The 241,915-nt window shown below is 41.7% G+C and overlaps 3 protein-coding genes across 7 annotated transcripts in view; 1 reads left to right on the top strand and 2 right to left on the bottom strand.

The window, feature by feature from the left end:
• acsbg2 (acyl-CoA synthetase bubblegum family member 2) overlaps positions 1–33,727 on the top strand; it is a 54,545-nt gene extending 20,818 nt beyond the window's left edge. For both annotated transcript variants that reach the window (XM_034180159.1, XM_034180160.1), the window contains exons 5-15: positions 7,308–7,396; positions 10,885–11,005; positions 12,527–12,607; positions 12,688–12,837; positions 14,941–15,117; positions 23,459–23,640; positions 24,690–24,932; positions 25,017–25,234; positions 25,323–25,462; positions 29,537–29,783; positions 31,087–33,727. In XM_034180159.1, coding sequence (XP_034036050.1) covers positions 7,308–7,396; positions 10,885–11,005; positions 12,527–12,607; positions 12,688–12,837; positions 14,941–15,117; positions 23,459–23,640; positions 24,690–24,932; positions 25,017–25,234; positions 25,323–25,462; positions 29,537–29,783; positions 31,087–31,205 — 1,767 coding nt within the window. In that variant the 3' untranslated portion in view covers positions 31,206–33,727. The remainder of the gene's footprint in view (positions 1–7,307; positions 7,397–10,884; positions 11,006–12,526; positions 12,608–12,687; positions 12,838–14,940; positions 15,118–23,458; positions 23,641–24,689; positions 24,933–25,016; positions 25,235–25,322; positions 25,463–29,536; positions 29,784–31,086) is intronic.
• A 19,499-nt stretch (positions 33,728–53,226) lies between these two features.
• On the bottom strand, positions 53,227–183,773 carry mllt1a (MLLT1 super elongation complex subunit a). Of its 4 annotated transcripts, none has more exons than XM_034180158.1 (12): positions 183,633–183,773; positions 117,418–117,598; positions 101,384–101,466; positions 100,382–100,525; positions 100,144–100,269; positions 79,269–79,907; positions 77,059–77,146; positions 76,837–76,948; positions 76,610–76,709; positions 66,577–66,645; positions 58,744–58,815; positions 53,227–54,801 (listed from the first exon to the last, which is right to left on the bottom strand). In XM_034180158.1, exons 1-12 carry the CDS (start codon positions 183,642–183,644, stop codon positions 54,673–54,675), a joined length of 1,755 nt encoding a protein of 584 aa, XP_034036049.1. In that variant the 5' UTR covers positions 183,645–183,773; the 3' UTR covers positions 53,227–54,672. The 4 variants fall into 4 exon arrangements, with proteins under 4 accessions (XP_034036049.1, XP_034036047.1, XP_034036046.1 ...); XM_034180156.1 differs by having other exon boundaries at positions 66,568–66,645; positions 183,633–183,771; XM_034180155.1 differs by having other exon boundaries at positions 66,568–66,645; positions 77,059–77,149; positions 183,633–183,769.
• Positions 183,774–192,176: 8,403 nt separating this feature from the next.
• acer1 (alkaline ceramidase 1) lies at positions 192,177–215,650 on the bottom strand. The gene is made up of 7 exons (XM_034180154.1): positions 215,280–215,650; positions 213,519–213,631; positions 211,669–211,783; positions 194,027–194,165; positions 192,890–193,027; positions 192,665–192,802; positions 192,177–192,560 (listed from the first exon to the last, which is right to left on the bottom strand). Exons 1-7 carry the CDS (start codon positions 215,284–215,286, stop codon positions 192,383–192,385), a joined length of 828 nt encoding a protein of 275 aa, XP_034036045.1. The 5' UTR covers positions 215,287–215,650; the 3' UTR covers positions 192,177–192,382.
• Positions 215,651–241,915: the final 26,265 nt, after the last annotated feature.

Here is a 241,915-nt window from a genome sequence, read left to right as displayed (position 1 = left end):
TGTGTGTGTGTGTGTGTGTGTGTATGTGTGTGTGTGTGTGTGTGTGTGTGTGTGTGTGTGTGTGTGTGTGTGTGTGTGTGTGTGTATATGTATATATATGTACAGTGGTATGTAAAAGTTTGGGCACCCCTGATAATTTTCATGATTTTCCTTTATAAATCATTGGTTGTCTGGATCAGAAATTTCAGTTAAATTTATCACATAGCAGATGAGCACACTGATAATTGAGAAGTGAAATGAAGTTATTAGTATTTACAGAAAGTGTGCAATAATTATTTAAACAAAATTAGACGGGTGCATAAATTTGGGCACCCTTGTCATTTTATTGATTTGAATACATTTAGCACTAATTATTGTAATTATTGACCTCCTTACACAGGTGAATCCAATCATGAGAAAGGGTATTTAAGGTGGCCATTTGTAAATGTTTCCCCTCTTTGCATCTCTTCTAATGAGTGGAACATAGGAACCTCAAAACAACTCTCAAATAACCTGAAAACAAAGCTTGTTCAACATCATGGTTTAGGGGAAGGATACAAAAAGCTATCTCAGAGAATTCAGCTGTCAGTTTCCACTGTGAGGAGCATAGTGAGGAAATGGGAGACCACGGGCATAGTACTAGTTAAGGCCTGAAGTGGCAGGCCAAGAAAAATCTCTGATAAGCTGAAGCAAAGGATGGTGAGAACAGTCATAGTCAACCCACAGACCTACAACATGATCGTGCTGCAGATAGTGTCTCTGTGCATCGTTCAACTATACAGCACAAAGAGATGCTGTATCATGCTGTAATGCAGAGGAAGCTTTTTCTGCGTACACACCACAGAGTTGCTTGAGGTATGCTAAAGCACATTTGGACAAGCCAGCTTCATTTTGGAATAAGGTGCTGTGGACTGATGAAACTAAAATTGAGTTATCTGGATATAAGGGGCGATATGCATGGCAGAAAAAGAACACATCATTCCAAGAAAAACGCTTGCTACCTACAGTAAACTTTGGAGGTGGTTCCATCATGCTGTGTGGCCAGTGCATGTACTGGGAATCTTGTTAAAGTTTCCAGTCCTGGATCTTTCAACAAGACAATGACCCTCAACACTGCTTCAAATCTTCTAAGGCATTCATGCAGAGGAACTAGTACAACGTTCTGGAATGACCATCTCAGTCCCCAGACCTGAATATTATTGAAAATCTGTGGTGTGATTTTTAAGCGAGCTGTCCATGCTCAGAAACCAACAAACCTGAGATGTTTTGTGAAGAAGAATGGTCCAAAATACCTTCAGCCAGAATCCAGACTCTCACTGGAAGCTATAGTCTCCTAACTTTGATCAATGCTTGTCTTAGATCAGGGTCTGTTCCAGCTGCTTTTAAACATGCTGTGGTTCGACCTCTTCTTAAAAAACCTCACCTGGACTCATCAGTTTTATCCAATTTTAGACCTGTGTCTTCTGCCATTTCTATCTAAGGTTTTAGAAAAGGTTGTCTTTTTACAGTTACAATCATTTTTAGAAGACAGTCTCATCCTTGAAAAATTCCAATCTGGGTTTAGATCACGACACAGCACTGAGTCAGCACTTTTAAAAGTTCATAATGACATCACTTTGTCGGTGGATGCAGGGAATCCTGCTGTGCTGGTTCTGTTGGACCTCACAGCAGCCTTTGATACTGTGGATCACACAGTATTGTTTCCCGGTTGGAACATTTTATTGGTATTCATGGTACTGCACTTAAGTGGTTTAGATCATATTTGGCTGAAAGGAGCTTTTCTGTCATGATTGGGGACCTCTCCTCATCAACTGTTCATCTGTCTTGTGCCGCAGGGTTCTGTCCTTGGGCCGATTCTATTTTCTTTGTACATTCTGCCATTGGGGTCAGTTATAACCCAGCACAACCTGTCCTTTCATTGTTATGCAGATGATCTGCAAATCTATCTGCCTGTGAGGACTAATGGGAGTGATGCTTCATCATTATTTAATTGTATTCGTGATGTAAAGCAGTGGCTGTCCCAAAACTTCCTTTACCTGAATGTTGGTAAAACTGAGATCATGGTATTTGAGTGCACTGGCATACCAAATGTGGTAACACCAAATTTTGGTGCTTTGGCTAACTATGTAAAACCAGCTGTCAAGAATTTGGGAGTGATATTTGACAGCTGTTTGAGGTTTGATTAACAGATAAATTCTGTTGTCAAAGCAAGTTTTTTCCAACTTCGCCTTTTGGCTAAAATAAAGCACTTTCTCAGTAGACATGATCTTGAGACAGCCATTCATGCTTTCATCAGCTCCAGACTTGATTATTGTAATGCACTTTATTCGGGCATTAATCAGTCGTCTATTGCACGTCTCCAGTTGGTGCAGAATGCTGCTGCTCGTCTTTTAACAAACACTTTTAGACATGAGCATATTACACCCGTCCTGTACTCACCCCACTGGCTTCCAGTTCGTTTTAAAATTTTAATGTTTAATTTGTTTTAAAAGCTATTTATGGCCTTGCACCTCCCTACTTGTCTGAAATTTTAACTTTGCGCACCTACAGTAGGACATTAAGGGTGTCTGGCCAGCTTTACTTAGATGTTCCAAGGTCAAGATATAAACGCTGGGGTGATCATGCTTTCGCGGTAGCTGGCCCCAGACTGTGGAATGAGCTACCTCTTGAGTTACGTACTATTCCTGACCTAGCACTTTTAAAATCTAAGTTAAAGACTTATTTATTTAAACTTAGTGGGGAGGTGACATGTTCTGTTATTTTTATGTTCTTTTTTATGTGTTGTAAAATTTTATTTTATGTGTTTTATTTTTGTAAATTTGTGTTTTTAATGTTAAGCACTTTGGACACCAGTCGGTGCTGTAAAGCGCTTTATAAATAAATGTTGATTGATTGATTGATATATAGGAAGCATTTAGAGGCTGTTATTTCTACAAAAGGAGGATCTACTAAATATTGCTGTATTCTTTCTGTTGGGGTGCCCAAATTTATGCACCTGCCTAATTTTGTTTAAAGAATTATTGCACACTTTCTGTAAGTCCTAGAAACTTCATTTCACTTCACAATATCACTGTGTTTTTCTCCTATATGATATATTTAACTGAAATTGCTGATCCAAACAACCAATGATTTATAAAGGAAAATCATGGAAATCATCAGGGGAGCCCAAACGTTTAAATACAACTCTGTGTGTGTGTATGTGTGTGTGTATATGTATATATATATATATATATATATTCTGATAACAACTGATTTTTCAATTATTTGTGTTAAAGAGTTTTACGTCATTACTTGTTTGGACTCTAAACAGTCCCGTGTGGGTCCTTTTGATTTGTTCGTGAAGTTGTGGAGGCGACAAGCCGCATTAAGGATTCAGACTCCAGTGTCAGCTGTACCCCCATCACAGCATGCAATTGTTCATTGTGAAACCTGCCCCAGATGAACAGTACTTCTTAAGGATCAGTGACAAACACAGACATACTCACACACCACCGTCTGCGTGCACGGTCACAAAGTAACCCGATTCCTCCCACAGGCACGCTTGAATAATGCAGGAAGGATTTGCTGCTCACACCTGTTGGAGTCCCATGACGCCGTTACTGACCCAGTGATGGTGTTGTGTTCCTATCAGCAGGACGAAGGCTCAGATGCCTCATATCTACTTTGAAATGGTGCGAAAGACTTGAAAACCTATTTAAAGATCAGTAGGTGTCTTAGAAAACAGATTGTTTGTCGATAAAAGTATCACAAGAGTGTTGAGGTGTCCCTTTCAACGGAAACTAGCTGTTGCTCGCCACATCGCCATTCCTTCAAATGTGGGAGAATCACCATGAACCTTTCAGGTGCTGATGTGGCAAGTCACAGTGATGTCACTGCCCCCCCCCCGCGCTTCCAAAAAGCAAACGAAAGAAACAAAAACAAACAAACAAAAACAGAAGTGGGGGAGAGCAACAGAATCACATTATTTCTAAGCCTAGGCATGCACCCTGTAACATGCAGTGAGTTAATAAACACATAAATGAGTCCACCCCCTGCAGGTTGCCAACACAATAACTCAAAAATCAATAAATGATATCATGTTATAACTCGCCACATTAAAATGGTACAATATGAAGATACGATTCAATGTACATTCACTTTGATGCATGAGACTGATACAAAAAGAAGCTTTGATTTGCTTATGCAATGTTAACTGCATCATAGATCTGTGTGCTACCTGCATGGCATGTGGGGTATCTTATCACATGCATGAGTAGGAGTAGGTGTGATTCAAGTTACATGCAGCATGAAATTAGCTTGTTTGTCAGTTTCTTTCATTTTGAAATAAGTATTTTTGCTTGCTTGTTTGTTTTTTTACCTGGATGCATCACTTCTGTCTATTTTTCACTACAATCTTCAATATCTGTTTTCAGCACGCTCTGTAACCAGTATTATCTTGCTGAAAAGGTGTGTATATGAGAATATGACCAATTTAATGAGCTTTTAGCTGTTTAGCTACCTGCTTCCGTACCAACAGTTCCAATAGTAATGCTGTTGTCGCCGACCAAATGGTCCCCCCTAAAAATCGGTCTGCGCATGCATCATTTCTGAGCGTCAGTCGCGGTTCACCGATTATCACCTCGTTTCTGCTTAAAACTGCACTCCAGTCATCATCTATCTCAGCGACAGATATCCGAAGCTTTTGTACAACAATCATTTCCACATAAATTCAGCATTATTTCATCAGAAAAGATGGAGGAAGTGATTGGAGCGTGGCAGCAGCAGCCAGACGAGCTGCTGTTTCTGTCATGGTGCGTGCCACAGAAGGTGGTTGGACACAAATGCCGACTCACAGACAGAACTTAGGGTTAGCAAAAAAAGGCTTTATCAAATATACTAGCAAGGATTCGGTACACAGTGTATCAGTCAGTGAGGCGGAGGTACAGACAGACGTAATGCTAAGGCATGGTCCAACAAAACAAGCAGGCTTCAGGTACACAGTGTGGAGGAGTTCAAAGGCAAGGCAGAGGCAAGGTCGAAAATGAGCAAGGTCAAAATACAGGCAGGCAATCAAACGTGGTCAAAAACAAGGCTGTGAGAAGGGCTGGAACGACGACAAAAAGTGTGACGAACTGGCAGGGAAGTGGTGAACTGAAGCTGCTTAAATAAGGGTGGAGGTGATTAGAGGAACTAGACACAGGTGTGGGGAACATTCTGGAAGGAGGTGTGGCTGGATGAAACAAAGATGAGGGAAGCAGGTGCAAGATGCAGTGGAGACAACACAAAGTGGAGTGATGTAAGACACAGACACATGAGCCAGAGTAAAGAGCGTGAGTGGGTGAATACACTAAACAGAGAGAATCAGACTGAGTGACAAAGACACGAGGCAGGTGCAGTGACGAGGAGTGAGAACACAAACAAATGGAAGAGAGGGAAAACAGAGAACAAAGGTCAAACCGAAACTGAGGACTATGAACAGAACATGAGAACTAAAAAGCGAACCATCAGATAATAAGTAAAGATAACCAGATGGCAAAACAAACAACTAGACAAAATCATGAACAGAAAACAAAACCCGATACTACAGCATAACTGATAAAATCAGAAATGAGATGAACAAAATAAACCAGTGATCAACTGATGATAAACAATGAAAACACAACCTGGCAGAACAAACTAGAATGGAACTGAACTATGGCAAGAGTATGAAAAGAAACAGTGACAAAGCAAAACAGCACAGAAAATAAACAAGTGACCAAAAGAACTAATAAATCAAAGCTGGAGCAGACAATGAGAAAAAGAAAGGAGGCAAAAATGGGATCAAAACCCTGGAGCCGGGCTGAAACCTGATAGTACTCCCCTCCCAGGTGGATGTCCCCCGACGGCCGCACAACCCCAGAAACGGCACACAGACACCGGGCAGAAGGCGGGGGACCCAGGACGGGGGACAAACAGAGACATAGGTAGCACAAAAACCCCTACAAGACCGGGGACCCCAAGGTTGACTTACTACCCGACCGAAAAGAGATAAGGGACCCACCGAGCAGAAGTCGGCCACAAGGCCACACTCAGCGGAGGTCAGCCACAAGGTGTTACCTGTTGCATGAATAAGTCGGGGAGCCAGCCACGAGACCAGTTCAGGGTCACGTGCGAGCCCGGAGGTCGGCCATGAGACTGAGTGGGCAAAGTGACAAAGTCATGGCAAGGACAGGGATCAGACACAAGAAGTAAAAATTTGGAAAAACAAAAACTACGTAGGGCAACAGAGGAATGGAGAGAATTAAGAAACCTGATCACTGAACTAAAAAAGAGGTGAACCAGAGTCAAAATAGCTGCTGCTTTCATGGCACCTCCGTCATTTCAAAGCGTCAGTAGCGACTCAGATTATCACCTTGTTTCTGCTTAAAACGACCTAATTTCTGCTTAAAACTGACTTTAGAATGATTTAAGAGGTTTTACTTTGTCATCTGATAGTTAATAATCCCATTATTCCCTTTGATCGCAGTCTCAGACGAGCTGCTGTGGTCCGAAATGACACATTTGCCATGGAGGCAAGGCGGACCAGTTTTTAGGGGGGACCATTTGTTCGCCAACACCGGTGTTGCCGACTGAACGGTCTCCCACTGATGACGCGATTCACGGATTAACACCTCGTTTCTGCTTCAAACTGCACTCCAATCATCATCTCAGCGACGGCTATCTGAAGCTTTTGTACAATCATTTTCACATAATTTCAGCATTATTTCATCATAAAAGGCAGTGGAAGCGATCAGAGAGCCACGACTAACCAAGCTGCTAGCTGACGCGTTCACTGTGCATCGGACGTTTTAATGCATCATGGAATTTCGCAGATGTTCTGCTAAAAACTGCCTTTTTTCTGCTTCAAACTGACTTTAGAATGATTTAAGAGGTTTTACCTTTATCATCTGATGGTTAATAATCCGATTAATCCATTTGATTGCTTTGGGTGAAGAGACTCTATCTCAGACATGCTGCTGTGGTCTGAAATGACATGCACAGATGCAAAAGGCGGATCGATTTTTAGGGGCGGACCGTTTGGTCTGAGACACCGGCTCTGAGTGCTCTGCAGATCAACTAATCGTTGTTTGTTTGTTTGTTTTTTATTTCCTTGTTTTTTCTTTTGGTCATCAGCAAGTATGTTTTCTTTTTTGGGGGAGGGGGGATTTCTTAATGACACAAGTAGCTGTTCAAGTGTGAAAGAACCCCATAAGATTTCTGAGTTCTATGATGTAAAGACACTTTTTATGCCGTAGGGGAGCATCAGTGTTCATGTTGCATTTCTCCAGGCAATGTTAAAGAAAGGATTCCCTGCTTTTGTCTTTCTGCAGCTGGGTTTGCAGCGTTGTCATGGTGTTGGGATCCTGGGCTTCAACTCATCTGAATGGTTCATATCCAACATCGGTGCCATTTTAGCAGGGTAGGTGTCGCATTTCAAGATGACTTTTTTTTAAAAATAGGCTTGTGAAAGGGATTTTTTTTTTACCATATACAGTTGTGCTCTTAAGTTTACATACCCTGGCAGAATTTTGTCATTATGATTTAAAAAATGTAAACACAGTTGTTTGACAATAAATGGCTTTACCCAACCACCATCTATGAGTATAAATAAAAGGGTTTGTGTTATCATTCATATTCTCTGAAAAATGGCCCCCCCAAAAAAAAAAATCTAAAATTCAGGGCATGTAAACTTCTGAGCACAACTGTATTTGTTCATATTGATTAGACATTAGACAGTTTTCCACATTGATTTGCATTACTGGCTTTTAAATGATATATTTGAAAGTGGCTTGCTAGTTTGTTCAAATTACGATCTGCTATAATTTTCACATTATAGAGGATTAAATATATCACTGTTGAAAATCGCGCTTAAAAATAGTCTAAGTGTAAAAATAGTCTGGTGCCAAAATTGTAAATGTTGACAGTGACACCTACAGGCAAACGTGAGGAAAAAGATGGCAAATGGTCTTACTTTGGAAAATGGCAGATTTGGAATCAGCACACTCAAACTGACAAACTGTATCTGTCCTCTGGTGACCTTGAGAGGTCATCGAACTTTCAGATTGCTGCATTAAACTTTAATATGTGGTTGCGACAGTAAAATATTTTTTACTATCAAAATGTTATTTAAATATCACACTTTTAGTATCATGTATTTTAAATACACAATCTAAATGTTATTTCATCATTTTGGAACCCTATTTGACCCATGGTGACCTTGAGAGATCATCTAACTGCTAGCTCATGTAGCAGTTTGACTACGTTACATCTACTCTGCCTTGTTTCTACTTACAAATACATGGCAACTACATGCAGCAGTGCATTGAAGCTTGTTTTTCTTGCATGTACATTTACCAAATATGCAATGAGTTGTACATGTAACCAAACTGACAAGCCTTTGTGGTACAGAAGGTATTGAGGTCATTACTGGCACGAGTGCACCGCTCTGTTTTCCATCCCATGGTCTGTGGCGGAGGCAGCACAGGTTGCTGTTGGTCTGCTTGGTTCTACACAGGTGCTTGGTAATGTGCTCTCTGTATGTGAAAAGACAGGGCATCATGAGTTGGTGGTAAGGTTTCTGTTAAATGTGTCTGAGCAGAGTGTTACCCGTGCTCTGTCTGACGAAATGCAGTCAGTCTTAAAGACTTTGCAGATGAATGACTCTGCACCAGAACAGGTGTGGTCTCTAAGATTCCCTTTGCCAAGGTTTGACAGGAGGTTGTAACACTCCTTGAATGTTTTAAAGCAGGATTTCTTGCAGTGACCAGCTAGAAATGATGTGGTGTCACAACCTGTGATAGCATGAAATGCTGGATGTACACTGAGTACATCATCTCCAAGATTCACTGCTAGTGTGTGAATGGGGATGTACTTCAGTTTCTTCACTGTTCTTGCAGGACTTCTTGTTGAAGTGAGTGATGCAACAATTTGAATATGAGATATACAATGCTATATATTATAACCACCAGCTATTCACTGTATAAAGTACATACAAACTAAACCTAACTACCAATATACATATTTACATATGTACAGTACTGGACAGAATATCCACACTACTACAGCAGAATGAAAATCACAGACCCATATTGACTCTGCCATTTCTCATTTCTACTGTTGTCAAAGACTTATGCATATATACATACAATGATATATATATCATACACACCAGCTATTTACTGGACAAACTAATAACAAAGCCTTAATTCTAGTATCCGTTTTTATATATGAAGAGTACTTGAGGGAAATATCCACACTACTACAGCAGAATGAAAGTCACAGACCCATATTGACTCGGCCATTTCTCATTTCTACTATTGTGAAAGACTTTAGCTATGAAGTGATAATCAAAAGTCCTTCTGAAGTGAAGTTGCACAAAGATTCATATTGAAACACATTGAAAACATGGTCAAGCCTGGATTAAAAGTCATACCTGCAGGACGAATTTCGTAATCATTCAAGGTCACAAAAGGTCAGTTAAGGTATTTTTATAGACATTTAAAATAAGATATCTAAACTTGAGACATTTCGAAAATGATTAGCAACTCAAATTAAAGTTCAATGGAGCAATCTGAAAGGTTGGTGACCTCTCAAGGTCACTAGAGGTCAAGCACATCCTGGAAAATTGGTGATTTAAATTTGAAATATTCAAATATGGAAAATTTGACAATTATGTAAGCATTTTGTGGATTTTGAATGAGCTCAGATTGATAATTCATGCTCAAAGTGGGACTTTTAGTCAGGTCAACAGGTACAAAGTTCAGTGACCTCTCAAGGTCACCAGAGGACAGTTACAGTTTGGCAAATGGCAGATTTGGAATCAGCACACCCAACTTGACAAAGTAAGACCATTAGCCAATTTTTTCTTACATTTGCCTGTATTTCTTTAAATGAAGCCCTTCTCTCATTTTGGCACCAGTCGAAAACATACGGTGGAGCAAAACTTACTTTTGAACCCATTTTAAATGTCTTTTAAAGGTGGGCAAAGATAATTTTTTGAAGAAAAAAAAAAAGTCTTTTCAACAGAAATGGTCACTGGGAGTAGTCAGTGATGAGTAGGAGGTGTATAGACACGCCCCTTTATGTTAACTGGCCTCAGTTGCCATGGGATGGGAAAAATAGGATGTAATTATCTTATGTTATTTTTGACGCATTGAGCAGTTGTTGGTTAAACGTCCTATTGGCACAAACATTTTGTGTTATTTGTACTTCCATTGTGTTGTGGAGCTTTGCAGAGTGTTTTGGATGTATTTGTTAATTTGTAACACACACACACACACACATTATTTCTGTGTTTAGAACATGTTTTTGGTGCCTCTGCTTGCTGTAGGAATGATGGAGGTGGTTTTGTCTGTCTGTTGATGGTCTCTCTGTCTTATGAAGCAGTATGATGGAGGTCACTGTTGGTACAGGTTGTTGCTGTTGGGCAGGATGTTGTTAAACTCATCTGTAGGAAAATCTGCTGCACTTGACTCCTTTTGGAGACATATTCTGTGGGTGCACACGCCTGATCCTGTCAGATCTCAGATGCTAAGCAGAGTGGGTCTTGGTTAGTACTTGGATGGGGGATCTAGACCAGGGGCTGTGTCTGTTTCTCCAGGTAAAACCTGTGCCACATCCCGATGCCATGTGCTGTATCTGCTGTGGTGACCCTGACAACCAAAAGTCCAACAACAGTCCGTGGGTGCAGACGTGTGGGAATAAGAATTTGAAGCTGCTGAGCTGTCAAACCAGTCAGATTTACATTGTTGCTGGACCAAAAAATGATGACCTGTGATGCAGAGACATCTGCTTTCTGATCTCACCCACAAACCGGCAGCTGAAACAGCAGGAATCATCGTCTGAGATGGAGCCTGTCGGTGAACATGAAAGAGAAGCTCAACTCCTTCTCGTGTGTGTGTGTTGCAGCGGGTTTGCTGTGGGCATCTACACGACCAACTCTCCTGAAGCGTGTCAGTATGTTGCTGAGAACTGCAAGGCCAGTGTTATTGTGGTGGAGAACCACAAACAGCTGCAGAAGGTCCTCCAGGTGAGCACACAAGCAGTTCCAGTAAAGCCTGCGGGCCGCTGGGAGCTGAGAGCACGCGTACAGATAATCAGGAAACATGCTGATCTGCTCTCACTTTCCAGTGAGGGTGAAGGCTTTATCTTCCATCATGTTGCCAGGTTTTGCTCATCATTATTTTGAAGGCAGGATTCCTACAAACCTGATGCAGAGATGTTCTGTAAATATTGGTGAAGCTGAAGCATCTATCAGTGAGATTTTATCTGTATAAACTTCACTGGACACAACTTCTATTTTGGCAGTAAGATTACATATAAAATATACATAAAATCTATGACCAATAATAATTTTAAAAAGGTTCCAAAAGTAGGAGTCTTAATTCATAGTTCAAATAAATCATCTCTCAGGGCTTTGATTGAGCCTGTATTTGTCTCTTAATTGTCAGAAAATGTCATTGTTAGAGAGACTCAGTGCAAGAGTGACATAAATTGGTGCAGAATGAGGTGCCAAACTCTGTACTCTGAACATTCCTGGATCAGTTCTTGAGTCCAAGAGATCTCTTCTGTGTTCTGTTTCTCTACTTCATGTCTTGTTTTTATTATGCTAAAGTGCATAGAGTACTCTATGTAAAAGTACATAGAATACTATGTTGTTTAATCGTCAAATTTGTTATACAGTAATATATTACTGATTATTATGTTGTTAATAATACAACTCCAATTCCAATAAAGTTGGGACGTTGTGTAAAATGTAAATAAAAACAGAATGCAATGACGTGCAAATCCTCTTAAACCTGTATTCAATTGAATACACCACAAAGACCACAAAAAGAGTGCAGGTACTACACTGGCCTGCCTACAGTCCAGACCTGTCGCCCATTGAAAATGTATGGTGCATTACGAAGTGCAAAATATGACAACAGAGACCCCGGACCGTTGAACAACTGAAGTCGTACATCAAGCACAAATGGGAAAGAATTCCACCTACAAAGCTTCAACAATTAGTGTCCTCAGTTCCCAGACACTTATTGTGTGCTGTTAGAAGGAAAGGTGATGTAACACAGCGGTAAACATACCACTGCCCCAGCTTTTTTTGAAACGTGTTGCAGGCATCCATTTAAAAATGAGCAAATATTTGCACAAAAACAATAAAGTTCATCAGTTTGAACATTAAATATCTTGTCTTTGTGGTGTATTCAATTGAATATAGGTTGAAGAGGATTTGCAAATCATTGTATTCTGTTTTTATTTACATTTTACACGACGTCCCAACTTCATTGGAATTGTAATAAATTAATTCTTATTTTTATTGTTGCTGTTGATGTTATTGGTAAAACAAGGGGAAAAAAATTGTCATTACATTTTTGTCACATCACTTTTTTAATTCAACCAACAACCTAAAATAAAAATTAGAATTTAGTCATATGAAGCAGAGAAAATGAACAAATATTTAACATTTTTAAAAATCAAATAGTCAAAATAGCTGATTATTTTTTCCGTTTGTCGGATGTGAATTTATCATAACAGATTCCGTGTTTGTGTGTAGATTGAAGATAAGCTGCCGCACCTGAAAGCCATCGTCCAGTACAAAGATGCTCTAAAAGAGAAGAAACCAAATCTGTACACAGTAAGGATGCACTGGATTTTGACACATCCAAACACAAAATGTTGTTCAAAAAGCATCAGAGTTTTCTTTGTCTGCTGCAGTGGGCGGAGTTTATGGAGCTTGGACGTAATGAGCCAGACACGCCGCTTGACAAGATCATTGCCAACCAGAAGCCCAACCAGTGCTGTTCACTGATCTACACATCAGGGACCACAGGCCAGCCCAAAGGAGTCATGCTCAGCCATGACAATGTGAGTAAAGGGGGAAATGTGCAGGTGCGACTGTTAGTCAGTCAGTCAATGCATTTTGAGTGCTGTGCTCGGGGTTAAAGGGCAAACTGTGCAAATTCTGTTTTTGTGCATCATGTCCACTTAAATATAGTTGAAGCATCAGTTAATCATCTTCACAGTCTTGTGGTTCTGTCCCTGTACTTGTACAAGCTGTCCTGCCATAAACTAACTTTAGGTTGGAAACAGCTCGTTGTTGACATCTGTGACATATGTCACAGACACTCCTGATTGTGTTGTAAGACAGACCCACTGAGCCAGACTCTGCTGTGTAAAAAAAAAAGTCACACTACCTGCAGAAGAGACACACCCACATTCCCCAAAAAAGGGGGTATGGCCAAGAGCAGCTCTCTTCCATTTAAAGCTATCAGCACAGAAAGTTTTTTTTTTTCCTCAAAGACCTGGAAATGGATTTTGTTAGGGGATACACTCAATCTGTGGGGTGTTTTTGGCTGTAAATTTTAACACCAGTTTTTAAAAACCCCATTTAAAGTATTTTCTTTCTCAGAAAGTTGCCAAAAGCAGTGATCCTGATGAACTACGAAGCTGTTACATTAGTGTTCATCACTGTTCGTTGGTCGAGGACAACATGTTGAAAACTGAATGCCAAGGTTAACTTTTCTATTACTTATCTGAGCCTGGGTTGCAGCAGCAGCAGACTAGGCAGCTCGTCCTTGCCCAGGCCCTCTAACTCCTCCTGGGGAATCCTGAGGCATTTCCAAGCCAGGTGGGAGATGTAATCCCTGCAGTGTGTCTTGGATTTTCCAGTTGGCTGAGCCTGGTTGACCTCCCTAGGGAGACGACCACCTCAGTTCAATAAGCAACTGCACTACTCTGAGTCCATTCAAAATAGTTGAGCTTCTCACCTTGTCCAGGAGTGTAATTCCATATCTTCAATGGAGGAACCACATTTTTGCCACTTGTACCTAAAACTCATGACCTTAGGTGAGGATAGGAGAGTAAATTGACTGATAAATCAAGAGTCTTGTCTTCGGGCTCAGCTCTTTCTTCGTCACAATGGTCCGGTACAGCTTCCACAGGACCTCAGATGCAGCACTGATCAGCCTATTAATCTCCTGCTCCATCTTATCCTGACTCATAAACAAGATCTTGAGATACTTGAACCAGGGGTGTGATTCTGCTGGACAAATTCAGAAATCCGGCTTTTCAGACCTGAAAATGAGGCTGTCATGAATTGTGCAAATCCACTTTATTTTTTGGGGGGGGTCAGGTGCAGATGGGTTGGTTGGTAAACATACTTGCATGAGGGATTCTGTGAAGGACACGGTGACAGCTAATCAGAGTAGAGAGGCACCGTGATGTCACTGGCTGTTCTTGCTCTGGCTGCTAATCCAACATGACGGAATCCGCTCAGAAACTGCTGCGTTTCTGTGTAAATCTAACATGTTCTCATATATTATGTAAAAGCTAGTGAGAAATAAACACTTCTAAAACTGAAAATGCTGTTTTTGTAACCTGATAACACCTCTGAAGTGATTTACAAGACATCTCGTGGAGGTCAGCGTGCAGGTGCATCACATGCGATCAAAGGTAACTTTGAGCGCAGGTAACAAAAGCCCATGTATGCGCACGCCCTCCTGCAGACACCATTAAAAGGTAAATAAAACACTGGTTATGGCATTCCCCCAGATAAATATGTTCTCTTCATTAAACTGAGCTGTAATTTTACAAAGCGTTTCTAAAATAAACCAACAATATAATGCTTGGATTTCATTCAGAAACTAAATTTTGTCAAAAGTGACCTGGGGCCTTGCATCACACTCAGTCTTAAACCTACCAACAGAGCTACATCGTCCATAAATGGCAGAGATGCAAGTCTTGGGTTACCAAACTGGAAACCCTCCAATCCCTGACCATGAAAATCATGAACAGGATTGTTGACCAGGAGCAGAGTCCTGGTGGAGGCCAAAGTGCACTTATGAAAGTACAAACCAGTTGTTGTGGGGTCCCCCACCCCACACTGCTGTGGTCATGCAGGTTGCCCTTTGATGCACTGCGTCGCCTCACATGCACAGTGTTAACGTGATGCTGTCTCTGCTCATACAGTTGACATGGACGGCGCTCGCCATCAGTCGTCATGTGCGTCTGACGGAAGCTCCTCGGGCTCAGGAGGTCGTGGTCAGCTACCTGCCATTGAGCCACATTGCGGCTCAGATGGTGGACATCTGGATCACCATGAAGGTTGGAGGAGTGACTCACTTTGCTCAGCCAGATGCCCTCAAGGTGAGAAACAAAGTTTATCTTTATGTGAAGTGCACATATATGCACAGGCAAGAGGATTCTGGATTTAAAGACATTCAACTAAACCTTGAAACTAATGAATTTCTTTGTTTTCTATTTTTTTTTCTATTTTCTTCAAAAAACAATTGATTTGTGTTGAAATGCACAAAATAAATAAAATATAACTAGCTGTATCACTTTAGATGATTATTAATTTTGTTAAGCTCAAAGCATTACATGAAACAATTGCTTCAGGCAGGAATTCACTATTTCAAAATGCTCCAAAAAGTAAATGAACCAACTGTGTCATGAAATAAGTATTTTTCACAACACTAGAAACATTTATTTTCAGAACACGATTCTTTGTTTCAAAAATCCCTAAATGCAAACACTTGATTCAGAAATTATTCAGTGTATCAAAATGGTCAAAACTCGAAACAAAACAAATGCTTCAGACATTAATTCACCGTTTCATAATACTTTGCGAACCATCCGTCTCACAAAACAAAACTTTTTTGAAACACTGTAAAAAGTAAATTAAACATTTCTGTCAGAAACTAATTCATTGTTTCAAACTGATTTAAATACTCAGAGGGGTGACCCACTGCTTATAGTGCAGCAGATAAGTGAATATTTACTGAGGGATCCTTCAAATGGTGATGCAAGCACCAAATTTGGCACACATACTCCTTAGACATTACTCTTTTAAAAATGCCGGGTACCCATGTGAACTTTCAATAGGCGGCCAAGAAGGGGTCAATTGAAGTATTACACAGGGGTCAAAATTTATTTTTAAATTTTGACCCCTGTGTAATACTCCAATCATATTGAAAGGTATTCCATATTATTTGTCTGATCATAAAGATTCCAAAAAGGTATAGTTTGGACTATCTGTGAATGAATGTTCCGGAGTTATGGGGTAAAAACAGCAAGAACAGTGACAAAGGTCAATTTCAATTTGTACAGGGGTCAAAAGTTAAAGTTGCTCTAATTTTGGTAAAAAGTGATGCGAATTATTAGTTGGGTGAATACGGTTTTAAAAAGGAATAGTTTGCATCATGTATCATGCTTAGTTATCATGTTACAGGGTAGCATATGTCACATGCCATAGAATCCAATGGATGCTGATATTGTTTAACCTTTACTTTGCAAACCAAGCACACAACACAGTCAAAACTATTCCATTTATTAATCCTATTAGCTCAACCAGTAATTTGCACCACTTTTTACCAAAATTGGAGCAACTTTAACTTTTGACCCCTGTACAAACTGAAATTGACCTTTCTCAGTGTTCTTGCTGTTTTTACCCCATAACTCCAGACCATTCATTCACAGATAGTCCAAACTATACCTTTTTGGACTCTTTATGATCAGACAAATAATATGGAATACCTTTCAATATGATTGGAGCATTTTTAAATTTTGACCCCTGTGTAATACTTCAATTGACCCCTTCTTGGCCGCCTATTGAAAGTTCACGTGGGTACCCGGCATTTTTAAAAGAATAATGTCTAAGGAGTATGTGTGCCAAATTTGGTGCTTGCATCACCATTTGAAGCATTTTTTTCAGTTATCTGCTGCACTATTAGGCCATTCTAACAGTTACAAGGTTTTTACAAATTTTACAAGAATTTCTTAACAAACAGAAGAAATGGGAAACAGAAAAAAAAAAAACAGAAGAGCAGCATTAACAGAGTCTTGAAACTAAAATAGAGTCCACCTTGAGTCTCTAATCCACGTCCAGCACCGCTAGTCTCCAAAGGTATGATCACCAGTCATTGGTGCAGCAAGCAGGACATCTCGAGGTCAGTCCGGCACCCTGGGGTGCAGGGCCAGCATCCATCATGCGTATCGCCAGTGCCGTGGAAAGAGAAAAGGAGCAGAATCAGTCGACTGGAAATAACTGCACCTGACGCATTAATTCACCAGCGGTAGATTGACAGGGAAGCAGAGAGATTACTAAAATGGTCACCGACAGCTAGAACTGTACTTTACTAACAGACTCAGAATTTAGATGTAGTGAGGCTGATACCTGTTCTGTTGCTAATAATGTGAATTAAAAGGAGACAGAACCATTTACTTCAGAATGTGAGTTATTGCTTCAAAATGCTCAAAATACTAACAAACCCTTGATTCAGAAAGTATTTAATATTTGTAAATGCTCAAAAATCAGAAGAAAAAGTTCCTTCAGCAATTAATGCACCCTGTGGCTTGTTTCAAAATGCTTGAAACAATAAATGAAGCAATTGTTTCACCAAATTAATGTTTAATTTTGGCACCATGCAAAAATGGTACATGCAAGTTATTCAGAACACCATTTATTGTTAAGTGTTGTAAATATCAAATAAAACAACTGAGCCAGAAAATGATTCAATAATTTTAAATGATTAAACAGTTGTGGGCACAGTTCCGCTAATCTGCAAACTGCTAATTATCAAAGATAATGTTTTCATTATCGGATTAGCTTTTCAGATAACTTTGAAAACCATCATCAGACTAATTATCTTGGTCTGTTGTTGGTCTGGTAATTTTTAGACCACTTACATATTTTTGCAGATGTGGTAAACAAAGCTGAATAGTTACAAACATCTATGAAATCTAAAATCAGTTAATCACCTACCTGTTAAATGTTTTATAGTATAGATGTGCAGTTCTATCTTCTGTAAACAGAGGAGAGCTGGTTCTAGAAGAAACTGCTCTATCCTCTGCAGGTAAGAGAACTGGTCACAAAAAAGAAAAAAGGCGCATTTCTTTTGACCCCATACTGATATGCTGGCAATATCACCCAAGTCATCCAGAGGCATACAATTTTAACTTATGGTTAAAATTTTAACCAAACTAATTTTGGACAAGTTATTTAAATTATTGTCACATCTGAAGTTTTATAACGTGAAAATTATAATAATAATAATTGATTAATTTATATAGTGCCAAATCACGAGTAATCGCCTCAAGGCGCTTCACAAACATTTAAAAGCAGAATAAAATAAAATAAGATTAAAACACAAGAAAAAAAATTTAACCATAAAAGGTAAAAGAAGTAAAATAAATAAAACGAATAAAAAAAAGACACACAATCATAAAATACGAATGATAAAACAGGGAGAACAGATGTGTCTTCAACCTGGCTTTAAAAGTCTCCACAGAGTACAACTGTTGTATTAGCGCAGGCAGATCATTCCACAGAGCTGGGGCGCGGTGATAAAAAGCTCTGTAACCCGCTGACCTTTTCTTCACCCTCGGGACACACAATAGTCCTGCACCCTGTGAACGCAGAGCCCTTGCCGGCACATAGGACTCAATCAGGCCGGCCAGATAGGGGGGCACCGGTCCGTGAACAATTTTAACACCTTAAAATCCGATCTCAAGGAGACCGGAAGCCAGTGAAGGGATTCCAGAACAGGCGTAATATGATAAAACCTTCTGTCTGGCAGCAGCATTTTGAACCAGTTGAAGACCCCTGATGCTGGACTGTGGTAAACCAGAAAACAAAGCATTACAATAGTCCAGTCTAGAAGAGACAAACGCATGAATCAGAGTCTCAGCATCAGCCATAGACAGGATGGGACGAATCTTTGCTATATTTCTTAGATGAAAGAAAGCAGTCCTTGTAGTGTCCCTAATGTGGAAGTCAGAGGACAACGTAGGATCAAAAATTACCCCAGGGTTCCTCACTTTGTCAGTATGATGTATAACACATGAACCTAGGCTAAGCGCTAGCTGATCAAATTGATGCCGATGTCTTGCTGGACCAAGAACCATCATTTCAGTCTTATCAGAGTTCAAAAGTAGAAAGTTGCTAGACATCCAACTTCTCACTGCTGCGAGACAGTCCTGTAAAGATTTTATGTGGACAGGATTTCCAGCAGCTATCGGCATATACAACTGAGTGTCATCAGCATAGCAACGAAAAGCAACCCCAAAATGCCGCATAATGTTCCCAAGGGGTGCCATATACAGGGAAAAAAGTAGGGGACCCAGAACAGATCCCTGCGGAACCTCGAACTTCATGCCCCTAAAGTCAGAGGTAGTGTCGTTGCACAAAACAGTGAGAACGACCAGACAGATAAGACGTCAGCCACGCAAGAGCCGTTCCAGTAATCCCGAAACAGTTTTCTAGCCTATCAAGTAGAATATGATGATCAACTGTGTCAAACGCAGCACTGAGATCCAGCAACACCAATACTGTAGTAGTATCCGAGTCCATTGCTCGCAGAAGATCATTAACTACTTTAATAAGTGCTGTTTCTGTGGAGTGATGTCTTCTAAAAGCAGACTGCAGTGGCTCAAAAAGGTCATTCTCAGTAAGATAGTCCACAAGCTGCCGTGAAACCACCTTTTCCAGAATTTTAGAGCAGAATGATAGATTTGATATCGGCCTATAATTTTTCAATACACCAGTATCAAGATTAGATTTCTTGAGTAGTGGTTTAACCACTGCAAATTTAAATGAATTTGGAACAGATCCAGAGTTTAGAGAAAGGTTAACAATTTCCAGCACAGTCGGCCCAAGAATGGGCCAAAGATCCTTAAACAATTTTGTTGGTATAGGATCAAATAAACAAGTTGTGCTTTTAGTAGCCATCACGAGTTTCATCAGCACACCTAGTGAGATACTATTAAATTCCATGAATCTAGGTAGCACCTCAGTGGTAGTCCCCAGCTCAGTAGCTGGATACAATGACTGGACCAAAGTATGCTGATATAACCTAATATCTTCTATTTTCTTTTTGAAATAGTCCAGAAAGTCCTGTGCTGAAAAAGGAGAACAACCAACAGGTGGCTTTCCACAAATAAGAAATGCCACCATATCAAACAAAAACTTTGAGTTATGCTTGTTTTTGTTGATCAATTCAGAGTAATATGTCTGCTTCGTAGCCAATAAAGCATGCTTGTAATCTAAAATAGCTTCACGCCACGCGTGAAGCTATTTTAGATTACAATATCAGATATATGTTTTAGTTTTAAAGTAATGCAGTAATTTTGAAGGTTTTAGTGTGGACATGCTGTGCCCAGGTGCATTATGGGTACCTCAGTACATTCACGACAGAAGAAATGCATTTGAGATGCTCTGATCAGGCTCCACACAGACAGCAGCATTAAACTCTTTTGTGCCTAAAACTCTAGTGAATATGTTCTCTGGGTTTATAGACGTTATTGTGTTTGTTTTATGTAAAAATGCCAGAAGAAGCTCAGGTTGCTCCTCCATTATTTTCAGTTGGAATCATTGCAATCGATTCCTGTTTGCTATTAGAGTCCTGCTTATGTCAAACACTGTCTGTCGTCTTTGTTCCAGAGTAATATATATAAGATGTCTGAAATTCAGTTTGCGTTTATTAAATTCCACGCATCTTAAACGTAGCAGACACGGATTATCTGGAATTTTGTTTTGGCAAGTTTTCACGGTCTCTACTGCCATCTACTGGCCAGCAGTGTTCATGGCAGTATTCGCCCTAGTACTGAGCATCCAGTAGTTGGCAGTGTTCTATTTATTTTGACACTGGTTATATCAGACGGTTATCTAATTACAACTTGCCTTTTTTTTTTTTACAAATTAAAAAATGGCATATTTTACAAAAGCACATTTATCTGTAAACGCCAACACACGAAACACCTCACATTAACATGTTGGTTTACATAGAATGAATGAGTCAACCCATCAGTGTTAGTGGAGGAACATTTTACCCATTATCCTTTGCCATCTGTCTGTTTGTTACAAAACTTCAGAATTAGTGCATTATTCAACATTAAAAGATATATGTTATATTTTAACTTTGTAAGCAGAGAAAAAAACAAGCATTCACAGGGACCAGGAGTGGAGGTGCATGGCTCAAAAACTAAGTCAATATAAAAATATAGCCAGCAACACTCAAGTGTCCTTCTTAATAAAAGTTTTAATGACTCATGGCAAGACGACAGGATCAGGAGCACAGATGCGTTTCGACTAGGTCCACACTGATGAAGACCTAGTGGAGTGGAGGGAGGGAGGACTCTAACTGTTGTTTGTGTGTATGCACCAAATAGCAGTTCAGAGTATTTGGCCTTCTTGGAGACCCTGAATGGAGTCCTGTATGGGGCTCCAGTCAAGAACTCCATTGTTCTGCTGGGGAACTTCAATGGAGATGTGGGCATTGACAGAGACACCTGAAGAGGCATGATTGGGAGGAACAGCCTCCCTGATCTAAACCCAAGTGGTCATTTGTTGCTGGACTTCTGTGGTAGTCATGGACTGTCCATAACGAACACCGTGTTCGAACATAAAGATGCTCATAACTGTACATGGTACCAGAGCACCCCAGGCCAAAGGTCAGTGATCGATTTTGTGAACGCATTGTTATTTCTACCTGGTTCTTTTATGTAAAATTCTGCCCCTTACCAAAAACCAAACCATTGTATTCCTCATTTTGAGTTTATTAAACGTCACATTAGAAACCAGGCCTGGGACCCTCACAGACAGTGTCCATCTTGTGAAAGGCCCCTAAAATGAGTCATACAACACTTTTTATACCTTGTGGGTGTTAACATGGAGGTGGTTTAGTCTCACATTTCTAATGTTAGACTCTCACCAACAGGGGGAGCTCTCCCTGTGTGTGGAACTTAGATGCGATAGAGTAAAACTTAACATATTTCTCAGAACTTCCAAACAAATAACACAAATATTTAATAGCTAACATAAAACAAAGAATTAGCACAGATATTATCTAACATCATCATCTGATCTGAGGCTGTATCTTCTGGACACTCGGGTGAAGAGAGGGGCAGAGCTGATCACCATCTGGTGGTGAGCTGGATCAGAGGGTGGGGAAGGATTGTCTTGGATAGGACATCTTTTCAACATTGTGTTGAGGTCTGGGACAGTGCCTAAGGAGTGGCAAACCAGGGTGGTGGTCCCCATATTTTAAAAGGGGGGGACCAGAGAGTGTGTGGCAATTACAGGAGCATCACACAACTTAGCCTCCCTGGTAAAATCAACTCCAGGGTGCTGGAAAGGAGGATTCGTCCGATAGTCAAACCTCTGATTGAAGAGGAACATTGCGGGTTCTGGTGTCGCCGACCGAACGGTTGGTCCTAAAAATCGGTCTGCCCTGCCTTCACTGCGCACTGATTATCACCTCATTTCTGCTTAAAACTGCACTCCAGTCATCATCTATCTATCTCAGCGACATTTATCTGAAGCTTTTGTACAACAATCATTTCCACATAAATTCAGCATTATTTCATCATAAATGATGGGGGAGCGATCAGAGCACGTCTGAGTCTGATGTGCTGCTGTGGCGCCTATGTAATTTTAGAGTGTCAGTAGCAACTCACCGATTATCAACTCATTTCTGCTTAAAACTGACTTTAGAATGATTTAAGAGGTTTTAATTTGTCTTCTGATGTTAATAATCACATTATTCCCTTTGATCGCTTTGGGGGTAGAGAGTCAGTCTCAGATGCATGGGCAGTGAAGGCAGGATGGACCAGTTTTTAGAGGGGGCCGTTTGGTCGGCGACACCGGGAGAATTGGTGCAGCAGAGACAGTGTTGCATTTGCTGCACCATACTGTTGTGAAAAAAGGGTGTCTCTCTTAGAGATAGGGTGAGAAGCTCGGACATTTGTGAGGAACTCGGAGTAGAGCCGCTGCTCCTTGGCGTTGAGAGAAGCCAGCTGAGGTGGTTCAGGCATCTGGTAAGGATGCCCCCTGGGCGCGTCCCTATGGAGGTGTTCCAGGCACATCTAGATGAAGACTCTGGGGAAGACCCAGGACTAGGTGGAGAGAATGTATCTCCATACTGGCCTGGGAACGCCTCGGTATCTCCCTGTCAGAAGCGGTCAGTGTGGCCCGGTAAAGGGAAGTTTGGGGTCCCCTGCTGGAGCTGTTGCCCCTGCAACCGATTCTGGATATAAGCGGTTGAAGATGTGTGAGTGAGTAACTGTAGACAATGATGATGATCATAATTATTTATTATTATTATTATTATTATTATTATTGTTCATTCCAGAGGATGATTCACTTTGGGGTGATTTGATTAAGTTGTGGTTTGCAGGATTCCAGGTTTGATTCCCGGTCTAGTTGAACTTTTTGCCTGCCATCTACTTTTTGTCAGGTAGACTGTTGCTATTAAATTAAGGCTGGGGGTTAAAAGTGTTTCAAAATACTTGCTGTACCATGGTCACATCTGTTGTACAACATCTATCCCAAAATAAATTCCTGCAAGGCTATCAAAAATATGAGACTATATTTGCTGCAGAAATATCAGATAAATCTCCATTTTTGCTTCCCTCGGATTTATTTTTAAAAAGAAAAAAATTAAATTTACACAAATTTGATGTCTAATATCTTGCTTCATGGTTTTGTCAGGGTTCTTTGGTCACCACTATGAGAGAGGTACGTCCCACAGCGTTCATGGGCGTGCCACGCGTCTGGGAGAAGATGCAAGAAAAAATGAAGTCTGTTGGAGCGAAATCTTCCACTGTACGCAGGAAAGTGGCAGCCTGGGCCAAAGACGTCGGTCTGCAGACCAACCTTGCCAAAATGAATCAGTATGGACAAATTGAATTTCTAATTAGCATAATTCATGTCATATTGAGGGTGTTATCAGTCATTTTACACATTAATATAGCAGCAAACAGCTATTTTCTACATAATTTAGTGGTTAATGGTGTCCTGTGTGTTGTGGATTTTCTGTGATGTCAGCATAAAATGAGACAGGTGACAAAGGAGCATCCACGAGTCAGACATATCGATACACAGAGATATATTTTTGGTTGAAGCAGAAAACAGTTGCACCTGGAGAATTTCAAAAGGTACCGCATGCAATGTACCCACCGAGCCTTCTCCATCTCCTTTGTCACCTCTCATTTTAAACCGAACATCATCACAGAGATTCCACAACAGATTGGCATCACGAACAGGGTTTCAACATAATAACTCTGGTAAGTGCAAACTCTTATTCTACCTTGCCAAGACTTGTTTGAAGAAATCCAAAAGAACTTATAATGTGGGTTAATGTTGAAATGGAATCAAATCATCACAGAAATTACACAACACTGTGCAGAAAATGAATCAACACTCCCTCTGTGCTCTGGGTTTTTCCACCTTTTGCTTACATTTGCAGTCTGACTGGCACAGGGGCACATTTAGTGCTTGTGAGTAATGCCCTCTGAAACTGCTGCCCCTCCCTTTGTTTATAAAGAGACAACATTGCTTACTGCGTAGATGTTGAATTTTTTTTTTTCAAGCTGGCAGATACTTTCCAGAAATATTTCCAAAAATCACACTAAAAGGTTAAAAATTACTCTGCCCAAGAACATGGTCAGACCAGAATCCAAATGCTTGTCCCTACAGAAAACTGTTAGACCTGTTAAATGTCTGTAACTGCCGCTTGTTGTGCTCAGTACAGAGGAGGGAGGGACTGAGGAGGAGTGGCCGAGGAGGGAAGCTTTGTTTACAACTTGAATTGATATGCAAGTGTGACAGCTAGTGGCAAAAAACTAATTTATAGTACTTTTAAGTCTCAAGTGAGCCCCAGGAAAGATGCAGGAGGATATCGTCTCGTTGCACTTACACTTGTTCTCATTTTCATCACCAGAAACGGAGCAGCTGGTCGCACACCGTTAAGTTATCAAGTAGCTAAGAGGCTTGTATTCAAAAAGGTTCGCAAGGCCTTGGGTCTGGACCGCTGCAACAAATGTTACACAGGTGCCGCTCCCATCACCAAGGATACCCTGGAATTTTTCCTTAGCTTGGACATCCCCGTGTACGAGCTGTATGGGATGAGTGAAAGCACTGGACCTCACACCATCTCCATTCCTGATGCCTTCGTGCTCACCAGGTTCCTGCTCCCTTTTGTAGCAGTGTTACTTTTTGAGTTGAGTCCCCCTCTCCCCTGGGGTTCTAATATGTAATCTGTTTGCAGTTGTGGTAAGGAGATGCTGGGGTGCAAGACAAAGCTGCACAACCCGGACAAGGAGGGAAATGGAGAGATTTGTTTCTGGGGTCGTCACGTTTTCATGGGTTACCTCAACATGCCAGACAAGACGGAGGAAGCTCTAGACACGGAGGGATGGCTACATTCCGGTGACCTTGGCAAACACGACAAGAACGGATTCCTCTTCATAACTGGCAGAATTAAAGGTGAGGAGATAAGCCGGTCCCACCTTCATTAAATTTAGAATACCCTCCGCGATCTGACCATGATCAATCAAACCTGCTCTGACTGCAGAGCTGATCATCACAGCAGGAGGCGAGAACATCCCTCCTGTCCCCATTGAAGATGCCGTGAAGGAGGCTGTGCCGCTCATTAGCAATGCCATGCTGATTGGAGACAAGAAGAAGTTTCTGTCCATGCTACTCACCATCAAGGTACATCTGATGTCAGCTCCACAGTGCAGGTTTATCTCTGATGCTGCTCTGACACTGAGAACATGACGGGGTGCTAACGTGGATCATCTGATGAGAGTTACAGGGACTGATGCCACAGGACATTTATGGCCCCATCGGCTTTGTGTTGTACAAGCTCAGCTTTACTCCTTTTTATGTCATAGAAGAGAACTAATGTATCTCATGACAGATTTTCATAAACAAAAACAAAACTAGGGCTATCAGCTTTTTTTTTTTTTAAATGTCAAACACTGCCATCTGGTGGTGCATTAAGAAAACTGCTAAATGGTGCACAGCTTTTATACTTTGAAAGTAAATTATGGTTAAATCTGGTAAAATGATGAAATAATGTGCAATTTTCCATCCATCCATCCATTTTCTTCCGCTTTATCCGGAGTCGGGTCGCAGGGGCAGCAGCTCAAGCAAAGCCGCCCAGACATCCCGATCCACACACACCTCCTCCAGCTCCTCCGGGGGAACCCCAAGGCATTCCCAAGCCAGCCGAGAGATGTAGTCCCTCCAGCGTGTCCTGGGTCTTCCCCAGGGCCTCCTCCCAGTGGGACGTGCCCGGAACACCTCTCCAGCGAGGCGTCCAGGGGGCATCCGGAAAAGATGCCCGAGCCACCTCAACTGACTCCTTTCGACGTGGAGGAGCAGCGGCTCGACTCCGAGCTCCTCCCGAGTGACCAAGCTCCTCACCCTATCTCTAAGCGAGCGCCCAGCCACCCTGCAGAGGAAACTCATCTCGGCCGCTTGTACTCTCGATCTCGTTCTTTCGGTCATGAGCCAAATCTCATGACCATAGGTGAGGATCGGAACGTAGATCGATCGGTAAATCGAGAGCTTTGCCCCCCTACTCAACTCTCTTCACCACGATGGTCCGATACAGCGACCGCATCACTGCAGATGCTGCACCGATCCGTCTATCGATCTCACGCTCCATCCGTCCCTCACTCGTGAACAAGACCCCGAGATACTTAAACTCCTCCACTTGAGGCAAGGACACTCCACCGACCTGAAGAGGGCAAAGCACCTTTTTCCGGTCGAGAACCATGGCCTCGGATTTGGAGGTGCTGATCTTCATCCCGGACGCTTCACACTTGGCTGCAAACCGCCCCAGTGCACGCTGAAGGTCCTGATTTGACCCCCCCTCTCTTTGACCCCCTCTACACCCCGGCTGCGCCTAGATATTCTGTCCATAAAAATAATGAACAGAACCGGTGACAAAGGGCAGCCCTGGCGGAGGCCAACGTGCACTGGAAACAGGTTTGACTTACTATCGGCAATGCGAACCAAGCTCCTGCTGCGGTTGTACATGGACCGGATAGCCCTTAGCAAAGGACCCCGGACCCCGTACTCCCGGAGCACTCCCCACAGGGTGCGCCGAGGGACACGGTCGAATGCCTTCTCCAGATCCACAAAACACATGTGGACTGGTTGGGCAAACTCCCATGAACCCTCGAGCACCCGATGGAGCGTGTAGAGCTGGTCCAGTGTGCCGCGACCAGGACAAAAAGCACACTGCTCCTCCTGAATCCGAGGTTCGACCATCGGTCGAAGTCTCCTCTCCAGTACTCTGGAATAGACCTTACCGGGGAGGCTGAGGAGTGTGATCCCCCTATAGTTGGAACACACCCTCCGGTCCCCCTTCTTAAACAGAGGGACCACCACCCCGGTCTGCCAATCCAGAGGCACTGTCCCCGATCACGACGCAATGTTGTAGAGGCATGTCAGCCAAGACAGCCCCACAACATCCAGAGATTTAAGGTACTCAGGACGGATTTCATCCATCCCAGGAGCCTTGCCACCGAGGAGCTTTCTAACCACCTCGGTGACTTTGGCCTGGGTAATGGATGAGTCCGCCTCCGAGTCCCCAGTCTCTGCTTCCTCTTCGGAAGATGTGACGATGGGATTGAGGAGATCCTCGAAGTACTCCTTCTACCGCCCGACAACATCCCCAGTCAGGGTCACCAGCTCCCCACCCGCACCGTAAACAGTGCTAGTGGAGAGCTGCTTCCGCCTCCTGAGGCGTCGGACGGTTTGCCAGAATCTCTTCGAGGTCGACCGATAGTCCTCCTCCATAGCCTCACGGAACTCCTCCCAGACCCGAGTTTTTGCCTCTGCGACCGCACGGGCTGCGGCACGCTTGGCCTGCCGGTACCTGTTAGCTGCCTCTGGGGTCCCACCTACCAACAAAGATAAGTAGGACTCCTTCTTCAGCTTGATGGCATCCCTTACTTCCGGTGTCCACCACCGGGTTCGGGGATTGCTGCCGCGACAGGCACCAGAGACCTTGCGACCACAGCTACGAGCAGCTGCATCGACAATGGAGGTGGAGAACATGGTCCACTCGGACTCCATGTCTCCAACCTCCCCCGGGATCTGGAAGCTCTCCCGGAGGTGGGAGTTGAAGACCTCGCTGACAGAGGGTTCTGCCAGTCGTTCACAGCAGACCCTCACGATACGTTTGGGCCTGCCAGGTCTTACCGGCTTCCTACCCTCCCAGCGGATCCAACTCGCCACCAGGTGGTGATCAGTCAACAGCTCTGCCCCTCTCTTCACTTGAGTGTCCGAGACACGTGGCCGAAGGTCAGATGATACGACTACAAAGTCGATCATCGACCTCCGGCTCAGGGTGTCCTGGTGCCACATGCACTTATGGACACCCTTGTGCTCGAACATGGTGTTCGTGATGGACAAACTGTGACTAGCACAGAAGTCCAACAACTGAACACCACTCGGGTTCAGATCGGGGAGGCCATGCTTCCCGATCAACCCCCTACAGGTCTCACTGTCGCTGCCCACGTGGGCGTTGAAATCCCCCAGGAGAACAATGGAGTCCCCAGTCGGAGCGCTATCTAGTACCCCTCCCAGGGACTCCAGGAAGGTCGGGTACTCTGCACTGCTGCTCGCCTGTAGGCCGAGACAACGGTGAGAGACCTGTCCCCGACCCGAAGGCGTAGGGACGCGACCCTCTCGTTCACCGGAGTGAACTCCAACACTTGGCGACTGAGCTGGGGAGCAATAAGCAATGCGACCCCAGCTCTCCGCCTCTCCCCGTGGGCGACGCCAGAAAAATGAAGCGTTCAGCCCCTCTCCAGGAGTTGGGTACCAGAGCCCAAGCTGTGCATGGAGGTGAGCCCGACTATCTCTAGTCGGTATCTCTCAACCTCCCGCACAAGCTCAGGCTCCTTCCCCCCTAGCGAGGTGACATTACACGTCCCAACAGCCAGGGGCTGTGAGCATGGACCAGGCTGCCGGGCCACCCGCCCTCGACCGCCAGCCAATCCTCTCTGCACCCGACCCCCATGGCCCCCTCTGCAGGTGGTGAACCCACAGGAGGGCGGGCCCACGTCACTCTTTCGGGCTGAGCCCGGCCGGGCCCCATGGGCTAAGGCCCAACCACCAGGCGCTCGAGCCCCAACCCCAGGCCTCGCTCCAGGGTGGGACCCCGGCTCTGCCATACCGGGCGACGTCACAGTCCTTGATCTTTTACTGGTCATGGAGGTTCTGAACTGCCCTTAGTCTGACCCGTCACCTAGGACCTGTTTGCCTTGGGAGACCCTACAGGGAGCACAAAGCCCCCGACAACATAGCTCCTAGGATCATCCGGGTACGCAAACTCCCCACCACGATAAGGTGGCAGCTAGAGGGGGAGTGTTGTGCAATTTTGGCAAAGCAAATTTTATTTTATGTATTTTTTAAAGTCAAGGCATGTACCCTGTAAAATATGGTGTTAACAGATAAATAAAATCTGTCTCCTCCAGTTTAACAAAAACATTTAATGAGGACAAATGGATTAGTCTCATGAACTTTGACGCATCAGATGAATAAAAAGGTTCAGTTTGCAGTAAAAAAAAAAAAAAAAACAAAAACCAAAAATCTGTACTTGTAGAGGGTTTGCTCCATTTGTTTTACAGACTTTCCCTGTTTTTAATGCATAAATATCAATGACATTACAAAAATAAACTGTAAATTTGCATCTCTAAAGTAAAATGGTTTCTATTTTTATGGCACCCACTTCTAAACCTGAGAATGTTTCTTTCCTTTCTGCAGTGCCAGGTTAATGAGGAAACAGGTGTCCCAGAGGACGAGCTGACACCAGAGGCTGTGGAACTCTGCAAGAAGCTGGGCAGCAACGCCACTCGTGTCTCTGAAATGGCAGGTGGTCGAGACCGCGTGATCCATGATGCTATCCAGGAGGGGATCAACCGAGTCAACGAAAAGGCCATCTCCAATGCTCAGCGCATCCAAAAGTGGATTGTTTTAGATCAGGACTTCTCTGTTGTTGGAGGACAGTTGGGTGAGTGGACATTTTTTTAAATTTATTTTTAAACAAACATTTCATGGACGCCTTTGTGTCCCTCAGTGTACTGCTACATAGGGCTGCATAAATTTGGCATAGGGCTGCATAAACTCAGTGTAGTCGGTATGCCGCATTACGCAACTCTACATTGAAAGGGGCTTAAGGCGCATTTGGTGTTCAATGCCTTGGCCTTGGAGGCCTTAGCTTTTGTGTTGGATTGTTTGGCTTTAAAGGTCCGGTTTATTCCCGGCCTTGGTCTTGGATACCTCGGCCTTGGTATTGGATGCCTTGGCCTTAAAGGCCCATCGTGTTCCAGGCCTTGGCCTTGGTGGTGGATGCCTTGACCTTGAGGGTTCAAAGCCTTGGTCATCTCAAGAAAATTCAAGGTATTTTCAAGGCGTATGGAATTTTGCTAGTTTGGGTACCTAAACTGTCTGTGCAATACAAAATGGTACTTTTACCAGAAACAACTGCTCTTCTTAAAGTTATGTTTCAGATTTTTAAAAAAGTCAATGTCCTATGCCCTTTTGTGTGAACCTCAACGTTTGTGGGAACTAGTTTATTTATTTATGCTTTGGCTTGAGCCTTGACTACAACACTGGTAGACTAGAGTACTGCGCTCATACAGCACAAACCAATACTGGTTTCCAATTCCACAAATTTTTACCTTGGAAAAAAATTTTAAGGTCAAAGTCCTATTAGAAGTGGCTTTTCATAAGTTAAAATATAATACAAAATATAGAACAAAAGGGTTTTTCAATGTTAAAATCAGCGACCCTTAATTGGCATAAGCGGTTGAAGATGTTAAAAATCAAATATCTGCTAAATCTGGTATACGGATCAGATGTGGATTAAACTTAGTCTATTCATTAAGTGTGCCATTTTGTAATGACAGTGATTGAGGCACTTTGAGATATAATGCAAAATGTACACCAAATGGGCTTTTCAATATTAAATTCAAATGTCCACAAAATCCACAGTCCAGATCAGATCTAGATCAAACTTCATCAGGCCATGCCGAGTGCCAGTCTGCACTTCACTTTCAAATACGAGTGTGATTGGGGTACGTTTTATTAAGATATAATGTAAAATATACATTAAATGGGGTTTTCAATGTTAAAATTAAATTGCCACAAAACCAGTAATCTGGATCAGATCGATAAAGGACACCGTCCTACATAACGCTCTCAAATATGAAAGAAATTTCATCTTTTTTGACAAATGGGGGCAAAAACATGTTGGAGGAGGTAAAAATATAGGCAGCAAGATGTGTTTAAGAGTACGAACTGCTCTTTTCCAGGTCCGACCATGAAACTGAAGCGGCCTGTTGTTGGGAAGATGTACAAGGAACAGATTGACAACTTTTATAAAGAGGTGGTAACGCCGACAACTCCAGACAACCCTGTGCCTCCCAAATAGAGTTGCTCAGGACCTCCGGGAGGATCCAGGCCATCCTTAAAATCTTTGCCCTGTTAATCCATGTTGGCATTTTTTGTTTTTTCCTCCTGTACATATGTTTGTTTGCCTTAACGTGATGATTGTGTAGTCGTGTTTACATTTGTGTGCACTGTAGAAAAGAAGATCCATAAGAAGCCATTCTACAAAGGTTGATGTGTGACTCTGCTATCATTAAGGTGATTACTACCATTTATGTGTTTTTGATATCCGGCAAATGTAGACGTAACGGCCATTCGTGAGATGTGCTGTTGTTTGGTGTACTGTAATACTTGAGACAAAAAGGCAGAGCATCCAAAGCTATAAGACCATGATGCTTTCTGCTGGCATTCCTCTTTGGAAAATGTTTTATTTATGTTCCATTTACCAAAGTCGCTGTTTGACGTCATCCAAATGAAAACCATTTGACGTTCAGCAGTTGTTAATCACTGGCATATTTATTTCTTGTTTTTTTCTCTCTCTCTCTGCAAACCAGGTTTTAGAGTTTAAAGTTGTAAAGCTCAATGTGAAACTCACTGTCTCACATTTTATTCTGTAAGTTGTATGAATGCATTGTTTAAGCCATAACATCCATGCATTTCTTTTTCTAAATGAAAACTGTGTTCTTATATTCTGTGTGCTAACTACTCTACAGGGGCGTAGCCAGAAACTCTTTTTCTGGGAGCAGATCCAGTGTCTACTATATGTGGCTGTCATTGCAATTGAAGCATTTTGAAAAATATTTCATGAAACAATTTTTATATACACTTTGAAGCAGTACAGTGATTTTTGAAGCAATTGTCATTTAATGTTTCATGGATTTTAAAACCATGAAATTTTTTAAAAGTTTGGTTTAAGCATGTTAAAACACTATTTTCAGAAATGAAACAGAGAAACATTTATCAATTGTTTCATTTAATACTTCACAGCTTTTGCACCACTGAATATTTTATGAAGCAGTTTTTTCCCCCCACACTTTTGTACAGTCTGAAATCATTTTATGAATTGCTACATTTAAGGTTTCAGATTATTTGAAACAACTTAATCATTTGTTTCAAGCATTTTGAAACAGGAAAGTCTGCAAAGCCATTGTTTCATTTAATGTTTTAAGCATTTTCAAACTGAATTTTTTTTTTTTTTTTTTAAAGTCTTGAACATATTGAAATAGTAAACCATTTTCTAAAGTAGTTGCTACATTTATTGTTTTGGACATTTCAAAATGAGTAATTCTGAAGCTAGTGTTATTCTGTGTTTATAGTATTTCAGAACCGCGGATTGTTTTCTCTTGCAGTTGATTCATTCAGTGTTTCAAACACTCTGAAATGATGAATATTTTCTCACGTGTTCTGGGCATGCCATTTCGAAACATTTTTAAGAAGCAAGTGCATCATTTAGTGTATAATGTTACAAAATGGATGGCTAATTTATTCTGCTCATCTTGCAAATGTAGATTAGCTTACAAGTTGGAGTCCCATAATTGATCAGCATGTCCTGAAGGGTGTGATTATGGATTTGAAGTTAGACTCTGTCCTATTGTCACAGCTGATTTTGAAGGGTTTGGGTTTAATTTAATTTAAATGCGTCAAATCTGTAAATTCCAAACAGAGCTGCTTGACCTCTGCAGCTGATAGACAATAAGGGTTGTTCAGTCACAGAATTCTGATGTGGTCAGTGTCCAGTTCTGGAAATTTCCACATACAAACAGCATAGAACAAATTCACTGATTTCAGCATGTTGTCACGATGATTCCTTTTCTGAAGAGGATGTCTCATTTGCTACACTGAGCTGAGCATTACAAACACAGAATCTTTTATTATTAAAGAATTGTTTCATTCTATGTTTCAAATGTTTTGTAACAAAGGCTCATTTGTTGTTGTGACCATTCCAAAACAACCAATCCTTATGAAGAAAAGTGATTCATTTGCTACTTTGACCATTTAGAAACACTCAACTGTTTGAAGTCATTTCATTTAAGTGTTTTGACACAGTTGTACTAAAACATTGTTTCATCTGCTGTTTTAAGCATTCTGAAACAATGCAACCTTGTCTGAAGATATTGTTTCATTTGCTACTTTGAGCATTTGGAAACACCAAATTACTCTGAAAGCTTTGCTTCACTCCTTTTGAAATAGTTAATCATTATCTTTTGAAATTTACTCTAAAATGCTTTAAAAAAAATTGCGAAGCAGGGTATGAGTCTGGTTTCACGTGATATTTCTGGTGCTTGTGCGTGTGGCGAGTCATGAAGCACGCCCCTTAGCTACGCCTATGCTGCTGTTAATCTAACCTTCCTTTTACGTGAAACCTTATATTTTATGTTTTGCATCATCTCTATTTTAATGATTTTTACAGAGTAACCAGTGCAGCGTCATTGTCGTGACTCATATTTGCCTGTTAAATAAAGTAGGGAATGTACATGTGTAAACAATGTTAAAACTGTCCTCACTGGTTTGGTGTAGGCCTCACACACAAATAATCAAAATGCTGACTAAAGACATTGCAAAAAGGAAAACAAAGTGAAAGGCCAAAAAAAAAAGGGGGGAGATTAAAATTTCTGCTTATAAACTCTAATATGTCTGTTAAGGCTCACTCAGACTACCTACAGGGAACTAAAGATGACCTTTAGATTTCTCCGCAGTAGGAAAAAGGATATGAAGGTTAACCAATCACTAGTTGAAGACTTTTACCAATATAAAGGTGGAGCAGCTGAACCGCCTGCAGCATGTTATTTTTTTTTTTTTTATTTAAAGTCTGGATGTCAACAAAAGCACAAACTGGTTCAACCGGAACCTGCTGCTGAATGAGCTGTTAACATGCTGAGGGGGAGGACATGTACTTCTGGAGATAAGTGAACCTTTTTTCATGTAATATATGAACATTGTGTGTTTTGACTCGTAAATTAACCGTCTGAGATGTACATGGAGTTCACTCGACCCTCTCAAATCTGTGTAATGTGTTTAACATTGAAAGTTTAACATTGAAAACCTGCATGCTGCATGGAATCGCAGCATGCAGATGTTGATTATTATTATTTTTTTTTTTACATATAAACTTGAATGCAATGTAATGTAAATTACCAGGTCTTCAAATGCATGTGCATCACTTACAGCACATGCACTTTAGAGAAAAGCAGTTTTATTCTGCTATGCACTCTTTGTTGTAAAGCCTGAATGATAATAAATATTGCTTTGACTTTGAGTAATTTGATCTCCATTGTTTGACAAACATTACTCAGTGAAGTTTGCTACATCACATCAACCCATAAAGCAACTTTGCTTTTCTTGTGCAACATCCCATAGCCATGCCTGCCACCTGCTGGATGGTTGGTACATACTGGACTGATGCTGGATTAGGAGCAGGTGTGGTTGTCAGTTAATTTCTGCACAAGAAAATTACTAAATCTGAGAATTAAACCAATGCTGTGCTGATTGTTTAACAGCAGTTAATGTCTACAACTCATAAGTTTATTTCTCCACACAAGTGCGCAGAAAGGAAATGAGGGAGAAAGTCAAGCGAGGTACGCACCAAATGAGGTTTGTCAGGGAAAGAATTTTTAAAACACACACAAATGTACTAAATTAGACAAAACAACGGTTACATTCTAAAACACAAGTCCCAAATCCACACAACTCTGCAGAAAAGATGAAAGTAGCCAAAGCAGGTGCTTCTTTAACATATTGAAGTTAATCCATCTTGAATTAAGTCGGTCAGTTTTAATTTTCAAAGCCTACAGTGCACCTGGAAAATATTCACAGCACTTAATTTTTTCCACGTTACAGCTTTATTCCAAAATGGAGCAAATTTGTTCCTTCAAAATTCTATTCATAAAACCCCATAATGACAACATGAAAAGTCTGTTGAAATTTTTGCAAAAAAAAACAAAACAAAAAAACAAACAAAAACAAACAAAAAATCACATGCCCATAAGTATTCACACTCTTTGCTCAATACTTTGTTGATGCACCTTTGGCAACAGTTAATTCTCAAGTCCTGGCGCTAGGGGCAACGAAAAGGGGAGACTAAGGGGAAGCATTCTAGGGACCCATGACTGACAGGGGCCCAGAGAGACCCATAATATAACACTGACAAAATAATATGATACTCCGTTATAAACTTACAATCACACATACGTGGTCTGTCCATAAATTAACGGTCCTTTTTATTTATTTATTTATTTTAAACTATATGGATTTCATTCATATGTTTTTACGTCAGACATGCTTGAACCCTCGTGCGCATGCGTGAGTTTTTCCACGCCTGTCGGTGACGTCATTCGCCTGTGAGCACGCCTTGTGGAAGGAGTGGTCCCGCCCCCTCGTCGGATTTTTCATTGTCTGGAAATGACGGAATGCAAAGGACTTTTTTTCCATCAGAATTTTTTCAGAAGCTGTTACAGACTGGCACCTGGAAACCATTCGAAAAATTTATCTGGCTTTCAGTGAAAATTTTCCGGGCTTGACAGAGAATAAGGACTTTAACTACAGGTTTAAGGACCCCTTTAAGGACAGTCGGTGCACCGAGCTGCGAGCTGCGACGATGCGGCACAAACCACTGGATCATTTCTAAGCTGATAGTTCTGTGGATACGAGACCGTCGTGTGCTCTTTCTCTGGTTATCACAAGACCTGGACATCAGCCATTTTCCGGTAGATTTCACTTTTAACAAGAGATTTTGTCATGGAAAGCCGCGCGGAGGCTTCGCGCGTCACGACCGATTCGCTAATGAAGTGAGACAAAGGAACACCTCCGTTTCGGAGTGTTAGAGGACAAGTTGGGACATGTCTATCTCGGCTTTCAGTGCTTACCAGTCGAGTGAGTATAAAAGAACTTGTGGAAAGCTGGACATGTCCCAACTTGTCCTCTAACACTCCGAAACGGAGGTGTTCCTTTGTCTCGCTTCATCAGCGAATCGGTCGTGACGCGTGAAGCCTCCTCGTGGCTTTCCATGATAAAATCTCTTTAAAAGTGAAATCTACCGGAAAATGGCTGATGTCCAGGTCTTGTGATAACCAGAGAAAGAGCACACGATGGTCTCGTATCCACAGAACCATCAGCTTAAAAATGATCCAGTGGTTTGTGCCGCATCGTCGCAGCTCGGAGCGCGGCGCACCAACCGTCCTTAAAGGGGTCCTTAAACCTGTAGTTAAAGTCCTTATTCTCTGTGAAGCCCGTAAAATTTTCACTGAAAGCCAGATAAATTTTTCGAATGGTTTCCAGGTGCCAGTCTCTAACAGCTTCTGAAAAAATTCTGATGGAAAAAAAGTCCTTTTCATTCCGCCATTTCCAGACAATGAAAATCCGACGAGGGGGCGGGACCACTCCTTCCACAAGGCGTGCTCACAGGCGAATGACGTCACCGACAGGCGTGGAAAAACTCATGCATGCGCACGAGGGTTCATGCAAGTCGATGTAAAAACATATGAAATCCATATAGGTTTTGAAAAAAATAAAAAGGTACGATACTTTATGGACAGACCTCGTATTTTATTTACAATGTATTGGTAACTCTTAAGTTTACTACGGAAACATTTCAACGCCCATCTCCCCTCTGTATTTACACAAAATGGTTCAGTCCACCTACTGCTCCATCAGACTGCTCCAAAAACCTTTTACACACATCGAGTGCAGGAGCAGACAGCTCAGAAGGCACAAAAAAGAAGAAAAACAAGCTTATACAGGAGGAGAAAGAAGCGAAGGGTTGCCAGAATATCACCCAGTTCTCATAGGCGAGGTGGGTCTGTGTTGGAAAGTTCTGGAATGTTAGCTTGTTGTCTGTTCCTAACTTTGTCCATAAACTAGCTTTCTCCCTGTGTTAGCTTGTATTTTTTGAAGAAAATTCTGGATTTTAATTAAATCAGTGCAGACAAATGTTTAGTAAGCTTTTTCAAAAAATGACTCGCGTTCCGCACAGCCCCCAACCCCCAGAGCAAACCCAGGAACCCCTGAGGTGAGCAGATACGTATGTGTTGAATTAATCAATTATGGAGGGGAAAAAAAGAATTATGAATTTAAAAAAAGCCTATGGTCTGTATTTATTTCAGAATAATTTTAATGGTTTAAAAAGCATAAACTATCACTGAAATATGTTTGGTCATTAGTTTGGGACTCATCCCTGTGTTACCGTAGGAACAAAACATTTTTAGTGCATGCAGACTGGGTGACTGCTCTCATTCCAATCAGAGAAATGTTTACATTTTCTGGAAATCAGAAGATTAAATGTTAACAACCAGCTTCATATATGTATTCGTGTCAGTCTAGAGCAGTGGTGTCCACAGCATTCCAGAAAGGGCCAAGAAGATGCAGTCTCCTCCTGACCACCAGAGGGCGGTGCTTTAGCACCTGGATAACTACATGTACGCAGCAGAGGTCGAGAATATATACCAACAAAGTCATGCCATTGGATGTGACCTGGGTGACGTCACTGGTTGTCTTTATATACCAGACGCACCCAGCGCTCGCTTCTTTTCTACATTCTCGCATTCTTAGAGGTGGAGAACACATTTAGCTGCGATTGCCGCTCTCGCTTGTAGCCTCGTGACCCACCTTCGGTTGGAGCTACGTGCACTGCACACGTCCTCCACAGGCTGCGAGACACGGCTTCACCGTTTTTTGTATTCTTTGACGCCTGTCGTGAGTACACCTTCCTAAACGCCGGGTGCGCGCCTTTGCCGCTGCCCTGCTGGGTATTTTCCTCTGTGCACATTAGCTGTGTTGTTTTGATGAAAGCTGGCTATTTGTTTAGTTGTGTCACTAACCCCGTTAACTACATGGTAGTGTGTGTATCAGAACCAGTATAGTGTACTGTGTTGGGCTTGCCGTGAGTGTTTTCCACTCCTTGAAGTACTTCGTCTGCACTGCCGCCATTTTGCTAAGTTTAACAGCTCCGTTAGCAGCTGTGACTTAACACTTGGGCTGTGAGTTTTTCAGCTGTGTGCATCGTGTTATTACTGTGGCTGTGAGTGTTTCATGCTCCGAGCCTTGTATTAGCTGTTACACCATGAGTGTTTCACACACCGTGCCTCGTGCCGAGTCTGCGGCTGGAGTGCTTCACATGCAGTGCCTCATGTCGAGTCTGCGGCTGGAGTGCTTCATGCTCCGTGCCTCGTGTCAAGTCGACGGCTGCGAGTGCTTCACGCTCCGTGCCTCATATCAAGTCGACGGCTGCGAGTGCTTCACGCTCGGTGCCTTGTGTCAAGTCAACGGCTGTGAGTGCTTCACGCTTTGTCTTTCCATCTGTAACCGTCAGAGCTTGCATTAGCCATCTGCATGCAGTCCACAATGTTGACAGGGCCTTTGTTGCATGGCTATAGTACCTGTTTGGCTCCCTTGAGCCCAGATGATGGACATATTGTTTTGCCCCTCCTGTCTTGGGATCGGACACCTGAGGGAAGCCCTGACTGGCGATGCCTGCCTTAATTGTGCCAGCATGCCACTGGCAGAGAGATCTGCTAGACTTGCGGCATTGGAAAGTGGAATATCTAATGCGACTTTGGCCTCCAGCCCCAGGAAGGAACCAAAGCGCCGTAAATGCCCACATGCAGGAGCCCCTTCTGCTAAGAAGGTTACTCATCATGACCATGCTTTGGCTGAAAAGGTCGAAACGCTGACTTCTAAGTTTGCTCAGATTAAGTCCTTGCTTCTGAATCTACAGCCTAGGGATGCAGTGACAGTTCCTGTTGTCCCTAATGAGGCTGATCAGACCAATGAACAACCCCTGGCAAAAAATTATGGAACCACCGGCCTCGGAGGATGTTCATTCAGTTGTTTAATTTTGTAGAAAAAAAGCAGATCACAGACACGACACAAAACTAAAGTCATTTCAAATGGCAACTTTCTGGCTTTAAGAAACACTATAAGAAATCAGGAAAAATAATTGTGGCAGTCAGTAACTGTTACTTTTTTAGACCAAGCAGAGGGAAAAAATATGGACTCACTCAATTCTGAGGAATAAATTATGGAATCACCCTGTAAATTTTCATCCCCAAAACTAACACCTGCATCAAATCAGATCTGCTCGTTAGTCTGCATCTAAAAAGGAGTGATCACACCTTGGAGAGCTGTTGCACCAAGTGGACTGACATGAATCATGGCTCCAACACGAGAGATGTCAATTGAAACAAAGGAGAGGATTATCAAACTCTTAAAAGAGGGTCATCACGCAACATTTTGCGTGATGACAACATCACGCTATGTTGCAAAAGATGTTGGTTGTTCAGTCAGCTGTGTCTAAACTCTGGACCAAATACAAACAACATCGGAAGGTTGTTAAAGGCAAACATACTGGTAGACCAAGGAAGACATCAAAGCGTCAAGACAGAAAACTTAAAGCAATATGTCTCAAAAATCGAACATGCACAACAAAACAAATGAGGAACGAATGGGAGGAAACTGGAGTCGACGTCTGTGACCGAACTATAAGAAACCGCCTAAAGGAAATGGGATTTACATACAGAAAAGCTAAACGAAAGCCATCATTAACACCTAAACAGAAAAAAACAAGGTTACAATGGGCTAAGGAAAAGCAATCGTGGACTGTGGATGACTGGATGAAAGTCATATTCAGTGATGAATCTCGAATCTGCATTGGGCAAGGTGATGATGCTGGAACTTTTGTTTGGTGCCGTTCCAATGAGATTTATAAAGAAGACTGCCTGAAGAGAACATGTAAATTTCCACACTCGATGATACGGGGCTGCATGTCAGGTAAAGGCACTGGGGAGATGGCTGTCATTACATCATCAATAAATGCACAAGTTTACGTTGATATTTTGGACACTTTTCTTATCCCATCAATTGAAAGGATGTTTGGAGATGATGAAATCATTTTTCAAGCTGATAATGCATCTTGCCATAGAGCAAAAACTGTGAAAACATTCCTTGCAAAAAGACACATAGGGTCAATGTCATGGCCTGCAAATAGTCCGGATCTTAATCCAATTGAAAATCTTTGGTGGAAGTTGAAGAAAATGGTCCATGACAAGGCTCCGACCTGCAAAGCTGATCTGTCAACAGCAATCAGAGAAAGTTGGAGCCAGATTGATGAAGAGTACTGTTTGTCAATCATTAAGTCCATGCGTCAGAGACTGCAAGCTGTTATAAAAGCTAGAGGTGGTGCTACAAAATACTAGTGATGTGTTGGAGCGTTCTTTTGTTTTTCATGATTCCATAATTTTTTCCTCAGAATTGAGTGATTCCATATTTTTTTCCCTCTGCTTGGTCTAAAAAGTAACCGTTACTGACTGCGACAATTTTTTTTTCCTGATTTTTTTATAGTGTTTCTTAAAGCCAGAAAGTTGCCATTTGAAATGACTTTAGTTTTGTGTCATGTCTGTGATCTGCTTTTTTTCTACAAAATTAAACAACTGAATGAACATCCTCCGAGGCCGGTGATTCCATAATTTTTGCCAGGGGCTGTAGTTACTCAGCAGGAGGAAGATGTCATGTCTATCGCTGCGACTGATTCCTTGTACATGACAAGTGATATAAACTGTGTGGAGGATGAGGATGAGAGGGGTCTTTCTCCAAGCCATTCATTAGTGGGCTCTCACACCTCTGAGGCAGAGTCCCTGCCGCAAACCGGACCTGGACTATCCTTTGTCAAGCAAGCTGTTCAGTTGGCTTTATCCAGGCTTGGGTTGGAAACCACCGTTTCAAGTGCCTTTTTCAAAGTCACTCAGAAGCCTGAGTTCAACGTTCCAGTTTCACAACCATATATCGAGGAGCTCCACCGATGTTGGGCGGACCCCAAATCATTGACCCATCTATCACAGGACTGCAGAGCCCTTAGCTCTATGTGTGATTCGGCGCAGTATGGTCTGAACCGTATGCCCGCCGTTGACAGCATTATTGCGAACCTGGTTGTGGCTCCAGCTGATGCTGCTCGGCCAGATGCCCGCTGCCCATGACCTCAGTGTAGGGTCACTGATGACCTCCTCACCAAAAGCTATGACATAGCTGCTCGCATCGGTCACCTAGGCAACTCACTGTCCCATTTAGCCCTTGCCCTCTCAAAGTCTTTGAGGGGGGCAGAGGTTGATGATGCTACGCAAAGTCTTAGTGATGCCTCACTCCAAACCTTTGCTTATATGTCCAGAGAGCTTGGCAAACTGATGTCAACCCTTACCATCACTAGACGTCAGGTGTGGCTTGCGCAGTCCCCCCTGTCTGAATCCTGCAGAGGCACACTCCATTCGCTGCCGGTTCTTCCAGGCCAAGTATTTGGACCTGCGGCCCAACAAACTTTGGAGCGTGCTGTTGAGGCTAGTAAATCTCGGCAACAGTTTGTTGACCTACACCGGTCTTCCAGACCTCAGCCAGTCAGATGTACTACAGCTTTTCACTCTACATCCAGGCTTCCACCGACTCCCAGAGCTGCACGTGCTTTTGCAGTTGAGGGCCAGCTCTCCCAGCAGCCTGCCTTTCGGGAGCCTATGGGCAGACCCCCGAGAACTGAATGGTTTCACTGAGCTTCCAGTAATCGCGCCCAGAGGTCCTCAGGGATGTGAGGCAGAGGTGGTTGGGTCTGACTGTCAACGTTTGGCCCCCAGCCGTTTTTCACAAAATCAACTCAGCCACTGGGGGGCTCAAGTTCAAGACCCAGGGTCATTTCAACCTTGTTCAAGGTTACAGAATTCTGTTCAGATGTCATCCTCCAAAGTTCAATGGGGTGAGGATGACTGTTGTTTCCGACTCGGTGCAGTCTGCCACCCTACAATGGGAGATTTTGGAACTCCTGGAGAAGGGGGCCATAGAGCCAGTTCACAGTTCAGACCAGCTCAGGGGGTTCTATTCGATTTACTTCCTTGTTCCAAAGAAGGATGGCGGCTTTCGTCCTATCCTCGATCTCCGACATCTGAATCGTTATATCAAAGTGCTGCAGTTTGACATGCTCCGCACAGTAGACGTCCTTCAAATTATCACACCAGGAGACTGGTTCACAATTGTTGACTTAAAAGACGCCTATTTCCATGTTCCAGTGGCGCCTCATCACAGGCAGTTTCTCCGCTTTGCTTTCGAAGGTCAGGCATACCAGTTCAGGGTGCTTCCTTTTGGCCTCTCTCTCGCCCCTCGTACATTTACCAGATGTATGGCTACAGCACTAGCCCCACTGCAAGCTCTTGGCTTGGATTGGCTTGTCTGCGCTCCGACTCAGGAGCAGGCGCACAACGACACAGCTCTTCTAATGAACCATGTCTCTCATTTCTCAGTTCTCTTGTTCCCAGTCAACAAACAACCTTCATCAGCATTGCCATCAACTCCCTGACTATGACTGCATCGCCATCCCCGTAGAGAGTGGACAATGTAATTCGTCTCGTCTCACACATTCAATGGGCTGTGACGCTGCCTTTTGGTTTGCTGCTCGGATGATGGGCAAATTGACTGCAGTGTCGCTAGTGGTACCTTTGGGACTTCTGTTCTTACGTCCCCTGCAGATTTGGATCAACAACCTAGGCCTCAACTCAAAGTTGCCTCAGCACAGGCTTGTACGACTCTCCAACCAGTGCCTTCTGCACCTCAGACCCCGGGGGAACGTGGACTTCATCTGCAAAGGTGTCCCTCTAGGCTCCGTCCCTTCTCGCCAAGAGGTGGTTGTTACAGATGCAACACTCAAAGGTTGGGGGGCTGTGTGGAATCACAGGATGGTGAGGGGTGTCTGGAGTCCTCAGGAGAGACTCCAACACATAAACGTGCTGGAGCTTCGCGCTGTGCGACTGGCTCTCAACCATTTCCTCCCGGCCCTGAGAGGAAGACATGTTCTTGTCCGGTTGGACAACATGTCAACAGTCTATCACATAAACCATCAGGGGGGCACCAGGTCCAATCACTCATTGGCAGAAACTCGGAGGCTTCTCTTATGGGCGTTGCCTCGCCTTCAAAGTGTCAGAGCAGTTCATCTGCCCGGCGCACAGAACAGCGCTGCGGATTTACGCTCCAGACAGAAACCACCACTGGGAGAGTGGAGACTGAACCCGATTGTGGTCCAAATGATCTGGCAGAAGTATGGTGTAGCGGAAGTGGACCTTTTTGCTTCAAGCACCTCGACACATTGCCCACGGTGGTACTCCCTCTCGGAACCAGACAGCCTGCTGGGGCAGGATGCATTGGCTCACCCGTGGCTGGATTGCCTCCTTTATGCCTTCCCTCCTCTCCCGCTGCTGATGTTGACACTGCACAGGATAGATCAGAGCAGCCACAGGGTGCTGCTGGTTGCTCCATTCTGGCCGGGGAGGATTTGGTTTCCCATGATTTACAAACTCCTTGAGGGGGAACCTTGGGCTCTCCCGGAGAGGAAGGATTTGTTGTCACATCTACAGGGGAGGATTTGGCACCCTCACCCAGAATGCCTTCAACTGTATGTGTGGCCGTTGAGGGGCTAGACTCCTTGTTAAGTTCTTGTGACCAGGCTGTTGTTCAGACTATCCTTAATTCACGTGCTGCTTCTACCAGGGCTTTGTATGACAACAGATGGAAGCTGTTTGCGCAGTGTGTGAGAACCAAAAGTTAGACCCGGAGCATTGCCCTGTGCCTATTCTCCTCAAATATTTACAAGAACTGCTGGAGAAAGGACTTTGTCGCTACCTTGAAGGTTTATGTTGCTGTAATCTCTGCCTGGCACGTCTACGTTGATGGCCGGTCAGTGGGTTCACACCTCTTAGTGTGTCGTTTTTTGAAAGGTGCTCTATGTTTGCTGCCTCCAAGGCTTGCACGCGTAACTTCATGGGACCGTCCTCAAGTCCTGGAGGGTTTAAGCTTATACCCTTTCGAACCAGTTGAAAGTGCTGATCTTAAATGGGTGTCAGTGAAGACTGCCTTTCTACTTGCACTGTCTTCAGCTAAGCGGGTGGGAGAGCTCCATGCCCTATCAGTCGCTGGGGACTGTTTGCGATGGAATTCTGATGGATCTGGGGTTACGCTGTGGCGTAATCCGTCCTTTTTACCCAAGAGAATTTCAACTTTTCATGTTAACCAGCCAGTTTCCTTGGCTATGTATGTCCCGCATTCTGATCCAGGATTATCTGTTTCAGGTTCCCTGTGTCCTGTCTGAATGTTGAAGCAGTACATTAGTGCGACTGCCAGGATCCGGAAAACGGATGCCCTGTTTGTGTGTTAAGGTGATCACAAAAGAGGCTGTGCTGTCTTAAAGCAGCAACTCTCGCATTGGGTCGTGGATGCCATTTTACAAGTATACAGGTCCAGAGGTCTTCAGCCTCCTAAGGTTACGTGCCATTCCACCAGAGGGGTGTCCACCTCCTGGGCTGCACTGAGAGGTGTCCCTTTGAGTGATATTTGTGCTGCTGCTACATGGGCTTCTTCCTGTACCTTTGCCCGCTATTACAGACTGAATGTGGCTGCTCCTCCTGTGGTGACTTCGGCGGTGTTGTCTGCCTCCACTCCCCACTGCTGAATGCAAGGTGAGTGTGACTTTTCGTGACCTTGTTGGTATTAAGTCATCCAGGTGCTAAAGCACCGCCCTCTGGCGGTCAGGAGGAATGAAATAGAACGAGAGTTCCGAATGTAACTACGGTTCTCTGAATTCCGGATGACCGCCAGAGTTGCTTGTCACTCAGAGTCTTGCGAGTTCATTCCGAAAAGAAGCGAGCGCTGGGTGCGTCTGGTATATAAAGACAACCAGTGACGTCACCCAGGTCACATCCAATTACTTTGTTGGTATATATTCTCGACGTCTGTGTTGCGCACCTGTAGTTATCCAGGTGCTAAAGCACCGCCCTCTGGCGGTCATCCGGAATTCATAGAACCGTAGTTACATTCGTAACTCTTGTTTCATTGCAGCTAATGACTCAAGCAGGTGATTTCACTGATAAACTCATCCCACCTGCTCAAAGTGATGTTAATTAGTGGACTCACCTGCTTGAGTCAGTGGCTGCAATGAAAACCTGCATCTTCTTCATCCTTTCTGGAATATTGTGGACACCACTGCTCCAGAGTATCAAGTCTTGTATTTTCAGTGCATCCTACCAAGTAACCGAGTAACTATCAAATCATGTTTTTCTCTTCACAAATATAGGAATGATTGTCAAATATATCATTAAAATGCAGAGTTTTATGTAAAATAATAAAAATTTCCCACCAGCCTAGTGGCCGGCTATGGGACGGCCCACTACAATTTCTCTTCATGGGTCCAAAATTCCTGGCGGCACCCCTGCTTGGTGCACCTTATCTTTAGGCAGTTTTTCCCATTCCACTTTGCAACACCTCTCAAGCTCTATCAGTTTGGATGGGGAGCGTCAGTGCACAGCCATTTTCAGATCTCTCCAGAGATGTTCAATCAGATTCAGGTCTGGGCTCTGGCTGGGCCACTGAAGGACATTCACTGAGTTGTCCTGAAGCCACTCCTTTGATATCTTGGGTGTGTGCTTTGGGTCATTTTCCTGCTGAAAAATGAACCGTTGCCCCAGTCTGAGGTCAAGAGCACTCTGGAGCAGGTTTTCATCCAGGATGTCTCTGTACATTGCTGTAGTCATCTTTCCTTCAATCCTGACTAATCTCCCATTTCCTGGTGCCTGGCTTCCTTCAAACATGATGCCTGGCATTCACACCAGAGTTCAATCTTTGTCTCATCAACAGAATTTTGTTTCTCATTGTCTGTGAGTCCTTCAGGTGCCTTTTGGCAAGCTGCAGGTGGGCTGCCATGTGCCTTTTATTAAGGAGTGGCTTCTGTCTGGCCACTCTACCATACAGGCCTGATGGGTGGATTGTGGCAGAAATAGTTGTCCTTCTGGAAGGTTCTCCTCTCTCCACAGAGGAATGCTGGAGCTCTCAGGCCCTTCTCCCCTCGATCGCTCAGTTTAGATGGACAGCCAACTCTTGGAAGAGTCCTGCTGTATCTGAAGTTCTTAACATTTACGGATGATGGATGTCACTGTGCTCATTGGGACGTTCAAAGCAGCAGAAATATTTTCTGTACCCTTCCTCAGATTTGTGCTTTGAGATAATCCTGTCTCGAAGGTCTACAGACAATTCCTTTGACTTCATGCTTGGTTTGTGCCCTGACATGCACCGTCAACTGTGGGACCTCATATGTAGACAGGTGTGTGTATTTCCAAATCATGTCCAATCAACTGAATTTACCCCAGGTGGACTCCAATTAAGCTGTAGAAACACCTCAAGGATGATCAGTGGAAACAGCATGTACCTGAGCTCAATTTTAAGCTTCGTGGCAAAGGTTTTTAATACTTATGTACATGTGATTTTAGTTTTTATCAATACATTTGCAAATCTCTCTATACTTTGTCATTATGGGGTATTGTGTGTAGAATGTTGGGGGGGGGGGGGGGGGGGGGATGAATTTCATCCATTTTGGAATAAGGCTGCAACATAAAATGTGGAAAAAGTGAAGCAATGTGAATGTTTTCCAGATGCACTGTAGGTCTGATGTCCACCACAGCCAATACTGCAAAATGAAACAATGAAGTCAATCACCAGCAGTCATCACGTTTATCCAATAGCACGCAATATATTGATCTGGTTTTGCCAATTAATTGTCCCTCCTGATCATAACATTTTGTCAATAGATAATCCATGATTTCCTGGACTGTTGCTTTTACCCCCCGCACAGAGTACCAATGACCCTCACATGAACCCAGCCCACAGCTATAACTAGGTCAAACACAGGTCAATGAGGCACCACACAGGAACAACAGTACTTCATGACTTTATTAATAATATGGTAAAAAAAAAAAACATTTTGTCCTTGTTAACTTGCATCATATGACCACACGGTGGCATTGCAATGCCAAGTTTTACAAAACTGTATTGTTCTTCTGTCATTACGTTCATTTGTTCAGCCATCGTCGACCACATATAAGAACACGTTTTAGACACCCCCCCACCCCCACCGCTTATAAATACAACCAACCCTGTCCACAATCAATAACACGACGGCCACTGACAGAGGAGCCCACCTGCCTGCACGACCCCTCCCACTCTGTCAACACATTTCCAAAAAGCATTTGCTCTGTAATCTATTTTTTTGTCCACTAAAGATCCACACAGTAGATAACCTACCATTGCTGTATAATACATGTATTATGTATAATATAGGCTCAACTCCCACAGTCTTTTTTTCTTTATTCCTATGATTATTTTCAAGGTTAAAGGATCTTACTAGGGCCACAAATCATTTTCATTACCTGCTTATCTTTATGATTAATCACAGCAATCGCAGAGATGGAAACTGTGGCCTCAAATCCCAGTTTTTACCCTAAAGGTCACGTCTTTTTGGTTTTTAAAAGTGTGTGCATGTTTGCCGTTTCAAAACAACTAGAACCACGGGACTGAAAACTGGGATTTAGAAGACGCTGTTTTTAGTACGATTGGTGAGGAAGTGCCACATAAATGCTAGAATTCATCAGGATTCCAAAGGTGGCATTTGGAAGCTTTGTGCAACTAACCCCAAAAATACTTGATCTACAGAAACATAAAGTAAACAAGCAGATTTTCCACTCAGAAGCTTATAAAAATAAAAAATTTAACGTCTCTCTTGACGAACCGCTTCAATTATATCAATTCTGTTAATTGATCACTTCAGCTCTAAGCTATAGCAAAACGTTGAGTGACAGCGTGTGTTTTGGATGTGTAACAAGAGTACACATTTACAGGAGAAATTTTTGGGGGGGGGGGGGGGGATCAGAACTAGACACAAAATAGACCTTTAAGATCAACAGGTTTTACTCCCATTAACCAGCAGCATATGGACTCCTGTGTCCTTACGCTGGTCCACTCACTTACAATGGAAGCAGATATGTGGGTGTGATAACGTGTGGCTCATCCAAGAAACATCTTGACACCTGCTGGTCAGCCGAATCTCGACAAAAAACAGACAGGGACCCCCCCCCCCCAAGTCCAAAATAGATTCAACAGGCCTGTCTGCTGACTAGTAATAGTGACAATACATGCCAAAATTGGAATAAAGACAATTAAATAAAAAGTTAGCAAAAGAAAAAATAATTTCATACTGTATTGCATGTAAATATCGTATAAAAATCCTTAGAAATACAGTTTAGAATAACTACTTAAGTACTGACGTCATCACAGCCAAAAGTGCAGAGGTCCATAAATAAAACAGTGACTGTGGGCAGACAGTGGGGCTTCCCTCTAGTGTCCCTGCGTGACCCCACTACACTGCTCCCACCACGAGAGACCAGAAGAATGCCTGGTCAAATGTCAAAGTTCATGAACTAGGACTTAAAAGATCACATGTTGATGCACACAGGACAGGAAGACTGGGCTTGCAAACAGTCACTCATTTGCAAGAATTGCTGCCCGAAGATTTGGCGACACAGAGGCACAACCTGAGAAACAGAGGTTGTTACTACTCGTCATATAAGGTGGCACTTTTTTTTTTTGGTTTCCATATGCATTTACTGAATCCTCGGCATTTGTAGTCCAGGTGGTGGGAGTGTATATGTGTTACTGATACGAGCAGGCAACAGAAAGAGAGAGAACACAGGGAATAAGGCAGGAACAGCAGGGATGCCGGGTGTCAAACCAAACTACAAGTAGAAGTGGAACTACAGTGGGAGTGGGCCTCCACAATGTGCTGGCAGAGGGCTTTGATCACTACTGTATGTGCAGCACTCTTGTCAGAACATGTAAAGGTTTTCAGTTCCTTTCGCCCTCAGGGACGCACATCAAAGCAAGCTCACCTGCAAGTGGTCAAAGATCACTGGTGCACTTCAGTTAGTGTATAGTTGAGAAATGTACTACTGCCCATTTTATCAGATCCTTAAATATTTGGCTGAATTTCTACATAATGACTGTCGGCTTTAAGTGGAGGGTATTTATATCCATATTGAGTAAACTGCAAGAATGTAAGCCCTTTTTACACATGGTCCCTTGAATTGTAAGTAACTGGATGAATGGCTGCTGACTTGTTTCACTTTTTTTTTATTGCTGTCTCAATGTATGTATAAGTAAAACTGATAACATAAAATCCTGAGTGCTCTCACTGCTAGCAAGGCCAACCATAATTAGGCTGAAAAACCAAAACAATCCAACAAACGCCTGGAAGAGCACAAGTAAAAGAAATCTAAGGAAAAAAAGCCCCTTGTAATAGGCAGCCTTTGTTTTCTGATGGGTGTTCTTGATCTAGCCGTGTCAAAATCAACAATTAAGACTTCAAAGTAAATGCATAAGGTTTACCTCAAGATATAAACCATTGGTAAGATGACCATTATTTAAAACAGGATGGATAGATGAGTTTGTCCACAACCCATCTGTACAATTCTGAAAAAAATATTGAATCGACAGATTAAAGAAACTTTCAGGTGTAGAAAAATACATTAAACTGGTACCAGTTCTTGAACATGTTCAAATTTTTCAGGAATTTAGTCAAACTCTGAACTCTGCTTAACTTGTACTTGAGTCAAGTAACTCGAGTCAAGCTGATGTTCACCCAGTTTTGTTGACGTCCACAGTGCTATGTACAAGTTTTGCTGTGTATCTACTCTGAAAACCTTTAGAAAATTGTTCTGTTGTATTTATCAATATTACTGTAGATTTTAATTAAACATTTAAGGCTACATAAACTGTTCCCATTCAGCCAAAGAATTCTTAACTTATTCACAGTGCATATGCACAACAGCCAAAGCGCAACTTAACTTAGTTACATACAGTGCATCCATAAAGTATTCACAGCACTTCACCTTTTCCACATTTTATGTTACAGCCTTATTCCAAAATGGAGTTTCCCCCACCCCTCACAATTCTACTCACAACACCCCATAATGACAACATGAAGTTTTTTGAAAGTTTTGCATATTATATATATATATGTGCACACACACACACGGGGGGGGGGGGGGGGGGGGGGATATCACATGCACTGCTAAATAATAAAGAACACGATTCAGTTTGGTCAAATCAAATTAAAGTTATTTTGAACAAAAAGATGTTAGTTAAAACATTTGGTTGCTGTCTTTTGATGATTAACGTCAGGCTGTTCAAGGTTATTGTCGTTAACTATGGTAGGAGTTGGCGATAGCGTAAGGTAACATTCCATAGTGTGTTTATAAAGATAAATTCCATGCTTTCTTAAATTCAAATGAAGCACAATATTAATTATTGAATTAAGTGCTGAAGCTTGAAGAATAGAGCAAGGACATAGATATTGTTAGTGTGTGTGCTGGGGGTGGTCCCAAAAACTTCTTCAAAATAAAGGTTTTGAAAATAACCCCCAAAAACTTAATAATAAAGGATTGAGTTGATAAGCATTTTTATGTCATTCAGGTCCATGTTTTGATTGATATGTGATATTATTATTTGAATATAGTATTTCATATTGTAAAAAAAAAAAAATCAGTTATCAATTATATGAACATAAAAGGATTCCTATTAAACAGGCTATTGGAAGAAACAAAACATTTAAAATATTTGAAACACAGTACTCCACCTCATGAACAGTTTATTTAAACATTAACTCACAGCAAATATAAGATTTTATTCAGCTTTGTATTTACTGAAACACTGTAAAAATAGTGGGAGAAATAGCTAATGTCTCCTTAGTGTTAAGTTAAATTCAGTCGCAAGTTACACTGACAGCATGTGTTTCACAGAAAAAATATTTTCTGGGATGCTGGCATTAAGCATTTTATGGTGAAATGTTGCGATCAACGAACTATCTGATGTTGTATTAACTTTTCTACCAGTAACATCAGTGAGCCACGCCATCTTGGAAGTACGAATATAGTGTTAATCAAAATAAAGGTTTCAAAATGAAGGTTTTGAAAATTAATTCCCAAAATTTTCATATTAAAAGGTCTGGCTGGTCAAACAGCCAGACAGATGTGAGCCACATACCCACACACAGATGCTTCTTGCCTTATATATCACACATGTACATAGGTATTCACACCCTTGCCTCAGTGCTTTGATGCACCTTTGGCAGCAATTACAACCTCAGGTCTTCTTGAATATGATGTCACAAGCTTGGTTCACCTATCTTTGGGCAATTCTGCCCATTCCTCTTTGCAGCACCTCTCAAACTCCATCAGTTTGGATGGGGATCGCCAATACACAGCCATTTTCAGATCTGTCCAGAGATGTTCAATCGGATTCAGGTCTGGGCCACTCCAGGACATTCACAGAGTTGTCCTGAAGCCACTCCTTTGATATCATGGCTGTGTGCTTAGGGTCATTGTCCTGCTGAAAGATGAACCATTGCCCCAGTCTGAGGTTAAGAGCACTCTGGAGCAGGTTTTCATCCAGGATGTCTCTGTACATTGCTGTATTCATCTTTCCTTCAATCCTGACTAATCTCCCAGTTCCTGCTGCTGAAAAACATCCCCACAGCATGATGCTGCCACCACCATGCTTCACTGTAGGGATGGTGCCTGGTTTCCACCAAACATGACACCTGGCATTCATGCTAAAGTGTTCAAGCTTTGTGTCATCACACCAGAACATTTTGTTTCTCCTGGTCTGAGAGTCCTTCAGGTGCCTTTTGGCAAACTCCAGCCGGGCTGCCATGTGCCTTTTACTAAGGAGTGGCTTCTGTCTGACCACTCTACCATACAGGCCCGATTGGTGGATTGCTGCAGAGATGGTTGTCCTTCTGGAAGGTTCTCCTCACTCCACAGAGGACTACTGGCACTCTGACAGAGTGACCATCAGGTTTGTGGTCACTTCCCTGACTAAGGCCCTTCTCTACAATCGCTCGGTTTCGACGGCGGCCAGCTTAAGTAGAAGTCCTGGTGGATCCAAACATCTTCCATTTAAGGATGATGGAGGCCACTGTGCTCATTGGGGTCTTCAAAGCAGCAGAAACTTTTCTGTACCCTTCCCCAGATTTGTACCTAGAGACAATCCTGTCTCGGAGGTCTACAGACAATTCCTTTGATGCTTGGTTTGTGCTCTGACATGCACTATCAACTGTGGGACCTTATATGTAGAGAGGTGTATGTCTTTTGAAATCATGTCCAATCAAATGAGTTTACCCAAGGTGGACTCCAGTTAAGCTGTAGAAACTTTTCAAGGATGATCAGTCGAAACAGGATGCACCTGAGCTTAATTTTTGAGCTTCATGGCAAAGGCTGTGAATACTTATGTACATGTGATTTCTTAGATTTTAATAAATTTACAAAAATAATTTAACCCCCCCCCCTTTTGTTATTATGGGGTATTGTGTGTAGGATTTTGAGGAAAAAATTAATTCCATCCACTTTGGAATAAAGCTGTAACATTAAAATGTGGAAAACGTGAAGCACTGTGAATAGTTCCCTGATACAAGTTTTTCTAGTTACTTTTGGTCCCTTAAAAAGATGGGAGACCACGTACAAAAAGTGCTGAAATTTCAACAGAGATCACCCAATTTGGATGCAAACATTCTTGCATTAAAGCTGACAGTCTGCTCTTTGAGCACATATTCATCACTTACTTACAAGCACATATTCATTTACTTACAACTACAGCAAGCTGTGGTAGACACAGTATAACTGAGATAGACCCAACTGTTCACAGATGTTCTTGTACATCCTTCATCTGTGATGATGTCCAAGTGCCTATAAATGTCATATGAACATGTCCAACATCAAACCACTGTAAAAACCAACAGTCCACCTGACAAAGCTGAAGTGAGACCTCAGACAGTTTGCTCTGAGAACACATAGCATGGCACAGGTGGGGTTTTGGTTTGTGAAACTCATGAAACTGTTCAGAGTATTTTCGATCAAACATGGATTTGTTTAAAATCCAAAAAAGATCAACATGCTGAAGATTCTTCAATGCCTGTCCCCAAAAAAAGGAAAGAAAAGAAAGATGACACTTTGTTTTACCACATGCTTGGAAAAACAACCCACAAGTATGAGAACAAAAGGGTGGAAGAGCAGTGCGGGGCGCACAAAATGCACAACAAAGCTAAAAATGCACGCAACTGAGCTCATTAATGAGAGAAACCAGCACACAGTCCACTGACACCTTCTACTTTCAACCTAATCGAAGGATCTAAGCCATAAAAAACAAACACACAAAAAACACGATTACTGAAAAATATTGTGTTAAAACTGCTCAAGGGCTTGAGTCATTGTGATAAAATTATGAGCGATAAAAGGATCTCAGCCTACGAAGACACTTGTAAAGGAGGATTGGGGATTCATTAAGACAATACTGGCATCCCAATTAACACTTGTTTCCAAAGATGGGGGATTTGGGTGAGGAGTGGGGTGTAGTCTTCAATCTGTGACCATAGCGATGCTAACGGAGCTCACCCCCCACCCCACCCCAAACCACAAGCTGCAGAAAGGCACTAGAGTGGGGCTGTTGCTAGCCGTACAAAAGTAAAAGTGATATACATTCGTAGCACATGGGTTATCGTAACCACCATCTGGGAATAAATACACAAAATGCACTTGTAGAAAAATAAAGTGTAAAAAAGCGTGGCCCCTAGATCTGTTTGTCTCTCTCTCTCTCTCCTTAGTTTTGGATTGTGGGAGACCAGTATGGCTACTTCTTCACGGCTTTTAAACCCCCACCTAAAACTAGAAGGCAATTGAGGAGTGTTCCTCCACCGCTGTGGCCGCGAGCAGTCGAGCCCTTTCACACAACAATATGAGTATGAGGTTGTAGGGTGGGGTGCAGCTCATTGGAAGGGGGTGTACCGGCTGGGGGGTTGGTGAGAGGTCAAGGCTCAGTTTTCAGTGTGAGGAAGTAGAAGGGAAGAAAAAAAAAATATCAAAGGAACATACATCCAGATGATGACACGAAAGAGAAAGTTCATCCAAATAAGAGCGACACGCATGCGGCGAAAACGTCTCAGTGTCTTCATGTACAGTGTACGCTTAAAGGACCTGGGAGACAAATATGAACCTGTGTTTCACTAGGTTGGTGCTGGTGTGTGTGTGTGTGTGTGTAACTGCACTGGCAAGAAGCCATTGGTGTTTGTACTGGAGCACCATACACAAATAAGAGTCAAGAATCACAAAGACAACATCTCCTCCTAAACCTCAGCAGTGCTCACATCCACACGCAAACAACTCAAGAATATGTCGGGAGGAAAATGGGCCCCAGCTGCCAGTGGGGGGAGGGGACATGGAGTGTTCCGCTGAGTAAGGGAGTGTGTGTATGTGTGAGAAAGAGGAGGAGGAAGGCCTGCAAAGGTGGGGGACCCCATACGAGTGCAGGAGGGGGTGTGGGGTGCATTCCATAGCTCTGCAGAGGCTCGGCTAAAAGATATATATATATATATAAAAAAAAATCCTGACGTGTAGATGGAGATCAGCTCCTGCAGTGCTCTTCATCAGAATTCCTTTTTCTCGCTCAGTTCGCTCCTGCTCCTCACCAGTGCCACAGGAAGGTGGTGTGTCTTCGTGTGTGCTTGGGTTTGTTCATGTGTTTCTATACGGCAGTTGTTCGGTAGTTCAGTCAGGCCTGTAAGTTAGCAAAGGCATATGAGTGTCCATGTCCACTGCTGAAGTCAGTGCTCTAATGCCCGTTTCCTGTCACGTGGCCGTGGCCTCCAGGTAGCTCTGTAGTTTACGTACGGTGGACTCATCCAGTGAAAAGAGGTCAAAGTCAAAAGTGGTGTTGGTCACGTTAAAGTGGCCCGTCTCCTCTATCAGGTTGACAATCTGAACAATGGAATGAGAAAATAAATTAATCACCATCATCATTTTTAGACCATTTTACAATAGAAATTATCAGGATTTTTGATGGTCCTTCTCATCTAATCATCTGTACCAAATGATTTCAATCAGGAAAATGCAATGCTAAAATACCCTAGGCTGTATGAGCATGTAATCATTTAAAGAGTGCGAAGAAAGAATGGGACCTTTTGACCCTAGAAGAGGTCAAGGTTAGCCATCTTTGAACTTGTTCAAGGTCTGTGTCCCCAGAATGTTCCTGGTGAATTTGAAGACACTGGCAGTAATGGGAATGGACTTATGCTGAGCACAGACGGATGGACAGACAGATGGACACAAAGTCTTCACAATACACGATGGCCCTATTTTGGCCTCGGGTAATAACCAAATCTACAATCCCAATTCCAATGAAGTTGGGACGTTGTGTGAAATGTAAATAAAAACAGAATAGAATGATTTGCAAATCCTCTTCAACCTATATTCAATTGAATACACCACAAAGACAAGATATTTAATGTTCAAACTGATAAACTTTATTGTTTTTGTGCAAATATTTGCTCATTTTGAAATGGATGCTTGCAATACATTTCAAAAAAGCTGGGACAGTGGCAACAAAAGACTGGGAAAGTTGATGAATGCTCAATGAAGACCTGTTTGGAACATTCCACAGGTGAACAAGTTAATTTGAAACAGGTGAGTGTCATGACTGGGTATAAAAGGAGCATCCCCAAAAGGATCAGCCGTTCCCAAGCAAAGATGGGGTGAGGATCACCACTTTGTGAACAACTGCGTGAAAAATAGTCCAACAGTTTATGAACAATGTTTCTCAACATTCAATTGCAAGGAATTTAGGGATTCCATCATCTACAGTCCATAATATAATCAGACCTTTCAGAGACTCTGGATAACTTTCTACACGTAAGCAGCAAGGCCGAAAACCAACACTGAATGCCCGTGACCTTCGATTCCTCAGGCGGCACTGCATTAAAAACTGGCATTATTGAGTAAAGGATCTTACTGCGTGGGCTCAGGAACACTTCAGAAAACCATTGTCACTTAACACAGTTCGTCCCTACATCTACAAGTGCAACTTAAAACTCTACCATGCAAAGTGAAAGCCATACATCAACAACATCCAGAAACACCGCCGCCTTCTCTAGGCCCGAGCTCATTTTAAATGGACAGACACTAAGTGGAAAAGTGTGCTGTGGTGTGATGAGTCTACATTTCAAATTGTTTTTGGAAATCATGGACATTGTGTCCTCCAGACAAAAGAGGAAAAAGACCATCCAGATTGTTACCAGTGCCAAGTTCAATAGCCAGCATCTGTGATGGTATGGGGGTGTGTTAGTGTCGTGGCATGGGCAACTTACACATCTGTGATGGCGGCATCAATGCTGAAAGGTAAATCCAGGTTTTGGAGCAACACATGTTGCCATCAAAGCAACGTCTTTTTCAGGGGTGTCCCTGCTTATTTCAGCAAGACAATGCCAAGCCACATTCTGCAAATTCTGTGTAACAACAGCGTGGCTTCATAGTAAAACAGTGCGGGTACTACAATGGCCTGCCTATAGTCCAGACCTGTCGCGATTGAAAGTGTGTGGCGCATTATGAAGCGCAAAATACAACAATGGAGACCCCGGACTGTTGAACAACTGAAGTCGTACAAGCAAGAATGGGAAAGAATTCCACCTTCAAAGCTTCAACAATTAGTGTCCTCAGTTCCCAAGTACCTATTGAGTGTTGTTAGAAGGAAAGGTGATGTAACACAGTGGTAAACATACCACTGTCCCAGCTTTTTTGAAACATGTTGCAGGCATCTATTTCAAAATTAGCAAATATTTACACAAAGTTTATCAGTTTGAACATTAAATATCTTGTCTTTGTGGTGTATTCAATTGAATATAGGTTGAAGAGGATTTGCAAATCATTGTATTCTGTTTTTATTTACATATTACACAACGTCCCGAGTTCATTGGAATTTGGGTTGTACTTCTAGCAATGACTGGACCATTTTCATGTTGGTTCAGGACTTGCAGTTATTGGGAAAAATGAGCCCACAGTGAGTAAAAATGACATACGAAAAACAACTAAATAAAACGTCAACCACAAGGTGCTGTTTAGGGTTCAAAGAGTTAATTTAGCCAAAGGCTCTCTTAATAGGTCACCCAGATAAAGAAATGCCATCACATTTAATGTGAAACAGTGTAACAAATGAAACAAGAGTGCTCAGAGCACAATATCCTCCGATGGCAAATGCTTTGGTACAAGTGCTTGCTACATTCTGATAACATTTTAAAGTATGTGATAGTTGATTTCAGAATGCAGACACTAACCTGTGATCAAGGGCCATAATGCTAATCAAGGGCCATAACTCTGCCAAAATGTGTCAATCTTGTACAATATTACAATATTCATATTTCCAGCCTATAACAAGGACTTGTATAAAGTTTCTCGAAATTCCTCCTAAAAACATGCGAGGAGTTGATTTCAGAATGCAGACACCCACTCATGAAAATGACAGTCTAAATTTGGGCCATAACGTAAAATTGGCCCAACTCCAATGGTATGATAATATGCATTTTACTAAAGGTGCCTTGACACTTGCATGAATTTGATTCCTGCACTGGCAGACAATCTTGCGTGCCAGTGAGTAAACATGCCATAAATTGCTGTAAACTGTGCATGAAATGTGCGTGGCTGCATGTGAGTGCGAAAAGAAAATTTTGAAATGTTAACTTCTGACATGTATTAATTTTGTGAACTAGAAAATACTGTGCCACTGCGTTTCATTGCACCGGAATGATTATGACGAGATGTTACATCTATAATAAACATAATTTTACAAATACATGATCTAACTCAGGGGTGGCCAAGTTCGGTCCTCGAGAGCCACCTTCCTGACACTCTTAGTTGTCTCCCTGCTCCAACACACCTGAATCCAATGAAAGGCTCATTAAAAGTCTGCTAAAGAGTCTTTCATTGGATTCAGGTGTGTTGGAGCAGGGAGACAACTAAGTGTCAGGAAGGTGGCTCTCGAGGACCAAACTTGGCCACCTGATCTAACTCATAAGAAGGAATGAAAATGCAACTGTTTTATGAATCCATTACAATATATTCATTCATCTTCTACCACTTAGTCCAATTAAGGGTCGCGGGGGGGGGGGGCTGGAGCCTATCCCAGCAGCCACAGAGAGCGAGGCGTGGTACACCCAGGACAGGACGCCAGTCTGTCACAGGGCCACAAATAGACAAAAACACAGACACACCCACACACCTACGGACAATTTAAAGATTCCAATCCACCTAACCCGCATGTCTTCGGATGTGGAAGGAAACCGGAGCACCTGGAGGAAACCCACGCAAACACGGGGAGAACATGCAAACTCCACACAGGAATTGAATTTCTCGCTGTGAGGCAACAGTGCTAACCACTAAGTCACCGTGCTGCCTATATATATATATATATATATATATATATATATATATATATATATATATATATATATAATAATTACCTTTGAGACTATTCCAAACATGTTCTCCACCACACGACGTGCACTAGACAAGCTATAGCTGTAGATAATTTCTGTGATTCCAGGAGCTATAAAAGATGGTTTCATAAGCCAAATTCTGAGAGCAAATGCGTCATCGGCTACAAAATGATTCTTTTACATAGCATGGCCTGAAGAATTGTGAGGCAGTGTGGGGATCAAGTTCGTTTAAGTGTCAAGGTGGTTTCACCTATAACAAGGACTTGTACCAAGTTTCACAAAAATCCTCCTAAAATGTGACAGGAGTTAATTTCAGAATGCTTATACCCTTTCTGTAATGGAGGGACGGACAAAGAAGACAGACAGAAATCGCCACAACATAATCCCCTTTTGGGCCTTTGACTGGCGGAGGATAACAATGGAAGCATTTAAACACCTGCTGAAGGACGTTGCGCTCCCGTAAAGCCATCAGTCTGCGATGGAGGTCCACTAACTCCTCTGTGTAGGCCTGCAGAAGGTCAGCAAGGGGTTACAGAGAACAGTCAGTACAGTACTAATGATAGAGATGCAGCAGTTCCTCAGAATAAGTACAGTGGTCCCTCGCTATAACGCGGTTCACCTTTCGCGGCCTTGCAGTTTCGCAGATTTTTTTTTAGTGCAGTTTTGCATGCTTTTTTTTTTTAACAGCACATTGTGTTCTGCGTCCTTATCAGGCGGGCCGGTCGCAGCACCGGTCGGTATCACCGCGATTGCTCTCACTGCATCCGATGCGCTTTCTGCGGGCTCGGTAAACGCAGCAGCGGGCCACTCACACTGCTCTCCTGTCTGCTGTGCAGAGCTGCGCCAAATCTGGCAACAGGTCCAGAGATTATGCTCGCTGTTTTGATGCAGATGTTGAGCCGGAGAGCTCCGTGGCCACCGAGAGAGGACTTGGATTCTTTGCGGGTCCCGCATCTGTACCTCCGGAGGCAGTGAGCAAAGGGAGAGTTCTGCGTGTGTCTTCTCGCCCAGAAGAAAAAAGAGAGTGTTTACACAGGAGAGAAAAGTAAGAAAATGTTAATGCCTGTTTCAGAAAAGTGTATAAAGTGTGTAGTGAGGGGTTTTACAGCCTTAAAACATCTATAATAATTGCAAAAAATAGCGCTGACTACTTCGCGGATTTCACTTATCGCGGGTTATTTTTAGAACGTAACTCCTGCGATAAACGAGGGACCACTGTACATGCTCTTCTAAAAGCAATGACTACATTATCAATGCAAATTTATATCCTCATAGATTAACACTTGATTTTTTTTTTTTTCTATTTATGTGTTAGTCCAATGGTTCTGCACCTCCTGAAAGCCATTAATAAATAAACAAACTGGAGCACCGTGCATATAGTGCAAACATCCGCCAACACAAGTTTCCAATTCAACAAATTTTTACTTTGGAAAAAATTTTCAAAGTCAAAGTCCTGTTGGAAATAACTTTTCATAAACTACAATATAATACAAGATATAGTTTAAAAGGGCTTTCAATGTTAAAATCAAATATCCGCTGAATCCGCAATACGGATGAGAAGCGGATTAAAGTTTTGATTGTGATAAAATGCAAAATGTACACCAAATGGGTTTCTCAATATTAAATAAATAAATAAATTCAGTTCAATTCAATTCAAATTCAAATGTTCACAAAATCCACAATCCGGATTAGATCCGGATCAAACTTTGTTACGCAATAGTGAGTGACAGTCTGCACCTCACATTTAAATATGAGAGTCATTAGGGCATGTTTAAGAGCTAATGTAAAATATACATTAAACTAGCATGTTGCCCGTGGTGATCCACGGGCTCTAGATTGGGTTGTTTGTTGTTCATATGGCTGATCCCGGGCTCTAGATTGGGGAGTGTTTATAAAATAGGTAGCTGATGTTTTTCCAAGGGTGGTAATAAATTATACAAAGTTTCTATACAGAGTTGGAATGGCGTGTGAGTCCAGAATGTTTCTTAGAACCTTAGATCTTAACAGTAGTATTATTATTTAATAGTAATAATAACACTACTACTAATAAAATAATGGATAATAATAGTAATATTACCAGTATTATCATTTTATTACTATTTTGTCATTTGATTTTTAAATGGACCACAATGGAAATAAGTGTTTTCACTTTCTTATGTCATTTAAACGGATTTACAATCATATTATGTACTTACATTGAACTTACTAAATAAAATCCCGCGTGTACACATACACGTATACAGACACCACATCACTTTTAATATATAGATGATTTACTGCCCCCTGCTGGAATGCCGTGAGTCCAAAATGTAATGATCAACATCCATTGTTCAGTGTTGTTAGCCAATATCCATAGGTTCACCAAATATATTCGTCCCATCAATGTTCCTTTTTGGCGGCATTCATCCTTGGCCCAAAATACATGAGCATACCAAACTCCACAGTCTGTCTGTGATTGTTATACACATCAGGGGTCGAGTGTTAGAGGACAAGTTTGGACATGTCCAGCTCTCCACAAGTTCCCTTATACTCACTCGACTGGTAAGCACTGAAAGCCAAGACAGGCATGTCTAAACTTGTCCTCTAACACTCCGAAACGGAGGTGTTCCTTTGTCTCGCTTCATCAGTGAATCGGTCGTGATGCGCGAAGCCTCCGCGCGGCTTTCCATGACAAAATCTCTTGTGAAATCTGCCGGAAAATGGCTGATGTCCAGCTCTTGTGATAACCAGAGAAAGAGCACACGACAGTCTCGTATCCACAGAGCCATCAGCTTAGAAATGATCCAGTGGTTTGTGCCGCGACGTCGCAGCTCGGAGCGTGGCGCACCGACCGTCCTTAAAGGGGTCCTTAAAGCTGTAGTTAAAGTCCTTATTCTCTGTGAAGCCCGTAGAATTTTCACCAAAAGCCAGATAACTTTTTCGAATGGTTTCCAGGTGCCAGTTTCTAACAGCTTCTGAAAAAATTCTGATGGAAAAAAAGTCCTTTTCATTCCGCCATTTCCAGACAATGAAAATCCGATGAGGGGGCGGGACCACTCCTTCCACAAGGCGTGCTCACAGGCGAATGACGTCACCGACAGGCGTGGAAAAACTTACGCATGCGCACGAGGGTTCAAGCATGTCTGACGTAAAAACATATGAATGAAATCCATATAGTTTAAAAAAATAATAATAATAAAAAGGTACGATACTTTATGGACACACCACGTAAAATGAAACAATAACATTTAACACCCCAAAACCCAGAACTCCCATGGTGCATACCAGCACAATGTTCATTGTTGTCAGCTAATAAGCAATACACACACACACACACACACACACACACACACACACACACGCGCATACACACACACACATACACACACACACACACACACGCATGCATACACACACACAGCGGCCACTTTGCTATTATAATATACAACCCCTGGAAAAAATTATGGAATCACCGGCCTCGGAGGATGTTCATTCAATTGTTTAATGTTGTAGAAAAAAAAAGTAGATCACAGACATGACACAAAACTAAAATCATTTCAAATGGCAACTTTCTGGCTTTAAGAAACACTATAAGAAATCAGGAAAAAAATTGTGGCAGTCAGTAACGGTTACTTTTTTAGACCAAGGAGAGGGAAAAAATATGGAATCACTCAATTCTGAGGAAAAAATTATGGAATCATGAAAAACAAAAGAACGGTCCAACACATCACTAGTATTTTGTTGCACCACCTCTGGCTTTTATAACAGCTTGCAGTCTCTGAGGCATGGACTTAATGAGTGACAAACAGTACTCTTCATCAATTTGGCTCCAACTTTCTCTGATTGCTGTTGCCAGATCAGCTTTGCAGGTTGGAGCCTTGTCATGGACCATTTTCTTCAACTTCCACCAAAGATTTTCAATTGGATTAAGATCCGGACTATTTGCAGGCCATGACATTGACCCTATGTGTCTTTTTGCAAGGAATGTTTTCACAGTTTTTGCTCTATGGCAAGATGCATTATCATCTTGAAAAATGATTTCATCATCCCCAAACATCCTTTCAATTGATGGGATAAGAAAAGTGTCCAAAATATCAACGTAAACTTGTGCATTGATGATGTAATGAGCCCCATATCATCAATGACTGTGGAAATTTACATGTTCTATTCAGGCAGTCATCTTTATAAATCTCATTGGAACGGCACCAAACAAAAGTTCCAGCATCATCACCTTGCCCAATGCAGATTCGAGATTCATCACTGAATATGACTTTCATCCAGTCATCCACAGTCCATGATTGCTTTTCCTTAGCCCATTGTAACCTTGTTTTTTTCTGTTTAGGTGTTAATGATGGCTTTCGTTTAGCTTTTCTGTATGTAAATCCCATTTCCTTTAGGCGGTTTCTTACAGTTTGGTCACAGACGTTGACTCCAGTTTCCTCCCATTCGTTCCTCATTTGTTTTGTTGTGCACTTTCAATTTTTGAGACATACTGCTTTAAGTTTTCTGTCTTGACACTTTGATGTCTTCCTTGGTCTACCAGTATGTTTGCCTTTAACAACCTTCCCATGTTGTTTGTATTTGGTCCAGAGTTTAGACACAGCTGACTGTGAACAACCAACATCTTTTGTAACATTGCGTGATGATTTACCCTCTTTTAAGAGTTTGATAATCCTCTCCTTTGTTTCAATTGACATCTCTCGTATTGGAGCCATGACTCACGTCAGTCCACTTGGTGCAACAGCTCTCCAAGGTGTGATCACTCCTTTTTAGATGCAGACTAACAAGCAGATCTGATTTGATGCAGGTGTTAGTTTTGGGGATGAAAATTTACAGGGTGATTCCATAATTTATTCCTCAGAATTGAGTGAGTCCATATTTTTTCCCTCTGCTTGGTCTAACCGTTACTGACTGCCACAATTTTTTTTTCCTGATTTCTTATAGTGTTTCTTAAAGCCAGAAAGTTGCCATTTGAAATGACTTTAGTTTTGTGTCATGTCTGTGATCTGCTTTTTTCTACAAAATTAAACACCTGAATGAACATCCTCCGAGGCCGGTGATTCCATAATTATTGCCAGTGGTTGTAGATGGGGTATTCACTGACACAAAAATCTGTAATCTGGATCAGATCTGGACCAAACTTTGTCAGTCGATAAAGGAAACCACCCTACATAACTCTCTCAAATATGGAAGAAATTCTGACAGAGTTATGAATATTTGAAAGTTCATTCAATGTTAAAAGATATGGATTTTTTTCAATGTTTGTCCTGACTTTGACCTTTGATCTATGACCTTGAAAATTGAATCAGTTCTCGCCTATCAGCATATGAATCTTCTGTAAAAATTTCATAATAATATATGAAAAATTGTGGGTTTCAGGCTGTTCACAAACAAATAGGGGAGAAAACATAACCTCCGACCAACTTCGTTGGCGGAAGTAGTTCCCTTTCAAGTTCAAACAAGTTTTGCAATGCTGCCCAGGATTAACCACCTCTGGTCAACAGAATGTCTGAATAAGATAAACAAACAAATGAATAAATAAATGTCAAAGTGAGGATATGGTGATATCAAAGTAGTTGAACTAAAGTTTAAAAAAAAAACATATTTGTTTTACAACAGATGTAAATGAAATATTTTCAAATTTGAGAAGCTGATATCAGAGAATATTTGACACTAAGATCTGAAACATTTTCTCCTAAACCATGGTGTAACTGACATTAAAGCCCCGGTCACACGGCACTAACGAAGGACACTGAAGCCAAAAAGAAACAAGAAATCTGGACTTACGTCGACATCGTTTAACCATCGTCCAGCTTCATTTCTGTAGGTGGTGCGTCGTCGTCGGCTGCGACGTCTGTGTGCGCGCACAGGTTGTCAAGACAATGCAGCTGCAGGTGGCTGTGGACAGCACAGCCTCGCTGCAGAATGTTCAGATGCTGGCGCTTCATTTTGATTTTGTTTTAAACCATCAAGGTCGCCATTCGCTTTGTTTTTCTTTTGTTAGTTTTTGGTTTTGTTTCTGCCTTTTATGTGCTCTACACTCGCAGGCTTTCGGTGTTGGGAGAAGTCCAGGCTCACTCATTCACTTTTTCCGCGACGATTTGGGACTGTTTTTTTCCTTCGTTCAGTGAACGTCGTGTGACTGGGCCATAAGGTCACTCACTCACGCAGTGAAGAATAAAGAAAAAAAAAAATCTGTGAAATTTACCTTTTTGCCAATATCTCAGCACAATCTCTGATAGCAGTCATATTTTACTATTGACGCCTTTACGGTGTCAAATCTTGTGCGTAATCACGTTCTTGCTGGGGAGACCGAGATTTTGTTGTCAGTGTAAACAAACATTTGCGGCAACTTGTTTGCAACATTGTGTTGTTATGTTGGTGAGTTCAACCAAAATATGTCTTTAGGTGTTTAACTAAGATAATCCTGAGTCTTTAGAGTGAGTTTTATTAAAAAGAAAAAAAAAAAAAAAAAAAAAAAAAAGCATGTTGCTGTTAAGCCCCTTTCACACCTGGTTTGCTTCGAGTTTCTTCCTGTGGCGTCATGACGAGGCAGGAATGTCTGCATCAGGTGCGCGCAGCAGGGGGCAGAGAGGAGGTGAGAATGCAGCCTGCAGGTTCTCTGCACAGAGAAATCAGAGTACACAGTTTGGCTGCAGCCAGACAGTGCACTCTGATTTCTGTTCTAGTTTATATTTGTTCTTGTGCTGAGCTGCAGGTCTGCGCTCTGAGTTCTGTTATAGTTTATCTTTCTTCATTTGACCGCGAGCTGTGCACGCGTGCGCAAACGAACCATCCATGAGTAAATGTGGAGATGTCTGGAGTTATACTTGATGTGAACATGTCCTGTCTCTGGCAATCAGTCTGTGAGCAGGGCATATGTCCTTTTATGTTCTTAAGAGAATGATGAGAGAGCCTGAGAGAAGAGTGAGGAACTGCAGCAGCCAGACAGCTTTTTTTTCCCTCTTTCTTTTAATTGTTCACATTTGCACGCGTGAACAAATTGTCTGTGAGTGGACTGGAGATGTCCGGACTTTTTACTGGATGTGGACATGTCCTGTCTCTGGCAATCAGTCTGTGAGCAGGACTTTTATGGACTTTAACACATTTGTGAGAAAAGAGCGAAGAGCTTCAGCTGCAATCAGCAGCATTTTTTTTTTCTGTGTTCTTTTTGAGCGTACAGTTTTACTGCATTGTGTACACAGTGTAAAAACAATCCTGCATGATTTATACTTCAGGAACAATGGAACACAGCAGGAATCATAAATTGGCGTCTGGTAACGTTGTACTGTGAGGGTGTGGCTTCCAGTCACTTTGAGTACCATCGCGTTGCTCTGACTTGCGCTGAAACCACTTAATTTCTCCGTCGAGCACAGGATGCAGAAAAAAATTAAACGTTTAATTTTTGGTGTCCGATTCGCTTTGTCCTTTGCGTCACTCGCGCTGTTGTGGCGTTAAGCTGCATCATCTCGGCACTGGGTTGCTTCCACGTGCTGCCTTCATGATGCCGCATGACGCAACTCGAAGCAGGTCCGGTGTGAAAGGGGCTTTAGGGTTCTTTTTTTTGTATCCTTAAGAAATTATTCGATCCATCAACATCAATAGCTTTTTTGCTTAACGATTCTCTTATTGGTCCTTCAGAGTGGCCGTTGTTTTTGGGGGTGTTTGTCAGAAATGATAATTTCTCTACATTGATTAAGACCCTGCAGCGGGTCTGTATAATCAACCATTTCTCCAGCGCGGCTTTGCTTTGAACCTTGAACCAATAAAGCACTGCTTCGTTGGTTCTTTGTTTTATTTTGCTTTATTTTAGTTTTTCCCCGCTAAAACCCTAAAGAGCATATGTCTGTGAGTAATATTTACCTTTTTTATGTTAAAGCGACCTGTTATGGTCTTCTGAAACAGTTGATAGATGTATTTTATAACTTAAAAACGGGACCGAAGCTAACACGTTAGCATGTCTATGGCATTTTCAATGTTAAAGTTAGCATTAAGCTGAGCCATTATCAAGCCTCCCTCCCCAGCATGCAAAGGATTCTGGGATACTCTAAAACCGTCAATGTGAAAGCAGGATACAATATGACTTCATCACTACTTACTTTAAACCTCTTTACATTAGTGAACAAAGAAAAAAGACAGGTCTCACTGGCCACAACAACTGTCAGAACATTTGGCTCAACTCCGTATTCAGTGCTCCATATTGAATTCATAAATGAATTCACTGAATGGGGGTGCAACACTGCTTGTGTAGGATGTTTAAGCATAAAAAGGTTTGATTTACCCTTCCTACCTTGTCGTATCCCTTCTTCAACATCTTCTCTGAGCGAAATGACGGATCTGGACTCTTTCTCCCTGACACCTAAACTCAAACGGAGAAAGTTACAAAATTACATCAGAGAATTCAATCGGGGTGGGGAGCTAGAGAAACAGAGACAACGATGTGAGACTATCTTAACACTGATGGCAATTACAACCCCTGGCAAAAATTATGGAATCACCGGCCTCGGAGGATGTTCATTCAGTTGTTTAATTTTGTAGAAAAAAGCAGATCACAGACATGACACAAAACTAAAGTCATTTCAAATGGCAACTTTCTGGCTTTAAGAAACACTATAAGAAATCAGGAAAAAAAAAATAGTGGCAGTCAGTAACGGTTACTTTTTCAGACCAAGCAGAGGAAAAAAAACAAAAAATGGAATCATTCAATTTTGAGGAAAAAATTATGGAATCATGAAAAACAAAAGAACGCTCCAACACATCACTAGTATTTTGTTGCACCACCTCTGGCTTGCAGTCTCTGAGGCATGGACTTTATGAGTGACAAACAGTACTCTTCATCAATCTGGCTCCAACTTTCTCTGATTGCTGTTGCCAGATCAGCTTTGCAGGTTGGAGCCTTGTCATGGACCATTTTCTTCAACTTCCACCAAAGATTTTCAATTTAATTAAGATCCGGACTATTTGCAGGCCATGACATTGACCCTATGTGTCTTTTTGCAAGGAATGTTTTCACAGTTTTTGCTCTATGGCAAGATGCATTATCATTTTGAAAAATGATTTCATCATCCCAAAACATCCTTTCAATTGATGGGATAAGAAAAGTGTCCAAAATATCAACGTAAACTTGTGCATTTATTGATGATGTAATGACAGCCATCTCCCCAGTGCCTTTACCTGACATGTAGCCCCATATCATCAATGACTGTGGAAATTTACATGTTCTCTTCAGGCAGTCATCTTTATAAATCTCATTGGAACGGCACCAAACAAAAGTTCCAGCATCATCACCTTGCCCAATGCAGATTCGAGATTCATCACTGAATATGACTTTCATCCAGTCATCCACAGTCCACGATTGCTTTTCCTTAGCCCATTGTAACCTTGTTTTTTTCTGTTTAGGTGTTAATGATGGCTTTCGTTTAGCTTTTCTGTATGTAAATCCCATTTCCTTTAGGCGGTTTCTTACAGTTCGGTCATAGACGTTGATTCCAGTTTCCTCCCATTCATTCCTCATTTGTTTTGTTGTGCATTTTCAATTTTTGAGATATTGCTTTAAGTTTTCTGTCTTGACGCTTTGACGTCTTCCTTGGTCTACCAGTATGTTTGCCTTTAACAACCTTCCCATGTTGTTTGTATTTGGTCCAGAGTTTAGACACAGCTGACTGTGAACAACCAACATCTTTTGCAAAATTGCGTGATGATTTACCCTCTTTTAAGAGTTTGATAATCCTCTCCTTTGTTTCAATTGACATCTCTCCTGTTGGAGCCATGATTCATGTCAGTCCACTTGGTGCAACAGCTCTCCAAGGTGTGATCACTCCTTTTTAGATGCAGACTAACGAGCAGATCTGATTTGATGCAGGTGTTAGTTTTGGGGATGAAAATTTACAGGGTGATTCCATAATTTATTCCTCAGAATTGAGTGAGTCCATATTTTTTTCCCTCTGCTTGGTCTAAAAAAAAGTAACAGTTACTGACTGCCACAATTATTTTTCCTGATTTCTTATAGTGTTTCTTAAAGTCAGAAAGTTGCCATTTGAAATGACTTTAGTTTTGTGTCATGTCTGTGATCTGCTTTTTTTCTACAAAATTAAACAACTGAATGAACATCCTCCGAGGCCGGTGATTCCATAATTATTGCCAGGGGTTGTAATACAGCTTGAACAGAAAGGGCAACCAAGTGCAGTCCTAAAAAGACTATAGGTTACTTTTTAAATGCTACATACTTTTACACTAATGGACAATGAATATTCTGCACATAAATTAATTCAAAACAAAACTTCACTAAGACAGTGTCCTGGACTTCTGAGCAGTATTATTTTTTAGAGGTTTTTTTCCCCCGAAGCACACTCAGTTTTAGCAGTGAATCACTGCATTGGAAATTCCAGCTCATATAACTTGATCTAAATACAGGGTGACCAAGAAGAAGAAGAAGAAAACAGAACCCATAAAAACTGTAATAAATCTGACCAAGGCCCAGCAAATATCTTGGAATTTGGTGGACTTAAATGGCAGTCTGTGTATGATCATTCCCCAAAGTTTCAGTTATCTTGGTCGCTTTGCATAAAAGTCATGTACTTTCAAAATTATGTTTCAAATCGTTTGATTTGTTGGCGAAACACGACTCAGGCAAAAATGTCTTTTCCTTGGTTGACCAAGCCATGTTGGGGAAGACGATTGAAACAATAGTCTGGACCTTTGTAGGATTTATTACAATTTTTATAGGTTGCTTTTGGGGCGGGGTCCACCCTGTATTATAGTGAAGGCTGAATTCTAAACAGAAAATGCATTTCTACTTCTATTTTTCTATCAGTCCCAGCACCAAATTTAAGAAGCAAGGTACAACCCCTGACAAAAATTATGGAACTACACCTATTTTTTGCTTCATAGTAAATAAATTAAACATGTTAAATTTTTCTTCAATAAGTAAACATCCTGACTGTGAAATACAACAAATTCCACTCAGTTTAAATAATGGCAGATTTTATAGTGCGTTGAAAAGGTAGACGGAGAATTCTAAGGAATTAATGGACAAAGAAAATGAGAGGGAGAGAAGGTTAGATGATGTGGAGAGTGAATTGGGAAGTGGCAGGTAAGTAAGGAGGAATCAAGGACAGCTATGAAAAGAATGGGGATTCTGAGAATGAGCAGTTACAGATGCAATGCTTGCCTTGGCAGTGCTGATGAAGAAGTTATACTGTGTATTAGTGGATTTAAAGAAAGCGATCAGTTGCCAAGAGAAGAGATGTGGTATTGTATAAAATCAGGAAACACAGAAGTATGAGAGGGTGGTGCAGGATAAGCACCACCGTCAACGATGGACTCTGAGCAATAAGCTACTTGACATGAAGGCGGAAGCTCCACTGGCATCCAACTGGCCTCACAACCGCAGACCACATGTAACCACAGCAGCCCTGGACCTCCACATCCAGCATGTTCACTGCCAAGATCGTCTGAGACCAGCCACCCGGATAGCTGCTATAAGAACTGGTTTTCAGAACCAAACAATTTCTGCACAAACTGTCAGAAACTGTCTCAAGAAGCTCATCTGCATGCTGGTCAACCTCACCAGGGCCTCGACCAGACTGCAGCTCGCTGTCATAACGGACTTGAGTGGGCAAATGCTCACATTTGATTGCATCTGGCTGCTGATCAACTCAATGCAAAGGAAATGTGTTGCACTGCGTGAGGCAAATTGTGGTCATACCAGATACAGACTGGTTTTCTGACCCTCAGATCCCCCCAATATAGCAAGACTGCACAGTTCAGAATGGCCTTTTATTGTAGCCAGCCTATGGCACACCTGTGCAATAATCATGCTGTCACATCAGCATCTTGATATGCCACACCTGTGAGGTGGCCTGGATTATCCCAGCAAAGGAGAAGTGCTCACTAACAGATTTAGACAGATTTGTGAGCAATATTTGAGAGAAGTAAGTATTTTGTGTATATAGAAAATGTATTAGGTCTTTGAGTTCAGCTCATGAAAAATGGGAGCAAAAACAAAAGTATTGCATTTATATTTTTGTTCAATATATGGGGTGTCTAAAAAATGTACCCGAAAGTATTTTGACAGCACAGAAAAAACGATCAATATTATCAGACATTTTTTGCATGACCATGTGGCCGAAATTGTAATTTCTCTCCCCGATGCAGTTTTTAGTTCAGTCTTTGCTTTTTGATGTTTTAACCATTTATCTTTTACGCCACATGATCAGTGTAACCTCCTCATCTGACATTTCCGAAAAAATAAATCATCTGTCTCCAGTTTTCTGGAAAACCATCTAGCAAATTCAAGTCTCCTTGCCATTTGCTGGGGAGTTAGTTCGCTCTGAGACTGAATGTTGTATGGAAAGAGATGCAAGTCGGCCTTTTGGATGTACTGCACAGAAGTCGGCAATTTTTGTTCTCTGAATTAGGGTCAACTGCGGCATTTTTCCTGGACCTTAATGTCTTGGAGAACAAACTTTAGGATTCCTGAATTGAGAAAAACACCATTATTTAACAGTAAAACCATTTCCTGGTATTCACATTTCAGAGTACTTCCGGGTACATTTTTTGAGACACCGTGCGTGTGTGTGTCTGTATGTATATACACACACACACACACACCCCTTTATAAATATATTTAGTGAGAAAAATGGTGACATACTTATTTTACCTGCTGTGTGTGTCATACAACCCCAATTCCAATGAAGTTGGGACGTTGTGTAAAATGTAAATAAAAACAGAATACAATGATTTGCAAATCCTCTTCAACCTATATTCAATTGAATACACCACAAAGACAAAATATTCAGTGTTCAAACTGATAAACTTTATTGTTTTTGTGCAAATATTTGCTCATTTTGAAATGGATGCCGCAACACGTTTCAAAAAAGCTGGGACAGTGGTATGTTTACCACTGTGTTACATCACCTTTCCTTCTAACAACACTCAATAAGCATTTGGGAACTGAGGACACTAACTGTTGAAGCTTTGTAGGTGGAATTATTTCCCATTTTGCTTGATGTACAACTTCAGTTATTCAACAGACCAGGGTCTCCGCTGTCATATTTTGCGCTTCATAATGCAGCACACATTTTCAATGGGCAGCAGTTCTGGATTGCAGGCAGGCCAGTGTAGTACCCACACTCTTTTACTACGAAGCCACGCTGTTGTAACACGTGCAGAATGTGGCTTGGCATTGTCTTGCTGAAATAAGCAGGGACGTCCCTAAAAAAAAAAAAGAAAAAAAAAAAAGACATTGCTTGGATGGCAGCATGATGTTGCTCCAAATCCTGGATGTACCTTTCAGCATTGATGGTGCCATCACAGATGTGTAAGTTGCCCATGCCATGGGCACTAACACCCCCCATACCATCACAGATGCTGGCTTTTGAACTTTGCGCTGGTAACAATCTGGATGGTCTTTTTCCTCTTTTGTCTGGAAGACACGACATCCATGATTTCCAAAAACAATTTGAAACGTGGACCCATCAGACCACAGCACACTTTTCAACTTTACGTCTGTCCATTTCAAATGAACTTGGGCCCAAGAAGGCAGCGGTGTTTCTGGATGTTGTTGATGTATGGCTTTTGCTTTGCATGGTAGAGTTTTAACTTGCACTTGTAGATGTAGCAATGAACTGTGTTAACTGACAATGGTTTTCTGAAGTGTTCCTGAGCCCACATGGTAAGATCCTTTACACAATGATGTTTTTAATGCAGTGTCACCTGAGGGATGAAAGGTAAAGGGCATTCAATGTTGGTTTTGAGCCTTGCCGCTTATGTGTAGAAAGTTCTCCAGATTCTCTGAATCTTCTGATTATATAATTGACTGTAGATGATGGAATCCCTAAATTCGTTGCAACTGAACGTTGAGAAACATTATTCTTAAACTGTTGGACTATTTTTTCATGCAGTTGTTCACAAAGTGGTGATCCTTGCCCCATCTTTGCTTGTGAATGGCTGAGCCTTTTGGGGATGATCCTCACCTGTTTTCAAACAGGTGTTCTTTGAGCATTCATCAACTTTCCCAGTGTTTTGTTGCCCCGTCCCAACTTTTTTGAAATGTGTTGCAGGCATCCATTTCAAAATGAGCAAATATTTGCACAAAAACAACAAAGTTGATCAGTTTGAACATTAAATATCATGTCTTTGTGGTGTATTCAAGTGAATATAGGCTGAGGATGATTTGCAAATCATTGTATTCTGTTTTTATTTACATTTTACACAACGTCCCAACTTCATTGGAATTGGGGTTTATATATATATATATATATATATATATATATATATATATATATATATATATATATATATATATATATATATAGTGAGGAAAATAAGTATTTGAACACCCTATGATTTTGCAAGTTCTCCCACTTAGAAATCATGAAGGGGTCTGAAATTTCCATCTTAGGTGCATGTCCACTGTGAGAGACAATCTAAAAAAAAAAAAAAAAAACATCCGGAAATAATGTATGATTTTTTAATAATTTATTTATATGTTACTGCTGCAAATAAGCATTTGAACACCTGTGAAAATCAATGTTAATATTTGGTACAGTAGCCTTTGTTTTCAATTTCAGAGGTCAAACGTTTCCTGTAGTTTTTCACCAGGTTTGCACACACTGCAGCAGGGATTTTGGCCCACTCCTCCATACAGATCTTCTCTAGATCAGCCAGGTTTGGAATTTCAGCTCCCTCCAAAGATTTTCTATTGAGTTCAGGTCTGGAGACTGGCCAGGCCACTCCAGGACCTTGAAATGCTTCTTACGAAGCCCCTCCTTAGTTGCCCTGGCTGTGTGTTTGGGGTCATTGTCATGCTGGAAGACCCAGCCATGACTCATCCTCAATGCTCTTACTGAGGGAAGGAGGTTGTTTGTCAAAATCTCACAATACATTACCCCATCCATCCTCCCTTCAATACGATGCAGTCGTCCTGTCCCCTTTGCAGAAGAGCACCCCCAGAGTATGATGTTTCCACCCCCATGCTTTACAGTTGAGATGATTTTCTTGGGGTTGTTCTCATCCTCTAAACATGGTAAGTGGAGTTGATTCCAAAAAGCTCTATTCTGGTTTCATCTGGCCACATGGCCTTCTCCCATGCCTCCTCTGGATCATCCAGATGGTCACTGGTGAACTTCAAACGGGCCTGGACATGTGCTGGCTTGAGCAGGGGGACCTTGCTGCCCTGCAGGATTTTAAACCATGACTTCTCCTTTGCTGAGATAATCCATCCCACCTCACAGGTGTGCCATATCAAGATGCTGATTAGACACCATGATTAGTGCACAGGTGTGCCTTAGACTGTCCACAATAAAAGGCCACTCTGAAAGGTGCAGTTTTGTTTTATTGTTTTATTATTTTATCAGTATCTGGTGTGACCACCATTTGCCTCATGCAGTGCAACACATCTCCTTCGCATAGAGTTGATCAGGTTGTCAATTGTGGCTTGTGGAATGTTGGTCCACTCCTCTTCAATGGCTGTGCGAAGTTGCTGGATATTGGCAGGAACTGGTACACGCGGTCGTATACGCCGGTCCAGAGCATCCCAAACATGCTCAATGGGTGACATGTCCGGTGAGTATGCCGGCCATGCAAGAACTGGGACATTTTCAGCTTCCAAGAACTGTGTACAGATCCTTGCAACATGGGGCCGTGCATTATACTGCTGCAACATGAGGTGATGTTCTTGGATGTATGGCACAACAATGGGCCTCAGGATCTCATCACGGTATCTCTGTGCATTCAAAATGCCATCAATAAAATGCACCTGTGTTCTTCGTCCATAACAGACGCCTGCCCATACCATAACCCCACTGCCACCATGGGCCACTCGATCCACAACATTGACATCAGAAAACCGCTCACCCACACGACGCCACACACGCTGTCTGCCATCTTCCCTGAACAGTGTGAACCGGGATTCATCCGTGAAGAGAACACCTCTCCAACGTGCCAAACGCCAGCGAATGTGAGCATTTGCCCACTCAAGTCGGTTACGACAACGAACTGGAGTCAGGTCGAGACCCCGATGAGGATGACGAGCATGCAGATGAGCTTCCCTGAGACGGTTTCTGACAGTTTGTGCAGAAATTCTTTGGTTATGCAAACCGATTGTTTCAGCAGCTGTCCGAGTGGCTGGTCTCAGACGATCTTGGAGGTGAACATGTTGGATGTGGAGGTCCTGGGCTGGTGTGGTTACATGTGGTCTGCGGTTGTGAGGCTGGTTGGATGTACTGCCAAATTCTCTGGAACGCCTTTGGAGACGGCTTATGGTAGAGAAATGAACATTCAATACACGAGCAACAGCTCTGGTTGACATTCCTGCTGTCAGCATGCCAATTGCACGCTCCCTCAAATCTTACGACATCTGTGGCATTGTGCTGTGTGATAAAACTGCAGCTTTCAGAGTGGCCTTTTATTGTGGACAGTCTAAGGCACACCTGTGCACTAATCATGGTGTCTAATCAGCATCTTGGTATGGCACACCTGTGAGGTGGGATGGATTATCTCAGCAAAGGAGAAGTGCTCACTATCACAAATTTAGACTGGTTTGTGAACAATATTTGAGGGAAATGGTGATATTGTGTATGTGGAAAAAGTTTTAGATCTTTGAGTTCATCTCATACAAAATGGGAGCAAAACCAAAAGTGTTGCGTTTATATTTTTGTTGAGTGTATGTTTATGTACCGGGCCGGCCTATGTGTTGTGTGTGTGTTGTTTGTTATGGGTCGGTGTTGGTTTGCTCAGCCCTGCTGTTGACCAAGGCAGGGATGTACATCTGGAGCTGGTCCCCGGGCGCCTAATGGCGACTTCTGCTCCTACTGGCAATTAGGATGGGTTAAATGCAGTAGACATATTTCATTGTGCAGGGAACATGTTCTTCTGTGCATATGATAATAAAATTCCTTTGAATCCTTGATTTCTAAGTGGGAGAACTTGCAAAATCGCAGGGTGTTCAAATACTTATTTTCCTCACTGTACACACACACACTTCAATAAATAAAAAAACAACATCCAGCCAGCATGGGATACAGACACAGTTTCTAAAATGACATAAAAATGTTTAAAAGCAATCACACTGACCAAGGGACTTTTACTCTTGATCCCTCATATTTGATTTAAGCTCCCGTAGAGAGATCAGTTCTCACTATTTTAGTTCAGTCTGCAAGTTATTCCATGTGGAAGGAGCATATTTAAAAGCTTTTTCCAAGTTTTGTTCTCACTCTTGGCACCACCATCTGTAGAATAGAGTGAGAGTGAATGCCATATTGATGTTGGATTCTACACATATATGGAGATAAATGAGGAGGAACCATGCCAAGAATAGTTTTAGACCAACCAATGAGAGAACCTGCACACACAGATGGACAGAGACTTAGCAACAGCATACAAAATACAATGATGTGTACGATATCCACAGCCAGTAATAAAACGCACAGCACTGTGGTACACACTAACTTCTGAAAGCTGGGTTTACGCTGTGTGAGTTTTGGCCTTTACGAGCAAATTTTTCCCACTCGTGCGCCGAGTTTCAGCTTAATCGTGCGTCCTGCATTGTGTAGTATACATGGAGTAATCAAACCTGTTTCATATTTTGGTCGGCCCTTGTGAGGGTATTGCACTGAAGCAGCGCAACGAGCATCTGCGAGCCGATTTACCCCAACCTGTCCTCTCGCACTGCACATGTGCAAACACCGATGCAGAATTGGAGAGAGCATAAACAGTGATCATCTCTTTGGGAGAGCAGCTTCTGTCCTCCCATTCTTCAACTCATGTAAAGTCTTGTATTGTTTTTTTGTTGTTAAAAATTAGAGTTTTTGTAAAAATAAGAAATGTAAATAAAGTTGAAAAAAAAAACAACAAAAAAAGCTTCTGTTTACGTTTTGCTTCCGGAAACATGAATCTGACGTGTGGTTTGTGAACGTACAATGTGAGTAGTCATATCACATCAGAGCATCGGGCCGTATAGTGTGAGAACATAAATCGTGCGCTCTGAACTTTTACACCCCGCTGTTTTGTAAATTGCAATTGAAAATATCGTACAGTGTCTGCCCAGCTTTAGGCACTAATCGGGGCAGTCAAAAACAATAAATCACCATAATTCAGCAGCGGTGTAAAAAAAAAAAAAAAATAAATAAATAAATAAATTGCTAATATCAAGTACTGTCTTGTCTTGAGGGAGAAATTGGATCGGTTCCTATAGAAGAAACTCAATTTGACCTTGAACACAGAAACAAGGGCTATATATTATATACACATCAAAACCATTCAAGTGCCTGTCAATACATCAATGAAAGTGGGCAGGAAACTTAACAGTGCATTTGACTCACTTTATTGTTGGAAGAGTTGTGTTTCTGTGGGGGTGGGGCGGGGTCTCGACTGGGGCGGTGTGAGCCGTCGCTGCTGTCACTCTCGCTGTCTAGGCTGAGTCTAACAGGGGATCATGACAGGGTCAGAAATTCACAGAAAAACCACATCCCACATTGTGCATGGGAGCAGAATTGTTTTCAGAAAAATGTATATAAAATTTGCATAAACAAAAGTGGTGGAAGTTGACCGTGAGTCCCGGTTGGGGGGGTTGGTCTTGACAGGCATCTCTTCCTCAGAGCTGCTGTCATCGTCATCAGACTCTTCTGACTGGATCTCCTCTACCATGGAGCGCAGGGGCCCTGAGAGGTAGACAGAGTTGATAAAAATATAAGTGAACAGAACACTACATCCTGCACTGGTAAACCTACACACACGTCTTTGAATGATCAGCTATGGAATGAAAACACACCTTGACCTTGTTTCTGTCCTGGTTCAAAGTCAGAGTCTGAACTGGAATCAGAGCTGGAACTGGAGTTGGAGGGACTGGAGGGAGCTGACTGCTGTTGGAAGGAAAGACCCAACAAGAGAGCAAATGGATGGATAGGATGGACAAGAAACTTTACAAAAAGATAAAACCAGAACCAGACTTGTTAGCCTCGAGTTGAAGGATTTGGAAATAATGAGGTCCAAAACAGAGTTACAAAACTAAATGTTGGTGCAAAATAAATAAATCATAAAACATTGAACAATTTAACAGGAGATGTATTAGAAATTTACATACAACTATTATTTCTGAAACTTAAGACCCAGTGGTGGGCACAACTAACCAAAACGCTAGCTTCGATAACAGTTTATCAGCTAACTGAAAAGTTATCTTTTATAAAGCTAAACCGATAAACCACCCCAAAATGTATCGGAAGCTACAGCTAATCGATAACCGATAACTTTCAGTATTGTTTCTGGTACTAACGAGCGAACACCACGATCCCTTCTGGTAGCATCAAAGGCGATCACAGACCCAAACAATGACTCAGCACTCTGTCTGTGCGCCCTGCCCACTGCTGGAAGCTCCTGTTTACTACATATTTTGCAACAGTGAAGCATTTGAGAGGAGCTAAGATCAAATCTACACACAAAAAACAAGACATTATTCCTTAACAGATTACAGCAGTGCCAAAGTGAGGCAGAGGTCTTGGAAAATAAAGCAGTTTTGACTTATAATTTTGATTTAAAATCATCAAATTAACCCAGATAGAATAACTCCATTAATGTCAATTCTGTCATTTGTACAAAGTTAAAATATAACACATATCTTCTAATTTTAAATAATGCACTAATTCTGAAGTTTTGTAACAAACACAAATGCCAAAGGGATTATGTGTAAATGAGCCTCCGCTAACACTGATTAGACGACTCATTCATTCTATGTAAAACCCAACACGTTAATGTGAGGTGTGTGTTGGTGTTTACATATAAATGTGCTTTTGCAAAAATATGCCTTTATTTGAGGAGAAAAAAAAAAAAAAAAAGCCAAAAAGTCAAGTTGTAATAGACAACCGTCTGATATAACCAGGGTCAAAATAAATAGAACACTGCCATCTACTGGCGTCAAGACGCTCATACTGCCATGAACGCTAAGGGCCAGTAGATGGCAGTAGAGACCGTGAAAACTTGCCAAAACAAAATTCCAGATAATCCGTGTCTGATACGTTTAAGCTGCTTACTCTGGAACAAGAGCTCTGGAGCAGTGTTTGACATAAGCAGGACTCCAAAGAGCAAAAAAGAAGTGATTGCAGCTCACAATGATTCCAAATGAAAATAATGGAGAAGCAAACTGAGCTTCCTCTGGCATTTTTACATAAAACAAACACAATAACTGTCTATGAACCCAGAGAATATATTCATGCGAGTTTTAGGCACAATATACAAAGAGTTTAATGCTGTTGTCCGTGTGGAGCCTGATCAGAGCGTCTCAAATGCATTTCTTCTGTTGTGAATGTAGAGATTACCCATAATGCACCTGGACACAGCATGCCCACACTAAAACCGTCAAAATTAGTGCAATACTTTAAAACTAAAACACATATCTGATACTTTCACTTTATAAAACTTCAGATGTGATTTTAAATAACTTGTCCGAAATTGGTTAAAATTTTAACCATAAGTTAAAACTGTATGCCTATGGATGACTTTGGTGATATTGCCAGCGCATCAGTATGGGGTCAAAAGAAATTTTTTTTTTTCCCTTTTGTGACCAGTTCTCATTTGCTTGCAGAGGAGAGAAGCGGTTTCTCCTGAAACCAGTTCTCCTTTGTCTGCAGAGGATATAGCAGTTTCTTCTGGAATCAGCTCTCCTCGGTTTGCAGAGGATAGAACTATACATCTACTACAAAACATTTAACAGGCAGGTACCCAAATCTTTGATTTCAGACTTCATAATTGTTTGTAACTGTTAAGCTTTGTTCACCATGCACGCAAAAATATGTTAGCGGTCTAAAATTTATCGGAAGATAATTAGTCCGCTGATGGTTTTCAAAGTTATCTGAAAAGCTAATCCGATAATGAAAACATTAGCTTTGATAATTAGCAGTTAGCGGAACTGTGCCCACCACTGTTAAGACCCAATATAAGATCTTCTTAGAATCACATTCAAATGAAAGCTCCATCAAGACCACATACCTCTGACTTTGAAGAAGCTTCATCTTCTGAATTAGACTCTTCGGACTCTGGAATTTTCTTGGACTCCTTTAGCTCCTGTGTGTCACTTTTGCTTTTGGCCCAGCGGCCCTTTTCCTTGGGAGGCTTTTTTTCTGCATAGGGCTGTCCGACTGCAGATGAGGAGGAGACACGAGGAGAAGTTCCAGTGAAGGCCCCACTAGGCCCCTTTGTGCCCTCAGAACTGCATTTCTTCTGCTTCTTGGTGCTGGGCTTTGGAGACTCTACTGTTGAGGGCCGCTTCCCTGGGGCTTTGGGCTCTGCAGGACCACCCCCTCCTCCCCCTCCACCTCCAGCCCCCCCTCCTTTGGGAGACATGCCCTCCATTTTTGACTCCTTCAGCGTCAGTTTAGGTTCCTTGAAAGCAGCCTTGGGAAGAACCTTTACTTCATCTTTTGTTTTAATCTCTGCTGGCTTCTTCAAAGATGAGGATGAGGATGAAGACTGGTCACGACTGCTCTTACTACTACTGTCTCTGTCATTGTCACCTTTCGATGTGGTCTTGCTCTCAGAGTCTTTTCGGGGCCTTTCACGGTGCTCCTTGGGCAGTTTATGTGGCTTGGGTCCCTTGCTGCTGCCGCCGCTTCCTTCTTTGCTGGGTTCCTACAAGGATTGGGGGGCACTTCAATAAAATTTCTTCTCCAGCCTTCAGAACAAGCGCTTCAAGAACACATTTGTTCAACTGCCCATGTACTTTGCAACACTAATATTAAAATGTCTGTCCCGGGAAATATCAATCCGAGCCGTTAACAGTATTGACCTTGCTTCCCTCGGTCCATGCGAAAAGCACCGAGGTCTAATATTCCCGGACAGACGGAGCAAGCGGGGTTAATTATTTGTTTATTACATGGCTATTACATACATATATACACACACACATATACATATATATATATATATATATATATATATATATACACACACACACATATATATATACATACATATATACACATATACACACGTGTGTGTGTGTGTGTGTGTGTGTGTGTGTGTGTGTGTGTGAGAACATGTAAACTTAAGTATTGCTCGAATATGAAAGCTGCTGACAGTTTTGGGCACAGTCAGACCTGTTTGCTAACGTCCGTGAAGAACTTGCTTAAAAGATGGTCTGGTTAGCTGGTAAGTGATGGTGAATCTGTATGTTTTTTCCGAACTGAAAAGTTAACTTTTATAACAGCTAATGGGTCCGCTAATGGTTTTCAAATTTAGCTGAAAAGCCAATCCGCTAACAAAAAGTTAACTTCGCTAATTAGCAGTTAGCGGAAATGTGCCCACCATTTATGAGTATGTTAATGTCCGACTTGGTTTTTCTGGTGTTTTTAAGCTTTCTGTTTGTAACAAATGTGATATGCAATCCGGACTGATTGTCATGGTAATGGTCTGATACGGGAAACTATTAGACCAGAAATCAGCCAGAGTGCTCATAGCATCATAGCCATATAATAACATCGAATATAATCCCATGCTTTCATACAGCAAACTAAAATTTACCTCCAAATCCAAATTTCAACATGGAATATTTCGCTAGTTTTCTGAACCCTGTATCCTGTTCTTGCTAACATTTATTAGAAGCAAAAATATTTTTCCCCACAATAAAGAAATGATAAAAAAGAGAGTCAGTGGTGCACTGACAGGTATTTAGGAAGGATCTTTTTGGTCTTTTCGCTCTGTTGCTTTAAGTTTTCTTGACTGATTCATGTCACAATCCAGTTTTAAATCCTTAATAAAAAAATATCCTTTTGGCTCTATGACTATCATTAGTTTGGACAGTCTCCTATCTTGGAGAATTTGCCACCAGATAGCTTGACGTCAATTGAAACAAGGGTAAAAGTTGAACTGATTATACAGCTGATTACTAGAAAGGTCATTTTTGCTCTATTACATCAGGTGGATTCAAGTCACATTCCATATATAAATCCTTTAAAAGTGGCTTCTTTGATTTTTCCTTCATTACTTTTACTTCCAGTATCTACCTCGATCAGCAAACTCTTAAAGTAGACCTGCATTGAAATAAATGCAGTCAGATCTTTTGACCAAAAAATGACTTATATTTACACATAAGATCCTTCTGAATGTAGTAAAGTAAATCTGCAAGCCCAGATCTGTCATTCAACGGAGAAATCTTCATTTGAAAATGACAAATTTACAGCTAACATTTAGCCCTCCGCAAATTGTCCCTTTCATCATGGACGCTGGGACAAGACCCTCTCCCAGCATGCATTGCGCGCGCCAACTGTAATTTGTGGATTTACGTCAGTTTGCATCTGCACCTTTTTCTTGTCTTATACGGAAGGATCTACTTTTTAAAACTTCATATTGTCTTGCGGTACGCTTGGTGAGTACACATTTCTTTTATTTGTGCTTGAAAATTATTTTTGTGGACTTTTTCCTACGCCCGTTTGAGTGGTGTCACATTGAAAATCTACTGTCTTTCACCTCCGGTGTACCGTCGCGGGCTACGGAGGCGAGACCCACAAAGAATTGAAGTCATTAAAAATATATAAACCTCTCTCGGCGGCCATGGAGCTCTGCGGCTCCGATTACCGAGACGTGCGGCGTTGCGGATTTTGCAGCAAGAAGTCCTTGCGAGCAACAGGTGTCACCGCGCGCACTGCATTAAAACGGCGAGCGTAGTCTCTGGACTTGTGCCAAGTTGGCTGCAACTCCATTCAGTAGACAGAGAGGTGGTGCTGGCTGCACAGCAGACATGGGGGTGTGAGTGCTGCGGCGGCATTTAAAGAGCGCATTCACTCGGTAAGCGTATCGGGGGCAGTGAGAGCGAGGCGTCGGGGAATAATGTCGCCCGCTGTCGATGCCGCCGCTGATCTGATCCCCGGATCTGAGCAAGCAGAGCTGTATCTCACATTCATTGCATTCATTACTTTTGGATGTTGAAACCAGGATGTGTATAACAGTAAGAGATAAAATCAATTTCAATGCGGGATCGGACTGAAGGCGGGAGCGCGTCGTCTTGTCACCGACGTCATGGAAATGATCCGGATGTACAAACTGTTTTCACAGAGGGCTAAATGTTAGCTGCAAATTTGTCATTTTTAAACAAATATTTCTCCGCTGAATTACAAATTTGGGCTTACAGATTTACTTTACTGCATTCACAAGGGTCTTATAAATACATATCAGCTATTTCTTTTCTGAAATCTGACCACATTTATTTCAATGCAGGTCTCCTTTAAGGCCAGAATGAGACCACCAAACAAGACAAATATCACAAGTATTTTACCCGAACTGAAGCCAGATGTAACGACAAGTTGTTCCCCTGATCTTTGTGAGCTCTGCGTGGATGAAAGAGATCCAGGAACCGTTGCAAATCACAAAAGTAATACACAAAAAAAAAAAAAAAGAATGCACACCAAAACACCAAGGCAGCCACCCAATTATCTACTGCAAATATCAATGGAACCACTCCCCCCCCCCCCCCCCCCCAAAAAACATAGGCCTCTGGACATCGCTACTCTGTATGCTTTCATCAAATTTCAAGTCAAGCAGATGAAAAATACTCAAAATTTAAGATGAACAAATAAATAGACAAATGAAAAGTCAGTGGAACACTGACCAGTCTTGTTGAAACATCTTTTTGCTGTTTTAGTTTTCATGACTGATTGATTTACACTTCCCAGCCACCGTAACAAGGTGCAACCACTTGCAAGCCTTATCGAAAGGTGTGTTTGCTGTTTTAACCATTTTTAAAGCCATTGAGTGGCTTTTTATATATCGCGGTAAGAAACAGCTGTACTGCCTGAACAAAATCTCTGAAACACATTCAGTTTTTTGATTGAGTTGGATATACAAATGAAATGCCGAAAAGTTTAACAGTTAATTTTACCTTAACTTTACATTTAAATTATATTTTTGTAATATAAGAGCACAGTTAAGGTTTTTAGAGTAGATTGATTTGCACTTCTCAGCAACCATACCAGGCGCAAACACTTCAAATTCAGTGGCTGAGAGAAAAGGATGGAGAAATCAGACTACACAGAGGCCAGTTTTTATGCGCATTGTACACAGAAGTGCATATTTGGCACACGTTCTGTGCATCCAAATGCTGTTTTTGATGCAGCTTTTTAAGAGGTCCACATTGTGCTATGATGAGCGGTATATTTTTGACACAGCGTGCTCTAAGCTGTCCGCTCAGTCCGCATCAGGGCTGAGAGGGACCGAACAGAGATCACAGTGACGTCTGATGCCACTGCTGGTTTTACCACACAATATGCAATTTATTAAATATTTTGTTTAAGGTGTCTTTACGCTACTTTTTAAGGGCCCCATTGCGGCATGAAAAACTGTGTATTTTTGTCACATTTACGGCGCATTTAACAGCGCCACCTTTAATTACGCGAGAAAAGCACAAATGAGGAAACCCAACAAACTTCACAAGTATTTTACCTGAACGGAAGCCTGTTGGAACGATGACGAAACGGTGATAATTAAGAAAATGCTGCTTGTTTTTGATCTAGAAGATGGTGTTAGGTTTCATAAAGAGAACTGCTTTAGATCAGAGCTGAAGCCTGTTGCAACAAAGAGGAAATGTAAACGGTGATTAAGGTGTAACGGTGATTTGCAGATGTAAGGTGATGTGAAGTTTCATACAGATGCCTGGGTTTGACAAAGCAAAGACAACTGGTTTAGATCACAGCCCCTCTGCCTGTACTTCGGATTTTTGCCACCAGGCGTCACCATCATATAACAGAAAGCTGTCATTCCAGTGTTTACCACAAGGTGGCTTTTCGTTTAAATGTTCACAAAATTTGTCAAGTTTGACCCAATTATGAGTGGTAAATGTTATTGGAACCACTCCAAAAATCACTGGCTTATACACACAGGCAGTCTACATGTTCTGACCAAATTTCAAGTCAATTATGTTATGATGTGGACATTGCGGCATAAAAAACAGCGTATTGTTGACTCATTTAACGGCGCCGTCTTTAATTACAGTGAAAAAAGCGCCGCAATGCATGACACCAGACAAACTTCACAAGTATTTTACCTGAACAGAAGCCTGTTGGAACGATGACGAAACGGTGATTATGAACAAAATGCTGCTTGTTTTTGCTCTAGAAGATGGTGTCAGGTTTCAGTTTCACAAAGAGAATCACTTTAGATCAGAGCCCCTCTGCGGGCTGCGAACCTTCTGACTGTAGCTACTGACACCGCAAAGGCTGTGATGGACACTTTTCCTTTTTCTTTTCTGTGCTGTCGTATTTATTTTAAAAGCTTTTCCAGTGCTGAAAAAAAAGCTTCTCCACTTTTTTCGCTTAATATTGTAGTTACAAGTATTTTGCTGTTTCCTGATGGCTCACCACCAAACCAGACAAACGTCACAAGTATTTTACCTGAACAGAAACCTGTTGAAATGACGACGAAATGTAAACGGTGATTATTAAAAATGCTGCTTGTTGTCTGAAGTTTCACACAGATCCCTGACTGTGACAAAGCAAAGAGAAGCTCTTTAGATCACCGCCCATTTGCTTGTAGTTCTGTTTTTTGCCACCAGGTGGTGCCATCTGATAACAGAAAGCTGTAATTCCGGCGTTTGCCACAGGATGGATTTTCATTTAAATGTCCCCAAAATTTGTAAGTTGGACCCAAGTATGAGTGGTAAATATTATTGGAACCACTCCAAATATCATAGGCTTATGCACACAGGCAGTCTACATGTTCTGACCAAATTTCAAGTCAATCAGATGAAAAATGCTCCAAATTTAAGGTGAACAAACTAAGACAAACATAACCAAACAAACCAACAGATACACAGTCTTGTCGAATTACTTCGACAAGACTAACAGACAGACAGACAAATACATAAACAAACAAACCAACAGACAGACCAACATAGTCTTGTCGAAATAAAAAAAAAACAAAAAAAAAAACGTCAGTGAATCACTGACAAGTCTTATCGAAGGGTCTTTATGCGCTTTTGTTTTTTACCAGTAGGTGAATTAAACTCATTCCATTCAGTTGTGCTCCTAAGTTGACATATGCTGGCAGAAGTTTAGACCCCCCCCCCCCCCCCAAATATTTTAAGAGAATAAATACTGTTTGTATTCATAAATGATGTCCAAGACATATTCGGTGGCAGCTTTACCATCAGAGAAAATAAAGAGACTCATCCACAACTGCCACAAAAGACTCCAAGCTGTCATTGACATTAAAGGGGCAACACACGGTATGAAGAACAGTATGTATGTACAGTAGTGTTCAGAATAATAGTGCTATGTGACTAAAAAGATTAATCCATGTTTTGAGTATATTTCTTATTGTTACATGGGAAACAAGGTACCAGTAGATTCAGTAGATTCTCACAAATTCAACAAGACCAAGCATTCATGATATGCACAATCTTAAGGCTATGAAATTGGGCTATTAGTAAAAAAAATAAAAATAAAATAAAAATAAATTTAGAAAAGGGGGTGTTCACAGTAATAGTAGTGTGGCATTCAGTCAGTGAGTTCATCAATTTTGTGGAACAAACAGGTGTGAATCAGGTGTCCCCTATTTAAGGATGAAGCCAGCACCTGTTGAACATGCTTTTCCCTTTGAAAGCCTGAGGAAAATGGGACGTTCAAGACATTGTTCAGAAGAACAGTGTAGTTTGATTAAAAAGTTGATTGCAGAGGGGAAAACTTATATGCAGGTGCAAAAAATTATAGGTTGTTCATCTACAATGATCTCCAATGCTTTAGAATGGACAGTTTGTGAGACGACCCCCAAACTCTGAATTCAAGCCACAGTTCACAGTGAACACAGTGAAGCATGGTGGTGCAAGCATCATGATATGGGCATGTTTCTCCTACTATGGTGTTGGGCCTATATATCGCATACCAGGTATCATGGATCAGTTTGTTATGTCAAAATACTTGAAGAGGTTGTTGTGGTTATACAACTAAATACTAGTTTAGTGATTCACAGAGTTGCTAAAAAAGCAGTTTGAACATAATAGTTTTGAGTTTGTAGCATCAACAGCAGATGCTACTATTATTGTGAACAAAAAGCAGACTGCAGTGGCTCAAAAAGATTATTCTCAGTAAGGTAGTCCACGAGGTACTATGAAACCACCTTGAGCAGAATTTTAGAGCAAAATGATAGATTTGATATCAGCCTATAGTTTTCCAATACACTAGGGTCGAGATAAGATTTCCTAAGTAATGGTTTAATCACTGCAGGTTTGAAACATTTAAGAACAGATCCAGAGGTTAATGAGAGATTAATAATTTCCAGCATAGTCTGCCCAAGAGTGGGCCACAGGTCTTTAAACAGTTTTGTCAGTATGGGATCAAATAAGCAGGTTGTGCTTTTTGCAGACTTATGAGTTTCGTCAATACGCCTAGTGAGATACTATCAAATCTGTAAATCTAGTTAATATCTCAGTAATGGCACCCACCTCAATAGCAGGGTGCAGTGGCTGGGTTAAGGTATGCTGGGACATGTTTAACCTAATGTCATCTATTTTCTTCGTGAAGTAATCCAAGAAATCTTGTGCTGTAAAAGGAGAGCGAACTACAGGTGGTTGTCCATAAATAAGTGTTGCCACCGTGTCGAACAAGAACTTTGAATTATGCTTGTTTTTGTTGATCAATTCAGAGTAATAGGTCCACTTTGTAGCCAGTAGTGCATGCTTATAGTCTTAAATAGCATCACGCCACACAAGGTGGAATACTTCTAATTTTGAACTACGCCATTTTCATTCTAGACCTCCAGCCTTATGCTTGAGGTCACGCAAGTAATCACTGAACCAAGGAGACTGTGTTTTGGGGGAGTGCGGTTTCAATATAGGTGGTGCAATCATGTCGAGTGTAATTTTGAGCGCTGAGTTTCAAGTATCCACAAGACTGTCTACTGATTGGGCATTTTCCAAATGTGAAGCTAAAACATCAGACAGTCTAGCTTCGAGTTCCATCATAATTGAGGAGTTGATGCGTCACTGCAGTGATAAATAAGGTTGTTCCACTAAACACGGCAGTGAAACTGTAAACCTAATAAGTGAGTGATCAGAGACCACTGATGCAAGAGGCATGATGTCAATATTTGTGACAGCCATACCACGTGCGAGAACCAAATCGAGGGTATTTCCACTAATGTGGGTCGAATCCTGAATACAATGCTGGAATCCTAATACATCCACAATTTCCATAAATGATTTGCAGAGGGGATCAGAAGGCTTATTTACAACCCCAATTCCATTGAAGTTGGGACGTTGTGTAAAATGTAAATAAAAACAGAATACAATGATTTGCAAATCCTCTTCAACCTATATTCAATTGAATACACCACAAAGACAAGATATTTAATGTTCAAACTGATAGACTTTATTGTTTTTGTGCAAATATTTGCTCATTTTGAAATGGACGCCTGCAACACGTTTCAAAAAAGCTGGGACAGTGGCAACAAAAGACTGGGAAAGCTGATGAATGCTCAAAGAACATCTGTTTGGAAACAGGTAAGTGTCATGACTGGGTATAAAAGGAGCATCCCCAAAAGGCTCAGCTGTTCACAAGTAAAGATGGGGTGAGGATCACCACACTTTGTGAACAACTGCATGAAAAAATACTCCAACAGTTTAAGAACAATGTTTCTCAATGTTCAATTACAAGGAATTTAGGGATTCCATCATCTACAGTCCATAATATAATCAGAAGATTCAGAGAATCTGGAGAACTTTCTACACGAAAGCGGCAAGGCTGATAACCAACACTGAATGCCCGTGACCTCTGATCCCTCATGCCGCACTGCATTAAAAACTGCCATCATTGTGTAAAGGATCTTACTGCATGGGCTCAGGAACACTTCAGAAAATCATTGTCAGTTAAAACAGTTCATCGCTTCATCTACAAGTGCAAGTTAAAACTCTACCATGCAAAGCGAAAGCCATACATCAACAACATCCAGAAACGCTGCCGCCTTCTTTGGCCCAAGCTCATTTGAAATGGACAGACACGAAGTGGAAAAGTGTGCTGTGGTCTGATGAGTCCACATTTGAAATTGTTTTTGGAAATCATGGATGCCATGACAAAAGAGGAAGAAGACCATCCAGATTGTTACCAGTGAAAAGTTCAAAAGCCAGCATCTGTGATGGTATGGGGGTGTGCTAGTGCCCATGGCATGGGCAACTTACACATCTGTGATGGCGCCATCAATGCTGAAAGGTACATCCAGGGTTTGGAGCAACACATGCTGTCATCCAAGCAATGTCTTTTACAGGGACGTCCCTGCTTATTTCAGCAGGACAATGCCAAGCCACATTCTGCACGTGACACAACAGTGTGGGTTCGTAGTAAAAGAGTGCGGGTACTAGACTGGTCTGCCTGCAGTCCAGACCTGTCACCCACTGAAAATGTGTGGCGCATTACTAAGCGTAAAATACGACAACTGTTGAATAACTGAAGTTGTACATCAAGCAAGAATGGGAAGGAATTCCACCTACAAAGCTTCAACAATTAGTGTCCTCATTTCCCAAACGCTTACTGAGTGTTGTTAGAAGGATAGGTGATGTAACACAGTGGCAAACATACCACTGTCCAAGCTTTTTTGAAACGTGTTGCAGGCATCCATTTCAAAATGAGCAAATATTTGCACAAAAACAATAAAGGTTATCAGTTTGAACATTATATATCTGGTCTTTGTGGTGTATTCAATTGATTAAAGGTTGAAGAGGATTTGCAAATCATTGTATTCTGTTTTTATTTACATTTTACACAATGTCCCAACTTCATTGGAATTGGGGTTGTATATGAATGATGAAGTCACCAATAATCACAATGTTATTTGCACTAGTTGACAAGTTAGAGATGAACCCACCAAATTGGGCCAGGGGGCCTATATACAATGACAAAGTAATACGACTGATTTTTATTTTCCTGACCTTGGCTATACGTATCATCATGGGCAAAGCAGAGGATCAGATGTTCAAACTAATTATATTTGTGACCCCCAACAGCTAATATACAAACCTAGATTTATAACTAAGAGCAACACCCCTGCCTTGCTTCGCATCACGAGGGACGTGACTAAATGTGTACACCGGTGGGCAGGCCTCATTTATGAGGAGGACAGCTGTAGGTTTAAGCCAGGTTTCACATAACCCAATCACATCTAAGTGATTATCCATAATTACATCATTAATCCACAATGATTTTGAGGATAGTGATCTTATGTTAATGAGACCCAGACTAAGGACCTCAGTGGGGTTGACGGTTGGACCGTTTGGGTTTAGGGGCGGTTCCAGAGTAGCATATACAAGATGCCTGGAAGTTGATTTGGGTTTGAAACATTCCACGTTGGTTGTAGGTAGCAGACATGAAATATCTGATATTGGTGGAACAGCCAATGGGCCATCCTCAATTTCATCGTCATCCAATGTAGAAATGGGTATTAAGTTTGCATGCATATCCCTCTATGATTTTTATGGACACGTCAGTGGAAAAAGGCCACAGTCTCAACTGGACAAACCTTCCTCCCTGCCACATAAACAGCGCTATCACTATAGTGGATTTTCTGAACTCATTTCCCCACTAAGCTAATGGATTCCACTTCCACATTGGCCATAAGCCTCGCAGGGTCTCTAATCATCTAAATTCCAAAAGCACTTTGGTCAGGTTTTCTTGGTTTAAAACATAGTGGTATTTGACTTATGCTGTGTTCACACCGGGCGCGACCTGAGCGACAGGTTGCCATGTAATCCCTATGGAACGACGCGTTTTGGCGCCAAGTCATGCAGCGCGACGCAATGGACGCGAATGAAGTGACGTGAGTGAAGCGATTTTGAGCGATTGCTGCGTTTGTGGTGCGATATTGCGTCGCATCACGTCACTTTGCCCTCCTCCCCAAGTTGAAAAATCTGAACTTTTTCGTCTTGTCGCGCTGCGATGACCAATCAGGGACTGAATATGTAGTGACGTGGAGATGTCTGGAGTTTGACTGAAGATGTGAACATGTCCTGTCTCTGGTAGCCAGCCTGTGAGCAGGACTTATGTCTCTTTTGTCCTTTATTTCACAATTATGACAGAGTTTTTGGAGCAAGCAGCAGCCCCACAGGAGGGGGAGCGGAGTTTCTTCTTTTTCTTTTATGTGCGCGTGTGAGCGAATCGTCTGTGGAGAATACTTTAATTAACTACACAGAAGTATAATAAAACAAATGGTGACTGGTTTCTAAACACAATTATGACAGAGTTTTTGGGGGAAGAGTGAGGAGCAGCCCCGCAGCAGGCAGCAGAGTTTCTTTTTTTTTTTAATTGTTTACATGTGCGTGCGTGAACGGGACAGGAGGTCCTCAAACTGGGTCCCGCAGAGGCGGAAGAACCACTGAAAGCAGCCGTCATCCAGACGCAGCTCCTGCAGCAAATAGTGATACACCCTGAATTGGGAACGTCTCATGACGTTTGTCAGCTTTCCACACCAACTCGCTCCGTGTGATCAAGGTCCGTCATGTTAACTTGACTGACAACTGGAGCCGGCGAGCGGAATGGAAGCTCCTCCTATTTGATGATGCACCGGGGAGAATTTTCACAGCAAAAGCAGAGCGACACACCGTGCGATGGTGGCGCATCCATCGCTACGCGACCCCCGCGAATATGTAGTGTCTGATCGCGTCTGGTGTGAACGCGGCATTATACTGTAACAAAAATATGGCTCAAGTCTTGATTTCATGAAAATGTATTTACTATCTTGTATGTATTGTCTGTAATACATTTACACAAATGGACTGTCTGCCTGCATTAACTGACTTTAATTCTGCTTTCATTCTACATTTATTAAATTCTAAGTGTGTCTCATAAAACAAATCAATTATTGCACCATTTCTGCTTTTAGTAAATAATACACTTAAAGACATAACTATTACAATGAAGTCTTTTGACACTTGTAAGTCATTTAAAACTGATGCAATAATTAAAAAAAATTTAATTAAAAGACCATCACCAGACCAATTGAACTCTAAATGAAGTGTTATAAAATGCCATCACCAGAATGCAGCGCTTTCAAATGTCACCAGTTAAAATATAAATAATAAAAATCATAAAAGAATATACCTGTACAGTATGTAGCACAGCACTTTAATTTTACCTCAAAATATTTTATTTTACAAAATATATTTCATCATTTTTCAATGGTTCATCTATTAAAACCTGAAAGAAATCAATTGCAAGACCTGAAAGAAGTTTCTGTAGGAGGTATTTTAGCCATAAGGTCAAGTGAGAAGGGGAAGTGCTGGCTTTTAAAATACTTGAAAGACACTGGACTTAGCAAGAAAATTTAGCACTGCTATAATGGACTGATGCAGAGGGTGGCAGCGATGCAACAATAAGGATGCCGGCTGCCGTTAAATGCCATAGAAGAGAGGGTGCACTTGATTTATTTCCCAAATGCGTGTTTTGAGAGGAGTGCATTTTGTGTCAAAATAAAGCCATAAAATAAATAAATACGAGGTCTGTTAGAAAACTATCCGACCTTTAGATTTTTTGCAAAAACCATATGGATTTGAATCACGTATGATTGCATCAGCCAAGCTTGAACCTTCGTGCGCATGCGTGAGTTTTTTCACGCCTGTCGGTTGCGTCATTCGCCTGTGAGCAGGCTTTGTGTGAGCACTGGTCCACCCCTCTTGTCGGATTTTTATTGCGAATAAAATGTCTGAACGATTTGGAGCTTTGCTGCATCAAATTTTTCCAGAAACTGTGAGAGACCTCCAGGTGGACACCATTCGGAAAATTCAGATGGCTTTCAGGGACAATTTTATGGGGATTACACAGATTAAGGAGTGCTCCAGCCGGTTTAAAGACCGCCCACAGCATCTGAGAGCGCGGTGCACTCCGAGCGCCAATCAACAGGCTGAAACAACCAGATCATTTCCAAAGTGAAGGCTTTGTTGATCTGGGACGTCGTCTGACTTCCACAGAAATGGCAGAAGACATGGACATAAGCATTTTTTCAGCACATTCCACTGTTACAAGAGGTTTTGTCATGGAAAGAGAAGCGGAGGGATGAGCCACGGAGCCGCTCATGGCGTGGACAAAAGCACCTCCGTGTTGGTCTCACAGGACGGCTTTAAGATGGCTTTCGGTGGCTTTTCAGTCGTGTGACTATCCGAGAAATTGTGGATGAGCTGGACATGCCAGAACATGTCTTGTGAGGCTTCATCACGGCGTTGCTTTGCGCAATGCGGCTCTGTCCCAACGCGCTAATTTCTCCACACGTCTGTCTCAATGTGCCGAAAAAGTGCTGATGACCACGTCTTCTGCAATTTCTGTGGTAGTCAGACGATGTCCCGGATCAACACAGCGTTCAGTTTGGAAATTAATGGTACATTTCACTGTTACAGGAGTTTGTCATGGAAAGAGGAGCGGAGGAATTCGCACGTCGGGACGGAGCCGCATGGCTTTTCAGTCGTGTGACTATCCGAGAAATTGTGGATGAGCTGGACATGCCAGAACATGTCCTGTGAGGCTTCATCACGGCGTTGCTTTGCTCCATGCGGCTCCGTCCCGAAGCGCGAATTTCTCCGCTCCTCTTTCCATGACAAAAACTCCTGTAACAGTGGAATGTGCCGTTCATTTCCAAACTGAACGCCGTGTTGATCCGGGACATCGTCTGACTACCACAGAAATTGCAGAAGACGTGGACATCAGCACTTTTTCGGCACAGTGAGACAGACGTGTGGAGAAATTCGCGCGTCGGGACGGAGCCGCATGGTGCAAAGCAACGCCGTGATGAAGCCTCACAGGACATGTTCTGGCATGTCCAGCTCATCCACAATTTCTCGGATAGTCACACGACTGAAAAGCCACCGAAAGCCGTCTGAAAGCCATCTGAAAGCCGTCCTGTGAGACCAACACGGAGGTGCTTTTGTCCGCACCATGAGCGGCTCCGTGGCGCATCCCTCCGCTTCTCTTTCCATGACAAAACCTCTTGTAACAGTGGAACGTGCCGAAAAAATGCTGATGTCCACGTCTTCTGCCATTTCTGTGGAAGTCAGACGACGTCCCGGATCAACAAAGCTTTCACTTTGGAAATGATCTGGTTGTTTCAGCGGAGTTTCAGCCTGTCGATCGGCGCTCGGAGTGGCGCTGTGGGTGGTCTTTAAACCGGCTGGAGCACTCCTTAATCTGTGTAATCCCCATAAAATCGTCCCTGAAAGACAATTTTCCGAATGGTGTCCACCTGGAGGTCTCTCACAGTTTCTGGAAAAATTTGATGCAGCAAAGCTCCAAATCGTTCAGACATTTTATTCGCAATAAAAATCCGACGAGAGGGGTGGACCACTGCTCACTCAAAGCCTGCTCACAGGCGAATGACGCAACCGACAGGCGTGAAAAAACTCACGCATGCGCACGAAGGTTCAAGCTTGGCTGATGCAATCACACGTGATTCAAATCCATATGTTTTTTTGTAAAAAATAAAAAGGTCGGATAGTTTTCTAACAGACCTCGTAAATACTAGTGTGTTACCCATGGGGATCCACAGGCTCTAGATTGGGTAGTGTTAATAAAATAGGCAGCTGGCATTTTTGTGGTAAGGGTGATAATAAATAAAGCAAATCTTGTATCATGTGGCAAGTGAGTCCAGAATGTTTTTAGAACCTTAGACCTCAAACATTTTTCGAAGAACTCAACCCTTTCATTTTTTTGTTAATTACTTTTGTAATGTTAATTTACCGTCTTAATGTGTTTATAAATTGCTTAGGTTTTCTTGTTATCATATACACACTATTATTATTATATTATTACGTCTGCCAAGGACGTATAAATCATCTGTGTTTAATTATTTGTCTGTCTGTTATGAGGATTATGTCAAAGCTACTGCACAGATTTTGATAAAATTTTCAACACAGATAGATATTAGGCCATTAAATTTTGGAGGTAATCCAGATCAAGATTTCACTTTATATAGACTTTGAAGCATACGTCAAAACTTCTTCATGGATTCCCACCAAATTTGCACCTCAGATAGATATTAGGGTGTGGTAGACTCCACTGAATTTTGGAGGTGATCCAGTGTTGCAGACTGAACGGTCCCCCCCTAAAAATTGGTCTGCCTTGCCTCCACTGCGCACGCGTCATTTCGGACCACAGCAGCACGTCTCTTCACTCAAAGCGATCAAATGGATTAATGGGATTATTAACCATCAGATGACAAGTTAAAACCTCTTAAATCATTCTAAAGTCAGTTAAGCAGAAACAAGGTCATTTTAAGCAGAAATGAGGTGACGCTTTGAAATGATGGAGGCACAGTGAATGCAGCAGCTAGCAGCTTGTGTAGCTTGCGGGACTATGATCAATCGTTTACTCCGTCTTTCATGATGAAATAATACTGAATTTATGTGGAAATGATTGTTGTACAAAAGCTTCAGATATCTGTCGCTGAGGCAGATGATGACTCAAGTGCAGTTTTAAGCAGAAACGAGGTGATAATCAGTTAACCGCGGCTGATGACACGTGCAGTGAAGGCAGGGCAGACCAATATTTAGAGGGGACCGTTCGGTCTGCGACACCGGATGCGGATTGGTGCATGTTAGAATTCTCCAAATGCTGATGTTTTATTTCTACTTCTATTTTGTCATTTAATTTTTTATATGGACCACAATGGAAACAAGCGTTTCATTTTTTTGTGTCATCCATGTATTTTTCACGTTTGCAATTGTATTATGTACTTACATTGAACCTAACATCACTCACCACACACGCTTTTAATATAAAGATGACTTACCATCCGTGCTGGAATGGCGTGCGAGTCCAGAAAGTAGTTAGCAACATCCATTGCTCCGTTTTCACAGCGTTCATCCTTGACCCAAAATACATAAGCATACCAAATGGCAAATGTCAGCTGTCCACATTTTCTCTGTGATCGAGGTTGCACGCACGCATGCACAGCTGCTGTAAGCAGGTACTTTTAATCTGACAAACAAAGTCAGTGGCAGAAGGCATTAAAAACTACACATTTCACTCATGGTATCAATTGGGGAGGTGATGGTCTAGTGGTTAAGGTGTTGAGCTTGAGACCAGAAGATCCTTAGTTCAAATCCCTGCCTGACTGGAAAATCACTAAGGGCCCTTCGGCAAGGTCTTTTATCCCCTGTTGCTCCCGGTATGTAGTGAGCGCCTTGTATGGCAGCACCCTGACATCGGGGTGAATGTGAGGCATAATTGTGAAGCGCTTTGAGCGTCTGATGCAGATGGAAAAGCGCTATATAAATGCAGTCCATTTACCATTTTACCATTTATCAACATGAAAATTAAGTCACTCATGGTAACAGCAGATTTTACTAAACTGACTAAACCAATTGAGCTACAAAAACGCAATAAAGCAATAATACTAACAACAATGAAAGTAACAAACCACAATAACAACATTTATAACCTCGAAACCCTGAAATCGCATGGTGCAATGCAACAAACTGTCCATTGTTTACAGGTTAGGTAAAATTGCTCATTTCTCCAAAAAATATTGGTCCTATCAACATTCCTTTTTTTTCAGCGTTCATCCATGACCCAAAATGCATAAGCATACAAAATGGAAAATGTCAGCTCTGCCCGGGTTTTTGCGTGATCAAAGCCATGCACATGCACACAGAGGACACTTGGCTATTTTATTTATATATATTAAGTTAGCAGCTTTATATGACAACATAAACAGAACATGGAAACAAATTTTGATGGAAATCCGCATGCAAGCGGAGGTTTTGCAGCACTGCGCGGGGCTTTGCACAGTTTACAATGACTTTACCCATTGGCACTAAAGATTGCGCGCCAGTGCGGGAATCAAATTTATGCAAGTGTCAAGGTGGCTTAAGATCCAGGCTTTCACTAATTTCCTGCATTAGCATTGTGTGCATGTTTGACATTATGTCTCTGGGAGCATGGCTTGAGGTCTTGGGACGTCTGAAGAGCTAAAAGAGTCATGAATTTGCTGAACATAGGTGTCTGGCAATGCAGACATCTTTGCAGGAGATCAAAACCCCACATTCCACTCTTACTGCTCAAGAGACTAACTAACCAGTGACCTAAGACAGGCAGACAATAGCAGTACTTCGTCAAAGTGAGCTAATTTTTCAATTTTGCACGATATGCCACTGATATCAGAAGTTTGACACATTTTTTTTTTTAGCCCCAGGAGAGCAGAAGAATACACAAAAAAAGTGTTTCAATGTGTTTTGTAGTTCCTGATATATGGTCATTAATGCATTTTAAATGACCTCTGAGTTGGCCATGACTTTAGACCTATAATGTTAGAATGACCTGTGTTGTGGGAGAACAGGCTACAGAGTTTATTCACTAAGTTTGATTAAACTGCTCTTTGAATTTTAAAGAAAACTACATGGACAAACAGACATGGCCATTACAATAGCCTTTGTCTGCTTTGTGGCAGGGAAAACTACTGGGTGTTTCTGGTGCCTGGTCTCTGCACAGAATCCTTGGATACTATTAGAATGGCTTTGCATCAAATGAGCAATTACTGAGGTAGACTCAGATGTTCTACTTGCAATGTGAGGGAATGCTTTGATCTTTTGTGGTGCAAAAGACCAAGGGGACTTCCATGTATAACCTGGATGTGGCAGATCGAGGTTTACAGTGCAGCAACATAGACTGATATTTTAGATCAATTGTTCAAATTTGCATAAAAGCACCAAAATTGGTAGACATGTAGAATCATGTATTCTAAACAATTTTGGATAGGGACCCCCTCGAGATTTTGCCTTGGTAACTTCTGCCATTTTCCAAAATGGCTCCCATCCCTTTTTGCAAAAAGGGCTAAATGGATTTTTTTTTTCTTATTGGATTGGTGGTAGATATAAGGAAAGTGTACAATTCAGTAAATTGACCTTGAAAGGTGTTTCTAAATGTGTGAGCCAGTATTTTTAATGAAAAAAATCAATTATTTGATTTGTAAATTGCTGCTCTCCCAAAACGTTTTGCTTAAAAGTACCCATTGTTGCACAGAGAACATGAGTCAAATGAGATCTGTCAGATTCAATTGCTTTGAAATCAACAAACATCCTCCCCTAAAATATCCAAAATACCCTACTATATTTTGAAGAGAGAACTGATACTCGTAATAATGGCAAACTCAGAAAATGTAGTCAAATTATTGCACACTTTGAAACAGCTACAGTTTATTGTCAAACTACCATTTTACAAGGACACGTGGTACACGCATACATCAGTCTAGTACAATATGCATTTCCGAACAACGCAAATGACATCTGTATTGTTTCTAATTGTGAAAGCACATCCCATTGAGTATTCATCACCTCTGAGAAACCTACAAAGAGAAAAACAATAACAGATATCCCATGTTGTTAAAGTAAAATGGTGGCCGTCTTGGAAAATGGCCACCAAAGGTGACCAAGGCAAAATCGCGAGGGGGTCCCTAACCAGAATTGTTCAGAATACATTAGTCAATATGTGTAACAATTTTGGTACTTTTATGAGAAGTTGAACAATTGGTTTGCTATGCTGCAGTACTATTACTTACGGACATGAGGAAGGACAAATGGTGTGCTGGGTCAGACAGTGGACTCATCTCTGTGCTTGTCCTGTTAGACCTCAGTGCTGCTTTTGATACTGTTGACCATAAAATTTTATTACAGAGATTAGAGCATGCCATAGGTATTAAAGGCACTGCGCTGCGGTGGTTTGAATCATATTTATCTAATAGATTACAATTTGTTCATGTAAACGGGGAGTCTTCTTCACAGACTAAGGTTAATTATGGAGTTCCACAAGGTTCTGTGCTAGGACCAATTTTATTCACTTTATACATGCTTCCCTTAGGCAGTATTATTAGAAAGCATTGCTTAAATTTTCATTGTTACGCAGATGATACCCAGCTTTATCTATCCATGAAGCCAGAGGACACACACCAATTAGTTAAACTGCAGGAATGTCTTACAGACATAAAGACATGGATGACCTCTAATTTCCTGCTTTTAAATTCAGATAAAACTGAAGTTATTGTACTTGGCCCCACAAATCTTAGAAACATGGTGTCTAACCAGATCCTTAGTCTGGATGGCATTACCCTGACCTCTAGTAGTACTGTGAGAAATCTTGGAGTCATTTTTGATCAGGATATGTCCTTCAATGTGCATATTAAGCAAATATGTAGGACTGCTTTTTTGCATTTGTGCAATATCTCTAAAATTAGAAAGGTCTTGTCTCAGAGTGATGCTGAAAAACTAATTCATGCATTTATTTCCTCTAGGCTGGACTATTGTAATTCATTATTATAAGGTTGTCCTAAAAGTTCCCTGAAAAGCCTTCAGTTAATTCAAAATGCTGCAGCTAGAGTACTGAAGGGGACTAGAAGGAGAGAACATATTTTACCCATATTGGCCTCTCTTCATTGGCTTCCTGTTAATTCTAGAATAGAATTTAAAATTCTTCTTCTTACTTATAAGGTTTTGAATAATCAGGTCCCATCTTATCTTAGGGACCTCATAGTACCATATCACCCCAATAGAGCGCTTCACTCTGAGACTGCAGGCTTACTTGTAGTTCCTAGGGTTTTTAAGAGTAGAATGGGAGGCAGAGCCTTCAGCTTTCAGGCTCCTCTCCTGTGGAACCAGCTCCCAATTCAGATCAGGGAGACAGACACCCTCTCTACTTTTAAGATTAGGCTTAAAACTTTCCTTTTTGCTAAAGCTTATAGTTAGGGCTGGATCAGGTGACCCTGAACCATCCCTTAGTTATGCTGCTATAGACTTAGACTGCTGGGGGGTTCCCATGATGCACTGAGTGTTTCTTTCTCTTTTTGCTCTGTATGCACCACTCTGCATTTAATCATTAGTGATTGATCTCTGCTCTCTTCCACAGCATGTGTTTTTCCTGATTCTCTCCCTCAGCCCCAACCAGTCCTAGCAGAAGACTGCCCCTCCCTGAGCCTGGTTCTGCTGGAGGTTTCTTCCTGTTAAAAGGGAGTTTTTCCTTCCCACTGTCGCCAAGTGCTTGCTCACAGGGGGTCGTTTGACCGTTGGGGTTTTTCTGTAATTACTGTATGGCTTTTGCCTTATAATATAAAGCGCCTTGGGGCAACTGTTTGTTGTGATTTGGCGCTATATAAATAAAATTGATTTGATTTGATTTGGGTTGTTGCCAGTCAGGACCCAGAAAGGTTTCATAGTGCTGCAGATGCAGCAATAGCTAGCACCAGCATACATCCCCAAACCATACCCAATCAGTCTAAATAGTTCCCCCACGGGATGGCACGAGTACACGTCACTTCCGGCAAAGTGGCAAATTCGAAGGCGAGAATTCATACTTGTGCAACTGGCCGCCCGATGAAAATACACTCGGGCTGTGTTGCTTGTCTACTGAAATCAGCTAGTTTAGTTTTGTCTCTAACTTGCTTCTATCAGCCAGCTGACAGCTATCAGTGCCTGGAACAATGAGATTTATACACCAAGCTGACCTGAAATGAACCACTGTACATTAAATTGAATTTATTGACAAGTCTGACCCCTTTGAAAAATGACCAAATGACGTGTTTGTACAGAGTTCAGCGATGTTTTCATCAGCCAAAAATGGCCACCAGAGGGTGCTGAGGTAAAGCAACAACCCATTGTCTCTAAGACTGCAAAGTGAAATGTACTTAGTTACAGCAACAGTCAGTAAGAATTTTGATGCAGACTGTCTTCGGTTGTAAGATCGCTAAACTATGAGACAAAAGACAATGGTTTTAGAGTCATGACCAAAGATTTCGTCACATTTCAATCGCATGTACAAGTTTTGTCTGGGGGTAGGTCAACAATCAATGTGCAACAGACTTCAGGGTAAACACATCCACATTTCCTCTTGACAAAGGACATGACAGCTTCAGAAAACTAACTGACCTTTGATACATGAGAGGTCTTGGTCTTCTTGGGGTCTGAAAAGGCAGAGAGGGGGATGGTGGGAAGCATCGGGTAGTCTGGACTGGGCCTTGACACAGCTTCAGTTCCCTCTGGAACCACCAACACCTAAAACACAGAGATAATCACTGGTCACTTCTCAAATTTCCACAGAGATAAAGGCTTTTATTTCACTATTTACATCGTGCCAAATTCGTTAATGAGCATCAATGTTCCTCACCCCTCCAGCTTTGAGCAGCTTTCTCCTGAATTCTTTGGTAGGGTTGTTGAAGGTGAGCTTCTCACAGCGGAGGTGATTGACAGGAGGGTTGCCCTCTAAGTTAAGAAACAGGTCATAGTTGAAACATACCTTCTTTGGCTCCTCCTGGAACAACAGAAAATTATTTTATGATCAGTTCCATTTTAGCCCTCCTTTTCTAACAGAAGTACAATCAGCTTTCTACACCAGAGGTTTTCAAAGTGTGGCAGAGTGAGCCCCCCTCAGAGAACAAATAAATAACTGTGCCCCCCGCCACCTACAACACACATACACACAATTTCAACATCTTAGTATGTTTCTTTTTATTCTTAGTAAGAGCAATAAGAGATTTTTGATGTCTGCCAAACAGGATCCAGATGACCTCCAAAATTCAGTGGAGTCTTCCATGCGCTAATATCTATCTGTGGTGAAAATTTGGTGACAATCCATAAGGTAGTTTTGATGCAATCCTAGTGAAACCTTGATCCACAATGGGCATCCGGATCGCCTCCAAAATTTATTGCAGCCTTATCTATCTGTGATAAAAATTACGTCAGAATCTGTACAGTAGTTTTGACATAATCTTGCTAAAAGCCAGACAGTCAGACAAATAAATAAGTAAATAAATAAATATAAAAAAAGCCAATGATTTTATTACGTCGTTGGTGGACGTAACAACACTGTGTTGCACTTTCAAATAGCTACCAAATTAAAACACATTACACAACCACTGTATTATCTTTCAACCCATATTTTAATCCTGTCAATCAAATTTAACTACCATGTATTCATTTCATCTTCTTTATGTGCCCTTTTAAATTGGAGAGTTACAAGATGACAGCATTTATCGTTTTTGACTAATTGCTTACAAAATTTGTGGACAAATCCATGCAGTTATTCCCATTTTTACTGTACAGCCCTAAACTGTTACCAGTGCAAGAGACAGTAAACAATCATGTGAGCATCTTACAGGTTCAATCTTACCCTGTTTTTGAAGTAAACTTCAATAGGCATGAGGAAGCCTGCGTAGCCTGACTCTTCCACTTTGTACGGAGGCTCCTTGCATACTGTAGACAAACAAAAGCTTTGATGATTGTTGGACAGAACAATTATACGAGTAATAATGTAGTATTACTAACAGTGATGTGACAATCGAGAAAAAAGAGTAAAAGGCTGCAACATTTTTCAGTTGGTCTCATTTGAATTTTACATTATTGTGAAGTTAAATGTGATGACCATATCAACTGAAAAGCATTTTGCATGAAATAAAAAATGCACTGATGGCAATATAATTTGTTATTATTGTCTTGACACAAAAGAGTGAGATTTGGGCATTAAAGAATTGCCCCTGGACACATAAGTCAGGAATATAAAAAGAAAAAACATCTAAATATTTTTACGAATGTATCTGCACTTCAAAATCAAAATGAGCAACAATTCTGATTCCATTATTGAGAATGGAAGTGATGCCACTGTGCCTCTTAATCAATTGGTTAATTTCTTGTAAACTAAAAGCACCATTGCATAACACTAATTCTGCAAAAACAGAGAAAAGCACCATTTCAACATGGCAACATTGCTAATACTGAGTATGCTATGCTACTGAGAACGTTCCAACCTCACAACACCAACACACTAACAACCAACAATGAATCCAATGAGCCTTTGAACATTGAAGGTATGTCATCAAACTTATAAAATAACGTGTTGACAATTAAAAGAAAAAAAAAAAGAATAATGCAAGGGTCATCTATAGCATAGGGGGACGAATGTGTTTTTTCAGGCCCAATACTAAATTATTTGTGAACTGAAAAACTTTAAGAAACTAGCTTCCCTAGTTTTCTAACATAAATAAAATTTGTAAAACTAAAATTTGTACAAACACACAGTTTTAGTTAGTACCCGATTCAACAGTATCAATGACAGTTGAGAGAGGGAGAGAGCGAGAGAGTTAAAAGTAGGACTGCAGGCTTATAATTACGCTTCATTTGAAATCTTTTAGTTGAATTAATTAAATGTTATAGTAACAACATTTAATAGCAGGAAACCTGTTATTCTAAACTAGGCTACTTCATTGCTATCAATTACTGAAGTTGAATATGTAAAAACAGCAATATAAATGACTACTCAGCTGTGAATACTGTACACCATCTATGCTGCCTACATATGGATTAACACAGTCCTTAAATCCAGTTCCATTACCTTTAAAGATGTAACAACAATATCTCTACACCTGTCTACAAGGAATAGAGACCACTTCAGGAAATACTTCAGTAACACAGCAACCCGTGGCTACGAGACAGCAACCCGTGACTACTAGATACAAGATGAGACAGAGTACGTATTACCAGTATTTGTAAATTATGTACAACAATTGGGTTATAGCCCATCAATTATTCTGCTACTGTGTTAAAGTTTTTTCATATAACGGCTGAGTGGATCCTTGTCATTTGAAGGAGCTAATTGAGGCTGCTAATTCTTCGAACACACACACACACACACACACACACACACACACACACACACACACACACACACACACACACACACACACACACACACACACACACACACACACACACACACACACACACCAAAACAAAGAAAACTGAATGGAAGGTGACCCTCAGGAAGGCGTTATGAGGCAATAAAGGCACGGACAGACAGACTGAGGAACAGCTTTTTGCCAAGAGCTGTTATTGCCCTGAATGCCGCCAAAAAGGAATTTTAATTCTATTGTTTATTTCTCACCAACCACTGCACTGAAAAGAGAGCTGGTACTTTTTAAAATCTCCTTATATTTTGTACTGCATACACTGTAAAATGACAATAAAAGGATTCTGATTCAATCAAAAGTTTGAAGTTGGTGGGCTTGTGACCAGAGGATCCTCAGTTAAATCCCCATTAGGCAACAAAATCACTAAGGGCCCTTGGTCAAGGTGCTAACCCTCAAAACGTGAATAAGCTGCAAATCCTGAATTATCCGCAAACTGTAAATTTTTCACAGTGACATTTTTACAAACTGAGTGCTGTAGTATAACCAGCAGGAGACCACTGATTTGTTCAGTGAATTTGGTGACTTTATACCAAATGAATTTATTTAATATTTTTCTGGTGTTTCTTTTAATTTTTGCACTTTGTAGATGGTCCCTATGCTTCTGTTTCTCAGCCGCCTGCTCGTTCAGATCAATGTTATTTTCCAGCTCAGAGTACAGCTCATATGGATAAAAATAAGTTTGTAGTTTGTGCTACCTTCCTGAGGTTATAAACTGGTTTTTATTTTTCTATAATGTTTCTCTTAAGATTTACTGAGCCATGAACTTTGAATCTGTGAATATCATTCTACCTTTACCGGAGTCTCCAGGGGAGGTTTCTGTCCTCCTGAGTTTGACCCCAGTCAAACTTCCCACCTGCTACTGTCCCCGGTGCGGGGCTGGGTGCTTGACATCAGAATCACCTGGTGTACTGACCGCCCCCCCCCCAAAACACATTTTTTTTCCCTGAAGTAACAGAGCCGTAAACTGAAATCCGGAAAGTACTTAAGGATATTTTTCAGTATTCACGTTTTGCAATTAACAGTTTGCAGATAATTCAAGATTTACAACTGATTTAGGTTTTGGGGGTTAACAAGGTTCTGAATCTCCAGTATGCAAATGAGCACCTTACTATTTGGTCACACACCAGTAACGAAGGACACCGAAGCCAAAACGAAAAATGAAATCTGGAATTAAGTTGACTTTCGGAGACATCGTTTAACCATCGTCCGGCTTTGCTTCTGTAGCTGGTGCTTCGTCAGAATTTGAATGGTATTATTTGTTTTATATAACAGCTAAAATACAGGGCTGTGAAATGAAAACTGTGAAATCCAAGGAAAATTTGTAGGGTATCTGGGGGGTGCAGCCCCGCTGGAGCCGGGGTCTAAGGCTCGTGGGGCCCCAGAAACCAAATTGATTTTGTATCTAATGATATATTTGCAACATCTCCTGGAAGAAAAAAAAAAAAATCTCAAAAGAAGTGCATATTTAAATTATCCTATATTCAACCTTTCATTTGAACTGTCAATGATAATGTTGAAATAACAGAATATGGCATGAATAAAACCTGTTTTCAAAGTCATCATAAAACTATTTGTATCGGTATCGAAGAGTACCCAAATGTATGTACTCGTACTCAGTCTTCACCAGAAAGTGAAAACACTTAAGGCCCATTTACATGCACATGTGTTTGCTTCATGCAATAGCACAAACGTTGTTGTGATGATCCCACCCGCTGTGTTCACAGCTGGACTTTGTTCTACGAGCTGCCACGCGCTCTGCGTACATAAAATAATTATTTTGTGGCAGATTTTTTTTTTTTTTTTTTTTTGCAAACTGGCCGCTGAAAATGGCTCTAATCACTTCCGGAATCACAGAGGAGGCTGCAGCTGGAGCCATTCACGCGCACCTAACAAGCTGCAGAAAGCATTTTGAGCCATCTAAAATGGTAATTATTTGTCTTGTATAAATCGACATGGCTTGATAAAACAGTTGCGCCCCTCTGGCATCCTGTCTGCACCAATTAAAGATGAGTTTACTCTCCAGTATGACACAGGTCGTGATGTGTCGTGAAGCAAAGGCATGCTCGTATAAATGCCCCTTTATTTCCATTGTGGTCAATTTAAAAATCAAAATGGAAGTAATAATAAAATAAAGTAATAATACTGATAATAATAATAATAATAATACCGTGTATATGATAACAAGAACCTAAACAATTTATAAATACATTAAGACAGTAAATTGAGTTCTTCTAAAAACTGTTTAGGTCTAAGGTTCTAAAAACATCCTGAAGTCACACACCATACCAACCCATTACAGAAACTTTGCATAATTTATTACCACTCTTGAAAAATGTCAGCTACCTATTTTATAAACACTACCCAATCTAGAACCCGTGGATCCCCACGGATAACACGCTAGTTGGTTTTTAAGCACTTATACTCAGTCATCCACTTTAATCCTCTTTTCAAGACTGTTTTATGACCATGAACTGTTTTCACACACACACACACACACACACACACACACACACACACACACACACACACACACACACACACACACACACACACACACACACACACACACACACACACACACACACACACACACACACACATTTGTGGCTCACTAAGCAACTCTAGTGAAGCACTTTGGGAATAAGTCTACATTATACAATTACAGACTTTTGATGAGGTGTACCCGTGATTATGCGGACCTGGTCATCCTGACCGATGCTTTGTTTTAATTAAATTATTAAATGGTATGTGATTTTGCCACCTTCTGATTGGCCCATTCACCACTTTCTGAGCTGTACCACATGCCGAGTTGACCGCTGGTAGAGCCGAGTACACCTCGCGTGCAGCTTGGTGCTAGCCAATCGAGCGACACTTCTATCGATAACGACCAATCAGATAACGCGATACAACACCTACTTTGGACCACTTCGAGTTGCGTCGTGTGTCGTCATGACGACGCAGTGTACACAATGCAGTAAAAACTGGGCACAGAAAAAAAAAATACACTGCTGGCTGCAGCAGCTCCTTGGTCTTCTCTCACAAATGTGTTTAAATACAGTCCATAAAAGTCCTGCTCACAGACTGATTGACAGAAACAGGACATGTCCACATCAGGTATCGGTTCGTTCATGCGCGTGTGCACGCGCATCTCGCGGTCAAAGTAGGAAAGAAACTATAACAGAACTCAGAGCGCAGACCTGCAGCGCAGCACAAATATAAACTAGAAGATAAATCAGAGCGCACAGTCTGTCTGCAGCCAAACTACACTTTGATTCCTCTGTGCAGAGAACCTGCAGGCTGCGTTCTCACCTTCTCTCTGCCCCCTGCTGCGCACACCTGACGCAGACATTCCTGCGTCGTCATGACATTACAGGAAGCTCGAGGCAGCCCCGGTGTGAAAGGGGCTTTAGAGATTGTGCACATGAAGTATTTTGGACCTGTTTGTGCAGTATGACAGTAATAATAAAGAGCTGAAACTTTGATTGATTTTTCAGTTTTAGTATGTTTGACAAACTCTCAATTTTCTTCTTTATCATATAAATAAACAGTTATAGACTTTTAATTTCGGCAGGCCTTGGCCAAGGCCTCTGTGAACCCCATCCTGACCAGGTCCGCATAATCACAGGTACACGTCTATAATTGTATATAATTGCCGTCAGACAAGTTACTTTCTCCACCCAGATTTATGCTGCTGGTCTGGGAAAACCAAACTCTGACCCTCATAAGACTTACTGGAGTAACTTTGAGATTAAAAACAAAATCAACAAGGCCAACAGTGGTAGGCTTTAGAACTGATAAATGTAACTGAACTTTTCAGTTCACGGTTTCTTAATGTTGTCAAACAAGTTCAGAATGAGACAATTATGATGTGCAATTTATGCCATACTAATAGGCAAAAAAACAAACAAAAGACTGGCTGCTTCTTCTATGGTGTGCTTTCTGCTAATAGATGTGGTGCTGCCCCCAGTGGTGAACAAAAGGCAAGCAGAGGCAGCTTTGTTGCGCTACAGCACAGTAGTAAAAAGCAGGAGACGATCCCTGGTTTTTCATGAAATATGTATTTGAAGCTAAGTAACGCCACTTTTGCTGTATTCTAATTTATCATGGACAATGAATGTCTGCATTAAATGAAGAATTGTATTAGACTGCATGGAATCCTTCCATAATATTGGATTATTTTTTAAGCGGGTGATGCACAAATCTGCTTCAAATTAGGGATGAATGATCCACAGTTTTTTATTTCTCATCCAATCCAGATACCTGAATTTGGATATCTGCCAATCTGCCACCGATACTATTCCAACAGCAGAGCTCTGTTTGCTTTAATATTATTATCATCATTATTGTTGATTTTATATGAGGGTATTTTGTGTCCCTAGTTATACAGCTTCATGATGAAGTGGTATAGAGGAGGATTTTCTTAAAAAGAAGACCTGAAAGTTCAGCTACAATTTGCTAGAAGATGTACTGAGTTTATATCTAAGATGCAAACTCATTACATTATGAGTGCCGGTCCCAAGCCCAGATAAACGATGAGGATTGTGTCAGAAAGGGCATTTGGTGTAAAAGGGCCAAAATTAAAGATGCAGATAAATAGAATTTCCACACCAAATCACTCAAAGCCCAGGTTTACGACAACAGCCACTGTTGCCCAATAGGGTGCCAGCAGAAACTGGGCTACTGCTGGGCAAATAAGAAGAGGAGGAGGAGGAGGAAAATGTGTCCAGAGACAGCAGGAGAAAAGGAAAACTAGAAGGGAGGAAGTGAGGGTCGGGAGTTTGAATGTTGGCAGTTGACAAGTTTTTCATCAACTTCTGTGTTTAGAATGCTCGATTTGATAACCTCACAGAACGCAAAGATACTTAAAACTGTGCATGTTAGCAATTAACTTTATACTAACAATATATTCTATCAATTGATATAGTCAAACTAAATTTTATCATTTCAGGTGCTAAAATGTCCTGTTAAGCACAAAAAAATGTGTGAAAAATTGCAAAATTTGAAAATGACCGTGACCTCTAATCACCAACATAACCGTATAAATCAATTTTGCATACTAGCAAACATTGGAAAGCACATCTTATTTGCTGAAATAAGCAGAAAATTGACTTCTTTTTTTTTTTTTTGAGAAATTTAAAATTTCTCGCTCACCCAGATTTGGCTCTGAAAGTACTCACCTATTAGTGCAGCAGATAACTGAAACAATAGGATAATTGAGCTAATAGGATGAATAAATGGAATAGTTTTGACAGTGTTGAATGCTTGGTCTCCAAAGTAAAGGTCAAACAAGGTCGACGTCCATTGGATTCTATGACGTATGACATATGTTACCCCATAACATGATAACTAAGCATGACAGATGGTGCAAACTACTCCTTTTTAAAATGCTATTAACTCAACCAATAATTTGCATCTTTTTTTTTATACCAAAATTGGAGCAACCTTTAAGTTCTGACCCCTGTACAAATTGAAACTGACCTTTGTCACCATTTTTGCTGTTTTTACTCCATAACACCATGGAATTCAGTCATAGTCAAACTATACCTTTTTGAAATTGCTATGATCAGACAAATAATTTGGTATAGTTTTCAACATGAGCATTTCACCCTGTGTAATTCTTCAATTGACCCCTACCTGGCTGCCTATTGAAGATTCAGGTGGCTAATTGGTTATTTCAAAAGAGTAATGTCTAAGGAGTATTTGTGCCAAATTTGATGCTCGTATCACTATTTGCAGGATTCCAGTCTAAATATTCTCTTATCTGCTGCACTATATAGGATTCAAAAAGCGTCATTTACAGAAATATAAGGAAATATGCCACAGAACAAACAGTGGTTTCTGAAGGTCACCAGCACCCCGTATGAGGAATCACACTCACTTTTTCTATCTGTCGAGAATTGAGAACTGATATGTCAAAATGCAGGCTACAGCGGCGAGCCAGCTACCACCAGGTCCGGCGCTGGCTATAGCGGCGAGCCAGCTACCACCAGGCCCGGCGCAGGCTACAGTGGCGAGCCAGCTACCACCAGGCCCGGCGCAGGCTACAGCAGCGAGACAGCCACCTGAGACAGCTACCAACAGGCCCGGTCCAGGCTACGGTGAAAGCCATCCGGCATTGCTAATCAGTGACCCGCAAATGCGTCTTCAAAAATGCCACCTAAGAGTGCAAAATTTGAGGAGGATTTTATGACCTCCGCTCAAGTTCGGGATCTTTTGGATCAACAAATGACCTCACTTAAGGAGCTACTGCAACAACAGGAAGGTACCTATAAAGGTTTTATCCAGATAATAATGGACTCCTTCAACAAAAGGTTAGATCGTGTCATTAAAGATCTGTGTGACCATAAAGTAAGCCTTCAATATACTCAGAAGGAGGCTGATGATGTCAAATTCATTTTTGATGATCTGTCACGTAAGTGTAAAGAAATAAGAAAAGACATGTCTCTTTTTGATTCCACATACAACAATGTGGGTAGCAAATTTGATTACCTGGAGAACCAGTCTCGACAGAATAATTTGGTGTTTGATGGAATTCAGGAGTCTGACCATGAGAAATGGTCTGACTCTGAGGACAAGATAAGGAAGATCATCTGTGAAAAACTTAAACTAGACCCAAGGCATATTGAAATGGAGTGTGTGCATCATAGTGGCAATAAACCTGGCCAAGGTGATAAACCCAGACCAATTGTGGTAAAACTTTTATGAGGCATAAGGATCGTAGACTGTGTTGGAAAAGGCAAAGCTTCTAAAGGGATCAAGCATTTATATTAAGGGAGAAAAACGCAAGGAGCTGATTCCAGCAATGAACGAGGCAAGACAATGAGGTGATATTGCATATTTAAGATTTGACAAACTTATCACCCACCGACCAACACAGCCAACGAAGGTTTGACATGCATTATTTTTTATTTATTTTATTTATTTTTTCCTGTTTGTTTTTTTTTTTTTTTCATTTTAGTAGTTCTACATGATTTTGGAATTCACTGTCCAGCAACTCCATGAATAGTGATAACAAATGCACAAAATGTCAGAAGCAATTAGGTTTGCAGCTTATTGGTTGTTCTTTTTGTAAAAATGTATTTCATCCTAAATGTGCACTTTTTTCTGACAGAATTAAGAAAATAGATTGTACGTGGTTCTGTGGAAGTTGTTGCTTAATGTTCCCATTCTCTTCACTTAATGATGAAGAGTTTGAAAGACATCTTGATAATTATGATGGTTTTGCTGTTAATGAGACTTTGTTATTCAATCCATTTGAACTTGATCGAGATGATGTTACTCATAGATTACAAGCTGATCCAGATATGTTTTTTTTTTCTAATGCAAACAACTAATTCATGTGATTATTATGACAAACTCAAATTCAGACATCTTCTATAATCTTACCCTAATACTTATAAAACATTTTCAGGCTTACATTTAAATATTCGTAGTCTTCCTAAAAATTATGAGAAATTGACACATTTTATATCCTCTTTGAATCATGAATTTTCTGTAATTGCCCTTACAGAAACATGGCTGACTGAGCAGTGTAAAGACACTGGCTTGCATGAATTGCCACTTTATAACTCTACTCACTTTGTTAGACAACAATGGTCTGGAGGAGGAGTTTCAATATTTGTACATAAAAATCTGAATTTTAAGGTGCGATCTGATCTTATCAACTCAAGTGAATCTGATTTAGAATCAATTTTCATAGAAATATTGTCTGAGAGTAGAACAAAAAAATCTTATCACTGGTTGTATTTATAGGCCACCAAATACAGATGTTGTAAATTTCAACCAGTGTTTTTCAAATATTCTGGAATTCATTAACAGAGAGGATAAAATCTGTCAAATTCTTGGAGACTAATATAAATCTGTTCAATAGGGAAACTCATTGTGCAACGAATGATTTATTAAATAATCTTCATGCAAATTACTTTTCCCCCCTCAATTACCAAACCGACAAGAGTTACAGAATATTCTGCTACATTAATAGATAATATTTTATTTAATAACTTAAATTATGCAATGAAATCTGGAATATTGTTTACGGATATTTCAGATAATTTTCCAATATTTCTAATTGTGGAATTAGAAAATTGTTATATGCCAAATAAGAAGTCTACTACTTACTATAGAAATGTCAATACTACTAATAAAATGAAATTTAAAGTGGATATGACACCTAAAAAATTAGGCAAAACTGATAGAAATATCCAAATATACATACAGTATAGTAAGTTGAAAGTGGTTTTAATCATTATCGCTGAGAAATAAAGTTTGTACAGTTTCTCAAAAGTGTGTTTCTTGGAAAGCACGCTGGCAGCAGCGTTCCATTAGCGGTCACGTGATGCCGTGACGTCACAACGTGTAGAGTCCCGTCTTTGTCTGTTAGACTGACAAGAGGAACAGATGGACCTCAACATGGACAGTGACGAGATCGAGAACTTTTCTGACTCTTCAAGTGTGGATTATTTCTGTGAGGAAATCAAGACTGACTCGGATCCTGAGGATGTTGCAGCAGTGATTAGACCCTAAAGATTGGAGCCGTATCTTTCTGACGAACATTCAAACCAGGAGCATTCTGGCAGCGAAAATAATGCCGACGGTGTTTATGGCGGAGCCAAAGCAGAGGCAAGAGACGTGCCAATTCCGATGGATTTCGAAAGGCTGCAGAATACGGAATGGTAAGGGAGGCTTTGATTTTTGTTGCTGCTGTTTATAACACTCTAATTATAGCGTTTTCGATTCGAGCGTCTGTTTACTGCCTTTGTTATTGTTCCGGAGCCGCGACAGTGTAGCTACTACTTGCGGACCACCGTTATTACCTTCGGGTTTTTGCCGTTTTCGAGTGCCTGGCATTGCATTCATCTGTGTTTAGTTATGTTATTTTCACGAAAGAATAGGAAATAAACAGCGAAGGTTTCGAAAAAGATCGCCGAAAACAACAGTGAACATGCCGCCGCCATGTTTACTATGTATTGAACTGATATTTTCTGGGCTGGGAAAATTAGTGCATTAACTTTATTTTTTTCATTTTAGTTTCATTTTAGTGCGTTAAAAATAATTAACGCATCGATTAAATTTACAAATAGTCCCTTCTCATGGCATATGATAACCTCAGAAGCGCACAGTGGCAACAGCACGCCATAAACTTACAATGCGCTGCTCTAACAAAAGAAGAGACACTTCTGGTCCCTGAGGCTAACACTGTAGCAACGTGAGCTAGCAATGGAAAAGAGAAAAGATACGTTTATAAATGGACAGTTTTGCTAAACTAGCACTCCTTGCACACAAGTATCTCTCTTCTCCTGCCACCACAGTGCCCTATGAGAGAATGTTTTCCTCTCAGGACATGTTATTCAGAAAAGGAGGGCCTCTCTGTCTGCTTCTAATGTGGAGAGACTGGTGTGTCTGAGCAGTTGGCTCATTGTGAAAGAGGTTTGTTTAAATTAAACTAGCACAGCTGAAACAAATAAAGTGACTGGGTTTTGATTCATAAGGAATACCTAAATAAGCTATTTGTGGCAGCTTTACAGCTAATACTAATGTTTTGAATAACAAATGTTTTTGTTATAAAAGCTTTGTCTTTGAAGTTTAAAGACATGTTTTTATTTATGTTACACAAGTTTAATGCACTTTATATGCAATTGTGTTAAAATAAACTTAAAATATTATAGTCACTGTCATTTTTTAAAATTCTGATGAAAAAAAATTAATCGCGATTACGTTTTTCCAAATTTGTGATTCATTAGTTAATTTTTTTTAATCGATTCCCAGCCCTAATATTTTTACAAGTTCCTTGACCATTTCAAGATTATTGTGAACATATTATTTGGGGTTGACATTTTAGGTGTTCCTGTGAGCGGTGAGAACATGGAGACGGTAGAGGAAAGTGTCTGCTGTTGGGAGCAAATGCGGGCGTGTGAGCGGAGCGAGCGGCAGCCTGCCATTTCGTGCATCACACAACACCCCGGCTTTCTATCAATCTGCCTGAACTTGAAAAGGCTAAAACCTTTTACCCTTGTGTTTGTGCAATATGCTGCGACACACTGGTCAGGCATATCGACAAACAAGTTCCTGAGAGTTGTGTTTAATCAAAGTTTCTGCCGCAAAAAAAAAAGTGTAAACAATGGCCGCCAGGCACGCAAGCCAATACGGCCTACACACAATGACGTATTTCAGGCTCGGTGCTCAACGGGAAACTGGTCACGGGGCGTGCACATTTTTCAGCGGTGGGACGTTCAAATGTTGTATATAACTGGAGAACTGCGTCCATTTTCCCAAAATGCTTAGGTTGACTGAATTATATAACCTTTGTTACATGTAATAAGACTATGTTGTCATATCCTTTGAAAAAATATATATGGAAACAGGTCCCAATTTAGCCTATCAGGTCTTCATGCAAATGTTTAATGAAGCTTACAAAAAATCATTTCCAATTATTAAATTATCTGGTGATACATCCAGAAAGCAAAACCCATGGACTACAAAAATCCTTATTCAGAAAAAATAAGTTGTATAAAAAATATTTATCATCTCCTTCACCTTTGAATTTATCAACTTGTAAAATCTATAAAAATAAATACACTACTCTTGTTAGAGCTGCAAAGAAGAAATACTTCAGTGACAATTTTCAAAAATCAATAAACAATATTAAAGGGACCTGGAAAATACTGAATGAATTACTTAAAAAGAAAACATGTTTATCAAAATATCCATCAACTTTTTCAGATGGATCTAGAAATTTTTCTGATCCTTTTGATATCGCTTGCAAGTTTCTCTTGCAAAGAAAATTGACTCCACAAATATAAATCCTGTTGATTACATTAAAGGTTCATTTCCTTCTATGGTTGAATTTGAACCCACAAATTCCAATGAGGTTTGTGAAATCATTGCTGGTCTGTGTCCATCTGCAGCTGGCCATAATGGAATAAGTACGTCTGTTGTTAAATCTGTTATATGTGAAATTTCTGAACCACTTACACATATTTTTTCTTTGTCTTTGAAAACGGGCATAGTACCTTCTGATTTAAAGATTGCTAAAATCATACCTCTGTTTACAAAAAAAGGTGATTCTGCATCTTTTTCAAATCATTGCCCTATCTCAGTCTTGCCATGTTTTTCAAAGATCTTGGAGAAACTTGTTTATAAGAGATTAAATAATCATTTGCTTAAGAACTCAATTTTATATAATTATCAATATGTTTTTTGGGAAAAATATTCAACTTATATGGCTTTGATGGAATTATTGGATAGAATTCATTTAGCTTTGGAAAATAACGAGTTTGGTATCGGTGTGTTTTTAGATCTTTCAAAAGCATTTGATACTGTAAATCATGAAATTTTGCTTTCAAAGTTAAACAAATATGGATTTAAGGCAACTGTACACACATGGCTTAGTAATTATTTATCTGAAAGTAAACAGTATGTTTCTCTAAATCTGGATTCGGATATCAATTGTATAGAGTGTGGAGTACCTCAAGGTTCAATTCTTGGACCGTTATTGTTCATAATAAATATTAATGATTTTGCATCTGTTTCTACTACTACATTCCCTTTGTTGTTCGCTGATGACACTACTCTTTTTATTTTCAGCAAAGATATTGATAGTTCGGTTAGTACTTTAAATGATGAACTTTGTAATTATTCAGCCAGGTTCAAAGCCAATAGATTTTCGTTAAATATAAAAAAGTCTAATTTTATGTTATTTGCTGGCAATAAAAAAAATGTAATAATGGTGTAATGAAAATTTGCACTGATAATGAAATAATATCAAGGGTCTCATCTATATGTTTTTTGGGTGTGCGGATAGATGAGAAACTGTCTTGGAGAGAACATATTGATCAGGTTTGTAAAAAAATAACCAAGTCAATAGGAATGATAAGCAAAATAAGATATTTAATACATCACAAATGTCTCTTAACATTATATTATAGTTTAGTTTATCATATTTAAGTTATTGTAATATTGTATGGGGAAGTACCTTTGCAACCTATATAAACAAAATATTTCTTCTACAAAAAAAGTTGCTCGAATAGCTACTCGTTCGAAACGTTGTGCTCCAAGTGCACCTGTTTTTTTTTTGTTTTTTTTAAATTGCAGCTCTTAAATATTTTCCATATAAATATTTTCTCAACTTGTTTTCAGAGCTGTGTATGATATTAAGTGGCCTTCCTTCATTAAATATTATTTTGTGCATAACCATAACCAGGCAGGCTGCACATTTGTATTTACCTTTGCATAGAGCGACTCGTTATCAGCATCACATCAGATATCATGGCGTTAAATCTTGGAATGACAATGTACATCTTGTGAATCCATCTATGACCTTATATACGTATAAAAGTAGTCTAAAACCGAAGATCCTGCAGGAGTATTTACAATGATTTGTTTTAATCTGGAAAAAATGGTGTAATTCCTTTGTATTCTGTTATGTTTGCTTTGTTTGGGAATGGACTCTCTATAAGCCTTTTGGCTTCCACCACTCCCTTGCACTTTATGTTGTATTTTTTTTTTCTCTCTCTCCCTCTCTCTTTGGTTGTTTTATGTATATACATTATTTTATGTGTTTTATTTTGTGCTAAATAAACGAATTAAATCAAAGTTGGCCATTTTTACTATATTTTAATGTAACAATTTGAGGTCATTTTGACATCAAATTTTGAACTGACCAAAATTCAAGTAAAATTTTGCTTGATGGAAAAACTAACTTTGCCATTCCTAATTAATGTACGTGAAGGGTATATGGTGACAATTGAATCAAAATAGAAGTAGGTCGTCCAGCTACCCCCACATGAGCAGACAGCTCATTAAAGGCAGTGACTAGGGAATTTGACATTCCCTCAGAAAAGGTCACTTTGCTAATATACACTGCAATATGCCATGCTACAGACACTTAAAACATTTAGAAAGATATATTTCCCAAATTCTGGTACACGGTGAATAGCAATACAGGCGTTGAGAATTGAGACCATTCACTTTCAAAATCTTTTTTTTTTTTTTTAAACTACAGCTCAATGTAGAGATGGCAAGCATGGCCAAAAACGGATAATTTTAAAAAATTGTTTTAAGTTGTTCAGAACATTTTATGGAGTGAAAATTGTTATGGGTCCAAGTTTTTATGATTGTTCTTCACTTCTGGAAAGTTTCATGGAAATCAGTGATGGTCATCCAGCCAACTTCTCTTTTTCTGCATGATTTTCTGAGACAGTTCGTTAAAAACAACGGTAACGTCCAGAGCTGCAGTAACTACAGAGGTTTAAAGTTGATAGGTATAGCATGACATTATGGGAAAGAGTAGTAGAAACTAGGCTTAGAAAACAGGTGAGGATCTGTGAGCAGCAATATGGTTTCATACTGAGAAAAAGCACTACAGATGCAATGTTTGCTCTGAGAATACTGATGAAAAAGTATACAGAAGGCCAGAAGCAGTTACATTGTGCATTTGTGGATTTAGAGAAAGCTTATGACAAGGTGCCAAGTAGAGCTGTGGCATTGTATGGGGAAGTCTGAAGTGGCAGAGAAGCATGTGAGGGTAGTGCAGGACATGTACAAGGACAGTGTGACAGCGGTGAGATGTGCAGTGGGAATGACAGACTCATTCAAGGTGGAAGTGGGATTACACCAAGGATCAGCTCTGAGTCCTTTCTTGTTTGCAATAGTGATGGTCGACTGACGAGATCAGACAGGAGTTTCCACAGACTATGATGTTTGCAGATGAGATTGTGGTCTGCAGTGAGAGTAGAGAACAGGTTGAGTCCAGCCTGGAAAGGTGGAGATATGCTCTGAAGAGAAGGGGAATGAAAGTCAGTAGGAGCAAAACTGACGACGTGTGTGAATGAGAGGGAGCCCAGTGGAATAGTGCGGTTATAAGGAGTAGGAGTGGTGAAAGTAGATGAGTTTAAATACTTGGGGTCAACTGTCCAAAGTCATGAAGAATGTGGTAGAGAGGTGAAGAACCAAGTGCAGGTAGGGTGAAGTGGGTGGAGAAAGGTGTAAATACAGTGTGCATGTGATGAATTTTGGTCAGCCACGGGACTCCTTAATGCTCACCTGCTAGGTGGCTGCAAACTGTGGAAGGGATTTCCTGAAATGAGGCATTTCATTACTCTGTGTCACATTGATACACGCCTCCATTCGGGAAATCCATTCTGCATTTTGCAGCCAGCAAGCAGAAGACATTTCAGCAGAAATCACACACAGACAGACGTGGCTCCTGGATCAGAAATGTCCGCAGGTAGGATCATAGTTTTCCGATCCGTGAATTACGCTGCTATTGGAACCCAATACCAATACTGGATCGGATCAGCCCAATTCCTACTTAAAATCTTTTGAGCAACACTTCATCATGTTTTCTTTTATTAGACATCTGTATATTCATTTATGCATTTGTGTTTTTAAACTTTTGTGCTCCATTTTCTTCAAGTGTTTGTGTAAAATATAAAGCGCTATTGTCATTAACTGTTTGCTATACCTCGCTTAGGTTTAGGAAAGCTATCATGTAGGCGGAAGACAACTTTCTCCACAAAGTGCTGGATGTCACCAGTCTCTGGTCCTCGGACAAACACCATCCAATCGTGGGTGAAACCTTCTGATGTTGCTTTCTTCCTGAGCTGGGCTCTGTGACCTAACTCCAGCTTCACCTGCACTGTGCACTGAAAACAGAAGAAAGCCAAAAAACAGCAACATTATTACAACAGAAAGGCAGACAAGAGAGAATAAACACACTAGCTGAGCACCATGCTCCATGTTTTAGATTCATTATTGAAAAAGAAAAAAAAAACAAAAAACAATACATTCAGATCACAAAACTGATGCAGAATTAAAATGTGCATGTGTTGCACATTAGGCATGTGCATCATCTGTTTTGGACAGAACTGTTTGGACTCTGATGCATACAAGAACCAACACAATGTCACTTTTAAGCTTTTATACTTTACTTTTAAAACATTTTATACTTTTACTTTTAAGCGTGGAGGTGAACCCGACTATGTGTAGTTGGTATCTCTCAACCTACCGCACAAGCTCAGGCTCCTTCCCCCCAGTGAGGTGACATTCCACATCCCAACAGCCAGGGGCTGTGAGCGCGGACCGGGCCGCCGGGCCACCCGCCCTCGACTGCCACCCAATCCTCTCTGCACCTGACTCCCATGGCCCCCTCTGCAGGTGGTGAACCCACAGGAGGAGTGTGAACACTACCTGCAAAATTGACTGCAGCACTGAAGTGCTGAGAAAATGAATTATTTAACTTGTGTGCACAAATTAATCAAACCCAATCAAACTGTGGGAACAGATTATATGTTGTGTGAACACACAGCACATCAAGAACTAGAATTTCCCTTTCCATTTCTCTTCCTCATGGCTCTGTGGTTGTGCATACCTTCATGTGAACTTTGGAAATCTGGTTCTTTAAAGGCTCGCAGCTTTTTTTCTTTTGTCGGCTACTCCTATTGAAGTTCTTAAACAATGGAAGCATTCATCTACACCTTATGCAAATTGGTTACAGAAGTGTGATAATCTTTGGTCATGGTTAGTGTGTGGAATGGTACCATTTTCATATGTTATTTACATGGTTATTGCAAAAAAAAAAAACAACAAAAAAAAACTAACAATTTTATGTTTACAGAACACATCCCTAGCTCACCATGTAGGATTAAGAATTTATATAGTTTATCAAATGCATCAAGAGAAATAAAATGCAAAAATGTTATTCAGCTGGACAAATTAGAATAAAACATTTACTGGTTGACACATTAATATTAAACACTTAGATTACAGTTTGTAAACCCTGTAAGATATGTAGCTATTAAATAACACCACACAGTGCAAGAAAGGAAGAAGTGGTAAGTCCTATATAAGCCCTTAGGCCCGCTGGTGCCGGTGCTCATCTCCAGATTCCATAGCATCAAGCAGATAGCGTCTATGACTCCCCAGTCTGATGCATATTATTTCTCCAGCCAAGGATATTTATACACATGTAACACTTTTGTTTTTAATCCCATTTTTCATGAGCTGAACTCAAAGATCTGCTTCAAAATTGTGGGCCACTTGGTGGAGAACAAATTCACAGAGCTGTGCAGGAAACAAGCCTTACGACTTGCGGATAAAATCTCTACAGACTCAGCCCATGTTCTGAACTGTGAATGAGCTTCTTCCTTCTGGGAAACACTTTAGAGTGCATTGTTAGAGGAGGAAGAGATACAAGAACTCACTTGTGCCACACTCCATCGCACTTTTAAATCAGAGGGAGACCAAATGAACACATTGTTGCAGACAACCAACACACTAGTTTTAAAATTATTTTATGCTGAGTGTTTTATGATGAATGTTTGATGTGTTTTCATGTTCTGTTCATGTGTTGACGCTTCGGCAGGGCTTCGGCAGTTAATGTAAGTTGATTTTCCGTTTTACGGACAAAGTTTTATCTTATCTAAAACATTTTCTAGACACATAAAATACCTATTTCTATCAAATATTGTTCACAAATCTGTCTAAATCTGTGTTAGTGAGCACTTCTAAATTGCATGATTATTGCACAGGTGTGCCTTAGGCTGGCCACAATAAAAGGCCATTCTGGAATGTTCAGTTTTATCGCACAACACAATGCCACAGATGTCACAATTTTTGAGGGAGCGTGCAATTGGCATGCGGACTGCAGGAATGTCCATCAGAGCTGTTGTGCGTGAATTGAATGTTCATTTCTCTACCATAAGCTGTCTCCAAAAGCGTTTCACAGAATTTGGAGACAGCTTATGGTAGAGAAATGAATGGGACATTCAAGAAATGTTTTCTTGAACATCCTATTTTCCTCAGGCTTTCAAAGAGAAAAGCATGTTCAACAGGTGCTGGCTTCATCCTTAAATAGGGGACACCTAATTCACACCTGTTTGTTCCACAAAACTGACAAACTCACTGACTGAATGCCACACTACTATTATTGTGAACACCCCCTTTTCTACTTTTTTTTTTTTTTTTTTTTTTTACTAATAGCCCAATTTCATAGCCTTAAGAGTGTGCATATCATGAATGCTTGGTCTTGTTGGATTTGTGAGAATCTACTGAATCTACTGGTACCTTGTTTCCCATGTAACAATAAGAAATATACTCAAAACCTGGATGAATCTTTTTAGTCACATAGCACTACTATTATTCTGAACACTACTGTACATGAACAGCAGTGAGTCACCTCAGCTCAGAACATCCCTCCCTCGCAGCAAACAGGTTCACACACACACACACACACACACACACACACACACACACACACACACACACACACACACACACACACACACACACACACACACACACACTTCACAGAGGAGTTTTCCTGGATCGAAAAACTCTGCGGCCATTATTGCGATTAGTCAGTGGAGTCCAAATCTTTACCATCAGCCAAAATTATATCATGTACCGGATAAACAGGCTAAACCGCGCAGGCCTATTCTGTAATCAATAACTTCAAAGTGAATCACTGTTTTAAATCAAACAACACCTCTGTCCAAACGCTGTAATACAGACAACAAACTACAACCAACCAAAACTGGTTTCCCCCAAAATGAGATGTCCTCCACTCCGTGGGGGAGAACTTATCCCGGTGTCACAGTCTCAGTACTCCCCCAGTCTTTTCGGTACCCATCCTTAGTTGTTAGACAAAACAACTACAATTTACAGGGAGTACTTTTTTTTTTTTACTCTTCATGAAAAAAGTATCAGTATCATTTCAGTCCTAATGTTGAGTGTACAGACTTAAAAAGAAGAGCAGTTGATGAGTTGAACAATCTTGGACATAAAGCTGCACAGGTGTCAGGAGGTTCCCTGCCGAATGAGTGTAATTAGCTGCCTGAGCCGACTGAGCTTTAAAGGTTTACTCAGAAGAAGAGCATATTGTTTTGTAACCACTCATTGCCAACAATACCAACAGAAAATGCCAATGACACTGTGCTGGTGGTGACTGGCATAGAATGTGAAGAAGCTATGGAGATTTGGTACCGAAGGGGACGAAGTGGGAATGAGAGGGGACAGAAAGGCACTTTATGTCCAGGGGAGGACTGAAGAATGTGGGGATTTGCCCCCAGCTCTAAGCAGCTCGTGAGCTGAGACTGAGTGGGGGGATTAGAGGAGACAGGACTGAGATGAGCTCCTCTGGCACTCTTAATCACACACATACAGGCTTTCACACACAGACAAGCAGGCTCTCGCATACAGTTCCCCTGGCTGGCATGTTGCCCAACCATTCTGTGGCACAAATGTCCCTTAACTCCAGACTTCACCACACCCACAGAGAGAAGCCACACAGCCCTTCCAATTACCACTCACAACCTTCCTCAAACGACAGGTCATAATAATGGTCCAAAAACAGAGGACAGTCAACGGTTATCTCAAAACCTGAGCACCCATAAAAAAAGGAATTTCTTCCACATCAATGGGATGTAAATATATCAAGGGATGCAGCTCAGAGCTGAAAGTGTTGAATCAATTATTGGAAGAATTTAAGGAAAAATGTGAAGGTCACAATTTGCTAAAGGATTACGTGTGTAAAAACTCGTGCAAACTCCACAGCACTTGCAAATACACCTGTATGCTGAGTTACTAACAGTGCAACTAGGACTGCCTCCGTCAAATGTGCAAAATAGCATACATTGTCCATTTAGCGTATATGCCTTCATGCATGTGTAATTTGGAGTTTGACCACTCGAGTGCACAAAAGTCTGGGACGGAACATGCAAATCGATCATTGTCTGCATACGCAACATGATTTACCAAGCTCAAAAGGAAATTTAGTCTGTATTGACAGTGAATGTATTTTACAGGTTTGAAATCTTGGCATTAACTGACTGCACTTGACAGACTGCCTCCTTGCACACAGAGGAAGAAAAAATGGTTACTGTAACACCGGGCATAGTTAAAGAGTTTAACAGTTTACTTTGTGCTTGTTTAACATTAAATCTTGCCTGCAAAACCACCTTGAAACGTTTGTGCTCTGGATCATAAACAAACCGCAACACATGTCCACTTTCCCACCGCATCATCACCTTTTCTTTTCATTTTCACTTTGTTTGCATGTAATTTGCTGAAAATCCCATTGAAAATGCTGTGGTTTGTACTCTGAAAGTAGAGAAATTACATCATATTTTACCAATTTAATGCCCACCCCCAAATGAGACTGCGCTGCCCTATTGTCTCCACACACCCCCCATATTCATCCTACCGTCAGCTGTTGAACAGTTCACATCGCTCCAGATTGCTCCTCAAAAGCCAGATGAATCCACAGCAGAAGAAGAACTTTGTGATTGCATTCTTAGTTGGGCTCTGTGCCATGGAGTGGCGCAGACAGGAGGAGGAGGAGAGGGAGAGAGCCAGATGTCTGGCTGCATGCAGCTCTCGTCTGGCTCAGACTCGTTCTCCCGAACACCAGGCACAACAGTGGGTGGAACACCTGCAGGGGAGCGCTGAGGAGCATTGGAACGAGACTTAGCCGACATGGTGTCACTGTCTTCCTTTGGCAAACTGCAGCAATAAAACTGAATGCAGTGCAGTAGGGTTTAATTGTGCGCACATGAGAGAAGTGAGTCGTAGTGGTTCGCAGTGAAATGTGACGCCGCGTTACAATTCGTGTCAAAACTTGACTGTTTGTGTCAATTCGTAACAACGTGTGAGAGTATGGGCTCCAAGAACCATCACAGGAACCACTACGAACACTGTCACGCTCTATTAAGGATCACCACTAATCAATACGGATCAACATGCAGTTGCGAACTCCAGGACATGAGGCGAAATGAGGGTGGTTCGTGACATTCATGGACGACTTTTGACAGCCAAAAACATGCTCCACGAATACCACAAATATCACACACCGACACACACTGTTAACAAACCTATTGTTTGTTGATGTATTAAGTCACATTACGAATGTCAGAAATGTGCCACAAATGACAGAAAAATGGAATTCGTAACATGCCCTGCCTATGTGTAAATGCAGTATTAAATACAATGGATGGAATAATCTCTGAAATATTTTATTTTGTTTTATAATTGACAGCACACAAAGTTTTGTGTCAGACTTCATACATAATGAATTAATTGGTTGTGTGTGTGTCTCATTGTCCTAAAAAAAAAAAAAAAACTCAGAAAAGAGAGAGTGGATTTTCAGAAAATGTCAAAATATTCCTTGGGCGAGTGTCGTGAGATGAAAGGTCAAAGTTTAAAAGACAAAAACGAAGCAAAAAAAAATCTACAAATATACTATAGTCCAAAACTTTGTCTAGAATATGTCTGCAAAAAAAAAAAAAAAAAAAAAGGCTAGAGACACATCACTCTGGAAATTATTTAAAATGGTATGAGTTATGATATGACAAACTAAGACATCAAGCAACAATACTGGTTTAAAAAAAAAATAAAAAATCCAGGATACCACCACAACCAAAAGGTCTAGAGAGGTGATCCAAAGTCTATATTTGATTAGTTAATCGTTTGTTATTGCGTGAAAAAAGTGATGTTACTATAGTCGGATGCAGAGCACTCTGCATCACTGCAAACCCTCTTGCCCCTCTCCGTAGCTTGTCGTGTGTGTAATGGCTTGTACTCCCTCTACTTCTCTGCACTGTAAGTGACTCCTCCAACTGGGTCCACTCAGGATGCATACTTATGATCTCTGGCATGGGAGGCCGACACTCTGACCGGTCTGGTCTTAGTGGCTGGAGTATCCTTTGGCTGTTGGGGGAGTGAGGCCTATTGACTACTACGAGCACAGCAATTCCTGCTGGCCTCCATCACACTTGCACCTCCCAAAACATTAAACTACATATAGAAACGACAGAGACTGCAAGGACTGTGACTGGTCACTTTTCCAGCTTCACTGCTTCCTCTCTTGTCTTATATAAGTGTTTTTTTTCCCCCCAGAGCAGACTACTATTACATTTCGATCATGGATCAACTAAAGGAACATTTGGCAGAAGTCCACCAACTTTACAACACTGAGTCGAAAAACTACAAAGACACTCAAATGACATGCAATTCATGGAGGAAAATTGCACATAACATTGGTTTGGAGGTTGAGTGTATAAAGATGTAGGTCATTGAGGTACAAATTGGTACAGGAAAAAAAACAAAAAAAAAAACGACCAGGAGCAGTGGCAGTGCGGGCAGAAAGAAAGTCCCCGTCGTGGTCCTCAAGTCATGCTCCCTACTATTCCATTGGTAAATTGAACGTGACACCCACCAACAGAGCAGAGAACTTAAATCTGGTTTACAAAGGCAGCAGAACCACAGGGTTGGGGTGACGGCCTCTCTGCATTTTAGAATCCATGACTAAGGGTGGCCAACTGGTTAATGCACTTGGTTTCAGTGCAGCAGGTTCCCGGTTACGTCAGGAAGGGCAGCCGGAGTGAAACTTTTGCCAAATCATTTCCATTTCATTTACAACCCCTGGCAAAAATTATGGAATCACCGGCCTCAGAGGATGTTCATTCAGTTGTTTAATTTTGTAGAAAAAAAGCAGATCACAGACATGACACAAAACTAAAGTCATTTCAAATGGCAACTTTCTGGCTTTAAGAAACACTATAAGAAATCAAGAAAAAAAAAATTGTGGCAGTCAGTAACGGTTACTTTTTTTAGACAAAGCAGAGGGGAAAAAAATATGAACTCACTCAATTCTGAGGAATAAATTATGGAATCACCCTGTAAATTTTCATCCCCAAAACTAACACCTGCATCAAATCAGATCTGCTCATTAGTCTGCATCTAAAAAGGAGTGATCACACCTTGGAGAGCTGTTGCACCAAGTGGACTGACATGAATCATGGCTCCAACACGAGATATGTCAATTGAAACAAAGGAGAGGATTATCAAACTCTTAAAAGAGGGTAAATCATCATGCAATGTTGCAAAAGATGTTGGTTGTTCACAGTCAGCTGTGTCTAAACTCTGGACCAAATACAAACAAGATGGGAAGGTTGTTAAAGGCAAACATACTGGTAGACCAATGTCAATGCATGTCAGGTAAAGGCACTGGGGAGATGGCTGTCATTACATCATTAATAAATGCACAAGTTTATGTTGATATTTTGGACACTTTTCTTATCTCATCAATTGAAAGGATGTTTGGGGATGATGAAATCATTTTTCAAGATGATAATGCATCTTGCCATAGAGCAAAAACTGTGAAAACATTCCTTGCAAAAAGACACATAGGGTCAATGTCATGGCCTGCAAATAGTCCGGATCTTAATCCAATTGAAAATCTTTGGTGGAAGTTGAAGAAAATGGTCCATGACAAGGCTCCAACCTGCAAAGCTGATCTGGCAACAGCAATCAGAGAAAGTTGGAGCCAGATTGATGAAGAGTACTGTTTGTCACTCATTAAGTCCATGCCTCAGAGACTGCAAGCTGTTATAAATGCCAGAGGTGGTGCAACAAAATACTAGTGATGTGTTAGAGCGTTCTTTTGTTTTTCATGATTCCATAATTTTTTCCTCAGAATTGAGTGATTCCATATTTTTTTCCCTCTGCTTGGTCTAAAAAAGTAACCGTTACTGACTGCCACAATTTTTTTTCCTGATTTCTTATAGTGTTTCTTAAAGCCAGAAAGTTGCCATTTGAAATGACTTTAGTTTTGTGTCATGTCTGTGATCTGCTTTTTTTCTACAAAAGTGAACAACTGAATGAACATCTCAGAGGCCAGTGATTCCATAATTTTTGCCAGGGGTTGTATTTGTGCAAGGACAGCATACCATTACATTATGCTCATTGAGCAGAGATGTTTGTACCAGATTATAGCTGCAACAGCTAATTTCCATCTACCTTGGATCTGCTGTGATGACCCCAAGTGAAAATGAGGGAGCAGCCAAAGGGACTTACTTTACTGAGGGCCACACAGGTGCAAATATGGCTGCACTGTTGCAGAATGAAGTACATTCATTGCATTATAATTACAAATACTTTGATTTGAAAAGGACCAAGTATCCACAGTAGAAAAAAAAGAAAAAAAAAAGAAATCCTGTAAATTAAAAAATGCATCAAGAGGCACTGCTATTTATCATTTTAGTATTGTTTTAAAAACAAATTACAGCCATCTGAATTGTAACTTAATTGTCAGGTAGCTAGAGATTTCGACTGCTCTGTCGAGATGAGGTGCGTGGCACCTCAGCTCGACTGATAAGTCTGCTGAACTAAGGTCCGTCGTCGAGATGAGGTTCCTCGTGTAACTGCATATGTGTGCACTGAAAAAATTACTTGAAGAAGTTCGCTTATTTTGATGGGCAAGTAAATGTATAAATTGTTCATCTGAACATAGTAATGCATAAAATCTACTCAATATAAACGATAAGTATTTTTAACTTGGAGTTAGCTTATTTCGACAGGCAAAATATACATATACATACATTTATGCTCCTAACCTAAAATACAGAAAATGTTTTACTTACTAGGCTATAAATACACTGAATACAATTAATAAAAAAGAAAAAACTTTGAAGGAAAAAAAAAAAAAAAATGCGCACGCGCAGTTGCATGTCGAGTGAGTTACATCATCTCCACATGTGCAGTTGCATGAGGCACCTCATCTCGACGGGTGACGTCTTCAAGTCCGGGGTAGAGCGATGTGCGTATGCATGCGCAATAGCACGACGCACCCCATCTTGAACCTCATTTTGACGGGACACCACCCTTATTTAAATAAATAAATAAAAATAATACAAAACAACCCTAAGTAATTTCATAATGGAAGCCAATATACACTTCCAATAGGACTCTTGTCAAATGCCTCAAGCATTTAATTTTACAAGTATAATATACAATCAACACGAAAGTTACAAAATATAAAGCCAGTAGATGCATTGGCTGCTGGCATTTGTACAGTCAATGCCCAGTTCCAGATCATTGCCAGTTCCGATCACTGCTGTAGTATTTGCCCCACTGTTTCTCGTAATCAGCGCAAATAAGCTAATACTTGGTACCAATGGAAAAACTGATGTTTTGTCTACAAACGACCACAAGCTCGACCGGATCCAGCCATCTTTGTGATCAGCAGAGGAATCAAAACATCCCGGTCTCGGTGGTGTGCGTGCGTTTTCTGACTCACTCATTCCTGCAAGTGTGAAAGTGACGATCTCTATTAAGTAGCAAAAGTGAGTTAGCCATTCAGTGTCACTGGTTCCAGAGTGGAAAAATACTTACTTGGGTAGAAAATATCAGTGTAGTATGTCTTGCTGTTTAACTGCTGCACGCATTTATCTCTGACGCAAATATTTCCCGGTTGTGGATCACTGAAGCAGCAGCCTCGTGTCAGTACTTGTGAGCCATGTGTACTTTGGGGGTCATCTCAACATCACGAATGGGCATAAATGTGGGGGCTTTTACATTTTAATTCGGGAGAAATCTCACCTCCACACTTCATTTTTTGCTCGTAAAAACGTATAACAGTACCTTTTGAAACTAAGTAAATTCTCATTTAATAAGTATACTCAGTGGTGGGCACAGATAACCAAAAAATTAACTTCGATAACAGATAATCAGATAACTGAAAAGATATCTTTGATAAAGATAAACCGATAAACCACCCAAAAATGTATCGGAAGTTACAGATAATCGGTAACTGATAAATTCCAGTATTGTCTCTGGAACATTTGCAATTACTAAGAAGCTGAAATTGACTTTTAACACAATCGCTTTAGACCCAAAGAATGAGCCAGTTTTTTCCATGTTTGACCATGCTGCCCCCTGTAGGAAGCTGCACAGACAAATCTTGAGAGCACCCACAAAATCAGCTTTCTACTAATCATAATGCTCCGGTCAGGCGGAGGTCTTGAAAAATAAAGTCATACTAACTTATGGTTTTATGAAAATACTGATAGAATAACTCCATTAATATCAATTCTGTCATTTGTACAAAGTTAAAATATAACATATATCTCTTAATGTTGAATAATGCACTAATTCTGAGGTTTTGTAACAAACACAGACCGCAAAGCATTCTGGGTAAAAGTGCCTCTGCCAAACACTGATTGGTTCTCAGTCATTCATTCATTCAACACGTTAATGTGACGTGTCGTGTGTTGGTTTAAAGATAAATGAGCCCTGGAAGTGTCATCGCAAAATGTTCTGCATGTGGAGAGAATGTGCGCACGTTTTATTAGTGCCGTGTGCACATTTGATGTGTGCACGTTTTATGATGTTTTAAAACGTGCACTCAATATTAGTAAGTAAGTAAGTAAATGTATTTATATAGTGCCTTTCACAGACATAAGTCACAAAGCACTTCACAGGTTAAAATGCAATAATAAATAATAAAAACATAGATAAAACAAAGGACAAGGTTAATAATTGGTCAGTTCTGAAAAGCCTTATCTTGACACATACTGTGCATGTTTTGGCCATTTTTCAGATAATTTTTCATTCGTGCGAGAATTTTTTGGACCGAGTTTCAGGTTAATTGCGCGTCCTGTATCGTGTAGTGGAGTAACAAGCTTTAACATCTCACGACCACCTCCTGCTGCTGAAGAGCTACAAGCATCCAACCGCAGAGCTGTCTTGTAATGTTTTTTTTGTTGTTGTTTTTAAACTTAATTTGTAAAAAAAAAAAGCCATTCCCAAAGCCAAAAAGTTGATTTGACCACCATTTGATATAAATGGGTCAAAATAAGTCGAACACTGCCATCTACTGGTACCCAGACGCTTAGTACTTGGGGCGAATACTGCCATGAACATTACTGGCCAGTAGATGGCAGTAGCGGCCTTGAAAACTTGCCAAACAAAATTCCAGATAATCCCTGTCTGCTACATTTAAAATGCGTGGAATTTAACAAAGGCAAATACAATAATGTCTATAAACCCAGAGAATATATTCACGAGAGTTTTAGGCACTAGAGTTTAATGCTGTTGTCCGTGGAGCCTGAACAGAGTGTCTGAAATGCATTTGTCCTGTCGTGAACGTCTGAGATTACCCTATGCTGCCAGGCACAGCATGTGCTCACAAAACCTTGAAAATTAGCACATTACTTTAAAACGAAAACATATATCTGATATTTTCACTTTATAAAACTTCAGACATGACAGTAATTTTAAATAACTTGTCCAAAATGAATAGGTTAAAATTTGAACCATAAGTTAAAAATGTATGCCTCTGGATGACTTGGGTGATATTGCGATTATAGCAGTATGGTGTTAAAGGAAATGATTTTTTTTTTTGGGGTCACCAGTTCTCCTTTGCCTACAGAGGATAGAGTGGTTTCTTCTGAAAACAGCTCTCTTCTGTTTGCAGAGGGTAGAACAATATACCTATTAGGAAACTTTTAACAGGTAGGTCTCAACTGCTTTTAAGTTTTAAAAATGTTTTTCGCTGGTTTAGTACGTTATCGGTCTAAAAGTTATCGGTCGGCAATTCATCGGAAGATAATTAGTCCGATGATGGTTTTTAAAGTTATCTAAAAAGATAATCCGACAATGAAAACATTATCTTCGATAATTGTTATCGGATTATCGGAAGTGTGCCCACCACTGACTATACTTTATATTAGGGCTGCAGCTATCGATTATTTTAGTAATCGAGTATTCGGATAAAAAGTACTTCTGTGTTTTTAAACAACATCAATATTCCAGGGCTCTCCCTAAGCAATGGCACAATGTCACTGTGCCAAAGTGTTGGCATTTTGCTGAAATGGCGATGGGATGTGGCTTTCTGTTTTGTTTTCTCCATTTTTAAGTTTTGTTTTTTTGTTCTTTATAAAGGTTGATGGACTGGGTCCCTGCGTGAATTTGTTTTATCCCTCTTTCTCTGCAATTCAGCAGATGCATTTCAGCTGGAGGTTGAACATGCAGCCTCGCAGTCAGTTTTTTTTTAATTACTATTTTATTTAAGTTACCGTGTTTGTGAAGTGTTGTGTGTTGCCCAAAAAAGTAAAAATTAAAAAGTCAAACACTCAGTGTGTTTGTCAATGTAGCCAGGGACAAAGCTGTGACTCGCCCGGTCTGAGAGCCCTTCACACTGAGCAGAGAGAGACAGCAGCCGGCCACCGGGTCAACAGTCCTTCCCCACGTAGAGCAGACCGTGTGTTTTTTTTTTTAAATAGACAAACACATTGCTTCGCTTTAAATGCACAGTCTATTTCAGATGATCCGTGTGAACCATCTTTCTCTTAAAAGGCTTTATTTTACTCTACACTGGAAAGCGGTAGCTATCGTTGCTAATTTGATTAGCTGTTATGCTCCAGTCTTTTTTTTTCCTGTGGACGTTGCAGCCCCACACACAGGCCTGGCATATGTACTACAACGTTAAAAGAAGCTTCGAGGCACAGAATTTGCCTTGAACATTTTTTGTAATCGAATTATTCGAGTTATTCGACTAATCGTTTCAGCCCTACTTTATATCATTTTGTGTTCAAAACATATTCTCGGACACAGTGTGTATCATTCTGCATTAGAAGGGCTCCAGCCAGATGCCAGGAATGCCCCAAAGTGACACAGAGTGTCGTGATCTAGAGCCGGGCAAAGTGATCCATTTCCGGCAAATATTTGCACCACACATAATGTGGCTTCACACTTTAAGTAGAAGGGCTACCCCATCCAGACTTTTTCAGCTAGATAACATCCAAATACCCAATAAAGGACATTCAGTTGCATTATGGCTACGTATAGCGGGACTTTAAAAAAGGTGATCCGGAACTGGGCAACTGTACATGCTCATCTCCTACACTTTGTAACTGAAGTGAAAGACTAATTTTGGCAGACACACTGGCTCTCATAAAACAACAAACTCCCAAGTGTCATGTAAATAATACTCCTCATGGCCAAAGTAATTGCCTTTAACAAACAAACAACACAAAAGAAGGTCTCTTCAGGAAAGAACAACACACACTAACAACCATGACGACAAATGTGCTTTGATGAAAAGCCACGCTAGGTCGCAGCTAAATCCTTTATTCATCTGGGAAATTCACCTCCACTAAGAGCACATATCTGAATCATAAAACAAACTTAACATCTGTGAGCAAGCTTACAAAATCATAATATCTTACACTACCATAGTAACTGCTTGTATGCATTTATACAACTACCAATTCCAATGAAGTTGGGACGTTGTGTAAAATGTAAATAAAACAGAATACAACGATTTGCAAATCCTCTTCAACCTACATTCAATTGAATACACCACAAAGACAAGATATTTAATGTTAAAACTGATAAACTTTATTGTTTTAGTGCAAATATTTGCTCATTTTGAAATGGATGTCTGCAACACGTTTCCAAATAGCTGGAACAGTGTTATGTTTACCACTGTGTTACATCACCTTTTAGGGCTCGAATTAGTACGTGCATGTGTTTGTGCACGTATTATTCGAGCGGTGCACGTAATTTTATACTGCACTAGCACTGGTGCAAGTAACGTTATCCAAGTTTTATCAACTATAAGCACCAGTAGAATGAACCAATAAAGGAATAAATAAGGAAAAAAAAACAATTTCCAGTGTGTTGTCTTCGTCTTCCCTGCGTTTTATGACTCTCACACATGCAGCGAGTTGCTGTGCTCTATTTGTTGTGGAAAGCTGACAAAAATCGCCAGTAGGGTTGGGTATCGAGAGCCGATTACTTTCGGGTATCGTTAAGAAATGATTCGATCCACCAACATCAATAACCTTTTTGCTTAATGATTCCCTTATTGGTCCTTCAGAGTTGTTTTTGGGGGCGTTTGACAGGAAAATGATCATTTCTCTACATTGATTGGAGACCCTGCAGCGCGTCTGTAATCAACTTTTCTGCAGCGCAGCTTTGCTTTGAACCCTGAACCAATCGAAGCAGTGATTCGCAGATCGAAGCAGTGCTCCGATTTGTTGCTTCGTTGATTCATTGTTTTATTTCGCTTTATCTTAATTTTTTCCCGCTAAAATCCTAAAGAGCATATGTCTGTGAGTAATATTTACCTTTTTTTAAATGTTAAACTGACCTGTTGTGGTCTTCTGAAACAGTTGATGGATGCATTTTATAACTTAAAAATAGGACCGATGCTAACATGTTAGCATGTCTATGGCATTTTCAATGTTAAAGTTAGCATTAAGCTGTTCGCATGTTTGTGTGCATGTTTTCTGTATAATTAATGGCTCAGCGTTTGTTGTCGTAAAAGAGTCAAATTGTATTTTTTTTAGTTTTATTCATATATTAATAATAATAGCAACAACAATAATAGTAATAATAACTCATAATAACAACAATGCTACAATACAATTTTAGAGAAAGAGACAAAAAGAACCTGATGAAACGAAATACAACAGCAAAGATAAAACCAACTAACAATGAAAATAAATAAATTCATATAGCAATAAATAACTGTTTCCTGTGAACACCTAGTGACTCTTACACCTCCACTTTCATCCCTTTTTTATTTAAGTTTAATGACAATTTGTTTCGGTCAAACCATATTTTCAATGTGTTAATTTCTTCAGTGTTTTCCTCCAGAACTATCTGCCAAGCTAGAAAACTGCTGCATCATAGTAAGAGCAGAATACTACTGGAATGAATTTGAATAAGGAAAGTTGGGTTTTCTTCTCACCTATATGGGTGCTGCACTCACTGCAGTTTATTGTCTGGAATAGCCCCAGATTGCATTTCAGAGCTTCCAGAATTCAAACATTTTCATGTGGGTGGTGTTGGGGGTAATTCTGGGTTTCAGCTTTTTTTGTTTTTCACCACTTTCATCCCTGAATATCTCAATCGTGAGTCACTTTTGTGAGGATTAAAGTCACTAACTGGGACTCCTGTCTTGTTGCGACAAAGAAATGAGAATCGTCCTCTGTTCTGTTCACACAGCCCCCTACGCTGTGCGGCTCTCTGCCGAGTCAAGTTAGAACGATAGAGGCCAGTCAGAATGAATAACTTCAAAGCAAAATGCCATTTAAATCAAATGACACCTCTTTCCAAATGTTGTAATACAAACAAACTGCAATCAATCAAAAAAGTTTTTTCCTTCCAAAACCAGACGTCCTGCATGGACGTGCAGCAGACAACTGGGCTCAGCACAGAGGTACGGAGAGACATTCATGCCAAAATGTCTGAAAGGAAATGCTTTTTGACAAAAACTACAGATTTTATTCATGTCCAGAGATCGATCCAGTGACCAATTTAAAATGTTGACATAGAAAACCTGTAAAGCCTACTTTTAGTACACAGAAAATTCACAAGAGGTATCGATAAGGGAATCGATAAGGAATCAATCAATCAACTTCAATCAACTTTTTTCTTATATAGCGCCAAATCACAACAAACAGTTGCCCCAAGGCGCTCCACATTGCAAGGCAAGGCCATACAACAACCATGAAAAACCCCAACGGTCAAAACGACCCCCTATGAGCAAGCACTTGGCCACAGTGGGAAGGAAAAACTCCCTTTTAACAGGAAGAAACCTCCAGCAGAACCAGGCTCAGGGAGGGGCAGTCTTCTGCTGAGACTGGTTGGGGCTGAGGGAAAGAACCAGGAAAAAGACATGCCGAGAAGGGGGGCAGAGATCGATCACTAATGACTAAATGCAGAGTGATGCATACGGAGCAAAAAAAAGAAAGAAACAGTGCATCATGGGAACCCCCCCACAGTCTACGTCTAAAGCAACATAACCAAGGGATGGTCCAGGGTCACCCGATCCAGCCCTAACTATAAGCCTTAGCGAAAAGGAAAGTTTTAAGCCTAATCTTAAAAGTAGAGAGGGTATCTGTCTCCCTGATCTGAATTGGGAGCTGGTTCCACAGGAGAGGAGCCTGAAAGCTGAAGGCTCTGCCTCCCATTCTACTCTTACAAACCCTAGGAACTACAAGTAAGCCCGCAGTCTGAGAGCGAAGCGCTCTAATGGGGTAATATGGTACTACGAGGTCCCTAAGATAGGATGGGACCTGATTATTCAAAACCTTATAAGTAAGAAGAAGAATTTTAAATTCTATTCTAGAATTAACAGGAAGCCAATGAAGAGAGGCCAACACGGGTGAGATATGCTCTCTCCTGCTAGTCCCCGTCAGTACTCTAGCTGCAGCATTCTGAACCAACTGAAGGCTTTTTAGGGAACTTTTAGGACAACCTGATAATAATGAATTACAATAGTCCAGCCTAGAGGAAATAAATGCATGAATTAGTTTTTCAGCATCACTCTGAGACAAGACCTTTCTGATTTTAGAGATATTGCGTAAATGCAAAAAGGCAGTCCTACATATTTGTTTAATATGCGCTTTGAATGACATATCCTGATCAAAAATAACTCCAAGATTTCTCACAGTATTACTAGAGATCAGGGAAATGCCATCCAGAGTAACGATCTGGTTAGACACCATGCTTCTAAGATTTGTGGGGCCAAGTACAATAACTTCAGTTTTATCTGAGTTTAAAAGCAGGAAATTAGAGGTCATCCATGTCTTTATGTCTGTAAGACAATCCTGCAGTTTAGCTAATTGGTGTGTATCCTCTGGCTTCATGGATAGATAAAGCTGGGTATCATCTGCGTAACAATGAAAATTTAAGCAATACCGTCTAATAATACTGCCCAAGGGAAGCATGTATAAAGTGAATAAAATTGGTCCTAGCACAGAACCTTGTGGAACTCCATAATTAACTTTAGTCTGTGAAGAAGATTCCCCATTTACATGAACAAACTGTAATCTATTAGACAAATATGATTCAAACCACCGCAGCGCAGTGCCTTTAATACCTATGACATGCTCTAATCTCTGTAATAAAATTTTATGGTCAACAGTATCAAAAGCAGCACTGAGGTCCAACAGAACAAGCACAGAGATAAGTCCACTGTCCGAAGCCATAAGAAGATCATTTGTAACCTTCACTAATGCTGTTTCTGTACTATGATGAATTCTAAAACCTGACTGAAACTCTTCAAATAGACCATTCCTCTGCAGGTGATCAGTTAGCTGTTTTACAACTACCCTCTCAAGAATCTTTGAGAGAAAAGGAAGGTTGGAGATTGGCCTATAATTAGCTAAGATAGCTGGGTCAAGTGATGGCTTTTTAAGTAATGGTTTAATTACTGCCACCTTAAAGGCCTGTGGTACATAACCAACTAACAAAGATAGATTGATCATATTTAAGATTGAAGCATTAAATAATGGTAGGACTTCCTTGAGCAGCCTGGCAGGAATGGGGTCTAATAAGCATGTTGATGGTTTGGATGAAGTAACTAATGAAAATAACTCAGACAGAACAATCGGAGAGAAAGAGTCTAACCAAATACCGGCATCACTGAAAGCAGCCAAAGATAACGATACATCTTTGGGATGGTTATGAGTAATTTTTTCTCTAATAGTCAAAATTTTGTTAGCAAAGAAAGTCATGAAGTCATCACTAGTTAAAGTTAATGGAATACTCAGCTCAATAGAGCTCTGACTCTTTGTCAGCCTGGCTACAGTGCTGAAAAGAAACTTGGGGTTGTTCTTATTTTCTTCAATTAGTGATGAGTAGAAAGATGTCCTAGCTTCACGGAGGGCTTTCTTCTTAAGCTACGAGTTTGTGAGTTATACCACGGAGTCAGACACTTCTGATTTAAAGCTCTCTTTTTCAGAGGAGCTACAGCATCCAAAGTTGTCTTCAATGAGGATGTAAAACTATTGACGAGATACTCTAGCTCCCTTACAGAGTTTAGGTAGCTACTCTGCTCTGTGTTGCTATATGACATTAGAGAACATAAAGAAGGAATCATATCCTTAAACCTAGTTACAGCGCTGTCCCTGGGTTCACAACATCCTCATGAGACGTTCCCAATTCAGGGAGTTTCATTATTTGCTGCAGGAGCTGTAGCAAATAACTGGAGCTGCAGGAGCACCAGTTTGAGGACCTCCTGTCCTGGTCGCGTGCGCACAAGTAAACAAAGAAAAGAAAAGAAAAAAACTGGCTGCCACTGCAGTTCCTCACTCTCTCTCCATTTTCGATTTTTGAGACATATTGCTTTAAGTTTTCTGTCTTGACGCTTTGATGTCTTCCTTGGTCTACCAGTATGTTTGCCTTTAACAACCTTCCCATGTTTGTATTTGGTCCAGAGTTTAGACACAGCTGACTGTGAACAACCAACATCTTTTGCAACATTGCGTGATTTACCCATTTTTAAGAGTTTGATAATCCTCTCCTTTGTTTCAATTGACATCTCTCGTGTTGGAGCCATGATTCATGTCAGTCCACTTGGTGCAACAGCTCTCCAAGGTGTGATCACTCCTTTTTAGATGCAGACTAATGAGCAGATCTGATTTGATGCAGGTGTTAGTTTTGGGGATGAAAATTTACAGGGTGATTCCATAATTTATTCCTCAGAATTAAGTGAGTCCATATTTTTTTTTACCTCTGCTTGGTCTAAAAAAGTAACCGTTACTGACTACCACAATTATTTTTCTTGATTTCTTATAGTGTTTCTATAAAGCCAGAAAGTTGCCATTTGAAATGACTTTAGTTTTGTGTCATGGCTGTGATCTGCTTTTTTTCTACAAAATTAAACAACTGAATGAACATCCTCCGAGGCCAGTGATTCCATAATTATTGCCAGGGGTTGTACAAGTGCAAGTTAAAACTCTACCATGCAAAGCCAAGCCATACATCAACAACATCCAGAAACACAGCCGACTTCTCTGTGCCCGAGCTAATTTGAAATGGACAGATGCAAAGTGGAAAAGTGTGCTGTGGTCCGATGAGTCCACATTTCAAATTGTTGTTGGAAATCATGGACATTGTGTTCTCCGGACAAAAGAGGAAAAAGACCATCCAGACTGTTACCAGCGGAAAGTTCAAAAGCCAACATCTGTGATGGTATGAGGGTGTGTTAGTGCCCATGGCATGGGCAACTTACTCATCTGTGATGGCACCATCAATGCTGAAAGGTACATCCAGGTTTTGGAGCAACACATGCTGCCATCCAAACGACGTCTATTTCAGGGGTGTCCCTGCTTATTTCAGAAAGACAATGGCAAACCACTTTCTGCACGTGTTACAACAGCGTGACTTCGTAGTAAAAGAGGGCAGGTACTACACTGGCCTGTCTGCAGTCCAGACCTGTCACCTACTGAAAATGTGTGGCGCATTATGAAGCGCAAAATACGACAACGGAGACCCAGGACTGTTGAACAATTGAAGTCGTACATCAAGCAAGAATTTCACCTACAAAACTTCAACAATTAGTGTCCTCAGTTCCCAAACGCTTACTGAGTGTTGTTAGGACAGGTGATGTAACACAGTGGTAAACATACCACTGTCCCAGCTTTTTTGAAACGTGTTGCAGGCATCCATTTCAAAATGAGCAAATATTTGCACAAAACAATAAAGTCTATCACTTTAAATATTAAATATATTGTCTTTGTGGTGTATTCAATTGAATATAGGTTGAAGAGGATTTGGAAATCATTGTATTCTGTTTTTATTTACATTTTACACAATGTCCCAACTTCATTGGAATTGGGGTTGTACATTGATGAAAGTAAATCTTTTTTTGATAAAATACCTGGTCAAACTCTATACTGAAGAGCCCAACAGGTCTGTTTATACTTGTAATTGACAAATATGATGCATATATTTCAAAATGTCTATGTTACTGAATACCCTAATTTATCCAAAAATATTAGTCCTATCAACTTTCCATTTTGGCGGCATTTATTCTTGACCCAAAATACACAAGCATACCAAACGGCAAATGTCAGCTCTTCCCAATTTCACCGTGATTGAAGTTACCCATACGCATGCACGCACACAGAGGTCACTTGTCTTTTAATATATGGACTAGTGTGTTGCCCATGGAGATCCACAGGCTCGAGAATGGGTAGCATTTATAAAATAGGTAGCTGACACTTTTCAAGGCTGGTAATAACTTATGTAAAGTTTCTATAATGAGTTGGAATGGCTTGTGTGTCCAGAATGTAATTATGAACATCCATTGTTCAGTGCTGTTAGTTACTATCCCTAGTTTCTCCAAAAATATTAGTCCTATCAATGTTCCGTTTTCGCAGCATTCATCCTTGACCCAACATACATAAGCATACCAAACAGCAAACGTCAGCTCTCCCCAGTTTGTCTGTGATTGAAGTTACACAAACACAGAGCTTTTTGTCTATACTACATTCTGCCGAAAACAGGTGCTTTTATTTTTACACACCTGCAAACACAGACTGTGGCAGGAGACATCAAATGCACTCTCATGGTAATGGCAACAGGACAATTAACTAAAATGACTAAACCGATTGAACTACAAAAACACGATCAATAACACTACCAACACTGTTAAACTAACATGAACCACAACAACATTTAAAACCCCAAAATCCCATGGTGCATTGCAGCACAATGTCCATTGTTTGCTGTTGTTAGATGATATCGCTAATTTCTCCAAAAAATTAGTTCTATCGACTTTCGGTTTTCACAGCATTCATCCTTGACCCAAAATACCTAAGCATACCAAACGGCACATGTCAGCTCTCCCCAGTTTCTTCATGATCAAAGTCATACACACACATGCACACACAGGCCACTTGGCTGTTATAATATAAATGTTAAATGTAGGGTTTGGAACGCGGCTGCTGGCCACTGTTAATGAACACTGATGTAAACCTGTGTTTTTACTTTTTTTTTACAAGTCATTTTTTGAATTGGTAACGCACTTTTTATGAAAGTACAATTGCCATACAGCTTTGTTATGGCTTCTTTCGTCATATAAACTGGAGGAGATGATGGTCAGTGAAGCTGTGCATACAGACAGAAAAAAATACACCTGTGTTTGAACTATATGCAATACATTACAGAACAAGAAGAGCCTAAGGACAGATTCTGGCTACATCACAACTTTTAACTTCAGAATCTAACAAAAAAAGTTAACATGACAGAGGGCTTGCCTGTGCTGCAAAAGAAAGTCTCCACTTTTATCAAAACCCTCAGTCAGCAAGTTAAAGGCTGACATGATAGGTGTGCTGAAAGCAGACTCATTCTGTTGTTTCATAAAAGGCTATGAAAAAGTCCAACTATATTTTGTCCAGCATCATCACTGATCACCAAAAATTCTTTCCACCACTATTTTCATTTTAAGATGTGCCCCTATAAATTGTAATCGAATCGGAAGGTGCTTAAAGATTATCACCTTAAGTAGACACTGAGGGGACCCATTAAAGGACATGTTACACGTTTTTAACGTCCCAGTTAGCAAGACAACATAAAAGTACTCATGACTAAGTCTCACACATGCGCTAATAATTACTGATCACTGATGTATTTTATTTAAGGTTGTGACTGATCCAATCCGGTATTGGGATCGGCTTCCGATACCGATGTAATTCAAGTATCTGATCCAACCCGCAACATTTTATGACACATGAGGAGCCACTGTGAATCCTCCCAACTTCTGCTGTTTCCTCTCTGCTTTGTTTGCTGCCAAGCGTGAGGAGGGGAGGTTTCTGAAGCTGTGCTGTTTGAGAGAGCTCTGTTCTGCAGTGTTCTAGCTGCAGGTAGCGGCAAATTTCCGCCTGGCCCTCAGGTTCAAACTGTCTGTTCGTCAAGCACGGATTTTCCAAAAAATGAACTGAATTGTTGCTGAAAAGTTAGCTGCTTCAGCGTCCAGAGGCTGTGAAACGTTATGAAAAGCCATCTCAGATCACAGCTGAGGAGGACAGTCGAACAGAGATTCTGTCAGCAGAAAGAGAAAAAAATCTCCATTAAAGTCCTGCATGTGAATGTCGTTGATGATACATTTAGAAATTTATGGTTGATTTTAGAGTTGAAAGGCTTCGGGTTTCCAAAAAGTTCAAAGTTTGTACAGCACGAAAACAGTGAGAGAAAGAAAGCCAGTGAGCGAGAAAGAGTGAAAGAGAGAGAGAAAATGAGAGATTTACGCTTAATACTTGCTTTGACAATGTAAACATGTTTCAAATGTCAATAAAGCTCCATTGAAATTGAAAATAGAAAAGGAGAGACAGAAAGAGAGGACTTAATTTTTACTCTTAGGCCTAACACTTGCTTTGACAATGTAAACGTGTCTCCCATATCAAAAAAGCTCCACTGAAAATTGAGAGAGAGAGAGAGAGAGAGAGAGAGAGAGAGAGCGAGAGCTGTTTTTTCCTCTAAGTGTATAAAAATAAGGCTATAAAAAGTATTTAATTCTTTCACCAAAACATCAAATCTAGGCTTTCATCTTAGATACACCTTCTGGCAAATTTCCTCTTTAAGAAAATCCTCATATAAAATCAACAATAATGACAATAATATTAAAGCAAACAGAGCTCTGGTCTCAGATAGGAAAAGTATCGGTATCGGCAAATATCCGGGATCGGAAGTGAAAAATTGTGGATCAGTGCACCCCTAATTTTTTTCCTCTCACTCTGAGCTTTAGCAGGTGCATTTCCGGAAAACGTCTGACTCTGCTATTCTTGGTGTGTGACGTACATTTTAGAATGAGCAGAAACATTCCGGTGACTGACTGACAGAGGGAAGCAAACTTGCTCCATATGAAAACAAAGCTTCTGAGCTTTTGTTCGAAAGTGATGGGTCGGATTTACAGACAGGAGATCAAAGTTCTCACCAGGATTTTTTTTATTTATTTATATATTTTTTTTTACATCATAGGGGGAACTCAGCAGGGCATAGCCACGCAATAAGTGTTGCAGGCATGAGTATTGTAAGAGGTTGAGGGGCATCCCCTCCAAAAGGTTTTTACATTTTTAACCATTTGAAACACTATTTCCTGCATTTTGAGGACCACTTTGTGTTTCTAACTGGGACATTAAATAGCACGCGACGTGTCCTTTAAAAAGGGGGGGAAAAGCCCCCTATGCTGGATCAATCACAGCACAGGGGGCCAACTCACAGCATAGGGACCCCCCACGCTCAACTCGCTGGCAAGAATCCTGGAGATGACACTTCTAGGGCTGCAGCGATCGATTATTTTAGTAATCGAGAATTCTATCGATTCTGGCGATTAATCGAGTAATCGGATAAAAAGTACTTCTGCGTTTTTAAACATGAACAGTTCAGTGCTCTCCCAAAGCAATGGCACGTCACTGCGCCATCACGCAGATTGCCAAATTTAGTGTATCCCTTTCTGTTTTCCTAAGTCATTATTTTTTCACATCTTTACAAGTTTTGGATCTTTCCCAGTGTGAATGGTGATGGGATGTGGCTTTCTGTTTTTTGTTTTCCCCAACTTGTAAAATGTAACCATTTTAAAGTTTTTTTTGTTTGTTTTAAGGCTGGTGGACTGCGCTGCTGTGATTTTTGTTTTTTTTATCCCTCTTTCTCTGTGATTCAGCAGATGTATTTCACCTGGAGGTTGAACACGCAAGCCTCGCAGTCAGTTTTTTTTTTTTTTATTGTTTTATTTAAGTTGGTGTGAGGGGAGTGCTGAGAGCCCCTCACACGGAGCAGAGAGACACCAGCTGAGACACATTGGAAAGAAGTAGCTTTTGTGCTAAATTGATTAATGCTTACACAGCTCATGCTCTAGTCTTCTTCTGTTTTTTTCCCCTCTGGGGAGGTTACAGCGCCACACACAGGTCTGGCATGTGTACTACAACATTAAATGAAGCTTCGAGTCACAAAATTTGCCTCAATCATTTTTTTGTAATCAAATTATTCAAGTTACTTGACTAATCATTTCAGCCATACACACTTCACCCCGAAACTCTTAACTTGTCAGATTTTGGAACCTAAAGTGTGGTGGCACACTGTGTGGATGCTGGTTTACTGAAACTGCGTACATGGACGTGGGACATCCCCATGATGCTGTTTTTAATAGACTACCTGGGCATGGAGATGGATCTGTTACATTGGAAAAGTCAGAATACATTATTTCCAGGAGTTAATGGACTTTATTTAACGTACCACAATCATGAGAGAGCCGTCAATTGCGCGTGCGCCTCTCTTCGATTGTGTGGAGTTTACATTGGGAAAGCAATCTACAACTGGGTGAGACTGGCATGTTCAGGATTTTCCCCTTTTTGTGTTTTTTTCCTCAGTGGAGCTGGCAAGCTTTTTCTTTTTTTTTTTAACTTTGAGAGTGTCGGTGAATTTGGATGTGGAATGTGTGTGTGTGTGTGTGTGTGTACTGCGCAGCACACTGCTTCTCTCAGCTGTTTTACTGCTGCTGCTGAACACGAACGAGTGTCTTCATGATGTTTTTCCCCGGCAGCAGATGTATTTTTTTTTTGGGGGGGGGGGGGTATTTTTATTACCATTTCGTGCAAAATATATACATAACATATACTGTAGCCACTATGTGTTGGTCATCCTCATACTATGAATTTACAATCATTTCAAAAGCACATCCCCTGACACAAAATGCTGTTATACAAATAATGAATGTTTATGAGTACAATGGTACGAATATTTCACGAGGTGACATATTCGTACCATTGAAAGAATGTAAAAACATTCATTATTTGTTTCATATAATGGCTAAAATAGATCATAGTCATTTGATATTTTATTCATTTATAAACAACAGAAAAGGGACTTACATTTTGGTGTTCCACTGTGATGTAGTCCAGTGATGCTGTGCACTGACTTTGGACTTCCATAAAAAAAAAAAAAAAAAAAAAACTTTGTGTAGTTCCTTAGTCCAGCCAAAAATCACATCAGAATTTCATGTGAGCAGCTCTTCATGCATCCAGATGGCTTACAGCGGAGAGGATTTTGTGTGTGTGTGTGTAGCAGAGTCAGTTAACACAATCAAGTCATCATGTCGCTGTCCCACACGCAACTGGCTCGGTCGAGCTGTGTACCTCCTCAGTGCAGGGGGAGGAAAAAAAAAAAAAAAAAAATCACGTCAGAAAGAAGTCCAGGTTTTCTTTCTCTCTTCCTGCTAACAGACAGCACAGTGGATTTGTTTTGTGTGTGTGTATCTTAGAAGAATTAGCAGTGTCAGTTAACTCAAAATATGTCTCAGGAGAGTCGTGTTCCCCGCACACGCGCGCACACACGCAACCTGGTCGGCGCTTGTGCGTGCGCACACACAAAAAATAAAAATAAAATAAGACTGTATATGTCCTCAGTGCAGGGAAAAAAAAAAAAAAAAAAAAAATCACGTCAGAAATGAGTCCAGCTTTTGTTCTCTCTTCCAGCTAACAACCTCCAGGCAGCACAGTGGATTGTTTTTGTGTGTGCGTGCGCGAGTGTGTGGGACGTGCGTGTGCATGTAATCACTTGTGCACACGTACACGAGGACGTGCACACTTGCGTGAGTGCGCGCATGCACTTGAGAGTGCAATGGTACCAAACGTATGGAACCAAATTTGCACTCTAAATGGAACCAAGCCGCACTCTGAATGCAATGCAACACAAATTGGATGAATTAATCCATGTCATGTGACATACAAAGCACCAATCAAATGACAAGAATCCACTCAGCCGTTATATAAAAAGCAATATTAGAAAATAACACAAATAAGAACCCAAACAATTGGGGAGTAGACTGTCGTAACAACATAACGAGTGATCTGAGAAAACAAAATCAGGCCTATGGGGCGTTACATAGTGGATCCATTTTATCCAGTATGACAAACTGTTCTAATTTATAGTTGGCACACACTGTTATCTTTTCCATATTGTACGAGGGCTGTCCATAAAGTATAGGTCCTTTTTATTTTTTTCAAAAACTATATGGATTTCATTCATATGTTTTTACATCAGACATGCTTGCACCCTCGTGCACATGCGTGAGTTTTTCCATGCCTGTCGGTGACGTCATTCGCCTGTGAGCACTCCTTGTGGGAGGAGTCGTCCAGCCCCTCGTCGGAATTCCTTTGTCTGAGAAGTTGCTGAGAGACTGGCGCTTTGTTTGATCAAAATTTTTTCTAAACCTGTGAGACACATCGAAGTGGACATGGTTCGAAAAATTAAGCTGGTTTTCAGTGAAAATTTTAACAGCTGATGAGAGATTTTGAGGTGATTCTGTCGCTTTAAGGACTTTTCACGGTGCGAGACGTCACTCAGCGCTCTCAGGCAGCGTCATCAGCCTGTTTCAAGCTTAAAACCTCCACATTTCAGGCTCTATTGATCCAGGACGTCGTGAGAGAACAGAGAAGTTTCAGAAGAAGTCGGTTTCAGCATTTTATCCGGATATTCCACTGTTAAAGGAGATTTTTTTAATGAAAGACGTGCGGACGGGTCTGCGCATCGGGACGCAGCCGACGCAGCGCGGCGGCACAGGAAAAACACCTCCGTGTTGATAACCATTTGTTAAAATCCAGTTGGCTTTTGATGGCTTTCAGTGGAGTGAGTATATGTGAAATTGTTTATCAGCTGGAGATGTTCCAACTTGTCCTTAAGGCTTCCAACAGAGGTGTTTTTCCTGTGGCGGAGCGTCGCGGCGGCTGCGAGCCGACGCTGCAATCCGCCCGCAGGTCTTTCATTAGCTTTCATTCTCTCATCAGCTGTTAAAATTTTCACTGAAGACCAGCTTAATTTTTTCGAACCATGTCCACTTCGATGTGTCTCACAGGTTTAGAAAAAATTTTGATCAAACAAAGCGCCAGTCTCTCAGCAACTTCTCAGACAAAGGAATTCCGACGAGGGGCTGGACGACTCCTCCCACAAGGAGTGCTCACAGGCGAATGACGTCACCGACAGGCGTGGAAAAACTCACGCATGCGCACGAGGGTTCAAGCATGTCTGACGTAAAAACATATGAATGAAATCCATATAGTTTTTGAAGAAAATAAAAAGGACCTATACTTTACGGACAGACCTCGTAAATGTCCATTGTAATGTCCGTCCATCCAGTTAAAGTTGGACTTTCCAGTAATAACCATTTCCTGGTTAATGCCTTTTTAGCTGCGACCAACAAACTAGAGTGGTTGTCCCCATATTTAGAAAGGGGGACCAGAGACTATGTGCCAATTACAGGGGCATCACACAACTCAGCCTCCCTGGTAAAGTCTATTCCAGGGTGATGGAAAGAAGGGTTCAGCCAATCATCGAACCTCTGATTGAAAACGAACAATACAGGTTCCGTCCTGGTCGTGGAACAACCGACGAGCTCTTCACTCTCACAAGGATCATGAGGGTGCTTGGGAGTATGCCCATCCAGTCGACATGTTTTGTGAACTTGGAGAAGGCGTATAATCGGGTACCCTGGGAGATACTGTGGGAGGTGCTGCAGGAGTATGGAGTGAGGGGGTCCCTTCGCAGGGCCATCCAAGCTCTGTACTCACAAAGCGAGAGCTGTGCTCAAGTGCTTGGCAGCCTGTGGGGGGGTGGCCTCCGCCAGGGCTGTGCCTTTTCACCAATCCTGTGTGTGATATTCATAGACAGGATGTCGAGGCGTAGTCAGGGGGAGGAGGGTTTCCAGTTTGGTGGGCTCAGGGTCATCGCTCCTTTTTGCAGATGTGGTCTTGTTGGCGTCGTTGGCCTGTGACCTCCAACACTCACTGGATCGGTTCGCAGAATGTGAAGCGGCTGGGATGAGGATCAGCACCTCTAAATCTGAACCAATTGGAGACCCCTAATGCTGGACTGCGCTAAACCATAAAATAGAACATTGCAGTTTTCCAATCTAGAAGAAACAAACATGAATCAGGGGCTCAGCATCAGCCACAGACAGGATGGGAAGAATCTTCACTATATTTCGCAGGTGGAAGAAAGCAGTCCTCGTAATAGCTCTAATGTGGAGGTCAAAGGACAACGTAGGATCAAAAGTTACCCCAAGGTTCCTCACTTTGTTAGTGTAATGTATGACACATGAGCCTAGGCTGAGCGTTGGCTGGTCAAATTGATGCTGATGTCTCACTGGACCAAGAACCATCATTTCAGTCTTATCAGAGTTTAAAGGTCAGAAACTGCTAAACATCTAGCTATTCACTGATGCAAGGCAATCTTCTAAGGATTTGATGGACTGCCAAGTCCAGGTAGGGAATGCAGTCATGCCCAAGTGAAGGAGTTCAAGTACCTCGGGGTCTTGCTCACAAGTAGGGGGACAATAGAGCAGGAGATTGGATGGAGAATTGGCACACCGGGGGGTATTGCGTTCACTCTACTGTACTGTTGTGACAAAAAGGTAGCCGGGTCAGAAAGCGAAGCTCTCGATCTTCCGGTCAATCTTCATTCCAACTCCCACCTATGTCACGAGGGTTAGGTCATGAACAAAAAAAAAAAAAAATAGATTGTGGGGACAAGGGGCCAAAATGGGCCTCCTTAGAAAGGTGACTGGCGTCTCCCTTAGAAATAGGGTGAGAAGCTTGGTCATACATGGGGAGCTCGGAATCGAGCTGCTGCTCCTTTGCGTTGAAAGGAGCCAGCTGAGGTGGTTCGGGCATCTGGTAAGGATGCCCCCTGGGCACCTCCCTAGGGAGGTATTCCAGGCATGACCATCTGGGAGGAGACCCCAGGGAAGAACCAGGACTACATGGAGAGATTATATCTCCACACTGGCCTGGTAATGTCTCAGGATCCCCCAGTCAGAGGTGGTCAATGTGGCCCAGGAAAGGGAAGTCTGGTGTCCTCTGCTGGAGCTGTAACCCCCGCAACCCAATCCCAGGTAAGCGGCTGAAGATGTGCGAGTATGTTTGATTTTTTTTTCAAATTTAAATGGACTGCATTTTTATAACGTTTGTCCATCTGCATCAGGCGTTCAAAGCGCTTTACAATAAACCCTCATTCACGCCGATGTCAGGGTGCTGCCGTAGAAGGCGCTTACTACACACCGGGAGTAACTAGGGGATTAAGGACCTTGCCCAAGGGCTCTTAGTGATTTAAAATGCAAATGCAGATTTCAACAAGATGCAGATATGTAGAACTTGAGATGTTTGGCAATATGTTTCAATCTATGTCAGTATGCATAATACCCAAGCATCAAAGTGACTCATTGCAGGGGGGTGGGGGTGGGAGGAGTTTATTTTGACAAAGACTCAACTGCACTAGGCATGCTGACGAAACTACAAAAGCACAACCTGCTTATTTGATCCCATACCAACAAAACTGTTTAAGGACCTGTGGCCCACTCTTGGGCCGACTGTGTTGGAAATTATTAATCTCTCACTCTGGATCTGTTCCTAAATGTTTCAAAACTGCAATGATTAAACCATTACTTACACTCAACAAAAATATAAACGCAACACTTTTGGTTTTGCTCCCATTTTGTATGAGATGAACTTAAAGATCTAAAACTTTTTCCACATACACAATATCACCATTTCCCTCAAATATTGATCACAAACCAGTCTAAATCTGTGATAGTGAGCACTTCTCCTTTGCTGAGATAATACATCCCACCTCACAGGTGTGCCATATCAAGATGCTGATTAGACACCATGATTATTGCACAGGTGTGCCTTAGACTGTCCACAATAAAAGGCCACTCTGAAAGGTGCAGTTTTGTTTTATTGGGGGGGGGATACCAGTCAGTATCTGGTGTGACCAACATTTGCCTCAGGTAGTGCAACACATCTCCTTCGCATAGAGTTGATCAGGTTGTCAATTGTAGCCTGTGGAATGTTGGTCCACTCCTCTTCAATGGCTGTGCGAAGGCCACTCTGAATGGTGCAGTTTTATCACACAGCACAATGCCACAGATGTCGCAAGATTTGAGGGAGCGTGCAATTGGCATGCTGACAGCAGGAATGTCAACCAGAGCTGTTGCTCGTGTATTGAATGTTCATTTCTCTACCATAAGCCGTCTCCAAAGGCATTTCAGAGAATTTGGCAGTAGATCCAACCAGCCTCACAACCGCAGACCACATGTAACCACACCAGCCCAGGACCTCCACATCCAGCATGTTCACCTCCAAGATCGTCTGAGACCAGCCACTCGGACAGCTGCTGAAACAATCGGTTTGCATAACCAAAGAATTTCTGCACAAACTGTCAGAAACCGTCTCAGGGAAGCTCATCTGCATGCTCGTCGTCCTCATCGGGGTCTCGACCCGACTCCAGTTCGTCGTCGTAACCAACTTGAGTGGGCAAATGCTCAAATTCGCTGGGGTTTGGCACGTTGGAGAGGTGTTCTCTTCATGGATGAATCCCGGTTCGCACTGTTCAGGGCAGATGGCAGACAGCGTGTGTGGCGTTGTGTGGGTGAGCGGATTTCTGATGTCAATGTTGTGGATCGAGTGGCCCATGGTGGCGGTGGGGTTACGGTATGGGCAGGCATCTGTTATGGACGAAGAACACAGGTGCATTTTATTGATGGCATTTTGAATGCACAGAGATACCGTGACGAGATCCTGAGGCCCAGAACATCACCTCATGTTGCAGCAGGATAATGCACGGCCCCATGTTGCAAGGATCTGTACACAATTCTTGGAAGCTGAAAATGTCCCAGTTCTTGCATGGCCGGCATACTCACCGGACATGTCACCAATTGAGCATGTTTGGGATGCTCTGGGCCGGCGTATACGACAGCGTGTACCAGTTCCTGCCAATATCCAGCAACTTCGCACAGCCATTGAAGAGGAGTGGACCAACATTCCACAGGCTACAATTGACAACCTGATCAACTCTATGCGAAGGAGATGTATTGCACTACCTGAGGCAAATGTTGGTCACACCAGATACTGACTGGTATCCCCCCCAATAAAACAAAACTGCACCTTTCAGAGTGGCCTTTTATTGTGGACAGTCTAAGGCACACCTGTGCAATAATCATGGTGTCTAATCAGCATCTTGATATGGCACACCTGTGAGGTGGGATGTATTATCTCAGCAAAGGAGAAGTGCTCACTATGACAGATGTAGACTGGTTTGTGATCAATATTTGAGGGAAATGGTGATATTGTGTATGTGGAAAAAGTTTTAGATCTTTGAGTTCATCTCATACAAAATGGGAGCAAAACCAAAAGTGTTGCATTTATATTTTTGTTGAGTGTAAGAATTTTAATCTTGACTGTAATGTATTGAAAAACTATAGGCCAATATCAAATCTATCATTTTGCTCTAAAATTCTGGAAAGCGTGGTTTCACAGAAGCTCGTGGACCACCTTACTGAGAATAATCTTTTTGAGCCACTGCAGTCTGCTTTTAGAAAATATCATTCCACAGAGACAACTCTCACTAAAGTGGTGAATGATCTTCTGCTTGAAATGGCTTTGGACACCACTATGGTTCTGGTGCTGTTAGATCTTAGTGCTGTGTTTGATACCGTAGATCATCATATTCTACTCAGTAGGCTGGAGAATCATTTTAGGATTACTGGGAGTGCCCTTGCATGGTTGACATCATACCTGACCAGTCGTTCTCACTGTGTTTTGTACAATAACACTGCCTCTAACCATAGTGACATGAAATTTGGGGTTCCACAGGGGTCCGTCTTAGACCCCCTGCTTTTGTCCCTTTATACAGCACCCCACTCATCATCCACTCATCTTCAACCGCTTTTCCAGGTTCTGGTCATTGGGGCAACAGCTACAGCAGCGGACCCCAGACTTCCCTTTCGCGTGCCACATTGACCACCTCTGAGTGGGGGATCCCAGGCCCGTGTGGAGATATAATCTCTCCACCTAGTCCTGGGTCTTCCCAGGGGTCTCCTCTCAGATGGATGTGCCTGGAACACCTCCCTAGGAAGTCGTCCCGGGGGCCTCCTTACTAGATGCCCGAACCACCCCAGCTGGCTCCTTTCAATGTGAAGGAGCACCGACTCTACTCCGAGCTCCCCACGGATGGCCAAACTTCTCACCCTATCTCTAAGGGAGACATCAGCCACCCTCCTGAGGAAGCCAATTTCGGCTGCTTGTACCCGCGATCTAGTTCTTTCGGTCATGATCCAACCCACATGACCATAGGTGAGAGTAGGAACTAAGACTGACCAGTAGATCAAGAGCTTTGCCTTTTGGCTCAACTCCCTTTTCGTCACAACAGTACGGTAGAGTGAATGCAATACCGCCCCTGTTGCACAGATTCTCTGGCCAATCTCACGTTTCATTGTCCCCACGCTCGTAAACAGGACCTTAAGGAACCCGGGGTGGACCCCGCTCTAGCTCGGGCGGTCTCCTGTTCATGGGCTTTGGTGTTTGGGGTGGGATGGGGGGCCCTGCTGGCTGCGCTAGTGGGGCCTGGCTGTCGGGGGGCCTTGTGCACTTCCTGGCCCCGGGGTCTGGGCCCCACCCTCGTATGGCTCGGTGGTCCCTACCTTGTGCTTTGGATTTGGTTGCGGTGGTTCCTTTGGCCCTGCCGTTCACTCACGCCTTCGGGTGCCGGGCCCTGGGGCTCCCCCTATTGGTGTGCCTATGCCGGCGCCCTGTGTGCTTCCCTTGGGTATGGGGCTGCTCCCTGTGCCTCCATGGGGAGGGGTGGTGTCGGGGTGAGTTCCGGCGCCTTCGGGCCGCTCCCCTGTTGGTTTGCTGTGGTGCCCGGTGGCTCTGGGGCTGCCATTCCTGGCCCCTTATGCCCTTTTTCTCCTGGTTCCCTGCGTCCTGGACCCATTTCCGTCGGTGCTCGCGGCCAGCCACATGGCTTCTGACATGCCCGAGTGGTCCATATCATATTGTAAGGTTCTGTACTCTTGTCTTGGCCCAACACACCAGCCACAGTAGTGATCAGATATTTAGCTGTGATCTGGGTCTCTGTGTGTGGATGGTTGCGTGTTTGTGGCTGTCACTACAATTTGGTTTTTGGGTGCTCTTAAGGGGATTAACACTATGGTGTTCTAGATTAGGGTATGGATGCTCACTAATTAGACAACAGACTGTTGCTGTCACCGTTTGTTCATGTGTGGTTGTTTGTCATGGTATGTTGTATGGTTGGGGCCCCGTCTCCTTGGTGTCTGACGTCACAGTTATTGTCTTCACCAGTCGTCTCTCGTTGTTGTGTCTGTGTTGTTTTGGTGGTCGGCCCTTCCTGATAGAAGTTGTTGATTGGTTTTGAGTAGGATGTTGTAGGCTGATAGGGAAGGGCGGATGGGGGTCACATACACACCACATTCACTTAATGCACGACATACCTTCCGTCTTGCAAGAATAAATTTCATATATGAGTATTAATGTTCATAAATGTTCTGCCAGTGTGGCATTTACCATTACTATATATGCAGACGTGGGGAGTGTACTTGAACTCCTTCACTTGGGGCAAGGCCGTATTCCCTAGAGCTGGGGTTTAGGGCCCGCGGAGCCCCAGAAACCAAATTAATTTTGTATCTAATGATACATTTTCAGCATCTCCTGGAAATAAAAATCTCAAAAGAAGTGCACACTTAAATTATCCTAGATTCAAACTTTCATTTGAACTGTCAATGATAATGTTGAAATAACAGAATATGACATGGAAGTAGGACTTGGAATGATTTTCCTTTTAATTGTAAACCAAATTATGCATTAACTCAGAACAATTGAACTACAAGAATTTCATGAAGACTGAAAAGACTGTTGAAGCATTTCAAAAACTACAGCTAAAGCTTGTAAAATATTTTGAAGATCATGGTAAAATAACATACCTTTTCGTAAAAGTCACATATTCTTGTGTAAATTCCTGTAAATTCATTCAAAGCCATGACTTTTTTCCCCATGAAAGAAAGTCTACATTAATAAAAAGTCAACTTATATTCTTGTGTAAATTCCTGTAAATCCATTCAAAGCCACAATGTCTTTTTTCCAATGAAAGAAAGTCTAGATTAACCAAAAAAGTCACAATCTCGTTCTGAAATCCTGTTTGAACAGCACAATGTTTATTTTCCAGAGACAAAAAAATAACTTATGTTTGTTGATGGCACAAGATCAGTTGGCTTTTCCAATTTCTTTTATCTCACAGATGTGTTCATGACAAACTTGAAATTCAACCCAGTGCCAATTCCACATTTCTTGTCCTTATTAAACCTTTTCAAACCATCTTTCTCACCATCTTCCCTCTGTCCGACTTAGCTCCGTGACACTGACATGCCGCAAAATTCTTCTTTTAAAAACTTGATGGCTCTAAAAGTGTGCGATGTTCACATGCTACGTCTAGCTTAAAGAACAGCATCTTGTGGCGGGCACACAGCGTCGCCGTAGCAACCAACCAGTCCCGCTTTACCACAGCTGTCGTAACAGCCACACTTTGTGTGAAGCATTTGTCTCTGTGGAACTGCGGACACCAATTTGTATCCGTTATACAGATCAATGTTCGTGGATTTATAAAACTTGCACGATGTTGTAAAAAAAAAAAAAAAAAGCACTTGCATGCATGCGTGCATGTGTATGGCTTCAAACACAGACAAATTGGGGAGAGCTGACATTTGCTGTTTGGCATCGCCTCAATTAAGATCAGGGGTCAAACTTTCTTTTTTTGTTGATAAAGTACATATTCTTGATGCAAGTATTGACATGTTGAGAGCCTCAAGTTGTTACAGCATATCACATTCCCCCATGCTGAACTTTGCAACGGTCAAATATCTTATTTCCCTCATGAAATACAAAATTGTGCTTGTAAATTCAGGTAATACTGACATGATGCTCTCATTGGGAAATTGCAGGTTTTTGATGTTGCCACTGTAATGTCCTGTTAAAGTAGATATTAGGTTTCTAGACTATGCTTTGTAGCAAACATTCTCCTCTTTCCTTTGCAGTTTACTGGATCCAGGTCTAACGAAGGATGAAAAAGTTACACCAGGATTATCAAATGAAGACCCTCGTCGACATTGTTTCCATAATTCTGACATCGTTTTACTATTGCCTGCAACCAGAGCATGCAGTAAACTTAGTAGTTACCACAAGCAGTCAAATTATTTCTACAGTGTCCATATTCACTCAATACATAGTATCTGAACATAAATCAGGAGCCACTTTCTGCTACCAACTCTTACAGTTTGGTGATGTTCTGCACACAAAATTCATGTAGAGTCTGTGACACTTGATAGAGTGCAATATTTAAACAACATAACATAATTTTGAGTTTGTGTGATTACTAGAGGTGTTCCAAGACTACACAACCACCCCAAAACTGAATTATTAGTTCACATCATACAAATATATGGCTGTACAGATTACAAACATATAATCTGTACAGTCTGTGATCCAGAAGGATGTGGCTGAAAAAAACTCAACTTGAAAAGACCACCTAAAATGTTATATGTGTGCTCTTTTCACTTTATTGGCAAAAAGCCCACAGAGGAACATCTTAGTTTGTGGCTGGGATGTGACAGACCACCGGAGGAATTAATGAACTGCCTCCCGTCCGGAGCGAGAGCTAAGTAGCTAAAAATGCTACCATATGTTATCTTAGGCCACTTCTTCATGTCATCCTCCCACCTCATATTTGTAGACAGCGGGATTGTAATGTCTTATTTGAGCTGTGGCAGCTGCTGTTTATGTCTGTAACCCTTGTAGAAAGTGGATTCGTGCGAACAGTTAACATGTAAACAAACGCCAGTTCCAGTTCTTACCAGAAGTCTCACACATAATTCACTCAAAGGCTCATGGGGGCTCAGAATAAGGTGGATACAGCAGCGACATATAAACCAGAGGGGGGGGACAATGTTTAGAATTTTTTCAATGAGAAGCGGAGCCCATGTGATCCAATGAACCAATCACTGCTCAGCTTTCACATCCTAGCAGTGTGTAAACAACATGGCATCTCTGGCTGTGAGTGCCGGCTCTCTGGTTACAGAAGTGGAAATTAAATGCTTGTTCCACCTTGAATCTGTAAATAATGAGAAATCCACCCCAGTGACAGCAGCAAGGTGGATTGTCGATTGCAGCAAATCCTGGTGAAATGGAGGGAAGTCCTTTCATGATGTTGTCCTGGAACACCCCGACTTCGGGGTTCATCTGATGCGTTATCGTCAATTCACTGAGATAAATTTGATCGCCAAGGTACATTAGGAGAATATTTCTTGATATTTTAGGGCTCATTGTTGGAGTACTTGAATGGCCCTGTTTGTTCTTCCTTTACATATATACATGAATGCTTGTGGTCACTGTACAGAGCAGAGAACATACATGTACACTTAGTATGTTTTTAATTGAATACATTTGTACCCAGTAATTAAATGTGATCCTACTCACTCCTCAGGCTGAAAAGAGCCAAAGTTCAAGATGCTGCTCCATTGAATGAACCCCCCCGCCAAAAAATAAATAAATAAAAAACAAAACGAACTTCTTAAGAAGTGGCAGTACCAGCCTGGTTCAAATGTCAACTATTTTGCCAGCAACCTGTATCATAAAATAAAGTGGACAACTAGATAACCACTGGTGTATTTGTTACAGTTCATGAATTACATGCACTCCCTAAGTTTGTCTTGACCAGAGTTAGGCCCACCTTACCAAAAAGTAGTACATGCAAGTATGTTTCAAGTATACTTCCAGTTTACTTTTTATGTACTTATCAGTACTATTTCTGGTAAGGGCAGTGCCAAAACTGAGCCTGTTACCTTATTAACATCAAATATTTTTGAAGCTTATGTGCCAAATCAAAACACTCTGCAAGCTTTTATTTCTAACTTCTGCAAATCGTACCAAGGAAACTTTTAAACTGAAACAAAAATTGGGTTGATATGTTAATGTTTGTATGCGAGTATATGAATGAACATAAATGGGACAATTACTTTGCATCTGCCAATTTCTCAATATTATGACATCTCTTTGTATTTTTCCAAGGATTCTGAAAGCTACCCTTTTCAAGGTTCTCCCAAGACATTTTTAGTATAGCGGTGTTGTTGGGAACCATCACCGTGCACAACGCTTCCACTTGGTGTCCTATGCAACCTTGTGTGCTGAAGCCCAAAGACAAAAATGAAAATCATTTAATCAATAAACTTATTTGAAAGAAAAAAAATAATGTACAGAAAGACAATTTAAAATGTGGGAGATTCCAGACTTTTTATTTTTTTAATACACACATTTCGCTGCATAGTTTTCAATTTGAAAAGCTTGAATTCCCAAATCACAATATCACCAGGCTGGGGGCTTTCACGTCAGTGTGTGAAAATCTCACCTTGTCCTTGTAATTCTGATTTTGACACCCCTCTATACTGTCAAAAAATGGAAAAACAAAAGGTCCAGCTTTCCTCCCTGAGTCAGCAGGTACATTTCTGGAAAATGTCTTATTACTCTGCATTTGTCAGCATTTCTCAGCGTGTGATGCACATTTTAGGAAAAGCAGAAACATCCAGATGGCTGAAACAGTGATGAAACGAACACTGCTTCATCCGATAACAAAGCTTCTGAGCTTTGATTCGAAAGTAAAGGTTCGGATTTACAGAGGCTGTATAGAGAGACAGGAGGCGACACACATCACCCCAAAGCTCTTAATTTTTTCAGAGTCTGTCGGATTTTGGATTCTAACGTGTGGTGACGCAGATGGATTATTTATTTATTTTTTTGCATTGGGACAAAGTCGGAATACATTATTTTTAAGAGATAATGGACTTTTTATCTAACCGTGAGAGAACTTTGTGAGGAGCTCCGCAACACCGGCTGGCAATCATGCGGGATCCATGTGTGGGGACTCCTTTGGTGGCGCGAACTGAAATGACAAGTGGATGACTGTTCAGGTTTTTTTTTCTTCTTCTTCTTCTCAGCGGAGCTGGTAGGGTTTATTTTTTATTTTACTTTGAGTGTCTGTCTTGACGTGAGACTGTTCTGTAACGGAGCAGCACGTACCACACTCGCGCAGTGTGCACGCGCACTATGTTTTTGCACAGTGGAAAGCGCCTCCTTTTACCGTGACTGCATCAAAATGAACAGTTATCACTTAAAAAAACGAGTCATCATAACACCACAGCACACTTATATAAACTTTGTAATTAATCTGTGGTTCTGTTTTTAACGTTAGCGGCATTCAAGTGCATGGTTTACTCTAAGAAACGCTGTCGGAAACACTCGGAAATGTTCTGATTTCAGTACAACATGTCCTTTAAAACATACAAGAATGGAAATAATGTACGCAGCACCAAAATCTCAAAGTGTGAATAATTTTGAATTCCGTTCTGCCGTTTTCTTCATAAAAGCCTCCCTGTTCACTGTCACAGAGGCTGCAGCATCGTTCTTAGTCTCTGATCTGATCGATCCCACAGCAGACAGCGTTGATTGAGTTGACTGTGCACTTGCCTCCATGATGCTTGGCGGCGGCGTGCCTGCTCCCCAGACAGCCCAGCAATTGTTGCGTCCCCGCCGAGACAAAACAAAAAAATGCAGAGATCTGACTTTGTGTTAGGCTTGTTTTATCATGGTTTGTGTCATCCGTATATAAACAGGATAAAAAAAGAGCTGAAGTTGTTTATGTGAAATTTCCTGCAAAAGCGGGTTTGCGTGCCATTAGATTCCGACCTAGTCTACCGCTAAAACATCATAAGATGACACTACACTATAGCGGTGCTAGATGGCAGTATGATGGCGTGGCACTGTTGTTCCATTGTCTGGGGAGAACCCCGCTTTTTTAGTTTGCAGGTTTTCCTAAATTCCAAGCAAATTATTATTCTTCCACAGCATGAGAACATGGTTATGGTCTTTTTGAGGTGATTGAGTTTTGTTGGTGAACTTCATCTAATCATTATTGTTCTCATCACAATTAATTTAAATTCCCTTTTGGAAGATTGCTTAGTAAGGAGTAATGAAAGCTAGAAGGGCAGCAACGGATAGACAACATGTATGGAGACAACTTATTTTAAATGATGTGCTCTACATCAGCCCTATAGACAAGAAAAGCATGAAAAGCTTAATTATTAATTGATAATTATTATTGCTTTGGCAGGGTTGGCAGTTATAGACGCTATGTGGTTTAAATCCGGTGTCACCGACCGAATGGTCCCCACAACGCCTTCACTGCGCATGCCTTATTTCGGAGCTCAGCAGTGTCAGTGCACTGATTATCACCTCATTTCTGCTTAAAACTGCACTCCAGTCATCATCTATCTCAGCGACAGATATCTGAAGCTTTTGTAAAACAATCATTTCCACATAAATTCAACATTATTTCATAATAAAAGACAGAGGACTCATCAGAGCCTATGTCATTTCAGAGCGTCAGTAATGACTCACTGCTTATCACCATGTTTCTGCTTAAAACAGCCTTGTTTCTGATTAAAACTGACTTCAGAATGATTTAAGAGGTTTTACTTTGCCGTATGATGGTTAATAATCACATTATTCTCTTTGATTGCTTTGGGTGTAGAGAGTCAGACTCAGACTAGTTGCTGTGGTCCCAAAGGAGACATGCACAGTGAAGAGAGGGGGAGCAATTTTTAGGCGAGGCCATTTGGTCTGCGACACCGTTAAAAACTGTCCTGTCAAAAACAGGTTTTAAGATAGTTTTTGCTGGTAAAAACACAAAGTATGTCTAAAACTGGCCAAAACAGGTTTTTGCCAGCAAAAACTACAAAGAAGGTGATCAAACACTGGCAAAAACTATAAAGATGATAATTAAACCACATTTTCCCCTTTGAGTCAATTGTGAAAACGTCAAAGATGTGTTTTTGTCTTTGGTTCTGTTGCTAACACATTCCTTCAAGGAAGGTGACAAAGCACATCTCTTTGATTATGTCCAGTGAGTCTACATCAAAGAGGTGTGAAAAACACTCTTAATCTGTCAAACTTAGACTTCTAAATCAAATCAATTTTATTTATATAGCGCCAAATCACAACAGTTGCCCCAAGGCGCTTTATATTGCAAGGCAAAAGCCATACAATAATTACAGAAAAACCCCAACGGTCAAAACGACCCCCTATGAGCAAGCACTTGGCGACAGTGGGAAGGAAAAACTCCCTTTTAACAGGGAGAAACCTCCAGCAGAACCAGGCTCAGGGAGGGGCAGTCTTCTGCTGGGACTGGTTGGGGCTGAGGGAGAGAACCAGGACCTTCCACATGCTGTGGAAGAGAGCAAAGATCAATCAGTAATGATTAAATGCAGAGTGGTGCATACAGAGCAAAAAGAAAAAGAAACACTCAGTGCATCATGGGAACCCTCCAGCAGTCTAAGTCTATAGCAGCATAACTAAGGGATGGTTCAGGGTCACCTGACCCAGCCCTAACTATAAGCTTTAGCAAAAAGCAAAACGTTTTAAGCCTAATCTTAAAAGCAGAGAGGGTGCCTGTCTCCCTGATCCGAACTGGGAGCTGGTTCCACAGGAGAGGAGCCTGAAAGCTGAAGGCTCTGCCTCCCATTCTACTCTTAAAAACCCTAGGAACTACAAGTAAGCCTGCAGTCTGAGAGCGAAGCGCTCTATTGGGGTGATATGATACTAAGAGGTCCCTAAGATAAGATGGGACCTGATTATTCAAAACCTTATAAGTAAGAAGAAGAATTTTAAATTCTATTCTAGAATTAACAGGAAGCCAATGAAGAGAGGCCAATATGGGTGAAATATGCTCTCTCCTTCTAGTCCCCGTCAGTACTCTAGCTGCAGCATTTTGAATTAACTGAAGGCTTTTCAGGGAACTTTTAGGACAACCTGATAATAATGAATTACAATAGTCCAGCCTAGAGGAAATAAATGCATGAATTAGTTTTTCAGCATCACTGAGACAAGACCTTTCTAATTTTAGAGATACTGCGCAAATGTAAAAAAGCAGTCCTACATATTTGCTTAATATGCGCACTGAAGGACATATCCTGATCAAAAATGACTCCAGGATTTCTCACAGTATTACTAGAGGTCAGGGTAATGCCATCCAGAGTAAGGATCTGGTTAGACACCATGTTTCTAAGATTTGTGGGGCCAAGTACAATAGCTTCAGTTTTATCTGAATTTAAAAGCAGGAAATTAGAGGTCATCCATGTCTTTATGTCTGAAAGACATTCCTGCAGTTTAACTAATTGGTGTGTCCCCTCTGGCTTCATGGATAGATAAAGCTGGGTATCATCTGCGTAACAATGAAAATTTAAGCAATGCTTTCTAATAATACTGCCTAAGGGAAGCATGTATAAAGTGAATAAAATTGGTCCTAGCACAGAACCTTGTGGAACTCCATAATTAACCTTAGTCTGTGAAGAAGACTCCCCATTTACATGAACAAATTGTAATCTATTAGATAAATATGATTCAAACCACCGCAGCGCAGTGCCTTTAATACCTATGGCATGCTCTAATCTCTGTAATAAAATTTTATGGTTAACAGTATCAAAAGCAGCACTGAGGTCTAACAGGACAAGCACAGAGATGAGTCCACTGTCTGAGGCCATAAGAAGATTATTTGTAACCTTCACTAATGCTGTTTCTGTACTATGATGAATTCTGAAACCTGACTGAAACTCTTCAAATAGACCATTCCTCTGCAGATGATCAGTTAGCTGTTTTACAACTACCCTTTCAAGAATTTTTGAGAGAAAAGGAAGGTTGGAGACTGGCCTATAATTAGCTAAGATAGCTGGGTCAAGTGATGGCTTTTTAAGTAATGGTTTAATTACTGCCACCTTAAAAGCCTGTGGTACATAGCCAACTAATAAAGATAGATTGATCATATTTAAGATCGAAGCATTAATTAATGGTAGCGCTTCCTTGAGCAGCCTGGTAGGAATGGGGTCTAATAGACATGTTGATGGTTTGGAGGAAGTGACTAATGAAAATAACTCAGAACAATCGGAGAGAAAGAGTCTAACCAAATACCGGCATTACTGAAAGCAGCCAAAGATAATGATATGTCTTTGGGATGGTTATGAGTAATTTTTTCTCTAACAGTTAAAATTTTATTAGCAAAGAAAGTCATGAAGTCATTACTAGTTAAAGTTAAAGGAATACTCGGCTCAACAGAACTCTGACTCTGTCAGCCTGGCTACAGTACTGAAAAGAAACCTGGGGTTGTTCTTATTTTCTTCAATTAGTGATGAGTAGTAAGATGTCCTACAACCCCTGGCAAAAATTATGGAATCACCGGCCTCGGAGGATGTTCATTCAGTTGTTTAATTTTGTAGAAAAAAAGCAGATCACAGACATGACACAAAACTAAAGTCATTTCAAATGCCAACTTTCTGGCTTTAAGAAACACTATAAGAAATCAAGAAAAAAGATTGTGGCAGTCAGTAACGGTTACTTTTTTAGACCAAGCAGAGGAAAAAAATATGGAATCACTCAATTCTGAGGAAAAAAATTATGGAATCACCCTGTAAATTTTCATCCTCAAAACTAACACCTGCATCAAATCAGATCTGCTCGTTGACATTGACCCTGTGCCATGACATTGACCCTACGTGTCCTTTTGCAAGGAATGTTTTCGCAGTTTTTGCTCTATGGCAAGATGCATTATCATCTTGAAAAATGAGATCATCCCCAAACATCCTTTCAATTGTCCAAAATATCAACGTAAAATTGTGCATTTATTGATGATGTAATGACAGCCATCTCCCCAGTGCCTTTACCTGACATGCAGCCCCATATCATCAATGACTGTGGAAATTTACATGTTCTCTTCAGGCAGTCATCTTTATAAATCTCATTGGAACGGCACCAAACAAAAGTTCCAGCATCATCACCTTGCCCAATGCAGATTCGAGATTCATCACTGAATATGACTTTCATCCAGTCATCCACAGTCCACGATTGCTTTTCCTTAGCCCATTGTAACCTTTTTTTTTTTCTGTTTAGGTGTTAATGATGGCTTTTGTTTAGCTTTTCTGTATGTAAATCCCATTTCCATTAGGCGGTTTCTTACAGTTCGGTCACAGACGTTGACTCCAGTTTCCTCCCATTCGTTCCGTTGTGCATTTTTTTATTTTTTTGACATATTGCTTTAAGTTTTCTGTCTTGACGCTTTGATGTCTTCCTTGGTCTACCAGTATGTTTGCCTTTAACAACCTTCTCATGTTGTTTGTATTTGGTCCAGAGTTTAGACACAGCTGACTGTGAACAACCAACATCTTTTGCAACATTGCATGATGATTTACTCTCTTTTAAGAGTTTGATAATCCTCTCCTTTGTTTCAATTGACATATCTCGTGTTGGAGCCATGATTCATGTCAGTCCACTTGGTGCAACAGCTCTCCAAGGTGTGTTCACTCCTTTTTAGATGCAGACTAACAAGCAGATCTGATATGATGCAGGTGTTAGTTTTAGGGATGAAAATTTACAGGGTGATTCCATAATTTTTTCCTCAGAATTGAGTGATTCCATATTTTTTTCCTCTGCTTGGTCTAAAAAAGTAACCGTTACTGACTGCCACAATCTTTTTTCTTGATTTCTTATAGTGTTTCTTAAAGCCAGAAAGTTGCCATTTGAAATGACTTTAGTTTTGTGTCATGTCTGTGATCTGCTTTTTTTCTACAAAATTAAACAACTGAATGAACATCCTCCGAGGCCGGTGATTTTATAATTTTTGCCAGGGGTTGTAGCTTTACGGAGGGCTTTTTTATAGAGCAACAGACTCCTTTTCCAAGCTAAGTGAAGATCTTCTAAATTAGTGAGACGCCATTTCCTCTCCAACCTACGGGTTATCTGCTTTAAGCTGCGAGTTTGTGAGTTATACCACGGAGTCAGGCACTTCTGATTTAAGGCTCTCTTTTTCAGAGGAGCTACAGCATCCAAAGTTGTGCTCAATGAGGATGTAAAACTATTGACGAGATAATCTATCTCACTCAGAGTTTAGGTAGCTACTCTGCACTGTGTTGGTATATGGCATTGGAGAACATAAAGAAGGAATCATATCCTTAAACCTAGTTACAGCGCTTTCCGAAAGACTTCTACTATAATAAAACTTATTCCCCACTGCTGGGTAGTCCATTAAAGTAAATGTAAATGTTATTAAGAAATGATTAGACAGAAGGGGGTTTTCAGGGAATACTTCAATTTCCATACCATAAGTCAAAACAAGATCTAAAGTATGATTAAAGTGGTGGGTGGACTCATTTACATTTTGAGCAAAGCCAATTGAGTCTAATAATAGATTAAATGCAGTGATGAGGCTGTCATTCTCAGCATCTATGTGGATGTTAAAATCGCCCACTATAATTATCTTATCTGAGCTAAGCACTAAGTTAGACAAAAGGTCTGAAAATTCACAGAGAAACTCACAGTAACGACCAAGTGGACAGGAAGTGATACAATACCGCAGTGAGAGCCAACCACCAGTAGAGGCCAGAGAGGTGTCAAAATCATTTCTTTGATTGTATATTTTTCTTTGTTTCTTACAGGTGTAAGAAACAAAATCCGTATTGAATTGAGGCTTCAGACAAGAGCTTCAAAGACAGTGATTTGGTTTGTTCTTCGTGGCTACTGGGTAATTTCACCCCCTAAATCAGACTCACTTGAGTTTTCATAGTGAGCATACATCATATACCTTGTGAGTAGCAGTATGTAGGAGACCAGTACACCCCATGTGGGACTACTTTCATCGAGCCACTTCGGCCAGTAAGATGCAAGCAGTGTATAAAGTGTTACCACCTTATGGCCAACAAAGTGGACAGGATGAAAATTCATCACAAGAAGTGCGTGAGTAACTCATCCCTAGCTGACCAACCTCTTCCCAACCAGCCAGCACCAACTCCAGCAGCCATCTACTTACTACAATCTACGAGAAATCCCCAACTTGTCACCTTGAACTAGAGACAAGACTGCAGTCTCAGAGGCATCCTGCTTCTCGACCTCCTGCCAGACCTCCTTCTAAAAGACAACAGTCAAGCCTCAATGGTCATGTCATGACAACATCCAGGAGAATCCTGGTGACATCGATGCTGGTATTGTCACAAAGATCACGGACATGAACCTGTATGTCCAGATCTGTGACTTAGCCGATATGCTGCATCCAAGGCCCTCGACAGTCGCTGACATCCCCGAAATATTCTTTGACCTCATGGTGCAATCTGCTTTGCAAGGCCACAATGACAAGATACAGCACCACTTCAACTTTGTGATCCGACCCTGCCATCTTGCTGCCAACGTTTCACCCTGACTACATGGGCCAGCATCTTACTCTGGATCAAGTAGAGAAGGTGAAGGAAGTGGCTGATGGAGAAGAATGAAAACTACCTAACCACAGCCATGACCTTCCAAGCTGAAGCTCATCCCTTCCCAGTGCCATACTTCACTCCTGGACAGAGAAAGATGAACCCAGTAACCTGGTGGAAGTCTGCTGCATTCAAAAATGCAGAACTCCCTGATGGCTTCCTGGACCTAATGCTCACCCTGCAGACAGCAGTTGCCCCTTCATTCTCCCTGGAGCGAATCTTCAGCATATTTGGATTGTCATGAAAACACTTGCAACAAGCTTGGATTAGACAAATCCCAGATGTTGGTGTTCTGCTTCAGGATGCTGAGCGGTTCAACTGAATTCGATTACTAGTTGTGAGATTAAGACTGAATTAGCCAAGTGACTTGTATATTCATAAAGATAAATTATGGAATTTATCGCACAGTATTTTGAACATTTTTGAAATCCCGATAAATTGTATTGTAGTGCTAGTGTAAATGGTCCTGTGTTACTTCTATAATGAAATGGTTATCAAAATATTAAAATGTGTGTTTTTAATATAAAGAATAGGCATGACATGTAGTTTTAAGACTTTTAAAAGTACTTGATAGTGACTTCGTAAGTTTTGTTTTGCCAGTTTTAGACATCCAAGACCGGCAAAAACTAGGTTTTAGATGCCATCGTGTCAAAAACAGGTTTTAGACGGTCTAAAACCCAACCCTGCTGCTTGCTATAACAGCAGAAAAGGAAAACAGTAATTTAGAAATTATTGTGAATTGCAATAAAATTTAGAACCTGTTAATATGCTTTTTGGGGTTATTCGTCTCCTATTAACATGTACAAAGTTGATAGTTTTTAAAAATGAAAAGTGTTAAGCAGTCTACACAAGTCTAACGTCTAAAAATGCAGTAAAAAAAACATACTAGACGAGATCCAGATTATCAAGAATAATTTATAATATGTAAATGGATCAACAAAATTCTCATGCTTATTTGACATGAATATATACATGTAATTCTTATGGTCAGCGCATGTGAGGCTGTGTTGAAACCCAACGACAACGCAGGAAGCCAGTCTATCTCCGCTGAAGCTCTCAGTACAAGTCGGAGAGGTAAGGTAACTGAAAAGCAGGCCGATAACACACCTCAGTGTGCATGAATTGGCACGTTTAATAAAATATAACACTGGCACCACACGTGCCGCCATTTTCATTGATTTCTCGCTGCAAATTTTCCCAGTTCCATTCCAGATTTCTCCCATTTGTGCAGCTAAAATGTGTTGACCTTTCAAATTTGACATGTTCGTATTTTAATGTACAACCAGTGCCATTTTCAACTAGACCGAATCGATTGGAACGGTAATTTGTTTCTGGGAGTAGTAGCATGTTGAACTGATCACCTAGAAAAACCATTCAAAGGTTTTTCAAGGCTGCTGTGGGCAATATGCAGTACAGAACAAAAGTTTTGTTATCATCCCAGTTCATGTTTACTTCCTCATACTGTTGTACATTTCAGCTTGTATTTGATGCAGAGTGGACATCTTGTTCTTCCCATGGTAATTAGTTTAATTTGTTAGGTCACGTGAAGGTGAGTAGGGCTGTCACGATTAGTAATTTTTGGAGACGATTAATTTTCAGACAAATAATTGCGATTGATGAATATATTGTCTATTTTTTTCTTTTTTTCACCTTCTTTATATTCTACTATCATAGTATAATTTGCTTTAATGATACACATTCTGTGCTGCACTGTATACTTTAATGAATGAAAGCAATTTAATGATGTTTGGAACATCACGAAATAGACAGACTTAGTATCTTTTCCATTCCTGATGAGGATTTACTGTGATCAATCTGCTGCAACAGGGCAAGCACTGAAGCAAACTTACATTATTTCTGTCTGTTAGGCTAAAACTGTTAGAAACTATTGTACAAATCAGACAAAAGGTTTCTTTGACTTCTTAGTCAATGAACAAAGTGCAGAGGTCAATGGTCAGATAAAAAGTCTCTGACTTTCTTAATAAACAAATTCCCATCCACACAGTGGCACAGGAAACCACGCAAGGAACCCCCAACTAACGAACCTTCAAATTACACAGTACAAAAGTAAACAAACTGAACAGTACAATGAAGAGAATGTGTCTTTTGCCTTTTACGTTTTGAAAAACAAGATGCCCCCCAGAGCAAGTAAACTTACAGTTGTTTTCTGCTGTTTTCAAAAACTGCACAGGGAAAACAATGTCTTTTTGCCTTTTAGGCTCTGTAAAGTGTAAACAGCACTGGTCTCTCAGACTAAGGCTTTCACAGTATTAAATCACAAATAATAAATAAATAAATAAAACAAGTTAACTTAAAATGTTTTGATGCTACAGTATGAATAGCTGTGTGCTATACAAAGAAATTAAAGTGACCATCATGTGCCTCCCCCTCCCCCCCAAAAAGACAATAACAAAAATATGATGGCCTGCCCTAAACCATATCCCTGTCATTAATCACGTCTGCAGCCCATCAAGGTTTTCACTCCCACTGGCAAGGTAGGTTTCTGGCAAGGAACACGAACATATTGACCTTATTTGGCTTAAAGCCCCGTTTACACACAGATGGTTTTGTCGGCGGGTAGTACGTAGACCGAAGTTCGCGGTAGTTCCGGCTGTTTTCACGGTGGAAAGGGGCGGAGCATTTCGCCGGCGTTTTGACCGCCGTACTAGCCGCAAATACGCGGATAAAACGGCACTAAATCTGCCGAATAAAGCGGCGTTTTGACGCCGTAGCATCCGGCACACGTCAGGCAACGGGGGTTAATACCCAGTTCTATCCTTTACAATCGCAGGTTAAGACACGTGTGAGAACGGCGGTGTTCTGCTGCCGCCGATAATGCCCTGTGTACCGCTGGTTTTATCCAGGCAGATCCTGCGTTACTCCAGGAACTTTTGCATATAGGCACCGCCCCCAGAGTATAATAGGCTGAAACAGCAGGGATACATGCCTCTGTCACTGCAGGGGGAGGGAGATCATCCTCAGCCTTTTCTTCTCCTTCCTTTCCCCCCTCCTCAACGTGTTGCTCCATCTCCACCACAGGCCATCCCTCTGCTTCTGAACCAGACCTCTTGGTAAGTAAGTCCTTGCCGTTGCCAATTTTCTTTTAGGAGGCATACTGGAACTTCTCTGCAAAAATATCTGGAGCTGGCCACGAGTGAGAGGCCTGCATGCAGCGCTCTATCGCCGTTTTACACGTCGGTTAGGGATACAACGCCGGCCGCCAATTACGGCGGTGTAAACTGCGGCACTACAGGAAGGGGCAGGATGAAACGGCGATTAAAAAGTATCAAACGCCGTTGTTCGCGTTGTCTCCGTCGTCACATGAATTCTCCGGGCGCGCTCCCGGAATTATTTGACATGTTGAATAATTTTTTCAACGATTCCCGGTAAAGCCGGAACTAAGCCACGCCCCCTAGTGCCGGGGTTAACGACGGCGTTTGATCCTTAAGACGGCCAAAAACTCTTCCGGGACGCTTCCAGGAGCTCTTACCGTCTATGTGTAAACGGGGCTTAAGACAGCATCTCTCTTCGGACACAATGTTTCCAGCTGTACTAAGCATCCTTTTGGAAGCAGTGGAAGTCGCACAAATGCACATGTACTTTTTTGCTAACTTGGTCATCAAAGGGAACTTTTTTGGTTGTCACGCCACTATATCAGAGGATCAGATGAGGGAGGCTCTAACTCTTCTTGCAGGTACCGTTTTAGTTCAGTTTCAGCCCGAAGTCTTTTTGGTACAGCCAGGGTAGCCAGGTGGATTCTTCTGTTCTGCAGCAGGTCACACAGCCGCCTCTTTTTGGCAGGAAGAGGTGAAGGTAGCACATCATCATCCATGTTTTCATCTTTACCTCCATCACTGTTGCTGTTGTTGCCTCCTTCCTCTGGCTCTCTCATGTTCATGATCTCCTGTAGAATCTGGCCGCTTGTACCATCATCCCCAATGCTGCTCTCCTTGTACCTAGGGTCGAGGAATGTGGCCTTTTTCAGAAGCTCTTGAAGTGGAGGTGTGCTGTACTTTTCATCAAGAACACTACATGTTTTTTCTTGATGTTTCTTGTGAGTGTGCTCATCTGGGTCTGGGGCTAACAATTCTTCTTTTAGAAGTTCCAGCACAGGCTTCACAGAGGACACGGTCACATACTTGTACTTTTCCCCTGATAAGACATCAGTGAATTCAGCCACCGGTTTCAGTGCTGCGTTGATGGATTCCAAGACAGCAACATCCTGCCAGGTCGGGTTGAGGTGTCCATGTTTTTTGTCATCGATCAGCACACGTCTTATGGCAGGGAGCTGCAGCAGCACCCTCTCTACCATTTTTTGCATGGTACCCCATCGTGTAGTGACATCCTTGCAGGAAAGATAAGAATGTTTAGACATTTGCTCATAACATTACATGTTAACAATAACCCAACATTTATTCAAAAGATTATATGTACTGCACTTAGAGATAAATCACAGCTCATGTCCAGATTTCAAGTGAAAATACAAAATTTAAATATTGTTTACAGTTACAAATAGTTTATGTAGAAACATTACTTTTCTCTGTCTAGACTCTATAATTTATTATCAGTGCCCAGCATAAATGAGTACACCCCCTATTAAAAATCAATGCATTAATCATTATCTATATGAAAAAAAGAAAAAAATACAAGTTTAACTTTAACTATAAAATGAAAATAAGGGTTATATGACTAAAATTTAGCTTTGCTCCCACCCCTTTTCTTAGGGTGTACTCATTTTTGCATCATGATCTTAAATTGAGAAAAATACTCTTTACTCTGCAACTTAAAAAAAAAAAAAAATTTGTTTGCAATCAATAGCCCATATTTGGGGGGAGCACTTTGTGGTATAGTATTCCATAGAAAATGTTGATTTTGAAAGGAAACTAAAGGTTTTCTGACAAATCTGAAGAGGTGTGCTCATTTATGCTGAGCACTGTACATTAATAGAGAGAAAAGTAATATTTCTAAACTTTCGAAATAAAATACAAACACTATAAACATATTTATGTATTTATAGTGTGTGTGCGCATCATGTTTGTAACAAAATATTTTTTTTATGTCTTTAATATATTAACAGCTCACCAGAATTAGACTGCGTTCAGGGAGACTGGTGTCATGCTGTGCCTTCTTCAGGTCTCTCCTCTTTATCCAGCTCAGGTTGAAAGTGTTGATCAGACTCCTGCACAGTCCCAGGGCACGACTTGTTTTCTCCTTTTCACTTGCTACAGCATTTTGGACAGCCAAATGGAGGCTGTGGCCAAAGCAAGTCAGCCATGGCCATCCGAGTTTCCTCACTGCAGCTTTAATATTAGAGCCATTATCAGTGGTAATGCAGGATATTTTCTTCTCATCTAGTGCCCAGTCTGCCAAAGCAGCCTATAGGGATTCTGCAAGAACATCTGCCGTGTGGTTGTCTGGCGTATACGAGGGCTGTCAATAAAGTAACGGTCCTTTTTATTTTTTTCAAAAAATATATGGATTTCATTCATATGTTTTTACGTCAGACATGCTTGAACCCTCGTGCGCATGCGTGAGTTTTTCCACGCCTGTCGGTGACGTCATTCGCCTGTGAGCACTCCTTGTGGGAGGAGTCGTCCAGCCCCTCGTCGGAATTCCTTTGTCTGAGAAGTTACTGAGAGACTGGCGCTTTGTTTGATCAAAATTTTTTCTAAACCTGTGAGACACATCGAAGTGGACACGGTTCGAAAAATTAAGCTGGTTTTCAGTGAAAATTTTAACGGCTGATGAGAGATTTTGAGGTGACACTGTCGCTTTAAGGACTTCCCACGGTGCGAGACGTCGCACTGCGCTCTCAGGCGGCGTCATCAGCCTGTTTCAAGCTGAAAACCTCCACATTTCAGGCTCTATTGATCCAGGACGTCGTGAGAGAACAGAGAAGTTTCAGAAGAAGTCGGTTTCAGCATTTTATCCGGATATTCCACTGTTAAAGGAGATTTTTTTAATGAAAGACGTGCGGACGGGTCTGCGCGTCGGGACGCAGCGCGGCGGCACAGGAAAAACACCTCCGTGTTGATAACCATTTGTTAAAATCCAGTTGGCTTTTGATGGCTTTCAGTGGAGTGAGTATATGTGAAATTGTTTATCAGCTGGAGATGTTCCAACTTGTCCTTAAGGCTTCCAACAGAGGTGTTTTTCCTGTGGCGGAGCGTCGCGGCGGCTGCGAGCCGACGCTGCAATCCGCCCGCAGGTCTTTCATTAAAAAAATCTCCTTTAACAGTGGAATATCCGGATAAAATGCTGAAACCGACTTCTTCTGAAACTTCTCTGTTCTCTCACAACGTCCTGGATCAATAGAACCTGAAATGTGGAGGTTTTCAGCTTGAAGAGGCTGACGACGGCGGCTGAGAGCGCTGAGCGACGTCTCGCACCGTGGGAAGTCCTTAAAGCGACAGAATCACCTCAAAATCTCTCATCAGCCATTAAAATTTTCACTGAAAACCAGCTTAATTTTTCGAACCGTGTCCACTTCGATGTGTCTCACAGGTTTAGAAAAACTTTTGATCAAACAAAGCGCCAGTCTCTCAGCAACTTCTCAGACAAAGGAATTCCGACGAGGGGCTGGACGACTCCTCCCACAAGGAGTGCTCACAGGCGAATGACGTCACCGACAGGCGTGGAAAAACTCACGCATGCGCACGAGGGTTCAAGCATGTCTGACGTAAAAACATATGAATGAAATCCATATAGTTTTTGAAAAAAATAAAAAGGACCATTACTTTATTGACAGCCCTCGTATCTTGTCTCCAAACACCTGGACTGCAGAGTCCAATCAGCTGTGAGGTAGTGGATTGTAAGGCTCATGTATGGGGTCATATTAGAGGTTGACCACATATCGGTAGTGAGTGAGTAAAAAAATCAACTTCGCTTAACTCCTTGAGAATGTCATCCTTCACGTTGTTGTACAGTCATGGTACTGCAGTCTTGGAGATGTATGTTTTGCCTGGTGGATCATACTGCTTATCAAACTTGTGCAGCATTTCTTTAAATGCTGGTTTTTCTACCGTACTGAACGGCTGCATTTCCTTAGCGTTGAACCGCGTTACACTGTCTGTTAACGTGCGCCATTTTACACTGTCCTGTTTATACTTCGAACTTGGAAAGACTACACCAATCGCCTGCTGGGACCGGTACGTTTTTACAGCAAAGTTTACATATCGCTTCCTCCACGTTACTGGGCTCTCCCTTATCGTTAGGCTTAAAACCGAAATGCATCCAGAGCGGTGCCATGGTACGTGGCTTTGGAACCAGAACCTCCTCACCTTCCATGCTATTATCCTAGCCTCGCTAACCATCCGACCAGACCAGACGAGAGGGAAACAGACCGAGTGAGGATGCGACGCTGCGTGCGGCTGCTGGTGCAGCACAATGACGTCAGATTCTTTGTCGTTTTATGCAACTTTGTGGATAAAATAAATAATTCATGGTAATTGCGAATATGAAAAATAATTGCGAATATGAAAAATAATCGCGATTGATGAATATTGTAACAATTGTGACTGCCCTAAAGGTGAGTGGTGCTCCATACTATACAGACTTGGGATTACACAGGGGAGTTGTATTTTTGATTGAACTGGTGCATCAAAGTTCAGATTTTAATCAGTTTGTCATTGTTATATGCACTTTTAATTGGGAGGCAAGATGATAGTGTTTAATAGTTTTGGTTGATTTTCTTCTGACAGTTTTACTGTCCAAGGCCTATACAGATACCAGTGTAGGGAATAATGTTAATAATCAAGCCTCAAAGTGTACTTAATGTTGGCAATTGATTAATTTCCAAGAAGCCATATTTTGAAGAAAAAAATTAAAATTCTTTTAGAGAGAATACAAGAATGGACAGCAACAACTGAACTGTTTATGAATGTGTGATCCTAGTTTATTTACTTGTGTTGTATTATGTTTTGACTCCAATGGGGCCAAATCAACTAGAACATTTTGAAACAGGTTTCAAAACTGTTGGGAAAGTAATGAGGTCCCAATTACCACAGCGCATGATGTCTTCTCTTTGTTTGGAACTATAGAACAAAGTTTACAAATACAGGCTTTGCAAACGTTTCAATCACTAATTTGAAGTAGAGAAGAAAAGTTTGGGTTTGCCATCCACATTTTTAAACCATTCTTTAATTCCTGTTGTGTTGTTCATTTCTTCCTGCATTAGCCCATGTAGTGGGAATCATGTTTTTCTGTGGTAATTAGCACGCACTCACATGAAGACTGTTACCAGCTGACGCTTCTGTAAGACCCTCGTCGCACATAGCATGAATGTGTAGGACTCAAGCAGAATCAGCCGGAACGGGAAAAAACCCAAACCTTGAGACGCAGTCACGAGGCACAGACAGTTGGACAGCCATGTAGAACTGCCAGATGACCACGTGGAATGTGGGCAGATGCAGTCCAGACTGAATCGTGCACACCCGCACAACCGCAGCCCTAACGTTGTCGGACAACTGTATGGAGACACAGACTCCACCAGCAACATAAATAAAGTGCCCAAACTGGTGGGTAGGTGCGCTCAAGTGCTGTCACTCACCCACCCACCCACTCGTACACAAATTCGCTCATCCACTCGCTTCCTCGCGCACACTGACCTGATGAGGGTACTGGGGTGGTAGGATGGACATGCGTCTCCTACAGGTGATGGACTTCCAGCACTGTGCTCACAGACACAGCACAGCGACGGCGATGTGTCAAGCACTGACCGTTCTGTTCACTGGCGCGTGATGAGCTACAGGACTGCATCTGACATGGGGTATATTTATACCATGGTGGACAAGGCATTGTGCGCTGGTATAGTCAGCAAACGGAGTGCATGGAAGAGCTGTGTTCCACGCTGATCAGTTGGTTCACTGGCGCGACCTGACATGGGATATATTTATGCCATAAAGGACGGGAAATTCGTGAGCCGATGTCAACAGCACATGGCGCAGCTGGGGCTAGAGGGGCTTCCCTAGCCGTTAGCCACCCTGCACTGCAAAACACATCTGAGGCTGTACCAGAGTTGAGTTCACATGTATATGTAACGTGAATTTCTCCTCTGTGAGATCAATAAAGTTTATCTCATCTTATCTTATTTATGGTGTCATGGGCTGGCGAAACAGTTCCACAGTCATTCCTTCGCCAGAGTTAAATGGTAAATTTGTCATAATCTGTGAATTACGAGGGTGACATCCTGATCAGCTGCATTGCGGGCACCGCGCCGAGGCTCTGATACGCACAATGATGCATGACTCAGTGACAGACTGTGCTTTCAGTTTGACTGCGCAATGTTCATGTCCACTACACATGATGGATGCATGCCGCTTACATGTTGCATATTAACATATCTTTTGCGCTCCCTGAACAGTATCCAGTGGAGGTGCACGTATGTGGCACAAGCAGGACATGCCAAAAGGATCCGACATGCTTGATCAATGTCGGGGTTCCCCGACCGTGATCAGATTGTTCCGACTGCTGTTATGATGCCATATGAATATGTAGATTGCAGTGGGATTGTGCTCAGACTGCACATAGACTGCTGTTGGATGGGTGTCCCACCTGAACTATGCCACGAGTGTTTTGGACATGTGCAAAACATTCAAAGTAGCCGCGCAAATGGGCCCGCGCGAATGAGACTGCTCCAAGAATGCTCAACTCTTTTTTAGACTGCACCTCGACGCTTTTCAGATGTGGGCCGATTCGTTATTATGATGCCATTCGGCCTCATTCGTGCTATCTGTGACGGGGATCTAAAGGTGGTAGACATATATGGGGCCATTTTTGAAAAAATTATTTGCAATTGTGTAGTTCAATCCACAAATGGGTAACCAGATCCACAAATGTGTAAAAAAAAATAATAAATAATAATAATAATAATAATTGTGTGTGTAACCAGAACCACAAAAGTGTAACTAGATCCACAAACGTATGTTCCAGAACTCTTGTGTTTAGTTAAAATTAAAAGAGGCAAGGACATCCATTGATCATGGTCCTGGTCCCTGAAACACAGGAAAAATAAAAAAATAACACGCCCTCAAAGATGCTCTTCGAGGGCCTGGTCAGGCTTAAAACGGTAGCGGTGAGTGATATTATTGGTGCTTACGCCCCCTGGTGGTTAGTCTCCACACAAGTACAAGTCGCTGCACACATTTGTGGCTCTGGTTACACACTCGTGGACCTAGCTACAAACACACACAAATTCTTTTACACATTTGTGGATCTGGTTATACACAGATTTTTTTTTTCTTTTACATTTGTGGATCGAAATAGACATATGCAAATACTTTTGTTACAATACTGGCCCCATAGACATATCTATAGGGTACTACATAGGCAACACAAAGGCTATGTTCAGACTGTCAGTTTAAATCTGAATTTTGGTGAATTAAGACTGTTTTTTTTTTTTTTGAGAGTCTGAACTAAGGATGGAGGGATTTTCATAAATTTGATTCAAACCAGATTTGGAGGTGGCCTAAAGTGCAATTTCAATAAGATTTATACAGATGTGTCTCAGTCTGGATGCTGTGAACGGATTTTTAAGTATCTTTTCCAGAACTTACAATAGTCAGTGCTTTGCACTGTCACATTTTACTGCAGCGTTAACAATTTATATAGTGTAGGGTCATTTGTCATGAAAAAAAAACTTGTGTATTTTTTGTAAAAACAAAAACTCACCAGATTGTTAGAATATGATTTAAACTTGCTCAAATACTTATTTCCCCCACTGCATATTATCCAACATGGCAGAGTCTTCCTCTAACAAGACATCAAAACTTTCAGACTTTGCTTTATTTTTCAGCTGAGCAGCAAATAAACAGATTATACAAACTACAAGCGCATATCCTGTGGGGATCCACAGGCTCTAAATTGGGTAGTGTTTATAAAATAGGTAGCTGTCACTTTTCAAGGGCGGTAATAAATTATACAGTTTCTATAATGAGTTGAAATAGCGTGCAAGACCAGAATGTTTTTAAAACCTTAGACCTCAACAAAGCAGAACTACTCAACTCTTTTATATCCTGTTAATTACATAATGTAATTCCAAAATTGTATTGTCCCATTGGTTTCCTTGTGTCAGAAGACCTATACTTAGGTACTTCGTAATTTCAGTGCTATGAAAAAATTTGGGCACCCCTGATGATTTCCATGATTTTCCTTGATAAATCATTGGTTGTTTAGATCAGTAATTTCAGTTAAATATATCATATAGCAAACAAACAGTGATATTTGAGAAGTGAAATGAAGTTTATAGGATTTACAGAAAGTGTGCAATAATTCTTGGCATGTGTATAAATTTGGGCACCCCAACAGAAAAAAAACATCAATATTTAGTAGATCCTCCTTTTGCAGAAATAACAGCCTCTAAATGCTTCCTATAGCTTCCAATGAGAGTCTGGATTCTGGTTGAAGGTATTTTGGACCATTCTTCTTTACAAAACATGTTTGTTGGTGTCCACGCATGGACAGCCCTCTTAAAATCACACTACAGATTTTTAATAATATTCAGGTCTGGGCACTGAGATGACCATTCCAGAACACTGTACTTGTTCGATTCTGAGCAGTGTTTAGGGTCATTGGGCCTCATGTATCAACGTTGCGCACTTGTGGCGTAAATTTACAGTGTAAATTTGAAGTACACCAAAGTTGCCGTGACATGTATCAAGCAGTGCGCACCTGCCCATTTCCAGCGTACACCTGACGTGACCTTGATAAATGCGGTGGGTGAAAACAATCGTAATTATAATAAACACGCCCATAAATATTCAGACTCCGCTTCAGACACACCCTCATTTTACGACATGGAAGCCAGGAAGACGGCAAAGAAAAAGAACTCCACCAATCACGACGCGTGCCAATAGAGCGTCAAAAGCGGCCGTCGTATCAATTGTTTTGTAGTATAATCAAAAAAGTGTTACAGTGGTCCCTCTTTTATCCTTGGGAGTACGCGTGCCAATAGAGCGTCAAAAGCGGCCGTCGTATCAATTGTTTTGTAGTATAATCAAAAAAGTGTTACAGTGGTCCCTCTTTTATCCTTGGGAGTTACGTTCTAAAAATAGTCCGTAATACGCGAAACCGCGACGTAGTCAGCGTTATTTTTTTTTACAATTATAGACGTTTTAAAGCTGTAAAAACCCTGTAAAACCACTTTATACACTTTTCTCAATCAGGCATTAACATTTTCTCAATTTTCTCTCGTGTGTAAACACTCTCAAAGTTCAAACCTTATTAGAAAAATAAGACCAAACTGTTTTCAGGCCTAAACATTTGTAAAAATAGAACATTTTCCTATAAATAATTATGATGGCTTTTAGAACTAACGAATTTAATTTTACAGATCAACGTATGAGGTTGGACACACAAGAAATTATTAATAGTGACTGACCAGTATTTCACAGATCGCGCCTCTGCGTCCTGACGCCGCGCCTTTTTCCACTCACACCTGGCTGCAGGTGTCTGTTTCCGAGTGACAAACACAGTTATGAGTAGTTGTTGGCGCTCTTTTTTCTTCTGGGTGAGAAGATTCTTATAAACAGACACGCAGAACACAATGCACTGTAAAAAAAAGCATGCAAAATTGGACTAAAAACTCCGTGAAACGGCGAGGCCGCAAAAGGTGAACCGCGTTATAGCGAAGGACCGCTGTATTCTCTTTTCACATGTCAATAATTCTTGACATGTGGATATTTGCTTGCTAAATTAATAAGACGCACCTAATTTTTCAGATATCTTTATTCTTAAGATGTATTTCTTTATTTATTTTATTGTGACAAACGAATGGAGACGACACAACCTGATTGCAGCACGGGCGAAGGGAATGACAACACTACAGTTGTAATTATCAATTTCATTGTCTAAAACAATCACACCACATAAAGTTAAGCTCAGCGCTGCTCTGGCTCCAGGCTCGAAGTCTGGAAAAAAAGGCAAGCAGCGCTTTCTTTGCAGTCAGCGCTGTGGCCACGGATTGTGCTCGATAGACCAGCAATCCCGCAAAAGCGGGATTTGTATTAATTATTATGTAGTATAATCAGGAAAGTGTTATTTATGTAACATATGCATTGATTTGTATAATGGCACTGTTTATCATGTTGATCATTTTCATTTTTATGTGGATTCCAGCGCTGGTTCATTTTGGTGTATAATTTACGTCACCTCTCGACCTGGTGTATATTTTCAGCGCACCGTACGGCAACGACCACACTGATAAATGCCAAGTAGCGCAGCCGTTTTGGCGTACACCCCATATACGCTCAAATATCGCCATACGCACGTTGATACATGAGGCCCATTATCTTCTTGAAAGATCCAGCCCCGGCGCAACTTCAACGCTGTCACTTGTCTTCTTGTTCTCAAGAATCTGCTGATATTGACTGGAAACCATGTGACCCTCAACTTCAACAAGATTCCCAGTACCTGCACTGGCCGCACACCATGATGGAACCACCTCCAAATTTTACTGCAGGTAGCAAGCGTTTTTCTTGGAGTGCTGTTCTTTTTCAGCCATGCATACCACCCCTTGTTATGTCCAAATAACTCAATTTTAGTTTCATCAGTCCACAGCACCTTATTCCAAAATGAAGCTGACTTGTCCAAATGTGCTTTAGCATACCTCAAAAGACTCTGTTTGTGGCGTGTACGCAGAAAAGGCTTCCTCTGCATTATAGCATCATATAGCATTTCTTTGTGCAAAGTGTGCTGTATAGTTGAACGATGCACAGAGACATTATTTGCAGCAAGATCGTGTTGTAGGTCTTTGGAGAAGGTCTGTGGGTTGACTTTGGCTGTTCTCACCATCCTTTGCTTCAACTTATCTGAGATTTTTCTTGGCCTGCCACTTTGGGCCTTAACTAGTACTGTGCATGTGGTCTTCCATTTCCTCACTATATTCCTCACAGTGGAAACTGACAGCTGAAATCTCTGAGATAGCTTTTTGTATCCTTCCCCTAAACCATGATGTTGAACAATCTGCTTTCAGATCACTTGAGGGGTGTTTAGAGGCTTCCATGTTGCTACTCAGAAGAGATGCAAAGAAGGAAAACATCTGCAAATGGCCACCTTAAATACCCTTTGTCATGATTGGATTCACCTGTGTAAGGTCAAGGGTCAATGAGCTTACCAAACCAAATTTTATGTTCCAATAATTAGTGCCAAATGTATTCAAATCAATAAAATGACAAAGGTGCCCAAATTTATGCACCTGCCCAATTTTGTTTAAATAATTATTGCACATTGTGTGTGTGTGTACGCCACAGGAAAAACACCTCTGTTGGAAGCCTTAAGGACAAGTTGGAACATGTCCAGCTGTTAAACAATTTCTCATATACTCACTCCACTGAAAGCCATCAAAAGCCGCCTGGATTTTACAAATGGTTATCAACACGGAGGTGTTTTTCCTGTGCCGCCGCACCGCGCCGGCGCGCGGACCTGTCCGCACGTCTTTCATTAAAAAAATCTCCTTTAACAGTGGAATATCCGGATAAAATGCTGAAACCGACTTCTTCTGAAACTTCTCTGTTCTCTCACGACGTCCTGGATCAATAGAGCCTGAAATGTGGCGGTTTTCAGCTCGAAACACGCTGACGACGGCGCCTGGGACTGCTGCGCGACGTCTCGCTCCGTGGGAAGTCCTTAAAGCGACAGTATCACCTCAAAATCTCTCATCAGCCGTTAAAATTTTCACGGAAAACCAGCTTAATTTTTCGAACAGTGTCCACTTCGATGTGCCTCACAGGTTTAGAAAAAATTTTGATCAAACAAAGCGCCAGTCTCTCAGCAACTTCTCAGACAAAGGAATTCCGACGAGGGGCTGGACGACTCCTCCCACAAGGAGTGTTCACAGGCAAATGACATCACCGACAGGCGTGGAAAAACTCACGCATGCGCACGAGGGTTCAAGCATGTCTGACGTAAAAACATATGAATGAAATCCATATAGTTTTTGAAAAAAATAAAAAGGACCTATACTTTGACAGCCCTCGTGTATATATATATATTGATTCTGCTTATCGATCCGATTCCTTATCGATACCTCGTGAATTTTGTACTAAAAGCAGGCTTTACAGGTTTTCTATGTATTTCCTTGAGTCTTAAAGTAAATAAATATGAAATTATTCACTGTATCCTTGATCTCTGGACATAAATAAAAATAAACAAAACTGTGTTTCGCTTTGAAGTTATTAATTCAAACTGAATTCTATCGTTCTATCTAACTTGTCAGAGAGCCGCGCAACGTTTGGAGCTGTGTGAACAGAACGGAGGATGATTCTCGTTTCTTTCTCGCAACGAGACAGGAGTCCCAGTTAGTAACTTTAATCTGCACAAAAGTGAATCACAATTCATATTCAGGGATGAAAGTGGTGAGAAAAAAAAAAAAGCTGAAACCCAAAATTATCCCCCAACACCACCTGCACGAAAATGTTTGAATTCTAGAAGCTCTGAAATGCAATCTGGGACTATTCCAGACAATAAACTGGAGTGAGTGCTGAATCCATTTAGGTGAGAAAAAAAAAATACAACTTTCCTTATTCGGATTCATTCCAGTAGTATTCTGCTCTTACTAGGATGCAGCAGTTTCTAGTTTGGCAGATAGTTCTGGAAGAAATCACTGAAGAAATTAACAAACTGAAAATATGGTTTGACCGAAACAAACTGTCATTAAACTTAAATAAGACAGGGATGAAATGGAGGTGTGAGAGTCACTAGGTGTTCACAGGAAACATTTATTTCTGTATGTATTTATTTATTTATGTTAGTTGCTATTATATATTTTCTGTTGTGTTTCTATTCAGGTTCTTTTTGTCTCTTTCTCTAAAATTGTATATAATAATCATTAGATTATTAATATCTAAGCAAAAATAAATTTAAGGAATATTACAATTTGAAAACAAATGCACCCGAACGTGATGACGGCTGCAATTGCTAAATGCTAACTTAACATTGAAAATGCCATAGACATGCTAACGCATTAGCATCGCTCCCGTTTTTAAGTTATAAAATACATCTATCAACTGTTTCAGAAGACCATAACAGGTCGGTTTAACATAGAAAAGGTAAATATACTCACAGACGTATGCTCTTTAGGGTTTTAGCGGGGGAAAATTAAGCAAAAGAAATAAACAAAGCAATCGACCGAAGCATTGCTTCAATCTGCGAACCACGCTTCGATTGGTTCAAGGTTCAAAGCAAAGCCGCGCTGCAGAAAAGTTTATTAAGGACCCGCTGCAGGGTCTGTAATCAATGTAGAGAAATGATCATTTTCCTGACAAACACCCACCAAAACAACGGCCACTCTGAAGGACCGATAACAGAATCGTTAAGCACAAAGCTTATTCATGTCGGTGGATATATATATATATATATATATATATATATATATATATACACACTCAACAAAAATATAAACGCAACACTTTTGGTTTTGCTCCCATTTTGTATGAGATGAACTCAAAGATCTAAAACTTTTTCCACATACACAATATCACCATTTCCCTCAAATATTGTTCACAAACCAGTCTAAATCTGTGATAGTGAGCACTTCTCCTTTGCTGAGATAATCCATCCCACCTCACAGGTGTGCCATATCAGGATGCTGATTAGACATCATGATTAGTGCACAGGTGTGCCTTAGACTGCCCACAATAAAAGGCCACTCTGAAAGGTGCAGTTTTGTTTTATTTGGGGGGGGGGGGGGATACCAGTCAGTATCTGGTGTGACCACCATTTGCCTCATGCAGTGTAACACATCTCCTTCGCATCATCCGTGAAGAGAACACCTCTCCAACGTGCCAAACGCCAGCGAATGTGAGCATTTGCCCACTCAAGTCGGTTACGACGACGAACTGGAGTCAGGTCGAGACCCCGATGAGGACGACGAGCATGCAGATGAGCTTCCCTGAGACGGTTTCTGACAGTTTGTGCAAAAATTCTTTGGTTATGCAAACCGATTGTTCCAGCAGCTGTCCGAGTGGCTGGTCTCAGACGATCTTGGAGGTGAACATGCTGGATGTGGAGGTCCTGGGCTGGTGTGGTTACACGTGGTCTGCGGTTGTGAGGCTGGTTGGATGTACTGCCAAATTCTCTGAAACGACTTTGGAGACGGCTTATGGTAGAGACATGAACATTCAATACACGAGCAACAGCTCTGGTTGACATTCCTGCTGTCAGCATGCCAATTGCACGCTCCCTCAAATCTTGCGACATCTGTGGAATTGTGCTGTGTGATAAAACTGCACCTTTCAGAGTGGCCTTTTATTGTGGGCAGTCTAAGGCACACCTGTGCACTAATCATGGTGTCTAATCAGCATCTTGGTATGGCACACCTGTGAGGTGGGATGGATTATCTCAGCAAAGGAGAAGTGCTCACTATCACAGATTTAGACTGGTTTGTGAACAATATTTGAGAGAAATGGTGATATTGTGTATGTGGAAAAAGTTTTAGATCTTTGAGTTCATCTCATACAAAATGGGAGCAAAACCAAAAGTGTTGCATTTATATTTTTGTTGAGTATATATATATATCAGATGCAAAACCCAGTAAGTGGGTGATTCTTTAACTACAGGCACTATTGGCCTTGTAAATGTAATTTCCACCACACCATTGCCTTACAATATAAAGCGCCTTGGGGCAACTGTTTGTTGTGATTTGGCGGTATATACATGTGCTCTGATGTCACTGTTTATCTCCATAGAAACTACCCAAACAATCTTTCATACAAACTGTTTAAAGGAACATTACAGTGTTGTGGTGGAAATTACGGCAATAGTGTGAGACAACATTTTGTTTAAAAAAAAAAATCACAACAGTTGTATGACATTGAATACCCCAATTATGTTTTGATTATTTTACTGATATTTTATTCAGAGATATTTTAAAACATTAGAAAAAACGTTTCTTTACCATTCATTTTTTATCACTGAAGATCAAAAGTCTGGATGTGGGACAAGCACAAAACGGCAATATTTGCATAAATGATGCTGAAAAAAGGTGAAAAAGTCATCATAGACTACTAGAACAAATTTCTTAACACACTTTCATTGTAAGATAACTATAAAAGTGTGAAATTTCCCCTTTTTTCTGTTTTTCATACAATATGATCAAAGGACATAATAAGTGCCCGTAGTCTAAGAATCACCCAAGTATGTTTTTTTGAAATGGAGAAAAATGCAGTTGAAAATGGAAATTTAAAGGAAACCAGATTCAGAAATGCACAGGTTTGTTCAAATTCTTTCATATTTTACAGACTGATGGTCCCCTTGACAGCCAAGTACATGTTGGCCTCAAAACTCTTCATATAAATTCCGCTCAATGTGTCCACTCCAGCTCTGTGGGAATGGACACATCCATGTGCACACTTTGGAAGTTGTGTCATTCTTTCAGCTACTCGGATTCTGAATGACGCATATGCACCTTACACAAGTTCTTTATGAAATTCCAATGGACACTGGCCAGGTGTGAGTGTGTCATTATATGTCGTACTGCATTTAAATGTGTACTATGCGTCTACACCTGTACACCTGTCTGCCTCTCTGCCAATAATAACATGAATGCAAATCTATGCAATACACATTACAATTCGAGAAATATAGCCCCGGCTGCACTACAGACGTTTTAAATGTTTGAATTGCTGCAACGCAGTCTCATCTCAGCAAATACCAGTTCCGCAAAATGAAAATATGTAATTACAATACCCAAGTCATTACCCCACAGCAACCCAAATACATACACACACACACACACACATCTGATCTGACACATCAAAGTTCTCCACCACTTACTCGGATGGAACTCCGGCAAGGGCAGTCGCATCTCCTCCTCTCATGTCCTCCTCTCTTTCTGTGTTTCTCTATCTCTGCCCCAACCTTCAAAAGTCCCAACTTCACCAGACTGTGAATTCTTTGAGCTATATTTGGAATAACCATGGAATTGATCGGGTGGTCTCTCAACGCTATTGACATCATCTTTTCAACAAGGAAATCAAGGGGACCCTGCGTGCCCAGATGGAACCTATCCTGCGGGCTATGTTCTCGACACCTGGGAGAGGTGGCGCAGAGTGTGCTTGGCACCACTCTCCGTGGAAGATGTTGAGGATTTATTCTTATTTGCTTTTATGGCAGGAGGGCTTTTGTTGATTAGGCTCTGCCCTGACCTACCGGAAAATTGGCAAGACAGCTGCAACCAAAACCACAACCCCACACCTGTGCGTCATGATTAATGAGGTGGGCAAGGCGGTACAATATCAGACTGCATTAACTCTTCAACTTAAACACAAATTGGAAATCATCTTGGAGCAAATGTCTGCCTTGCAAAGAAATTGATGTTGGAGACCAGTGAATATTCTGGATCTGGACAGTTAAAGAGAGGCCATATTGGATTTCTGTGCTTCTCTGCCCAACCCAAACATGGCAGCCTTATGAGCTACCGAAGGTTAAAATTCCCCATTTGTTTTCCTCCAGAAGGATTTCAACGGCCTTGGTGAAGCATCTGGCTCCTTTTCATTTGCTCTCCCCTACAGTCTGCGGTCATCAAGCCCACTCCAGACTCTACGCATACACGGACAGAGACTGATATGAACTCATCTGCACACATGATGCACGCCCCTCCCCACCCCTACTCCCTCCCTTGTGTTTCTGTCCCCACCCCGGACTCCGCTCTCCCACTCCCCCTTGAGATCGGCCACACAGTGGAAATGCTGCAGCAGCCCCCACACACTCATTGCCTCAATTCGGATGACGGACTGTTTCAAAGCTTAGCGTATATAAACAAATCAAATGTATACCTGTGGTTGTTTTAATTCTGATGTGTGCCATTATTAGATCAACTAGTAGTAATTGTGGATTAAGTGCTGCATTTTTGTTTGAGGTAATTGTGTGTGAAGATGAACTGCCCTTTTAGGGATGAATAAAATTGTTTGAATCTTAAATCTTAATCACTTCCTCCACATTATGTGCTTCTTTACTTTGGCAAGCTACAGAATGATGAATTTTGGGGGGAGGGGGTGTCATTAGCTACACAAGATGGCTGGGATGATCTAATCCATTCGCTTGTAACCTTGTAATCAGTAATCAGGACTTTTTTATACATTAACATCATTTTGATAAGTCTTCTCTAAGTAATTTTACTCTCAGCATTTTACGTAGTTTTCCTTAGAAGGGTCTTTAAAATCTAGTCTATCGTTTGTATGCCTCTTTGATTATTTTTGCCACCCTGTGGACCACAGTGGATATTTTTATTGTTATCCTCAGCGATATTTGTTTCAGGTACATATACTTGTTAGTTCAATTACCCCATCAGCTTATCCTTTCATGGTGTAAACCCATAATGCACTTCATGCAGAAGAAACAGGGGCTTTCAAGTGCAAAAAGCGTGAAAGCAGTTATCTACATACAATTTTTTCATAGCATGAAAGTTCAACATTCGCATTAGACTTGTCAAATATGAATTGTGTCAGTAAATATTTATTTTTAAATGCACGTTCATGGTTTTATAATGGAGGAGGTTTCAGGCCCCTGGCAGGGCAGACAGCACCCCGCCTCTCCAGCAGCTCAGTCGGGAGAGGACAAATCTTTTCCCCCGGCGCCTTGTAGCAGCTTCTTTAGCCAGCGGCCGACACTGTCCTGGTAGGTACACTAGCTTAGCTTAGCCAGACAAAACCTCGACTTAAAACGCTCTTCAATACGATTATATACTGTGCATGTAGGGGAATAAGAGCCAGGTAAGTCTCTTTGTGTGCTCGTCTGTGGTTAATGCTGAATGCTGTAGCGGCAAATACCGATGTATCAGTGTCCAGCTAGCATAGCTCCAGAGCCAAACATTTTTTTTCCTCCTGGCTAACACAACAGAGGATTCATTCCTGCCGTGCCAGCGCGCAACCTGCTGGCATTTTCACCCTCAAAAGTTTAGAGCTCATACGCAGACGCAAAAGCCACGCTACCTGGTTCTCCATGTTTCTCTGGCCTCAGTGTTTGTTGTCTTTATTTACGGCGGTGTTTGCGGAGCCTCTCCGCTGCCTCGGCTCCTCATTGTGTGTCAATCCAGCCCAGAAGCGGAAGGCAGACGGCTCCCCCTCCCCTTCAGACGGCCGCTGGCAGGCAACCAAAACAGAAAGCTCTCTCAGCCAATCACCTGCGAGAGATTTTAAGCTCTTCTTCAGGGACCCAATCGTAACGCGTAGTAGGCGGGGCTAACTCCGAGCTGCAAATACAATTAATGCATTTTCTAGTGGGTTTTCTCGAGTGACAGCAAGCGTGTCCCAATGGCTGCAGCTTTGTTTCAATTGTAAAATGCACATGGTGATAATTGATTACTGGAGGGCTGAGCTTATCAGTCATTGATATTAGATTGATACTTTTTAAAAATGATGCTTAACTGTTTATATTCTGGATCATTTTAAAATGTAACAAATGTTTTTTTTCTGCTTGGATCAGGAAAATTCTTGATTTTGATGGTGGGCACCCTATACATTTGCAAACGCAAAAGGATAAAATGTGATTTAAAAAAAAAAAAATTCAATTTGCCCTGAAGAAAAACACACTTCTGGGGCTGGATTGACACACAATGAAGAGCCGAGGCAGCGGAGACGCTCCGCAATAATAACAACAACAACAACAACAACAATAATAATAATAATAATAATAATAATAATAATAATAACAAGATTGTACACACTTTTATTAACATATTAACAAATAGTACACAGTGACCACAATTTCAGTTAGAGCTGGTTGTCCATTAACCAAACACTGGCTGGTTCAAGCCCCAATCACTGCAGCATGTTGAAGTGTCCTTGGGCAAGACATTGGGCTCCATGACCTTGAGTCATGCAGCTCCAATTATGATGACAGGAAAAAGATATATAGAAAAAAAAAAGAATATTAAAGCTACAGTGTGTAGGATTTACGGGCGTTTGTTTGCTGTAATGGAACATAGATTTCATAATTAACTCTTCCTTGTAATATGTTCATGTCGCAGACATAAATGAGTGAATCTCTTCAGCATCTTACCATGTCATTTAGGTCCTTCAGACTTTATTGAGTAAATGCATCCGGGGGAGCATTAGTATGGCTAAAACCCTTCAGCTTCTGGGGGTGCGCGCAGAGCTTCCTAGACCCCCCCCCCACCTTTTTAAGTATTTTTCCTTTTTTGCCTTTCAGCTTCTTGAGGGGGTTTCCCCACTGCCCCCCCCCCCCCAATTACAGCCGTCTTAACCCCCTGCCACTTTAAGCACTTATTTTTAATGTAGATGTAAATTAATATTCAAACTTTTCAGCAAGTTGACAGTAGGGCTGTACAATATGGCCAAATTATCGTATCTCAATATTGTCATATCAATATGATATACAATATGACTATGATTTCACACAAAGTGCAGCAACAGTGAAAACATTCTTAAACAAAACAGTAATAATACCACACTCATTTTGCACTCATCATAAGGTTAGCATACTGTGCACTGCTCTCCAAAAGTATTGGAACACTTGGTATTTCACACATTTTAATTTGTTTGTGCCATTTCAAATACAAGAAATGCAAAAAATATAAAGCATAAATTTTTTTAAAATTATCTTCCTCAAACTCAAACTGAAAGCAAATCTCTAAAACTTGATAACACCTGTAAATAATAATCAGTTTTATTGCCAGTTTTCTTCAGACAAGTCAGGGGATGGAAACGAACATTTACAAGTCACTGAATATGTCTTGAACTACATCAATTATGAAGAAATACAAAAGTTTCTTTCACCAAAACATCAAATCTATGCTTGCATCTCAGATGTACTTTCTGGCAAATTGTAGCTGAACGTTCAGGTCTTCTTTTTAAGAAAATCCTCCTCTTCACCACTTCATCAGGAAGCTGGATTTTATATTTGAAATTAATTTAATCAAGTTGTAGAGATTTGCTTTCAGTTTCAGTTTAAGGAAGATAACTTTAGATTTATTTATCTAAACCTGTGTCACTATTGTGTCACTCAGACAGCAAAATTATGAGGTTATTTAAAAATAAGTCCTTCAGAGAGTAAAATTAAGAGGTTACACAGGTTTCATACAGAACAGAGGAGGAGTAAATTACTTGTATTTCTTTCAGCCTGAGCGTCTTCACATTCTTGTGAATCAACAGCTGCCTGCTTGTTTAAAAATCACTGGAAAAACACGTGTATATATAAGGCAACCTGAATTACAGGAGAAATGACGCTTTTAACAACCTGGACCTCATTTCTGGCATAAAATACGGTCGTTTACTCACAGATATAACTTTGGTGTCATTTGGAGTCTGTAGTTCAGAAGACATTTTTTGATTTTTTTAATTTTGATTAGATTTTTTTTGTTTGTTTCTTTTTTTTTTGCATGTGTCGTGACATGTCAATCATGTGTCCAATCAGATTTCAGGGGAGTCCAGTGCAACCCTGACCTCCACTCCAGCTCCACCCATGCCAGGAAGTATTCAACATTTGACATTTCCTGTTTCAGTGTGAACTTGCCATTGTATTCTCGTGAGATTCCATGAGATATCATCTGTTAATCCAGGAAGTGTCAATCCAGGAAGTCTTTGACATTTGATATTTCCTGTTTCACTGTGGACTCAAAATTTGGCACTTCCTGTTTGGGACTCAGTGTACCATGAGCGAGCTTTGTGCCGCTGCGGGTTGCTTTGCTCATATAATTACCTGCAACAATGAGCAATATGTTTTCATACACTTACAATGAGCGCTTCATGTCTACACAGAAGGGGTCCCCCATGGAGGTTGCCATGTTACACTGTCATGTTCATACAGTAGCCCAAAAGGAACAAACTTACTCAGTCTTTCACATTTTGCAGCGTGGCTGGAAGACTGAAGAAAAAAGAAGTGGAATCAGTGGTTGCTTCCCTACACTGTGTCTACTCTGTCACCAACAGATGGCAGTAAATCCTCCACACTGGACCTTTAACTCCTATGTAATACAACATTTGACAGACTAGCTACACCTATAATAATTATATTCTTCCCAAAAGTAATGAAACATTTCAAACTAACTGAGTAAACTTTGAGACACGTACAAAATTTTTTGTTGTTGTTTACAATGAAGTTTGTAAGTTAGTAATTGCTTAGTTTGTTGTTGTCCATTCGGCTGCTCCCGTTTTATTCGGGGTCACCACAGCGGATACAGCCAGATCCACATTAGTTTTAGCACAAGTTTTATGCCGGAAGCCTTTCCTGACGCAACTCCAGTGTCACCTGGAGAAACGCACACAACCGCTGGTGTGAAGAAGAGGTCCCCCATCACAGTTTTCTAAAATTATGGAAAAAGTTTTTGTGACAAGGTTGGCCAAATTCATTGAGAAACATCATATTTTAAATAATGCTCAGTATGGATTCAGAACAAAACATTCGACAGCTATGGCAATTATGGAATTAACAGAGAAAATATCAACAACAATAGAAAATAAGGATTATTTTGTAAGTATCTTTATTGACCTGAAAAAAGCTTTTGATGTTATCGACCACTCAAGATTGCTTCACAAGTTACAACAATATGGAATTAGAGGTATTGCACATCAGTGGGTAAAAAGTTACTTAGAAAATAGAAAACAGTTTGTTCAGATAAATAATACTAAATCAGAATTGTGTAACATTATTTATGGTGTGCCACAAGGGTCGGTACTTGGACCCAAACTGTTTATTTTGTATATCAATGATTTTGTGAATGTATCTAAAGTACTTGGCAGCATATTATTTGCTGATGATACATTATTTTACTCTGGATCAGATATACAGGAAGTAGTACAAGTGATAAATACAGAGTTGGAAAAAGTTAAACATTGGTTTGACATAAACAGATTGTCACTAAATCTTAATAAGACAAATTTCATATTATTTAATGACAGTGCGAAATAATGATGTGTCATTAAAAATAGATGGAATGGACATACAAAGGGTAAAAGAAACGAAATTTCTAGGAGTCATGATTGATGAAGATCTTACATGGAAGTCACACATAAATTACATAAAAGGAAAAATAGCGAAAGCCATTGCTGTTTTGCATAAAGTAAAATTTTCATTAAATAGTTATGGTTTATTAACATTGTACAATTCATTGATTGTCCCATATTTAACTTATTGTGTAGAAATGTGGGGATCAACATGTACAACTTATACACAACCATTATTTATTCTGCAGAAAAGAGCTTTAAAAATGATTAGTAATAGTCGTTTTAGAGATCTATCTAATCCATTATTCATTAAGTATAGGGTACTTACATTTCATGATTTAGTTGATTTGAAAATATTACAAACAATGTATCAAGCTAACAAAAATACCTTACCAATAAACATTCAAAATATGTTTGAAAAAAGAGTAAGTAGTTATAATTTGAAAGGAATAGAAGTCTTTAAAAAACCAAGATTCAGAACCAAAGTAAAGGAACGGAGTATTGCAGTGAATGGTGTAAAATTATGGAACAACCTCAACAAAGAAATCAAAGAATCAAGGTTGTTCAAATTATTTAAAAAATGTATTAAATTAGATGTATTAAGTAAGTATGAAACTATGAAATAAGTCAGTGGGCTATGACAAAGCCTAGGGTGTGATCTGTTAGTGATGTCTAGAATGTTTTAAGTTTAAAATGTAACTGTTAGGGATGTAATCTTTTAAATAATGGTTAAAATTATGAGATAAGTCAGTGGTATGTGACAAGTCAAAAATGTAATATGTTTAATAATGTTGAATAATGATACTTAAAATTGAAAGATTGTATTGTAAAAAGGGGCAGAAAATATAAGACTTGTTCTTCTCTCTGCTCCTTTTCATTCAAAGTCTTGTAAATTTCATTTCTGCTTTTCTGTCTTTTTCTTTTAAATGAATGAAATAAAGAGAAAAAAAAAGTACTAACCAGATCCTGCACTGCTTAGCTTCTGACAGGATCAGGCTTACACAGCAGAATGGCTGCTTAGTAATTGCTTAGTTTATTTAATGAAAATGAAAAACAACTTAGTAAACCTATATTACTGTTTTCATCTAAATATGACTTTTTCTTTCCTTTCTTGGAAATACATCTAAAGAATTGAGATTGGCTTAATTTTTTGTTAAAATGGGATGTTTGCACAAATTAGATTGCCTTATTTATTAATTAAAAAAAAATCAAAAACTGCATTTTTTTAAATTCAAATTTAGTGGTGCCTAAATTGTTTGCACTTAACTGTGTTTGAGCATTGCTTTACTGACAAAAACAAAACATTATAATCGCACCATTTTTCAATGTTCCATAACATGAGTGACAATTGCAACCACACTCAGACCTTTTCTCAAACTTTGCAACACTTTATATGGAAACTTGTTACTAAATGACTAATTCTGATTTGATTTGATTTTTGCAACCCACTGTCTCAGAAATGACTTGTAGTTTTATAGAATAACTACTGGAGTTGTGCAGTGTTGTTTTAACCTCTAAAATGATCAGTTGAAATTTCAGAATGTACAGAAATTTTCACAAAACACAGATCTGCAGCCCGTGTTATCAATACAGATATTATAAACTCATTGAAACATAAATGCTTGATTCCTTCAAACTGTGCAAAAGAAAAAAAAAACACACTTCAGACTGAGAAGCATAATGTGAGGCTTTGTCTCACATTAGTCAGAAAGTAAATGTGCTGTATTTATGCATCATTGAAAATAAATGCAATAAACATGGAGACATTTAAATAAAACTGATGTCATTCTGGCCTAAATCCATATGCAGAAGCAATGCACTTAGGCCGTCTGTTTCTCCGTGGCACAGTGTACTGGTCCTATTTCAGATGTTTGATCTGAAAAGAAAGCAGCATGTGTTCTGATTGCAGACATCTCTTTTATACAGAGTCAGGGACTAAGTACCTATTGCCGTCGTGTCTGTGTGGTTCTCAGACTTTGATGTGAGATTATCAAGTCTCAGCTATGGGACAGAAGGTCACCACTCTCTCACCGGCTTCGTGCTGCTCAGACTGATCCAGGCTGCCTCACAGGCAAATTGGTGAAAAAGAAGTCCCACTTAGCTGTCAGATGTAAGGGTGTGCACATTGTATTGAGACATCAACCTTTTAAATCCTCCTTTTCATTACACAGGAAGAGGGGGAAATGCAAAATGAAACCATGTCCCACTGATTTCACACAAGCAGCCTGAAGCTTTATTGCATTTAATAATAATTGTATTTCAAAACATGTTATAACGGGGGGGGGGGGGGGGGGGGGGGGGGGGCATAAAAATATGCAATGAAGTTATTACAATATCATTATTGGTCTTCTGTGCAAATACAAATTACAAATATAGCTGTTTACAACATTGTAAGTGTATTGCTTCCACATTAAGAAAACAAAAAAAAAACCCCAGTATCATATTATAACGTGAAACCTTCTGTATTTTAGCATGAAAAGTTTTGTTATGATGTGATAAATTTGTGTATTGTAATAAAATCATTTAATCATTTAATAAATCAGTTTTTAATTTTCAGTTATTTATTGCTTTTACAGCTGTGACAGTGATATGCTTTCACAGGTGAGCCTGCATCAAACCTAACAAGCATTTTTAACAAATATAATGTGGAAGTATATTATTTTCTGAATTAAATTGTTATATTGAAAAATGTAAATTTATTTTTAAACTTTTTGTAAGTGTTGCCTGACAGGCAACATGATCTCAGTCTGTCCTTTAAACCGTTAATATTTAAACATTCATACAAGAAAAAAAGAAAAAAACCATTTGCTCACAACAATGTTCTCATTAGCCCACAAGAGGTCGCCATCGAACATTCAAGTAAATAAAGTGTGAGTATGTTTTTTGTGTGAGCGATCCATTGTATTGTCTGTTTAGTGTATCCTTCAGGAAAGATCAGGCGAATGGAGACACAAACTCTCTCAAAACAGTGAAATCACAGGAACTGTCTCACTCACTCACTCACACACACACACACACACACACACACACACACACACACACACACACACACACACACACACACACACACACACACACACACACACACACACACACACACACACACACACACACACAAGAAACAGATATGGTGTGACTTCTGTGACGTACACAGCAGCTACACTTGCTCCTTTGATACTGATGGATATCTGCTATTTAAATATTCAAAGTCATCAGATTGACAGCAGTGTTCATATTAATGTGTCACTGCAGAATTCGGCTTTGATCTGCTGCTTCAGTTCAAAATTTGACAAAAGTCACTGGAGGATACATGACGTGTGCCAGGACGGGGCTCAGGAGTGTGTAAAGTCCAGTGATTTGCTGAGGTAGGAAACACAACACTTTTCTAACAGAAGAACAAAGGCATGAATGAGAAGAATTAGGTCTTTAAAAAAACATTTTTTTCATAAAAATGCAGTTATTATAGATGCAGTAATCATTCTATATATTGAGTGCACTGAATATATTTCACATTATGAAAATAAATACTAATCAAGAGAAACAGAGCTGCCAAAGACACCTTTTCTCAGCACTCAGGGCATCTACAGGCAATGGTAGGGACAATTTAATTATGTGAAAACTCATGAAGCCTCATATTTCTGTACACATTTTCATAAAAAGACATTTCTGTAACCACCAGTGGTCAAAGCACAAAAGATAAACAATGGATAAAAGTTCTGTACAAAAATGTTGGGCACATTTAATTTGCCTAAACTACAAACTAATTAATAATGTGTGAATAACATGCGAGTTGGGCAGATAGCTCAAGTTCTCAGACTTCATAACATCAACCACCTTGAGACCAGACGTGGCGCTGACATCCGCTTCTTCCAAGCAAGTCCTCTTGGGGAGCTGACAGTCCCTTGGGAATACCACATGGAAGAGGCCAGTGAAAGTGGCTCAAGTACCAGGAGCTCATTGAGGAGTGCGAGTGGAAGGGCTAGAAAACTCGCTGTGAGACAGTGGAGGTGCGGTGTAGGGGCTTTGTTGCCCGCTCCCTTTGCAAGACCTACACCTTGCTTGATATCATAGGAGCAGCAAAGAGGAGAGCCATTAAGTCCATCTCAGAGGCTGCTGAGAGAGCTTGGAGGTGGATTTGGATTAAAAGGTCCAAGAAGTGAGCCAACTCTGCTGGGACACAAGTTGGCGACTGATCAACCCTGACTGGGTCACCTGAAGGAGGGTGTGTGATGTGAGACCCAAAACACCTGCTGATATATCTACACACTGAATATTTTTTGAAGTACACAATTTCTTTTTGTTGCATGATCTCCTGTGATTTATAAGGGCAATGGATCATGTTTACTCAGGTTTTGTGGTAATTTCATTGCTGAGTGAGTATTGGCAACTGTTTCTAATGTGTTTTCATGAATCGGCAGTAAACACACACACACACACTCATGTGCGCGCGCACACACACACACACACACACACACATTTATATATATATATATATATATATATATATATATATATATATATATATATATATATATATATATATATATATATATATGTATAATTAGGATTTTTATGACAGTTGAGTATGTCTCATTAATGTAAAAAAAAATAGAATTTCATTATAATAATGATCTTTAGACTTTTCAAATTAGATGTTATGCTGACCCACTGAAGCAGAAAATAACAAATATTTATCTAAACTCAATGGTGCTGAAAACCTTTGCAAGTACTCAAGTCTCATTGCATTCTTTCCCCAAACTTTGGCATAAAAATCTTCATTAGCATTCCTTCTCTGTCTTCGGACTGCGGTTCAGAACAATATGAGGCAATCCAATAACCCACTTATCAGAAGGCCAGTACTTCAGTCCAGGCAATGAATAGGGTATCTCATAACTGGCATCCAGGTAAGCTATCAGGGTGCTGCCGTATGCCACAGCTATCACGATCAGGATGTGCCTGAAAGTACAATGGGTAGAGATCAATACATACGGCATGGTCTCCAAAGGCAAAGCAAGCAGGATCACGGACAGGAAAGGAAAAGGAGGTGAGCCTGGACTTACCAGATTCCATGCAGATAGCAAAAGTTTAGACTCTGCCAGAAACTGCAGCCAAAACGGTCGCTAATCCAGCAGGTGATGGCCAACACCCACAAACCCACTGACAGTTTGGCCAGCTGGAGAGCCTTCTGGTCAGTGCAGCTGAGACAGAAAGAGATGACTGGCATTAATACAGACTCATTCAAAGACCACCAACTACAAACACCAGTAACACAAATGTTCTCGTACCATCTCATCTCGCCAGCCAGAATGTAAAGCAGGTGGAGGCCAAAGCAGTTTAGAGCGTAGGAATTGGCCGTTGGTTTGACAAACGATGAGAGTGAAGTGATGATTGTAATCGCCATGACTAGTCTGGAAAACGTAGACCTGCGGCCACAAAGACAAAAGAGGAACATTGTGAGGTGCATGTTCAGGAACACAGGTGGCTTTAGGCTGGAGTCTGATGGGGCTGAAGCCCCACCAGAAAATTAACATTTGCAGCTTAAACTCTTGTGATGGAAGCCTCAGTTTGTCAACATACTCTGAACTGGTTATATTGTACCATAGTTTCCATGGCCCTTTGCGTTGTTCTTTGTGTACATGGATCAACCAAGTCAGTTGATCCATAAGGCAAATTGTGTTCCTTTTTATTAAGTGCATTATTCAGTTTGATTTGCAGTATCAGTGTGAGAAATCCTTGTCCAGGAATCTGAATGAGAGGAAATAAGATGGTGGAGACTGATGGTTACAACATTGATGGAGAGTGACAGGAAATAGCACCACTTTGTTCTCACAAAGTCTGGTCTCATAGACCAGACTTTGTTCTCACTGTGTCCTAATGTTCCACTGAGTATCTAAATCCATCCGTGATGTTCAAACAGTGTAACTGTCACATGTTCACATACTTCCACATGTTCACATACTTCCACATGTCCTGCAGGACTGGACTCATGCTAAACAAAGACAGATGGACACAAAGCCTTCGCAACACCTGATAGCTATATTTTAAAAAATCAAGGTGAGGAAACCTGGTGTATTTTTTTTTTTTTTTAGTCTAGAGACCCCCCCCTCCAAACACACACACAAATTTTCATGATTTCCACACCACAGAGTTAAATAATTACACAGTTTGGGTAGGGTGCAACCCCTTCATTACAAATGCCCCTTTATGGCACTTTCAGGTGAAGACATCACATGTTTTGTCATGCTGGCTCCAGCTGAGGCTGTCAGACTGGATTCTCAGCCAGCACCGGTTAGGTTTCAGGGTGGCAAAACATCCGTCACTGCTTTCTTGTTTTATTCAGCTGTGGTTTAGTAATGCACAGACATTTGAAATGCACTTTGCTGGTCTCTACTGTTAGGTTTGTTGTAACAAGTTTAATTTACCTGTCCTTTATGAAAGAAGGGAAGAGCTTGCGGGGGAACCACAGAGCATATCCCACCGCCAACACCCACACAATTGACAGCTCATCCAGCATCTGGCCAACGAAACTAAGAGTCATGTGGAAGTATGCGGAGAAGATACCTGCAAGGAGGAAGAACAACATTTTTCCTGTATTATTCAACAAGCATTTCATTATACAGAGACAAAATATGTTACAGGAGTGAGGCATCAGGGAATAAAAAAATGAACATTGTTGGAACTGATTTGAAATAAAGTCCATAGTTAACAATAATAATAACAATAACAACAACAACAACAACAATGATGATGAAGTCACCCAAAACATGAAATGTATGGTGCATTTGGAAAGTATTCACAGCGCTTCACTTTTTCCACATTTTATGTTATGACATTCTAAAATAGATTAAATTAACCTTTTTCCTCAAAATCCACCAGGACTCTTCCTAGTGAATAATGACTATGTTTTACCGTGCTTTTACTGAATCGATTTTATCATTTTCTCTGGCGGCATGGTTTGGACATACATTTTTAAAGAAGAGAAATTCCCTGAATCAGAGAGTGAAGTGGTCCAGTAAGCTGACTGGGGAGTCACAGCTCTATCCAGCTTCTCTGAATAAGAAGCAATTGCATCGGATTGCTTCTTCTATTTTAAAGGACAGCTCCCACCCTTTGCACAGCTTCCCTCCGGAGGTTTTCAGTCCGAAGGTATAGGACAAAGCAAAACAGAAATGGCTTTGTTCCCGCTGCTATTATTGAACTGAATAAGTACTAGCAGCTATTGCACATGGATTTTTACTGTTTTTACCGATCTGTTCTTTTTAAATGCCCTGGACTTGTTGGAACCTTGAGCACTTTTATTTATTTTTATTTTTTATCTTTATTTTTATCTATATTTTTATTTAGCTATTTTTAAATGGTATTTTATTTGTAGCATAATTTTATGTCATATATGTGGTGTAACAGTGTGTTTCCTGTACATGGATTGGATGTTGGATGTGTACCTCAATGGCTGCACGCAAATCTACCTACGGGTATAAATAAAGTAACCTGTTACCTGTTACCTAGAGCTGGCCACCAGTCTCAACTGAGTGATCAGGGGAGAAAGGCCTCAGTCAGGGAGGTGACCAAGAACCTGATGGTCACTCTGTCAGAGCTCCAACATTCCTCTGTGGAGAGAGGAGAACCTTCCAGAAGGACAACCATCTCTGTACATCTACCAATCAGACCTGTATGGTACAGTGGTCAGACGGAAGTTTGCTAAAAGGCACCTGAAGGACTCTCAGACCATGAGAAACAAAATTCTCTGGTTTGATGAGACAAAGATTGAACTCTTTGGTGTGAATGCCAGGCATCATGTTTGAAGGAAACCAGGCACCATCCCTACAGTGAAGCATGGTGGTGGCAGCATCATGCTGTGGGGATGTTTTTCAGCAGCAGGAACTGGGAGACTAGTCAGGATTGAGGGAAAGATAAAGGCACAAATGTACAGAGACATCCTGGATGAAAACCTTGGAGCTGGAGGAAAATCCAACTCTGCCAGGTGATTTCCCTCATTAAAAGGAGATGGAATGAGTTCATCAGTGAAATCACCTGGTTGAGTTAGTGGTTACAAAGAAACCTGCACCCTCTTTACCCTTTCTGGAGTCAGGTTGCACCTATGGCTTCATATGAGTCATGAGTTGTGGCGTTACAGCTATGATTATAATTACATTAACTATTCAAATTGTAATTATATCATATTTTGATTGTGATTTTAACCTTGCTCTTAACTTTATGATTTTGAATTGCTTTTTGTGCAGCACTTGGAGGGAAAGCTGTTTACAAATACATTTATTATTATTATTATTATTATTATTATTATTACACACGTAAGATAGCACAAAGACACACAAATGATGATCACCCCTGGAATTAACAATGAAAATGTTTTTGGATGTGTGTAATAATAATAATAATAATGAGTTAAAACAGAAAATGTAAAAAGAAAAAGTTAGAACAGTTAGAAAATAGAATTAATACAATTTAAAAATTGTTAAAATTGATTAGAGAGACACATCTTCACAAAATAGTATCTGGGGAAATTGTAGGCTAAAAAGTGTGCAGCTACAAGTAGTCCTCATCTCTCAAAGCACAGTGATGACAGCACACCTGCACTGAGCGTTACAAAGACATTTGAACACCTTTCCCCCTTTATTTAAAACTCTGAGCCGCTCTGTGTGTCCTCGCTAAAAACAGCTGATCCGCGACGCATTAACAACTAACATTTTTGTCCACCCAAATGCACCTAAACTGTGTTTTTGAGGACAACATGATGTAAAAAACAGATAAAACTTTCTTACCTGTTAATCTGGTCGTGTTTTCAGCATAAATAAACGTTATCCATTCTTTGTGCTCAAACGACAAAGCAGGGGCGAATCCAGACAGAAAGGGAGCATGGGGCAGGGCAGGGACGCCCCCCCGCAACACCCCTAGATTAAAGGTCCAGTTTTGAAGCCTTTTTTTTTTTAAATACTACGACTAATACTACTTGTAATAATAATAATTTCAACAACTAAAATGTTTAGACATAATGTAACTGTTAGAAAAATGTTATAAAGTATTTAATAGGTACATTTATAAACAATGTAGGTTAGAAATTGCCAGTTTTACTGTTAAGCCCTGGTCCCACCAAATAATGAACAGTGAATAATGAGCGACACAGCATGTTTTTTTGGTAAGAGAGGAGGTATTCAACAAACATGGGAGAATAGTGGCTCTAACAGGCTCTTAGAGGCAGTATATTCAGTTAACGAGGCTCATCTCTGAATGTGGCACTTATTTAAAGATGTTCAAAATTTAGCAACAACAGCATGGGACAGTTTGTGTATGAGGTACTATGACAACTAACGAGGATTTTAGAGGCATGTGTATGTTGCGGACAAGGCTGCTAAAACACTTCCTAAACACTTATTGAGTATTGTTTGAAGGAAAGGTGATGTAACACAGTGGTACATACCACTGTCCCAGCTTTTTTGAAATGTGTTGCAGGCATCCATTTCAAAATGAGCAAATATATCAGTTTGAACATTAAATATCTTGTCTCTGTGGTGTATTCAATTGAATATAGGTTGAAGAGGATTTGCAAATCATTGTATTCTGTTTTTATTTACATTTTACATTTTTTTTACATTCACACTGTCCCAACTTCATAGGAATTGGGGTTGTATATAAAATAATTATTTTGTAGCGGATTAATCATTTTCTGGCAATCCTTGGATGTTGAAAACACTTCTAATCGCTTCTGAAGTCACAGAAGACCGTTTCATCTGGGTGCTTTTTTCCTGCTCAAAGAGGAATGTATTTTGGAACAGCTTAAAGGTAACTATTTTTAATCTTTTTATAGCTTGGTAAAACAGTTGCATGTTCATTCCTAGGTGTAAAAGTATGTCTATGATGGATTTAATATCTTGTTAGTGGATCAGATGAGCTTCGCTGTGTGTGCGCACTGATGAAATGACTGGCACCCAAGATGAGCATTTACACAAAACATGAGCTTACAAAAGAGTGATTTTGCAGTGAATAACAGACGAACACAAAGTTAAAAGTTGGATTACGGTGTAAAAGTGGCTGCGTTTAAAGTTGCGGAAGAAATAATCCCAGTGAAGCCACGAGGAGCGCAGAGCTGTCCAGGAACACAGAACAAGAGTGGACAAAAGAATGATTTTGCAAACATAACACAAAGTTAAAAGTTGTATCACGGTGACTGTAAGCTGTGGAAGAAATAAATACATTTTTTTGTGGTCACAGAGAGCTGGGTGAATGCACAGAATGGCTGCATTTGATGCTGGAATTCACATGAACCACAGCCTGATGCACAGTGGCCAGTGTCTTACCAAATTAGTTATCGCTGTCAGAATTTGTATCCGGGAGCATGCACTCTCTTAGTCCAGCGTCTTTTTTTGGACTGCATTTAAAAATGTGACAACATCTTGAATGGATGCTGTGAATTGAGAACCCACACTTTAAAGGGACCAAGTGTGGGAGGGCTGGAGGTTTGGACCAAACCCATGCCTAAATGTGCACCAATGTCGCATTATCATGGTGTTACATGGATCATATGTGGCTTGATGTGGATCATATGTGGTGACATGAGCCACTCGAGGCTGGACGGGGCTCAAATGACAGGTCAGTCGAGGCACATGCGAGGTACAGAGAGGCACATAGAGGATGAATAATGAGCCATGCATCATGTTTTTTTGCTACAAGTGGGTTTATTCAACTATCGTAGGAGAATAGTGGCTCTGAGAGGCTCTTAAAGGCACTATCTTCAGTTAACGAGGCTCACCTCTGAGCATGGCGCTAATTTCAAGATGTTCAACAACTGCGTGGGGCAGTTTGTGTACGAGGTACTATGACGACTAATGAGGATTATAGAGGCACGTGTATGGTGCTTATGAGGCTGCTAAAAGCCCATTATCCGTGCGCCTGGCAGCTACACAGGACCTGAGAGGCTATTTTTGGAGCGGCTGCCCTCTTGTGCACACAATTCCACCTGCTCTGTGCTCCGGACACTGTATATAAAATAATTATTTTGTAGCAGATTATAATCATTTTCTGCCAAACCTTGGATGCTGAAAACACATGTAATTGCTTCTGGAATCACTGTTTCATCTGGATGCTTTTTTCCTGTCTTTCCTGCTCCATGTGGAAACAAGTGTGGGAGGGGCAGAGGGTAGGACCAAATGTGCGTTCTTGCACCGATGTTGTGCTACACGGCACTGCGTGGCTCATACATGGCTTAGCGTGGCTGATGTGAGCCATTCGAGGCTCTAATGACAGGTCGGTCGTGGATGGATGGATGGATGGATGGATGGATGGATGGATGGATGGATGGATGGATGGATGGATGGATGGATGGATGGATGGATGGATGGATGGATGGATAGATAGATAGATAGATAGATAGATAGATAGATAGATAGATAGATAGATAGATAGATAGATAGATAGATAGATAGATAGATAGATAGATAGATAGATAGATAGATAGATAGATAGATAGATAGATAGATAGATAGATAGATAGATAGATAGATAGATAGATACTTTTAATGTCCCCATGGGGAAATTTGTCTTGGACTTCTCAAAAATCATGACCCATACAAAGATACAGAACAAGACATAAACAGTTCATAACAATAAATAAAAATAAATAAAGAATAAAAATAAATAAATAAAAAACATACAAATACTAAAACCTCCTAATGTGCCTGATTGTTAGCGGTGTTTATTATATTTGTTAAGGGCTATGATTGATATAGGAACAAAAGAGTTCCTTTATCTATTCAGTCTGCAATGGGGGACTCTGAAACGCCGACCCGATGGTAGCAACTCGTATTGTGTGTGCAGAACATGGAAGGGATCAGAAAGAATTCTGTCCGCTTGCTTCATCATGCACTGATCAAAAATTGACTGAGGATTGTTATACTGTTTCAGACCAATGATTTTCATTGCTGTAAGAACAAGGTAGTTTCATTTTGATCTTAGGGATCTTAGGGACACAGGAAGGTTCCCAAACCAAGTGGTTATGCCATATCTTAGAATGCTTTCAAGAATTGCCTGATAAAACAGTAACATAATTTTTTGGTCGACACCATGAAAACGCAAACGCCGTAGAAAATAGTCGTTGATTCAAGCGGGAACATAACCAGTCAACATGAGTGTTCCATGTAAGGGAGCTGTCTATACAGACACCAAGATATTTGTACGATTGCACCTGTGTGATTGGTTGCTGGTGTATAATTGCAGGGTTGTGATTGCCAACTAACTTTGGATCAAAAATGACTTCCTCTGTCTTTTTAACATTTAAAGTAAGGTAACTGGAATCACACCACTCAACAAACTGCCTTACTTCTGAATGATGGATATTCAAATCATCATTCTGTTGAAGCAAGCACAGAAGTGCTGAGTCGTCTGAATATTTAAAAATATAGTTCCCAGGGTGCTTGGCTGAACACTCATTACTATATAAAGTAAAAAGGACAGGTGAGCTCACACATCCCTGCGGTGCTCCAGTACTGATGTCTTTGATTTGGGACAGGCTAGAATTTATCTTAACCTGCTGTGTTCTGTTTGTCAAAAAAGAGTGAAACCACCGTATAAGTGATGGGTTGACATCCAACGCTTTAAGTTTCTGAATTAATAAGTATGGCTGAAGCGTATTAAAGGCGGAGCTGAAGTCAGTAAAAAGTAATCGGGCATATGATGACTTGTCATCAAGATATTTTAAAACAAGATGCATGATGGTGGAAATCGCATCATCTGTGCATCGCCCTCGTCTGTAAGCAAATTGAAATGGATCTAATTTGCCATCTACATCTATTTTCAGCCTGCTCACAATGTATTTCTCGAAACATTTCATCACAACTGATGTCAATGCTATAGGCCTAAAATCATTGTTTTCGCTGGGGTTTGCCTTCTTGGGCACCGGGATGATCATAGAACTTTTCCACAGGGGAGGGACTGTATGGGTGTCTATAGACTGTTGAAAAACAGGACACCAAGTTGCAGTAAGCTCCTGTGCAAATGTTTTTAACAAAAATGATGAAATGCCATCTGGCCCTGCAGCCTTTTTTAACAGAGCACGCCGAAAGAGATGTTCAACCTGTTGTGGATCAATCCACAGTCTATGTGACGCATTATCAGAGGGGGGTAGGGAGTCCAGCTCCTTGTTACACTTTTCAGAAAAATCATGTGTCTCAAATCTCAAATAAAAATCATTTAACTCATTGGCCATTTTGGAGTCATCAAGTGATATAAAGTGCTTTTTTATAAAGATTCATGTTTGTGATAGCCTTCATAGAATCCCAGACTCTCTTGGTGTCTGAAATATTAAAATTAAGTTCTAAAATACAGAAATGAATATAGTCTGTAATTGCCTCTGTTGCAGAGTCAAGGTCCTGGCTGTGAAATATATTCCAGTCTGTACTGAGAAAACAACTTTTAGAGTCTCAATGCTGTCATTAGACCATAATGTTACCCGTTTTGTCTTTGGCTTAGAGCTCTTTAATACAGTCCTATATGAAGATAATAAGTGAACAGTGCTATGGTCCGAGTTGGCTACAGGGGGCCTCAAGGTGGCAGTATAGGCATTTTTAACATTTCCGTAGCATTTGTCTAATGTGCTGTTATTTCGTGTAGCACATCTCACATATTGTTCATAATCCGGTAGCAATAGTTCCAATTTACAGTGATTAAAGTCACCCAGAATAAAAACCGGCGCACCCGGTGTGCGTTGCAGTTGATCGTGTATACAGTCAGCTGTAAGACGCGCAGCCCTTGCTGCGTTCGCGCTGGGGGGGACGTATGCTGCACACAGGATAATATTCCCAAACTCCCTAGGTAAATACCAGGGCCTCAAAGATAAGCAAAAGAGTTCAACGTCAGGCATACATACCATTGCTCTCGCCTGTCGACACCATTTGTCATTCACGTAGACCACAATGCCTCCGCCTCTGCTCTTTCCTGAGGCTGATGTTCTGTCCGCCCGAAAAAGTGAAAATCCATCCACTTCGACCAGGGAATCCGCGATATCCGAATGCAACCAGGTCTCAGTAAACACCATAACGCCTTCTTCACGGTACTCGTAGTAGGCTTTGGTGTTAATCCAAAGTTCGGTGATTTTGTGCTGCAGTGACCTTATGTTAGACAGGATCATTGACGGCAAGGGTGGTTTGTATCGACGCCGGCGAACCCGCTGTCTGACGCCTCCTCTGCGGCCTCTCCTTCATTGGCGTCCGCCTGTGAACTGGGCTCTAATTTCCTTAGGCAGGTCCGGAGCAGCGGAGATATTTGAGCACCGCAGGGACAAAAGGATATCTCTCGTGTATGTTAGCGGTGATACTGCAGTTGTGCCACATACTAACTGTTGACAAGAAGTTACCAAATATATCAGAAGCAAAGTGAAGAGGAAGACTACGGAACTGGGCGCCATGTCGTGCCCTGTAGCTCGACACTGGCAACGCCAAATAACCTGCGCAGAAAAACGCTGGCAGTTCCTGGAGAACCGCTGCTTGGAGCACCAACAAGCCACTCAGTCCCAAAAACAACACAATATGTGACAAAAAGGAACATAAGACAATAAACGATGTTGTGTGGCTGGGGGGGCCTGGCTGCCTTTTGTTTCTGTTTTCTGTCCTGTCTTTTGTTTTTCCTTCCAGGTGGCTTGCATTTGGGACTGAGTGGCTGTGTAGCTGAGTTTATCAGGACCTCACCCTGATCACCTGAGGCTGATCACCTGCGGCTCGTCAGGACTCACAGCTGTGGTGCATCTACATGGATTGGAACATGGTGGCATTTAAGACTGGAGTACACAGTGTGTATTTGCCAGAGACTCGACCTTGTGACCAGACGGGTGAGATCGTCGTCTCAAGAGCCATCTCATCATCAGTGGATGCAGAGAACATCCAGGTTTGATGCATGGTCTGTCAAAGAGGAGGGGGTGAGGTCTCACGCTCGTCAGCACACTTCCTGAGGTACGTTAGATTTTGTGACTAACATTTATACAGTCAGTAAATGTGGTGTCCCTCACACCTTATTATATTGAGCTGTATGTAGTCGTTTAATCAGCTTCCACTGCTGTGGAGTTTTGTGAACAGGGTGTTCTATGCCTGCAGGGTGGGAAGCTGATTAGTAATTAAGCCAGGAAGTGTTTGCTGTTTGTACACCTTTGAGCGGTCTCTCTGTGTGTAGAGTGTGGACTCACATGATGATTTCTTCTTTCACAGACTCGGTTTGTCGCAGCCACCTGGGGGGTGTCGGCGGGGTCCTTGGGCCCGAACTGGTTCTGGCTCCGGACCGTTTTGTGCTGCTGGGAGCGCACCGCAAATCCGCCACGCCAGACCGCGCATTTATTTGTTTGTATTTTTTCACATCACTGTTATGTTCATTAAACTCTGTTATCCTTTGTACCGTGCTCTGCTTATTTTATACTGGGTCCTTCAAACGCTGGTCGGTTCTCCGGGCTGCGTCCGACACATAACAAAACGATAGACAAACAATTTTGTTTCAGTCACAACAGCGAGAGCCCGAGTCGCCAGCAGAGCAGCGCCAAACTCTGTACAGTTACTGTGTACTAGAGGCTGCTACGTGGCACATGTGAGGTACAGAGAGGCACATATTAGTGGATACGTGATAGATGAAAACGCGGCTCATTCTTCAAATAGCCACTCCATTATCAGTGCACATGGAAGCTATGAGGACCTGAAAGGCTATTTTGGCTCAGACCTCTTGCACACCACAATCCCACCTGCTTTGTGCGCCGAACGCTGTATATAAATTAATTATTTTGTAGCTCACTAATCATTTTCTGTCAGAGCTTGGATCTTGAAAACACCTCTAATCGCTTCTGCAATCGTAGAGTGTTTCATCTAGACCCTTTTTTCCCTCTCTCTCATGCACTGAGGTGGAGAACGTACTTGAAACAGCTTAAAAGGTAAATATTTGTAATGTTTTATTTTTAAAAAATTTTTTTTCAAAATGGTGCTGCCGACACAGCTGCCTGCCTGTGTCCCATTGTTTATAGTCGGGATCAGCTGCTTGGACTAAGAGACTCTATGAACAGTGGGCCGGGTCCCCGCTATGCTGAGCACCTGGACATACCTGAGGACATATGGAAGAGACGGAGAGGCTGCAGGGGCAGACGGACGAAGCGGAGAAGGGACTTATATTCCGTCTGTGGTCCTGGGGAATGTAAGGTCTCTCCGCAACAAGCCCGAGGAGCTAGCAGTGCTAACACGTTTCCAGAGGCGGTATAAGGGCTGCAGTCTCATGTGCTTCATGGAGACGTGGTTGGATGAACATGTACCGGACTCGGTCATTAACATGGACGGCTTTACACTCATCCACGCGGACAGGACGCTGGCGGAGAGCAGAAAAAAAAGAGGAGGGGGGCTCGCCGTTTATGTGAGTGAGAGATGGTGCAGCGCAGCTCATGTTCACGTCAAAGATCAAATCTGCTCCTCGGACGTGGAGCTACTCGCGGTGAGCATGAGGCCATACTATCTCCCACGGGAGTTTGGAAGTGTGATTATGCTCTGCGCGTATATTCCTCCCTCTGCAGATGCCGCCGCTGCCTGTGACTGGATCCACAGTACAGTCACGTGGTTGCAGACACAACACCCCCGCGCCCTCCTCCTCATCACTGGGGACTTTAACCACGCCTCCCTCTCCGCCACCCTCCCCATGTTCACCCAGTACGTCACTTGTAAAACCAGGGACAATAGAATACTGGACCTTTTTTATGCCAATGTGGAGGACGCTTACACCTCCACCCCCTCCCCCCGCTGGGATGCTCGGATCACAATCTCGTCTATCTGCTCCCCAATACACACCCAGGGTGAGAAGAGAACCAATACACAAAAGGTCAGTGAAACTCTGGACTGAAGAGGCCACTGAGAGGCTGAGGGACTGTTTCAGAACCACAGACTGGAGCATGTTTCAAAACTCTTATGGTGAAGACATCACCGGCCTGACCCAGTGTGTCACTGACAACATGAACTTCTGTGTGGAGAGCACTGTGCCTACCTGGAGGGTACGGTGCTTTCCCAACAACCACCCCTGGGTGACCCCCGAGCTGAATGTCCTGATGAACCAGAAGAAGAGGGCTTTCAACTCGGGAGACAGAGAGGAGCAGCGCAGAGACCAACAGGAGCTCCAGTGGAAGATACGTGCAGCCAAGAAGGTGTATGGAGGGAAGATGGAGGAGCAGCTGGCCGGAACAACATCAGAGACGTGTGGAGATGCCTCAAGACCATCCCCGGATTTGGGCATGGTGCCAGCAGGACTGCAAATGGAGATTCTTGGTTCGCAGAAGCTGAAGCAGAGGAAAGCAGCAGGACCTGATGGGATCTCCCCGAGGCTGCTGAGGACCTGTGCAGATGAGCTCTGTGAGGTCCTCAGCCACATCTTCAACATGAGCGTCAGCCTGGGGGTGGTCTCCACCTTGTGGAAGACCTCCTGTGTAGTCCCGGTTCCCAAAACACCGCACACCAAGGAACCAGCCCACTACAGACCAGTTGCCCTGACCTCCCACCTCATGAAGACCATGGAACGGCTCGTCCTGTCTAACCTTCACACCGTGGTGAGCGACATCCTGGACCCACTGCAGTTCGCCTACAGGCCCAACATTGGGCCTGTAGCCAACTGCAGTGAGTGCTCACCCACCTTGAGACCGGTGGGAGCGCTGTGAGAGTCATGTTCCATGATTTCTCCAGCACTTTCAACACCATCAGACCGGCGCTGCTGTGGGGGAAGCTGGGGGACGTAGGTGTGGATGGACACCTCGCCTGGACCATCGACTACCTCACTGATCGCCAGCAGTACATGCGGCTGCGCGGCTGTCAGTCTGAGGTGGTAAGGTGCAGCACCGGGGCCCCCCAGGGCACCATCCTCTCGCTCTTCCTCTTCACCCTCTACACCTCGGACTTCTACAACGCGGACAGCTGCCACCTCCAGAAGTTCTCTGATGACTCCGCCATTGTGGGTTGCGTGTCTGAGGGGAACGAGCTGGAGTACTGACTTCACAGACTTTGTGGACTAGTATGAGCGCAACCACTTGTGTCTCAACACCAGTAAGATGAAGGAGATTGTGATCGACTTCAAGAGGAAACCACCACCTCACCCACCAGTGAACATCCAGGGGGAGGACATAGAGACTGTGGACAGTTTCAAATACCTGGGTGTTAACCTCAACAGCAAACTGAACTGGACTCACAACACCGACGCAATGTACAAAAAAGGCCAGAGTCGCCTCACCTCCTGAGGAGACTGAGATCCTTTGGAGTGAGCAGGCCTCTGCTTAAGACCTTCTACGACTCTGTTGTAGCTTCTGCTCTCCTCCATGCTGTTGTCTGTTGGGCCGCGGGCAGGACAGAGCGGGAGAGAAAGAGACTGAATAAGCTGGTCAGGAAGTCCAGCTCTGTCCTGGGCTGTCCTCTGGACTCTCTGGAGGAGGTGGCTACAGTCCTCTGCACCGGACTGTAGTGGAGCTGACCAGCTCGTTCAGTGACAGGCTGAGGCACCCTTAGTGCAAGAAGGAACGATACAGCAGGTTGTTCCTCCCTGCTGCTGTCAGACTGCACAATAACACTGTGAAATAACCACATGCAATATGCCCACAATCACATGCAATATTAATATGTCCACAAATCATGTGCAATAACAACTCGTTTACAAATCCCTGGACTAATGTCACCTTGCCACACCTAAAATCCATTTCACATATTGTAAAGAAGATGCTCCTATCGCTTTTTCAATCCCAATCATGTTTATATATATGCATATGTATATGTGTAGCTGTATAGCTATGTGTGTGCATATGTGTATGCATGTATGTATATGTATATATGTGTGTGTATATATATATATATATATATATATATATATATATATATATATATATATATATATATATATATATATATAAATAAATAAATAAAATACAAATAGTGGATGGTAAGGAGTCCAACATAGAGAAATACTGGATGAAGAAAAGTTATACTGGACGAGGCGTAGCCTCGTTCTCCACCCACCCCCCCACCCCCCCACCCCCCGTTCTCCACCCCCCTCTCAAATTAAGCAAACAACAAAGAGTCAAGTAAATTAGATCAATTTATTTTGTTGTGAACAGCATATGAATGCTTCTAAAATGTCAGTTGCGTGTTTGTCTACCTTCTTAGTGTTTTTGGCATCCTTGGAGTTCAATATTTCCATCAATTCCTCCTCTGTGAACTCAGCAAACCTCGCTGGCAGACGATTTTCTGCTGTTGTTGACATGTTTGTTGCCATTTTTCAACAGCGTCTGTCAGCTAGTTCTTGACCTTTGTATGCCGTGCTCTGATTGGCTAGCTGTTGGCAGTAAGCTCTAATGCTATTGGTCAGTGGGAACTGATCCAATATAACTTTTGGTCCTAGTCTTTTGGATCCAACATAACTTTCTGGCGCCAAGCATGCCAAAATACAGGTAAATGATGGACAGAAAGGCTAATCTGTGATTGGCTATTGCAATCTGAGTGGAGAACATACATATATATATATATATATATATATATATATATATATATATATATATATATATATATATATATATATATATATATATATATATACACACACACACACACACACACACATATGCATGTATATGTGTATGTATATATATACATGCATATTCTATTTCTACCTCATTTTCTTATGCCCTTGCTGGACTTCTCTCGACACCCACTTGGTTCTGCACCTCTTCATTTGTCCAGAAATTGATTAAAGCACATTTGTGTTGCACTGGCAACCATCTGTCAAATACTGACAGGTTCACAACCCATGAATGTATTAAGAGAACTGGATATGCTACAGGAGATTTCTGAAACTTTTGTACAACAATTATTTCCACATAAATTCAGCATCAGAAATGATGGATGAAGCAATCAGAGCGCCACAGCTACAAGGGCTGCTAGCTGTTGCGTTCACTGGCCATCCGTCATTTCAAAGCGTCATGGATTAACGCCTTGTTCCTGCTTAAAATTGCCTCCTTTCTGCTTAAAACTGACTTTAGAATGATTTGCAATTGCACAGAGCGTCCAAGCTCTGAAATGACACATGCACAGTGAATGCAGGGTGGGGGTATTCGGTCGGCGACACCAGTGAGCTGATTTTGTTTTCAAATAATGCTATGAGTAGGCTTGGTGTCCAACTTAGCTTTTACAACTTTAGATTTTCATAAAGATACAGTTTGCAGGTGTTACAGTTTACAGTTATTATTATCATGTAATATTTGTATTATAAACATTTTTCACTGGTATAACCAGAGAAATAACAAATTAAATTCACATTCCTGCCCCCCTGCTCTCTCTCGCTCTGTTTAGGCAAGCCAGACCATTGCAATAGGAGTGGAGTGAGATCAGGCCGTGCAGATTATTTTAGTCGCCCTGTTAACCCCCAAAATGTGAATCAGTTGCAAAACGTGAACATTGAAAAAACATCTCCCAAAACATGAACACAGATCGTAAAACATAATGTTGCAAAATGTTATTCAAGATTTGCTGTATGTGTTTGGCTGAGGAGCCAATGGTACAAAGCTACTGTCTGCGGCATTATGACTGCGTGCCTCTCACCTTCACTGCACCACTGAACAGAATTTTGAGGGGAAAAATGTATTTACTCTATTTTGGAATAAGGCTGTAACATTACAAAATGTGGAAAAAGTGAAGCACTGTGAATACTTTCCGGATGCTCTGTATATGTTCTGCAATGAAATAGAAGTCAAAGTAAATGTAGGGTTCACGTTGCATTTCGCATACTGTCCCAGATCTTTCTGATTTGGAGTTGTACATACACATGTGCAGAATTTGGGGACATTGAGGGACACAGAATTAGTATGGAACTTTAAATCAGAAATGTAAAAAAACATACACACACAATGTAATCCTTTAAGCAATCAAACCTCCTCCAAATTTGCAAAAATAAATTACTATTATCAATCAGATTCCCTCCCAGGAAGGAATTTGAATGAAACTGTAATTATACAGCTAAATGTCACCAACATAACTACAGTATTCTGACATCTTGTCAGAACCAGGCTCAGGTGTCAGAATTCTGACACCTGAGCCTGGTTCTGCTGGAGGTTTCTTCCTGTTAAAAGGGAGTTTTTCCTTCCCACTGTAGCCAAGTGCTTGCTCACAGGGGGTCGTTTTGACCATTGGGGTTTTACATAATTATTGTATGGCCTTGCCTTACAATATAAAGCGCCTTGGGGCAACTATTTGTTGTGATTTGGTGCCATATATAAAAAAAAAAATTTGATTGGTTTGATTTGATCTTATATATGTACATCAATTGAACTAATGCTGTAACTGCTTCATCAAAAATGCATTACATTGTTTGATCAACATTATAAGGAGGTTTGATTTGTAGTTGCATTCTTTAGAAGTGTTTGAAGGTTTTTTTAATTGTCAAAAGTCTTGCATTTCACTTATGGAACCTTAGCATTCTATAAAACCTGCCAATCCTGTTACACACACACAGCTAACATAACAACCAAAGTGCTCACACACACACACACACACCTGAGTGCTCCAAATACCTTCAAGGGAATCTCCAGGATTTTTTAAAAAACCTGGTTCTGTTGTTAGATATTTTTGGGGGTCAGTTTTTTGCTCAGCACAGAACACCATCTCAGTGTTAGGTTCTTTTATCACGGTAAGTGATCTTAAAAGAATTGAACAGGAAACAGACTTCAAAGATTAGATGTTGTATTGTATAAAGTTGTTACACTGATACAGGAATCATCTCAGCATAGGGATCTTGAACAGGTCACATGCAAACACCTGGAACAAAGAACCCAGATTTCCACTCTACGCTACCTTTTGTTCCTTGAGCCTAAGCCACCCCCATATGGGCAGTCCTTAACCTGGCATGAATCAGTGTCTATGTGAGCTGGCTGCAAAGTCAGGTGAAAATAGGACATGGTTCAAGTACTGAGTTACATTTTACTGACAAAGAAGCCAAAAAAAAAACTTTCTTATAACACAATAAAAATACTGTTTCTAGCTGAACAAAATACTTATCAATATATAATTGAAAGAATTCATACAAAATCTTTATCTAAAAAAAGTTATGTGAACATAACCGAAGCTATATCTAACCTTGGCAGTTACTAAATTTTACAGACCTATGAGACAGCGGTCTCACCATAGGTTGCGTAAACTAAATTCATCAAAACATATGAACTTATTTTCTTGAAATTCTACAATATTCTTAACATTTTAGTCCTGTCTCAACTCAGACAGTGCCATATGGTACAGGTGCAATGTATTTTCATTGCAAGAAGCCCTGCTTGCATCAACTCTATTCTCAGCTAGGAGATCAACATTTGAAGACCTAATTCTGCTGAAGGTTCCATTTCCATACCACTGCACAATGACAGTATCACTGGTTGACCTGAACAGTGTGCTTTTTCTGTAGTGAGCAGGAACATCATTCCTGGTGATAGATATATCTGTTTCAGAAATAGATCTAAACTCTCATGACATACACCATGTTTTCAAAAATACCTCTACAGCACCACGGTGAAGGTCTTTGTAAAAAAAAAAAAAAAAAAATCACAAAAAATACAGGAGATGCAGAAATCTAAATATAATCTCATTAATTGACATATATTTGGCAATAGAAAGGATTTCATTGAGCTAGGATGAAAATCTTTTGAGATTTTTTTTTTTTTACACAGGGTAGTATTTTTTCACGTATTCAACTTCTGATATGGCTGGTTGTCTACATTGTGACATAAGCACGCTGTATTTACCAATAGATAAAAATTGATTATTTATGTATTAACATATTATGTTCACAATGTTTGTTTTACCATGAACAATTTGGAGTAGACAAGTAATAGAAGTTCTGCTTTTGGCTCCAGTGTCTAAATTTTGTTGTGATTTTCAACTTTGCTTGTTTGTCATTTGGCAATGATTTTCTTGGACAAATTGTAATGTAATTCCTAAAAACTGGAGTTTTGAAATTTCAAATATGGTTTGTGAGTTCCATGCAAACATTTTGGGTGCCTATATAAATAGAAAATGTATAACAGGGCAAAATAGGTGGCACTGTCCAAAATTTTCAACTCAAAAAACCAGCAATTTCATGCGATTTTCACCATATATCAGTACTTTTTTTAATAACAACATATTTTCATGACTACAGAAAGGTTATAGATCGAAAGCCAACTATTTTCTGCTAATAATGCCACAAAAATGAAACAGATATCTAAAAAATTGGTTTCCTGAGATTTTTTTCACGCCCATGTCAGTAAAATGTAACTCAATGCTTGAAGCTTGTCGGTGACTGTCTGTCTGTGGTGCATTCATGGTTGTTATGTAAAAATCTTATCGTGTGTGTTTATGTATGTAATGTAGTGTCACGCAAGAGTGTTCCATCACGCTGATTGGTTTTATCGATAAAAAGATCAGATGATTTTATCAATTAGACAGTTGTAAAAAGATCACATAGTTTTACCAAATACAATGAAATTTTGTGCGTCAGCCATTTTGAAAAGCAGCTAGGTGAAGATCAGATAGTTACAAGGACATTCTGGATGTGCATCAGCCATTTTGTGTTATGCATCATGGAACTCTCTTACAACTGCTAAACACCTATAAAATGTGATCCTGTGGGGAAAGCTAAAAAATCTCAAAGTAAGCTGCTTCTTATCGCCACTGAAGAGGCGAATATGTCATTAGGTGCTACGGAGCTAAACACCTGCATGTTTACCTCACTAAATGGAAAGAAGGTTTTTAAAATGACTGATTATAAAGGCGGTGACTTACATTCGCCCTTTTCAAGTTTTGTTGAGGCTTTTCACAGCATAATAACTACAAATTGGAACTTATTTATGGTGGCAACACGTTAATTTACTGCAAGAAAAAAAAACAACTAAAGTGACATCTAATAGGAAGATTGTTTCATGGATCTACAGTGATAATAGATGTATGTTTGATATTTAAAATAAAATATTCTGATTCCATGTTTTTTTTAATGGTAACAGGGATGGAAACAACATGAAATTTAAAATTAAAGAGATAAATACAAAGTAACTTACCTACAAATATCATCATGACCCAAACCATGTGGATTGCCAGGTTCCGAGCTTTAGCATAAGGGTGCAGAAGGTAAAGCATGACAGGAGCTATGATGAAAAAAATAAAGCTGCTCATCTGCAGAGGAAACACCAAACAGTCAATCAAAAACTTGCATAATAACAGGCTAATGCAGCTGAATCACAAAACATAAGGATCAGGTCAAGCCAAATCTGGAAGCCCTGGAACCCTGGTGTTATGCTGTGCCACATCCACTGCAAAACAGAACCACCCTGGATCCTGGATGGCAACCACTCAGGCAGACAACCAGTCCATCCTCACTCCTCTTAAGTGAAACAGTACGTGGATGTTCCCCTCACCATTGTTGGGGCCCTCAGCGCCGAGTAACTCACCACATGGCCAAAACAATCACCTTAGCAATAGTCTGTTGCAGTATTAATACCATTGTGTATGTTCTGAATGGTATGGTGTCATGCTCAGGTGTATCCTGCCTCGCACTCTGACTGCTGGGATAGGCTCCAACTGAGTGGTTTGTATTTCAAGACAAGTCCAATATTTTCATCACATTCTGTAAAAACTGTTGAAATATATTTAAACATTTTTGTAATGCTGTTCTGTGCACATTTGATCCCATCAGAGTAGGTTATTATTAGTACTTGGCTGGGAGACCACTGACAAACATCAGGAGCTGCACACATTTCTCCATGTACAACTGGAGTTGCGTCAGGAAGGGCACTTGACATGAAGCTTGAGAAATTTGGAAATGTAGCCATTTTTAAGTAACGTTATCCAAACACCCGCGCACACATATGCACACAGGTAAACGTGTTTCTGCTGTTCAAATCTGTTACATGCTGGACTAACAATGTGTAAACCTGTGTTCAAATTCCCATGACACCACCTGTCCTTGGACAAAACATCTCATCTGCATTGTCTCAGTCCACCCTGCTGCAAATCAGCATTGGCTGGGGAAGTAACCTGTGATGGACTGGTGTCCCATCCACTGTTGACTCTCATATGCTATAAGGTGCCCTGACACTTGCACGACTTTGATCCACGCACTTGCACGCACATCATCGTGACGATCCCACCCACTGTGTTCCCAGCTGGACGCCGCGCTTTGTTCCACTGGCTGCCACGCGCTGTGCGCTGGACACTGTGTCTGTAAAATAATAATTTCCTAGTGGATTAATCATTTTCTCTTTGAGTTGGCTGTTGAAAACGACTCTAATCGCTTCCTGAATCACAGAGGAGCGCTCCAGCCATACCTTTTCTTGCTCGTGCACTGAACGAGGGGGAGAACGCATTTGGAGCTGTCTAAAAAAGCAATTATTTGTCATGTTTACATTGTAATGGGTTGGTAAAACAGTTGCATGTTCTTTCCTTCTTGTGTGCAGTTGTAATAGTATGTTTGTGATAGATTTAACATCTCGTTATAATCGTTCATACAAGCTGCGCGCTGATGCAATGCGTTGACACATTCACTCACACTGTTCACTTCTTTTTACTTGACTTGATGAGCTGCACATAGTGTTGGCAAGTAGATCGTGCAACGTTCACTACCACTTCACGTTTGTTGCACGACATTTATGCGTGAAAGATTTTTTTGAACATTTTGAAATTCACTTTGTGCAATTGCACGCGCAGGCGCCTCTTTCACGTTCTGTCTACACCCATTAATGACGAGTTCACTCTCCTGCACCACACGGTACGTGCAAATGCATGCATCAAAGTCGTACAAGTGTCAGGGGCCTTTACACTACACTGTCTGGGGATACACAAGGGCACTGCTGGCCCTCAGGACCTGTGTAACACTTATGTCTTACATATGAAATGTTTATAGCGATCTCACCGTGTTGAAGTACTCCACTATGAGCTGTGAGTGCTTGTAGTTGTCTTCACACCAGTCCACTTCTGAACTCTCATAGGAGAAAACTCTTGCTATAGTTTCAGTGGAATAGAAACCTGCAGGACACAGTGAGGCATAGAGCTGAAACAATCATCTGATAAAACTGCACAAAATAGTTAAAATTACACAAAGTCGTTTTGTTCTGTAAATACTGCCTTTTGATTGGCTAGATTGCCACATGCATATCTGCTAAGCTATGAATAGTTTATAGGTGTATGTGGGACGCTAAAAACTTTCACAGTAAACCACTTCTTGTTACCTCTGAAGAGGTAATGTCATTAGAAGTGTCTGGTAGCACGGAGAGGATCCCTGTGGAGATTCATGCATAGCACCCAAAATGTAAAGAAACACATCTTCACCGGTGCTGCTTAATGTTGGAGCATTACAGGTCAACTGGCTGATTCCGTAACACACAACTCCTCTACCACACTTGACTTGTGATGCCTCTGTGGAGAGCAGCACCAGTGAAGGATGGCCAGGCTAAGGTAAGCGACTAACTTTATATTTTGTCATCTTAAAAATTTTCTTTACATTTACTGAGGTCAACATGTGTATGTTTACCTCTACTGGGATGCTTGGGATGCTCTCTGTGCTACTGGATATTTCTAATGACATTTTTTTTTTTGCCTATTCATTGGTGACAACAAGAGGTTTACTGAGTGTTTTCAGTTTCCCTTGTGCCACTACATGAATTAGCTCATGGCAGTATTTGTGTTCTGAACCAATATAGTGCTTATTATTTTTTTTTTTTTGTAGTTACTGAAAAATTGTCTCAGAATATGTTCTGCTGAGTGCCCCTGTAGTTATCACTACCAATCATTTGCTTTATCTGCTGTTCAGAGAAGAAAAGCAATTTGACACAATCACTCTAGTCTTCAGGAAAACGGAAATGAGGATTTATTTATTTATTTTGAACTATTCTAGTATTTTATAGTCTAAACAGATAATATTTATAACCATTAACAACTCAATGAAAATTATTGTGGAGTGCAGTTTTTCTTCACATACAGAGGGCAACAAGAACCGCTGAATGAATTCAAATAAATATCTGCCTGCAGAGTACGACGACAAACATCCAGAAGGCTTTGAAAGTGGTTTATGGAAATTTGTATCCACTCCCAGGTGACATGTAAACAAATGTGGCTTTGCAACCTTTTTCAGAATTCAAATGCACCGAGAGTGAGAGTGGGAAAACAAGCAAGATTTTCTGAATATGATATATATATTTTTTATTTTTATTTATTTAGCAGTCAAACATCATGGTAACAGAGAACTGAAATGTAATGGCAATGTTATTATTTTGATGCCAAAAAGGACCTTGTTTTTTTTCAGTTTTAGTGTACATTAACAGTATAATGCACAGTCCCCCAAATAATCAATCAGTTTGGAATTGATTAAAACAATGTTTTTTTTTTTGTTGTTGAACCACTGGATAGCTCACTCGAAAGGATTCAATTTTGAAGACAAATAGCAGTGACAAGAGATTATCTATCTATCTATCTATCTATCTATCTATCTATCTATCTATCTATCTATCTATCTATCTATCTATCTATCTATCTATCTATCTATCTATCTATCTATCTATCTATCTATCTATCTATCTATCTATCTATCTATCTATCTATCTATCTATCTATCTATCTATCTATCTATCTATCTATCTATCTATCTATCTATCTATCATGTGTGAACAGTTCTTACCTCCCATGGTGCTGCTGTCAGGCTGCAATACTTTAATGTTGCTCTTCAGGTGAGACAACAGGTGGAGTGGAAGGGGAGGACCTTGAAACCACTCCTGTGGATGACGTCACTAATGACTGAATGAATTCACATCACACTGATCCAGTTTGTCAGCAGCCAGAAAAGGACCAAATGAGCTGGGGGTTTTTTTTCCCCCCTCCCTCTCATTGCAGAGGAGAACAAACAGCATTTAAATGTCACAGACAGACAGACTGATTGACGAAACCTGGTTCCCTCTAGAAGCAGTTTGACCTGCTTCACGAGAACCCAACATGGAAACTTTCAAAATAAAAGCATCCAACTAACGTAGTGTGCGTGTACATTTTTGAAAAAAAAATTATATGTAGTTATTACACAATACTAGGAAATACACAGTACTGTGCAATAAATAAATAACATTAATTTCTTAAGTAACATTTTTTTTAACTATTAATGATAAAGTACTGCTTTTTGTTAACTCAGCCACATGGGGTGTGAAGCCAGTGAGTGCCAGTGTTGCAGACCGAATGGTCCGCCCCTAAAAATTGCACATGCATCATTTCAGAGCTAAGCCGCTCATCTAAGACAGAGTCTCTTCACCCAAAGCGATTAGATGGATTAATGGGATTATTAAACATCAGATGACAAGATAAAACCTCTTAAATCATTCTAAAGTCAGTTTGAAGCAGAAATTAGGCGAAACTATGTGACGCTTTGAAATGACCGATGCATAGTGAACGCATCAGCTAGCAGCTCATGTAGCTGCAAAGCTCTGATCACTTCAATGACACATGCGCAGTGAAGGCAGGACGGACTGATTTTTAGGGGGGACCGTTTGGCCTGCGACACCAGTCTCAAGGCCAGATAAATGAGGGTTGCGTCAGGAAGGGAATCTGGTGTAAAACAAGCCATAATTGATGATGCAGAGTACAAAATAAATTTCCATACCGGATCGGTCGAGCCCCAGTAAACAACGACCACCACCGGTGCTGTTGCCCAACACTGTTCCGGTGGAAACTGGCCTACTTAGCGAACAAGAAGAAGAGGAGGAAAATGTGTCCACAGACAGTGGGAGAAGAGGAAAACTAGAAGGGTGGAAGTGAGAGTTGGGACTTTGAATGTTGGCAGTATGACTGGTAAAGGGAGAGAGATGGCTGACATGATGGAGAGGACAAAGGTAGACATATTGTGTGTGCAAGAGACCAAGTGGAAGGGAAGTAAGAGCACGAGAACTGGCAGTGGATTCAAGCTGTTGTATCATAGTGAGGATAGGAAGAGAAATGGTGTTGGGGTCATTTTAAAGGAAGAGTATATTAAGAGTGTGTTGGAGGTTAGGCCAGTGTCTGACAGGGTGATGAGTGTGAAGTTGGAAATTGAAGAGCTGATGATCAAGATTGAAGAGGTAATGATCAAGAAGCAATTTTTGACAAATACTGCAGATGTGGTGAGAGAGACAGCTAGGAAGGTACTGGGTGTGACATCTGGACAGCGGCAGGAAGAGTAGGAGACTTGGTGGTGGAATGAAGATGACCAGGAAAGCATAAGGAGAAAGAGGTTGGCAAAAAAGAATTGGTATAGTCGCAGAGATGAAGAAAGTAGACAAGAGTAAAAGGAGATGCAGTGTAAGGTGAAAAGAGAAGAGGCAAAAGCTCAGCAAAAGGCATATAGTAAGCTGTACAAGAAGTTGAATAGTAAGGAAGGAGACAAGGACTTGTACTGATTGGCCAGACAAAGGGACAGAGCTGGACAGGATGTGCAGCAGGTTAGGGTGGTAAAAGATGCTGATGGTAATGTGCTGACAAGCGGGGATAGTGTGTTGAGAAGGTGGAGGGAATATTTTGAGCAGCCGATGAATGAGTAAATGAGAGACAGAGAAAAGGCGAGATAATGTGAAGAGAGTAAATCAGGAAGTGCAAGAGATTAGTAAGGATGAAGTGAGGGCACCTATGAAGAAGATGAAGAATGGAAAGGCAGTTGGTCCAGATGACATTCCAGTGGAGGCATGGAAATGTTTAGGAGAGATGGCAGTGGAGGTTCTAACCAGATTGTTTAATAAAATCTTGGAAAGCGAGAGGATGCCTGAGGAGTGGTGATGTGTGCCAGTTCCTGTTTTTAAGAACAAGGGTGATGTGCAGAGCTGCAGTAACTACAGAGACATAAAGTTGATTAGCCACAGCATGAAGTTGTGGGAAAGAGCAGTAGAAGCTTGGCTTACAAAACAGGTGAAGATCTGTGAGCAGTAATATGGTTTCATGCAGAGAAAGAGCACTACGGATGCAATGTTTACTCTGAGATATTACGAGGACTGCTTTCTTCCACCTGTGAAATATAGTGAAGATTTGTCCCATCCTGTCTATGGCTGATGCTGAGAGCCTGATTCATCAATCAATCAATCAATTTTTTTTATATAGCGCCAAATCACAACAAACAGTTGCCCCAAGGCGCTTTATATTGTAAGGCAAGGCCATACAATAATTATGTAAAACCCCAACGGTCAAAACGACCCCCTGTGAGCAAGCACTTGGCTACAGTGGGAAGGAAAAACTCCCTTTTAACAGGAAGAAACCTCCAGCAGAACCAGGCTCAGGGAGGGGCAGTCTTCTGCTGGGACTGGTTGGGGCTGAGGGAGAGAACCAGGAAAAAGACATGCTGTGGAGGGGAGCAGAGATCGATCACTAATGATTAAATGCATGATTCATGTGTTTGTCTCTTCTAGATTGGACTACTGCAATATTCTATTTTCTGGTTTACCGCAGTCCAGTATTAGGGTCTCCAATTGGTTCAAAATGCTGCTGCCAGACTTTTGATACAATTCAGAAAGTTTGACCACATTAAATCCATTTTGGCATCTCTTCACTGGCTTCTTGTCCCAGTGAGATCAGATTTTAAGGTTCTGGCACCTCCATACCTAGCTGACCGAATTAAACCCTACGTACCGGCCCAGGCTTTGCGTTCTCAGGGTGCAGGACTACTTTATGTCCCTAGGGTGAATAAAAAGTCTGCGAGTCACAGAGCTTTCTCTTATCGTGCCCCTGTTCTGTGGAATGAGCTCCCTGCGTCAATAAAACAGTCAGATTTTGTAGAGACTTTCAAGTCCAGACTTAAGACGCACTTATTTTCCCTTTTGTATGGCTAGCATACTGGCATACTCGTAGTATGTTAATATGGTTCTTACTCTTTTAAATTCATTTTATTAGGAAACGAAGCAGGCCGCGGCCTCAACTTTATCTAAATTCTGTGTCCCACTGTCGCCAAGTGCTTGCTCACAGGGGGTCGTTTTGACCGTTGGGGTTTTTCCGTAATTATTGTATGGCTTTGCCTTACAATATAAAGCGCCTTGGGGCAACTGTTTGTTGTGATTTGGCGCTATATAAATAAAATTGATTTGATTTGATTTGATTTAGTGAAACTTGGGGCTAGTGGCCGGCGATCACCTTAGTATTTCTTTTGTTCTTCTTGTTGCTTAATGCTGCATTTGTTGTCTTTCTGATGCCTGATTCTGTTTTTTCCTCTCTATTTGAGGTGCGGCTTCATCCAGAGATGGGTGTGGTGTCTGTTTCTGAAACCCTCCTGTCCTGTGCACCAGCAACACACACACACACACACACACACACACACACACACACACACACACACACACACACACACACACACACACACACACACACACACACACACACACACACACACTCATCTTCAACCGCTTAGTTGAAGTAAGGGTCACGGGGTGGCTGGAACCTATCCCAGCAGTCATAGAGTGCAAGGCGGCGTACACCCAGGACAGGACGCCAGTCTGCCACAGGGCCACAAACAGACACAGTCACACCCACTCACAAACCTATGGGCAATTTAAAGATTCCAATCCACCTAACCCACATGTCTTTGGATGTGGGAGGAAACCGAAGCACCCGGAGGAAACCCATGCAAACATGGGGAGAACATGCAAACTCCACACAGAAAGGCCACAGGCGGGAATTGAAGCCATGACCTTCTCACTGTGAGGCAACAGTGCTAATTACTAAGCCACCGTGGCACCAGCAACATTTCCTGTATATTCATTTTGTGAATTGTTTTGTAATTTGTGTTGGTAGCATGGCCTAAGCAGAGGGTCACCCCTTTGAATCTGGTCTGCTTGAGGTTTCTTATCACGTTTTTCTTTACCACTGTTGTGCTTGCTCTGGGGTTTGTTAAGGTTAGACCTCACTTGTGTGAAGTGCCTTGAAGCAACTTTTTGTGATTTAGTGCTATATAAATGAAAATTGAAAATTACTCATGGAGAAGTATACAGAAGGCCAGAAGGAGTTACACTGTGTGTTTGTGGATTTAGAAGCTTATGCCAGGGTGTCAAGAGAAGAGTTGTGATATTGTATGAGGAAGTCTGGAGTGGCAGAAAAGTATGTGAGAGTAGTGCAAGACATGTACAAGGATAGTGTGACAGTAGTGAGATGCACAGTAGGAATGACAGACTCATTCAAGGTGGAGGTGGGATTACACCAAGGATCAGCTGTGAGTCCTTTCTTGTTCGCAGTGGTGATGGACAGGTTGACTGCTGAGATTAGACAGGAGTTTCCAAGGACTATGATGTTTGCAGATGACATTGTGATCTGTAGTGAGAGTAGAGAGCAGGTTGAGTCTAGTCTGGAAAGGTGGAGATATGCTCTGGAGAGCAGGGGAATGAAAGTCAGTAGGAGCAAGATTGAGTATATGTGTGTGTAAATGAGAGGGAGCCCAGTAGAATAGTGCAGTTGCAAGGAGTAGAAGTGGTGAAAGTAAATACTTGGGGTCAACTGTCCAAAGTAATGGAGAATGTGGTAGAGGGGTGAAGAAGAGAGTGCAGACAGAATGGAGAAAGGTGGCAGGAGTGATCTGTGACCGAAGAATATCTGCAAAAGTGAAGGGGAAAGTTTACAAGATAGTAGTGAGACCACCTGTGTTTTACGGCTTAGAGATGGTGACACTAACAAAAAGACAGGAGGCAGAGTTGGAGGTAGCAGAGCTGAAGATGTTGCAATTCTCTTTGGGAGTGACGAGAAGGGACAGGACTAGGAATGAACATATCAGAGGGACAGCTCAAGTGGGACAGTTTGGAGACAAAGTCAGAGAGAAATGATTGAGATGGTTTGGACATGTGCAGAGGAGGGACCCAGGGTATATAGGGAGAAGGATGCAGAGGATAGAGCCACCAGACAGGAGGAGAAGAGGGAGGCCAAATAGGAGGTTTATGGATGTGGTGAGCAGTGTTGCCACAGTTACTTTACAAAAGTAATCCAACTACAGATTACTCATTAGTCCTTGAAAAAGTAACTTAGTTACTCGTACGTTAGTGAATACTCAATTTTAAAAGTAGATTACTAGTTACTTCATTAGTTACTTTCAGCAGCTGCCGACAACACCCCCCACTGCCATCTCAACATGAAAATGATAACCCATTTTGCTAATACTCACTTTATAGTCACCCTTTCCTGACTTCAATGAACATAAATACTTGTTTTATAAAATATAAAAAATAAAGACATCTTTTTTGACCTTATACTTAACTGTGGATGGCACTGTAATGGCAAAACTTACAATTTATAATCTACATTGTTTCTAAATGTAACTATTATATTCTTTCTAACATTTTTGTAACATATAAATTCTTTCTAAACATTTTACTTGTTGAAATTATTATTATTATAAGTAGTATTAGTAGTAGTAATAGCATGAAAACATATCTTCAAATTTGGACCTTTAATCTCGGACTGTTGTGGGGAGCCGCCTCTCCCACCCCCACCCACGTTGTCTGCGTGGGTTTCCTCCAGGCACTCCGGGTTCCTCCCACAATCAAAAACATGCTTATTTAGGGTCTGCTCCTTTCTCTGCCCCTGACCAAGGCAGCATCTTTACATCTGGAGTTGGTCCCCGGGCGCCAGAGTGTAACAGCCCACTGCTATTAGTGGTTGTATTGAATCTAACTGTAATTAGGATGGGTTAACTGCAGAGGACAAATTTTGTTGTATGTACGAGTATATATGTACAATGACAATACAGGCTCTATTTAGGGAATAACCCCGTTGTATCTGATGATTTTCGGACGTTAATGCTGTATTTTACGGTCACAAATGTTGTGTGGGCCACCCGAAGAGGAGGTACTGCTGGCCAACACCAGAGGGCGCAGTTCGCCGCCAGGGACCCTGACAGCTGTCCTTCATCATCTCATCTAGCCATCCATAAAAGCCTGGAGAAGACACCACACCCCTGCCGAGAAATCATCTGAGGTACTCAGGTAAACTCTCAGCCGTCTTTGTCTGTTTCAGCTAAGCTTATTGTTGCAACGTACTTTGCTGTTAAGCTCGAAAAGCTGCACTTTATATTCTGAGTTTGCAGACGTTTCAGTACACTTGCAGCTGGTCAGGAGGAGTTGGCGTTTCCGCTCCTCAGCTGTCAAGTGAGATTAGGATCTGCACGACTGTGATATTGTGAAACGTGGGAGGTGGTGTTTTTCTCCCTTCATTATCAGAACTCTGCTGACTGTTTGCTGGGTGTGTGCACACACCCACCCTTGACTGTTTCTGCTCCCTGCCAGCAGTACCCGATCTGACAGCTGGAGACGGTGGCCACCTGGTGACTCGGGACTTGGCGGCTCCGGTGTGTTCCAGATCCGTTGGCGGTGGAAATCGTGTGGGTCCCGACTCTTATCTGGACAGGCGTCTCCTATCCTCGAGCCTGCCCACACGACACCAACTGTACAAATTGACTGTAGTATTGAATTTTATCTGTATCCGTTGTGCACATTTCACAACATTAAAAGTGTTACTCTTTATTTCCATTGATCGTTCATTTACGCCCCCTGTTGTGGGTCCGTGTCATTACACTTTCACACAACAGGATTTCTCGGCCAACTGTCATGGATCCTGAGGGGTGTCAACCATCTAGTGAACCACCAATGGAAACGCAGGAGGCACAGGGACCAGCAGGAGGCGTACTAGGTGAGCTGCAGCAAATCCTAACCGCCTTCACTGCTCGGTTGGACTTGGTAACCGAGCAGAACGTTATCCTCAATCAGAGGATGGAGGCTCTCACCGCTCAGGTGGAAGCGCACGCGCAGGGCACTGCTACAGCACCTCCTCCTGCTGCCCGAGTACCAGATACAGATATTCCAGTGGCCGTTCAACGAACCCCCACCCCCCGTCCCATGAAGCATACATAAGTCCTCCTGAGCCGTATGGAGGCTGTGTCGAGACATGCACTGATTTTTTTAATGCAGTGTTCGCTCGTCTTTTCACAGCGTCCGGTCATGTACGCGTCTGACGCTAGCAAGGTGGCTTATGTGGTGAATCTGCTTCGAGGAGAGGCACGCGCATGGGCTACGGCACTTTGGGAGCAGAACTCACGGCTCCTTACTACATACACTGGGTTTGTGCGGGAGTTCAAACAAGTGTTTGATCATCCCAACAGAGGCGAGACCGCTTCGAACGTGCTGCTGTCGATGAGACAGGGGCGCCGGAGCGCAGCCGAATATGCAGTCGACTTCCGCATCGCAGCAGCGAGGTCCGGCTGGAATAACGTTGCGCTCCGCGCCGACTTCATAAGTGGACTGTCTCCGGTCCTGAAGGAGCATTTGCTGGCGAAGGATGAGCCGCGGGATTTAGATGGGCTTATTGATCTCGTTATACGGCTAGACAACCGACTAGAAGAACATCGCCGGGAGCGAGGCAAAGGGCGTGGCCAGGCATGAGCCGTCCCTCTTCCTTCCGGGTCCGAACGGATGTTGTCGTCCCCCCGCTCCACTGCCAGAGCCTTCCGTGAGGCGACAGCTCCCCCTGCTGACGAAGCTATGGACACGAGCAGGGCTAAAGTAAAATCAGAACGGAGGCTGGCCCGTGGGGAGTGTTTTTTCTGCGGCTTGAGTGAGCACATACAGAGAAATTGCCCCAAACGGTCAAACTACAACGCCCGCCCTTAGAGACTGGGCTAAGGGTGGGCCATAACACTCACGAGGGGAAATCCCGCAAATCCGCACGAATCCCAGTTATGATCCTAAGTGGGGATTTAACCCTTCATGCCCCAGCACTGGTGGACACGGGGTCGGAGGGGAATCTGCTGGATAGCAGATGGGCAAAGGAGGTTGGGCTCCCTCTAGTGGCCTTACCGTCACCACTGGCGGAAGCAGCTCTCCACCAGCACTGTTTATGGTGCGGGTGGGGAGCTGTTGACCCTGACTGGGGATGTTGTCAGGCGGTGGAAGGAGTACTTCGAGGATCTCCTCAATCCCATCGTCACGTCTTCCGAAGAGGAAGCAGAGACTGGGGACTCAGAGGCGGACTCATCCATTACCCGGGCCGAAGTCACCGAGGTGGTTAGAAAGCTCCTCGGTGGCAAGGCTCCTGGGGTGGATGAAATCCGTCCTGAGTACCTTAAGTCTCTGGATGTTGTGGGACTGTTTTGGCTGACACGCCTCTGCAACATCGCGTGGCGATCGGGGACAGTGCCTCTGGATTGGCAGACCGGGGTGGTTGTCTGTCTGTTTAAGAAGGGGGACCAGAGGGTGTGTTCCAACTATAGGGGGATCACACTCCTCAGCTTCCCCCGTAAGGTCTATTCCAGAGTACTGGAGAGGATTCAGATTCGGATTCAGGAGGAGCAGTGCGGGATGAAAATCAGCACCTCCAAATCCGAGGCCATGGTTCTTGACCGGAAAAAGGTGCTTTGCCCTCTTCAGGTTGGTGGAGTGTCCTTGCTTCAAGTGGAGGAGTTTAAGTATCTCGGGGTCTTGTTCACGAGTGAGGGATGGATGGAGCGTGAGATCGATAGATGGATCGGTGCAGCATCTGCAGTGATGCGGTCGCTGTATCGGACTGTCGTAGTGAAGAGAGAGCTGAGTAGATCGATCGGAAAAGCTCTCGATTTACCGATCGATCTACGTTCTGATCCTCACCTATGGTCATGAGATTTGGCTCATGACCAAAAGAACGAGATCGCGAGTACAAGAAGCCGAGATGAGTTTCCTCCGCAGGGTGGCTGGGTGCTCCCTTAGAGATAGGGTGAGGAGCTCTGTCACTCAGGAGGAGCTTGGAGTCGAGCCGCTGCTCCTCCACATCGAAAAGAGTCAGTTGAGGTGGCTCGGGCATCTACCTGCGTGGTATCCTGGCCTCAGCTTTTCTAGTCTTTTGATCCCACGCTGCCTCTAGTCAGCTCAGTTGTGGCAACCTGGTCCTGGAACTGTCTGGTTTGGGAACTCTGCAGCTCATTTGGGTCCAGTCAATGTCTCTCCCTCCCAACACCTCACTCCATGGATTTGTACATTTATCATTTACCTATTGTTACTCAAATTGTTATTTCGCGTATCTCTCATTTTTGACTCCCTGCATTTTGGGTCCTAATCTGTGTCACACCCCTTGGGCACATACTGTGGCGTTATGGGATTAGTTTTCATTGCTACACTGATGACACTCAGTTGTACATGCCAATAACTGCTAGTAATCTTGTACACATAAAGTCCTTAGAGGATTGCCTTGTGTCAGTGAAAAGCTGGATGTCCAGGAATTTCTTACATTTAAACTCGGACAAGTCCAAAATGATGGTTCTTGGTTCAGTGAGACATTAGCATCAATTTGACCAGCGAATGCTTAACCTAGGCTCGTGTGTCATACATCACACTGAAAAAGTGAGGAACCTTTGGGTGATCCCACATTGTCCTTTCACCTAAACATTAGAGATATTACGAGGACTGCTTTCTTCCACCTGCTAAACATAGCAAAGATCTGTCTCATCCTGTCTATGGCTGATGCAAAGACCCTGATTCATGCATTTTTTCTCTTCTAGATTGGACTCCTGCAATTTTGTATTATCTTTTTTTTTACTGCAGTCCAGCATTAGGGGTCTCCACTTGGTTCAAAATACTTCTGCTAGTGTTTTGACAGGAAGTTGAAGGTTTGACGACATTTCACACATTTTGGCATCTCTTCACTGGCTTCTTATCCCAGTGAGATCATATTTTAAGGTTCTGTAATGTAGCTTAATTTAAAATAATTTGCTGTCTAAACTTTGGCCACACACGGTGGCAACATGAGATGAAGCAAGTTTAAATAATTAATAATTATTAAGATTCAAAATTGTAAGAAGCCTCACCAGCGGGGCACCAAGATAATTAACAATTTTAAAATTTAATAATTGTTTGGATCAAATGGGCAGACCAAAGATGTAATGAATTTGAATATTAAGCTTTATTAATCTTTAATATTGAAATGTCCTCCTTGTGGACCAAGGTAAGTCACGCCTCATTAGTAAAGTAATATTTATTTGGAATATTTAATTACCTCAAAATTATTAAGGGCACCACCTATTTAAAGCATAGGTACTTTAATTTCAACAATAATTAATTATCGGTAATCATTAATTAGGCTCAAATCATTAATCAGTCTCAGATCTGAAACTCTTAAATTCTACGATATGATTGACCAACACCATTTCCACCTGAACACAATAAAACCACTGCAGGGATATTTACATACATTTATTTACAAATATACAAGAAATGAACAGGTTACTGGCATTTTGAGGATATGAACAGTGATTGAATAGTTATATTATGGACACATTTTGTTACTCAAGAGACGTTGAAGGTTAAAGCATTGAAAGATAAAGTTTAAGGAATTAAGTGAAGAAATCTGATTTGAATTTAGGTAAGAATTTTGAGGCCAATTATTATTAAGAAAATTATCAAATTAAACTGTATGAACCCACCTTGTACCACTTAAAGCCCTGCTGAATCTTTTGATGGGTCACTTAGCTGGTCCTTTGAAGATCATGATCCGTCGCGGGTGGGCCGATTTCGGCTTGAGCTTGCCTGGTTCTAGGGTTGAACCGCTGATTTCCCTGGTGATACCAGACGTGATTTCGGTTTGGTTTGCTGGCAGGACAGACTGATGGTTCTGTGGGTCCATTTTGGTTCGCTTGATCCACGCATGAAGCTTTAGGTGTTTGTTGAAAATGGTACTCTGGTGTCCTCAAAAACTTGTGGAACCAGATTAAAAGTCTTTGTAAGCTTAGAAAAAGTTAAAGGCTTGAAAGCAACGTTGTAACGTTATATGAAAAGGAAAAAAACAAAACAAAACACTTTTCTGCACTTTCGCTCTTATTCTGAAAAACTCTGCAAGGAAATTGTAAAAGTGAAAACTCGACAAGCTTTAAAAAATGACCAAACCTGCCACAGAAGTTACCAAGTAATGAAACAAAACATGAACAAAGTAACCATGTGGTAGCTTTTAGCTAACGGGCCTGTTAAGGCATAAAGAAAAGAGGGAGTAGAAACAACAGCAAGAGAAAAAGCAGAAAGGGTAAAAACCAGCGCAAGACAGCAAACGGCATTGTTCTGGAATTTTTAAAGTGGACAAGGAAAGTCAAAGGAGTTTCATATACTTAAAGGTATTAAATATACTGATATACACTTTGTTCTTAGCCCAAATATGATTAGAGTTTCCTTAAGAAAAACAAACCATTGATTAAAAGAAAAACATTTCACCATGGCAATGAATAACTCAAGAATCACATTTAATGTACGCCAAGTTATAATTGAAAACATGTCAGATTAAATCAAATCAAATCAATTTTATTTATATAGCGCCAAATCACAACAAACAGTTGCCCCAAGGCGCTTTATATTGTAAGGCAAGGCCATACAATAATTACGGAAAAACCCCAACGGTCAAAACGACCCCCTGTGAGCAAGCACTTGGCGACAGTGGGAAGGAAAAACTCCCTTTTAACAGGAAGAAACCTCTAGCAGAACCAGGCTCAGGGAGGGGCAGTCTTCTGCTGGGACTGGTTGGGGCTGAGGGAGAGAACCAGGAAAAAGACATGCTGTGGAGGGGAGCGGAGATCAATCACTAATGATTAAATGCAGAGTGGTGCGTACAGAGCAAAAAGAGAAAGAAACAGTGCATCATGGGAACCCCCCAGCAGTCTAAGTCTATAGCAGCATAACTAAGGGATGGTTCAGGGTCACCTGATCCAGCCCTAACTGTTGTGAAAGTGTAGTGACACGGACCCACAACAGGGGGCGCAAATGAACGGCCAATAGATGAGCCAAAAAGTAACAATTTAATGTTGTGAAACGTGCACAACAAATATACAGACAATCTCAGAATATAATTACAGTCAAATCACAAAGGTGACGTGTGGGCAGGCTCGAGGATAGAAGACGTCTGTCCTGAGATGAACCGGAACCACACAATTTCCTCCGCCACCGAACCCAGAGAATACTGGAGCCGCCAAGTCCCGAATTCCCAGGTGATCACCGTCCCCGACTGTCGGATCTGGTACTGCTGGCGAGAACAAAGACAGTCAAGTGTGGGTGTGTATACACCCAGTAACAACAACGGTGGGAATGCCACCTCCACCTCTAACTCAGAATGCTGAGGTATTTACAGTGATCCCTCAGAGGAAAAAGAGTGCCGTCCTGCACTCACTCAGCCTCCACAAGAAGAGGGACCAGTACTCCTGCAAACACTCACAATATACAGCTTATTAGAAACACAAATGGCTGAGGATATTACCTACAATGAAGTACGATATCTTGGCAACGAGGTGGAGATGACGTCTGGTCTTTATGGAGTGTGATGATGAAGAATGTGTGACAGCTGTCAGGAATTAATGAGTGACAGCAGTCACTCCCGGCTGTGTCCGTGGCGGCAGCGCCCTCTCGTGCCTGAAGCCCACACTTCAGGCAGGGTGCCCTTTGGTGGTGGGCCAGCAGTACCTCTTCTGGCGGCCCACACAACAGGACCCCCCCCTCAACGGGCGCCTCCTGGCGCCCGACCAGGTTTGTCGGGGTGTCGGCGGTAGAAGTCGGCCAGGAGGGCTGGATCCAGGATGAAGCTCCTCTTCACCCAGGAGCGTTCTTCGGGTCCATACCCTTCCCAGTCCACCAGATATTGGAACCCCCGGCCCATTCGACGGACGTCCAGGAGCCGGCGCACAGTCCAAGCCGGCTCCCCGTCAATGATCCGGGCAGGAGGCGGCGCCGGACCGGGAGCACAGAGGGGTGAGGTGTGGTGAGGCTTGATCCTGGAAACATGGAACACCGGGTGGATCCGCAGTGAAGCCGGGAGCTGGAGCTTCACTGCGGCAGGGCTGAGGACCTTGAGGATTTTGAAGGGTCCAATGAACCTGTCCATCAGTTTTGGTGACTGTACTTGTAGAGGGATGTCCTTCGTCGACAACCACACCTCCTGCCCGGGCTGGTATGCAGGGGCCGGGGACCGCCGGCGGTCTGCATGGGTCTTGGCCCTCGTCCGGGCCTTCAACAAGGCAGAACGGGCGGTGCGCCACACCCGACGGCACCTCCGAAGGTGGGCCCGGACCGAGGGCACACCGACCTCTCCCTCCACCACGGGAAATAATGGGGGCTGGTACCCCAAACACACCTCAAATGGGGAGAGGCTGGTGGCAGAAGACACCTGGCTGTTATGCGCATACTCGATCCAGGCCAGATGGTTACTCCAGGCCATCGGGTGTGCGGATGTTACGCAGCGGAGGGTCTGTTCCAGTTCTTGGTTGGCCCGCTCTGCCTGTCCGTTCGTCTGTGGATGGTACCCGGACGAGAGGCTCACGGTGGCCCCCAGTTCCCTGCAGAAGCTCCTCCAGACGTGTGAGGAGAACTGGGGACCACGATCTGAGACGATGTCGGTGGGTATCCCATGCAGACGGACGACGTGGTGGACCAGGAGGTCTGCTGTCTCCTGGGCTGTTGGGAGGTTCGGGAGGGCCACGAAGTGGGCCGCCTTGGAGAATCGGTCCACTATCGTGAAGATGGTGGTGTTGCCCTGGGACGGCGGGAGGCCTGTGACGAAATCCAGGCCGATGTGGGACCAGGGGCGATGAGGCACGGGTAACGGCTGAAGAAGTCCTTGGGACCTTTTATGGTCTGCCTTTCCCCTGGCACAGGTGGTGCAGGCCTGGATATACTCCCAGACGTCGGCCTCCATAGACGCCCACCAGAAGCGCTGCCGGACAACTGCCACGGTCCTTCGCACCCCTGGATGACAGGAGAGCCTGGAACCGTGACAGAAGTCCAAGACTGCAGCTCTGGCCTCTGGTTGGACGTACAAACGGTTCTTCGGACCGGTTCCGGGGTCCGGGCTCCGTGCCAGGGCCTCCCGGACGGTCTTCTCCACGTCCCAGGTGAGGGTGGCCACGATAGTGGACTCCGGGATGATGGGCACCGGTGGATCCGACAGCACCGTTTTGACTTCGTCTTCGTGTACCCGGGACAAGGCATCCGATCTCTGGTTCTTGGTCCCGGGGCGATAGGTGATCCGGAAGTCAAAACGTCCGAAGAACAGTGACCAGCGGGCTTGCCTGGGGTTCAGCCGCTTGGCGGTCCTGATATACTCCAGGTTCCGATGGTCAGTGAAAACCGTGAATGGCACAGACGCTCCCTCCAACAGGTGTCTCCACTCCTCAAGAGCCTCTTTCACTGCAAGGAGTTCTCGATTGCCGACGTCATAGTTCCGTTCAGCTGGGGTCAACCTGTGAGAAAAGTAGGCACACGGGTGAAGAACCTTATCGGTCTCTCCGCTCTGGGATAGCACGGCTCCTATCCCTGAGTCAGAGGCGTCCACTTCAACCACGAACTGGCGGCTAGGGTCGGGCTGCACCAAAACTGGCGCAGTAGAGAACCGTTGTTTCAACTCCTTGAACGCGGCTTCGCACCGATCCGACCAGGTGAAGGGGACTTTTGGAGAGGTCAGGGCTGTCAGGGGGCTAACTACCTGACATAGCCCTTAATGAACCTCCTATAGAAATTAGCGAAGCCGGTGAACTGTTGCAGCTTCCTACGGCTTGTTGGTTGGGGCCAATCTCTCACCGCCGCAACCTTGGCCGGATCAGGGGCGACGGAGTTAGAGGAGATGATAAACCCCAGGAAGGACAAAGACGTGCGGTGAAACTCGCACTTCTCGCCCTTCACAAACAGTCGGTTCTCTAATAACCGCTGCAGGACCTGATGTACATGCTGGACATGGGTCTCAGGATCCGGAGAAAAGATGAGAATATCGTCCAGATATACGAAGACGAATCGGTGCAGGAAGTCCCGCAAGACGTCGTTAACCAAGGCTTGGAACGTCGCGGGGGCGTTGGTGAGGCCGAACGGCATTACCAGGTACTCAAAGTGACCTAACGGGGTGTTAAATGCCGTCTTCCATTCGTCTCCCTTCCGGATCCGAACCAGGTGATACGCATTTCTAAGATCTAGCTTAGTAAAGATTTTGGCTCCATGCAGGGGGGTGAACACGGAATCCAACAATGGCAACGGGTATTGGTTGCGAACCGTAATCTCATTCAGCCCCCTGAAATCAATGCATGGACGGAGTCCGCCATCTTTCTTGCCCACAAAAAAGAAACCTGCCCCCATCGGGGAGGTGGAGTTCCGGATCAGCCCGGCAGCTAATGAGTCCCGGATGTAGGTCTCCATTGATTCGCGCTCAGGTCGTGAGAGGTTGTACAGCCTGCTGGACGGAAACTCAGCGCCTGGAACCAAATCAATGGCACAATCGTACGGACGGTGCGGGGGAAGGGTGAGTGCCAGATCCTTGCTGAAGACGTCAGCAAGATTGTGGTACTCAACCGGCACTGCCGTCAGATTGGGAGGGACTTTGACCTCCTCCTTAGCTTGTAAACCGGGGGGAACCGAGGATCCTAAACACACCCGATGGCAGGTTTCGCTCCACTGAACCACCACCCCAGACGGCCAATCAATCCAGGGATTGTGCTTCAACATCCATGGGAAGCCCAAAATCACGCGGGAGGTAGAAGGAGTTACAAAAAACTCAATCTCCTCCCGATGGTTTCCAGACACCACCAGAGTTACTGGTTGTGTCTTGTGTGTGATTAAAGGGAGGAAGGTGCCATCTAGTGCCCGCACCTGCACTGGCGAAGGAAGCGCCACCAGAGGGAGCCCTACCTCCCTTGCCCATCTGCTGTCTAGCAGACTCCCTTCTGACCCCGTGTCCACCAGTGCTGGGGCTTGAAGGGTTAAATCCCCGCTCAGGATTGTAACTGGGAGTCGTGTGGCAATCTGTGTGTGTCTCACTTGAATGTTTTGACCCCCCCTTAGCCCAGTCTCTAAGGGCGAGTGTTGTTGCTTTGGCCGTTTGGGGCAGTTTTTCTGTGTGTGCTCAGTTGAGCTGCAGAGAAAACACTCTCCACGGATCAGCCTCCTCATTTTGGCCCTGTGCGTTTCTCTAACAACGTCAGCAGGGGGAGCTGTTGCCCCACGGAGCGCTGTGGCTGTGGAGCGTGGGGAGGGCGGCGCCTTTTCGAACCCGGAAGGGAGAGGGGTGGCGCGTATCCGGTCACGTCCTTCGCCTCGCTCCCGACGGCGTTCCTCCAACCGATTGTCTAACCGTATAACGAGATCGATAAGCCCATCTAAATCCCGCGGTTCCTCCTTAGCTACCAGCTGCTCCTTCAGAACCAACGACAGTTCGTTTATGAAGGCGGCGCGGAGCGCAACGTTATTCCAGCCGGACCTCGCAGCTGCGATGCGGAAGTTGACTGCATAAGCGGCTGCGCTCTCGCGTCCCTGTCTCATTGACAGCAGCACTGTTGAAGCGGTCTCTCCTCTGTTAGGGTGATCAAACACAGTTCTGAACTCCCCCACAAACCCAGTGTATGCTGATAACAACCGTGAGTTCTGTTCCCAGAGCGCCGTAGCCCAGGCGCGTGCTTTACCCCGAAGCAGAGCAATCACATAAGCTATTTTACTAGCATCTGATGCGTACATGACGGGACGTTGTGCGAAGACGAGCGAACACTGCATAAGAAAGTCCGCGCACGTCTCCACACAACCTCCGTACGGCTCAGGAGGGCTTATGTATGCTTCAGGGGATGGTGGGAGGGGTTGTTGAACCACCACTGGAACATTTATATCCTGCACAGGGTCGGCAGGAGGACGAGAGCCTCCACCCTGCGGTTCAGAAGGATGTTTTGCTCGGTCATTTGATCCAACCGAGCCGTAAAGGCGGTGAGAATGTGCTGCAGCTCACCAATCACGTCTCCTGCAGACGCCTGCGCTCCCTGCTCTCCCATTGGTCATTCAACAACCGGGTGACGCCCCTCAGAGTCCATGACGCTGGCCGAGATATCCTGTTGTGAAAGTGTAGTGACACGGACCCACAACAGGGGGCGCAAATGAACGGCCAATAGATGAGCCAAAAAGTAACAATTTAATGTTGTGAAACATGCACAACGAATATACACACAATCTCAGAATATAATTACAGTCAAATCACAAAGGTGACGTGTGGGCAGGCTCGAGGATAGAAGACGTCTGTCCTGAGATGAACCGGAACCACACGATTTCCTCCGCCACCGAACCCAGAGAATACTGGAGCCGCCAAGTCCCGAATTCCCAGGTGATCACCGTCCCCGACTGTCGGATCTGGTACTGCTGGCGAGAACAAAGACAGTCAAGTGTGGGTGTGTATACACCCAGTAACAACAACGGTGGGAATGCCACCTCCACCTCTAACTCAGAATGCTGAGGTATTTACAGTGATCCCTCAGAGGAAAAGAGTGCCGTCCTGCACTCACTCAGCCTCCACAAGAAGAGGGACCAGTACTCCTGCAAACACTCACAATATAAGGCTTATTAGAAACACAAATGGCTGAGGATATTACCTACAATGAAGTACGATATCTCGGCAACGAGGTGGAGATGACGTCTGGTCTTTATGGAGTGTGATGATGAAGAATGTGTGACAGCTGTCAGGAATTAATGAGTGACAGCAGTCACTCCCGGCTGTGTCCGTGGCGGCAGCGCCCTCTCGTGCCTGAAGCCCGCACTTCAGGCAGGGCGCCCTTTGGTGGTGGGCCAGCAGTACCTCTTCTGGCGGCCCACACAACACTAACTATAAGCTTTAACAAAAAGGAAAGTTTTAAGCCTAATCTTAAAAGTAGAGAGGGTGTCTGTCTCCCTGATCTGAATTGGGAGCTGGTTCCACAGGAAAGGAGCCTGAAAGCTGAAGGCTCTGCCTTCCATTCTACTCTTACAAACCCTAGGAACTACAAGTAAGCCTGCAGTCTGAGAGCGAAGCGCTCTATTGGGGTGATATGGTACTACGAGGTCCCTAAGATAAGATGGGACCTGATTAAATCGGGAAATATACAATGTGTTTTGCGTACTTATAAACAAGAAAAACATTATAACTTTCACACTTGGATAAAATAATGTTCTTTGTAACACAAAGTGGTTGTGTCCTTCGAATTGTTGACTTCAGGGGAAGTTGGCTGTCTTGCAGATAACGTTTGACCCAGGAATGCAGAACATTAATGTTTCATGGCCTGGAATATCCCTGGTTTTGATGCTTGGCTGTTAAAATTTGTGATAACTTACTCTGACCGGAATTTCGATAAGTAGTTTCAGGAACACCTTAAAAGAAAACTAAATTATCACTCTGCTGGATTGCAGCTGACTAATTGAGTGTTCAGGAGACATCTCCCAGGTGGAACCAGGAGTCAGGTCAAAGGTTTAACACTAGCCTTTTTAATTTGAGACACCAGGCTTTTTTAGAAAAGAGAATTGATGCAATTTATTGGATTAATTCTGAATTAATTCAATAAATAGAATATTCAATAGAATATCTTCGCTACAATTAGTCGCTGTTCATTCGGCTGCTCCCGGTTTTTGTTCGGGGTCGCCACAGCGGATACAGCCAGATCTGCATTGGTAATTGGCACAAGTTTTACACCGGATGCCCTTCCCCAACTCCAGTTTCACCTGGAGAAACACACACAGCCGCTGGTGTTCCAAAGAGGTCTCCCATCCAAGTACTAACCAGATCCTGCCCCACTTAGCTTCTAAGATCTGGCGGGATCAGGCTGACACAGAGCAGACCGGCTGCTCTTCGCTACAGTTAGTAACATATGAAATTATTCATGGACTAGCACCTCCCTACTTGGCTGACCTATTCACACCCTATGTACCAGCCCAGGCTCTGCATACTCAGGGCGCAGGACTACTTTGTGTGCCTAGGGTGAATAAGTAGTCTGCAGGCCACAAAGCCTTCCCTTATCATACCCTGTTTTGTGGAATGATTATTGATTACAATACAATAATTCTTTATAACACACACACACACACACACACACACACACACACACACACACACACACACACACACACACACACACACACACACACACACACACACACACACACACACATATATATACACTCAACAAAAATATAAATGCAACACTTTTGGTTTTGCTCCCATTTTGTATGAGATGAACACAAACTGTCAGAAACCATCTCAGGGAAGCTCATCTGCATGCTCGTCGTCCTCATCGGGGTCTCGACCTGACTCCAGTTCGTCGTCGTAACAGACTTGAGTGGGCAAATGCTCACATTCGCTGGCGTTTGGCACGTTGGAGAGGTGTTCTCTTCATGGATGAATCCCGGTTCACACTGTCCAGGGCAGATGGCAGACAGCGTGTGTGGCATCGTGTGGGTGAGCGGTTTTCTGATGTCATTGTTGTGGATCGAGTGGCCCATGGTGGCGGTGGGGTTATGGTATGGGCAGGCATCTGTTATGGACGAAGAACACAGGTGCATTTTATTGATGGCATTTTGAATGCACAGAGATACCGTGACGAGATCCTGAGGCCCATTGTTGTGCCATACATCCAAGAACATCACCTCATGTTGCAGCAGGATAATGCACAGCCCCATGTTGCAAGGATCTGTACACAATTCTTGGAAGCTGAAAATGTCCCAGTTCTTGCATGGCCGGCATACTCACCGGACATGTCACCCATTGAGCATGTTTGGGATGCTCTGGACCGGCATATACGACAGCGTGTACCAGTTCCTGCCAGTATCCAGCAACTTCGCACAGCCATTGAAGAGGAGTGGACCAACATTCCACAGGCCACAATTGACAACCTGATCAACTTTATGCGAAGGAGATGTGTTGCACTGCATGAGGCAAATGGTGGTCACACCAGATACTGACTGGTATCCCCCCCCCAATAAAACAAAACTGCACCTTTCAGAGTGGCCTTTTATTGTGGACAGTCTAAGGCACACCTGTGCACTAATCATGGTGTCTAATCAGCATCTTGATATGGCACACCTGTGAGGTGGGATGGATTATCTCAGCAAAGGAGAAGTGCTCACTATCACAGATTTAGACTGGTTTGTGAACAATATTTGAGGGGAAATGGTGATATTGTGTATGTGGAAAAAATTTTAGATCTTTGAGTTCATCTCATACAAAATGGGAGCAAAACCAAAAGTGTTGCGTTTATATTTTTGTTGAGTGTATATGTATATATATATATATATGACATTGTTCACTGTTTATTGTTTCTGTACTCTGGCAAAATTATTTCCTTAAGGATAAATAAAGTTGATCTTATCTTATTAGCAAAAGAACAGGTCTTGGGCTCACTTCATCTAAATTTTGGGTTTATTAGGAATAATGGCCAGTGATCATCTTAGTATTCTCTTTACTTCCTTGTCGATTTGCTGCTGGTGAACTCATACCTTATTTGTAGTTTTTCCGGCTGACTGATTGTGCTCTTTTTCTCTCTCCGAGGCACTGATGATGATGCACAAGGCTGACACCTGGACACCACTGGGCGCTGGACTGACTACGAGATGGCATGGCTGAAGCTGATGCAGCACACTGCTGTCTGCTTTTGGAACTACACTCTGACAGTCAAAGGCCCGTGGACGATGGGATAGATGGACGCTGGCCTTGCACCCCAGGGTGCTGGATGACCCCCTGCTTGCTGCACAATTGCTTGCATGGTCATCTCAATAATGCACTTTGCAAATTTATTAAAAATAAAAACTAAGGCATCACATGTGCATAAGTATTCACAGCCTTTGCCATGAAGCTCAAAATTGAGCTCAGGTGCATCTTGTTTCCACTGACCATCCTTGAGATATTTCTCCATCTTAATTGGAGTCTATCTAGGGTAAAATCAGTTGATTGGACATGATTTGGAAAGGCACACACCTGTCTGCATATAAGGTCCCACAGTTGACAGTGCATCACAAAGCACAAACCAAGCATGAAGTCAAAGGAATTGTCTGGAGAAGTGATGGTCCAGTGATTAAGCATTGGGCTTCAGACCAGAGGATCCTTGGTTGAAACCCCAGTCTGATCGGAAAAATCACTTTTTGAGCAAGGTCCTTAATCCATGAGTTGCTCACAGTGTGTAGTGAGCACCTTGCATGGCAGCACCCTGACATCAGTGTGTGAGTGTGAATGGGTGAATGTGACGCATAATTATAAAGCGCTTTGAGTGTCTGATGCAGATGGAAAAGCACTATATAAATGCAGTCCATTTACCATTTGTCTGTAGACCTTCGAAATATGATTTTCTCAAGGTGCAATTTTTGGGACGGGTACAGAAACATTTCTGCTGCTTTGAAGGTGCCAAAGAGAACAGTGGCCTCCATCATGCGTAAATGGAATAAGTTTGGCTCCACCAGGACTCCTCCTAGAGCTGTCCGCCCATCTAAACTGAGTGATTGGGGAGAAGGACCTTAGTCAGGGAGGTGACCAAGAACCCGATGGTTACTCTGTCAGAGCGCCAGCATTCCTCTGTGGAGAAAGGAGAACCTTCCAGAAGGACAATTATCTCTGTACAATCCAGCAATCAGGCCTATATGGTAGAGTGGGTCAGACGGAGGGCCTCTCCTTAGTTAATGGCACAAGGCAGCCCACCTGGAGTTTGACAGAAGGCACCTGAAGGACTCTCAGACCATGAGAATGAAAATTCTCATCTCAGCTCACCTCCGAGCTGACGGCCGGTGTTCCCACAGGACACCGGAGCAGAGCAGGAAGTTGCTAACAGATGGTCCGGTCGTTAGCTGGTAAGCGTTCAATCTGTGTGTTTATCATATACCATTTAGATATATGGAATACGTTCATGTCCGACTTGCCAACTACACACACACAGTGGGGCCAAAAAAATTTAGTCAGCCCCTGATTGTGCAAGTTCTCCTACTTAGAAAGATGAGAGAGGTCTGTAATTTTCATCATAGGTACACTTCAATTACGAGAGACAAACTGAGAAAAAAAATCCAGGAAATCACATTGTAGGATTTTTAAAGAATTTATTTGTAAATTATGGTGGAAAATAAGTATTTGGTCACCCACAAACAAGCAAGATTTCTGGCTCTCACAGACCTGTAACTTCTTCTTTAAGAAGCTCTTCTGTCCTCCACCTGTTACCTGTATTAATGGCACCTGTTGGAACTCGTTATCTGTATAAAAGACACCTATCCACAGCCTCAAACAGTCAGACTCCAAACTCAACCATGGTCAAGACCAAAGAGCTGTTGAAGGACACCAGGAAGAAAATTGTAGATGTGCACCAGGCTGGGAAGAGTGAATTTACAACAGTCAAGCAGGTTGGTGTGAATAAATTAACTGTGGGAGCAATTGTAAGAAAATGGAAGACATACAAGACCATTGATAATCTCTCTCAATCTGGGGCTCCACGCAAGATCTCATCCTGTGGGGTCAAAATGATCATGAGAACGGTGAACAAAAATCCCAGAACTACACAGAGGGACCTGATGAATGACCTGCAGAGAGCTGGGACCAAAGTAACAAAGGCTACACACTACGCAGAGAGGGACTCAAATCCTGCACTGCCAGGCGTGTCCCCCTGCTTAAGCCAGTACATGTCCAGGCCATCTGAAGTTTGCCAGAGAGGATATGGATGATCCACACGAGGATTGGGAGAATATCATGTGGTCAGATGAAATCAAAATAGAACATTTTGGTAAAAACTCAACTCATCATGTTTGGAGGAAGAAGAATGCTGAGTTACATTCAAGAACACCATACCTACTGTGAAGCATGGGGGTGGAAACATCATGCTTTGTGACTGTTTTTCTGCAAAGGGGACAGGACGACTGATCCGTGTTAAGGGAAGAATGAACGGGGCCATGTATCGTGAGATTTTAAGACAAAACCTCCTTCCATCAGTGAGAGCATTGAACATGCAACGTGACTGCCCATATAGAAAAGAAATAGAAACTTACAAGAAGTTACATTGATTCCAGTAATAAACTTTATACTTCACATGTGTTGTACTTGTCTCAGTTTGATATTACACATATCTACTAAGGATTCTGTATGTGGAATTACTGTCATATATTGTTCTTTTAAGTTCCCAATTTATATAAGTCACATATTGTACAAATTTACTAAGGATCTTATATCTGGTTTGGCTGTCACATGCAGAACAGATACAAACTTTATAAAATGTATGTACAGTGGTCACTTGTTTATCGCGGGAGTTACATTCTAAAAATAGCCCGCAATAGGCGAAATCTGCGAAGTAGTCAGCATTATTTTTTACAATTATTATAGATGTTTTAAGGTTGTAAAACCCCTCACTACACACTTTATACACTTTTCTCAAACAGGCATTAACATTTTCTCACTTTTCTCTCGTGTGTAAACACTCAAAGTTCAAACCTTAGTAGAAAAATAAGACCAACCTGTTTTCAGGCCTAAACATTTTTTTTTTGAGAAATAAAAATAGAACATTTTCCTATAAATAATTATGATGGCTTTTAGAACTAACAAATTTAATTTTAACGATCAACCTCGAGGTTGGACACATAAGAAATTATTAATAGTGACTGACCAGTATTTTACAGTTCCTTCTGACCGCGCCTCTTCGTCCTGGCGCCGCGCCACTGTCGCGCCTTTTTCCACTGAGTGACACCTCGGTGCAGGTGTCTTTTTCCGAGTGAAGAACAGAGTTATGGGTAGTTGTTGGTGCTCTTTTTTCTTCAGGGCGAGAAGATTCTTATAAACAGACACACAGAACACAATGCGCGTGCTCTCCCTTCGCAGTGCAGCGACCGGCCTGCTTGATGAGGACGCAGAACACAATGCGCTGTAAAAAAAAAAAAAAAGAAGCAAAAAAGCCGCGAAACTGCGAGGCCTCGAAAGATGAACTGCGTTATAGCGAGGGACCACTGCATATCTTTTCCATATGGGTGGGTCTTCCAGCATGACAATGATCCCAAACACACTGCTCGGGCAACGAAGGAGTGGCTCCGTAAAAAGCATTTCAAGGTCCTGGAGTGGCCGAGCCAGTCTCCAGACCTCAACCCCATAGAAAATTTGTTCAGGGAGTTGAAAGTCCATGTTGCCCAGCAACAGCTCCAAAACATCACTGCTCTAGAGGAGATCTGCATGGAGGAATGGGCCAAAATACCAGCTACAGTGTGTGCAAACCTGGGGAAGACTAGCAGGAAACATTTGACCTCTGTCATTGCCAACAAAGATTATGTTACAAAGCATTGAATTGATTTTTTGTTATTGACCAAATACTTATTTTCCACCATAATTTACAAATAAGTTCTTTAAAAATCCTACAATGTGATTTTCTGGATTTTTTTTTTTTCTCATTTTGTCTCTCACAGTTGAAGTGTACCTATGTTGAAAATTACAGACCTCTCTCATCATTCCAAGTAGGAGAACTTGCACAATCAAGGACTGACTAAATATTTTTGGCTCCACTGTATATATATAGTGGTAAAGATAACGTGGTGAAGATAAACTTGAAGTGAGATAAAAGTCAGAAATGTGCAAGAAAATAGTCATATTTGTGAGAACAAAGCTAGCTGCAAGTAAAAAAAAAAAAAAAAAAACTACTCAGAAAATAGTTCAGAATGTCAGAGAATATGCGAGTTTTTGCTCATAAATTTCCAAATTTCTGAAACTGTGACTTTTTTTTCTTAGAATTTTACACCTCCTCGTGCACTTGGTTTCGGTGCGGCAAGTTCCCGGTTCAAATCCCATCCCTGCCACATTTCTCCATGCAATGTGGAGTTGCATCAGGAAGGGCATCTGGTGTAAAACTTGTGCCAGTTCAGATTTGCTGTGGTGACCCTGAATGCAATCAAGAGAGCAGCCGAAGGGACTTACTTTTAATATCTCTCTCTCTCACTCACTCTCTCTCACACACACACACACACTTTTTTTTTTTTTTTGTTAACCTACAATGGCCCTAATATACTGCCGTACACTGAGACACTGGTGGACCTAAATAAGGAACAGCCAAAAGTCATTGATCAAGCCCATTACTGCATGCTACACAGTTTTCAATAATCCTGCAGACACTCAAACATACCGTTTTTCTTTTTAAATATGTGTACGTACTTACAGTATATTCCTCCATTGAGCCTGATTTTGTTCCATTTTTTTCACTGACTGGCCAAAATGGGGAATATAGCTTAAGTGGACAGTGTTTTGGGCAAAAACAAACTGATCCACATAAGGTATCTAAAATAAATTTGTTGTGAAAGTGTAGGTACACGGACCCACAACAGGGGGCGCAAATGAACGGACAATGGATGAGGTCAAATAACAACACTTTACTGTTGTGAATGGGCACAACAAATACAATCAGATAACAATAGACAAAAGCCAAATCACAAAAGGTGTCGTGTGGGCAGGCTCGAAGATAGGAGACGTCTGTCCAAAGCAGAACCGGAACCACACGATTTCTTCCGCCACCAGACCCCGGGAATACTGGAGCCGCCAAGTCCCGAACTCCCAGGTGGCCACTGCCTTCGCGTGTCGGACCTGGTACTGCTGGCGAGGAACAAAAGAACAATTAAATGTGGGTGCGTCTGCACCCAGGAATCCGCACGGCAGGAACACTACTTCCACCACTCGTTGGAAAAGGAGTCAGCTAAACAACTCACAAAAGTCACAAAAGATCACTGTTAACCAGTCAGCTGAGCACGTTACCTTCCAGGTAGAACGATATCTCGGCAAAGAGGTGGAGGCGTCGTCCTGCTGATATTCCCCTGCTGATCAGATGATGGGTAACAGCTGTTGCAGGTGATGCGTGACAGCTGTCACCCTGGCTGCTCCTGTGAGGCGACTGCGCCCTCTCGTGCCTGAAGCCCGCACTTCAGGCAGGGCGCCCTCTGGTGGTGGGCCAGCAGTACCTCCTCTTCTGGCGGCCCACACAACATAAATTCATCAAAAAACAGGGTTGGAATCAAGTTACTCAATATGTGTTTGGTGCTTGATGAAAGCTAAAGAACAACAAAACTGATTGAATTCTTTGTTTTTTTGTTTTTTTATCTATAGCCAAGTGGCCTCTATGTGTGTCTGTGCCTGTGTATGGCTTCGATCACGCAGAAACCGGGAAGAGCTGACATTTGCTGTTTGCTTATGTATTTTGGGTTAAGGATGATCGCTGCAAAAATGGAAAGTTGATAGGACAAATATTTTTGGAGAAATTAGCAATTTTAGCTAACCAGCAAACAATGGCTGTTGTGCTGCAATGCATCTGGGGGTTTGATGTTTTGGGGATTTAAATTTTGTTGTGGTTCATGTTAGTTTAACAGTGTTGTTAGTGTTATTGTTTTTTTGTGTGTTTCTGTAGTTCAGTTGTTTTAGTCAGTTTAGTTAGTTTTGTTGCTGGTACCATTAGTGAGAAGTGTATTGCATTTGATGTCTTTCACCACCATCTCTGTTTGTGTCTAAAATAAGAAGCACCTGCTTGTGGCAGAATGTGGAAAAGACAAAAGGCTCCACATGTGTGCGTGCATGTAAGTTTGATCATGGAGAAACTGA

Source organism: Thalassophryne amazonica, chromosome 10 (genome assembly GCF_902500255.1).
Source record: "Thalassophryne amazonica chromosome 10, fThaAma1.1, whole genome shotgun sequence".
NCBI lineage: Eukaryota > Metazoa > Chordata > Actinopteri > Batrachoidiformes > Batrachoididae > Thalassophryne > Thalassophryne amazonica.
The sequence above is the reverse complement of the archived record's forward strand: the minus strand, read 5'-3'. Positions and strand labels throughout refer to the sequence as shown.

What these genes read in the sequence shown, in the direction of transcription:
- mllt1a (XM_034180155.1), bottom strand. An exon ending in AAGTTTACTTCAAAAACAGG is followed by an intron (nt 100,526 to 101,383) that starts GTAAGATTGAAC and finishes CTGTTGTTCCAG; the next exon opens with GAGGAGCCAAAGAAGGTATG. An exon ending in CCCCCCAACCGGGACTCACG is followed by an intron (nt 76,710 to 76,836) that starts GTCAACTTCCAC and finishes ATCCCCTGTTAG; the next exon opens with ACTCAGCCTAGACAGCGAGA.
- acer1 (XM_034180154.1), bottom strand. An exon ending in TAGTGGAGTACTTCAACACG is followed by an intron (nt 211,784 to 213,518) that starts GTGAGATCGCTA and finishes TTTCCTCTGCAG; the next exon opens with ATGAGCAGCTTTATTTTTTT. An exon ending in CTGGCTGGCGAGATGAGATG is followed by an intron (nt 192,803 to 192,889) that starts GTACGAGAACAT and finishes TTTCTGTCTCAG; the next exon opens with CTGCACTGACCAGAAGGCTC.